Below are 277106 nucleotides of genomic sequence, written 5' to 3'. Positions count from 1 at the left end.
ATAAATCAAGATTTGTGGAGAGTCATAACCCTGTGATCCAAGCATTCAGGTGATGGGGGCAGAAGGATCAGAAGCTTAAGGGCACTTTGGGATATGTAAGGAATCCCAGGTAGATATGGGTTAGGTAAGACGCTGCTTTTTAAAAAACAAACAAAACAACCAACAACACAACAAACCAAACCAAACCAAAACCCCCATGTTAGTTCAGATCTTCGTATTTCTCTTAGTCCTGTGTGTGTTGTCTTTGTTGTATCCATGTGTTTTACATATGTGATACTTACATACGTGATGATTAGTGTTGTCAGTTTGACAGAGCCTGGAATTACCTGGATACAAGCCTCTGGTCATGCCTATGCAGAATTATCGAGATTGACTTAATTGCCACTGTGCAGGACCCAAGTACTGTGAATAGCACCATTCCCTGGTTGGAACTCTGAACTGTGTAAATCAGTGGTTCCTTAACTTATGGGTAGCAACCCCTTTGGGATTCCAATGTCTCTTTCAAGGGGTTGTCTAAGACCATCAGAATATCAAAATCTAAGATCCATGTTCAGTTCTGAGTTCGTGGAGTTCAGAGGCCCATATTGGATGTTTTCCTCACTTATTATCACTGTGTGTTTATGAAGTGTGTGTGTGTGTGTGTGTGTGTGTGTGTGTGTACGTGTGTGTGCGCACACACACACACATGTATGTGTGGGCGTGTGTACTTGTGGCGGTTGGAGGACAGTCTGAAGAAGCTGGTTTTCTTCTTTTACCTTTACATGGTTTCTGGGGATAGAAGCTAAGTTGCCAGGCTTGCTTGGCAAGTGACCTTACCTCTGATCCATCTTGATGGCCCCTGCACCCTACCTTTTCACTGGCTCTGGCCTCAGCTGGACTGGTTGACCAGCAAGCCCGAGGATCCTATCTCTGCCTCTCTGATGCTTGGATTACACGATCTGCTGTGCCCGGCTTCTTACACAAGTAGCAGGATCTAAACACAGGTCTTTATGCTTGCAAAGCCAACCCTGTATTGACTCAACCATCTCCTCAGTCCCACACTTGTTTTTAAAATATGGATTTAGTGGGAAGGTCCAGCTAAATGAGTCACCGTCTTAGTTACTCTCTTATTGCTATACTGAGACACCACCTCCAAAGCGACTTATAGAAAGGAGAGTTTATTGGAAGATGAGTTCATGACAAGGGACATGTGAACATCTGGAGCAAGTCAGGAATGCTATGGGCTCTTCTATTAAAGATTTGTTTATTTTATGTATATGAGTACACTGTAGCTGTGTTCAGACACACCAGAAGATCCCATTACAGATGGTCGTGAGCCACCACGTGGTTGCTGGGAATTGAACTGGGGACCTCTGGAAGAACAGTCAGTGCTCTTAACCTCTGAACCATCTCTCCACACCTATATTTGCACATATAAGCCCATGGGGGAATTCTCATTCAAATCACCACAGTCATGTATATTAGTTTTAGACTTGTGGCTTCTACACTGCCTTCCTCTAAGATTATTCTTCATAGTTACCTACGGTAGTGGCTGCTCTTCCTGGTTGTCAACTTGACTACATCTGGAATGAACTGCAATCCAGAATTGGAAGGCTCACCTTAGATCCTGATCTTGAGTCTGGGAGATACAAGTTTCTGATCTGGATCTTGGTATGGAGATCTTGAGGCAAAGTAGCTATGAATCCCAGGAGCTTAAGGCAAGGAGATCTCTGAGTTCAAGGTCACCTGGGACAAGGTGGTACTCACCTTTAATCTGAGACACATCTGCTGCTGGAGACTTACATAAGGATATTGGAAGAAGGAGGAGTCTCTCTTTCCCCCCTGCCTGCCTTGTGGGACTGAGCCACTGCTAGATCCTCGGACTTCCATTCACAGATGCTGCTGATTGCTGTTGGAGAGTTAGACTACAGACTGTAAGTCATCAACCAATTCTCTTACTATATAGACTACCCATAAGTTCTGGGACTCTAGAGAACCCTGACTAAGACACCTAACTAAATTCTTTCCTTTGTCTTTAATTCATTTATTCATTCATTCATTCATTCATTCATTTTTTTCTTTTTTTTAAATTTATTTGTTTATTATATAAGTACACTGTAGCTACCTTCAGACACACCAGAAGAGGAGCATTGGGTCTCACTACAGATGGCTGTGAGCCACCATATGGGTGCTGGGAATTGAACTCAGGACCTCTGGAAGAGCGGTCAGTGCTCTTAACCACTGAGCCATCTCTCCAGTCCCATTTTTTTCTTTTTAATATTGGTGCTCAGTATATAGCCCAGGCTGGCCCTGAATTCAACAGCCTCCTCCCTCAGCCTTAAAAGTACTGCAGTTAAAGACTTGTGGCACCATGCCTGGCCCGTTTCACTAATTCTTGTACATCCCCACACTCTTGGACTATGGTAAATTAATAAGACCTTACAGCTTTGTGATGTAATGTAGCCTAGACTCTGTTTTAATTTTTAATTTATTTTATTACTTTTATTTTTTAAAGTGTGTGGCTGTTTTGTCCATACGTATGGCTGTATACCAAGTGTGTGTCTGGTGCCTGGAGAGTGCAGAGACAGTGTTGGACGCCCCAGAATTAGAGTTAACAGTTGTCAGCTGCCCTAGGGGCGCCAAGAAGTGAACCTGGCTTCTCTGGAAGAGCTGCTAGCATTCTTAACTGCTGGAGCCATCTCTCTAGACTCTATTAATTGATTGATTGATTGATTGATTGATCGATCGATACAGAGTTTCACCGTATAGCTCTATCTGTCCTTCAGCTCACTCTGTAGATCAGGCTGGCTTTGAACCCATAAAGATTAACCTGCCTCTGCCTCCTGAGTTCTGGAACAAAAGGTGTGACCACTATTCCTGGTTCCTAATTTTTATTTTCATTTTATGTGTATGGCTGTTATGTTTGCGTGTATGCCTGCACCTCAGTGAGGTTTTTTCTCAGCGAGTATTTTCTATTTCCTCTAAAGGCTTTCTGTTTCTTTGTTTGTTTGTCTCCGTTTAGTCCCATTTGTTTTGGTCTCAAAGGCATTTTCCAGGGTTTGCCTGTCAAATTTCAGTGTTCTCTACCTATCTCTTGCTTCTAAGTAACTCTAGTTCCTCCTCCCTGGAAAACAGTAGAGGTTTGGGGGGCTCAGCTAGGCAAACTGGATGCCAGTTTTTGAGTGCCCTGCCTGATTCCTAGAATGTTTCAACCCTCCAAGCCTCCTACAAACAGAACTGGACCTTCCCGTTAAAAAATAAGATCATCTCTAAGCAACCTGACCAGCATTAAATAAAGATCTGGATACTGGCATTCACTGGCAAATTCCCAGTCATGCCAAACCTAGTAACTTACCCTGACACTTCTTGTCTGTATCCGCACTTTCTTTTTTATCGGGATTTGCCTAAGTATAAAACGTTCATTTATTTATAGAGCGATGGGGAGGCGTTTGGAGGTCAGAGGACAACCTGAAGGAATCGGTTCTCTCCTTCTACCACATGGGCCAGGTATGGAACCCAGGTGCCTTGGTGGCAAGTGCTTTTACACACTGAGCCATCTCGAGATGTTCTCTATGATGCTCTAGCTGATACTGAACCATCATAAGGAGGCCAAAGTATTTTCTCTCCCCTCTCCCCTCTCCCCTTTCTCCTTTCCCCTCTTCCCTCTTTTTTGAGAGACCTCGTTATCTGTGGTCAAGAGCGGCTTTGAACTCAGTGTGTAACTGGAGCTGACTTTGAACTCCTGATCCTCCTGCCTTCACCTCCCAAATTGTGGGATTACAACTGTGAGTCACTATGCCAGGGCCGAATTCTGTTTTTAATAACTCCGGAGAAGTGAAGGGAGCTCTGCCACAGAAGAGCATGCTAGCCAGCCCTCTCTGCCTGGGAAGCAGTAGGGTCGCTGGGTTTCCTGAGCGGCCGATCTGACAGCCAACCAGCAGGCGGCGCCACGGAACAGGACAGCGGCGCCACAGATACGCCTCTCTAGGCCAAGAGAACGGAACCAGAGAGTCGGCGATAGGAAGTCGAGGTGGCGCTCAACCCGGCGTCCCTGAAGGCTGGTCTGGTCGCCTAGTGTGTGTGTTCTCTAGCCGGACTCTGCAGGCCAGGCTGGCGGTGCATGGAATCCAGGACTCGAGCGGAGGCAGGATGCTTGCAGCTGGCGAGATCGGCGATGTGCCGGCAGCCCTGGTGAGGCGTCCCTGGTAACCCGGAGAAGGGACTCTGGTGACCCTGTGAGGTGGCACAGAACGCATCACCCCCCCCCCCCCCCGGGACATTGTCCCCGCAGGGTAACTTGGAAGCGTGTGGCAGTGGTTCCCACGGTCCGAGGCAGTCAAGGGCGTCCCGGGGGAGGTAGTCACGGTGCAGTGTCCGATGTCCCAGAAGATGACAGTTTTGAGAGTTGGCGGGAAGGTGGACTCAGTGTCAGGGCAGGGTAATTTGGACCCTGGGGAGGTGGTTCAGACCTCTGGGGAGGTGGCAGTAGTGTCAGGCATGCCTCTGGGAGAGGTGCCTGGGACGTCTCCGCCCGACACTACGAGACCTTTTGGAGCCCTGTATGAATTCCACTTACGTGAGTCTAACTTGTTTGCCACACCTGTTTCTCTGCAGTGCTGCCCCGAGAGCGGTGACGAAACGAAGAACACAGAGGAGAAAAGTAAGCAGGCTCCAAACCCTCAGTTCTTTTTGTCTAGTTGTCCTTCGAAGCTCGCTCTTTCAGAGTCTTTCAAAAAGAGGTTTCTTGGCCAGCTATCTTTTAAATGAAGTATCTTTTTCCTGTACGATCTTTAAACAGTAATAAATATTAGTTATCTTTGCATGTGGACTTTTATCTCTCTAAAAGAGCACTTTGACACTCTTACCTAGTGACTGGTTTGAGTTCACTGGGACCTGTCATTTTAATGAACCGCCAACTCGTTATCAGGTATTTGCTGGTCACTATTATGGGCTCCGGGGAGAGGTTTGATGATCGCTTACTTGCACTTTTGCCTTTGGTGAATATGCAGTTAAAATGTGCTGCAGGTAACACACAGCTTAGGTCCTGGGGCTTGGTCTGTGTAGGTGACAAGGAAAAGACCTGGTACCTACATTTCCTACCTAGGACAGGAAACTATGTCAGGCTGTGAGATATTTGTCATTTCACGTTGAAGAGATAAGAGTGGCAGGTTGTTAGGAATTCAGTACTCTGCAGGGGCTGGTTTTTTGTTTTTGTTTTGAAACAATGTTGAATGTAGCCCAGGTTTGCTCCAGGTTCCCTACATGACTAAGGATGACCTGGACTCCCAAGTCCACAGCCCTCTGTTTCACAGATGTTAACATGCCCAACCTTTTTAGAAGCTTTTGAAGGGTGCCCACATTTCCATGTGGCTCCTAGGAGGAAGGTTTGGCTTCTGATAAGCTCTCCCCAGCCCCTCGGAGCTTGAGAGATGGCTTGGTGCTTAAGAGTGCTTGCTGCTTTTACAGAGGGCCTGGGTTCGGTTCCCAGAGCCCACATGACAGCTCAATACTTTAGTTTCAGAGTTCTAAATGTCTGGTCCTGGCAAACCAGGCCTCTGGCTTACACATGGTACACATAAACTCATGGGAGCAAACTACATATGCACACAAATTAAATGAACAAACCCTTAAACAAATAAACCATAATTTAAAACCCCTTAGAGCTTGACATGGCCTGGGGAGTCACCGCCAGAGTTCTTGCCTCGCACTTTGGAAGCCCCAGGTTTGAATTGAGCCCTGCCACCACCACACAAACAATGAGACAGACAGACATGGACTTAGCAGTTAAGAGAATTTGAGGACCTGACTTTGATTCCCAACCCCTACAGTGTGGCTAACAGCTGCTTGGCACTAGCTCTAGGGATCCAGTGCCCTCTTCTGGCCTTTGTGTACACTGAAGAATGTGGTGCACAGACACACATGCAGACAAAACACACATACACATAACATTTCGAAAGTTTAATAAGTACCTGCCAGCCCATCCTTAAACCAAAAGTTAAAAACCAAGACAAAAAACCGAACAAGGAAACAAACCTTCTCTACCTTTGCCTACCCACATGCCTTGACTCTTCACATCAAACAATCTATCATTTTAGAATGTTAAGTGCAAACTACTTCATTAAGGACTTTGTCCTTGTCCACAGTGGCTCAGTTAATTGCTGTGTGCAATGGTGAACGCTCTTTATAAACAAATAAAACGGGAGAGACAAAAAAAATCTGCCAAGCCAGGTGTGGTGGCTCACGTCTGAAATCCCAGCCCTTTGGAGGCTGAGGCAGGAGGATTCCCATGATTTGGAGATCAGTTTAGGTCACAGAGTTAGACTGTATGTTTTTGGGTTTTAGCTCCTTATTTATTTTTTAGTTGCGTGCTGTATAGTTAAGGCTAAACTTGTCTTTTTAAAATTGAAATTATTTTCTTTAACAGGCAAATGGATAAGGAATTTTATTCAGCTATAAAGAGAAGTGGAATTGTGACATTTTCAGGAAAATAGATGGAAGCACAAATTATAATGTTGAAATAAGACAGACAGACAGATACTGCATGTTTTCCCTCATTGGTGGCATATATGGGTGTGTGTTGGTTACTGTTCTAGGGTTGTGAGGTGACACCATGCCCAAGGCAACTTAAAACAAAGCATTTAATTGGGGGCTTGCATATCAGAGGGTAAGTCCATGACTATCATGAAGGGAGCATGGACAAAGGCATGGTGTGGGACATCTGTTTCAGAGGTTTAATCCATGAGGGCAGGAAGCATGGTGGTGTGCAGCTAGACATGCTGCTAGAGAAGCAGCTGAGAGTTCTACATCTCTGAAATTGTTTTTAATGGTGTTTCGGTTACATATATGTCTGTGACAGTGTGCGGCCCTGGTGCCAGGGGAGGCCAGAGGAGGGCTTCGGCTTCAGCTTACGTGGAACTGGAATTACTGATGGTTCTAGGCCGCTGTGTGAGGGCTGGGAATCCAATCCTTGTCTTCCAAAAGCAACAAGAGCTGCTAGCTCTCCAGCCTGTCTTAAGAAAGCAAAAGTAAAATCAAGTGTGGTGCATGCCTGGAATCCCAGCACCCAAGAGGTGGAGGCAGGAGGATTAGAGATTGAAGTTAAAGTCATCCTTGACTTGTACATGGCAAGTTTGAGACAAGCTTGGGATGCACGAGATCTTTCTCAAAAGCAAATAAGCAAACATAGCTAATACAAATCTCTGTGTAAAAGGATCTCACATGCTTAAGAATATACTGTGCCCCTTTAAATAGTTACACCTGATGGGTGTGGGTTTCACTGTTTCCAGTGAAGGTCGAGCCTGTTGATACTCGCCACAACTCATTTGCTTTATTTCTGAACGATTCTTAGGAGGTCAGGACATGAGTACAGTTGGATTAGTTTGTGATTTGAGACACTGTGTCTCACGTATCCCAGGCTGGCTTTAAACTTGCCATGTAGCTGAGGATGACGCTGAACTTCCCATTTACAGGTCAGATATTATTAAAGTTTAGGTACAGAAAAGCTAGGAGACATGAATTTTAGTCTCATTTTTTTTTTTTTTTCGGAGCTGGGGACCGAACCCAGGGCCTTGCGCTTGCTAGGCAAGTGCTCTACCACTGAGCTAAATCCCCAACCCTTAGTCTCATTTTTTAACCTTTGTAGGGTGAGGCACACATTATTACTTACCGTGTAGTTTGGAAGTTGAGACTTAACCTTGTTCTATTTCTCCTACCAGTGGCCTCTTACTCCTCATGTCTGTAAACAATCTTCTAACTCTCGTTTTTTTTCTAAGTTTGTTATTTCATTTTATTGAGACAGAGTGAGAGTGAGAGAGAGAGAGAGAGAGAGAGCGAGCGAGCGTGAGCACGAGTGCAGGCATGGGCGTGTGTGTATGTGTGTGTGTGTGTGTGTGTGTGTGTGTGTGTGTGTGTGTGTGTAGGTAGGTAGGCAGGCATAGGCATGTGTATGCCATGGTATGTGTGTGTGTGTGTGTGTGTGTGTAGGCAGGCAGGCATAGGCGTGTGTGTGCCATGGTGTGTGTGTGGAGATCAGAGGACTTGTGAGTTAGCTCTGTTCTTCAACTGTGTGGCTCCTGGGCACCAGGCTTAGGACATCAGGCGTGATGGAAGGTGTCTTTACCTGCTGAGCCACGTTGCTGGCTAATTTGTTTTTAATTTATCGATTTGTTATTTTTGCAGAACTGAGAATTGAATGTGGGTTTTTGCTTAGGGTGGGCACTATCACTGAGCTCTATCCTCAGCAGCAAAATATTTTAATTTGTTTAAGTTACATAAAACAAAGGGAAAAGAATGTTTTCTGGAGTAAGGAGAAGAGAGAGAGAATACACAGCAGCAAACATGTGGTATGTAACTGCTTTTCACTTGGTGTTTGTGTGTGTATACACGTGTGTGTGCATGTACATCTCAGGACACACAATTTGCAGAAGTCATTTCTACACTTCTATATGGGTTCCAGGGATTGAATTCAGATCATTAGGCCTTTCAACAAGTCCTTTACCAAGTGAGCCGTCTCACTGGCCCTGTAAGGTTTTGTTGTTGTTTGTTTTTTATGTTTGTATTTATTACTGTTGAGTGTGCGTGTGTATGTGTGTGTGTGTGTGTGTGTGTGTGTGTGTATGTATGTGTGTGAGTGCGTGTGCGTGTGTCTGTGTAAGAACCCATTCGCCACACACCGTTCATTAATGGTAGTTAGACTGGGAGAAGAAAGCTGAGAAGCCAAATGGGAGTCTGGCACCCTCAGCTCTGCCAAGAAGCTCTCTGAGGCTTGCCTGAGGCGGGGGATGGCTGAGTCTGGCACAGTTGCCCGTCAAGTAAATGGGGCCATTGGACCACAGATTCTAGGACAATAGGAAACCATCTTATTGCTTCTAAAGCTTGCTCTTTTAAAGAGATTTTTTTGTTTTTACTGTGTAGCCCACATTGGGTTAAGACTCTGGATTCACCTGCCTCTGCCCCCTGGTATTTGATTATAGGTATGCACCACCACACTTGACTAGTCGCTTTTGAAGAGGAATTTTGATTAAAAAATGTTTTCTTGGGCTGGAGAGATGGCTCAGTGGTTAAGAGCACTGACTGCTCTTCCAGAGGTCCTGAGTTCAATTCCCAGCAACCACATGGTGGCTCACAACCATCTGTAATGGGATCCGATGCCCTCTTCTGGTGTGTCTGAAGACAGCTACAGTGTACTCATATAATAAATAAATAAATCTTTTAAAAAATGTTTTCTTAATTTGTTTAAAATGTTTAAACATTTTTTCTTTGCATAGTTGATGCTTGCTCCACAAAGTATCAGTGGCCACATAGCCTCTGTCTAGTAAAGCATCCCGTGATACTGGAAGAAGGCAGAGCCTGCAGTGTGAGGGCTGGTGTACAGGAAAGACCAGCTCTTAAGTCCAGGGTAACTAGAAGGACTCCTAAGCTGAGATGAGAGCGGAGTTCATATCCATCCCTGCCCTCTCTCTGCATCGCTTGGTTTTCTGTTACTATTATTTTTTTTTATTTTATGTGCACTAGTGTTCTGCTTGCATGTATGTCTGAAGAAGGGTGTTGGATTCCCCTGGAACAGGAGTTACAGACAGTGTGAACTGCTATGTGGATCCTGGGAATCGAACCCAGGTCTCCTGGAAGGGCGGTCAGTGCTTTAACCACTGACCTATCTCTCTAGTTTCTGCATTACTTGTTTTAATATTTAGTAAATGTTGTCCTCTATTTAGTGCCTTCTTTTGCAAGAAATAAAATGTGGTTTTTTTTTTTTTTTTTTTTTTTTAAAGATTTATTCATTTATTATATATAAGTACACTGTTGCTGTCTTCAGATACACCAGAAGAGGGCATCGGATCTCCTCATAGATGGTTGTGAGCCACCATGTGGTTGCTGGGAATTGAACTCAGGACCTCTGGAAGAGCAGTCGGGTGCTCTTAACCACTGAGCCATCTCTCCAGCCCATAAAATGTGGTTTTAAAAGTCTTATCTGTTCAGGTTTTATGGATGGGTTACCATCTTGGTTTTATTTCAGTATGTTCCAATCACAAGATACTATCGTTTTTCATATTTATTAAAGCCAGAGCAACCCTTTGATGCTAGGTCATTGTTTTGATTCCTTATCAACTTTGGAAAGTTATGTATTGTCATACTTAGGACTCTCGTAAACTCTGAGATTCAGGGAATTTTTTCCTTTTGCTTTAACTTTCTCAGCCCACAAACATCCCTGGCGATTGGTTGATTAATTGCTTTGCTGTTAATATTCAGGTACTCTCTACACATACTCAGATGCATAGGTATGGGACGAGAGACATAGTTCTGTTTAAATGATCAGGAGGTGCTGAGAATCGAACCCATGGACCGGTACATAAGAGGCCTCCGGGCCTCAGTTACCCTCTAGTGTACTGACCTGCATGTCTTTCTTATAGCCTCGTGGCTGTCACACTTCCTGTAGCGCAGAGCTGCTGAGGAGATGCTTTCCCTTTCTCTAGGTGACGTGAACACCGCAGCTCTTGTTGGAAGTGAGCAGCTCGGCCAAGGTGGCGGTGACCATGAGCTTCTTTTGTATGTGTCTGCGTTCATAGAGAAGGAGGTGGGAAGTGACCTTAAGTCTTTGAAGACACTTGGCAAACTCATAGAACAAATGACAGAGAGCAAAGTGAAGTTAGAAGAGCAGGTAAGTGCTAGCCTCCGTGCAGTGCTGTCAGCTGTCTGTGTGGAAGTGGAGCACAAGCAGCAGCGTGTGTCGCGCACAGCGTGCGCTGGCGATGCAGAGCACGAGGGGTGAGCCTCTGACTGAGAGACGGCTTTAAAGACCCCTGCTGCAGAGTTAGGAGTTAAGGAAGAGCTCTTGCTGGCTTGTGTCTTTGGAAACACAGCGATAGCTGGCACTTTGTATCGTTTTGATACAATAGTTTCTTATGCTAGCATTTTCTATCACTTTCATTTAGTAACTTCAGAATGTGCAGAAATGGTTACACACCATCATCCCAAGTGTTTAAAAATGCACAGATAGAAACATGAGTACGGTGGTAACCTCAGCACATGGAGGTCGGAGGCAACTGTGTCAGGAGTTCAAAGCCAGCCTCAGCTACAGGATGATTTCAGACCACCCTGCCATGGGTCCCTGGCATAAACAATAACAGAACCTGAGAGAGAACTGGAAGGATGATTGCTCTGAGTGCTGCCTGAAAGGTTACTTTCTTCTGCTATTACACATTTTCAGGGTTTCATTTTACTACGAACATAGTACTTGTATTTTTAAAAACCCAACAAAAATAACTTAAGCTAAAGATAAGAAGGTCCTTATAGTTGCCGCACTATCAGAGGTTGATGTTTTATCATGTAAGTAAGAAATTAGCTAGGGCGAGCCAGCTGCATATGTGGGTGTGGTCTTCATGCTCTCCCACCCGCGTGGGTCGTTAGGTTGAGCTGGGCCTCCACTCCTCTCTGCTTTCCCGTCACTCCTACTGGCAGTCTCTATGTGTAACCTGACTGCTCAGCTTTTCCATTCCTGCAAGGCTCTGTTGGAGGCTAGGATTTTCACCATGGACCACCAAATTGTGTGCCCAGGGACTGTGCTCAGGGCTTCGTGCAGGCGAGGCGGGCACACTGCCAAGCTGGGACTCAAGGCAGCACCCTGCAGACAGGATTGATGCAGGGAGCATGCAGCCTTCACACGGGTTCCAGAGCTTAGACTTGGGCAATCAGGCAGTTGACCTGCTGAGCTGCCTCCTGCTGCCCCTGGCCTTCAGAAATCTATCCTTAGTGTTCTCAGTGTGTGAGTAGGCTTCATGATGACATTTTCATACATGTATACCTCTGGACTTTGCACATGCCTGCTCTCTGTCCTTCCTCTCTATCTGTCAGACAGAGGAACCCCTTCTACCCCACATAAGTCTTCAGCAATACCAAGGCAGCCTCACACCCCAGCTCTTCCCCAGCCCCTTGGCAGCCAGTGGCCTTAGTGTGCTCCTGCTTCACTGCCAGTCCTGTCTTCTCAGTAGACGAACATATTTAGGTCTTTCCCATAAAACAAACCAAAATCCTCCCCTTCATTTTTGAGTAGGCGTCTGTTCATTCTTCAGTCAGGCTTCTCAAAACCTTCATCATCGCTCTCCGCTTTCTAGCCTGCCATTAGCTCCTTTACCCCTTTAATCAAGCTTGCTTCCCTGAAGTCCACAAAGACCTGCTAAAGTCCATCATCCAGCCTTGTCGTAGCCAGGGTTCCATTGCTGTGAGCAGACACCATGACCAGGGCAACTCTGATGAGGAAAACATTTCACTGGGGCTGGCTTACAGTTTTAGAAGTTTGGTCCATTATCATCATGGTGGGAAGCATGGCAGTGCCAAGGCAGATACGGTGCAGGCTTCTACATCTTGATCTGCAGGATGTAAGGAGGAGACTGTGCTATGCTGAATATAGGAGACCTGGAAGTCCGCCCCCACAGTGACACACTTCCTCCAACAAGGCCACGCCTCCTAATAAGGCCACTCCCCTTAGGCCGAGCATTCACATTCTATGGGGACTGTATTTCAAACCGCCACAGATTTAAAAGTGAGCATGTCTCAAATTATCCTCTTTTGTCTCAGGTTTCCTTCAGTGGCTACCAGTGTCACCATCTGCCTAACACTCAGGTCTTGCTTTCTAACACTGTGATCAAAAGCACCTTGGGGAAGGAAGGTGGTTTTGGCTTACACTTGCATGTCATGGTCCATCATTGGAGAAAGTCTAGGCCCGAACTGATGCAGAGCTCTTGTGAAAATGTCTACTGGCTTATCCCTCATGGCTCACACAGCTAGGCTTTTTATAACTGAGGACCACCTGCCCCGGGGTGGCACTGCCCGGGGTGGCTCTGCCCGGAGTGGCTCTGCCCGGGGTGGCAGTATCCGGGGTGGCTCTGCCCGGGGTGGCTCTATCTGGGGTGGCTCTGCCCGGGGTGGCTCTGCCCGGGGTGGCTCTGCCCGGGGTGGCACTGCCCGGGGTGGCAGTATCCGGGGTTGGACTCTTCCACATTAAGCGAGGAAATGCCCACAGGCTTGCCTGAAGGCCTGTGTGATGGAAGCCTCTTCTCAGAGGACTCTCTAGCTTGTGTCAGTTTGACAAACTCCAACCAGCCCTGCGTCCTAGGAGTCTGCTGCTTGCCTTCCTTCCTCCCTCCTAAACTAAGTGTCCCTGCAGCCCCTGTGACTGCTGCGATCCTGCCTCTTCCCCCCCGCCCAGCTCCTTGGCTGTCTCTCTTCTTCCCTTCAGTTGGAGTCTGTCCGTTAGGAGAAGGCGGCTCTGGTACATGTTCAGGTGTCAGGAGCGCTACTGTAGCACACCGTTTCTCCTAGCCCCTAGGTCAGGCGATTTTGTTGGTGATGAGAGAGAGATCACTCTGGCCCTGACTGGCTTGGAAGTCCTTCTGTACACCAGGCTGACCTGGAACTCACAGAGCCCTACCTTTGTGTGCCCCGGTGTGTGCCGCCATGCCCAGACTAGTTTGTTACTTGTGAGAATGCATGCTTATATGTGTGTCTGCCATACTTAAGGCAGATGTCGCCTTTATGTCTCCAGCCTAGTGCTGGGTTCAGAGCGTCTAATCAGGCTTGATTGTGCTGAAATTCCATACAATTCTGTGTAGTTCTGAGTGTGGTGACATTAGCCTGTAATCTCAGAACTCAACAGATGGAAACAGAATGTTCAGAAATCCAAGGCCAGCTCAGGATGTATGAGACTATCTCAAAATAAAAATAAAATATTACTCATTGAATCTGATGTCATATATGTTTACCATATATGGTAAAAACATTTAAAACAGTTCAATAAAAATATCCCATAATTATATCCCATAAAGATATCCTTTAGTAAATGACATGTCTAAAGACATTACCTGAATATCTTCTTACCAAATCAGTAGGTCTCATCCTAGGCCTCAGCAAAATATAGGGGACTAGATGCATTTTGGGTGTACGAGGCAAGGCTTCATGTGACTCAGGCTCACCTCAAACTCCTCCGTAGCTGAGGTTGATATGGAACTCCTGATCTTTCGGCCTCTACCTCCCAAGTGCTGAGGTTACAGGGCTATGCCACCCTGCCTACTTTAAAAGATCTTTTTTCCTGTGATGCTGGGAATTGAACAGAGTCGATGCACACGAGGCTGTGGTCTGCTGTTGAGACCCATCCCAGCTGCATCATCAGTACATCCTGAAACATGCTGCATTTGTGTTTCGAAGGAAAATGACTTAGTAGGTGAAGAAGAGATCTCTGACTGTGTGCTTTCAAAGTGTTCCAGACACTTGCTAAAGAGCCATGTATTGGGAGGGAGGTATCTATCTATCTATCTATCTATCTATCTATCTATCTATCTATCTATCTATCTATCTATCTATCATATTTATACATCTCATATAGCATTATATGTTTGGGTTGATTGCTACAGATTGAAGAAATTGAACTTTTTAAGTGTGTGTGTGTGTGTGTATGTGTGTGTGTGTGTGTGTGTGTGTGTGATATGTGTGCATGAGCATACAGACAAATAGGTCAGAGGTCAATGCGATCAATGTCTAGTGTCTATCTCTAGCACCGTCTGCCTGTTTCTGTAAGGCAGGGTCTCTTACTGAACCTGACGCTCACTGATTTAGCTGGACAGCTGGCCACTGAGCAGTTTCCACCTGCCTCTGCTCTCCCAGCACAAGGGCTACAGACACATTGTTGTGCCTGGCTTTTTTCGCGGGTGCTGGGGAATCCAAAAATAGGTACTCATGTTTGTGTGACAATGTTTGTTTACCTACAAAGCTACCTTCCATTCCTTGGTTTGTTCTTTTTGAGACTGTCTTATGTAGCCTAGGCTGGCCTAGAACTCAATAAATAGCCAAGGCTGACCTTGAAGTACTGGTTCTGTGCTTCTGACTCCCAGCTTCTGGGACTAGCCAAACCTTTTGTTTGGTGGGTTTTTATATTTTGTTTTTAAGACAGAGTCTCTTCTGTAACTGAAACTGGCCTGGGACTCTGTAGTCTTGAGTTTACATAGATTTTTGTGCACCTACCTTCTGAGTGCTGAGATTACAAATGTGGACTATGTCAGCTAACTTGAAATTATTAGTGGGAGTCTTTGAGTTCTGTTGGAGCATGTTTTTGGAAAAGACCTAACTAGCATTTTACCTCATTGCTAATATTTTTGTGTGTTGTCAGGTACTTACGATTTCATCAGAAATCCCTAAAAGAATTCAAAGTGCTTTAAAAGATGCAGAGGAGGCCAAACAAGCCCTTGGTGACATTCTAGGGCAGGAGGCACCTCTCTTCAGCTCCATCAACAGCCATTTACTGATTGCCCAGCCCTGGACGGATGACCTAGGGGCCATGATCAGCCAGATAGAAGAGATTGAGCGACATCTCACTTACCTTAAGTGGGTGTCACAGATCGAGGAGCTGAGGTACGGTGGCATTGTTCCAGGATGACAGTTTCCTCCAAGGCTCAGGGAGTGTATCTGTGCTATTAAATAATTGAGTTAATTACAGATTATAATTCTACCTGTCTTTAGGAAAATAGCATTATTATAATGCTTATTTTGTTTTATTGTGAGAACATAAACTTTTCAGGGAGCTTAATTTGCATTTGAAAGAACATGTTGTGGACAGGTTAAATTTCATTGCTGTTGTTTTTGAGACCGGGTTTCTCTGTGTAGCCCTGGCCATCCTGGAGCAGCCTGTAGACCAGACTGGCCTCTGTAAGTTAAAATTTTAAGGCTAAGCAGTTGTACTAAATGCTAGGTTTCCCTGAGTATGCTTGTCAGTATTCCTACTACTATTAAGAATTGTCAAATACTGACCTATATTTTGTCACTAGAATATGAACTTCTTTAAATTAACATTTATCTATTTATTTCATGTATGTGAGTACACTGTCACTGTCTTCAGCCACACCAGAAGAAGATATTAGGTCCCATTACAGATGGTTGCGAGCCACCATGTGGTTGCTGGGGATTGAACTCAGGATCTCTGGGAGAGCAGTCAGTGCTCTCAACCACTGAGCCATCTCTCCAGCCCAAATTTAAAAATTTAAAATATGGGTATCATCTAATAAGAACTGCATTGTTAGAAGCTGAAAGATGGCTTAGCTGTTAGAAGCATTTGCTGTTCTTACAGAGGATTCTATTTCTGGGATTCACACCTCTGTAACTTTAGTGCAGGGGGATCTGATGCCCTCTTCTGGTCTCCATTGGCACCGCACAGTATGGTACATGTACCACAGGAAAGCACTTGCACACATAAAATAAATAAGTGATTGGATGGGCAGTGATGTCATATATCTTTAATCCCAGCACTTGGAGGCAGAGGCAGATGGATCAGTGTCTGTCAGAGGCCAGCCTGGTCTAGAGAGTGAGGATCAGGACAGCCAGAACTGCACAGAGAAACCCTGTCTCAAAAAATAAGTCAGTCAGTAAGTAAATGAGTGGATGTTTAAAAAGAGCTGTGGGCTGGGCTAGAGCATGGGTAATGCCTATGACTAGGGACTGAAGCAGGAGGTTTGTTTTAGGTCAGCTTTGTCTACACAGTGAATTCCAGGAAAACCCAGTCTCCAAATCAACAACAAAAGGACAGCACAGTTAGGCCAGGGAGATGGTGCAAACCTGTGATCTCGACTACTGGGAGGCTGAGGCAGGAGGATAGCCAAGATCAGTCTATGGCTAAATGACCAGACCTTCCCTAAAAAAAAAAAAAAAACCCTCAAAAACCCAAAAACCAAAACAAATAAATCAAAAACTATACATTGTTTTTAGACAAATAACAGAGTTGAACTATCTTTGAGTAAGGAAAAATAAGAAAGTTCTTTCGATAAAGGAGAAATACAGTTCACATATGTTTTGTGAACACTGCAGGTTGATTACATCTGGTCTTGCCTCTCAAGCCAGAGCAACATTTCTGCCTCGGTGAGATTATTCTGTTTCATGGTCTGTTCCTCTGTGTCCTCCACATTGAACACTGTTGTCTTCCTTTATTTTCTGAGACAGTCAGTCCCTTATTAAACCCAGAGCTCACGCATTGGCTAGGCTGGCTGGCTAGCGACTCACCAACGTCCCGAGTGTCCTGGTCCTGTGCTGGGACTGCAGGTGCATTCGCACGCCTTTACTTCTTCTGTGGGTGTTAAGGATGCAGACCCAAGTCATGAAGTCTGCCCAGCAGTCCTTTATGTAGTGAGCGTCTCTCCCCAGGGCCTTCCCTAAAGGACTTTCAACTCTGCGTACCTCAGTTCTCTCTGCCCCTCTGAAGGAACACAACAAGAAAGGGTAATACTAGCGGCCTTCATAAGCAGAATAGGTTGTGTGAAAGTTTCCCTTTCATAGTAGCCAAAGAGATCGACCAAAACAAGACGTTAGTTCTCAGTAACCTTTTTGGTACCTGAATTATTTAAGAGAATTTTAACCCAGGAATCAGATTGAGTAAGAATGAAACTAACAGTGAGCACCATACACACAGTTACTTCACTCCCTTAATAGAGATTTTCCTCAGGTCTTTGTGATAACGTTTCTATTTCCATTGTCCTGAACTCATGAGACTTTCATCTCCAAGTTTCCCTCTAACAACTAGTTCTTATTCTGCTCTCTCTCCCCTTCCTCTTTCTCTACTTCTATCTGTCAATCTCTCTGTCTCCCTCCCTCCCTCACTACTCCTCCCCTCTCTCTCCCCGCTCCTTGCTCCTCCCTGCCACCCCCTCAGCTGAAGCAGTATCCTGGCAGAGTGTATGGACATACGAGATCATTGTCACATGGCCATTGTCACTCCGTTCTTTTCTGGGCTCTGAGTGACCTTCGGGCTTCAGTGTTTTATAATTCTAGAAATTTTATGTTGTGTGGTTAGTTATACACTTTCTGTTCTTTTATAGAATAACATTTTGGGTTTTGAGATTGGGTTTCAATGTAGCCTTGGCTGACCTGGAACTCACTCTGTAGACCAGGTTGGCCTTGAACTCACAGAGATCTGCCTATCTCCACCTCCTGAGGGCTGAAATTAAAGGCATGTACCCTTGTGCCTATCACATTTCTTTCTTTTTTTCTAAAGATTTATTTGTTTATCTTTCGTATATGAGTGCCCTATCATGTATCCCTGCACACCAGAAGAAGGCATCAGATACCAGTACAGATGGTTGTGAGCCACCATTCGGGTACTGGGGTTTGAACTTGGGACCTCTGGAAGAGCAGCCAATACTCTAACCGCTGAGCCACTTCTTCAGCCCCATCTCATTTCTTTTTTTAATTGAATGGTTTATGCTGGCCTTGTGGCCCCATGAATTCCTCATCCTTCTGCCTCTGTTTCCCTGATGTATACCACAAGGATTACATGTTTGTGCGCTGGGCCTGAGTACGTTTGTACATTTTTAGAAGCATAATGGTCTTAATCTAATGTAACAATTTGGAATGCATTATTTTATGTAGAAATGGTAAGCAAGGTGCAAAGTAGATAAGAACTGAAGGTCACTGTCCTTCCCTGTCCCAGATGCTAGTCACATTGCCCCAGGCACATTGGCTTGGATGACAGAAGTCCTGCCTGCAGGACTGTGACACATCTGTCCTCAGGAGGAGCGGGGAGGGGTGGGTGGAGGGAAACATCTGGACCACAGGCTCTTAGGGTATTAAAGGAGGGCTCCATGTTCCTGCAGATGTGACTGTTGGGTGAAGTAAGTAGTCAAGCCATGGCAATCCTTCATTCCACCTTAGATGCGACTTATGTCAAACAGGAAGGAGAAGTTTTTCTGAGCTTAAAATTATCCCCAAGAAGTAGGCACAGTGGTTTCAATGCAAGCATAAATACTTGAGTTCAGTCTCTAGTACCTGCATTAAAAAGCTAAACTGGAGAGGCAGACAGAATTCCTGGAGTTTGCTGACCAGATGGACAGTCTGGAATCTAGACTCCAGATGGACTGGTGAGCTCCAGGTCAGTAGAGACCTTGTCTCAAAAATAAGGGAGAGAGTGACTGAAAAGGGTACCTGGCATTGACCTCTAGGTACACACACCACACACACCATAGACAACACACACACACATATCACACAACACATACATGCCTCACACCACACACACAACACACACATACCACACACATACATACTCACATCACAATACACATATACATATACACACACATAACACATATCACACAACACAGACACAGACACACCCCACACACACCCTACACACACCCCACACACCCTACACACACCCCACACACCCCACACACACAACATACACATATCTCACACCACACACACACACACACACACACCACACACACCACACCGCACCACACTCACCACACACACCCCACACACACACCACACACACACACACACACACACACACACACACACACACACACACTCATTCCACAGAAACTCTCACTGACATGTGTTTTGCTTTGTCCCGCAGTGATAACATTCAGCAGTACCTGATGACCAATAGTGTGCCAGAGGCAGCCTCTACCCTGGTGACCATGACAGAACTGGACATCAAGCTTCAGGAGTCATCCTGTACTCATCTTCTTAGTTTCATGAGAGCCACAGTTAAATTCTGGTATAAAATTCTCAAGGACAAGCTTACCAGGTAGGAAACATCTCATGTTGACTGCTTCCTGATGCGTACTTGATGGTGTAATAGATCACATGTAACCTTGTTTCTTTTCTGTTACAGTGATTTCGAGGAGATTTTAGCACAGCTTCATTGGCCATTCATTACACACACCCAGTCTCAAGCTGTTGGTGCGAGCCGACCTGCCAGTACCCCTGAGACGTACGCTAGCCTGGAGACACTGTTTTGTCAGCTCTTGAAACTACAGGCCTCGTATCTTTGTTGGAGTGGAAACTTACTAAACTCTCAACAGTAGATTTGTGGTTAGTGAGTGACACGTGCTGGGCTCATGACAGAGTGGTAGAGCGCATGACGCACTGGATCAACCTCCATGATCAGGGGAGAAAGGTTTCCAAGTGGCCATGTAGCCAGAGTGAGGGCCCTGGGCTAGACTTATGTGAACCCGCCTATTGGAGATTATATATTATCTTTAAAGATGAATTGTGGCAGAGCTGTAAAACAGTTCTAAGATGAATGACTGTCTTAGCCAGTGTTCTGTTGCTGTGAACAGACACCATGACCATGGCAACATTATAAAGGACAACATTTAGCTGAGGCCAGCCTAGTTCCAGAGGTTCTGTCCGTTATTGTCATGGTGGGAAGCCTGGCAGCACACAGGCCCACATGGCACTGGAGAAGGGGCTGAGAGGAGTCATCCGGATTGGCAGCCAGAAGGAAGATAGAGACACCGCAAAGCCTACTCCCAGTGACACACTTTCTCCAACCAGGTCACACCCCCTAATAGTGCCACTCCCTGTGGGCCAGCCTATGGGTGCCACGCCATCCAAAGCAGCCCAGCAGATGACCCGTGTTGGCATTCCATACCGGCCCTTTAGGACAGGAAACCCAATCGGCAGTGGGAGGAACCTGAGTAACAGTATTGGAGAAATGGTTGGTTGCCTAACTCGATTTCCTGAAGACTGATTGGTTCTAAAGACATTTCATGTCGTGAGTGATTATTTCATAAGCATGTGTGTGTGTCTGTGCACCACGCCTTGTGCCTGTGGAGGTCAGAAGAGAGAGCATCAAGATCCCGACACCATTGTTAAGGTTGATGGTGAGCCAACATGTGGGTGCTGGGAACTGAGCCCAATCCTCTACAAGAGCAACAAATGCTCTTAACTTGTCACCTCTCCAGCCCCTAAACACCTTCTTGGTGAATTCCCATTCAGTATCAAGTTACGTTTTGCATTATTTGTATTAAACCTTTTGCTAAGTATTAATACCTTTGTTAAAAAAGTTTATTGTGTGTGGGCGTACTTGTGTGTATAAATATAATTTTGATTCTTTTTCCTTGACTTGCCCGTGTCAGAGATGAATTATTGACTGAGTCAAAACAACTCCCAGAAAAATACTGTCTTCCTGCCTCTCCTTCTGTGGCCCTGCCCATCCAGATCATGCTGGTTCCCCTTCAGAAGAGATTCAGGTACCACTTCAGAGGCAGCCGGCAGACCAACGTCATCAGCAAGGTGTGCTTGGCCAGAGTGTGCTTCACTCTCTCCTCCGTGGTTATGTTTGTGAGACAGGGTCTGAGGAGAGCCCCGGCTGAGTCAGACTCCGCTCCCTCTGCATCTGCCTCCCAAGGGCTGGGGTCCCACAGTGTCCATCCTACCCTGAGTGTTCATTAGTAGTGAGTGTTGCCTGTGGACTTTTACATGATTAGCCTCAAGGCCTGTCTGTCTTCACGTTTCTGTTTTCCCTTCTCTGTCGGTTCCTGCCTCCTCGCTGCACTCTGTAGGCGTGACTGGGGCTCAGGTTGACAGGTTGCCAGTATCTGTGCCGTCTTTGGGACGTCATCACGTTGTGTTCGTGTGTGCAGGCTTTACAGCCACCTGGACCTCACTGCACAGACCGCTCCTGCACATAGATAAACAGAAAGAAAGAAGTGAGTTCCACAGGAGAGAGCACAGGTGCCATGGTGACTCAGCTACGGAGGACATATACCATGGCAAGGAGTGACGGAATAAGTCAGTTAAAGGAAGTCGTTACCAACACTTGATCTGAGAGAGCACTTTGTTCTTGATGGCTGCTGCAGCCGAGGCAGTGTATGGAGCTGGGCTCACCAAGTGTTCTGAATTAAGAGCAAGACCACAGCAGATATTTTTCAGGTCATATGAGTGAACTTAGTGGCAGTGGGTCTTCTGTTTTGTTTAGACTGTTGTTGGGACTGCACAGTCATTTAGTCCTCAGTAGTCAATGAGACAGAGCATAAACTAAACATTTAGAAAATGTAAGAAAATTCTGGATTGGATTGGCTCATTTTGAAAGAGTGATCCTAATGAATTTAGTATACTGTCACTGAGACAGTCCTTGGGATTAGATGCTGCCACCCTTGTTTATCCCCAACTGAAAACACTTGGGGATTTGCCAGTCAGTGCTAGGGACTGAAGCCAGGGCTTGCCTGTTCAAGGCAAGTGCTCTATCCCTTAGTTAGAGCCCTAGCTATAAAAAACAGGAAACACACATGCACATGTGTGTGGTATGTGTGTCTGTATATGTGTGTGTGTTGTGTGTGTTGTGAATGTGTGTGTATATGTTGTGTGTGTTTTGTGTGTGTGGTGTGTGTGGTGTGTATGGTATGTATGTGTGTATGTGTTGTGTGTATATGTGTGTGTGGTATGTGTTTGTGTATGTGTGTTGTATGTGGTATGTGTGTATATGTGTGTGTATATATGTGTGTGTTGTATGTGTGTGGTGTGTATGTATATGTGTGTGTTATGTGTGTATATGTAAGTGTGGTGTGTTTGTGTGTGTGTGGTATGTGTGGTGTGTCTGGTGTGCGTGTGTATGCACGTGTGTATGTGTGTGTGTACCCAGAGGTCAATGCCAGATACCCTTTTCAGTCACTCTCTCCCTTATTTTGAGACAAAGTCTCTACTGAACCTGGAGCTCATCGGTTCATCTGTTCATGTTCACTGAGTTTTAAGTTGTTGTCTAGAAAAACTTATATGTGTGCAGAATCCTCTCTAAAGACAAAGTAAAATCTTTATGTGGGGTGAGTGAGTGACATGGCCCAGTGGGGGAAACCACCTCCAAGTTTGAGTGTGATCCCTAGGACCCATGTGGTCACAAGAGAAAAGTAACTCCCAAAGGTGTCATCTGATTGCCACAGTGACACTTGTCCACCCACCCAGACACATCCATTCTAGCATGCATATATGCACAGAGAAAAGTGTAATACTTTGAAATGCTCTGCCTGTTTCCTTTGTACATCACACCCAGTTTACAGCGTAGATGTATTAGTAATTAGGCCACTAGACTCTTTTCCTTACTTTACCTTTTGGAAAGAGGAAGCAGCAGAAAGTCTTGTTTAAAAAGTAGTTGGGGGGGGGGGGTGTTGGGGATTTAGCTCAGTGTAGAGCACTTGCCTAGCAAGCACAAGGCCCTGGGTTCAGTCATCAGCTCCAAACAAAAAAAGAAAAGAAAAAAAAAAGTGTTTGGGGAAGCAGGTCAGTCTCAACAGAGCATTTGTCCCGCTCACGTGAAGCCCCATGTTGGTCCCCAGTACCACATACGTCACGTGTGATGCGCATATTGATGTCATGTGTGAAATCCTGGCACTGGGAAAGTAGAGGTGACAAGACCTGAAGCCCGTCACCCTCAGTAACATAGAGATTTTTGAGGCTAGCTTGGGCTACGTGAGATCTATCTCAGAACCTTCTTTTTGGAATGCTATTTCAGAAATATCAGTTGTTAGTAATACCTCATCACGCTAGGCTTAGAGGGCTTTACAAAGTTTGTGTGTAGGTCAGAGCAACATCTGTGGGAGTTAGTGCTCTCCCTCCCCCACGTTGGTTCCAGGGATCAAGCTCAGGTTGGCAGGTTTGCTGGCAGGCGCCTTTACCCCGGGGCCATCCTGCTGGTGTGGCTTGTTTTATCTTGCTCTGGGATGAGGGCGTGTGCTGGGCAGATGCTCCTCTTTTTTTTTTTTTTTTTTTTTTTTTTTTTGGTTCTTTTTTTCGGAGCTGGGGACCGAACCCAGGGCCTTTCACTTCCTAGGCAAGCGCTCTACCACTGAGCTAAATCCCCAACCCCCCAGATGCTCCTTCTTGCGTGTGTGAGGGACTTTTCCTCAGTATTGTTCTTAAGCCTTCTCTTCCTCTTTTCTGTGATGCTGGGATTCAAACAAGGCTTTTTATAGCCAGGCAAACGTTATACTTCAAAACCACACCTAACCCCAATGTGGCATTTTAAATTACGAGTTTACTGAGTTAGGCCACATTATTAGCATTTGTTGTGGAAGTATACTGGGAAACATTTGATTATGAAGTCTTTTGTGAGTTTGAAGTGCAGGGTAAGAATTGCTTTCTTGGGCTGGAGAGATGGCTCAGTGGTTAAGAGCACTGACTGCTCTTCCAGAGGTCCTGAGTTCAATTCCCAGCAACCACATGGTGGCTCACATCCATCTATAATCAGGTCTGGTGCCCTCTTCTGGCCTGCAGGTGCATACATGCAGGCAGAAAGCTGTATGATGTATACATAATAAATAAATAAATGTTTAAAAAAAAAAAAAGAATTGCTTTCTTACATATAGGAGTTTTCAGTTAATTTTTATGTCTGTCCATAACTATGTGCATTTAATTAGACTTTCCCGTCATCGTAGAGTGAATGCAGAACTAACCCCATTTTCCCTTCCTCTTAGCCTGAATGGTACTTCGCTCAGGTACTTCTGTGGATTGGAAGCCATTCTCACTTTCTGGATGAGAAGATCCAGCCAATACTGGATAAAGTGGGTTCTGCAGTGAACGCAAGGGTAAGAGGCTGAGCCCCGTGCACTCCGGCTTCCTGGAGGCCCCCTGGGCACAGTCCCTCCCTCATGCCTCCTTGCCTCTCTTTCAGCTTGAGTTTTCTCGCGGCCTCGTGATGCTCATCCTTGAGAAGCTGGCGTCTGATATCCCTTGCCTGCTCTATGACGATAGTCTCTTCTGTCATCTGGTAGACGAGGTGCTGTTGTTTGAAAGGGAGCTGCACAGTGTCCATGGCTATCCTAGCACATTTGCCAGCTGCATGCACATTCTGTCGGAGGAAACCTGTTTCCAGAGATGGCTGACTGTGGAGAGAAAGTGTAAGCACTCAGTGACCGTTGAGCTGACTTGAGGCTTTTGGTTTGTTTTGTTGTTTGCTTGCTTGCTTTCTGTTTTGGCCCAAGTTGGCCTCAGACTCATTGAGATCCACCTGCCTTTGCCTCTCAAATGCTAGGATCAAGGGTGTGTCCCACCACTGCCTGGGAATGTCTGGTTTTGGTGTGTGAGGTTTTGGAGTTTTGTCTTTCTTACAGGATGTACTGAATTACTTTCAAAGACAGTCCTCTCTCCACAAGACTTGTTTGTTTGTTTGTTTGGTGGGGTTTTTTGGTTTGTTTTGGTTTTGAATTACAGTCTACATGTTGGAATATGGAGCCAGTAGAAGATATTGATGGTTTGTAGAGTTCCTAAAAAAGTGTGAGTTGATAATTGAAGGAAGAAATAAGTCCTCGACTGACTTTTCTTTCTTTCTTCGTTTAGTTGCTCTTCAAAAAATGGACTCAATGCTTTCATCAGAAGCTGCCTGGGTATCCCAGTATAAAGACATCACCGATGTGGATGAAATGAAGGTCCCAGACTGTGCGGAAGTCTTTATGACCCTGCTTCTGGTTATAACTGGTAAGCACTGGCCTTTTAACATCCGACGCTAATTTAGAATTAAGTTTTTAAGCTGGGCATGGGTGAACACACTTGCAACCTAGCATGTGAGGTGGAAGCAGGAGGATTGAGCTCAAGGCCAGTCTCAGTTCTAAAGTGACTTTGGTCAGCCTGGGATATATGAGACCCTGTCTCAGAAAACCCAAGCAAACGAATGAACAGCAGAAGTCTGCAGTGAGTTTGAGGCTGGTGGGGTCGCTCAGCAGATTCGAGCACTTGCTGCTCTTACAGAAGGCCGGGCCAGCTCCCCAGTCATAACCCACCCACTCCAGCTCTGGATCCAGGGGCCGCTTGGTCCCCTCAGGCACCTAGGACGCGTGAACATGAAAATAAACCTTAAACAGTAGTGCGCGCTACATGTACTCATATTTTTAGTAGTTAATAGACAGCCGTACAGTAACTTAAAACTCTACGACAGTCTCTCTTTCGACTGAGCCAGCTGTGGCAGCACTCACCTTTAATCCCAGCGCTCTGGAAGCACGGCTGGAGCATTTGTGGCTTTGAGATCATCCTGGTATATGGGTTCCCAGCCACCCTGATGTAAGATCTTGTTTCAAATACTAAAATAACAATAAGTATTAATAAATAGTACTAGTCATAATAATCAGGTCACCTAGACGTACTGTGAGACCCTGTCTCCAAACAACAGCACCTTAAAATGTGAGCGTTGGTGTATACATGAAGGGGAACGTCCAGGACAAAAACAAATAAAAATGCGTTAATTTTTAACTCATTGTCATTCTTTTTTTTTTTTTCTTTTCTTTTTTTTCGGAGCTGGGGACCGAACCCAGGACCTTGCGTGTCATTCTTGTTATAGGTTTTCAAGTTTCATTTTACTACTCTAATTTTACAGACTTATTTTTAGTTTATGTGTATGAGTGTGTGTCTGTGAATGTGTGTACACCACATGCATGCCTATTGCCAATGGAGGCCAGAAGAAGGTGTTGGAGCCCCTGAAACTGGAGTTACAGAGGGTCGTGAGCTGAGCCCCCTCCTCCCCAGCTCCTTTTACTTTAAGACTCTCAGCTTTATGTGTATTTTGCCTGCATTTTATCTGTACCACATACATTCCTAGTGCCTGTGTAGTTCAGAAGAGTGTTTGATCCCCTAGAGATGGGAATTACAGTACTGTAAGCTATCAATGTGGGTGCTGGGAACTGAACCAGCGATCTCTCCAATGGCAGGCAGTGCTCTTAACCTCTGAGCCATCTCTCAAGCGCCCACTTACTCTTCTTTGAGAGACGTGTACTGTGTTGCCCAGCTGGCTTGAGCTCCTGTTCTGAGATGATCTTCCTGCCTTGGTTTTCCACATAGCTGGGACTAGGTACACACTACTATGTCTAGTGTTAACCCAAACCTTAAATAAATATCACTTTCTTAGCACTGGTTTATCAGGACTTGAAGAAGAGAGTGGAATGGTACAGTAGTTTTAGAATTGAGGTGACAGGGTCTCTTCTCGAGCCATGTGTGGAGTGTCCGCATTCCCTGCTGCAGACTGCTAGCTGTCCAGGGCCACAAGATCCCCAATGCTGCCGCGCTGGGCCCTCATTGCTTCCCTCCTCCCCTGGCAATGCACTTCTTGAGCTTCATGATAACCTGAAGACCTTCACTCCTACCCAATCAGTAATTGCACATTTTGACTGTTAGAAAAATAAACACTTTTTTTAAAAAAGGATAGCCAGACATGGCAGTGCACATATTTAATCCCAAATATCAGGATTTTGGAGGTAAAGGCTGGAGGATCAGGAGTTCAGAGCTATTCATAGCCTCAGGAAATTTGAAGCCAGCCTGGGCTACATGAGACCTGTCTTAAGCCCTCCTCACCTACCAACACAGCTTCTTATTTAAGGCACAGTTATTTTAAAACACAGTTTGCTTTTTCAGAAACGAGGTATGATTTCTGTATGGCAATATACACATCTGGATCTCGAGCATACTGTTGGCTGAGTCCTGACACGATGTTCCTGTGTGATTTCTTAAGATTTTGCAAACGGTCAGCTGGGTTTTGTCATAAAGGCCATAAGCAGGGATTTAGGGAAAACCAACTGTGATGAACAGTATCTAATCCCCTCCTGTATTTTGTCTACTTTCTCCACAGACAGGTATAAAAATCTCCCCACAGCCTCCCGGAAGCTGCAGTTCCTGGAGTTACAGAAGGACCTAGTGGATGATTTTAGGATCCGGTTGACACAGGTGATGAAGGAGGAGACTAGAGCGCCCCTGGGCTTTCGGTACTGTGCGATTCTCAACGCCGTGAACTATATCTCAACAGTGCTGGCTGACTGGGCTGACAACGTGGTGAGTTGTGTGCTTTTGTAGGAAATGATGTATCAGTGCCTTGGTCTCCATAATATAGCAGTGCCTTGATCTCCATAATACATCAGTGCCTTGGTCTCCATAATACGTCAGTGCCTTGATCTCCATAATATATCAATGCCTTGATCTCCATAATATATCAGTGCCTTGATCTCCATAATACATCAGTGCCTTGATCTCCATAATATAGCAGTGCCTTGATCTCCATAATACATCAGTGCCTTGATCTCCATAATATAGCAGTGCCTTGGTCTCCATAATACATCAGTGCCTTGATCTCCATAATACGTCAGTGCCTTGATCTCCATAATATAGCAGTGCCTTGATCTCCATAATACATCAGTGCCTTGATCTCCATAATACGTCAGTGCCTTGATCTCCATAATATATCAGTGCCTTGGTCTCCATAATATATCAGTGCCTTGGTCTCCATAATATATCAGTGCCTTGATCTCCATAATATAGCAGTGCCTTGGTCTCCATAATACGTCAGTGCCTTGATCTCCATAATATAGCAGTGCCTTGATCTCCATAATACATCAGTGCCTTGGTCTCCATAATATATCAGTGCCTTGATCTCCATAATATATCAGTGCCTTGATCTCCATAATATATCAGTGCCTTGGTCTCCATAATATATCAGTGCCTTGATCTCCATAATACATCAGTGCCTTGGTCTCCATAATATATCAGTGCCTTGATCTCCATAATACATCAGTGCCTTGGTCTCCATAATACGTCAGTGCCTTGATCTCCATAATATAGCAGTGCCTTGATCTCCATAATACATCAGTGCCTTGATCTCCATAATACATCAGTGCCTTGATCTCCATAATATAGCAGTGCCTTGATCTCCATAATACATCAGTGCCTTGATCTCCATAATATAGCAGTGCCTTGATCTCCATAATATATCAGTGCCTTGATCTCCATAATACGTCAGTGCCTTGATCTCCATAATATAGCAGTGCCTTGATCTCCATAATACATCAGTGCCTTGATCTCCATAATATAGCAGTGCCTTGGTCTCCATAATATATCAGTGCCTTGATCTCCATAATACATCAGTGCCTTGGTCTCCATAATACGTCAGTGCCTTGATCTCCATAATATAGCAGTGCCTTGATCTCCATAATACATCAGTGCCTTGGTCTCCATAATATATCAGTGCCTTGATCTCCATAATACGTCAGTGCCTTGGTCTCCATAATATATCAGTGCCTTGATCTCCATAATATATCAGTGCCTTGGTCTCCATAATACGTCAGTGCCTTGATCTCCATAATATAGCAGTGCCTTGATCTCCATAATATAGCAGTGCCTTGATCTCCATAATACATCAGTGCCTTGATCTCCATAATACGTCAGTGCCTTGATCTCCATAATATAGCAGTGCCTTGATCTCCATAATATATCAGTGCCTTGATCTCCATAATACATCAGTGCCTTGATCTCCATAATATATCAGTGCCTTGGTCTCCATAATATATCAGTGCCTTGGTCTCCATAATATATCAGTGCCTTGGTCTCCATAATATATCAGTGCCTTGATCTCCATAATATATCAGTGCCTTGGTCTCCATAATACGTCAGTGCCTTGATCTCCATAATATAGCAGTGCCTTGATCTCCATAATACATCAGTGCCTTGGTCTCCATAATACGTCAGTGCCTTGATCTCCATAATATAGCAGTGCCTTGATCTCCATAATACATCAGTGCCTTGATCTCCATAATACATCAGTGCCTTGATCTCCATAATATATCAGTGCCTTGGTCTCCATAATATATCAGTGCCTTGGTCTCCATAATATATCAGTGCCTTGATCTCCATAATACATCAGTGCCTTGATCTCCATAATACGCCAGTGCCTTGATCTCCATAATATAGCAGTGCCTTGATCTCCATAATATAGCAGTGCCTTGGTCTCCATAATACATCAGTGCCTTGATCTCCATAATATAGCAGTGCCTTGGTCTCCATAATATATCAGTGCCTTGATCTCCATAATATAGCAGTGCCTTGGTCTCCATAATATAGCAGTGCCTTGGTCTCCATAATATAGCAATGCCTTGGTCTCCATAATACATCAGTGCCTTGAAATGTTGACACTGCTGCAAGCCAAAACATCCCATGTTAGACAGAAAGCATAGTGAGGCCACATGTAGGAGATGCGAGTTAGATTTTTCTTAATCTAATCTAAAACAGTTGAGTAATACTAGTTGTTCAATGACTTACGTAAAGAGGGCTGGAGCATGGCTCAGTGGGAGCACAGGAATGCGAGCGTGAGCAGTCTTGGGCTTGATCCTCAGGACCATGAAATGGAAGAGAAAAGAGAAAAAGAGGAAATCTGGCAGGCAGCGCATCCTGTGGTCCAGCACGTGGGGATGTAGATCAGGAACGTCCTGGTGACATAGTATAGTCCCAGGCCGCCCTGGGTTATGTGAGATCCTACTTCAAAAACAAGCACAGGGGGGAAGGAAGGAAAGAAAACATAGACAGACAGACTTTCCTGGGTAGCTGTATGGCATGAACCGTTTTTCTCTTCTAACCTTGCACCCTGGAAACAATAGAGACCAAATGCCCCCACAGAAAGAAACAATAGAGACCAAATGCCACCACAGAAAGCATTTACTCTGATGTGAGAATCAGTGCATCTAAGTTGGTGATGCAGCTCAGTGGTGGAGCATGGCAGGAAGTCCTATTCATTCCCAGCACTGCAAAGAAAGAAGTCCAAGGCCTGACTTTTTAAAATACATTCTCAAAACGAGCCTGTCTTAGTCCTGCCACTGTGGGAAAACACGGTGACCAAAAGCAACATGGTGACTCTGTCATCCAGGGAGTCAGGACAGGGCCCAGGGCAGGAACTGCAGGCAGAACCTGGAGGCAGGAGCTGATGCAGAGGCCATGGAGGGTGCTGCTCACTGCCCTGGTCTCTGTGACTCTCAGTCTGCTTTCTATAGCACTCAGAACCACCAGGCGGGGGCAGTGCACCCACAAAGGGCTGGGCCCCCACGTCAGTCAGCGATTAAGAGAACGCACTACAGGCTTGCCCGCAGCCCGTCTGGTGGGTGCACCATACAACTATCACTCTCTGGTTTGCTTTTTAAGATTTTCAAATTTTATGTGTATGACTGTTTTGCATGCATGTTAAGTATGTATACTACATGTGTGCAGTGCCCACAGAGGCTAAAAGATCCCCTAAAACTGGAGTTAAAGAGGGTTGTAAGCCACTGTGTGGGTGCTGGGCACTGAACTTGGATCCCCTGGAAGAGCAGTCAATACTCTTAACTGCCATGTGTTGTAACTTCTCTCTGCCAAAACTAACTGATTTTTTTAAAGAGTTTCTCACATATCATATTTAATGATATTTTGGTGTATGACTGTAAGAGACAAGGATTCTGTGTTTGTATATGTGTGTATGCACATGTACATGTTTACACATAGAGACCAGAGGTTAATACTGGTTTTGTTCTCCCTTTCCAACTTATTTTTTGAGGCAGTCTTGGTGAACCCGGGGATTGTCTTTTTGGCTAGACTGGCAGGCTGTTAAACCCTGGGGTCCACCCAGTTTTACCTCACACTGTAATTACAGGTACACACCACCACGTTGGGTGTTTACTTGGCTAAAGTGGGGTCTTTGTATTTGTGTAACAGGGAGCTAATTCCACTGATCCATTCCCCAGCCCAAGACCTACTTAAAAATCAAAACAGAACATAACCACAATAACATTGAGAAGAAGAAACATGTCACTTTGCAAAGTGTATTTGAAGTAAGTCTGACTGGTGGTGGCCGTGTGCACCTGTAACTGCAGCACTTGGGGCTGAGGTAGGGATTGCCGGGAGTTCTAGGCTACCCTGCCCTGTCACCGAAAACAAAGACAACAATCTAAACATTCAAAGTTGGATCTAATGACCACTAGACATCCTTTTTCTCCTTCAAGGATTCTACCTACCTTTCCCCACTTCCTGAAGGGTATATGTGTCTAGCCACTGATCTGTTGCCGTGAAGAGATACCATGACCAAGGCAACTCTTATAAGAGAAAGCATTTAATTGGGGCTGGCTTTCTACCGTTTCAGAGGCTTCGTCCACTATCATGACAGGAATCCTGGAAGGATGCAGGAGGGCACTGGAACAATAACTGACAGCTACATCTCAATCCACAGGCACAGAGAGAGAGAGAGAGGAGAGAGAGAGGAGGGGAGGAGTGGGGAGGGGGAGAGAGAGAGACACAGAGAGAGACAGAGACAGATAGACAGACAGACAGACAGGGCATAACATGGACTTTTGAAACTTCAAATCCTACCCCTAGTGACACACTTCTTCCAACAAGGCCACACCTACCCTAACAAGTGTGGCCAAAACCAAAACATTAAGGGGATGGGGGTGGGGGGCGGACTGTAGTCTAGTGTAGTTGAGGACTTACCTAGTGTGAGTGAGGCTGTAGGATAATTCCCACCAACACAAAAAAAATTTACTCAAAGTATGTGTGTATAACGTCATTTGCTGGAACAAGGAAAAACAGTGACTTTGTGAATATATTAGAGTGCAATGCCTAGTGTGTTCATCTTACAACGTCAACCAGCATGTAGTCGTTTTGTGTTCCAGCTCCCACACTGACCAGCTCTGTGCTAAGACTTTTCACGCATGAGACAGATGGTCATTCTTATGCCAGAAGACTCAGTGAGAGGCTCATGCCAGGACAGAATTTTAGTGTTAATGGAGTTCCTTGTAGAACATCATGGCTGCTTGGTGCCTCTTCTGTTAATGAGGAGAAGTGAGCTATCCCTACTGTGGAAGGTTAGACTCTGTTGCTGAGACCAAGAGAGAGAACACAAGGTAAGGGCTGACTGTGACTGTCATTGACTGAGTTCTGGCTTTTGATGGTGCTGATTTGTCTTCACGCCAAATCCTCCAGCCATCCTCATAGTGCTTCCGACTGTAAATGCTCCAGATAAACATCATCAAAGTCCTCTTGTTGCACCAGCCCAGAGGTAGAGAAGGAAACAGCGGCAGCTCGCCTTCCTGTGCTTCTGATCGTCTGCTGATAACCGTTTGTTGTTGGGCCACCCCTGGAATGTCCAACCTCTCAGAACGTTCTTTTCAGTTGTCGGTGACAGAGCTCCAGTTCCACTGTCCATGATAAGTCAGGGTCTGTGTAAATGGATGGACGGGGCATGCCTGCTCCACAGGCCATTTCTGGTTGCATTTTTTTTTTTTTTTTTTGGTTCTTTTTTTCGGAGCTGGGGACCGAACCCAGGGCCTTGCGCTTCCTAGGTAAGCGCTCTACCACTGAGCTAAATCCCCAGCCCCTCTAGTTGCATTTTTGGACAGTTCCCGAATGTGCGGCCATAGGTGGTTCTGGACTGGCTCCTGCAAACATGGCATTTTTGTTCTCTGACTGTCAGAACTCCAGGTTTCTGACAGCCTTCAGTCTGTGTCTAGAAAAACTGAATACTTAAAGGAGCATGCTCACCAGCAGGACAATACGGTGTCACAGATAAAGACCACTACAGTGAGGAAAAGAAACTGGCAGAGGAGGTGCACCCCTGTCTTCTGAGCAATGGAGGCACGAGCAAAAGGGCTGTCACACCTTCAAGGCCAGCTCCATGTGCAGAGAGTTCCAGGCCAGCCGAGACTACATAGTACCACAGAAAACACTGCATACCGAGCACTGGGGAGGCTGAGGCAGGATGGCCATGAGTGTGCAGCTACACTGAACTACACAGCAAGATCCAGTCTCCGAACAACCCCCAACCCTCATATACCAAAACCCAAACCAAGCCAAAACGACAGGCCTGCTCTGTGCAGGCAGAACTTGAAACCTCTGGGTACGGTTGGTGGTGGCGGAACCCCTGCAGCACAGTCGAGGCAGCCTGGCAGCTCTTAAGACAGTGGGTAGAAGTCTCAGTCCCTTCCTCAGGACAAGCAAAGACAAAGGAAAGCACTCCTTACAGAAAAATGCACATCTCCTTCTCAGCAGCACTATGCAGAATAGATACAGAATGGAGAAACCCAAACACATCAGCAAAAACATAAAGTGTAGCATGATCAGATGACGAACTGGGGGCAAGAAAAGCATGAAGTGCATGCTTAGTACATGCTATGGCACCCAGCGAGAGGAGTTGGTCATGAAGACTAGACCTTCATATGGTTCCGTTTACTTAAAATGTCCACGATCGTTGACTCTATAGACAGTGGATTAGTGATTGCCTGGAGCTGGAGGAGCGGGAGAAAAGGGAGACAGCAGACAGTGGATGAGGGGTTTGGGGCAGGAAGTAATGGTGGTGCTCTAGAACAGTGATGGGTACACAGCTCCAAGTTACTACACTACTGAATTGTAACAAATGATTTATACTGTGCATCATATGTGTGTCACAGTGCACATGCTGAGATCAGGGGACAACTGGCAAAACTTGGTTCTGCATTCCCCCAAGCGGGGGCCAGGGATAAAGCTTCAGGGCATCGGGCTTGGTGACAAGTGCCTGTATCCACTGGGCCGTCCTACCAATCCTGAACTGAAAGTTTTATTATGGGGGGAAGATGAAGGCTTTTATGCTTGTTTGACTTTTGAGTCAGGGTCTCATGTAGTCCACACTGGCTTTGAACTCAGGGTAATCTTCTGGGGTCAGCTCCTGAGTGGGAATGCAGATATCTGCCACCATGCCATGCTGTGTGTGTGTGTGTGTGCATGTGCGTGCGCGTGTGTGTGTGCGCATGTGTGGTGTGTGTGTGCGTGTGTGCGCATGTGTGGTGTGTGTGTGCGTGTGTGCGCATGTGTGGTGTGTGTGTGCGTGTGCATGCATGTGTGTGCGTGCATGTGTGTGTGCATATGCACATGAGCACACATGTCATGCATTCCTGTGGAGTTGCTTCCTTGCACTGTGTGGGTCCTGGGGATTACTTAGCAAGTGCCTACCCATTCAGCTGTCTCCCTGGCCCTGGGCTGCATACCTTAATTAAGGAAGTCATGTGATGTAGAGGTTCCGTTTTGAGATGCCCAGAGTCCTAACGTAAACGTAACGACACATGTTTGTCTGCAGTTCTTTCTGCAGCTGCAGCAGGCAGCACTGGAGGTCTTTGCAGAGAACAACGTCCTCAGCAAACTGCAGCTGGGGCAGCTGGCCTCCATGGAGAGCTCCGTCTTCGACGACATGATCAACCTCTTAGAGCGCCTAAAGCTTGATATGCTGACTCGCCAAGTAGACCATGTTTTCAGAGAAGTGAAAGACGCGGCTAAGTTGTATAAGAAAGAAAGGTGTGTCCTGTGTCAGTCACCCTTTACACACTTCAGTGCGAGTTGCCGTTTCCACTCCCGTTTTAGCTTCTGTAAACTCCATGGCTTGGAGATGGAGCTTGGGGCTTTTGGGTTTGGTGGGATCTTTCTAGAACCTATTCTTTTGAAGAATTCATTCAGAATAAACAAGTGATGGTGTGGACCTCTTAAGAGAGGTGACCTGGAGTTCACTAGTGCCACTCATTTTACAAAGGAAAGGGCCCTGTGGTCAGTGCCTGTCATGCTTGCATTTCACAACTCTCCTGCTTCTGAACCCTAGCATGGTACCTTCACACAGTACTGCAGTCAATGTGCAAGTACTGTTAGTTCGTATGCTAAAGTCAGAGCATAATACTAACTGGATCTTTTGAATTCTAAAGACGAACTTTAGTTTAACTTTACAGTACTTGAATTTAGGGTCCTTTTCAGGAAATAATAATTAAAAGTTAAAATGTAAATATAGAGACATTTATTTCTGGTAGAGCTTTTAATATCAGACGACATTTTTTTTAATCCCAGAATTTCCCCAGGACAGCACATTTCCTCAAGTTTAAAGTGATTTATGAAACCTTAAGGATACACAGTGCTCAGGGTCATTCTTTGAACGTTATTTGTTTTTCCAGATGGCTGTCCCTGCCGTCTCAGTCTGAACAGGCAGTGATGTCCCTGTCCAGCTCTGCCTGCCCACTCTTGCTGACCTTACGGGACCGGCTGCTTCAGCTGGAGCAGCAGCTGTGTTTCTCCTTATTCAACATCTTCTGGCAGATGCTCGTAGAGAAACTGGACTTGTACCTGTATCAGGAAGTAAGTCAGGGCAGGCTGGGGCGGAGCCGAGGATGAGAACGGCAGCCATTATGTGAATTGCTCTTTGTTGCAGATAATCCTTGCTAATCACTTCAATGAGGGAGGAGCAGCCCAGCTGCAGTTCGATATGACGAGGAACCTCTTCCCTTTGTTCTCTCACTATTGCAAGAGGCCAGAAAACTACTTTAAACAGTAAGTCCAGTGTCCAAAGTATTGGTGTCCAAACGCGGCGGGAAGTTGGCTTCTTTTTAACGACTTCAGAATTTCGTTGATATATTGTATAATAGCATCAGTTAAAATCTGGAGCCGACTTGCCTAGGAAGCGCAAGGCCCTGGGTTCGATCCCCAGCTCCAAAAAAAAAGAACCAAAAAAAAAAAAAAAAAAAAAATCTGGAGCCGAGAGGCGGCTCGACAGTTAGGGGCACTCGCTGCTCTTGAGAGGACTGGGCTTCAGTCCCCAGCACCCACAGGAGCCTCATAATCATTTTACACATTCCTCTGGCCTCCACACATCAGGCACACACGGTGCACAGACATGCGTGCAGGCAAAACACACAGAAAATCTAAAAACCTAAAATGCAACAAATAAGTAAAAGCTTAAAACATTCATTACATGCCTGTTTTCAAAACACTGGGAAACCAAAATGATGCTCTGGTACACACCCGCAGACAGCTGAGCAGAGCCGGTATAAGTTACGTGTTGGGCCTGCTTCCTAGCGTCTGCGTCAGTGCTGTTTGCTCATTGCTGGGCGAGTAACTAGGAAATGACACAGGTATGACTGCCACTTGCAGGAAATAAGGACTAATACTTAGGTTGAGTTCCTCACAGTAACCCAGACGAGACAAAAATCAGTTTTCTTACAAATGTAATATTCATTTTAGCTCTTAGTCATAAATGTGAGAATAGTTACTAGGAATCTCGTAAAAATTCTTTATTTAAAATTTACATTATTATTGGGTTTGTGCATTTGGAGACATTCCTTTAGAACATAAAGGTTATGTGCTTCCAGGAAGCCATGGTTGTTTCTGGTCTGCTTTTCTGTTTTTGAAATAGGTTTCATGTATCCCAGCCTGGCCTTGAACCCAGGACACAGTAAGAGGATGAACCTGAGCTTTTGATCCTCCTGCCTCTGTCTTCTGAGTGCTGTGTGTGTTCCAAAGCCCCTCCCTACCGAGTACCCTAAATCTCCAGCCCCCTTTTGCTTTTATTATTATTTAAATCTGTGTTTTCCTGTGTGTGGAGTGGAGGCCAGATGACCACTCTTGGGAAACGTTCTCTCCTCAGCCATGTGATGCCAAGGACTGAGCTCAGGCAGGCAGCTTTACCCATGACAATCATACCAGCCTTCCTACTTCTGTTAGTTTCTGAGACACCCTCACTATGTAGCCTTGGCCGGCCTGGAGCTCACAGTGTAGACAGGGCTGGCCTGGGGTTCATAGTGGTCCTGCTTTGGCTTCCAGAGTACTGGAAATACACTGTCGTCCCCAGCCTCTTTATGGTTTGGTTGGTCCTGCTGTCCTGCTATCTGTCCTGCTGTCCTGCTGTTTTGCCCTTGCTGCTGCCTTCATTTTCATTCCTTTGCTTTCCCCCCAAGTCCTAATTCTAGCTGAAATCATAGCTACATTTCATAATCCGTTAGCATCAGGGCACTGAGACAAATCTAACGACAAGCCTTAATCTTAGCTATTAACCCTGCACGCCTTGTGCAGTCCCAGCATCTGTAAAGAGCCAAGCAGTCCACAGGTAGTTAAATGTGTAGACTCTGCAAAGGTCAGTGACGTCCTATGGGCGGTGCAAAAGAGGATCTCTTCTTTCTTGTTTCCCAAACAGTGTAAAAGAAGCCTGCATCGTTCTGAATTTGAACATCGGTTCCGCGTTACTCCTGAAAGACGTCCTTCAGTCAGCTTCCGAGCACATTCCCGCCACAGCAGCCTTAAATGAAGTTGGAGTTTACAAACTGGCTCAACAAGATGTTGAGATTCTGCTTAATCTGAGGACAAACTGGCCTAACCCTGGAAAATGATGCATCTTTGAGAAAAGGGTCATTTAACAGAGCGGCAGTTGGATTGAAGTTGTCTGATAAAGTTCTGAATTGATGAAACTGGACAAAGGAAACTTGGCAGAATCTTCTCTTGTCTTGAGTTATGATATCACTAAAACAATGGCCATCCTCCACCCTCCCGTTCCTAAGAACAAAAGGAAGGAAAACAGCTGTGAGACGCAGAGTAATTGTGTGCAAGTAGGAATGCAGACATCTGAAGACAGAATGAGAGCAAAGGTCAGCCATACCTGACCCCTGACCTCCACTGTCCTAATCAAGGGGGCCGTTGTCAAAGGCTGGATTGTACAATGCTTACGGGTGCAAGTAGGTAGTGGAGGGTCCTTTTTCCAGTTTGGGAATTCAGTGTTCATATAAGAAATACACTTTGAGCTGCAAGTGGTGGGAGACACCTGTAATCCCAGCATTCTGAAGGCTGAAGCAGGGGGATCACTGTGGGTTCCTGGGCAACATAGTAAGATCCTATCCATATCAACAGAAAAAACCAAACCAAACCAAACCAAACCAAACCCCAAGACCAACAACACAGTAGTCTTATGAGATGGTGGTGAAGCTACCATGGTTCTTAATATTCTATTCTTATGTCCTTCCGTTTAAAGTAAGTTTTGTGTGAGTGTGTGTATGTGTGTGTGAGTGTGTGTGTATGTGTGTGTATGTGAGTGTGTGTATGTGAGTGTGTGTATGTGAGTGTGTGTATGTGAGTGTGTGTATGTGTGTGTGAGTGTGTGTGTGTATGTGTGTGTGTGTCTGTGGTGTGTGTGTGTGTGTGTGTGTGTGTGTGTGTGTGTGTGTGAGTCAGAAGCCTACCTTGGATCCAGCTCCTCAAGATGCTCAGCTTGTTTTGAGACTGGCTCTCCCATCTGGACTTCGGGCAAGCCCCGGGGTTCCTTCTGTTGCTGCCTCCCCTAGACAGGTATTTCAAGTGTTGTATATCATGTTAGATTTTTCCCATGGGTTTTAGGGAGTGAATTCTTTAGGCTTACTTGTCATTGTCAAGTACCTGACCACTAAGCAACTCCCCAGGCCTTCCTGGCTCCACTTCTTGTGACAACGGTCATCCTTTTTCCTCTGAAACATTTAGAGGCCAGATACCTCCTTAGTCATTTGCCTGTGGTAATGATTACGTAGCTGATGAGATAAAAATCCTTTGTGTGTGTGTGTGTGTGTGTGTGTGTGTGTGTGTGTGTGTGTGTGTGTGTGTGTTACTAGAGATCAGACTTAGAGTCTTGTTCGTGCAAGGAAGGGCTCCGCCGTCATCCTCAGCCCAGACAGATATTCCTTCATAATAAATCCTCAGAGACTGAAGCTTTTACACTAACTAAGCTTGACGGGAAGATTTCTACACTTATAAAATGTTATTCTCATTTTTTTTTCTTCTGATACAGCATTTATTTAGTACTTTCAGCCCTGTCATATCTCAGTCTAAAAATGTTGGACTATGGTCTGGGGAGGTGGTTTCCTAGTGAGAGAGGAATGAAGCTACCCCTGGAACATCCTCTCTTACCTCCATCATCGATCCTCCCCTCCCCAGAGTGAGCCCTCCCTGCCTTCACTTCCTAATTGCAGAAAATTAAAGGGAATGAAACATTCCACTCAAGGGTGGAGGGGGTGGGGAGCAGAGGGATGGCTCAGCAGTAAAGTGCTTGCTGTGCAAGTGTGAGGTGCTGAGTTTGAATCCCCAGAACCCATGTAAAGCTGCCTAGCCTGGGCTACACAGTGCAGCAGCAAACAGTAGAAACAAAATGGGAGGTGGAAACTGACCCCTAAGATTGTTCTGTGAGCCACAAGTATGCCATGGCGCGCTCGTACACACACACACACACACACACACACACACACACACGAAAGGGTAGTGGTACTCTAAATGAAATGGTATTAATACTTCAAAGTCACACCATGTCATTAAAACATTAAAAAGCTTTCACTTATTCTTTGAATTGATCCAGTTATTAAATGTCTATCCTCACTCAAACTTCATGTGCAGTAAATACAGACCCAAGATTTTCAGGGCTGAAAAAGTGCGGAGAAGAAATGAAAATCTGAGAGTAGGATTATTTTCAGCTAGAGATAGGGAGTGGTTTGCTCCATTTATAGGTCACACAGACCTTTATACCACACCAATGATGTGGCCTCTGCCAGAGATCATGGCAAACATGGACATGATGTCCATAAGGAACGGAAGACTTCTGTTAACCATGAGTTCCTCAGCTGTTCCAATAGAGATTAGACTCTTGGTTTTTCTGCCAATAAATAGTTGGGCTTCATTCTTACACGAAATTAAACTGTCACAGTGCAAGTCGTCCCCTAGGAGCTGGATGCTTGTGTTGAAGGTGCTGTGCCAGGCATTCAAGGTTCAGGCCTCGCTCAGGTCCATGAAACTTTCAGTACAGAGAGAATGCCTAAGGAACCGGACATAGTGGTGTCCTGCCTCACGTGAGTGAATGCCAGTCTGCAGATGATCTGTGGGGAAGTGGGATGGAGAGCGAGTGCCACAGACTCCCAAGAATCCTCCAAGAGTTCTGATCTATACTGGACCTCAGATCTAAACTAGAGAAAGCAAAAAGGAACCAAGGCCAAGGTCATCACTGGGGAATGCTTTCTCCATTCTCACAGATGGCAATACTCCCTCCCTCCACATCCCACCACACACTCTTTGAGTTAACTCAGTAGGCAGGACTTTCATTGGAGCACACTGTGATGAGATACTTTGAGCAAGGATTTAAGGACTTGGGATTGGTTCAAACACTATACTAAGCAGGTCCCGGGATGCATCACGTGACTCTGTTGCCGCTCGCACCCATCCCTTGGTCCTGTTGCCACATGGACCTTGGGCATTATTTTTAAGAGCTCTCTAGGTGATGTAATTTGCAGATAGATATGGAAAGCAGAAAGACAAGGGTTAGCATGATGCAGGGAAGACGCTCCCCGCTAAGCCACGGGAGCAGAGTCTTCAGACAAATGTGGTTTTCTGACAAGGCAGGATGTTTATGTGTAACACAGAAGCAGTGCTCTGGAACAGCAGGCTCTTACAGGATCCTCACAGTGTGACAGTTATGGCGGGATTGGTGGAAGCGCCACCATCACTGCGTTTTATTCTCTGAATACATTTCCATGCCTGCATTTGAAAAACATTCATTTTTAAGTTACTGTTGTGAAAACATGAAAGGATATCAGGGCAGGAGAGCTAGCTCAGCATTTAATAGCACTTGTTTTTGTAAAGGACGGAGTTCTATTCCCAGCACCCACCTCGCATGGCTCGCAAGAGCTTGTAACTCCAGTACTAGGGATCTAGTGCCCTCTTACGGCCTCTTTCGGCACTTGCACACATATGGCATACTTAGTCAGGGTTTCTGTTCCTACACAAGCATGACCAAGAAGCAAGTTGGGGAGAAAAGGGTTTATTCAGCTCACACTTCCACACTCCACCAAAGGAAGTCAGGACTGGAACTCACATAGGGCAGGAAGCAGGAGCTGATGCAGAGGCCATGGAGGGATGCTGCTTACTGGCTTGCTTCCCCTGGCTGGCTCAGCCTGCTCTCTTATAGAACCCAACACTACTAGCCCAGGGATGGCACCACCTACAGTGGGCTTGGTCCCCCTTGATCACAAGTTGAGAAAATGCCTTACGGCTGGGTCTCATGGAGGTATTTCTGCAACTGAGGTTCCTTTCACTGTGATAACTCCAGCTTGTGTCAAGTTGACACACAAACCCAGCCAGTACAATCGACCCCTTGTCAACCTGACACGCAAACACATCATAAGTAAGCCTCAACCCTTACTTTCTTATTCATTCCCAAGATCTAAATATCTTTAAGAGTCCCACAGTCTTCACAGATTAAAAGTTCAATACCTTTAAAATATCCAATATCTTTTAAAATTCGAAGTCTCTTTAAAATTCAAAGTCTCTTAACTGTGGACTTCTTACTTCAAGAGGGAAAAATATCAGGGCACAGTGACAATCAAAAGCTAAATCAAAATCAAACTCCAACCGCCTAATGTTTGAGATCCACTCATGATCTGGGCTCCTCCAAGGCCACTTCTCCAGCTCTGTCCTTTGTAGCACACACCTTGTCTTCTAGGTTCCAGCTGCCTGTTCTCCACTGCTGCTTCTGTTCTTGGTGGTCATCTCATGGTACTAGCATCTCCAAAACGATACTGTCTTCCACTGCAACTGGGCTTCACCAACAGGCTCTCTTCATGGTGCTAGACCTCAACTCCTTTGCATGACCCCTTCAGTCCTGGGCCATCAATTACAACCTAGGCTGCACCTTCACCAATGGCCTTCCATGGCCTCTCACAGTGCCCAGCCTCAGCTGCTCTTCATGACCCCTTCCTGCCTTCAAAATCAGTACCACCTGGGTTACTTTTGCACATTAACAAGTCCAGCCACAGCACAAGGTACAACCTTGGCTATCTCTGGAACACAGCCTCTTTGAGCTCTCAGAAAACACTTCCCAGAAGACTTCACCTCAATGATGCTGGTCTCTTCTTAATCACCACTAATTTCTAGCTCCAGCTGACCAGCATCAATAGTCCCAGTAATGCAAAGGTTCACTTTAGCAGTTCTGGTATCTTGTTAATCATTTCAGCCCCAGCTAATCAAAAACACAGAATCGTCACAATCAAAACAGCAACAGCCCTGATAAGAGTCTTTAATCTTCCCTCTGAAATTTCACAAGCCAGGCCTCCATCTTCTGCACTGTTCTCAACATTATCTTCCAAGCTCCTATAGAACATCCCACAGAGCTCTTAACATCCTAAAGGCTCTTCTAGCTCAAAGTTCCACAGTCCTTCCACAGCCCTCCCCAAAACATGGTCAGGTTGTCACAGGAATACACCATTCCTGGAACCAATTTGTCTTAGGGTTTCTATTCCTGCACAAACCTCATGACCAAGAAGCAAGCTGGGGAGGAAAGGGTTTATTCAGCTCACACTTCCACATTGCTGTTCATCATCAAAGGAAGTCAGAACTGGAACTCACACAGGACAAGATGCAGGAGCTGATGCAGAGGCCATGGAGAGATGTTACTTACTGACTTGCTGCCCCTGGCTTACTCAGCTTGTTCTCTTATAGAACCCAAGGCTACCAGCCCAGGGTTGGCACCACCCACAATGGGCTCCCTGCCCTTGATCACTAGTTGAGAAAATGCCTTACAGCTGGGTCTCATGGAGACATTTCCATAACTGAGGCTCCTTTCTCTGTTATAACATCAACTTGTGTCAAGTTGACACACAAAACCAGCCAGTGCATGCCATATACTTAGTCAAACATACACATAAATAAGCAAACCTAAATTAAAGAGTAATGGACTCACCACCAACTTCGACAATGAGATTGTGACTGCGGTGGTTTGTATATGTTTGGTCCAGGAGTGGCACTAGTAGGAGGTGTAGCCTTGTTGGAGGAAGTGTGTCACTGTGGGTGTGGGCTCTAGGACCCTCATTCTAGCTGCTTTCAGAAAAAGAGGTGGAACTCTCAGCTCCTCCATCCCCATTAGCCTGGATGCTCTTGTCTTGATGATAATGGACTGAACCTATGAACCTATGAACATGTAAGTAAGTCAGCCCCAGTTAAATGTTGTCCTTTCTAAGAGTTGCTTTGGTCATGGAGTCTGTTCACAGCAGTTAACCCTAAGACAGTGACCAAACTTATTTTATTATTGTCTCATTTATTTGCCCTTCCTTCTCTGCATATACACTTACTTTAGTTTGTTTTTTTTCTTCAAAATAAGGTTTCTCTGTGTAGCCCTGGAACCAATTCTGTAGACTAAGTTGGCCTTTAACTTAGAGATCCACTCTGTCTCCCAAGTGCTGGGACTAATGGTGTGTGCCACCACACTTGGTCTCTCTGTGCATATTTTAAGAAAATCACAGGATGATTTTGATTAATAAAGTGCATATCTCTGGCTTAGTTATTTTTCTGTTATGCTAAAAATGCTCTGACAAAAACAACGTAAGAAAGGAAGGATTTATTTTGCCTCACAGTTAAAAGTTAAAGTCCATCATGGCAGGGAGAGTCAGCAGCAGGAAGCCAAGACTGGCGAATCCTTCTGCTCAGCTCACTCTCTCCACTTACAGGTCCAACCATAACCCTGGGAGTGATGGCCCCTTGTGGGCAGATATTCCCATTGCAATTAACCTGATCAAATAGCCCCCATAAGATGTGTCCAGAGGCCCATCACCCCGGATGATTTCAGTCCTCATCAGGTTGACAGCTGGAATTAACCACCATAAGGACTGTTTTTCATATTACCACAGTACTGTTTGGGAAAATTGCTAATTAAGGTCGAAGTCCACCATTGACCAGACAGCCCTGGGCTTGGTGCATAATGGTGATAATGGTGCATTAGCAGGATTTCTCCTTCTCTGACCTTGTCTGGGAAATTCAAAGCCCCCACATATGCCTCTACCTGAGGAGTGTCAAGAAGCCTAAGTTAGATTACAGGATCAATTTCCTTTCTCCTGACAAGAACCAGTTCAGCTAGCACCTGAGATTCCTGCACTGCTTCCTCGTGCCAATGAGGCATTTTGGTGACTTTAGGCTTCAGCCAACGACCTTTGTGCATCCTGAATGTTCCTACCTTCAGTTCCCCAAAATTATATAAACCTTGAGTCACCCCGAGTAAAGCGGATCTGACTCAGCAGCCGCTCCAGGTTTGAGTTATTCACTGTACTTACTTTTAGTATCTGTATGTAGGTGAGTAGTATTCAAGTTTCCACTGGTCTACAAATGGTATTCTGACTATCATTTAAGGCTAGCTATGTCAATAATGCCAGCACTGGGCTGGGGAAGTGGAGGTGGAAGGATCAAGAGTGTAAGGCCAGGCTTAGATCCCTACGAGGTTGTAGGGCAGCCTAGGATACAAAACCTTGTCTTTAAAAACAGACAAACCACAGATGGTGTGCCGCCCGGTTTTCTGTCAACTTGACACCAGCTAAAGTCATCTGAAGGGAGGGAACATCTGAAGTGGAAACTTCTAATTTCTCTGGATAGTTCATTGTGTCAAGTGATGTTATGACTCCACAGACGGGCATCAAGCATTGGTTTGCTTTGCTCCGCCTCACTATTCTTCAATAACAACGTACATGTATTGGTTTGCCTTACATAGTGTTGTTGAGTTCAACTTGTGGTAATGCTTCCAGAGAGAAACTCAACCAAGAACTGCTCATGAAGTTCCTGTGGCAGCTCGCCACTTCTGGGTCCTTGGTTCAGGCTGCTTGGCGAGCCTTGCAGTTCCTTCAGGATTGAACCACAGCTGCTGGTTCGTGCCTGGTGTCTGCAGAGAGGACTGGACTGCAGCCGCTGAGTCGTATTTGGTGTTTGCTATGGGACTGAACTTGCTGCCAAAGACTGAGCTCACCCCCAAAGAACTATTGCTAACAGGTCCACTTCCCCCATATCCTAATAACTTTCCTCTTCCACTGCCTCTGCTGGGTGGTGGGCTAGAGGAAAGGTTGAACCCTTATTAAAAGTAGGCTGCAAAAAATTTATTCCTACAAACATCAATTGAGAAAATGCCTCCATAAGATTGGATTGATGGTCCTGGGGTTAACATTAGCTCCCTTTCTAATTTACAGACTCCTGGGAATTGAAGATTGGTTGCTCATCTGGCCAAGATTGGCTTAGCTCTTATTCTTTTAATCTTCCCAGCATTCCCATGAGATCTGCACTATTTTCTCCATTTTCCAGTGGAAGAGAGCGATATTCATTCTTGCCCCAAGCAATCGTTATTAAGGAGTAGACCTGGAGCTAAACAGCCCCAGACTACCACCCACTGAGCCCTCTCCCTGTCATACAGAGCTACACTACAGGTACTGAGGGGCCATTTATCACATTTGACTTGGGGCTATCAGGAGACAGAGAGCATCTTTCAGTTATTTTTTAATTATTTAGTGTGTGTGTGAGTATTTTGCCACCATGTATGTCTATGTACCATGTGCACTCTGTGCCCATGGAAGCCAGATGAGGGCACTGGAGGTCCTGAAACAGGAGTTACAGACCATTGTGAGTCACAGTGTGAGTGCTGGAAGCCAAATGCAGGTCCTCTGGAGGAGCAGCCTGTGGAGGAGCAGCCTTTTAAATGCTGAGCCATCTCTCCGGCTCCCTCCGAAGGTCAGACTGATAGAGCGTCCATCACTGAGTATGATGGAATACAGATGGCTAGGAGAGCTATTGTTTAGCCAACTGCTATGATTAAAGAACTAAACTCTAGACTGGGGCTGTGCTCCTTGAGTGATCTCTGAAACCTGTGCCCTTATCTTTATTTGTTGTAAAATTATATAAAATGGCTTTCTTTTACCTCCACTAGGTCTGGCACCACAGTGCCTCAAGATGTCTGGTGGATATCTTAATTTCAGTCAGCAAAGCCTCTCACCTGCTCTGCTCCATCCCATATCACACTGCCGATGGCTTCTCTCTGAGCCTGGCAACAATCTCTCTACCCATCCACTTCCCAAGGCAGGCTTCACCATGCTAGAAATATACATCCCAACTCCGTGGTGACCCAGTGTCTCTGCTGCCACTCACTCTCCCAAACACAAATTGCCACAGGAAAGAACACACAACACAATAACCTCTGATTCAATTGATAAGATATAATTGCCCACCTAAACATACAAAGCCCAGTACACATCCATCCCTTAGAACATTCATAACAACCTATAAATGTGCAGAGTGGAATCTTAGCGTCAGCCTCCATGTTCTCTCCCCAGCTTCTCCTGCAGTCTCCTCCAGTCTCCCGTCTCCTTCCGTTGCAGTCTCCTCCCCTTCCCTCTGCCCATCCTTCCTTCTCATCCAATGACAGGCCTCGTTCTATCTTTACCTGCCTTCACCTGTATGACAATCTTACATATCTTCACCAAAAAGTTGGGCTAGAAAAAGAGGAGGGTGTTAAGGATGATCCTGTGGAGGACTCAAGTGTGGTTCCCAGCTCTCACTTAAGCAGCTCACAACTGTCCGACTCAGTCCCGGGGCTCTGATGCCCTCTTCTGGCCTTTGTAGGTAACACACACACACACACACACACGCACGCACGCACGCACGCACGCACACGCACACACGCACGCACATGCACACACATGCCCGCACACACGCACACACACGTGGAGATGAAGGGGAGAGTAAAATAATAGAAAATAAGTCCTTTAAAAATAAAGTAAGAGGGAAGCTCAAGGCAGACCTGACAGAGCTTCCCTGGGTTAAAACATTTGCTACCAAGTTACATCCCCAGACCACATGGTAGAAGGAGAGAACAAGCTTCTGCCGTAGACTGTCCTGACTTCCATACTGGTACAGTTCAATACACACACAGACACACAGACACAGACACACACACAAGTTTTAAAAAGTATGAAAGACAAAATATAACATTGTTAAAAATATTTATTTTGATAGTCTATCGTAAGTCAGTACAGACTCCACTCTGCCTCAGATGTGTTGAAATGACGTCTCCTTTCTCATCCAGCCGGAGCACACACCTCCCATGTTGCACTGCGTCCAGATCCAGATGACCGAACAGTCCTTTATCCCCAAAGTAGGCTAAAACATTTATGAAAGGAAAATAAGTTAACATGGAAACAAAACCTTTCTACACACAGCTGAAGAGCCGGGTCTAACACACTCATGGTTATTTCTCTATTAAACTCACTCACTAGAGGACAAGAATCAGTATCAGACAAATTAAAGATAACAAAACAAAATCCAATATACAGAAATATAGTTCTTTTACTTTTGAATGTGGTTACCTTGAAAAAAAATTTCAGTTGATGTATAAGATGAAGTCAATCAAAAGATAAGCAGTGGGGGCTGGGGATGTAGCTCAGTGGTAGAGCGCTTGCCTAGGAAGCGCAAGGCCCTGGGTTCGGTCCCCAGCTCCGAAAAAAAAGAACAAAAAAAGAAAAAAAAAAAGATAAGCAGTGGTTTTCATTAACTTAAAGGGCCAGGGCACTGGAGTAGACTGGTCTACTATTCCACAGCACATGCGTAACACAGCACCACCCTTACTGAATACTGCGTGAGACTGTGGAAAGCCCACCATGTGGTCACCACTCCTGCTTCTAACCTCCACAAATCTGGCAGGGAAATGGCTACACAATGGAGGAAGAGTGGCTCTCACTAAGGGCCACCTTGGCTCACCCACATCCCTGGGGCAATCAGCCACTACTTCCACTTCTGCTACCTCACGAAGGGGACAGATCCCCACAGCATTTGTTAAAGGGAGGGGCACCAGGATCCAAGAAAGAAAAGAGACATGTTTCATGTCTAAATCTTACTGATTAAAAATGTGACTTCGTGACAATGAGGTTCTGTAGTTTATCCTTAACGGCCATCCAGGCCTTTTATGCTTAGCAAACACAACATGTATTCATCATCACAAATCAAACTGTCTCCCACTGAGTCCAAGTATTTACATATAGCTAAGATATGAAAGCAAACTCTTCAGCTAAGATTTTTTTCTCGATGGATTAAACGCCCAGAATAAAGAAAAGACAATCTTCCTTGGTCTAACACAGATAACAGATAATACTACTCATCTGACCTAAGGCTTAGCTGGGTGTGATGAATTAAGCCTATAGGTCAGCGCTCAGAAGGCAGAGGCAGGAGGATCAAGAGTTCAAAGCCTAGGGGTTGGGGATTTAGCTTAGTGGTAGAGCGCTTGCCTAGCAAGCACAAGGCCCTGGGTTCGGTCCCCAGCTCCGGAAAAAGAAAAAAAAAAGAAAAAAAAGAAGAAAAAGAGAGAGAAAGGAAGAAAGGAAGAAAGGAAGAAAGGAAGGAAGGAAAGAAGGAAGGAAGGAAAGAAGGAAGGAAGGAAAGAAGGAAGGAAGGAAAGAAGGAAGGAAGGAAGGAAGGAAGGAAGGAAGGAAGAAAGAAAGAAAGAAAGAAAGAAAGAAAGAAAGAAAGAAAGAAAGAAAGAAAGAGTTCAAAGCCTAGCCAGGTAGTGGTGGTGCATGCCTTTAGGTTCAGTGCTTGAGGCATAGGCAGGTAGATCTCTGGGTTCAAAGCCAACTTGGTCTATGTAGTGAACTTCAGGATGGCCAGGGCTATATATAAAGAGAGACCCTGTCTCCAAAAACCAAAACTCAAACAAACAAAAAGTTTATTGATCAAGTTACCTGACAAATGCTGTTAATATTTATATAAAATATTGTTATTTAATTCTCATGCCAGTCTAATTTAGGAGGTGTTCTATCCAAATTATATTTCCAGATGGATACAGCCGTGACTGTGGTGCTGTGTCTGAAGTGAGTTTTTCTCTGAAGAGATAACTGCTTGCAGTCACCAAGCCAATCGAGAGCGGACAAAGTACCTCACTCCGGTTTCACAGAAAAGGACATTCATAGTTCAAGGAACAATGGCTTAAAAAAAATAGAAACTAATGGGGAGCTCTGAAGGCAACTTTAAGAACCTGTTCCATGAGGTGCAACCTGCAATCTGAGCTCTCAGGTGGCTGAGTTCAATGCCAGCTCGGCCTACAGAGTGAATTCAAGGCCAGCTTAGGACACACAAGACCCTACCTCACCTCTCCTTGTCCCCCTCCAAAAATAAAACCACACAAGAAAAAGAATCTGTGTCATGACAGACCAAAGGAAAGAATTAAATGAGGGAATAAAAAAGTGAAGGCCACATCTGAGGGATTGATTCTTACAGGAGAAACTACCGCACACTGGGCCAGACTATCGAGGCTTTGGACATCTACCACTTATCAACTACATGTCCTGCTCTGGAGGGACTGAAGTGACACTACAGACAAAATGTACAAAACACCTAAGTTGGCATAGTGACTCTGAGCACTATTACTGCAAACTGCCAATGTCCAATGTGAACAGAGGGTTTGCTGGGGGTGTGGCTCTTAGCAGAATGCTTGCCTGACATTCACAAGGCTTTGGGTTCATTCCCCCAGCACTCTGAAAAAAGAAAAATTGAAATTGAAATTTGAAGTACTTCTAGTATAAGTACTTCTGACAAGGAATAGCCAATCTGTATTTTCTGCATATGCCTAAAACACAGCTGAAAACCCACAGTATCACTGCAGTGTCCATGGTCGTCATAGCAACTGGAATACCAGTCCTTCAGGACCACATCCACCTATTCAGACTCTGCTTTTATCGTAATATTTACAGCATTTGCACACATGTACATATACAGTTTTCACAAGTTACTATGTGTTAAAAGCTGAATGTGCTCAAAAGCTCAAATATTAAAGATCTACTGACCAGCCTACAAAATACTGGAAGTAGACAGAACCTTTAAGAGAAGAAGTCTCGGGCTGGAGAGATGGCTCAGCGGTTAAGAGCCCCGACTGCTCTTCCAGAGGTCATGAGCTCAATTCCCAGCAACCACATGGTGCCTCACAACCATCTGTAAAGAGATCCGATGCCCTCTTCTGGTGTATCTGAAGACAGCTACAGTGTACTTATATATAATAAATGAATAAATCTTAGAAAAACAAACAAACAAAAAAAAATTAAAAAAAAAAAAAAAAGAGAAGAAGTCTCATGGGAAATTAGATCATGGAGGCACGTCCCTGAGTGGGATACCGAGACTAGCCCATCGTCTCCCAGCTTCCCCTTCTCTATCAGGTGAGCACCCCCTCAGTCCTACTACCGTTACAGACTGTGCTGCCAGGATCAAAGGCTCAGGGCCGAGCAACCTTCGCATAATGCCTCCTCGACTGTGAGCCGGAATAAACCTTTCCTCCTTATAAACCGACCGACTCATCACACAGTGATTGATTAACACACACACACACACACACACACACACACACTATGTGCACATACACACACACACACAAACTATGTGCACACACACACTCACACACACACCATGTGCATGAACGTTTTGAACAGCTTATATGTATTCATATACTTGGACTTACTAATCTAAGAACTCATCATAAAGAATGCAAACAACGAAAGCTCTATGCAGTAAAATGAATAGGTGCTGAAGAGATGACTCAGCAGTTAAGAGCGCTGGCTGCTCTTCCAGGGGACCTGGGTTCAGTTCCCAGCACCCACCCACACATAAGTTCACGACTGTCTGTAATTTCAGTTCCAGAGGATCTGACACCCTCTTCTGGCCTCCATAGTCACCAGGCGCACACAGGAAGCACAGACACACATGTAAGCAAAATACTAACACAAATAATAAGTTATCTGTAAAGATTTAAATGTTACATTGTTATGAAAAAATACTGAGACCCCCAAGTAACTGACAAATAAAAATATAGGGATATCAATTCTAATTTAGGTGAAAAGATAAAAATTCTATGTATCGCTGTTAGAATTTGATACACAAGTTTACCCTCTCACGGGATAAGGAGATGAATTAGTTCTTTTCTTTTTAAAACGTGTATCATTATGATTATAACATAGTAAATAACGAGTTTTCAGATGGGAGAAAGAAAGTAAAGCAGCTACACAGTAATTAATATCAGCTAGACTAAACTACAGTATTTCTTCCAACAACCCAAGGCTACAATGACTGGTGATGTTATGGGCTCTCCATTTCCCAGTGATTCAATACCAATTAACATATGTGCACCTGCCTTCAAATGTTGATATTCAAAAGCATTACCTTAAAACTGATGGTTCAGGCATTCCAGGATCTGCACCCCTTGTGAATCCTGAAGGAAGAAAATGGAAACAATTACAAGTCCAGCAGACAAAATGTCCACAATCCAATCTGGGACACCTCAGCTGGTCGCCCCAGCTGGCCTGTGCCGCTGAAGGTTCTAGCTTTCACCAAATGTGGAGCAGCACCCATGACCTTTCGGCAGAAAGGACAGTTGTTTCCACCATGCGGTAAGCAGATCATGTTAGCATGGCCTACTTTCATTCAGTCACTGCCCAAGACTAAGTCCCAAACCACAGTGGAAAACTATGGAAAGCTTAAAGAGAAAGTATAATTGGGTAAATCTTACTGTATCATCCAAAAACTGCTCTCTTCATAAATAAAGGCCCAGACAGAAAAGGAGGAAAAATAATTTAATATCATTAATTAATAAATTAATAAATTAATATCATCTTTTAGATCAATATACCCTAATTTTAAGTATGAAAAGCCCTTTACTATTTATACAATTTAAATTCAGTTGATGATATATACACTAATTTCCTGAATAAATGATTAAAATTAAGAATGTCAAGAACTGTGAGGGGCTGAGTGAGTGTGGTAACCAGCACTTGGAATCCCAAGTTTGATAAGAAAAAAGTCACACACAACAAAGGTGAGGGATCTGGATTTTATCCTACTTTCAAGCAACAATGGCTGGTCTCTGACCCTGGTTGAAGATAAGCATCTGGGTCAGGAATATACACAAAGAAGTGCTGGAAGTGCAACCCTTCCAGCATCAATCTTTTTTTTTTTTTCCCCCCGGAGCTGGGGACCGAACCCAGGGCCTTGCGCGTGCTAGGCAAGCGCTCTACCGCTGAGCCAAATCCCCAACCCCTCAGCACCAATCTTAAGTGGCCTGACTTGGATGCTAGAGTAAAAATCACTACAATGACAAGCCCTAGGAGAGAACCAATGTGCGTCCCCCAGTCCTCAGACCGAAGAGTCTGACAAGAAGCTAAAGCTTCGAGCTAAACAGAATCTCAATCAAGACGTTCTAGACATAGCTGTACACAACTGCAACCCGTTAGCCAGAAGCTGAAGGCCAAGAGGAGCTTGGGATTACAGCCAAGCCAGCCTAGGCTGCGTGAAGGCGGTAGGAGTGGCAGTGTACCTCAAAAGAGCATAGTGTACCTGCAATTCCAACTGCACCAGAGACAGGCAGAATTGCAGGCTCAGCCAGCCTCACCTACAGGCAGGCTATGAAAATGGAGGGGTGCTGCAAAGAATTGTATGGACAACATAGCCTAGGAAAGTAAAGCAGTGGGTGGTGGCACGTGCCTTTAATCCCAGCACTCAGGTGGCAGAGGCACAAGGCTTGCAAAAAGGCCAGTGTGGTCTACCTGGTGAACTCAGGACAGCCAGAGCTACATAGAAAGACCCTGTCTCAAAACAAGTAAACAATTATTTATCTGATACCTATATAATGTCACAATCTGAGATATTTTTTTTTCTTTCAAAATAGAAGAGGAAAGAGCTGGATGTGACAGTGCAGGTCTGTGATTAAAGCACTTGAAAGGTAGAGGAAAGAGAATGAGGAGCTCAAGGCTAGCTTGAGCTCCATGAGGCACTGTCTCGACAACAGTAATACTTAGGAATACCAAGAAAAATATTTAGGTCCTATCAAAATATCCTGGTTGTTACAGCTCATACACGTCTCATAGGTACAATAGCAGCCTGGAGAAATGTCCAGCCTAGCTAAAGGCTACGCCAAGCCTACAAATAAATGTATTTTATCTCGTATAATGCAAGTCATCTAAAACAAACCAGCAGTGGCCCCTTGTGAAGGCCCCGCTTTAACATGTGAAATGTCAAATTCCATTTTCGAGCTCTGAGACCCAGAGCTAAAATCCTCTGCTATTTCCCTTTTATCTTATGGGTTGAATAAGGCAATTAAGATTAAAAATTTTAAAACTACTCAACCAGGGACAGGATAAGGTTCAGCGTGTAGCCCTAGGTGAAAATATACGCCTGGACACTTGGGCAAGGAAAGTACGACTTTATGGCTCGGTTTCTTTCTCTGCAAAATGGAGTCGGTAACTTCTGGGAGAAAAAAAAAATCCCCGAAGTCCTTCATTATACAAGAAAACTTAAGCATCCAACTACAGTCATAATCATGAGTTAAGGTAGTGGTGTTTTAACCTGATTAGCGTCTTTCCATTTAGGTTAACCTACAGGCGAGGAAACGCCCTAAAAGCCAAATAGGGGAATAGGGAATTAACCTTTCTGTAGGGATCATAGACTCCTAAAATCAATCTTGAAAGGTCTTGCTTTTATTTTACAGATGTAAGTACGGAAATATAAGGGGTTGTATGATTGGTTAAACACTACCCAAATAGCTAAAAAGAACTCGAAGATCGATTCTTGAGCCTGTCCAGACAGCTTAGGAAAACGTGGACCACATGGTGGCTGGGTTTATTTTCCCTGCCCCGGAAGACCAAAAGAGAGACTCAGACCCACCAACCCCTGCCCTGCGGCTCCTCCCAAGATCTTCAACCACTGACCCAGGTAAATCACGAGAGGAATAAAGCCCCAGCGGATGGCAAACTGGCCGCCCTTGAAGAGCTGCTGCAGCCTCTGTTTGGCTTCCTTGCTCAGCTTCACCATGACGACGACGGACCAGCCGAACGATGAGCCACCACAACCAAGACTGCGTCGGGATACAGGAAGGGAGAGGAAGTGCGCATGCGCCGCATGCGACCTTTACGGCAGGAGTCGTGAAGCATCGCCTACAGCGGCCGTAATCCGTCGCCCTCCACCAATTTAGCTCCGCCTTGGCCCCCGTGGGAGCCGCGGGCTGTGCTGGTTCGCTGCTCTCTACTCGTCTGTCACGTTTTTGTCGTTGTTGTTGTTGTTGTTACGAATCGGGCTTTTCCTTTAGGAGGCGGAGAGGGGCGGAGATTATCTCTCAAAATAAGAGCTTTAGGACCCTCAATGTTTAGGACCATGCTATCTTCGAACCCACGGAACTTCTACTGCATCTGCATCCCGAGAGCTGGGATTCAAGGTTCGCAGAGTTTATCCTCGGCTTCCCTGGTTGCTGAAGATTGCAGTACGCGCTTACTTGCGGCCTTCCTTTCTTTGAGAAAGAAGGAATGTTAATAAAATTCCAAAGTACAGAATTCTAGTATCCACTATTCTGTTAACCTGGCTAAGTTCTTTACTATCCTAAAATCAGTTTCTTCGAGCCAGAAGTATGACTGCCAAAACCGAACGTCATTAGGGCAGTCCTCAGGCTTTGTTCTCCTTTGCGCCCATGCTGTTTTTCTTTTTTTTTTTTTTCCGGAGCTGGGGACCGAACCCAGGTATTGCGCTTCCTAGGTAAGCGCTCTACTACTGAGCTAAATCCCCAGCAATGCTGTTTTTCATTCACCAACATTTTCAAATGCAGGAAGTTTCGCATGAAATACGTGTTTATTTGTTTATCTTTGAGACAGGGTCTTACTTTGTAAATTGGCTATCCTAGAACCGTTTTGTGTAGTCCAGACTGGTCTGGAACTCAAAGAGATCCGCCTACCTCTGCCTCCCTGGCGATGGGATTAAAGGCTACACCACCACTTTTGTTTGGCTCTTGGCCGGACAGAATCCATTGCAACAATCAAACTGGAGTTTTGACTGCTGTTGACTGCGTGGTGTGAGTTTGGGCTTCCTTGTCTTATGCAAGTTCTAATACTTAACAAGCCATAATTTTCTGGTTCACATCTTGTCCTTAAGGTAGAAGGTTGGTGGTTGTCCTACCAGTGTCTGATGACATGTCTCAAGCTCTAAGAGAGTTCTTTCTTACTCTTATGTGTACGGGTGTTTTGCCTATGCCTGTGTCTGTATACTGTGTGCGTGTCTTTATGCTTTATGTCGTGTGTAAATGTGAACTATTGCTGATGTTTATTCAGACCAGAGGTGTAGCACTCCCCTGGTGCCAGAGTCCCAGGTGAATGTCAGCCACCCGAAGTGGGTGACAGGAGCCAAAATCAGATCTGCAGGAGCAATACACACTCAGCCACTGAGACAGCTCTGCAGCCCAGTATTCTCTTTGGTTAAACTTTTAAAAATTGAAATATAATTACATGATTTTCTTCCATCCCCCCTTCTCCAACCCCTCTAGTACTCCCCTACACTCTCTAAAAATCCTTGACCTCTTCCCTGTTGTTACACACACACACACACACACACACACACACACACACACAACTAGCTGAATCCTTTCAGTGTTACTTGCATGTACAGGATTTCCAGGATGACCACTTAGTATAATTCATTAGGGGCCTTATTCCTGAGGGAAGACTCTTTCTCCCACTCTGTATCCCTTAGCTGCCTATAGTTCTTTGTCTAGGGGCGGGGCCTCATGACACTCCCACCCTGTACGTCTGCACGTCTGTTGGTATTGTCATTGTTCAGGTCTTATTTAGACCACCACATGGTTGAGGTATCATAGGGGCAGCTTCCCTACCCTGTCTATGAGACACATTCTCACAGCAGACCTCTAAATCTCTGGTTCTTTTTTTTTTTTTTTAAGATTTATTTATTTATTTTATGCATATAAGTACACTGTAGCTGTCTTCAGACACCAGAAGAGGGCATCAGATCTCATTTACAGATGGTTGTGAGCCACCATGTGGTTGCTGGGATTTGAACTCAGGACCTCTGGAAGAGCAGTCCGTGCTCTTAACCACTGAGCCATCTCTCCAGCCCCCTAAATCTCTGGTTCTTATAACCCTTCCTTCTCTTGTTTTGCAATGTTTCCTGAGCCTTAGATGCAGAAGTTGTGTTGTAAATATATCCACTGTGGCTGGGCAGCCCAGATCAGGGATTCTGCATTTTGACCAGTGTGCTCTCTATAATGGTCTCTGCCTGTTGCAAAGATAAGCTTCTTTGGTGAGGTTTGGGAGCCATGGGTATATGCGTAAGTATTCAGAATGCAGATAGGAATGAGGTTAGTAACGTAATGAGTTTAGTAAGGTAGCTTCTCCTTGAGACCCATGACCTCACTACTCCCTCACTGGCAGATTCCCAGGACCAGGCACTATTCTCTCCTGTTGCTCAGGCCTTAAGTCCAACTAGATGCTGTTAGTGACTGCCAAGGTGTGAGCGCCACTATTTAGTCCCTGGGTCTTTACTCTTTATGTAGCTCTTTGTTAACTGAGCTCTTCCAACACAGACACTTTCTCATCCTTCTGTCTATGCTTGCTTAATAGAGAGTGCAGTGGACCTGGCATGGGGCCTGTCACATCCAACAGACCTGAAGTAATCTTCTTTTGTCCCTCATGGAGCCTTACTATATGGTAGATGCTAAAGATAGAATATTTGGGGGTTAATTTGTTCATATAAGAGCCAGATGCTAAGGGGTCATTAGTTTTAGCAATGGAATCCAAGGCCTTATACTTGAAAAGCACAGACTGTATCATTGAACTACAACTTCAGCCCAGGATTAGTTTCTGAAGAGTAACTTTTCTCTCATCATTGAGGGTGAAGAGGGGACTAAATAGTTTATTCCAGTCAAATGTTAATAAATATGCAAAGTCTGGCAATGAGACTATGCATAAAATGTGACAGAAAGACAGTGGAAGAATTTTTTTAATAATTTATTTCATATATGTGAGTATACTATTGCTCTCCTCAGACACACCAAAAGAGGGCATCAGGTGGTTGTGACCCACCATGTGGTTACTGCCATGCTCCTGCCTTGATGATAATGGGAGTTGAACTCAGAACCTTTGGAAGAGCAGTCAGTGCTCTTAACCGCTGAGCCATCTCTCCAGCCCAACAATGGAAGAATCTTAACATTGCCTACGAAAGTCAAGAAACTTTGAAGAAACCAGTATCAATCAAACTGGAGTGGAGGATAAATGACAGAGATAAAATCAACAGAACCTGTGGATTATGCTGACTGAGAGAGGTAGACGGGTGATGGCCAGCTCTGAATCTGTGCCATTTACCCAGTGAAGAGTTTCAGTCCTTGACAGCCATTAGGTGGTCTTGCCTTACCTCAGCAGCAATTCCTACTACAAGGCCGGGGAATGAGGGCAATGGTGCAGTGCTTATCTGCTCCTTAGATAAAGTTCTTGTTAAAAGAGGACGGTTTAGACTCAATGTGACCATGTATCCTTGATGTGTCTCCATGTTCAGATCTCAACAGAGTACATAAAATGTTTTAAGAACCAAGACCTAAGGGGTTCTCCCTCTCTGTGGTCCCCACCCATATTTACTAATGGACACACCTGTCTGTCTTGGTATTCTGCAGAGTACTACCCTTATCCTTCCCTTTTCCAAATGCCAAGACTCCCCTTGTGGTGGTTTGAATATGCGTGTCCCAGGGGGTGGCACTATAAAGGGGTGTAATCTTGGTGGAGTAGGTGTGTCACTGTGGGTGTGGGCTTTAAGACCCTCCTCCTAGCTGCCTAGAAGCCAGTCTTCTCCTAGCAGCCTTTGGAACAAGAGGTAGAACTCTCAGCTCCTGCTGCACGATGCCTGCCTGGATGCTGCCAGGCTCCTGCTTTGATGATAATGGACTGAACCTCTGAACCTGTAAGCCAGCTCCAGTTAAATGTTGTTTTTATAGCATCTGTTCACAACAGTGAAAACCCTAAGACTCCTCTGTAAATCTGTTTTGTTTGCATGATGGTTTAATCTTTATTGTTAACTTGACTGGATGTAGAAACACCATGGACACACACCTCTGGGTGAGTCGATGCGGGTGTTTCCAGACACTAAGGGTTTAAGACTCACCTAAAAGTGTCATTGCCACCCAGACTGTGGCAAAAAGAGAAAGGAACAACAGCAGCACCAATTTGCTCTCTGTCTAGGAGCCGTCTCATGCTCCTGCCACTGTGACTTCCAGACCATGATACACTCTAACTGATGTCACATAAACTCTTCTTGTCTTTAACTTGCCCTTGCCAGAGCAATGCGCAAAACAACTAAAACACTGGGGGAAGGGCACTGGGGATTGAACACACGATAAGTAAGGGCTCTGTAGCTCAGCTGTCCCCCTAGTTCTTTTTCATTTTGACAAAAGATATTACCAGGGTATCTCAGCTGGCCTTCAATTTGCAGTCACATTCCTTAGTTTCCCAAGTAGCAGGCCTGCCAGCTGAGCTGGTGATAACTCTCAATAAATCTGTGTTCTGAAGAGCTTAGTTTTCGGGACTACTGCGAGGAATAAAAGCAGTTACTGTTTGTGAGAGCTTTCCACAGACATGAGCATGCTGAACATGTAATATCATAGTCAGTGAGAGACACCCAGAAAGACAAGAGTGGTTAAGAAAAAAATAGTTTCCTTTGTACTCATTTGGAATCAAAGAAAATTAACTTGAATTGTAACATTGTAAGGTGAAGGATCAGAAGAAACTTCATAAAGAACAGGGCACTTAGCTAATGTTAACACTGCTTTTGTCAGCCATGATGCTCACAAATTAGTTGTTCTGGAAGATGGAGTATGGAAGCTTTTCAGCAACCTGAGCTGAAAAGGTAAGGTCACCGAGGTATACTCCCCACTCAAAGGTTTACCATCTAACTAGAGCTAAAGCACACACTTACACTACTCTCCAAGTGACTAGCTTTGGGAAAATAAAATGTAAAGACAAGATAAAGTGCAAGGCCAGGAGGTCAGAAGGTTTGCATCAGAATCCTGGCCCTCTCACTTAGCTCTGTGATCATGGCTAAGTCCCTTCCTCGTGTGCAGGAGAGGAAAACAGTTCCTGCCGCCATCCCTGTAAACACAACTCAGCCTGTAACCTGCCTAGCTGAGTGTAACTCACTGAGCTAGCAGTCTCATCCCTTGGCCTCCACAGAGGGGTAAGTCTGGTAGCATCGCCTAACAGTGACTCACACACAGAACACATGCCACATCGGTTGTTCTTGGGATCAAAATTTTCCAGACTTGTTTTCCCTCCCATTCTAAAGCTTCCCTGGAGGAGCTTTCTTGGCACCAGTTATTACACACACACACACACCCGTGTGAGAGAGGCACAACATGGAATATGCAATATACAATAACCCCACGTGCGTGTGGACTTCCCAAGGGAATTCACTTCAGTGTCTGCATGGACACTTGCTGGATTCTAGAGTTACATCTCAAGGATTGCCAAGGAACTAACTGAAGGAGATCACTGGGCATTTATTTCCCAGGGTGCCCTGGGTAGAATTGCAGGTGATTAGGAAGGGCTCTGGATCACAAGGGTTTCACAGGGAGTTAAGATACGTTTTTACTGTAAAGGAAGTTAGAGACCTTTTGTGTGTGAGAATCCCAGAAAACTGCACTTTACATCTGGGAAGGAATAAGGCCATATATGGGTAAGCCTTAGGCTTGGTCATTGTTTCAACGTTCTTATTTGAAAATAGCTCTCAATATAAGGAGTACTGCCTCTGTGTGGACAGCTTTCACAGCAAATGCTGTTAACTGTCAGGGAAGTCTTTGCTCAGCTGGTGGGATTCTTCAGCCAGAGAGCAAGCCTTTCCTTTCCCATGTCCCCTTAATTCTGTCTTTCTCTCCTGCCCCACTGTGTTCATCCTCAAAGAATACATTTTTACTAACACAATGCAATGAAGAAAAAAAGGACATAGGTGTAGAAAATGTGACTCTAGAATCAAAAGTGCCAAGATTTTAGTTGCCAAGATTTTAATAGATTCTGCAATTGACTTGAAATATGGACCTTGTGAATTGGTTGGTCCATAGCAAAGCAGCTAATTAGTTCACCATGGTTACCGGGAAAACAGTGCTCTGCTCCTAAAATGCAGGGAAGTAAATGAGAAGGGAATTTTTTATGCATCTTGTTTCTCAACAAGACATACAACAGAGAAACAGCACGTGCTTTCCCACATTTTAATCCCTCGCTGGGCCTTTTGTTCTGCCAGGGCTCTTCTGAGTGATCATTTCTTGCTGCTGTGATGCAGCTTACTATTGTTAAGCACATCAAGTAAGTATTTGCATGAAATACGATTTTAACAAAGACTGACGAATCTCTTCTTTTCAATCAGATGGGCTGGCACACAACTTTAACAGCTCTCTGTGAGTTTAAGGCCAGCCTGATCAACATACCAAGTTCTAGGCTACCCAGAGCTGCACAGAGAGACCCTGATTCAAAATAAAGCAAAGAAACAACCAACAACTGGGCACACCATGCATACCTGTAACCCAGCACTCCGGTGCAGCAGGGCACAGCAGGCACACCTGTAATCCAGCACTCAGAAATCAAGTTCATCCCAGCTACTACACAGCAAGTTCGAGGCTACCCTGGGCTACATGAGACTCTGTCTCAATGAAACAAGGCGTTACTGAGACATCAACCAAATATGACTATATCAAGAAAAAGGAGTTTCAGTGTTGGGGATTTATTTAGCTCAGTGGTAGAGCACTTACCTAGCAAGTGCAAAGCCCTGGGTTTGGTCCCAAAAAAAAAAAGCCCCAGCTCCAAAAAAAAAAAAAAAAAAAAAAAGAAAGAAAAGAAAAGAAAAAGGAGTTTGGGGAACAGAGTATACATACTCCTAGTAACATTAAAGAGAACAGGCCCCAAGTGTATAGCAGACCATGCATTGTAGGAACCTAACAAGAGCCATAGAAGACTGGGAGTAAATTCACCGCTAAGCGATGCCCCAACTCCCTCTATACCCCCAGGGTCCTAACATCTTTTTGAAAGCTTGGAAAGCAGAAATGCTAGAGTATAGATATTGGGGGGTTAGAGGAACCCAGAGAGGAGGAAAGAGGAGGAAGGAAAGGGGGAGAGAGGAGAGCGACAGAGGAGGGAGATCACAAGAGAGCACTTGAGTAGAATAGAAAACTCCAGCCAGGAAACCATGAGGCCAAATTGTAAGAAACAAGACAACAAAACTGTTGAATTAAAAATCAAGAATTGGACTTTAGCCTGAGAGCAGTTGCAAACCTGTCAAATATTTTAGGAGAAAAAAATAAAACAAACCATGAAAATCGAAAGCATTTTTAGAGCCTGGGTAGATCCCCACCCCCCAATTCTCTTTTCCTTGTCAAAGCAGAAATCATAGCCAATGGAGCAGAGAAAGTAATGGGCTCAGAAAAGAATTGATTGAGGATCAAACGACCCTTCTGTTTACCTGGCAAAGTTCTTCTATTTAGGAAAATGTCATCAGCTCTGGTTTTGGGGTGTTGGGGAGGGCTCTGAAGCCAACAGAAATAAAATCATGTAATTTAAGTTGAGAAGCTATGGAAGGGCCCAGAGTGGAAGTTCTCCTCCCCACTTCTCTTGGTGCCCGTGCTCCTATACAGTCTTCCAGATGATTCGCACCTGAGAGCAAAGGCACAGACAAACCACGCCCATCCCCCTTCTAAATGGGGCCGACATGCATATATATTTATCTCACATTTGAACTAAAAAATGTATCAAGAATTCATTATTTGAATATATAAAACAGCCTTACTTTAAAAAAATAAATGCATTGCATCATAATAACATGCATTTAAAATTTTGCCTCCTCCTATTCTTGCAGCAGAGTTCTTGCAGGAGGAAGTGGTGTCTGCCTTCTCATATCTCTTCTAAGAAGTTTGTCTGAGCGTATGGAAATGAATAATAGCTCTCTCTCTCTCTCTCTCTCTCTCCCCCTTGCTTTTAAACTTGAAAATAAGATACATTCTATATAAACACTATCTTGTCTCTCTTTTTATTTAAAAGTATTTTTAGGAACGCAAGTGAAGTCTTTGAATTAGCAGTCTCTTTACTGTGACGATGTTCTAGTCATGTACAATCCTTTCGCTGAGGGAGAACTGAGCGAAGGACCATAGACTGCTATTTTGGAGCTTCTTGTGAGTCTTGAAGTATGTCAAAATTAAAGAAATGTAAGTATTTCCTGATAATTATTCAAAATTAGTATACAGCGTCCTTCTTCCAGGGTTACCTTCAATAATCTATTAACTTGCACCCAATGAAGACCAACTGTTATTTCTGTGCATGTCCAATCTTTGATATGATAGTCAGACATCATCAGTGGACCCAACTAAGAACCACAGTGTGCTGAATAGTTCTGTGTCAGACACAGTGGGAGTCGTCTGGAGGTGGAAACTTCAACGGAGGATTGTCTGTAGGCAAATCTGTGAAGCAGACAAACCTTGATTAGTGATTGATGTAAAAGGGCCCAGTCACTGTGGGCAGAGCCACCCCTGGGCAGGTGGCCCTGGATTGTATTAGAAAGTAAACTAAGTGAGCCATGGAGAACAAGCCTCTGCTTCAGTTTCTGCCCCAGCTCCCTGCTTCTGCTCCTGCCCTGACTTCCCTAGGTGACAGAGAGTGATGGGGACATGTCCAGTAATCCCTTCTCTCCCCAGCAGCTTTTGCTCCCCATGTTTTATCACAGCAATAAAACAAAGCAAAACAGGGTCTGGAGGGAGAGCTCAGAGCTGAAGAGCACCGACTGCTCTTCCAGAGGTCCTGAGTTCAATTCCAGCAACCACATGGTGGCTCACAACCATCTGTAATGAGATCTGATGCCCTCTTCTGGCCTGCAGTCACATATGCAGGCAGAATGCTGTACATAAAATAAATAAATAAATCTTTTTAAAAAAATGAATAAGTCTTTAAAAAACAACACAAATAAACAACAACAAACTAACGTATACAGCAAAAACCCTAATAGAAACACAGAGGCCAGAGAGCGCTCACCTTAGCCATCTTCCAGTAACTACTTTTAAAATATGTTTTTTATTATTATTATTGTTGTTGTTGTTGTTGAAAGATCCCATGTAGAGAGACCCTTACTCAAGTCTTGGGAAATCGCGGACCCCAGACTCAGAGAGACCATTTTGGATGTAATAAGCAAAGGCGAGGTTTATTACGGAGACCTATTATAGAGATCTCCGGGCCGACACGTATCTCACGCAGGAGACAGAGGTGTCGACCACGAAACTCAAAAGTCAGAGGGTTATATAGAGAAGGCTAGGGGGTTTTGGCGTGGTTACATACAATTGGCTCATTCAAACATAGCAGTGAGAACAAAGCAGAAAGAGTACATGCTAGAAGTCAGGGGTTTATCAGGGGCCGGAGGACACCTAGTTGAAATATGGCCCTGAGTGAGCTGGGGGGAGATGTCTTCCTGCCAGACGTCCCATGAATCAGTCTCATTAACTCAGGCTGGTTCCTGCATTCCTTTTCTTTATGGCTTGCCAGTCCTGCCTGGACAGTGTTTCCTGTGCTCCTTTATCTTTATGGCCTGCTAGTCCTGGCTACAGGGCTTAGCCCTGGGTCTGTGGCCTTTTGGGGTTTATTCTTTTAATTTTGTATCTCTAAACCTAGAATTCGTATAATTCTCCTTTCAGTTGTGTGTACATGTCTGTGTGCATCTGTGTGGTGTATATGTGTGTGTCTATGTGTGTGTGCTGTATGTGTTTGTGTAGTGTATGTGTCTGTCTGTGAGGTACAATGTGTGTGTCTATGGTGTGTTTGTCTGTGTGGGTCTGTAGTGAGTGTGTCTATGTGGTGTGTGTCTGTGTAGTGTGTGTTTGTCTGTTGTGTGATGTGTGCATGTCTGTATGTTTGTTGTATGGTGTATGTCTATCTGTGAGGTATGTGGTGTGTGTGTGTGTGTGTGTGTGGTGTGTGTATGTGTGTGGTGTGTGTGTGGTGTGTGTATGTGTGTGGTGTGTGTAGTGTGTGTGGTGTGTGTGTGGTGTGTGTATGTGTGTGTGGTGTGTGTGTGTATGTGTGTGTGGTGTGTGTATGTGTATGTGGTGTGTGTGTGGTGTGTGTAGTGTGTGTGTAGTGTGTGTGGTGTGTGTATGTGTGTGTGGTGTGTGTATGTGTGTGTGGTGTGTGTGTGGTGTGTGTATGTGTGTGTGGTGTGTGTATGTATGTGTGGTGTGTAGTCGTGCACACGCCACAGTGTGCATATGCAAATCAGAGGAAATCTTTGAGGTATCTTCCTTCTCCTTCCACCCTTCCATGGGTTCTGGGACTGAACTCAGCAAGTACTGAGCCACTGAGCCACCTCATTGCGCACCTCTCTTCACTTCTTTTGTCTCTGTCCCCAGCCCTGTTACTTCCCGATTATTCAAGAATCAATAAGTCGATAGTTGCAGCAATGTCTTCAGGTTGAATCGATGGCAGGTGTGATTCTCTTCTCCCGCCACCTCTCCATCTTCTCCTTCCAATTAGAAGTAGGAAGAGATAGCTTGTGACAGAGTCCGTCCCGTGTCAACAAAGCTGTTCATGTTGTTTGCATTTAAAAATAAAATGAGGGGCTGCAGTGTTGCTTTAATCCGTAGAGTGTTTGCTGTGTAAACATGAGGACTGAGTGTGAAACCTCGCACCATGGGAGGGGCATGTTTCACAGAGGCACTTGTCCCTAATCCCAGTGCTGGGGGGTAGAGGGGGAATGGTGGCCTTTGTACTCACAGGAATGCACCAGAGGAGCCTGGGATGTTAAGCACACAGGGTTGTTTCTTCAAGAGAAGTAATGAAAAATCAAACCTGTTTTCCTCCCAGAAGCCTGGAGCAGACATACTTTCTAGCTTGGTGATCTCTGCACAATCTGTGTAGCTGAAGACTTTCTGGTACTGGACCCTTCTCCAGACCCATTCTTGTAAGTTTGCTTTTCCACCGTCAAGCTACAGAACCTATTATGGAAGGTGTCACACGTACTTTATAAAGAATTTCGTTGTAGTCACGTCTGAGCTGTCTTTACTTTGTCCCACAAAGAGATTTAGGTATGGCCCCATGATAGTGGCTCGTGCCTTCACTCCCAGCACCGAGGAGGCAAAGGCAGGCAGATCTCTTGAGTCTGAGTTCCAGCACAGCCAGTGCTATACAGAGAAGCCTTGTCTTGAAAAAATGAGAGAGAGAGAGAGAGAGAGAGAGAGAGAGAGAGAGAGAGAGAGAGAGTGTAGGAGTGCTTCCTTGTGCATGTGGGATATCATTATAAGGATGGTTTTGGCCAGATTTCGCTGTGCTTAAGTATACCTAAAATAACAACTAGGGTCTGACTGCCAAAGTTTTGCCAGTGCTGGCCACTGAGTCCTGTTGTGCTGACCTGCCTTGTCACCTCACCTGCCATGGCTCTTGTCTCTGCTGCCCATATAGGTTGCAGGGAGGGGAGGACTGGAAGACCCCACAGGCTTGCTGATGAGTCTAACTGAAACAGTGAGGTCCAGGTTCAGTGACAGAACTTGTCTCAAAAAAATAAGGTGGAGAATAATTGAGAGAAACACTAACATTGACCTCTGACCTCCATCTGCACGTGCAACATGAGCACACACAAAGACACACATATACTCATAAACAAATAGAAAACATATTTAAGGTAGCCATAGATATGTTTCTATGTTGGGGTCCAAAAATCCAAAACAGTCTGGGCAGGCATAAGAGTCAACAAAACGAAAGATCTTCACTTGAATTAGGTAATAAAAAGTGACCTGACAGGAACAACGGCCCAGATTCTGTCTGACTGTGTCTTTGAACGTTCATCTTAGTAAATATTTAAGCAGACGACAAAAATGTATTGCACTCAGACCACTACTGATCGATCAGGGTCTTAGAGCAGACTCAGGAACTGAACTGCAACCCCAAGCCAGTAGAAATCCACAAACGTCTGTGCCAAGTTATCCCACCCATCAGGATTTAGGGACTGGGACTTCCAAAGAATGTGTCTTTGTGGTGCACTTCTCCCGTTCCTCCTGGATCAACCGCAGCGGGCGCTGGCATAGCATTCCGGTTTCAACTCACCAAGCAGGACGTCAGTCACCCAGGGAGGTCTTGGGAATTTAAATTTGACTTACGGCCTGTTCCAAATGGCTTCAGTTTGGTTCCTTCTTACATCACTGTCTTCTGAATACAGCATTTCCATTCCCACAAGCAATGGATGAGTCAGGTCTGGGGTCCAGGCGTTTTGATAAATGTGTAAGTGGTACAATGGTGGTGTCTTTTCAGTTCCTCAGTGGCTTGTGACGCCTAACATACCAAGAGCATGAAGGGTAAACAAGACTTTTGAGGGCTGTTGCTATAAAGAGAAATAAAAGGTGGCAGGATGTGGCCGGATGTGGCAGGAATTAAATGGTGGGGTTTGGTCTGTTGATCAGTTTGCTTTTGTTTTTACAGGGCTAGAAAGATGGTTTGGCTTAAAGAGTGCACTGCTCTTGCAGAGGACCTGAATGTAGTTCCCAGCACCTAATTCAGGTAGCTAACAGCTATCTGTAAGTCCGGCTCCAAGTTGCTGACACCCTCTTCTGGGCTCTTCTAGCCTCCTCAGGTACAGAATACATACATGCAGAATCACAGACAGACGCAATTTTATATTTTTTGAAGTCTTTTCTTTAAACAAAAGTTCTCTGAGTTCAAGCCCAGTCTGATTTAAGAGAACCTGCCAGGACAGCCAAGACTACAGGGAGAAACATTGTGTTGTGGGGAAAACAAACAAAAACAAAAACAAAACAAAACAAAACAAAACAGACAAAACCCCAAATAGGCCAGCCTTATTGTGTCAGGCACAGATGCCTCCGGGGTCACAGAAGGGCTCTAGGGCAGGATGTTTACAGATCTTGGCCAGCATTGGAAGTGCACAGGCAGTAGTGGGATTTCTAGGCAGGGGGTCCTCCCTTTGTACCAGCCCTCTTTAGAGAGTCCACTTCACATCAACGGAATGTTACCGTTTCCTTTTTTTTTTTTTTTTTTCTTTTTTTCGGAGCTGGGGACCGAACCCAGGGCCTTGCGCTTGCTAGGCAAGCGCTCTACCACTGAGCTAAATCCCCAACCCCTACCGTTTCCTGAAGAGGAGCAAATCTATTAAACATAGGTCTTCAAATGAAAACAAGCACAGAAGGGTGTGGAATAGTACCAAATTCAGTATATGACTTTAAGAAACACGGGGAGAAGAAAAAGAAATCCCCACACTGCTGTGGGACCAAGATCATCTCCTTTCTAACCTTCAGGGAGGTGACAGACTGCAGTCAGGGTAGAGAGTGGGACAGCTGCCCTGGGGTAGGGACCGATTGGGAGCTCTGGTGCCGCCAGGGGGCGCACGATGGCCCGCGCAGGAGTCAGGCGGGACCCGGGGAAGGGGCGGGCAGGAGGGGAGCTGGGTCACTCTGGTTGGCTGAGCCCGAGAGCTCAATGTCCGGTCCGTTTTATAAACTCAGTCCCGCCCTAGCTCCCTTCTTTTCCGCCGCGGCGCGTTTTGGTAAGGAAGGTCCGCCTTGAGAATCGCAAGATCCCACCACGTGGCCTCGGGGGGTCCCCATGGCGCTCGCCCCGCGCGCCGGTCCCTGCCCGTTCGCGGCCCTTCGGTGTGTAACAGGCGATCGGTCTCGAGCAGCCCGGATTTGTCTCCTCTGGGGTGGAGGCGCCACGTCCGGATGGTCCGGGGTGCTGGGCACATGTGAGGCTCCCGCGCGCCCAGTAGCCCGGACATCGCCTATTTAGGAAGCGGATGAAATTCGGAGATGTGAAAGCGGGAAGCAGGAGAATGCCAGTGTTAGCAAGGACGGAGGTAATTTCACCCACGCAGCCTTCAAATGCTGCTTGGCACTTTTTGTTTTGTGCTTGTTTTTAAAGTTTGAGGGCGTCATCCGAGAGCAGGGATCCTTCCTCTGACACAGACCCTGCGTGTTTGGGTTTTTGCCCTGGGGGGGAAATCTGAGCGTCTGGGCACTTAGATGCTTAACCTTTGTGCTCCATGCTGTGGAAACAAGTTGTCTTACGGCAGAGTTCCTAAAACCAGGCTTAGGTTTCAAATGAGCACCCTGGAGTCCTGCCTGCTCACTACTGCTTTAACATTTGTGAAGATCTAAATTTAGATGTGAGCGCCACTTAGTTTCCTATTGATTTGCAAATTCTGAATTTGCCATGAGGAGGCTGAATAAAACGTCAATTTAAAAAAATAATTTATTAAATTATTGAGGCAGGATTTCGTGCTGGCCAAGGAAGTCTTTCTGCCCTAGTACCCAAGTGTTGGGATTTACGGACATGAGCCACTATGCTAGGTGAAGGCCATTTTAGAGGGAACTTAGTGTTGTGCGCTCTTGTAAACAACTACCTTATGTGCTCTGCCTAATACTGCAACAAGGGAACATGGAAGTGGGGTGTAAGCCTTGCTTCTGTTAGGGGTTATGTTTGTGTTAAGCAGTTTGCTTTGACGGAAGGCAGAACAGCATGAGCCACTAAGGACTGCATAAAGCAAGTTCTAGCGTTTCGACTTCCTTGTTCAGTCTCAGCAAACAAATTTGCTGCTGCTTCTGGCTTCGAAGTCAATGAAAGTGGTTTAACTCGCCCGAAAGAAATGGTGTAGAGGGCTGGAGAGATGGCTCAGAAGAGCACTGGCTGTTCGTCCGGAGTTCAACTGTAAGCAACCACATGGTGGCTCATAATCATCTATAATGAGATCTGCTGCCCTCTTCTGGCAAGTAGGCAGAACATTGTATAAATGATAAAATAAACCTTTAAAAGAAATACCGTAGCTAGTAATTTTGTTTCTAAACTTTAAGAGTCTGCTTCTGAGGTGGATTTAGTCAGAAGGTTGTCCCAGAGGGAATAAAACAGACTCCCAGCTGTCAGCAGTGTGAAGGTCAGAGCCCTGTGCAGGAGTAAATGCTCATCAGAGGCAGGACTCACAGCATCAAATGCAGCCACCAGAAAGGTCCTGGATATAAGAAGCTCTGACGTGGTACATGTTGCATTGCTGACTTTTTTTTTTTTTTTGGAGCAGATGTGGCCGGCGCTGTGTCCAGGATGATAGTGAATTCAAGGTATGTGTCAGATGGGAAGATTTGACTTTCCAGGGATAATCCCAGAAACAGTTCTTGGCCAAGGATGAGAACTCTAACCTGACTGGATATGCTGCTGTGATGGGTTAAAGGATTTACCTGAGGCCAACAGAACAGGCAGGAATTTAATGCAGTCACCCCACCCACATCTTTTTAAATTAGATGAGGGGCTTGGGGACTGTAGTGAGAGGGCTTAGCAGCACCAGGCCCGGTCACCGTTGATTCTGGGGTCTGGTGGAGAGAGCCAAATGTCCAAGTTCTTGGATGTCATGTGTGCTAGCACACCTGTGTGCACACTCAGAAAATAATCAATGGGAGTACTGGTTCGTGGATTAATACTTACAGAGATGGCTTTGCATTTAAAGTCTTGTTAAAACATTCCTGAGTAGACGTACCCAGCGTGCTGGGTAGTGCTGTAAGGATTCTGTTTATACAAAGACTGGTAATGTCAGCATCGTCTGCACGTCGGCGTGTTGCTGTATTCTCTAATGGTTGCCGGTCTAATCACCTCTGGTGTTTCTTCTGCAGCTCTGAGCCCGAGGTGAACTGGTTCAACTTCCAGAAGAGAAGGTAAGCAGCCGTGTGGAGAGAAAAGGTTTTAGGTTTCTTTGTCCCCCCCCTCATACTGGGAACAGATAAATTTTGAGGCAGTCCCATTGCATATAGAGAACATGAGAATTTTTTTGCCTGTAGAATTCAGTGCCATTATTTAGTTTTCTGTGTGTCAGCTCTAGCGTGAATCTTGCTACAATATTAACATAAAAGCCAAATTTTGAGAAATTTGGCTTTATTTATAAAATTTTTACTTTTATCTGTTTTGCCTGCATGTCTGTGCCATGTACGTGCAGTGCTTATGGCAGCCAGAAGAGGGCATCAGATCCCCCAGGAATTGGAGCTGCTGGCAGTTGAACCTCCAAGAAGAGCAGTGGGCCCGGGCGCTTCACAGCAGCCCTAACCTTTGGCGACTCAGAATTATCCAGCATAGTTGAGAGATCTGGTGTTCCCGGGAGAGTGAGGTGTGTGGTCGGCTCCACTGGGCGATCTGGCTCAGGACCTGCCGTGTGCACCCTCCCTGTCGCTGGAGTGAGCAGACAACATATGTGATTAAACGACTGGGTGGACACCTCCTGTTCAAATGCCCTGTAGAGAAATGAAGCAAAGCGAGGGTTTTCAGAGACCCTCATAATTCTAAGTGAGAGTCTTGGACATAGAGGCTGAGAGAGAACTTTACATTTTCCAGTATGAAGAGCTGTGGCTCTCCCAGGCGTGAGCAGAGTAGCTCTAGGTCTGGTGGTGTGGGGTGGTAGGCACAGTCTACCCTGTCTCACCAGATCTCCCTCCAGCTGGAGACACTATTCAGTCAGCCTTCCAGCTACCCCAGAACCTGCCCACGTCTCTGGCATAGTGGGTGTGAGGCAGAGCGCTTTAGTTTGCTGATAAGGGAAGCACATGACCTCTTCCTCAGAGAACGCGTTACCACTAACCAACTCTGACCAAGAGGAAGAAAGTGTAAAGGACTTAACATGGCCACAGACGCCCATCTCCAATGTAGGAATCTCACGCCTGCCCCCGGGCCCACTGGTCTCTGGCCTCTAGTAAATGATTGTTTCTTATTTCTAGGTTTTTATCAAGGAAAAGCCAGTGAGATTACCTGACGGCGAGTAAGCCAGGTGTTCCTGACGGGGTCCTCAGATCTACCATCGCCTGCTAGCCTGACCCCTCAGACTGTCCCCCTTGTGAACAAAGGACGGACTGGTGCACAGTAGCCCTGTGGATCCGTGCATCCCAGGTGAAGCCTGCTACTTTGGCAGAAGAAGACAAAGCTCAGCTCTGCTCACCTGGAGGGTCCAGGTTACCGAAGACCCTTTAAAATTAAAAGTCACCAGGAGAACCGAAGATGTAGTGTCTCCTCCTGACAATTGTGCGACAGGAAGCTCTTGTGCTTCGTTTCTATCCAGACAGAGGCCTGTGCCTGGAATGGCTTGGCCTCCTGGAGGTCCCTGGCCGTCTCCCTGCAAACAGATGGTGACTAGGATCTATGCTTGCGGTGGAGGTGACTTCTGTGTTCTAGCCTTGGTGATCTTAGCAACTTTAAGCCTGTCAACAATAATCTAATTTTAAGAATATAGCAGTGTGGGAAGATGGTCGTGTACCTTTAGATGTCTCAGGAACTGAAAGTTCAGAGAGGGAAACGTCTCACACCATCATGATCCTGATAAACTCAATGGCTGCGATGAATACAACTGCTGCGCCCATTAGTTCCCAGCAAATAGGAGAGAAATTAATTGCAGTTACTAACAACATGACTGTTCCAGAAAAGCCTTTCCCCCCTTTTGGGAAAGTTTTGTTTAGCATGATTCAGAATAGTAGTGACTCTTAGAAAGATCATAGACAAGTTCCAACAAGCTGAGCAAACTTCTCGAGTTAACTATGGTTATTTAAACTATTGTTTGCAGTTGAGAACTGTTTCCTAGACTGTATGTTTAGCTTTCCTTTTTGCCGGGGACACTTGGTGGGGTGATGAATAAGAGCTGGATGATTGCCAATTGTGATGTACCTGTTCTAACTGCTTAAATCTATGCCAAGAAGTAAAGCTTTTTACAGCTGCACACACCTCGAGTTTGTGTCTGTCACGCTAAATCCGTTCTCTACCTGAAATCCAAGCCTTGGTCCCTCTGCTGACACACTCCCCTGGGCGGTCTGCGACAGACAATGCTACTGTATCTTAGTTCCTTTCCCATAGGCCCAACCAGTGCCAGCCCTCACCAACCGCGTAACTTAACCTGGATGGTGATAAATGGCGCAGGACACATAGTAAGGAGCAGGTCTATGGTCACCATGCCCAATCAGTGGTGGCTGGACTTGTTCTCTGACATCTGCAAACTGGTTGTCTGGGGCCACGACCTGGGACCTAAAGGAACACCCAGATCTTCAGAAGGTTCCCTATACCTGCACTTCAGATGAGTGGACGGTCAGAGGACCTGCATAGTGAAGTTGCTGTCATGGCCACTGGAGAAAAACCCCAGAATTTTGTTTGCCCTGGGTTCCATCGGGGCAGATCCCTTGATCCTAAGTGTGGGGGTAAACTTGATTTCTGTTGTAAGAGTTGGGGGTGCGAGACTTCAGGACAGGCACATTGGACCTCAAGTTGGGACTATATCAAAGTAGCCACTAACTATTCCCTTAAGGACTATGTGCCAGCGGAAGTCTCAGCGGAGAGTGAATGGAACTGGTGTCACCCACTCCAGGTCACTTTCACTGAAAAGGGTTTTAAAAAAGTCTACAGACTGGTTGAAAGGATATACGTGGGGCCTCAGATTCTACCTTGGAGGATACGATGAAGGGTTAATATTAACCGTTAAATTATGGGAAGAGGCTCTTTACACCTCCCTTGGCCCCAACCCAGTTTTAAGCCCCATCAGATCCCAACCCAAACTTCAGAAGCCCCCGCTTCTCCTAGGCCACCAGATCGCCCGCCATGGACATGTCATCTGCGGTTCCCACCACTGAACCCCTAAGAGAAGGCTTCCATCTGTTTGATTTAGTTGAAAAGGCTTTTAAAGTTCTTAATGCTACCAACCCCAAGGCTACGGAATCATGCTGGCTGTGTTATGATGTGGCTCCCCCCCTATTATGAAGGCATAGCATTTATAGGGACTGTCAACCAGACAGAGGACATCAACCAGTGCAGGTGGCAACAGCGGCAAGATGTCAGGCTTACTCTGTCCGCAGTCACTGGGTCGGGATTGTGTATGGGAAAAATCCCCCCCCCCCCTCGCAGGAGTTCCTCTGTAACCAAACTTGGCCTATCCCTTCCGGTGGGGGATACCTCTTGCCACCTACAGAGGGGTGGTGGGCCTGTTCCTCCGGACTCACTCCTGTGGATCTGCAAGTCTTGAGAGACACCCAGGACTTCTGTGTCCTGGTACAGATAGTCCCCAGACTTATTTACCACCCTTATGAAGAACTTTTATCCCATTGGGATAGTGGACTACCAAGGGCCAAGAGAGAACCCCTCGGCATCACGCTCTCTGTCTTATTAGGACTGGGGCTAAGGGCAGCAGGTGCTGCCACGGGACCCACCGCCTTGGTCATACATGATCAAAACTTTAAAGGCTTGCAGGCTGCCATAAATGCAGATATACACCGGTGCACGTCCCTTAGGTGTGGAACAGGCGATCAGTCTCGTGCAGTCTGGATTTGTTCTCAAGGCAGACAAGGACAGGAATCGACGTCCCTGTCAGAGGTAGTACTACAGAATAGGAGAGGCCTTGATCTCCTGTTCCTCCAATAGGGGGGCTTTGTGCAACTCTTAGGGAAGAATGCTGCTTTTACAGAGAACATTCAGGGGTGATAAAAGACTATGGCAAGGGTTAGGGAAGGACTGGCAGAGAGAAAGAGAACAGCACCAGGGGTGGTTTGAATCACTGTTCAACCCTTTCCCCTGGCTCACCACTTTGATTTCTGCCATTACGGGGCCCTTGGTGATTCTATTACTTTTGTTGATCTTTGGGCCTTGCATTTTAAATCTCGTGCATACTTTTAGTAGAGAACGTATTAGTACAGTGCAGATTATGATGTTGAGACAGCAATATCAAGAGTTAAATAAAGATAAGGTATAGCAGAAACAACATATGACCTCAGGATCGAGATACTCCCGAGAAAAAGGGGACTGTGAGAACCAAGCAAAAAGGATCACCTCAGAAAAACACCAGGTGACTGGGACTTTCCGTTAAGCTTGAGGCCAGGAGTAAGACTTCGTTGAGTAAAACCCAGGAAATGTTCCAACCACAGTAGGGGCAGGACCCATTCTTCCACCCAGGGGCCACCAATGAATTCAAAGGACAATAAGCTCCACCAATGAGAAATGGCCAGCTCATGCTGTAACCTAAAGCCTATACCCTGAAGTATAAAGGGTGTGGGCCTTTGTTCTTCAGGGTCGCCTCTTCCCTGATTGCAGAACGACCCCAGTGCACTGGATCAATAAACCTCTTGCTTATAGCATCGATCTCCATCTCTGTGAGTGGGACGTCCCGGACGTAGGGTTTGGGGGCTTCTCGAGTCTTACTCTAAGACTACACAGAGAAACCTAAACACTCCAGCCTGATTATGTCAGGCACAGACCTTCCCTGACAGGCTCTGCCATGATAAAGTCAGAATGGCCAGAGAACTGACCTCTCGGGATCATGTGACTGCAGTCTGCTAGTCCAGCTGATATGCTTGGAACTGGAACTATCTAAGCTAGTCTTGCTAGTTCAATAGTCGAGCTGTCCCCCAAAACAGTCTCCTAGGTCATTCACACCTCTCAAACCCCCATCCAAGACCTCGCTCCACACTTCCTCTGTATCCTGATAGCACCAGTGTGTAGTAACTGATTGGGATTCGGTGAGTCACATCTGGCTGACATCTTCTGACAATCAGACGAGTTGAGTGCTCCCCTCCCCAAGGGACATCAACCTGACCTGAGGATTGTCTGGTTCTTCCTCCTTGACCTCCCATCCGACAGTCTCCCTGATGGTCTGACCCCAACATCCCTTAGGGTGTTGGCAAAAGTCACCTGTCTTAAATCTCTCTGAAGGAACCTGGCAGCACAAAGATCAGCCACAAGGCCTTAGGGTGGTTGCTGGCTTTCTTAAGTTTGTGTGCAGGCTCTGCAACCTGGAACTTGTGTAGTCCTGGGATGTCCCCACTTTGGCTGATTCTTTCTGTCATGGGAAATTCTGCTTCTCACCAGCACAAGTCCCAAATTAGAGGCCTTCTGCCGGGAGCCGAGCCCATTTACACACCCTCTAGTACACCTGCAACTTGTGGTTTATGGTCACAGGAACTGAAAGAACAATGGGAGTGTGGTGACGGTGATGAATTGGTCTTGGGTCCTGTGTGGCTTTCCCACTTGCTTGTCTTTATAAGCCACTGCCCTGAAATAAACTTTGAGGGCTTGATCAGACTACGACTTGCTCTCCTAAGTGTCTCTTGTCCCCTATTCTTTCACCCCCTCCTCAGGTCTCCACTGAACCCCCACCCACGCAGGTCGGGGCCGCCTTCAAGCTCTCAAGCTGTTGGGGGCTTAAAATCTCCCGGAAGGAAGCAGTTTCCTTCTGGGAGGAAAGAGGTCCTTCACTTAGCCCCTTGGATTAACTCCAGCCACTCCTATGACACTGAGGTATGGACTCAGGTGGCTTATCTTGCACAATCTAGAGAAGTCCAAGAAAGGACAACTCCCTGTTCCTTCCTCCCCATCATGGCAGCCATTCAGCAATGTGTAGGTCACTCTGAGAAGGAGATTAAGGATGAACCTAAACCCCTTATTCCCAACAGTGACTCTGAGGAGGAAAGTCCCAAAGACCTCCCTGTGGCAGACCTCGCTGCCCTTGAGCAACCCATTGAATACACTAGACAGAAAATAACCCTGACCCCCACACACCCACCTCTCTTAATCCCCTACTGCTGCCTTACACCCCTCCTGCCTTGCCCTCTAAGGACACTCCTGAAACTGTTGAAAGTTCCGTCCCTTCTACCCCCTACCAACTACCACTGAACAATTACTTGAGATCAGACACTCCTCCAAACTTGCCCACAGTGGACATGACACCTTGGCTTTCCCTGTTGATGTACAGCCCACTGCATCTCGGCCCCTAGACTGTATCCCTCCCAGACCTACCTGTTAAAAAAGGTTGGGCCAACAGTTCGAGAGGATGGAATTCATGCCTCTTGGACCAAATCCATCCTCCTGAGCCTTCTTGCTGCTCTTTTTTTTTTTTTTTTTTTTTTTTTTGGTTCTTTTTTTTCGGAGCTGGGGACCGAACCCAGGGCCTTGCGCTTCCTAGGCAAGCGCTCTACCACTGAGCTAAATTCCCAACCCCCTTCTTGCTGCTCTTAATACACCACAGGACTGGCATGACATCTGCCTAGCCTCCTTTCCTACCCTCCTGTTCTTCAGAGGGAGGCTTTTTACAGAGATGCATGCCTGCAACAGATCAGGAACAAATCAAAATCAAAACCAACAAAATATCCCTTGGTGCTTCAATGAGCTACAACAGTACACCCACAGTACAACAGGCTACCCAACCCCGGGAGTACTTTGATCAAGTACACCTCTGTGCCCTTCGGGCCTGGGATCACATAAACCCCGATTCTGCATCCCAACACTGGGATTCCTTGCTTCTCCACCTCCGGCAAAGACCCGAGGAAACCCTTTCTGACTTTGTTCTTAGAACAAACCTGAGCCTGGAATCCAAATTCCTGATCCTGTGGGTAGAGGAGTCCTCTTTAAAAACCTAGTTTGGGAAGGCATGAGTTCGGAACACCAACTCTCGAGTCAGGGCTTGGAAAGTGAAGGTAAACAATGGTTAGTTGCCACTGAAGACATCAGAACCCCTTCCTGTAAAGCCGCCTCCCTCGCCAAGGCCTCCACAGAGGCTCTGTTTTAAAGGTAAAGAGGAGGGACAGCTGAAAGATGAGTGTCCCAACTCTGCTCCAGCTGAGGGCGAGGAAGCTGCACAACCTGAAAGCCTTTGTCCTCCATACCTCAAAGGATTCCATTGGAGAAAGCATTGCTATTCTAGATACAATAAAGATGGTGAGCCCATTTTACCTTTCAACGCCAAAAGGGGCAACCTTCAGCCCAAACCATCAGAGGGAAAACCCATAACATCTTGTGGGTCATTAATATTTTTGAAGGCACACACACACCAGAGTCGATATAAAAATTTGAAGAGAACCATTTAAATGCCTAATTGACACCAGAGCAGACAAGACTCTGATCCAAGGTCACATAGCATTGGGACTAATCCCTGGGCCACAACTCATGGGCATAGAAAGCTTCTCCTAAGCGTGTACCACAAAAGAGGCTTTCAAATGGGAGGATCCACACGCTGCCATTGGTCTTATCAAACCTCTCATCCTGGACATGGCCTGTTGGGGAGAGGTCCCTTAGAAGCTTCTCAGTGTGGTCCTCTAGTAACGTGGAAAGTGGATGCATCCAGATAGAGAACTACAACAAACACCCTCCCAGGGGTCAGCCCCAACTCTAAGTGCCACTGTTAGGTGTGATATTCCCTCCCTGAACTGGATGGGTTGAGCAGTGGCCTTTACCCAGGGAGAAATTAGAAGTTCTTGCTTAGCTCATACTCCAATATATCTGCCTTTCCTGTAGCCCCTGGAACACTCCCATACTTGCAATTAAAAAGAACTCTAGGGCTGGAGAGATGGCTCAGCGGTTAAGAGCACCCGACTGCTCTTCCAGAGGTCCTGAGTTCAAATCCCAGCAACCACATGATGGCTCACAACCATCTGTAATGGGATCCGATGCCCTCTTCTGGTGTATCTGAAGACAGCTACAGTGTACTTACATATAATAAATAAATAAATCTTTAAAAAAAAAAAAGAACTCTAGGCAAGGGTAGCTATTGTAAGACCTACAGACTATCAGCAAGACCACTCAGAACTGGGGATCCCCTCAGTCAGGCCTTCCCTTGTCTTTGTAGCTGGCCAATATTCCATTATTGGCCATAGGTAATAAGGATTTTTTTCTCTACACTCCAAAGATTGTCAGTGTTTTGCCTTTTCAAAATTTCCCCAAATTAACAACTCTAGGCTAGCCTCCCAATTTGAATGGAAGTGGTTGCTGCCACCTTGAAACTATATTTAGAGAAGAAAATACGTGTTATTATTATATGGATGATACCTTGGCCTTGGGCGATCAAAAAACGTCACCTCATGACCTCAAAGATTTACTGGTCTCTCTAGCAAAATAGGATTCAAAACAGCCCTGAATAAGATACAACTCATCACCTCTGTAGGACAAGTGGAACTACAGGCAGGTAACTTGTAACTGAGAACGGTAGCCATTTTCTTGTACTCCTGACCTAGTTTTTCTCTCCTGGAGCATGTGACCACGACATCCCACATGAGGAATGTGAAAACTAGTCACAGCGCACAGAGTTCTATGCTAATGAGGTGTCTAGAAGCCCTGAGACTTCAATAAGCTTCCCTTCCTGGACATTCCTTCCTGGAGACGGTGTTTAATCTCTGGTCCACCCTGAGGAAGTGGTGTGCATTCACTTTCCACTTAAACAGTTGGGACAAGTAAGGACTGTCTTCTACTCAAGAACCGCTGTGGGAGAAGGCTTTGTCATACAGAGCTGCAGAAGGCCCTTCTGCACTCCCAGACTCTCCACTGTTGAGCGAAGCTGGAGTTCTCCCCTCTCCCCCTACTCCTCAGGCGGAGGGCTCAACTCTGTTCCTACCTCCCTGTGACCCAGCAGCATCTGGATGACCAGGAGTTTAGGAGTTCTCAGACCCCAGCATGTCCTCACTTGGGGGCTTCCTCCATTCTCTGCTCCTCCATGGTTTCCAGGAGTGACTGGACACGTGGGAGTCAGGGAACCGCAGTTTAGGCCTCCCACATTTTGCTTGAGTCCAGCACCTGATGGTTGTACAGGTCAGATGGAGTCTAGCACCCTAGTTTCACCTGCCCGACGGCATTACCACACCACAGCGGGAGGCGCCCTCTGGAGGTGAAAAGAGCCTGAGAGCAAAGGTACTAGATGAAACCTTACTGCTGAGATTGGGAAAACAAAACAAAACAAAACAAAACAAAACAAAACAAAACAAAACACACATCTAAACCCTTAACCCAAAATTGTTCAGCTCTCTTTGTCTAAAAGCTCCTTCTCCCTAATAAGAACATCTGAAACAATGCTCCTGCCTTTTAACTCAAAATTTCCATACTTTATTTAAATGTCTGCCTTTCTCCCTAAGAGGAAGACCTAAAGTTGTTTTTAAATTTCCTTTAAACTTCAAAAATCATATTTAATCTGTCCCCACAGGTCAAACCAACTACAGTAACAACCATCATTTAACCCTTAATCAACAACCAGTCCCCTTTTACAGACAAGCTGTTACTGCCTATCCCAGACACATAATTAACATGGACCCCCGCCCCCGCCCCGCTTTCCTTAACACAACCCAGGTAATTCCCCACTGAAAGGATGCCTTCCAGGACGAATTTCCTCAACACCCTTGCTTGTTCTAGGACCGTTGCAACAGACCATGATGTGCTCCCTAACAGTTATGGGCTTGACATACACGGCCCGCCCTGTGCGGACATCCCCAGGCTGGGTTCTGCTCCCCTGTTGTGTTACTCTGCAGGTTTACCTATGCCGCCATAGGCCAGGAGACCAGCCCGCCATCTCCTCGGACCTGGCTGGGGTAGTAAAGCTGCCTTCATCCAGACATCTGCCTGAAGACTTGGGACCTTCCAGCGACAGACGAACTCTCTTGCTACCGAACTTGGGGAAACTTTCGTGATGTCTATATAGATGTTGCTTAAAACTGGTGCTAACACCTTCGCAAACTCTGTGCAAACCCACTCTCAGTTTTAATCCAGTAAGTATTTGATTTAATCCAGTCATCCTTTGTCTTCCCAGCCCCTATCCCTCTGGCTGATGCTGTGTTTTATTTTGATGCTTACGTTCTACCTGACCTGAAATTTTCACTGCAAATGACATAAGAGGCTCCAGTGATGTCTCTACTTTATAAACAAGAAAACATGTTGTGGAGCAGTGGATAGTGCCAGGAAACTTGGTACGGCTGAGCGGGTTGGAAGCCCTGGAACCTCTGAGGACGGTAGGAGCTTTACTTGCTCCCAACCAGGCTCTGTTTACACCTAATGTATCCCAGACCAGAGTTCCCCATGCTAATGAGGTATCTAGAGGCCTGAGGGTTTGGCCAATAAGCTTCCTTTCCTTGACATTTCTCCCTGCAAAAGTTTAATCTCTGGTCCACTCTGACTGTATGGTATGCATCCATTTTCCATGACGAACAATCAGTAAACAGTTTAGCACCAAGGACTTGTCTCTTTCAAGAATTTCCCTTGGGAGCATGGAGAAAGCCTTTATTTACAGAGCCGCATCCTCTGAACTCACCAGCACTGAACTAAGCCAGAGTTCTTCTAGCCCTGGCACTGGGTTCCTTAGCTCCCTGACCCAAATCCATTCCCAACTCCTTGTGACCCAGCAATGTCAAGATGTCCAAGAGTTTGGGAGCCTCCAGTCCCGGGGACATCTGAGTCCACAGGGCTTCTCCGTTCTCCACTCCTCTGCCTTTCAGCGGCAACCGGACACCAGGGAGTGGGAACCCCAGCTTCGTCCTCTCACATCTTAGGCTGCGTTTTCGCCCCCCGAGTGGTGTCTCAGCGCTTCACTAGACCGCACCAGATTGGCGGCACAGGGTAACTGCAGCTGAGCGCTCCGCATTCGTCTGCCCAGCCACGTTACCTACCACAGCGCTCGCTCGCTTCAATACAAAACCATAGCGTTCTGCCACTCCTGGGCGGATGCTGGGATTCAGCAAGCGCGGCTCGGGCATGTAGCCTAACGCCTTTCCATTTTGTGTGCTTGAGCAGCGTTCACTCAGCCCAGTAGCGAGGCAGAACTTGGACTCAGGCCTCCATCACTTCAGGGACCAGAAATTTCCTTAACCTCAGTCCGTCCTCACAGCCAGTTCTAGGATTCCCTAGGAGCTAATGGCTCCGGCCACGGCTGCCTATCCCCACAGAACTTCCACAGCCTCCTTTTAATCATTCCATCGTACTCACGGTCATCAGAACCCTGTCCCCTGCTTCTGCTCCCCTCACCCTCAGGAACCGATGAGGAAAGGGAGACCCGCACTTGTAAGGTTCCTCCCCCCGAGGCCCGACGGTTTTCCAAGTCTGTGGATGAAGCATCTTCCAGTACCCCTGCCCTGGCCAATGGTGTTTAGCCACACAAACCTCTCCTGCAGAACATCTTGTAGTTTTGGTGAGATTACAAGTCCAGCTTCTTTTCCTCCCAATAAAAACCCGACGAGCCAGCACCTGGACTTCCTGGGTGCCTCCCGTGCAAATGGGCATTATTGGTACCCTAAGCTGAAGTCAATGACTCACCCTAGAAATACCAGCTGCCTTCCCCCAAAACGATACAGCCTTCGGTTCACCCCGCCCGAATAAGGTCGAACTGCCTCTGAAGCCGCTCCCAGAGATTAGTCTGTCAGCTCTGAGTACTCCTGGGCTACTGACTGGTGGCCAATGGCCCTGGGGAGAAGGGACACAATCCATGAGTCTGGAATTTCAGGTATTCCCCAGTCAATGGTTACCTCACCTGGGCTAAGTCAATCGGTTGGTACCCCATCAAGTTACAGATTTAAAAGAGCTTAGACAGTCAGTTAAGGAGAGCAGCAGCCATGCCTGCTGCTTTGACTAAACCCCTCCTCCAAAGTCAAGTTGCCATCTGAACACATCCCAGGATAGGTGGGACTTCTGTCATTTTTTCCCCCGTCCAGCTTGATTTGTTTTACAGTGCGAGGCTCTCCAGGATGACTGCCTCTGACAACTCCGGTGGAATCAGGGCCAGGACAAAATCGTGTGGAGCTTTTTGGCCAGGGAGCCCTTTCTACAGGCAGCAGGGTATTCCGTTCAGGTGCGCCTCTGCACTCCAAGCCTGGGATCTGGAAGGGATCTGACTTCCTCCCGACGGGCAGGGTTTTGTGCATTCCCAGAGGACTGGCCTCCGGATATGGACAAAACATGTGTGGCACCTTCCCACCCACCTAGAAGATTGCCCATCTGTTGCAAAGTAAAGGAGGAGACCTAGAAGGAGACCGTGGCCAGGGAACGAGATCGCCTTGCAGGACATTCATGACCTGGTAGCAAATGCATGATCCATGTGCCCTCCTTAAGCCTCTCCCTCTGCTATTTTAATGGCAGTCTTTGTTATTTTGCAGGCCTATCCCATCACCACTCAACCCTCTAATTCCCTCCCCAACAACCAGCACTGGTATTTTTCTGCTAAGGAAACCTATGAGGGGCAAGAACTATGAGATTACATCCACAGACTGCCCTGACCAAGAATATCAAAGCTCTGTTTCTATTCTTGACAATTGTAACTTCCCCTGTGACCATCAACCCCTCTCTCAGTTCCCCTTGTTGATAAAAGTGTCATAGAGGAGAACTGGGCTGCCTTGAGGTCAGCTCTCACAGAAATAGCCTACTTCAAAACCTATGTAAACATCTTGGCATTGTAGATGATGCTGCCATGAAAGACGGAGACCAGGCCCCTTCAGTCATGCTGCACACATCCCTGAGCTAATGTTCATATCTCTCCACAGGCGATGCTGGCCTCCTGGTTCTGGACCTCCTGATCACAGAATGGGGTTGGGGAAGGACTTCTGTTATCCTGGGGGAAGAGTGTTGTTTTTATGTAAACGAATCAGATCGGCTGAACAAATATTAGACCCTTTGCAACCTCCGATCTGAGGTCCTGATATGCCTTCAATGACCCTGCTCCCTGGTACTCTAGCCTCTTCATTGCCTGGTTCTTGCCCTTGGTGGGCCTGATCACAGCCGTTGGATCTCTCCTTCTTCTAGTTCCATTCCCTATTCATTTTCTCTCAGATACTAGCCAGTCACTGCCACCCACCCAAGTCCTGGTACAATATCAAGCTATACCCACGGACTATGCTGACACATGCTGATATGGCCCCATTATAAAACACAAAAGGGGAGATGGGGGTTCCCAAGCCAGATAAGGGATGTAGAGCATTGCTCATACCCGGGGCATCTCTCTGAGAACACGGCAGGAGTGGGGCTGCTCCCTATCCAAATCAGGCTTGGGTCTACTCAACTCCATAGAGACGAATGCCATGAAGATAAAGCCAGGTAGACTTCTGTCTCCCCGCTAGAGAACTGGCTTCTCGGAATCTTGTCACCAGCAGTGTGCAAATCTAGCACACACAGTTGGAAGGCCCCTACCCGCGCTGCAGCATCTCATCCCTTGTCCTTGTTCCTCCCTTCCCCATGACTTGAGCTAAATAATCTAGCCCATCTATTTCAATAAGTGAGCTGTCCTGCGAAACCGTCTCCAGTGTGGTTCATACCCTCACGGTAGCTGGAGATCCTGCTCCCTGCCTCTTCCGCATGCGCAATGGGGTGGGGACCCAGAGCCCTGCAGTTTGTCTCCAGTAAACTTTTTCTGTCTGTTCAACAGTCTTACCTTCATTTTTTTATGTTACTACTCCACAAAGGAAGTCCTGTGAAGACTCCCTTCTATAGTGTTCTTGCTACTAATGAGATTTTGTTCTGCCACACGGTGGGGATTAAACCCCAGGTCTCAGGTAGCCTACAGAAGTGATTTCCCATGAGTTAAAATCCCCAGCCTCTGTCATTTTGTTAACAGTGAGGGATTCTTCCCTGGTTTTCACATTTCTCTTACTGAAAGGATTTCTTTCTTTTCTTTTTTACCTTGTGCTTTTAAAAACATTTTAATTTTACGTGCGTTGGTGTCTTGCCTGCATGTGCCTGGCAGATATTGGAGTTACTGACAGCTGTGAGCTGCCATGTTTATGCTGGTATTTGAACCTGGGTCCTCTGGAAAACCAGTCAGTGCTCTTAGCTGCTGAGCCATCTCTCTACCCCCTAAATGATGTTTTTGGTTTTGTTTATTTTATTTTTTCTCCAGCCCTGTCTTGGTCTTTTTTGGGCTGGAGAGATGGCTCAGTGGTTAAGTGCATTGACTGCTCTTCCAGAGGTCCTGAGTTCAATTCTCAGCAACCACATGGTGGCTCACAACCTTCTGTAATGGGATCCGATGCCCTCTTCTGGCATGCAGTCACATATGTAGGAAGAACGCTGTATACATAATAAATAAATAAATCTTAAAAAAAAAAGGAAAGTCCTAAACTTACTTCTGCTTTTAGGGAAATAACCTCATCTGGACACTATCTGGAAGTCTTTCTTAAGCTCTGGAGACAGTGATAAGCTCAGATAACAAAAGCCAGGAATTTCTAAATGAGTCCAAGACTCCAGGAATCTTCTGTGGTCTCTGCCCCTAAAGCAAACTCAAGCAGTAAACTTGGTGCAGAGCAAAAGGACAAACTGACAAACTCTGACAGGCCAGAATAGTTAGTAACAGGCTAACCCTACTTTTACAATACGCTCAGCTCTCTGGAAACGGAGTTTAAAGATGGGGAGCCACACAGGGTATCCTGAAGGAATAGAATTCAGTGAACAACATAAATTGGTTAAAGTCGTCTCTTCCTACTTTACAGTGTGGACGATGAACTGATGAAGTGAAAGGAGCATACACGGGGCTGAAGAGATGTCTCAGCGGTTAAGAGCACCCAACTGCTCTTCCAGAGGTCAAGAGTTCAATTCCCAGCAACCACATGGTGGCTCGCAACCATCTGTAATGGGATCCGATGCCCTCTTCTGGTGTATCTGAAGACAGCTACAGTGTACTCATATATAATAAATGAATAAATCTTTTAAAAAAAAAGGAGCATACACATTAGTATTTGCCATTCATAAAAAGACCGGGGCAGAAATTCTCTGTCTGGGGTGTTTTAAAATTGTGAATCCGGCCTGCTCTCAGAGGATGCCATATAATAAATGTGTTTGCCTTGGCAGAGACTTTCTAGAGGTCCTTTGAATCAGAGTTATAGGGCTGATAATAAAAATAAATTTGTTCCAATTGGGACTGAACTTGTGACCCCAGACAAGAATGAAAAATCGAACACGTGTCCAGAAACAAAAAGATAAAGTCTGTACTTTTAATCATTAGTCTGTCTTTGTTTGTGAAAACTGTATAAATAAAGAGGCAACCTGATTGCTGGCTATTCAAAGCTGCAGGATTCCCCTCACCGCCATGCCTGACTCACTCCCCCTTGATGACTCCTTATCTCCTCTCGAGGGACATAACCCAGTCAATGAGCCCAGGCTGGCACCTGGTCCCCACCTACCTGCCTAGGTATGGAAGTTACAGTCTATTCCTGGCATGCAGACAGGTTCTGCACAGTGTGAACCCTGAGAGGTCTCTATGTCTAGGTGTACTGTTTTCATTTCCAGATGACCTCGTATAGCCCAATACTTCCTTAGAAACCAGCTAGTCACCATCTTAGTCTAGAGATATACAGCTTTTCTTCTCATGTTCTCCAAAAGCTAGCATTGGTATTGACTAAGCGGTGATGAGAATTCCCCGTGTGCTCACTGCAGACAACACAGACTCTTCCTCAGAGCTGGCCTTTAGCTTGATTGCTGCAACGAGGCTCGCCCACACTGGCCACCAGAGCAGAAAATCTGTGACCTGGCCCAAGGTTTGTAAGCCAGGCAAAGATTGTTTTCATCTCCGGCAAATGGCTTCACTTCATGAAAGACACTCAACTAAAGAATGCTTCCAGAAGAGCGGCAAATTCAACTCAAGACCAGCATGGCTGGCTAGAACATGGGCCAGAATATTCTGATTGGTTTAAGCTCCCAGTGACTATTAAAATGTAAGAATTCTGAGTTCCTTTCCCCCTGCTAAAGCCTAGTCCTGAGGACTCCTCCCACCCGCGTTTCCCAAGTGCTGGGTTTACAGGCATAGCCCACCACACCCAACGTTTTTCTTTCTTGAGAGAGGCTATCTCAAGAGTGGCTGTCCTGGAACTCACTCTGTCAGCCAGGCTGGCCTGAAGTTCAGAGACCCACCTGCCTCTGCCTACTGAGCTACATCCTCAGTCCTGACACTGGCAACATCCAAACCAGTCCCTTGAAGGAGTTGAGAGGAAGATCGTTCTAACTTCAGTTAATGGGTGCCCTTCAAGTTGTCACGCTTGGCCCTCAGGATCATTGGCAGAAAGTGACACATTTGCTCTCAGCTGTAGAAAAGCCACAGGACATACGCAAAACAGCTGGAGACACTTGGTGGGTGATGGTCTAAGCTGCCCAGAGAGCTGAGATGTGGTGCTTATCTCGAAGGTACAAGCATCCAAGTGCCTTTCCCAGATGCCTTCTTCCTCTTGCTCCTTCTTGCATAAAGGAAATGGAGCCATGCCCAGGGGTCACAAACAGCGTGGGGGAGGAAAAGTGACATGCCAAACTGCTGTGGCCTCGGGGCCAGCATGACCAGAAAGAAGTGGATGGGGTCCCTGAGGCGGTCCAGAGAGCACTGCACACCATTCATGGTCCCTTGTTCTGCTTCCGGAACGTTCTCCCAGAGATTCTGAGTCACAGTGAGGTCAAAGGACCAGAGGCCTACAGGACAGCCATGTAGGGAGAGAATAAACATGAGGAGATGTCAGAGGGTCTCTTAAGGTTGTGACTTTGGCATGAACTAACGTTGCATTCTGTAATGCGGTTTTCTGTTGCTTGAATCTCTTATCTGCGAGATGGAGATATTTCAGACAATCCCCCATGAAATCATCGCGTGCCACACAGCCAGAGTCTGAGGTATCAGTAGTTGGCAGTGTTGGTGCTGTCTTCAGACAGGGTCTCAAACTCAGTCCTGCCTCAGCCTCTCAGGTATTAGAATTAACAGGTGGGGACAAAATACATTTTGTTAACCCATGCCGGGATGCAGGCACTGCCGTGCCTAGCCTGTAATCGTTTCTCAGAGAATAAGATGGCTCTCACACAACAGTTTCCTTCCGGCTCACCTCCCAACAAACACCAGCACAGACATCGTTCGTTTACTCTGCACGTGTTTCCATGTCCCCGGTTCACTGCAAGGCCTGCATAGTCCCCCGTTTCAACTCCGTAGGGAGATTACATTCTCTTACGTTTCAGAAGCAGCCTGGGAACCGAATGCCCAATGCTCACACAGGGTCAGAGTCACCAGCTGTGCTGGAGATGACACAGTCCCCTCAGTGGGCACGACTTCTCCGGGTGTTCAGCTTCAATCCCCTTTGCAGACCAACATTCCAGCTTCTTCTAGCCTGGTTGGTTTCCCAGACAACCACCTTCTGGATTCTTCTCCAACGCACTCTGCGGGATCTCCTGTTTGCTTTTATCCCAACTACTGGACTCAAGAATCACATGGAAATAATACTCTATGCTTTCTGTGTCTACTTTTGCAGACCCTTGCTCATGTAGGTGCTACCAGGCCGGCCTGCCCTAACCATGTTGCTATGGCAACCGTCACAGTCTCCGATGTTCTCCCTACCCCTTTGGGCTATCCTTGTTAGATTACACGGCCTCTGAACCCCCAAGCTTGCTGGTGAAGGACATCACCCAGTGCTGGGCTGTGGTCCAGAGCTTAATTCCCCGACCCTGGCCCCCAGCGAGAAGTGCTCACAAGAGTAGAAAGATGCCGCAGCGGTACAGTGTAAAGTGTGGGCTAATTATACGCTGAGAATTAGCTCTAAATTAAGGGTGTGAAGAATTACAATGCTTAGACTTTAAAAAGGGAAGCCACTTGTACTGGTTGGGGGTTTTGTCAACTTGACATACGTTGGAGTCATCTGGGGATTAGATTGGCCTTTAAATTCCTAAGGATGGATGTGCAAGGCCTTGCTGGTCAGGTGGTCCTGAGTTGTTTAAAAAAGCAAATCGAGCAAGTTATACTAGCAAGCCTGCCGGCAGGCAGGGCTCCTACAGGTCACTGCTCTAGCCCCTGCCTCCAGGTTCCTGCCTTGGCTTCCATGGGTGACAGACTGTAAGCTGTTCCAAGAGATGAGCCCTCTCCTCTGAGCTGTGTTTTGTCACGGTCTTTATTGCTGCGATAGAAAGCAAGTTAACCTATCGCTGCTAAGTAATGTGCTCAACCTGGCTTTCTGGTTCCGTAAGCTGCTCTGTTTTGGCATGGAAACACCTATTGGATAAATGTCTAAGATGGGCCCTGTGTGTGGTGTTGCCCCCAGTGAGGGGGCCATTGATCCTGGCTCCCAGGTTGATGACACTATCAGAGGCCTGTGCGTCCTCCTGGGCAGTGGTTTCTTAATGTCTATGGTCCCAATGTCACAGCACCGACCAACGCCAAGGTTATCTGCATAATGGGGACAAGTGTAAATAACACTTGATGGCACTGGGGACGAGTCGGGAAACCCAGAGGCCCCTGTATCTTGCTGCCCACCCCATACTCCACCGCTGTATCACAGCAGTCATGAGAAAACTAAAGTCACAGCTGAAATCCAGTCATGACGGTGGTGGCCAAGGACAGGAGTTAACATGCAAAGGCTTTACAAACACTGTCCCGGGAGCCCTGCCTACAGGAGAAACCTCAAGACCTTCCTGATGGGGCAGTACCACTGTCGTCGTCCCACCTAGCAATCAGCAAACGGAGACCAAGGCGCCATGCTAACATCATCAGGCAGAGAAGCTCTAGGTCCTGAACGTCCCTGAGAGAGTCAAGCCAGCTCTGGAATCTTCATCTGGAATGCGGTAAGAGATGTCCTACCCGGGGTGGGGGTGGGGTGAGCACTGAACGCACCCCCAGATGGCAGGCTCTGCTTTTTCAGCCTTTCCAGATGCGAGCACTTCCCTTTCCTCAGTTAAGCCCAACCATCCTGCTGGCAGGAGTTGCTAGAATGTTTCTTTTTTCCATTTTCAACTAAACCACTTATCGCAATGTACTGTGAATTCCATAAATGCTTCCCGGCCAGTCTTCCTTCACTGGCGTGATAAAAGGGTAGAGTTAAAGGGAAGTTAAATAAGACATAACTCACTTGTCAGGTGCCTCGCTCAAGATACCTGAGGGTCAGATAATCTAGGGATGAAAAAGCTGGCCTTTCGTTGTTTTAGACAGGGTCTCTAGGTAACCCTGCCTGTCTTGGATCTTGGATCAGGCTGGCTTTGAACTCACAAAAATTGTCTTGCCCTTGCCTTCCAAGTGCTGGGGTTAGAGGTACGCCCCACCATACCCAGCAAGAACGGATTTGGAAGTGGAGCGGAACGAGGCTACACTACATTAGAGGAGCGAGGCTCCATAGCAAGCCCATTCATAGCCTGCAAAACTCGGTTCCTCTCTTTCAGCGTTCCTAAGCTTTTGAGAGCCTGGGGGCTCTTGAAATCCAAGATGGAAGCCACAAGAAACGTCCCAGCCCCCTGGTCCCATTCCCCCAGGGCTCAGAGAGGAGACAGGGATGCTCTAATGCCCTAAAAGGCAAAGATTTCATTTCAGTTAAGTCCCTGAAGAAAAAAAGTGGTATCCAGGGAAGGTCTGTGCAAAGGAACGGGGAAGTGGGTCTTTGATTTGCGACTCCCACACACTGCCACACTTCCCAGTCCCCTCCCTTCTGCCCTGACAGGGACTGAACTGGACTCTGCCTGTGATGACTTTAACTTTGGGAACCTCTGAATTTGGCAAAGAAATGATGCAGCCTCGTTGGAGTCCCACTCACAGGGCCCCATGTCCCAGACTCTTCCCAGCTAGGAACCTGTAGGTGCAATCATAAGAGCCAGGGCGTTGCTAATTGGTTTCTGTCACCATCGCCATTGATCTACCTACGGTGACATTACAGGGCTGTCAGACATCAAAGGACCAAAGTTCAGCTATTTCCAGTCTAATAAAGACCCGACACAAACGGGTATGAAAGGCATGGTGAGATGGCAAGGGCACTTAACAGCTGCGAGAGGGGTGCCCTGACCTCTCCCCCATGTCCTTACCATCTCTCATCTCCCCTCATCCCTGCTCTACAGTTCAGTGGAAACACAGGACTCCTGTAGATGCTGTGCAGCACGCACATGCCTGCCTGACCTTCCAGGGCATAACTGTGGGGCCCCCACGTCCCCAAATCTCCAAGCTTTTACTCGTCAAGTCTGCCTTCACGCAGAGCATGTTCTTCATGAATGGTGCTGAAAATGCACACAGTGGCTCAGTGGGGAGACCAATGCTTCTAAGAACACTTACCAACACCACAGCCTCTAGAACACCACACCCCATGCGACCCACTGCTCTCCGGTTTTTGCCAGGATCACACCCGAGAAGAGCGAGATGACAGAGATGTGAGACTCAGGCTGCTCAGGGTCCTGCTGCGGAAGGACAGGCTTGTCCTTCAGTTGGCTTAGGTCCCTTCCAAAGGTATAAACACGCACCCGGTCATCTTTCAGCAGCTCATGGTTTGAAGGGGAGCTTTTGCTTAATGGGAGGTAAAAGGCAGCCGTATCAAAAGGGGAGCAAAAACAGAAAACATAGAGTGTCAGGTTCCCTATGTAGAGCCAACTGGAAATGATTCCTCTGGTGACCAAGCCATAATGCTTCCAAAGCCAGGTCCAGGGACTTGTTCCCCCTAAGCCAGGCAGCTGAAAGGGCTGTGTGGATGCTGAGGAGGGAGCCTGCAAACCCCTGGCTGTCAGCATACCCCGGGCAATGCAGTCAAACCCCAGAGCTGTCATGTAGAGGGAAGCCAAACTTGCCAGCCAGCACGAGTGTCTGCAGTACTCGTCCCATCCCTCCCACATGTGTGTGCAGCAGGCTATGTGTGCCTTGCAGGTAGCGGAGAGGCACTTTGGCTGTGGCCTGCTATTCTTCAAGGCTAGAATTGTGGCCCTTTGGTCTTTCCAGGATTCTGGATTTGTGGATGAATCCATCCATAGCTTCTCGAAACTCTGTTTCACCTAAAATAAAATCCAGATAAGCTTCAACTAGATATACATCCATACCCCTCGGTTGTCTGTGGCCTGACTCCTCTGTGGACGGTTCCTGTGTGTACATACCCCTAGCTTCCCTCCCCTGCTATGTTGGACGGTTCCTGTGTGTACCTCAGGGATGTGGGATTTGCCACAAGTGCTGGAATGTCAGAGGTACTGTAAGACCCTAGGGAACAAAGCTGATCAATGAGTGACAGGAGTTGCTGGGTGAATACCCCACCTCCCTGGCCTGGGAAAGTCCTGAGGTACATGCTACAGTCTCCAAAGGTTCCCCATTCTCCCTAAAGTCACGTATATGTACCATTCCCTTTATTGGCATCTCCCTGCCCTTTCCTGTCCCACTTCCCTTCCCTCATCCCTCTGCCTCAGCCTGGATCACATTGTAAACAGATCACTTTTCTCCCTAGAGTCTTGTCTTAAGATGGGCTCAGGAGAGAACCAAGCTAAGGCACAGAGGAAAGGAGAGGCTAGTTCGGGGAGTACGCAGATGAAATTGTCACATGCTCAGAACGTGAGCTCCTGGAAATTGTCACAGGCACTCACTGGCTACTCTTTGTAAAGAAGTGGATGCTTGCGGAAGCAGATTAGAAATACACAGCTATTTCAGAGGTCCTTAGCACGGGGAAGACAAATCCTGCAATGTCTAGAGGAGCCAAGCAGAACTGTGAAGGAAGGTGAGGCATAGGGGACAAGAGGTGGGAGCAGATCATTATACAATAGTGCCGGGCAACTAGAAACAAGCACGATAACTGAACAGCAGCAATGGAAACACAGAGCCCATCGGCCTTGGCCTTACTGTGTGGGAGGGGACAAAAGTAGTCTTTGTGTAGATTCCCTGCTTAAACCTCACAGTAGCCCGATGAAATTACTTCTGTAATTATTCTTTTTTTTTTGATTATTTATTTTATATACAGCATTCTGCCTGCATATGTGACTGCAGGGCAGAAGAGGGCACCAGATCTCATTACAGATGGTTGTGAGCCACCATGTGGTCGCTGGGAATTGAACTCAGGACCTGTGGAAGAGCAGTCAGTGTTCTTAACCGCTGAGCCATCTCGTCAGCCCTGTAATTATTCTTTGCAGAGAGGCAGGAATATGAAATAAAGTGACCTTGAACCTCCACAGAGGCAACATATGGTAGACAGGCGGGGGGGGCGTACCCCACCTATTGAGTCATCACTTACGCATTTGTCTGTTACTCGTCATTTAAATATGTACCTCTATATATTGATCTCCCATCTTGTTCATAGAATTGATGTAGTGGTCTTTATCTGAAAAACAACTGAGAAAGATGAGTACTAATTGTCAGCCCATAAAGAGAAACTGAATCGATTCGGCAGATGAGCAGCATTGTCAGTAGGTGGCTCTTACTTGAGAGTGACGTCATGTCCACTGGCAGCGTCCCCACCCCTGCTCATCCCCACATACATAGGGAATTTCTAATATTTAAACAAGCACCGCAGGGGTACACTACAGTATCTTGATCAAAGGGTAGCCCATCCTCCTTGACACAATTGCCTCTCTTAAGTTTAGGGGCTTTGGGGGAAGGGTTTACAAACAAGATGGGAAGGAGTAATTTGTCTCCCAAGATGGTGGGGTAGGCTATGCAGGCTGTATCCTGTAGTCCCATGGGCGTGCTGCTTGCCCTGAACCTTCTCAAAATGGAGTCCCTGAAGTTATAATAATCCATTTAACCGTACAAAGCAACCCTTCCCCCACCAATGTGGTCAAGCCATATGAACTCCATGACCATTGGCACAGCTGCAGTCACTGTTTTTTCTCCACAGGAAGAATATTAAGATGTGGTTAGGCACACGACCGGAAAAGGATGAATGAAACAGTAACATAGGAAGAGTAGACAGAATGAAAGCTCTCTCTGCATTCGCATTACCTTGGATGTACACAGTGTCTTGCTGCCTCTCTAGGAAGGACCCCACTGTGTGCTGCTGGGATTTTTACAGCTAATTGGGGAACTAGTCATAAACTCTGGAAAGAAATAGAACCTCTGCAAGAAGTGAAACCAAGTTCCATCCAAGGATGGAGCCACGCCCAGGCACGTGAGGCGTCATGGTATCACCTGACTCACTGTCAGGGGCAAATATACTGATGACCTGGTCCAGCTGCCTCACTGCTGTGACCATCCCTGCAAGGGGGAGGGCGAAACACTGAGACTCAGTGGATGGATGCTGCCTTCCTTCTGTGTTCCCTGGGTTTGTCCCCAGGGTCAATGATGGGGACCGCAGGTTTGTGTGCAGATTAACAGTGGCCCTATCAGTCTGGATGACAACTGCAAGGCCATCGGTAGTGGATGCGAATGATTGGATTAGTAAACTGAGAAAGAGTGGGTCACCCCACAGTCCTCCCAATGCTGATAACAGTGATGGCCACCGATTTATAGCCAGCACAGTGGTGCGAGAGGGAAGGTTACAGGAGCATAGAGGCAAATGAGGAACATTCTTACTCTGTCAGAAGAACGGCCCCGGACCTCATGCCTACACTCATTTCAGTTAACCCTCACAATTCTAAGAAGCCAATGGTACTTCTGTTTTACAAATTAGGAAACTGAGGCATGGAAGGGAAATTATTTTCTCAGGACTGCAGAGGAAGAACGTGATGGAGCCAAGACTCAGAATCCAGGCCATTGAAGAAAGATTCACAAGTTCATTCTCAAACCTGTAATACACTTGAGCCAAAATTTACCCCTGAAGTCCTTTAAAGTAAGTTAACAAAGAGAAGGAAGGTTTTCTTGACCCCAAGCAGAGGACATGCTGAAGCCTCACCCAGCTTTTCTTATTCTGGGTGATGCTATTGAAGTCCCACCACATCTAAAGAAAGCACGGTAAGGGCTCCTCTCTGCAAGGCACGTATTTTAGACTCCTTAATTGCTTCCTCTGTCTTGGCCATCAACACACACACAGTACAACCACTCAAGTATAGGGTAGCCTGAAATCTTCAGCGCTAAGTGGGCAATTAGGGCACGCTGCACCAGGAGCCGCGCTCGCTTTGTAAATGGAAGCAAAAGACAAGCTGTCAGACCACTCCACTGTCAGGTGGTCCTGCTGTCAGAGCGTAGCACACTGATTTCTACCGCCACCATCAGCGATGATCAAAGGTCACACTGGAGGATAATTTTTTTGTGGGGAATGTGGGAGGTTATCACTGGCAAGAGTTTAGAAATCTATTTTCTAGGTCTAAAATGGCTCCAGAATGTCAGTAAATGAAAATCTTCCCTCCAGAACCACAGTCTACCAGTGTAGTAGGTGATAGCAGTGACAGTCACTTCTTGGGCGTCCTTTCTGTGCGGATCTGTGATAAGCACTCTAGAAAGCTGGATTTCATGAAACCCTTCCTTTTCCAAAGCAAGCTCAGAGCGAATGAATGTCTGCATGGACACGTGTGTAAGTGTGCATGCCTGTGTGCAAGTGTGCATGGACACATGTGTAAGTGTGAGTGCCTGTGTGCAAGTGTGCATGGACACATGTGTAAGTGTGAGTGCCTGTGTGCAAGTGTGCATGGACACATGTGTAAGTGTGAGTGCCTGTGTATTCACCCCATGCTACAGATGAGGAAAGTCGAGTTCAGAGAGGTAAAGTCGCTCGCCCTAGGACATGCAGCTGGTAAAAGAGTCCAGGTTTCAGCTGAATTCGACCCCAGATCTGTTTGGCTCCAAATGCCTTTCTTCTACAGACTATGTTATTATCTTTCCTGTAGCCTCAGTGACTTGTCACTTCTACTCCTCTGCCCATCCACTGGTAAGACTGTCACTGCCCTGGTACCAGCCTGCTGGCCTGTGACGTCCCCGTGAGGCTCACAATCCAGTCCCTGTGGGTGGTGACGGTAAGTGCGATGCCAGCCAGGTTTGCTGTGCTGCTAGGGTAAGCACCACCGTAGAGCAGGCCACCAGAGGAGGGAAGAGGAGGCCGGCAGGAGGCCAAGAATAGACCTTCCAGCCCAGGGAAGAACACGCTTATTTATCTGACTGCTTGAGGAACATGTAAAAGGAGCTGTGACCTTTGAGAGGACAAGGCTCTGTGCTAAGTCTAAGCCAAACGCATTTTATTCCTCTCCCCTGTCAACCAGATGCAATGCTAATTTGTACCTTGCAGATGACTCTGCTGTCCCACTGCCTCATCCTCTGTGGGATTTGGGCTCCAATTCAGAACTTAGGGGCCTGGAGGGCACTGAGGCAAGGGGCACGGTGAGGCAGCTGGGTATAGAACGACTCCCGACAGGCGCCCGGGTGTGTGGATAGCATGAACTCTACTGCACGGGTGTGAGAGGGGAGACACAGTGGTGAGGCAGCCGTGTCAGATTCACTCCATCTCCCTCCTGCAGGCACACGCTGACTCGAGGAGCGCCCGGCAGGCCTTCTGAGTGAAGACCAAGGCAACTGCAAATGGAACCCTTCAGGGCCGGGTACTCACTGTTGGCTTTAGGAGGCCGATCACAGCTGCTCATCACCTAATGCAGAGCCCGTACGTCTGACCTCGTGCTCGTGCCCACCAGGCTCATCGTTTTCATCAGCAGCCCAGGCTTAGGCAGGGCTCAAGGCAGGCTCCACGAGCACTAGAGCCTGTGCAGGAAATGTAAAAGCAGAAGTGACCAAGCAAAACCAGAGCTGAACTTCGCAAGGGAATGAAAGCACAACGAATGGGAATGTAGGAAAGAAGACAAAATAACAAAACAAACACAACACGGGTTCCAGCTAACTTAAAGAACGTGAAAGATGGATCTCTTTGAGTTAAAGGCCAGCCCGGCCTATAGAGCAAGTTCTAGGACAGCCAAGACTACACAGAGAAACCCTAGCTTGAAAGGCCAACTAACCAATCAACCAACCAACCAACCAACCAAATCTAGAATCTTGTTTAAAGGCTCAGGTCTGTGGCTCGTGACAGAGTCCAGTGACTGTGGGGCTCTGAGTTTGATCCACAGCACAACAGTAACCAACTGCCTAACTCACACGGATGTATTCAAGGTGTAGAGATCGAGAATGCGACCCAAAGTGGGACTACTCCTCACAGTTCTGTGATTTTATTTCATGACTCAAAGTCTGGAAGCTTGGTGAGGTCGTAACCAGCCACACACCATCTGCATCCCAAAGAAAAGCTTTTATTTCTTGGTTTCCTGTCAACCCAGCCACCGACTAAAACCCCCAATATTAACACAGAGCCAGCCACCACCAAGCCAAACGCTTACATAGCTCTATTAGGAACACAGACATGGCAAACATCCAGTTCTGCCCCGCAAGGCAGAATAGGCAAATCTTTAATCACTAAGGCAGGTAGAAGAAAATGAACTCTAGAACAACGCAACTGACTCAAAGGGCACGCCAACTTTAAAAACAGGATGTCAAAAGCATGTTTATGGAGAATGACTGTGACTTGATCTTATGCTATGTACTTGCGACCTTAAAAATTTTTTTAAAATCAAAAGCATAAAAGAACAAATGAGAAATTATCAAACACCTAGAAGAACGTGAGACCAATGCCACAAGGACACCCTAAGAACCGCTGCTGGTCAAAAGCAATGGCTGGACCAGCCCTGGAGCCTTGTTTGCCTCAGACTATCAGTCAGAAGAAGCACTTTTTACAGAGCCCAGAATCCTTGGAACCACAGTCTCAGGGCAAAGAGGGCAAACGCAAGGCAAAGTAACCCTTACGTGGGCTCAGGGTCAGCTGTCCCATATCTGCATGGTCCAGGACGTCTCTGTCCTTAGCCCTGGGGTGATCGTACTTACCAGATTTATCATTCCCAGCAGCAACAGCAGCCTCAAGTCAGAGGCACACAGCTGGCCCCCTTCACATGGAGAGAAGGCAGCTCCAGGCTGTTGATGCCTGCCCTGCTAGTATAGCTGTTGCCATTTTGTTCCATGCCCGACAGTCACTGACGAAGAAAAAGAACTTGACTCAGAGCCGGTTCATGATGACCACATAACCTGTTACACTTTGTACGCTCTGAGGTTGGTTAATCTTAAGGAATTCCACGCCATAAGCTCCACTTAGGGCCAATCATAATAAAGGTCAGTTACAACCGTTCTGTCTAGCTAGCCCAAATAGCATGAGTCAGAGCCAACCACTTCCTGCACCTGAGTATGAGCTCCCTGTTGTTTCTTTTAGTGGCTCTGAGAAGTATGGCTCTGAGGAATGCTCGAGGTCCAGACTTAAGTCTCGAGTCTAGGCTGTGACCCTGATCTTGGGATGTGTGTTGAATAAGCTGTCACGATTTGGCTGAGATCGACATTCGTGTGAGGTAATTCCTGAGCCCAACACAGGCCTCTGCAATGGAAAAGCCATTAGGATAGGCTTCCCAGTACTCTAGCCAGGATTTCCAAACACAGTTTCCAGCACAGTCAAAGATATCCCGGCATAGAAGGCAGGGAAATCACAGATGAATTCTAAGTGACAGTAAAGAAAGACGTGCAAAGACCACACAAAACCAGGTTAGCAACGGGTGAACGAATTATTCCAGATAAAGGGTAAGACTGACGAGCTGGGTTTTAAAATACAATTATATCCTATTTAAAGTTGAAAAGAAGATTTCTAAAAAACCTAGGAAAAACACAGAAGTACCTGGATGAGTAATGATGTAACATGAAGCCCACATCACTAAATGCACACCAGAGACAAAGGGACAAAGGGACTCCCTTATACTGATGAATGCCGGGTTCACTGGAGAACCACACAAATTCCAAGCCTCCTTGTATCTATGAACAAGAGTTCAAATGCCAAGTGAGGTCAACTGAGGGTGTTAACGGAAATGAAGACACACAGCTGTGAGGCGGGCGGTGGGTCTGGGAGGGGTTAAGGGGACATCTGGTGGCAAGTAGCAAAACACGGGCCATGACGGTCTCAAAGAATTAATAAAATATTAAAAATAAATGAATTCTAAAACCCAATGGAGCCAAAGCGGGCTTTTGGGAAACGCCGATAAAGTGATTACGCTACATTAGACAGGAAATGTACATAGTAGTGAGGTGTTTCAGGGCTGCTTCTGACAATGTAATTGTCATGAACATGATCATGAGCGAGGGAGCAAGGATAAACACTGGCGGAGTCCATCTACATGAACTTCAAAGGCTAACCGACCACGCCACTGAGGATTGTCCACGGCAGAGACACTGGAGAAAAGAAAAACCAGAAACGAAAGATAGCAAGGACGGGTGCCCTGGGGTTCACAGCTAGTCCTCGAGGGTGTGGATGGGGTGGCTGAGAATGGTCCCTGAGCAATGGCTTGGTTTACCCTTATTCCCTGGAGTTCTTTCTACATTGCCTACTTTTTCTTCTATTCATTCTATAGTTGGTCATTGAACAGTTTCTCTCTTCTCTTTTTCTTTGTTTGTTTGTTTTTGTTGTCTTTTTTTTTTTTCCAGACAGGTTTCTTCTGTGTAACAGCACTGGCTGTTCTAGAACTCACTCTGTAGTCCAGGCTGGCCTCAAGCTCTCAGAGATCCTCCTGCCTCTGCCCCCCAAATGTTGAGATTATCAGTGTGCACCACTATGCCTGTCTCACTTAGAACAAACACCTGTATTTCGCATCCATTATGTTGGGACAGTCCAACATCTTTAATGTTAGTTTTCCTAACAGTACAAAACATTAATTTTATAATTTCATCTTACCCGTATTGATAAGGCACAGCTTACCTAAAATCTTGGGCTCATGAAGTAGATCAAAGTTGCTCCTAAAACATAGACATAAAATCATTATGTTTATTAAATTCAAAATGAACATATATTCAAAGCAAATTCTCCAGTAACTGAGAAAGTCGTGTGGCTTAGCATCAACATACTTTCAGAAAAGCCTAGGCTAAATAAAAATGCAGGCAACAGAAAATACATGCAATATATACAAATTAGGGAATAATCCTGATTTTTCCCCCAATGGCTTAAAGTAGTCCTCTCTCGTTCTGAGTGGGGAAATATTCAGCTATGTCCCCCTTTTCAAGTGCAGAGAGACAGATACTCCATACTTTAAAAGACGTGGCCTGTTGGATAATAGAAAAGTTTTGTAGCCTCAGCCAGCCCTATCTGGGGAGGTAGGACGGGCACCTTCGGCGGACATTACTCCTGAACAGTTCAGAGAACAAGTAGGAGTTGTGCTAGGAGCAGGACTGGGGCAGACCGCGCTCTCTGGGTGGGGAGGACGGTGCTGCAAAGGTCTGGAGACAGAGGCTCAAGAGAATCTCGAGGTTAGGGAATGAAGTGCAAATTATGGATGGTGAGGAACTGGTGCGGTGCTCTCTCTGGAATCCCCACACCCAGGGGGCTGAGGCAGAAGGCTTGCCCAAGGAAGAAAGGAAGAAGTCACAGGGAAACAGAAGGGGGCGCCCTTGTCTCTCTCTGGGAAGAGAGCAGAGGTCCCTACCTCATCCTCGCTTCACTGCAGCATACTTTGGTTTGGCTCCATCACAGCAGCCAGGGTGGCGGGAAGCAGGCTACGGAACTCTCCCCGCCCCCCTCAAGCCTCCAACATTTACATCTTACCCAGGAAAAACCTGAAGTCCTCACAATAGTTGAAAATGTTTCGTTTCTGACTCTTTGCTCATCCCAGCGGCAGCCTCCATGAGCCTCTAAGCCCTTCAAGTCCTTACCTCCAGGTCATCTTCCCAGTAACTCATCGTCAACCACCCAGGCTGAAAGGCGTATGTGGGAACCCGGCACAGAGGCCCTGGTCAGTTCTACTTGGGAGCCGGAGGCAGGAAAATCATTTGTCTACTAGTTTGAGATCAACCTAAGCTGCATACGGGGGTGGGGGGGTGGGTGGGGGAAGAAGAAGAAGAAGAAGAAGAAGAAGAAGAAGAAGAGGAGGAGGAGGAGGAGGAGGAGGAGGAGGAGGAGGAGGAGGAGGAGGAGGAGGAGGAGGAGTAGGAGGAAGAGGAGGAGGAGGAGGAGGAGGAGGAGGAAAGGGAAAATATTTTTTACACCAATACCTTGTTTTAAAATTATAAAAAAAAAAAAAGTATCGTCTTTTATCCCGCTAGGTCCTGCACTGCAGTGCCCCAAGATTTCTGCTGGATATCTTAATTCTCAGTCAGCAAAGCCTCTCACTCACTCTGCTCCATCCCATATCACACTGCCAAAGGCCTCTCTCTGAGCCTGGCAGCAACCTCTCTACCTATCTAGTTCCCAAGGCAGGTTTCCATGCCAGAAACACACATCCCGACTCTGTGGCGGCCCAGACCAGCCGTCTCACACTTTCTTAAATCGCTACATGAAAGAACACACAGCACAATAACCTTTGATCTAATTGATAAGATATAATTGCCCACCTACACATACAAAGCCCAATACACATCCATCCCTTAAAAACATTCGTAACAATCTGTAAAGATACAGTGTGGAATCTTAACGTCACCCGCCATATTGTCCTGCCACGGCTTCTCTCCCTCTCCCTCCTGTCTCTTCCTCCTTTCTGTTCCAGTCTCCTCCTCCTCCTTCAAACTTTTCTCCCGCCCATCCTTCCTTCTTGTCCAATGACAGGCCTCCTTCTATCTTGTACCTGCCTTCACCTGTGACATCATCCCGCAAATACCAACCAGTGGAACTTTCTGGAACGGAAGGAACGTGGCCCTGTTGACTGCTGCAGAAGCACTGTGTGGCTGCTGAGAACAGGAAATGAGGTGTGATAAGGAGCTGAACTTCCGGGGTTGGGGATTTAGCTCAGTGGTAGAGCGCTTGCCTAGCAAGTGCAAGGCCCTGGGTTCGGTTCCCAGCTCCGAAAAAAAGAAAAGAAAAAAAAAAAGGAGCTGAACTTCCTGTTTTATCCTATGAACTTGCCATGGAGCTCATGTGGAGGTAGGAGGACAGACAACCTGTGCAGTCAGTTTTGTCTTTCCAGTTTTACGTGGGTTCCAGAGATCCAACTCCTGCCATTAGCTATAGGACAAGTGCCTTTACCCCCACTGAGAGACCGCACCAGCCTTGACCTTCTCTGTGTCTGTCTGTCTGCCCCCCCTCCCCCCCCCCGCCCCAGTCTCTCTCTTCTTTCAAGACAGGATTTGTCTGTGTAGCCCTGGCTATCCTGAAATTCATCGTACAGTAGGCTGGCCTCAAACTCAGAGACGTGTCCGCCTCTGCCTCCTGACTGCTGGGATAAAGGTGTGCACTGCTGCGCTTAGCTTGAATTTTTCGTTTTAACAGAACCTCTGTGTTCTAACTTCAGCACCTACACACTTGCTGTCTCCTTTGCTAGTAATTCCTTACCATCTGTCAGGAATACACTACATGATTCTATATATCCCACATTTCACCACACTATTCTACACCACACTATACTATGTAATTTAGTTCTGTGTCATATTTGTAATTTCTTCTTCCTGCTACAAGGTAAGCTCCCCAAGGGGAAAAGACCATAGACAAGTTCTCAGCACGTAGGACAGATTCTGGCACACGGCCTATACTTTAAGGAGAATTTGTTTAGTGAATGAACAAACTATGAGAAGACCTGTACACTCTGTTGTGACCCAAGTCGGCCCTCGGCTAACTCCCTCTAAAGCTCCCCTCATGCCTGGCTGGTCTTACTTTCTTCCAGCCCCTTGCTGCGATGTGTTTATCCTTTCTCACACTTTCTCCATGATGAACACGCTACCCTGGCCTCTGGGGTCTGACTCTTTTAAGACTTGCGCAGCCAGCCTTGGTCTACTGTTTTTCTTACGTGTAATTCAGACAACAAATGGCCGCAGGGCAGGAACAGCCTGGAGTCCTCTCGGCTGCTTTTCTTTGTTGCTTCCAGAGAAGAGCACAGCACTTCATACAGTGCTCAGCTACAGATGGACAGACTTCAGGTGAACCCTGCACACTAGACCATCAGGCAAAAAGCTGGCTGACAAAGGCCATCTGCCTGTTCCACAAGACCGTTTCCACTGCACCCTACCAAACCCACAGCCTCCTCTCCCCCCTGATGGTTATGTGCTTATTACCACTCTGATAATTCATCCCTGCCCCTGTACAATGAGGGCATCGCACCTTTTAGCAAAATGAATTAAGGTAAGGGGACATTGGGCAGATCTAGAAAAGACCTAGCCGTGACTCTTGTTATGGTCAACAGACAGCCCAGATGGGGTTGGAAGTCTGCCTCAGCCGTTACGGGTACTTGGGACTTTTGCAAAGGACCTCGGTTCAATTTCCAGCACCCACGTCAGGGCTCACAGCTGCCAGCAACTGCAGTTCCAGCGTATCCAACACCCTTTTCTTCACCCTTCAAGGGCTTCCACATATGCACACGCCACACAGGAACTCACACAGACACACTCTGACAGGCACACGCGCACATGCACACACAGAGACACAAATAAATAAACGGTTAATTCCAGGTGACCTGAGGTTCCAGTTGTAAGGTTACTTGGGAAGGAGCGGGAGATTAGAATGGTCAGTGAAACTTTCATTTTTCTCTTTCTTTGTTAAAGAAATTACTCAGATTCGGTTTAGGGTTTCTTGTATAAACAAAGGAACGCACGATGCCTAATACAGTACCTTGTCTTAGAGGACACTTGACCAACTGTGGCTAACGATGAGGCCAGGAATACTTTCCACTCTGAACGAACAGACTCCATTCTGTTCGGAGAGTCTATGACAGTGAGAACAGACTTTAAAAGTTCACTGCATTCGGAAATGGATTTCCAACTGAATTGACACAAAGGTAGTTCCTGCGGAGGGTCAGTTTCTGTTTAGTTAGGATCAAGAGACCACACACAGTTAGAAACCCAAGTCTTCTGAGCCTCTGTTATCTGTAGTCAGGCATCGACAGGGACGCTGTGCATAATGAGTTTAGGTTGGTTTCATTTAACACCACTTTACTATCTAGTGAACCAACACCATTTCCTTTCTAAGACAAGGGGCACCTATTCAGTTCAGGAAGTGACAAATTGCCACCTTTCCCCCCTTTTCTGTTGTAATGGGGACCAGAATGTGCACAGGACGATGCAGCCGTGCCAGAGGCGTTGACTCACAATGGACTCAGTCTTCCTAGACGAGTCTAATTTCAGACTGCCCCGAGCTGAGGTCTGCTATAGATTGCTCTGGCCTCTGAGGGCACGCAGGCTGGGGCTTCTGGGGGAATGTGCGCTTTCAGGAGCAAGAGGAACATTTTCTTCACTCCACCCTGCCACATCCTGTCCTCAGCTGTGGCCAGTGCCTCTAGCCCAGCCGCTGCCATGGAGCCATGGCTGTCTGAGGCCAGTCTGCTGAGGATACCCGGACAAATGGGTAGACCCCGCTGGCATCGCCATGCTGCTAAACCAACCAACCTCCCTCCCTCCCCACCCCCATGCCTTCCTCTCTTTGTCTGGGCAGGATCTCACCTTGTAAGGCAGGATGGATTCAAACTCACAGTGTGCTGGATTGCAGACACGCATGTGCCACCATGCCCAAACTGACTATTGAAATTGTCCTTCAAATTTAAGCTAGTGTCTGCTGTGCTCTGTGTGGCCACAGCACTTCCAAACCGGCGTGCAGATCTCTAGTTACCGCTTCAGGGACTGTCCACACACCCAGGATCCAGATTCAGCTATTTCTAATATTTCCCCTATTAGCTTTATGTGAACATTTGCATTTTACCTATCTTATTATATTATTGTCGTTGTTTGTGTGTGTGTGTGAGAGAGAGATAGAGGCAGAGGCAGAGGAGACAGACAGACACACATAGACACATACACACAGACACACACACAGACACACACACAGACACACAGACACACACACAGACACACACACAGACACACACACACAGACACACACACAGACACACACACAGACACACATACACACAGACACACACACACACACACACACACACGCACGCACACACACACACAGGGAGAGATGTCCGTAGTGCATGTTGAGGCCAGACGATGACTTTGGAGAACCAGTTCTCTCCTCCTCCCTCTCCATGGGTCTCAGCAGTTGGACTCAGGGCGTCAGGCTTGCACACAAAGGCCTTTCAGCGCTGAGCCGTCTCCCAGCACCACCTTTGCATTCTGAATGTGGGAAATAGGTTGGAGGTGACTCGGTGCTTTACTCCCTCAGCGGTCGTTTCCTGATAAGAACGTTTCCCTTCAAACCCACAATACTTGTTTCTCCTCTGCAAATAATTAATAATTCTTTGACACCATTTGGGAACCTGCCCATATTCAATTTCCTTCATTGCGGTTTTGTGGCTGGAGAGATTTGTCACGTAATGAGACAAATGGGACCTGGGAAATTGTCACCCTTTCTTCTAAGGGGAAAAGGAAAATCCACTATTTCTAGTGAGGTTAAAGTCTCTTCCCAGTGCAAGATGGCTTTTGAGGCTCCAAGAACCCCTGTGAAGACCAAAGACAATTTATGAGAGGGTTGGAGTGAAGGCAGCTGTAACCGATCTCCAGAGTGCACTGAACGAGTTCAGGCTTGGAAGGGTGGCATGCACTGCTTTGAGTGCATGCTCTGAAGGACGCACTGACAGCCACAGAAAGCACCTTACATGCCTAAGGCAGCGCTGGGTGGCCCCCTGAGTGTGGGCTCCTTCCTGATCACACTGCTGCAAGCTACAATTCCCAACAGCAACACGAGGACAGGACCAGACGATGATGAATGCCGTGCTGGGGGTAATTATACCGCTAATTATGTACAAGAAAATAAGCGCTGTTTATGAATATAATTAAAAAGTAGAATTAGCCCAAACTTTGGAAGAGGTGGAAAAACATAGCTAATTGTGCTGTGATATTTAAATTAGTAAAAGCAAATACGATTTGTTTAGAGTAGTCTTACATAAAAGGACAAATGTTATTTGATTATCTTTGCTTGTGTTTTAGCCTTTCCTTTTTGCATAGTCCCAGCTGCTGTGTTCAGAGCGACTGCAGCCTGGACAGACATGAGTGTGGCAGTGTGGTCCACACAGAGTCATAGTTGTCCCTTTATGGATGCTACGGCAAACCAGGACTTACCTTCACCACTCATCTCTGCCTTCACATGCCTGCTGTCTGAGGTTTTAGATGGTTTTTCCTCATTTCTGGAATTGTCAGTGTTGGTCAACTTCCCACCATAATTAGATGCTAAGAGAAAACAGGTTTCAAATACGAGAAGTGCATTCCAGTGACCACGATACGGCTGCGCACTGGACGATGGAGACTGCTTAATTAATTCCGACTAGATTCCGTTACATCAATTAAAATTGCCCTCGTGTCACTGTAGGGTTAACTGTGTGATCCATTATGAGGGCTTTATTACACACAAATAAGATCATAGCCGTTTATTGTTATTATTAATTATTAATGCTCAAGGCCTATTATTTGGGGGAACATTCATTCAGCAGTAATGAGAGACTCAGGAGATTAACTTAATTTAATTTTATTAAATTAAATGAACACATACACAAAGGTTAAAGATAGATTCAGACCAAGTTCTCTACATCAGCATCCAAACCAGAATTTACAGTCTGTGTAATTTATTCTTCTTTAGCAGGTTATTTTTTTTCCCAACTTTAAATTTCTAGCAGGGTAAATGTATGGAGGCCAGCGAGTCATAACTAATGAAAGTTATAAATAAAAGCTTCTTTTCCCTTAGCATTTGTCCACAAGAAGACCATGCTTGCTTATGCTAACGCCAGCTTTATTTCTAAGTTAGATGAACACTGAGGCATTTGCTATCCGAACGCAGACAGCATTAGGGCTCAGGTCTCTCACCAGAACACCAAATGCACAGGCAGAAGAGTGCTCTGTGCGTGGCTTCTAAACCACACACAGTTCGAAACCACACAGGGACTATGCACCGCTTTGTATGGAAAGCGCTGGAGGTGCATGTGTCCTGTGGGCTGTGGAAAGACAGGCCAGCGGTCTCTGCCTCCCTTGACTGCCCAGCATAATACGCGGTGGCAGGGGTCCTTCTGGGCCTACAGCTCCGTGGACTACAAGGATGCCTGAGGCTTAGCTAATCCTGGTCGCTCAGGCAAGGCCATGCTCAAATGTTCTGGTCTTATAAAACTTGGATAGACTCTTAAAAAGAAAAGCCTATTGTTTGCTGGAAATATGTCAGAGATTTCTTAGAAGCAAATAGCTGGTCCTTGGTAGAGCCAAGAGGGCAGACAGCATGTCACAAGACCTCTGCCATGCTTAGTGACTGCCTCCTGAGAGCCGCAGCAGTCCAGAACCCCTAACACTCCTCCCCCACCCATTTCTGAAACCGCAGACTGTAAATGCTGGGACTCACCCCTAAGTCAACTGTGCAGGCTGCCCTGGGCAGGTGAACCCCACTACAAGGCAGTAGTCACAGGCTTTGAGCTGGTTCTCCATGGGCAGAGTGGGGCCAACCTAAGCTAAGGAGTTCCAGTTTAAAACTGGGACTTCAGGAGCTGGTATTTATCTATATTTACTCATAGCACAGTATTTTGGGGGAGACGGGGGGTAGAGGATGTGGTGGTTACTTTTACATTGCTGTGACCTGACAAAGTCAACTAAAGGGCAAGGACGGCTCTTTTTTTTTGGCCTATAGTTTCAGGAGGTTTTAGTCCAATATGGCAGTAGGCAAGGCATGGCTCAGAGTGTACAGCAGGTGCTGTTCACGTCACGGAGGCCAGGAAGCAGAGGAGGAGACCAGGACCAAGAGGAGGGTAGAGCGTTCAAAGGCCTGTCCTGATTAACTCCTTCCACCATTGATGCTTCCTAAAGGTTTCCTGGGCTTCCACAAAAAGCATCGTCAGCAGGAGAAAACATGGAAACCACTGGGGCTTTAGATTCAAACCACAAACTGTCTCCAGATCTTTGGGTCACAATAGGACGGGGAGTATTTCATAACAGCTGGAGCTCAATTAAAAATGTCTGTACTATTCCTAGCATTCAGTATTGAGTACTGGGATGCCTTGATTCATTTCAGTAATTACCTAAGATAGTTCCTTCAGGCAGGAGCACACTCCCGAGACTGCCTCGGGAGGGCTTGGTCTGCACATTCTGTTTGCAACTAATGGAGAGCTAGTTGAGACATTTAAAATAACCAAGTTTTCATATCATAAATATCCTTACTGTTTGGACCTGTGTAAAATGCTAAGGCCGAGGTAGCTGTGACCTGGCTAGCCTGCCATTATAAGGAAAACGTTCTCATGCCGTTACTAGGAACCTCTCTAATGCCAAGATCGATCTCAGATTCTCTTATGTTCTATGTTCTTGGAAACCAATCATGGCAGAAGTCAATGAACTGTTTTGTATAGTTACCCACAATAAACTCAGACGCGAACCAACCACCCAACAGCACTTCCTGTACCCGTGTGTAAGCTTTTATAGTATACGCTGCCCCTGGGATAGACCCCAACGTGAGAGACACTCCCACCAACATAAGAAGTTATTTGGAATAAGACTTCCATTTTGAGTAGGGGTCGAGTAAAGTTTAAGTTCTCCCTGGGAACTGGCATTCTTCATGTCAGAAAGAGACTTGTCTGTTGGTTACTGACATCCTGGTTGGCGAGTTGACATGAATGCTAGACAAGTCTCATCCTGGTATACAAATTAAGGCATGAATGTTAGACAAGGGAAGTCCCCTGCCACAGTCGAATACCCCAACCAATGAGAACAGAATAAATGTACAACAAAGACCTGTTCCTAAGGAAATCCCCTATCCCTAAGTCCTGATTGGTGAAGTAACTTGGCACAGGTGTTCATAGATCTCAGGCCTAAAAAGCCCCGTAGGACATTAACTCAGGGTCACAGTTCAGTTCTTGAATTTGAACTGTGGCCCTGGTCTATCAGTCTTGGGTCATACATTCAATAAACAAACCCTGTCTAACTGAAATCATGTGGTTTGTGAGTTAATTCCTGGGCCCCAACACTTATGAAGAAATGAGACTGTGTTTAACACATTAAAGACACAGTATTTAGCTTTTGCTGCAAACATTTCAGCCTAACATAAATGGTTTTATTTTTAGAAATAAGTAGCATGCATTTGCCAAAACTCTCCAATTTAGAAGCGCTGTAGTCCTGGTGACTGGGGAGCTGAGTGGGAGGGAGAGGAGAGTCTTGCAGGCTGATAGGGGGAAAACATAAACTCCCACTGTGGTGCGGCTCTTAGTCACTATATCCCCCCAACTTAGACCTCAGCCGGACAGAGAGTAGGGGCCCCATCTGTTGTGTTTAAGAGTGACTTGGGGGAGAGGTAGCTAAGAAGACCATGTTCCAGCTTTGTCTTTGAGGAACGCACATACACCATTACAGGGAAGGGAAGAGGAGGAAGTGGAATTGCTCCACCCAGAAAAAACGCTGGCACGGTGTATGGAGATGTCAGTGCGGCACTGCAGCAACGTGGGTCTCCCCACACAGAATTAGGCAGGAGTTGGAAATGGCCAGTTTACAAAAGAAGAAATACAAACGCCAATAAACATTTTTAAAGGTGTTTAACATAATTAGTCAACAGGAAAATGCAAATTGAAACTGCTTTGAGAGTCTATGTCTCCTATCATTAAAGGCATATTGTATATATGTGTGTGCGTGTATATATATATATACATATGTGTATATATACATACATATATATGTGTATATACACACATGTGTAACAATGATAAAGAAAAAGAGGCTGTTGATTTAAGAGTGAGATGGGGGTATGGGGGGCTAGGTGGAAGGGATATAGAAGTGTCTGAAGGTAGGAAAAAGAAAGGGGGAAGTGATGTAATTATATTTTAATTAAAAATAAGTCTAGTTTAAAAAATGACAATGAAATACTGAGGAGAGCATGGGAAGATGGAAATTGCCTGCTAGTGAGAGTGTAAGTTAGTGCACTCCCTGTGGGGGTCCGTGAGGCGGTGTCTCAGAAAGCTAGAGAGTGCACGCAGGGGCACACACCCAATGCACTCCCCTTCTCCTACAGCACATCTGTGCTCACAGCATGGAGGAAATGAACCCAGCTTAGATGTCTGCCAACTGATGGGTCATAAAACGTGCTACACAACACAATGATGTTGTATTCAGCTGTAAAGAAAAATGAAATTCTGAGTTTCATAGGAAAATGGATGGAAAACTATAGCCCACTGTGCCATGGCGACATGCCTTGTTGTGAGGACAGACAACAATTTCTGAGTGGAATGTAGGCTTGTTCCACAGGAATATACAACCAACTCCATCAAAGGCCTGGGTCCAGAGGGCCTTACAGGAAAATTTACTATCGTTTTGCTAAATGGCCACGGTTAAACTTGGTTTTGAATATTTATGTTCTGACTATTATACTATTCTGATCTGTTCTCAGTCTCAGACAGAGAGGTTTTTTTTTTTTTCCTGCAATTTGTAATGGCTAATGAAGAGACTCACAGCTAGTCAAAATTCTGAGAATTAGTGCTCAGCCCTTAATGGAGCCTCTATATCAACCACCCAGAGCCGAGACAGAGCAGGATGTGTGTGTGAAGGCTGGGGGTGGGATGTGGGGTGGAAGCCTGTGAAACAATGTTGCCCTCAGGAGCTCACAGCAGGTGGGATTACTCAGGAAGGACCTGAAGGTGCTCAAGCCAGTCAACATTCTAGCACCGATGGGGGGAGGGCCTCTGATGGAGCTTTTGACAGTGGGAGAGGAGGGAGAGGAAGCCAGTTCTCTTTGGGGGTGTAGCCACTGTGGCCCCCATGTTCCACCACATGTTTCACCACAAACGTAAGGACAATGCCAAGTACACTCAGTGGGTTATAAAAAAAAAAGAGTAGAGAAGGACATGAAGGGAGGCAACATATCAGGGGAGAGAAGGGGAATAGATATGATCAAGACAAATTGATACATACATAATTTTTTAAGATGCCAATTTAGTACTCTAGACAAAAGTTAGAGTGCATGCAGGTAATGTGAGACTCGAAAAGAGTGTTATCATAGGGCTCTGATTTAATGTTTATTTTCCCAATTAAAAATAAAGTACATTGTTTATGCCAATATGTATATTATATACATATGTGTATACAATATGCATATAGTGTGTATATGTATACATAGGTAGTGATGCATTGCTAATAGTGTTTCAGCCAATGGTAGACTGAATATATGATGGTAAGTCCTTCCATAGCTTGCGCTGATCTCTACTTACTGCCTAATGGTATCTTAGCCATAGCTATAGTTTGTATGAGTTCTCATAGTAAAATGACCTAATACATTTATTACAATATGCCCCCATTATTAACTAAAGAGTGACTGTACACACATGGAGTCATTATATTATACATATATTTACATATTATTATGTATCTTATTGAATGGTTCCCAAGTTAATCAAATGTTCCCAGTTAAAAATATATGCACATATATGTGCCTTCAAAATAGCATTGACTAAAACTCTGGAGACCTGGGGGAGGGGTTCTTGAGAATAAAATGAGCTTTATTGTATAGATAATAGTCAGAAAAAGACCATGTGGTCCTGGGACAAGTTGCTTAGCTCCCAGCAGGAAGGCACAGTAGCAGTAATATGTTTGCTAGACCCAAGACCCACCAGTGTTTTCATGATGGAAACTTGAGGGAGGAAATATGAAGGGCTTGCACTGAGACTGCACTGGCTATAGGTAAGACAGCGCAAAGGGGCAGGGCAGTGAAGCCCTTTGCAGCTGCACAGTTGATTAGGACTAATAACCCAGCGTACTTATTTATTGCTGGCATGGCAGTGTGTGATGGTTGTGTCAATTTTCAGCCTGACATCTAGAATCACCTTGGCAGCTGGTCCTGTGGTATTCTTGTGGGAGATTCTTGAGCACATTAATTAATGGGTAAAGACCCATTCTTTTCTCCTTCATGAGAAGTCCATGCATGCATATAACATGCTTTGCTCAAGTCCACCCCTCACTCCCTCAACTCCAGCTCTTCCATTTCCCCTCCTCCTCCATCCTCTCCCAATCTCATATGTTCCCTTTTTTAATCCTTTAACCCATGGAGTCCACTTAGCACTGCCAGTGAGTGCACGTGCAGAGCGTCTGTTGGAGCTCTCCCAGGACAGTTCCCTGAAGAAAATGGGCTCTCCCTGTCTCAACAGCCACCAGTTGTCCATAGTGCCTCAGCTAGGGTGGGATTTCCTGACTGTCCCCCACATCTGTGAGGGTATTTTGTCTGCCTTGATCTCATGCAGGCCTGTCCTGTGCACACAGTCACATCTGTTGTCAGTTTATATGTACAGCTTCCAAGTTGTGTCAAGAAAATGCTGGGTTTTGTTAGTCATCCACTGCCTCTGGCTCTGGTTCTGGCTCTGCCTCTAGCTCTGCTTCTGGGTCTGGCTCTGGCTCTTAAAATTCTTTTGAGCCATCTTCCACGTTGATCCCTGAGCCTTACCTAGGAGGAGGGAGTACCATATGAATGTTCCATTTTGGGCTGATAGCTCCACAATCTCTCATTCTCTTACCTGCTACTGTCACTAGAAGGTTCTCTGATGAGGCCTGAGAGCTTCACTTATCTCTGGTTATAATGTTATGTCTTTAGCAGTCTGTTTAACACTATGTGTATTTAGAAGAATAATAGTGGGGTTTTTCCTCTACTATCTAGCCTCAGGTTGGCTCTGTCAATGGTGCCAGGCTTGAGCTCTGTCTTGTGGAGTGACCCTTAAACCTAACCAGGAAGTGTTTGGTTGCTCCCATAACATCCATGCCATTATTTGAACAGTTGGCATATCTTGTCAGACAGTTGTTATTGTAGCTCACAGGGTTCACGGCTGGGTAACACTGATGATTGCTTTTCTCCCATGTAGCATACATAGCACCTTCCAGCACTATAAAAGAGCTATCCAGTAGGGGTGAACCTTCCAGGCCAATACCAGATTGATACTTCCAGGCTCTATGACTTAAGTATGTGGTGTCTTCAGCAAAAGTGGGAAAGACCCATCATAATTGTGGGTAGGATCATTCCCTAAGCAGAGAATTCTGGATTGCATAAAAGGGAGAAAGCAAAGGGCACTTGCAGACATTCATCACCTTGTTTCCTCACTGTGAACTCGGAGAGACCGTCTGCTTCAAGCTCCTGCTACCCTGACTTTTACACCACGATGAACTCCATTTTGAGTATGAGACAAAGTAAACACTTCCTTCTTTAATCTGCTTTTGTTAGTATCTTATCACAGCAACAGGAAAATAAGCTAAGACATGGCCCCTGATGTTTGACTCTCCAGAAAAATCACAGTTCAGGACATTAATACACTCAGGATATAGAACGGTCCTGGTTGGTTCTCTGACAGCGGGGAGCTGATTAACCTCCTTTATCTGTCCTCGCATCCTTCCTCTGGTTGGAGACATCTTGGGATTTTTCTCTTATCGGTAGATTTGTTATAGAAACATACATAGAGGAAAATGTATGTGTTATGTGCATATGTACATAAGTATATGGAAGTATTCTTAAATTCTGATTCCTGTCATCTAACTCAAAATTTTAGACATGGATGCTTTGACTATGACCATAGAAATAATAAATAAATCCCCAAATATGAATAGAGATAGAACAAAGAGGAAGATAGAACTTAGTGTGAGATGACCAGCTTCCTGCAGAACAGGAAGACATAGGAATCATTTCCAAGCACACTACCTTATGCTTTCCTAAGCATAAGCACTAAGAAGCAAAACTGACATCCCATCTGAAGTCAAAAGAAAAAAGGAAGCTATTCATTGGCTCCAGGCGGGCCAGCCCCGCGTGCATTAAAGGGTGTTCACTGTCATCGTCTTACATGAAGTAAACCGGTGCTGCAGAAACTCCTGCTTGTGGCAGTAGACAGGCTTTACTACCTAGTTAACATCCTGCCCCATCATCCCAGCTGGTCCGCCTGGGGCAGCCTGCATAGCGGTCCTCTGAGAGGCTGCACCCAGCAGCTGACTGAGACAGATGCAGATACCCACAGACTAATATTGGACAGAGGTCAGGGACCCCTATGGAAGAGTTAGAGGAAGGATTGATGGCCCTCAAGGAGATGGCAACCCCATAGGAAAAACCGACAGCATCAACAACCTGGATCCCTGAGAGTTCCCAGAGACTGACTGAGCCACCAACCAAAGAGCATGCATGGGCTGGCCCGAGGCCCCCAGGCACATACGTAGCAGTGGGCTGCTATGTCTGGCCTCACTGGGAGACAGGAATGGCCTAATCCTGCAGAAACTTGATGCATAAGGGTTGGGGGATATATGGGAAGTACCTTCTCAGAGTGAAGGAGAGGGAGGATCTGCAAGGGGGGACCAGGAGGGGACCCGTATTTGGGGATGTAGATAAATAAATAAACAAATAAATAATTAAAAAATTCCTCCCCATGCACACTGATTGATAGAACGCTGCCCTTGACTTAGGAACCCAGGAGCAATGGAAACTTAAGTTAAAGGTGCCCAAGGACGCACAGCGGGACACAGATCAGACTGTGGGGTTCCCCAGAGCCCTGTCTTTCCCAGTCTGCGTCTGTCTCCCAGTGTATATGTGTGCTCCCCTTGCAGAGACCGACAGTTGGCCCTGCTCTAAGGAAGGCCCTCGTCTGGGCCCATGCTGGAATCAGAGTGCGTTCAGACCCAAGCTTCTCTACCCACAATGCACACAGCCACACTCAGCTTGGCTGGCTTCTTTAAGCCTTGGTTTTTCAACTCTAAAATGGATATGATAATGGTGCTTACCTCAGGAACGGTGCTGCAGAGCAGATGGGAAGATGGTGTCTGGTGGAGTTAATGCTTGAAAGAGCTTAGGGTATAATGTGTATTAGTAGGAGATATTCAGTCATCACCACCATCATCACCATCACCACCACCACCACCATCATCATCACCATTGTCATCAGCATCACCATCATCATCATTATCACCACCATCATCATTGTCATCATCACCACCACCATCATCCATCATTATCACTACTACCACCATTGTCATCACCATCATCATTATTATCACCACCATCATTATTGTTGTCACCATCACCATAACCACCACCATCATCATCACCATTGTCACCATCACCACCATCATCACCATTGTGTTCAAAGCATCAAAGGGCAGTCAGTGTGAAGGGGGTGTGGCAATGAGTCAGAAAGGTAAGGTTATGACTCAGTCTTTGTTCCTTCCTGTCTGTCAGGCCCCAAAGACGAGGGATTAATATAGACAACAGGATGAGCTCCACGGAGCAGGACCACGGTGACGGGAACAAAGCCACTCGTGAGGCATGGGACATACACAATATCGTCTTAACATCTGAGCTTAATACTTACGCCATATGTGTGCAGGGCCACCTTATGAATACTCGAATGACATAGATGAGGGAGAGTTCTTTGGCCACCATCCTGAACCTAGGTCCATCCTTCCATGCCCCGTCCAGAGAGGAATATGCACCACGTACATCGTAAGTAATTCAGCTTCCACACTGCTTTGGAATGTCACTCAGCAGCTCTGGAGAGGTTTCCAAGTGACTGCTTACAAACAGTTCTACCTCATGGAGTCTTTCCTGCGTGTCTCTTACCCCTCATCATGATGGCTGGCATGGCTCCTTGCTTCCCTCAGACTGCGAGCTACTGTTTGGTTTTACCAGCTCTAAATGGAAAGACCACAAGCTCCTCGTTAAGTGCTCTGAGCTTCAACTTCCTGATCTACTGATGAGAGGTCGTGCTTCTAGATTCCCGCACAGCTACGCTAATCCCTGTTTTGGGTTTTGAGACAGAGAAAAACCAATGTTTTCTAAAAATCGGAACCAAGAAAGTTGTGTCGGTGGGCAAGAGCTCATAGCCCCAGGGAGGCACTTTGCACTACAGGACGTGCCTCTCACAACATGGGGTTTGTTCAGAGTCTGTCTGACTTCATTCTCCTAACTCGTACAGAGTACTCAATAGGATGTGGGCCTCTTTTACATTCCAAGAGTCAGGGTACTTTGATATATTCCCAGATTAAGTAATGCAGTTGGGGGTTGGGAATTTAGCTCAGTGGTAGAGTGCTTGCCTAGCAAGGCCCTGGGTTTGGTCTCCAGCTCCGAAAAAAAGAAAAAAAAAAGTAATGCAGTTGGGGTGTTTGTTGAAGGGTTTTAGAGAACAGATCTGAGAAGTATGTGATAGAAGGAAGGGGTCTGAGTGCCCAAAAAGGGTGTGCTCGGTCTTTTGTCCAGCATTTAGTGAGCACCTACTATGTGTAGTGGTGGGGATATTAAAGAAAATGGTCGGAGAACCTCTAAAGTTGTAGTCATCAATGCTGCCTCCCTGTGGGGTATGTGCATTACAGAGACTCTCTCTTGCTGCCCTCCCATCACCAAAAGTATCTATGTGCTGTTGAAGAATTCTGATAAAGCCTTTGGAAGTTTGCTTCCTTAGTCATCAGAGGAGGAAAATAACTGTAACCTTTTCATTCTTGTTTTTAGTTTTTATCATTGCTTTTAGACCATACAAAGCACGATGACTGATAGCAAAAAGGGGGTTCTCTTCCACCAGTAACTGGGAGAGAGTGGAACCAGGTCTGTGATCATTTTTTAAATTTTTTTTTCTTTTTTTTCCGGAGCTGGGGACCGAACCCAGGGCCTTGCGCTTGCTAGGCAAACGCTCTACCACTGAGCTAAATCCCCAACCCAATCATTAATACCGTCAACCTGACCAGATCTGGAACTGGCTACAAGACAAACCCCTGTGAGGGGTGTCTAGAATCCTTTAAATCAAGTGGGAAGACCATGTGCTCAGTGGCCGGGGGTGGGGGGGCAGGGCGAGGGCGGGGAGCAGTAGCTGCCTCATTCTCCTGCTGCTGTGGCCCCAAACTCTTGCTGCTTTTGTCAGGAATTTTGTCTCACTAATGTGAGCAGTCATTACTGCAAACAATGAGCCTGAGTGTGGGGAAAGGTTGACTGTGAAGGCTGTGAGGAGGAAGGGTCACCGAAACTTCCTTCTTCCCTCTACCATCCCGTTAGCTTCGGGTCACCGCGACGGAGCGCCCGAGATCTGCAACGTACAACAGCAGCAGCTACAACATGCAGGATTTGTTTTAGCTCAAGCCTCAGAAGTCTCAGCCCACAGACACTTGGCCTGGTGACCTTTGACCTGTGATGAGGTAATACATCATGGTGGCTGAAAGCCAATCACCTCCTGACAACCGAGAAGCAAAAGAAAGACCAAAGGATCCAGGCGCAGTCAGACCCATCCAGGGCACATTCCCACCCAGACTTTCTCCAGAGAGTTACCACCATTTAAAGTCTGCGCTGCTTCCGCAGTCCCTAAAACTGCGAAGCCACCGATGATTTCAGACCTCCAACTTGCCAGTCGCCTTCCAAACACCCCACCTCTTAGCACTGCTGTACAGGGGACAGAGCCTTCAAGACCTGGGCAGAGGGTAAACCTTTGGATTTAAACCAGCACCACCTTTGAACTGCAGTAGGTAAGACATGGGGTACTCACAGACTCCTCTGTCTTCAGGCATACTTTGGTGCTAAGCCCTTGGGGATGCCAAGGTCAACCCCTTTGTCTCTAACTCACATTCTGCGTCTTGTATTCAATGCCAACTGCATTCAACCTCTTAAAGAAAGACCTGGTCGGTTCTTTACCTCATAGTCTCCAAGGGAGTAACATAATTTGTTCTAGAGAGTTCTTGGAGGAAACTGGTTTGGTAGTTCGTTTGTTTGTTTGCTTGTTTTTATTTTGTTTTGTTTTTCTTTGAGACATAGCCTCACTATGAAGCCTTAGCCACCATGGAACTTGCAGTGTTGACCAGGCTGACCTTGAACTCATTTTCACCTGGTTTTGTCTCCTGAAGGTTGAAATTAAAAACATGAATAGTTTTGTTTTTGAGACAGGGTCTGGTGGCATAGCCTATGCTACCTACAATTTTGCCATTTTGCTGTCTCTGTCTCCTGTCTCCCTAGTGAGTACAGGCATGTACCATACCTGGTAGAAATGAAGGTTTTAATGGCACGCAGGTGAGAGGATTGGGGTATTTTAAGTCACATGTTGTTGTTGTTGTTGTTGTTGTTTTCTGAGGCCCTTCAGATCTCCGCCAAGTGCCTTGCTGGCACCAGCAGTTCCATGACTTTGTCTAATTTTTCTTTTCAACCTTAAAACTTGAGAGGAAGAACCGTGGAATAAAGTCGCCATATGCCCATGATTCATAAAGACAGAGCAGACTACAGGCTGTGAGTTATTTTTAATGTGAACTGAGTTCACAGTGAGTTGAAGCTAGAATATTTGTATACTTTGGCAGAAGTACTCTAAGCCCCTAAATCTGTGTTGGGTTGAAATTCTTAAAACTGTTCTGTGTAGACTGCTAGTATACATATGTTCACTTTCTGATAAATCTTTATAATTATATTAATTCATGTTAGAGATAACAGTGGGCTGATTCAAATTTGCTCTGTTTAAATGGAAAGAGATGAGCTATTGAAATTAAATTTCTTTTTTTTTTTTTGGTTCTTTTTTTTTTTTTTCGGAGCTGGGGACCGAACCCAGGGCCTTGTGCTTCCTAGGCAAGCGCTCTACCACTGAGCTAAATCCCCAACCCTAAATTTCATTTTTTAAAAGTCTACTTTTGCATGTATGCATTTTAATGAAGTAATTCCTTTGGGAATATACTTTATTTTTCACTAATGTAATAGCTGGTATTGATGGACTTAGATGGAGATTAGGAAGAACTCCTTTGAGTGAGTCTGTGAGCTTTCTGAGAGGATTAACCAAGAGGGTATAGATGAGAACCATCCTATGGGTTAGGATACTCAGATAAAGCAAAAAGGGATGGGGAAGCCTATTTGTGTAGGCAGTCTCCGCCCACCCGACTCCGCCCACCAGACCCGGCCCAGCCCACTCTGCCCACTCGCCCCCTCTGCCCCCTCTTCTCTGCTTCCTGTCCACTGTAATAGCTGTTCTATTCCTCCACACCCTCTCAGCCAAGATGGACTGAGACCTCTGAAGCTGAGAGCCACAGTGGGAGAGAGTCTGACTTACAATGCACATTCACACAGAAGTACTGCTGCTGTGTGACTAGACCTCACTGTGGCTCAGAGGCCCTGAAATCAACTTGTGAGAGAAGTTTGGGAAAGTCCTGAGAAGCATGCTGGCCAAGCCATGGAGAACACCGTATACTCAATTTCATGGTTTATTATGATGGGAGTTAAGGAGACCAAAATGCAGTGTCTACGCTTGGTGAGGTTTCAGATAGAAATGAAAACTCAGTTAGGAATTGGATTGAGAGGCCAGTGGTATTACATTCTGGCGAAGAATTTGTCTACATTGTGCTGGTGTCTTGAGATGGTTGGAGTCTGCGTTGAAAGGTACTGGAGAGATGGCTCAGAGGTTAAGAGCACTGTCTGCTCTTCCAGAGGTCCTGAGTTCAAACCCCAGCAACCACATGGTGGCTCACAACCATCTATAATCAGGTCTGGTGCCCTCTTCTGGCCTACAGGTGCATTACATGCGGGCAGAAAGCTGTATGATGTATACATAATAAATAAATAAATGTTAAAAAAAAAAAGAAAGGTACTGGAATAATTAACCTGGCAAAGCAGCCCTGAAGGTGGCCCAGCATCCAGGCTATGGTTTGGAGTTTTGTTGATTGCATTCAGCCAAGTTCACGGTGAGAATAGTGCACAACATGAAAGGTGTGGAAACTACAGGCTTCCAAGGAAGGAGAGGCAGGGACAGTTGGGGCCAAAGCAAGTGTGGCTGCTGAGGATTCAGGACAGGAAAGAGGCCTTGAAGGCATCTGTGGGGTTAGCTGGACCCCACCATGACAGGTTTTACATTGTGAAAGGTTTCTGTTGTGGTTGGGTTGTTTAGTCTCTGTGGAGGGGACTGAGACAAGGGCTCACTATGTAGCCCAGGTTGGCCCAGAACTATGAAAGTTAGCCTTATTCATGACGATTTCCTGCATCAGCATGCCAGTGAGTGCTGAGAATAGAGGTGTGCCAACATGCCTGGCTCAAGGGGCTAAACATTTTGGCTCATTTGGAGGACTCCATGGAGGAGAGAGTGCTGGGGAACCCTGATTGCACTGGACCCCTTGGGAAAGTATATGCAATCCCTCCACCCTATTCTCCATTCAGGCCCTCAGAGGCCACTGCAGCACTACCTGAGGGGCCCAAGGATTGCTCAGGCTGATGACAGAACTGGGCATCTGAGTGCTGCTAGTTTTATAGCCACAGAGGCTTCTATTCAAAAAGAGCCCGTAGAGGTCAGGGAGTATGTGGCTGGGTCAGGATCCTTTCAGGTAGCCCTTGAGAAGTGACACAGTATTGACTTCAGAGTCCAGGAAAGTGGACTACTTCAGTGGACTACTTCATTAGGCAAGGACCAAATATAAAGCTCACATTATGGCGCCGTGCCATGTCTGACGAGAAGCTGGAGGGCACACCATCATGGCTTTGTTCCCAGGGTTCCATGAGAAGCAGAGGGTTTAACTTCTGTCCCACCCAGTTTCAGTCTCACTTTGGTCCCATCTCACCCTTCTCTACCCTACTGTCCATCCTTTTTAGAATGGGGGTGCTTACTTTGTGCCTGTGTATTAGAAATATGTACCCGACCCAAACATGGACGCACGCATGCACGCACGCACCCACGCACGCACCCACGCACGCACCCACGCACGCACCCACGCACGCACCCACGCACGCACCCACGCACGCACCCACGCACGCACCCACGCACGCACCCACGCATGCACGATGTCAAGGTTAAACAGTCTTGAGTCTCAGAGGATATTTGAACCTGGGCTTTTGAACAGGGTGGGGTTGTTCAAGGTGATGGGGACACATCTGAAGTCAGATGGACGTCAAGTTCCAGGAGAATTTGAGATGGACCTTGCACTTTGAGGTCAGGGGTGTAATGAAGTGGCTTGTTCATCAGGTTGACGCTGGACTGAAAAGGGCCTAGGAGATCAGCAAAGCGTGACTTTGGGTGCTTCTGTGAGTTTTGAAAAAGAATAAAATTGGTGTGAAAGACTCACCCTACGTGTGAGCAGGGTCCCTCTGAGGCAAGGGCCCAGGTAGGGTGAAGAGGGAAAAGCTTGCCGGCTTCGGTGTTCTGGTCACTTAGGCGTGGGTTGCCAGGCTCTGCCATACTGTCCCCAACATGATGGTCAGAGACCTCTGAAGCCATGAACCTAGCATTTCTCCAGGAAGTTGTCTCTGACAGGTATTCTGTTACAACAGCAACAAGTTTACACAGCGACTAAGACTGTTCTTAGCAACAGCAGAAAGAGCTAAGGCAGAAATCACATGAGGATGCGACTTTCTTTCTTCCTAGTTTTCATCCCAGCAGGATCAGGCTTTGTTAAGATTTAAGTCTGTTTCAGGTGCTTACATATAAATGCTATCCCACAAAAAGACTTCCAGATGCATAAAAAGGTACAGAACTGTGAGTGTTATGCACACAGTCCTGGGGAGGACCAATGTGTGCTGAAAACTTGGGTGCTCCTTTGGGTCTCAGGCCTGGGATTCCAGGCTGCTGTGTGCTAGAAGTTTTCCTTACAGGTTTGTGATGAGGCTCTTACAACTTCTCTACATGGCTTCCAGCCTTTCCCAATTTTGTCCTTAAATCAACCTTATTTGCCCCTGGGATGGAGGTAAACAACCTTGGAAGATTTTAGAATCGTTGTTTTCAGATAGAAACTCCTCCTACTTCAGGTGGTGAAAAGCACTAGTCACCACCTTCCTAACTATCATGGCTTAATCCCCCTCCCCTCTCACCGACTGGGCTGGTTTTCTAGCCAACAACATAAGAGACCTGATGTGGGTCACAGATGTCAGTAAACGTCAATAAAAATGTCAAGACAGCCATTTTTATTACTGTTTCTTTCTCTTGTGCACACCATGAAACCCAGCTAGATGAGCCCGAGGTTTAATGCAAAACGAAAAGATTCCAAGTGCTTCAAAATTGGCCTTTCCAGAGCTGTCATCTTGCTTTTCTATATTTTAGAAACAGACTTCTGGACACTATGATCATATTTAAACCGGCTCTGCAAATTCCAGCAGGAGATTGTGTCCGTATCCAGGCTGGGCCGGCTCTGCCGACTGCTCTTGTTTCCTCCTAGCCAAAAAGAGAAGCCATTTTCATAATTGCAACTTTGAAAACTGTGTAAGCATTCAGCATACAGCTAACCCCATTCCCTGAGATGGTGGTGCAGAGGAGACAGGGATAAAGCACACAGCAGCGGAGTTCGAGTGAGACTCTAATGAGACTCTAGAGCGATGGGCAGAGCATACAGACTGCAACTGGGGCTGTTCCGGATCCTTCGGTCATTTGTCAGCTAACCTGGGACTGCGTTTTTTGAAAACGCTTCCAACAGAGCTTTCTGAAGTCAGCAGGACACACCCAGCGGCATGGAGCCCTTTCCTGTGGCATCCGACAGCAAGGGCTGCAGCTGGACTTAGCTACTTTGTGGGTCCTTCTTTTCCTCACCCTTTATCCACACCCTCTGCTTTCACCCCATATCGCTAGGTAGGAGAGAAAGGAGAGAGAGAGAGAGAGAGAGAGAGAGAGAGAGAGAGAGAGAGATCTATGAGTCTCGTTTCTTCTTGTTTCTTCTTTGCTTGTCTTTGCTACTTTCTGGATTCTTTTTCCCACCCTTAACTTCACCCCCCTCCCAAACCTTTTCACCTTGAATCACTAGATAGGAGAAAAGGATAGAGAGGGGAAAGGGGAAGGGAGGGGTGAGGGGGGAAGGGGAGGGGAGGGGGAAGGGGGAGGGGGGAGATATTGAGATTCTTGAATCTAATTTCTTCTTGTTTCTTCTTTGCTTGTCTTTGCTACTTTCTGGATTCTTTTTCCCACCCTTAACTTCACCCCCCTCCCAAACATTTTCACCTTGAATCACTAGATAGGAGAAAAGGATAGAGAGGGGAAAGGGGAGGGGAGGGGAGGGGGGAGGAGAAGGGAAGGGGAGGGGGAGGGGGGAGATATTGAAATTCTCGAATCTAATTTCTTTCTTCTTGTTTCTTCTTTGAGCACAACTGCTAACAGACCATAACCAGTATCCCTGAACAACCAACAACCACCTACCCTGCCTCCTACCCTGCCTCCCAGGGCTCTGGCATGCTACACCCTCTGAATAGTCCCCAGAATTCCAAATGTCACACAATCGCAGAACGGACTGCAGCTGGAAAAACCACGCCTCTGCTAGAGCACGAGGTAAATCACAGTCAGCTGCTGTGGACAGTCCAAAGCAGCCCATACACCCACACCGGGGATAAAAACAAAACATTCTTAGAATATGAATATATATATATATATATATATATTTTTTTTTTAAAGGAACCCATGATTCTAGAGTTCTCAAAACTTGTCACCACAAAGGGCTTCACCACAGATCTTTTTGGCATCTAGAAAGCCCAGGACGAAAAGTGGACTTTGGATCCAGTTTCCTTACAGCTTCCCACCTTGTCCAGGGGTCTGTGCCTTAGACATGTTTTGTACAATTCTTTTTGGTTGTTGCACAATTTTTAAAATAATAGGAACCAATAGAGGGGAGGGGAGGGGAGGGGAGGGGAGGGGAGGGGAGGGGAGGGGAGGGGAAGAGAGGCGTTCTACTGGGCACTTCCGGACACAGGAAAAGACCTTACCTCGTTCTTATTTTGTATTCGCATACTCCGCCATCTCTGGCTGGGCGTTCAGAATATAAATCTACCCCTTGTTATCTCTGAACTCTGGTCTCACTTCTCTAAACCACATGTATTCAGCAGATACTTATGAAGCTTGTATCTGCCAAGGAGTTTGCTAAAGGATGGATACTTGAATACTTCATGCACCGAATTCTCATCAGAGAGAAACAATACACAGCATAACAAAAAGGCCTGTCTTACCGCACAGCACCAAGTGCTGTTACACGGAAGGCAGAGCCAAGGAAGGAGAATGAAGGAAGGCTTGGTTTGGCTTGGTGGGAAAGGAAAATTCTCCAGGATAGGAGGGTCAGTCAGACACCAAATGAGGAAAGGGAGTTCTGTCTGAGGAAGGGACAGCAAGGTAAGAACAAGTTCTTTCTGTTCCACAAAGACAGTGAGACAGCATGGTTGGTGTGACAGAGTAGGCAGAGTAGATAAGGTCAGATATGTCTATGAGGCCAGGGAATGTGAGTCCTACTGGGCCACATGGGTCTTGAGGGTATAATCAGTGATGGGAAAAGGGTATGGGATGCCCTGGAGCTGGAGTTAAAGTGGCTGTGAACTACCTAGCATGGATGCTGGGAAGTGAACAAACGATCTCAGAACCTCTGGAAGAGCAACAGTACTCTTAGCACTGAGCCACGGCTACAGCCCCAGACAATGGGAGGATTTCAGCAGAGGAACTTCCTGGTGTCTTTCTGACGCTCACTACAGTGGTAGAAATGACTTACTCTGTCTAGCAGGGACTCGGGGAGCAGTTTACCCTTGTGGTTATTATGTGGATGTGATTCTTCTGCCTGGTATAGACCTTTTCTCTAACCTTTGGCCACCATGACCCAGCAGCAGTAAAGACCCATTAAGGGAAACTGGTGAACAGGATGAAACCCTGGGTGGACATCTAACTACACATGATCAATCTAGTTGGGCCAATCACCTGGCCAAGAAACCATCGGTCAGGAAAATAGGACCACTCCCAAGAAGGCAATCTCACCTTAAGCCACGGTAAAGAGACAGGTGTGTAGTGGCAATTTGGAATTTTGGTTTCTTTAAAAAACACAGAAATATTATGTTTCCCAGGTGTGGGATATGGGGTGGCGTCAGATTGTCCACAGCAGCTGACTATGGTTTGCCTTGTGCTCTAGCAGGGGTGTGATTTTTGCCAGCCACTGTGTGACTGTGTGACGCATTTGGAATTCTGGTTGTTGTTGGTCATGGTTTGTTAAGTACAAGAAGAAATCCTGACAACCAAGATCAAATTTGCCCCAAGGAACTTGGCTTCCCTAATCAGCCGGAAGCAGCCTAATAATATCGTCGCCCCTTTCCCATCCTTCTTTTCTTTTCTATCTGGTGTTAGGGGGTTGAAAACGTGGGGAAAGGATGGAAGAAAGAAGAAAGCACCAAGCAGCCAAAGTCCAGCTACACAGGCAGACTAGTTATCGCCTCAGTGAAGTGCTGTGCTCTCCCAGCTACACAGGCGGACTAGTTATCGCCTCAGTGAAGTGCTGTGCTCGCCCAGCTACACAGGTGGAATAGTTATCGCCTCAGTGAAGTGCTGTGCTCTCCCAGCTACACAGGCGGAATAGTTATCGCCTCAGTGAAGTGCTGTGCTCTCCCAGCTACACAGGCGGACTAGTTCTCGCCTCAGTGAAGTGCTGTGCTCTCCCAGCTACACAGGCGGACTAGTTCTCGCCTCAGTGAAGTGCTGTGCTTGCCCAGCTACACAGGCGGACTAGTTCTCGCCTCAGTGAAGTGCTGTGCTCTCCCAGCTACACAGGCGGACTAGTTCTCGCCTCAGTGAAGTGCTGTGCTCTCCCAGCTACACAAGCGGACTAGTTATCGCCTCAGTGAAGTGCTGTGCTCTCCCAGCTACACAGGCGGACTAGTTATCGCCTCAGTGAAGTGCTGTGCTCTCCCAGCTACACAGGCGGACTAGTTCTCGCCTCAGTGAAGTGCTGTGCTCTCCCAGCTACACAGGCGGACTAGTTATCGCCTCAGTGAAGTGCTGTGCTCTCCCAGCTACACAGGCGGACTAGTTCTCGCCTCAGTGAAGTGCTGTGCTCTCCCAGCTACACAGGCGGACTAGTTCTCGCCTCAGTGAAGTGCTGTGCTCTCCCAGCTACACAGGCGGACTAGTTCTCGCCTCAGTGAAGTGCTGTGCTTGCCCAGCTACACAGGCGGACTAGTTCTCGCCTCAGTGAAGTGCTGTGCTCTCCCAGCTACACAAGCGGACTAGTTATCGCCTCAGTGAAGTGCTGTGCTCTCCCAGCTACACAGGCGGACTAGTTATCGCCTCAGTGAAGTGCTGTGCTCTCCCAGCTACACAGGCGGACTAGTTCTCGCCTCAGTGAAGTGCTGTGCTCTCCCAGCTACACAGGCGGACTAGTTCTCGCCTCAGTGAAGTGCTGTGCTCTCCCAGCTACACAGGCGGACTAGTTCTCGCCTCAGTGAAGTGCTGTGCTCTCCCAGCTACACAGGCGGACTAGTTCTCGCCTCAGTGAAGTGCTGTGCTCTCCCAGCTACACAGGCGGACTAGTTCTCGCCTCAGTGAAGTGCTGTGCTCTCCCAGCTACACAGGCGGACTAGTTATCGCCTCAGTGAAGTGCTGTGCTCTCCCAGCTACACAGGCGGACTAGTTCTCGCCTCAGTGAAGTGCTGTGCTCTCCCAGCTACACAGGCGGACTAGTTCTCGCCTCAGTGAAGTGCTGTGCTCTCCCAGCTACACAGGCGGACTAGTTATCGCCTCAGTGAAGTGCTGTGCTCTCCCAGCTACACAGGCGGACTAGTTATCGCCTCAGTGAAGTGCTGTGCTCTCCCAGCTACACAGGCGGACTAGTTCTCGCCTCAGTGAAGTGCTGTGCTCTCCCAGCTACACAGGCGGACTAGTTATCGCCTCAGTGAAGTGCTGTGCTCTCCCAGCTACACAGGCGGACTAGTTCTCGCCTCAGTGAAGTGCTGTGCTCTCCCAGCTACACAGGCGGACTAGTTCTCGCCTCAGTGAAGTGCTGTGCTCTCCCAGCTACACAGGCGGACTAGTTCTCGCCTCAGTGAAGTGCTGTGCTTGCCCAGCTACACAGGCGGACTAGTTCTCGCCTCAGTGAAGTGCTGTGCTCTCCCAGCTACACAGGCGGACTAGTTATCGCCTCAGTGAAGTGCTGTGCTCTCCCAGCTACACAGGCGGACTAGTTCTCGCCTCAGTGAAGTGCTGTGCTCTCCCAGCTACACAGGCGGACTAGTTCTCGCCTCCGTGAAGTGCTGTGCTCTCCCAGCTACACAGGCGGACTAGTTCTCGCCTCAGTGAAGTGCTGTGCTCTCCCAGCTACACAGGCGGACTAGTTCTCGCCTCAGTGAAGTGCTGTGCTCTCCCAGCTACACAGGCGGACTAGTTATCGCCTCAGTGAAGTGCTGTGCTCTCCCAGCTACACAGGCGGACTAGTTATCGCCTCAGTGAAGTGCTGTGCTCTCCCAGCTACACAGGCGGACTAGTTCTCGCCTCAGTGAAGTGCTGTGCTCTCCCAGCTACACAGGCGGACTAGTTATCGCCTCAGTGAAGTGCTGTGCTCTCCCGGCATCCCCATCCCTGGTGCAGTGGCTATAAGGCTCTGTTAGATTTGCCTCCCTTCCTGAGACTTGGCTCAGAAATAGAAAGCTTTTTCTTTCTCTTTTTTATCTGCTTCCTGGTTGATGGCCAGCACCTAAGTATGCTTTTCCTGGTATGTTGGGCTCCATCATTCTTTTTCTCATGGCCCCTCCACTCTGTGTGGGCACTCGTCTGCCGTGTGGCTGACCTCCATGCCAGCCTAACTCAGAAAACATGGTTTCTGTCCTTCTCCTCTCCACCCCCTCCTCCAGAAAGCTGAGGAGATCGACAGGTTGGCTTGTCTGGAGTTTCTCGTCTGTTCCTGCACCGGACACTGTGTCAAAAGGATTCCAAATGCCCCTTGGTCACATCCAAACATTTCCTCAAGGGCCACAGAGCATACAGGAAGATTGTTTGGTCAGAAATGTGGAGAGTGTATGGAGCACCTGAGCATGGTAGTGCACAGCTGTAGTCCACTACTTGAGAGGCTGAGACAGGAGGATTGTAAGTTGGAGGCCTTTTGGGGGCTCTGTTAGTGAATTTGAGGCCATCCCGGGAAAACACAAGAAAACTTCAACTCAAACAATGAAAAATAAAGAAACAAAATGTCCCCAGAGCATTGTGAAGACCTGTGTCCTGTGACTGTAAATCCTGCCATTTGCCAGAAGTTGTATTACAGGATTGATGCAGTACCCACTCCAGGAGGCAACTGCCAGTATAAAGGGGAATAACTGGAACACACAGTGCAGAAGGGCCTGTGCTGGGGTTGTAGATGAGACAGTCGTGCACAGTGTGTGAACACAGCGCAGGAGGGCCTGTGCTGGGGTTGCAGATGAGACAGTCGTGCACAGTGTGTGAACACAGCGCAGGAGGGCCTGTGCTGGGGTTGCAGATGAGACAGTCGTGCACAGTGTGTGAACACAGCGCAGGAGGGCCTGTGCTGGGGTTGCAGATGAGACAGTCGTGCACAGTGTGTGAACACAGCGCAGGAGGGCCTGTGCTGGGGTTGCAGATGAGACAGTCGTGCACAGTGTGTGAACACAGTGCAGGAGGGCCTGTGCTGGGGTGGTAGATGACACAGTCCTGCACCGTGTATATCAACTGAGGCCATGGCTGCTCCATAGAATGGCTAAGGGGAAAGTTTTTTTTTTTCTTTTTTCGGAGCTGGGGACCGAACCCACGGCCTTGTGCTTGCTAGGCAAGCGCTCTACCACTGAGCTAAATCCCCAACCCCAAGGGGAAAGTTTTTATTGTGCATATGAGGGCATGCACAGCTACTGACATCTGGGAGGGTCTAGAGTAGAATTAGAAACTGGTCGACAGCATATGGCCATGGGTAAGAGGGAGGGAAGAAGAGAGGAAGTGAGGATGAGAGAGAGAGAGAGAGAGAGAGAGAGAGAGAGAGAGAGAGAGAGAACACCAAGAGAGGGAGAGCTCACAGCAGAATAGCAGGGTTATCAGGGAAAATGGGTAACTGGGGGAGGGAGGAGCTCATGTACTTGAGGAGGGGAGCACCAGGATATCAGTGTATGCTCCAAAATGTGAAGTTGGTCTTGTGGTGCTCAGGGAGCCTGGAGGCCAGCATGCACTCTGGTATGCTAACAGGTAGACACCACAGATAGCCATCTGTCTCTTCCCTTCCTCTCCCTCCAGTGAAAAAAAGAAATGGGTCCTTTGGTAGAGAGGAACTTGGCTTCACAAATTCCCGAGGAATGCTGCCTTTTGTCTAACTGCCCGGATTTGAGGAAATGAGTTTCCTTAGGTCCTGACACACACCAAATGATTTTCCCATCTGACCTTCCCATGTCATCTGGGAAGTACACGTTGGCAGGAAATCCGGTGTGTAGGCCGCTCACGGTCCCACTCTAGGGGACCTCTGAAGCCCGGGACCCAGAGGAACCTGCACTGACTACTAGACTCAGCCCTACCAATGAAGAATTGGGAACCTGAGGTATTTTCCTGTAGCCACTAGTTCTGTCAGCTCCTTGACCCATAAAGGGTGGACTTCTCCCTCACACCAGCTCGTTGGAAGGCTGCAGAAAGTCATGAAGATGTGTACTGTGCATGGTTTATTACACTGTAAATCATAAAGCTAAGCAGCCTACCCCGACGCATATGCAAGCTGTCGACATGATAAAAAGGCAGTCTATGCCCCAGAGAGTTTGTAATTCAATCAGCAGAATTAAAGAGCCGCAGCTTTTATTAGATGACAAAGTAGGGAATGTGTTTTCCAAATCACAGGGCTGTTTACACAGGGCCGAGCAACTCAGATTTAATTAAACTTGCCAATGTCAACCCTTTTCTGGCAAAGGATATTTTCCCAAAGCATTATTCATACTTCAGTAAAATGCATTGAGTCAAAGATATCCAGGGTGCTCTTGGTTTTAAGGGTTTGGGTTTTTTAACCCTTTCATTGCTGGGCTTTTATTGAGAATTGTACTCTTTCTTAAACAGCCAATTGACTTTATTGGGAGAAATTCTGATCTGCTAAAATAAAACTAAACTAATTTCTTGCACAATATCATGGAAAAACAATGTTTTTAGGTTTATTTTATGTTTACCTGTGTATACGTATGTGTGTGTGTGTGTGTGTGTGTGTGTGTGTATACATACGTATGAACATATATGTGTGTGTGTGTCTGTGTACCAAGTGTATTCCTGGTGCCTGAGGAGGTCAGAAGATGTCAGATCCCCTGAAATTGGAGTTATAGATGGCTGTGGGCTGCCATGTGGACTCAGGGAGCTATAGCTGGGCCCTTTGCAAGAATATCAAGTGCCCCAGTCTCCAAAATTCATTTCAGTTCATGGAAAAGAATGGTGCCTGGGCAGATGTTTCTGGTAGTAAAGACTTGCTGTGCAAGCGTGAGGGCCTGTGCTCATGTCACGAGTCCTCATGTAAACAAGGGTGAGATAGTCACCCCCATGCTGTCAGTAACTGTCAGTCACCCCGTGCTCTCAGTAACTGTCAGTCACCCTGTCCTCTCAGTAACTGTCAGTCACCCCCATGCTGTCAGTTACTGTCAGTCACCCCTGTGCTCTCAGTAACTGTCAGTCACCCCCATGCTGTCAGTAACTGTCAGTCACCCCGTGCTCTCAGTAACTGTCAGTCACCCCCATGCTGTCAGTAACTGTCAGTCACCCCAGTGCTCTCAGTAACTGTCAGTCACCCCAGTGCTCTCAGTAACCGTCAGTCACCCAGTGCTCTCAGTAACCGTCAGTCACCAGTGTTGTCAGTAACCATCAGTCACCCCTGTGCTGTCAGTAACTGTCAGTCACCCCCATGCTGTCAGTTACTGTCAGTCACCCCCATGCTGTCAGTAACTGTCAATCACCCTTGTGCTCTCAGTAACTGTCAGTCGCCCCCATGCTGTCAGTAACTGTCAGTCACCCCTGTGCTCTCAGTTACTGTTACCACAGTGTTATCAGTAACTGTCACCCCAGTGTTGTCAGTAACTGTCAGTCGCCCCCATGCTGTCAGTAACTGTCAGTCACCCCTGTGCTCTCAGTTACTGTTACCACAGTGTTATCAGTAACTGTCACCCCAGTGTTGTCAGTAACTGTCAGTCACCCCTGTGCTCTCAGTGACTGATAGTCACCCCTGTGCTCTCAGTAACTGTCAGTCACCCCCATGCTCTCAGTAACTGTCAGTCACCCAGTGCTCTCAGTAACTGTCAGTCACCCCAGTGCTCTCAGTAACCGTCAGTCACCCCGTGCTCTCAGTAACTGTCAGTCACCCCTGTGCTCTCAGTAACTGTCAGTCACCCCGTGCTCTCAGTAACTGTCAGTCACCCCAGTGCTCTCAGTAACTGTCAGTCACCCCAGTGCTCTCAGTAACCGTCAGTCACCAGTGTTGTCAGTAACCATCAGTCACCCCCCCCCGCCCCATGCTGTCAGTAACCGTCAGTCACCCCAGTGCTCTTAAGTAACCGTTACCACAGTGTTATCAGCAACTGTCACCCCAGTGTTGTCAGTAACCGTCAGTCATCCCCGTGCTGTCAGTAACCGTCAGTCACCCCCATGCTGTCAGTAACTGTCAGTCACCCCAGTGCTCTCAGTTACTGTCAGTCACCCCCATGCTGTCAGTAACTGTCAGTCACCCCATGCTCTCAGTAACTGTCAGTCACCCCTTGCTCTCAGTAACTGTCAGTCACCCCCATGCTGTCAGTTACTGTCAGTCACCCCCGTGCTCTCAGTAACTGTCAGTCACCCCCATGCTGTCAGTTACTGTCAGTCACCCCGTGCTCTCAGTAACTGTCAGTCACCCCGTGCTCTCAGTAACTGTCAGTCACCCCCATGCTCTCAGTAACCGTCAGTCACCCCTGTGCTCTCAGTTACTGTTACCACAGTGTTATCAGTAACTGTCACCCCAGTGTTGTCAGTAACTGTCAGTCACCCCAGTGCTGTCAGTGACTGATAGTCACCCCTGTGCTGTCAGTAACTGTCAGTCACCCCTGTGCTCTCAGTAACTGTCAGTCACCCCTGTGCTGTCAGTAACTGTCAGTCACCCCTGTGCTCTCAGTTACTGTCAGTCACCCTGTGCTCTCAGTAACTGTCAGTCACCCCTGTGCTCTCAGTAACTGTCAGTCACCCCGTGCTGTCAGTAACTGTCAGTCACCCCTGTGCTCTCAGTAACTGTCAGTCACCCCGTGCTGTCAGTAACTGTCAGTCACCCCTGTGCTCTCAGTAACTGTCAGTCACCCCCATGCTCTCAGTAACCGTCAGTCACCCCTGTGCTCTCAGTTACTGTTACCACAGTGTTATCAGCAACTGTCACCCCAGTGTTGTCAGTAACTGTCAGTCACCCCAGTGCTGTCAGTGACTGATAGTCACCCCGTGCTGTCAGTAACTGTCAGTCACCCCCATGCTGTCAGTAACTGTCAGTCACCCCATGCTGTCAGTAACTGTCAGTCACCCCGTGCTCTCAGTAACTGTCAGTCACCCCGTGCTCTCAGTAACTGTCAGTGACCCCATGCTGTCAGTGACTGATAGTCACTCCAGTGTTGGGAGGCTGAGAAAGAGTATCCCTGGGGTTAATGGATAGCCCTCTAGATGAGAATGATGAGCCAGCAAGAACCTTTTCTCAAAATATAAGGTGGAGGCCAAGTTTGGTGGCACACAGTATTATCAAGAGGCAAAAGCAGGAAGACCTCTGAGAGTTCAAGGCCAGACTGATCTACACATCAGCACACAACAACAGCAACAACCCCTCCAGAAAAAATTAAGGCGGAGAAAGATTGAGGAAGATACCCAGAGTTGACCTCTGATTTCCACACACTTGGGGACAACACACACACACAAACACACACACACACACACACACACACACACACACACACACATTTTAAACATTTAAAAAGATAACTACCACATATAAAAATCAAGCAGCAGTTAGGGAACATCTGAGCAAAATATGTTAATGTTAAAACACGCTGAGGTTGAAAACCCAGCAACGCCGTTGCTCCCCACGGGCGTTATGGTACAACGGTGGGCGCTGCAGTGCAGATGTGTGGGGCTTGTGAGGCAGAAAATCTCAGCAAAGACGGGCTTTGAGTAGTACTAAGAACCACACTAAGATAATCATATTTAGTGTTTCATCTAATAACTGCATAAATATTCTCTTTAGATATACATACATTCGCCAAGATAGAACATTTATTAAACTATAACACAGATCCTAAGACCTTTGATGGCACTGCCGGCCACGTTATTTATCTGATCAAAGTGTTCAAGGTTTGAGTCCTAGCACTGAGAAGAAAAAAAGAATTAAGATAGAAATCATTTTTTTTCTTAAAAGATATCCAGGAATCTTAAATATCTAGAAATTAAAAGAAAAATTAGAAGGGACTTGAAAAATTGCTTTGTTCAGAGTGTTAAGCATCCAACATGGAAGATTATGTGGGATGCAGACCAGGCAAAGCCTGGAGAGCAACGGGCAGTGCCCTAGGCAGGGCCACCATTGTTGTGGTGAAACACTATGACCAAAAGCAACTTGGGGAGGAGAGGGTTTATTTCACTGACAGTTCCATATCACAGTTCATTATCAATGGGTAGGAACTCACACAGGGCAGGAACCTGAGGCAGGGACTGATGCAGAGGCCATGGAGGGGTGCTGCTTACTGGCTTGCTCCCTATGGCTTGCTCAACCTGCTTTCTTAAGGGACCCAAAACCATTAGCCCAAGGATTGCCCCACCCACAATGGTTGATCCCCCCCCCCCCATCAATTACTAATTAAGAAAATGCCCTACAGGCCTGCCTGCCGCTCAGTGCAGGCATTTTATCAGTTGAGGTGCCCTCCTCTCAGATGACTAGCTTGTGGCCATACAGCTAGCCAGCCCAGAGAGCTTCAAATGCCCCCGTCAGAAAGGCTCTAAGGCCACCATCATTCTACTGTAAGCTTTGAAAGTATGGGAAAAGTAAGCCCAAAGCAAGCAGAAGGGAGGGGATAAAAGCAACTAGAATAGAAGTCAGTAAAGAGAGGTTAGAAGCAGCAATCGCCAAGGTCTGTGGAAGCCAAAGCAGAGACTCCCTACATGTAGATAGCGTGTAAGTAAGAAATAAGAACAGGACTGAGCTGGATGTTATTTGGAGGAGCAGCTCAGGTCAGCCCCGCGTGTAGCAAACAAGAGGAGTACTATGTGATGATGTCATGCTAGCTTGTAGCTAATAAAAGCACAGGCGTGCAGCCGCAGGCAGAGACCTCGGTGCTGTGACAGTGAAGAACTTAGTGCCCCCTAAGCAGAGGACAACTTGTGGGACAGTGGACCTTGCCAGGTAACTCGGTAAAGTTGAGTGGGTCTAAGTACCCGGAAACTTGGGGTACACACTGGTCGGCAGCTCCCTGCTCCTTGCCAAATTCCTGGCCTGGAACACGTACCACACTCCCTAAATAAGGAAATGTGTCCTGTGGTCACATAGGCCCAAAACAGAGCTCTCCATGCTAATGAGGTACCTAGGGGCCCAGAGGACTTCTCTTCCCAGACATTCCTCCCTGCAAAAAGCTGTTTAATCTCTGGTCCACCCTGAGAAGTTGCTATGCACCCATTTTCCACGGTGAACGACCAATAAACAGTCCGGAGCCAAGGACTGTCTCCTTCATCTACCACCCCTGTGGGGAGCACGGGGAAGGCCTTCGCCTATAGAGCTGCAGCTTAAGCTTCCGGTAGAAGGCCTCTCTCTGCTTCTATAACCTGCACTACCTTCACCAATGAGCTAAGCTAAGGCCTCCCCTGCCCACCTCTCCCTCACCAAGGGCTGTGGACCCTGAATCCCTCATTCCAACTCCTCCGTGTGGCACTCTAGCGGCAACTAGATGTCTGGGGGTCAGGAAATACCAGCTTGGGCTTCGCACATCTCAGACTGCATCTTCACCCTCCCAGAGGTTGTCTCCTTGTCTCCGAGCTTCCCAGAAGCCCGGCACCCGACTTGGAATAAGCGTAGTCATGCGCTCTGTGTTTTCACCTTAGCCATGCCCAGCAGTGGGCAGGGAACACGGACAAACACAGTTAACTGCGGCCCTGGCTGCACCGAGATAAGAGGATACAGAGTAAGGAGCTGCTGTCTGAGACGCACAGACAACAGACAGATTGTGAGCCTTGCTTGTGAGCCTCTCTGCCACCTGCTTTGGAGACGGTTACCCCATGTGTGTGTGGTGAACTGATGCTTGTCATTGTAGTGAGTCACCCCTGAGATCTAGACTCTGTCTCCCCTTCCCAGCCTTAAACTCGTGACAGTTGGCATGTCGGCAGGATTCCACCTTCCACATGGGATCCTGGGAGGGAAACTGAACCCTCTAAGGACCGTAGCAGTCCTAATTATTCTTTATTTCACCAAACTGGCAATAAGTCTGTAGTCGTACAAAATTAACTACAGCCCAGGTGCAGAACTAGCCAGAGCTCTATGGGAGGTGGTGAGAGAGGGGAGCGTCACCCCAAAGCCAAGCACTGTCTTGGTGGTAGGAAGAGTCAGTGGTGGGGACCTCATCACTAGCGGATTACCCATGAACAACTGATGCCAACTGATGCCTACGGAGTAGGAGGAGCGGAAGGTGCAGGAAACCCCACGAGAGACTGGCTGGCCATGCCTGGTGAGAAGGGCAGATAGATTCTTGGGAAAAGTAATAAGAAACCCACCCTAAACTAACTTTGGATGTTATATAAAAAAATTAATGTTCTATAGTCCCTAGCGCAGAGAACACCAGAGTGAAGAAACTGAGTAGTGTCACCAAAGCCATGGGAGTGAGTCCGCATGCCAAGATCCCACAGAGAGGAAATGGCTTGGAACGAAGAGCAAGGCCAAAAGGAAAGCTGGGTTGAAAGAAGAGAAGGTTGAGCTGCCTCTAACCAATCCGCAAGGCGCAGAGCCATGGCTCCAGCTAGTGAGGAAGATCCTGCAACACTGATGAAAACTGTGGTGGGCAGAGATAAAGACCGACTAATGGGCAAAAGGCCAGCCACTAATATAACTAAGAAATGGGGGCAGGGTCAACAACCCCTTTAAAGATGCTATCCTAACCCTGGGCAAGGCAGTCATATCCTTCCAGTGACATCATCTTCCAAGGTAAATACACCCAGGAGATAATTCACATGGTTTGGTAACAGTGAGGCCACGCACTCCTCAAGAACTAGGTCAGTTGAGACAAGAGCACGGCCAGAATGGGATGAAGGCTGATCCTTTCTGATAAAGCTCTGGGGAAAGGGGCACACAGTCCTGCTGTCAGAATCAGAGATGAGGAAAATTAAGAACATGGTAGAGACCCCAGCAGTGTATAAAGCATCAGAGCAAGCCGTAGACACTGCTCGAGGTGATGCGGACCGTCTCCTGGGCTGGATGTACACCTCAGCCTGGAGGTGGACATCTTTAGACCTTACTCAATGTAAAGCAGCCGCAAAATGGAACACTTTCCAAGAGGCCGCTCAGCTGTGGAGAAAACTGGGAGTCGTGTGGCTTTCCATACATGATAGAGTAGCTGCACCACAGGCTGCTCCATTTATGCCCCAATTCAGAAGAATTTTAATTAAGGGGCGCCACCACACAGAATTAATTTGGCAGGGCTGCTTCTAAATTGCAGAATTGTTTCTGAGGTAATTGTTTTCTGTAAAAGACACAGGGAGTTAGACCAAGAAAAAGTAGTGACATTAAATATAAAAAGAAAGCCATTGAAATTAAAAAGGACATGGATTTTTCAGACCATTTGCAAGCATTAGAGTCTTTGGCAGTAAACCTGGAGTTTCCATTTGTAAAGAGAACCCCACTGAGGGGTACACAAAATAGGATTCTTTTTTGAAGGAACAAACCTAAGTCCCTTTTAGGGAGCAGAAGGCCAGCACAAAGGGAGTATCAGTGCCCCGTTATAAGAAGGCAAACAGGTATTACCGTTCAACAGGAATCAAGACAGACACCAGGAAGACCATATATTACGTTGCCCATAAGAATTAAGAATGAGATGAATGCTGGATAGCAATGCACACAGGCAGTGCTGTTAATATATATACAGGACCCCCAGACATTGTACAGGGAGTGGCAGGAGAATCCATAGTCCCTGTATGTATGTTAGAATTAATGGTATATGACGAAATAATTCCTATGGAGTTGGCAGGTTTCAGTGCACCAGAAAATATTTTAGGTTTCCCAAAGATTTTGAAAAATTTCTGATTTTCTAAGTTTTAAAAAGATTGCCGAGGTAAAATGTAACCAAGCAGAAGTAAAAATAGAGTGTATAAGGCCACCAACAGTAGACCCTTATTTATGTCACAATACCCACTTAAGGAGGTAAGGAGATAACTGAAACCACTAAGCCAAACTGAGGAACGAGTAATGGAGCTAACCCAAAGCTTCGATTTCACCAGTCCAATTCGGCCAGTTTCATATCCAGAGGTAAATGGCCAATGATGGTGGATTATAGGCGAATTAGTGAACTGTCCCCTAAACTGCCAGGAAAATTACCAGATGTAGGAGATGTTTTCACGGGGATAAAGAAAGCAGCATCAAAGTGGCTGGCAACTATAGATTTGTCAGACATGTTCTTTGGCAAATCACTGCACCCACCAAGCAGAGAAAAGCCACATTCACTAGACAAGGAAGACAGTATCCATTTCTAAGACTACCACAGGGGTACATAAACAGCCCAATGATCACCCACAGCATTCTAAGATGGCCACTGGATAAGGTCATGCCAGCACTAACTGTATTCATATGTTGATGACCTTTGGATAATCTCTCTCTCTCTCTCTCTCTCTCTCTCTCTCTCTCTCTCACAGACACACACACATAACAACAACAACAACAACCACAATAACAACAACAACCACAACAACAACAACAACCACAATAACAACACCCCAAGAAACAGTAAATCAAACCACACAAGTATTGAGAGATAATGTTGGGCCATCAATAATGCTAAGGTATCAGGACCAGATACTGCAGTCGAATTCTTGGGGATAATGTGGTCCACTATAGGACCCAAAATATACAGAAGTCATGAGTAAATTAGAACAGCTTAAAGCACCAGCCAATGAAACAGAGGTATAATATTTTACAGAATTATCTGGATATTGAAGACAACACATAAATATTTACAAGTTATTTCACAACCCTTGTATAGTATTACAAGGAAAGCAAATGATTTTATTTGGGATGAACCCCAAGGACAAGCTGTGAAAACAGTGCTAGAATATATAAAGGGATATTCTAAGCTGTAAAACATCCAACCAGATTCTACCATATATTCAGACATACTGTACCTAAAACAGTATGGAAACTGGAATATTTTTGCCTTTTGAAATGGTAGAGAATGGCCAGTAGGCTTCTATTGTAAACACTTCCCATGGTTGGTAAACAAATTCTATTTGAGAAAACAATTTGGACAGCACATGAGGCCTTAAACCTTACCACAGCATGCTGCGGAACAATGAAGATTCAGAATCACCATCCCAATCCTAGATTGGATCTAGACACCAGAGGAAGCATGGGCCGGTCTACCCACGGAAGGGAAAGTACTACCGTGGAAATGTACTCAGTGGAGCTCCTTCGCTCTGGTACCCTGTCTGCAAAGGGGTCGGTGCTTCAGACCGACTGCCCCATGACTCCACAGGGATGAGCAATCATCCCAAATGCCACCCCTCCCCAGAAACAGCTACCACCAGGGCACTGGGGGACAGGAGACTATCGGCCTTCCCTGGTTAATGCCTGATTTACAGATGGCTCCGAAGTCGGTAAACAGAACATGGTCTTGTGGAAGGCGGCCTATAGACGGGGGATGGAGCGGTGATTACAGAATAAGGAACAGCTAGTCTGCACGACCCGCAGAAGTAGTAGCAGCCACACTAGGAGCAAGACAAAGAACGCCTCAAAGAAAAACAAAAGCTACTACGTTTGTTTACTGACTCATGGAGCATAGTCAATGGTATATCCCGTGGTCAGGAAGACGGAATTTGAACGATTGGACGATTAATGGCAGAGATATATGGTTCAAGGAATGTTGGATAGAATTATATAATATAGCCAGAGAAGTTAAGGCATATGTACAACATGTGCATGCCCATACTAATAAAGAAGGTGACCAATACAGACATAATACAGTGGATAAATTAGCCAGCCTAGCAGGTAGATAGATTAAAATTAAATTGGAAGGGCAGAATAGATAGGATCCAACAAGTTAACGCTTGATGCAGAATGGAAGCCGATACCAACTAGAGGCTTACAGATCGCCACTGAGGAAATGTTAAAAATACATGAGACCCTGGGCATGCAGAAACATATGCCACAGTCCATCGGTTTGCAGGCAGAAATTTAAAGGCAACATGGAAAAGGATCAAGGGTGCAATAAACCAATGCAAACATCGCCCAAGAGATAAAACGGATTCACACACAATTACAAGGGAAGCGTGGGGCATAGGCTGAGTTTCAGTCATACAATTAGGCTTTATAGAACCCTTACATCAGTGGGCAGGAGCGTATGCATACACCTGAGTAGACATATGCACTGGATTAAGATCTACCAAAACCAGACCAACTCAAATCAACTTTAACCATACAGTATGGGACTGGATTTCCCATTATAGGACCCCAAATTTTATACCCTCTGGTCAAGGAACGCATTTCACATGGAGCGATGTTAATTTTTGTGTAAGGTTATGAATGTACAATGGGAATATCACATGGCTTATCAGCCAACAGCAGCGGGAGCCATTAGAAGACTTAATTCCTGCTCAGCACTAAGCTAACTCAACAGAGAAAAGCAGCTCCCTGGTCCTAATGAAGGACACACGTGAAGTAAACATCAGACCAAGATTAAATAGGGGATCCTGGGTACAAGAGGCCACAAAATAAAGCACAGACATAGGTTACCCAGTGGAACAGGATAAAGTACTAGTTAGGGACGGTAAATTATTCATAGGAATAAGGAGGATCAGACACTTGAAGCAGCAGAAGTGGTTACCCAAGGTCAGGGGAAACTGGCTTACACAAGGTAAAGCCCTCCAAAACTGTCCAGACTGGAAGATATTGAATGATACATCATGTGTGTTCATAGGACTTGATGCAAAGGCTTCTATTACACATGCCTAGCAATAGTTATCTTTGTTCATGCTGCAGTGCCAGTGGCGAATTTTCCAGCACACTGTGCAACCAAACGAGTCAAGGGACAAACATAATCAACACGAAGCTGGCAGGAATAAAATTCGCCAGTTGGACTATTTGCTGGACCGGGTTCCAGCATTGCCACACAAGTTAAGGTACCCTGGCAGCCCTCTTGGTGTTGGTATTGACGTCACAAGCATCGCACTGGATAACAGCAGTACTAATTGATACATCTCAGCACGCCTGTCCTGTATGTGCTCCTGACAGCGATAGCAGGAATGGCCTCCCCGCAGCTGATTACGGCCGCAAGTGTATTCGCACCCTTATTCTTGTGGCTCTGCCTGCCTGGGGATTATGTCCGAGAATACCAGGCAGTGATAGAACCAGCAGCACTGCAACCAGTGCGCCAACAAACACAGGAGCCACCAGCACCGTACCTACAGCCACAGGTTCAGGCGAGGGAGCCATCACAGCACCAAATACTGCAACGCCACCCTCCAAGAAATACCACCAGCCACCCCACCATTGCAGGACCAGATAAAGACTTACCAGGTTATTGGACAGATGAGAGATACCAGACATGGTTCATCGGTAGCACCCACTCCGTTTGGCAGGAATAGGCTTATTGTTTAACTTATGGATGGTTTTAAAGGATCTGACCAATTCAGAGTAGCAACCAAACCAGATATCCCCTTAAGACCTACATGTTAGACAATGCAGACAGAAGCCATACTGACATCTATGAGCAAAGTGCACTAAAATGCCATCACAATGAATTGGACAGCAATGCTTCCGGTGCTAGAGCGGTGCTCAGTAACCCTCCCAGCTAAGATGTGACCCCTAGAAAACGTCAGTCATCCAACCACGTTTACAGGCACAGAAGCAGAAGCAGCCTTTGACTATGATGCGGCCATCGGCTCCACACGCTTACACTTGTACTTTGCACCCGTAACCAAAGATGGGCGGGAGGAAACGGGTTATCGGTGTAATCATTGAGCTCTAGCACAGGAAGGACAGATTTGTGAGCATGACGATGAAGAGGAGGCAGATGAGGACTCTGCAACGTAAAGTCAACCACACAACCCACATCCACCTCAGCCACAACAGATTCATGCAAACTGATGAATTAGGACGCACTGCCCAGTATACCTGTTCCACTCTGGCCCCTACGGTCAGGGATGCCACCTTTGCCCAAGCCAGAGGGGAGCAGATGCCCTGATTCCTCAAAGGCAAAACTAGATGAAGCTTTCAAGACAGGAACGGAAGATAACAAATTGGCTATCCGTAGTACAGTTCCCTAATCTACCATGGCATAGCAACCTATTGCCATACAGGGCACCACCCTGGGACTATGGAATTAAAACTGAAAAGTTCCCAGACCTAAAGCAAGGGTGGAAACAATGGCGTTGGGTATACAACATTACAGACAGCCATTAGTGCTTACTGACCTCTTACCACAACTGTGGATGATAATAGCGACCCCAGGGAAAAAACTACAGTCTTGCACGCATAGCACTACAGCACACAAGGGCTACCCGGTGGGAGGAGAGGGTAACATTGCAAGGACACAGACCCTCAGTATAACACATAACTGAGCAAAACATCAATACGGGTGGCTTCCACTTGCCGATGGTCAGATACCCACTATGTACCCAGTTAGACAGGTGATCCACTGCATGGCCTCCATGTTTGCTGCCTCCATAAACAAAGGCAGACATCATCATCTATGCTAAGCTCTTATCAAACCTGATGGTGAATCTGTAAAAGCCTTGCTCCACGGAGATGGGTATAGAGCAAAATCTCCCATTGCACCCCATGATCCAAAAGCATTAGAAGCATATTGCACTAGACGATTGATAAACCCATTTTTAGAGGAAAGCCCGTTTCAACGTAATGCTTATATTACACAGAACCCTCCTCCCCAGTCACAATTTAACAAGTGCAAAAGGTGTAACCTACCACCAAGACTGGAGAGGCTAACTTTAAGATTAAGCCACCATCCAAGCTTTGCAAAACTGATTATTACAGAAATTGTGCTGTGTGACTCTGGTACCCCTGGCCTGCATGCCCTTGTGAATCCTCATGACCCTGAGTGCCAAGAGGGCTCAGGGGATGGAATGTAGAGAACATAGAAATAAGAAGTAAGAACAGGACTCGGACGATGTTACAGTGAGGAGCAGCCAGTTTGTGTCAGCTCTGTGAGTAGCAGATAAGAATAAAATACTATGTAATGATGCAATGCTAGTGTGTGATGATGCAATGCTAGTGTGTGATGATGTAATGCTAGTATGTAATGATGCAATGCTAGTGTGTGATGATGCAATGCTAGTGTGTGATGATGTAATGCTAGTGTGATGATGTAATGCTAGTGTGTGATGATGTAATGCTAGTGTGATGATGTAATGCTAGTGTGTGATGATGTAATGCTAGTGTGATGATGTAATGCTAGTGTGGCCGCCCCTTGTAGCTAAATGAAAGCAGAGGCTTGCAGCAGGCAGGCAGAGACCTTGACACTGTGACAGTGAAGACTGTCATGCTGTCTTGCTCTCGTCCAGAGGACAACTGACTGACATCCTTGCTGCATCGAGATAAGAGGATCTAGAGGAAGGAGCTGCCACCTGAGACACCCTGAGTGAGGGACAGATTGAGAGCCTTGCCTGGGAACCTCTCTGCCACCTGCTTCAGAGTCAGCTACCCCATTCGCGTGCTGTAGACTGATGCTTGTCATTGTAGTGGGAAGCCTTGAGATCAAAAGATATCTGGACTCTGTCTCTCTTTCTCAGTCTTAAGCTGGATGTGACTTTAGACGCTGAGCACAAGTTAGCATTGGTGAAAGATTGACACAGGGACTGCTAGAGCGGAGATCCCAGAAAAAGGTCAGTTAGTTAGAGCCCCGCACAGTGTCAGTTAAATTTATTTTTAATGTCAAGCCACTTAAACATTAAGAGGCAAAGTAACCTTTCAACAGAAGGTGCTTGTTATTTATTGGGGAGGGGGTTTATTAATCACTGATTCCCAAAATCACATACAAAATTAAGTTGAATTTTATACAACTTCTATAAAACTTCTAGATGGAAACACAGTTACCAGAGATTAAACAGTTTCTTAGGTGAAAACACAAAAATATATCAAAGTCAATGGGAAGAACAAGATGGTTAGATTTTAACTGCCAAAGGAAGGAGAGTCATTGGGTAAGGGCTGAAAGATGTTCAGTGCAACTGTCATGGGGGACATACAGCTCCTCACCACAGCAAAGTGCTGTGCACAGCAAAACCGAGTGCAACACGCTGGGGCCTCAGGAGCAGAAGTGTCAGCGCTGGCTTAGCCGGCGGGTGGAGGGGCCGCCATGGCCTGCGGCTAGTGCATGGACACCAGAGAGCAGTCCAAGACTCCGCAGAAAGAAGTTACACAGAGCCCAGCAGTTCCGCCCCACTCCTGGGCACGCGCCAGGACAGATGAGAATGCTTGTCTATGTACAAACAACCGGCACGAAATGCCCATGGCATTTGTGGTTGCCCCCAAATAGAAACAACACAAAACTGACAAACTCCCGACTGGGTGATCAAGAAAAGGGTGAGAAAGCATGAACAACTGATCCTGAGAATTTTAAAAGTCCAAGTTAGAGCCACATACAAGTGCCTGCACCATCACACAGTGAACTCAAGGCCACATGGCTTCATGGTGAATTCGCCAGCCAAGGAACAAAGACCATTGATTGCCTGTGGAATCCTTCAGAAAGTAAACGTGGAAACACCAACCTTCATACTTAGATTGAAACTTGCAGATCCTTACAGAGGCCTCACATAGAGATGCCCTTCAGGAGCTGCGGGTTTCCTCTCCTGGGGGATAGTTCACAATGTGGGAGCTGACAGGAAGGCGGGAGGGAGCCAGACTGAGTGAAGGTATAGACACAGGAACCATTACTCTTCCGTGCTGGAAGGGCTTTACTTTATTATAAGATGTTGAAGGGAAAAATGGGAGGATTATAATTTCCTTAGATTCGAATAGATTTTTAATTTCTACCTAGATGTAGACAGCTATAAGGACAACCGTGAATATCTTATTAAAGCTGGTCAGATAAGTTAGATAGCATGATAAGGCCGGGAAGATAGAAAGTATAAAAGTTAAGCCAGGCACTATGACACGCCTTTAACTTCAGCACTCGGGAGGCAGAGGCAGGCAGATCTCTGTGAGTTTGAGCCACCCTGGTCTACAGTGAGAGTTCCAGGACAAACAGGGCTGTTACAGAGAAAGCCTGTCTCGAAAAACCAAAAGCAGAACTAAAACCAAAACCAATAAATAAAGCGTAAAGATTGTCACATCCTAAAGGAACGGTAGTAATTATACCACGCATTTGTCTTTTAAATTCTTATTCCTGAAAAGCAAACAGAAAGCGCTTGTTGCAGTTCTGCGTGGAAAAGGCCTCGTCTTAAAAAGCACTGTGCTCTGCTTGTTTTGTTTTTTATTCTGCTTTTGTTGGTGTGTATGGTTTTTTTGGTTTGGGCTTTTTTGGTTTTTGTTTTGTTTGTTTTGTGTGTGTGTGTGTGTGTGTGTGTGTGTGTGTGTGTGTGTGTGTGTGTTTCGTTTTGTTTGTGTGGTTTTGTTTGATTTGTTTTTGTTTTTTTGTGTGTGTTTTGTTTTTTGTTTCTGTTTTGTTTTTTGTTTTTGTCTAACCAGCTCATCTTTACCTTTATCCAACCTCCTCATTGTCACTTATTTTTGTTTGCTTATTTTGAGTCAGGGTTGCATGCACAGCCTATCGGCCTCGACGTCTTTCCTGAGTTTTCACAGTGCTGAAATCACAGGTACATGCTGTCTGCATTGGGGTCTTCACTGCTGTGAGGCAACATTATGACCACAGCAACCCTTACAAGGACAACTTCAACTGGGACTCGCTTACAGCCTCAGAGCTTTAGCCTGTGGTCATCATGGTGGAAGCGTGGCAGTGTGCAGGCAGACATGGCGCTGGGGGGAGAGCTGAGAGTTCTAGTCTAGATCAGCAGGCAGAAGGAGAGATGGAGAGGAGAGAAGGGAGCGGGGACAGGAGAGAGGGGGAGGGGAGGAGGGGGAGGAGGGAGAAGGGAGAGGGAAAAGGGGAGAAGGGGAAGAAGGGAGGAGAGGAGACGGAGAGAGGGGAAGGGAGGAGAGGGGGAGGGGAGAAGGGGGAGGTGGGAGAAGGGAGACAGACATGGTGTTGGAGGGTAGCTGAGAGTACCATATCCAGATCAGAAGGCAGCAGGAAGAGAGAGAAGACACTGTCCCTAGCTTGAGTGTTTGAAACCTCAAAGCCCACACCCAGTGACACCCTTCCTCCAACAAGGCCACACCTAATGGTTCCTGCTTCCAGGTTCCTGCCTTGAATTCTTCCCTTTGCTTCCCTTGAGAATGACCTCTGACCTATAAGATGAAGTAAAGCCTTTTCTCCCTAAGTGAGATTTGGTCACTTTTGTGTGACAAGGCACTCTAGGATAGAAAATTCTGAAAAGTTATAAAGTCATTTATTTACCTGTTCATTGGTTTTTGAGACACGGACTCACCATGTAGCCCTGGCTGGCCTGGAATTCTCTATGTAAACTATACTAGTCTCAACATCATGGAGATCTGCCTGCGTCTATCTCCCAAGTGTGGGAAGGAAGACAAATGCCACCATGCCCAGTCACGTGCTGTAAGCACTTCTCCGCCCTCTTTCCCCAGATACAGACATTTGTATGTGACATCAAGCATTTTGGATTCTTTCTAATAAAATATATCAAATGTTTATGTCTATTATTAAACATAAAGTATATTAATATAGAGGGGTTGTTTGTTTTTAGTGCCACTGGGCACTGAATCATCGCTTTGCAATGCTGTGCAAGCAGTCTATCGCTGATCCACAATCGACAGCCTCCGAGGAGTGCTTTTCCTTTCTTTTTCCTTTTTCCCTTCCTTCCTTCCTTCCTTCCTTCCTTCCTTCCTTCCTTCCTTCCTTTTTATCGTTTTCTTATGTGCATGAGTGTTTCACCTGCATGTATTTATGTGCAACACATGTATGCTTGGTGCTCATGAAGTTCAGAAAAGGGTATTGGATCCCTTAGAACTGGAGTTACAGTGAGACACCATGTAAGGGCTGGGAATCAAATCCAGATCCTCTGTAAGAGCAACATGTAAGAATTTTCTTAACCATTGAGCCATCTCTCCAAACTCTTGGGTTTTTGTCTTTATTTTGTATTTTGGTTTTTATTTTATTGTTTTCTTTTTATTTGTTTGGGGTGTGTGTGTGTGTGTGTGTGTGTGTGCATGTGTGCATGTGTGCATGTGTGCATGTGTGTCTACCTGAACATGTGTGCCCATTCCACAGCCCATGAGTGTGGGGTCAGTTTTCTCCATTCACCTCTATTTAGATTTTGAAGCTCTAACTCAAGGTACTGAACCTTGGGTCTTAACCATCAAGACATCTCACCAACTTGACTATTTCTTAGTATGATCAATAAGGTCAGAATTGGCCTAGAGTAGTGGTCTACAGCTATGACACCAGTACTCAGGAGGATTGTGAATACCACACCAGCCTGGGTTACATAGCAGGGCATTGTTTCAGAAAGAAAGAAAAAAAGAAAGGAAGGAAGAAAGAAAGGAAAGAAAGAAAAAAGGAAGAGTAATTTTACATTTTAACAGAAAGTGTTGGGGTTGGGGATTTGGCTCAGTGGCAGAGCGCTTGCCTAGGAAGCGCAAGGCCCTGGGTTCGGTCCCCAGCTCCGAAAAAAAGAACCAAAAAAACAAAAAAACAAAAAAACAAAAACCAGAAAGTGTTTATGAACAGGAAAATACAAATTGAACAGGAGGGAGAAATTAACTCCTAAAGACAAATGCCCCTTTCTTATACAGAAAACTATGTAAGATATATCATGTTCACTAATTTCATTAAATGTGACGCTTCAAGAAACGTGCCCACTTCTTGACAACACTCATAGTGCCCCCGTTTTCAGTAAGACTAAGCAAAAACTTTTATCCAGAGCTGGTGCTGCTAATACTGGTGGTGGTGGTGATGGTGGTGGTGGTGGTGGTGGTGGTGGTGGCAATGATTGTGGTGATGGGGTTAAAGGTGGGGGTGGTGGCAAGGATGAGTAATATCAATAGACATGAATTGTCAACATTTTAACCCACAGTGGCGTGACGCTCACAGCCCCACATCCGTTTCTGCCTCCTTTCCAAGCACAGGGCCTCTAACACGCCTATGTGGGCAGTTAAGTGAAAGCAGGAAGAACACAAGAGGAAAGATGGAGTACACGCTACGGCGTCACATCTGATGGATCAAGGCACACACGTGGGTCATGCCCACGGTCTTGGTACATGAGGGGTTGAGGCAGGAATAGTGATGACAGTAGAAGCCTAGACAGTGAACTGCAGGGCAGTCTGGACTACAGCATGAGCTCCTGCTCAAAAACAAACAAATAAGCAAACAAGCAAGCAAAAATCGGATTCACTCAGAAAGAAACCTTTAACAGGTAACATTAATCACTAAAAACTATTGCCAAAATTAGGAGAAACAGAGTGGTATGCATTTATTTCAGCTATTGAAAAATGATGATACATAATAAAAAGAGGCCATTTTCAGAAATGCATAATACATGAAAGATGTGTGCTAGTATAAATTATCCAAAGAACAGTAACGAAAGGGGCAGAAATTCACAATGAATTACTGATAAGGAAGCATATATATATATATGTATATATATATTCATATACATATATATTTATCCTATAGTTGACATACTTATTGTCAGTGTAGACAGACTCCTACCGATTTACAGACATTAGTTTCCAAAATGTAAAATGGGTAAACTTGTGGAGAGTCTTCAATAAATCCACAACCTGTGGTACTATTACACATCTATTAAATCTATTAAACTATGTTTAAAATAATAAAGCCCAAGGTTTGGAAGTACAGTTTGGCGGGACTGGAATCACAGTACATGTGTTGCGGGGCTATGCAAATTTCATAAAGCGTAGCTCCAGTGGAGACATATTGAGGTCTATTGGGAGTCTTCAGCTGTTCTATTAGCTATTCAGAGGCCCCGCCCATGGTTCATTAGCTGGATTCTTTTTTTCTTTTATTTCTCAACACACACACACACACACACACACACACACACACACACACACACACACACACAGAGTTAACCAAACTTTAATGACAAAGGCCTTTGCTACTAAGCCAACTCACCAACTTGAATATTTCTTTAGATCTATAGATTTTATCTCTATCTTTAGCTATGTCTAAACAGAAAGAGAGAGAGAAAGGGAAAGAGAGAGAGAGAGAGAAAGAGAGAGAGAGAGAGAGAGAGGGAAAGAGACAGAGACAGAGACAGAGACAGAGAGACAGAGAGAGACAGAGGAAGGAAGGAAGAAAGGAAGGAAGGAAGGATAAATAGATAATGAGAGACAGGGTCTTATATGTCTTAGGCTTGCCTTGAACTCACTATGTAGCTGATGCTGACCTTGAACTCCCGATTCTCTTTCCTCCAGCTCCCTAATATTGGGATTTCAGGTATTGACCAGTACTCAGCTGTTTGTTTCATTTGCAACAGTCCTTCTATGTATACCATAGCCTATGACCTCAAACTTGGAATCATCCTGTCTTCTGAGAGCTAGGATTATCAGAACATACAATGACTCCTGGTGTAGCTGCTTGTATTACAAATGCTAATTATGTTCCTCAAAAAACTGTTTGCACAAGTATCTGCACGTAGCTTCTGGGCACCTGCCCCCAGCTGGTTCTGACTGGTAAATAAAGGTGCCAATAGCTGGTAGCTGGGGAGGAGTGACAGAGGCAGGATCGTAGGATTCCTGGGCTTAGGGACCGGGAGCACGAAGGAGAAGATCCGCGATTGCTGGTGGAGAGTGTGGACAGAGGGATGACACGGAGGCTACAATGGGACAGAAGAGCAAGGAGGGCACCCTGGGTTCTGGGCAAAGAAAGCATGGCCCAGAGAGTGTCATGGGTGGGTCTGAGTGGCCACGATGGAATATAGAATTAGTTCTTTTTTTTTTTTTTTTTTTTTTTCAGAACTGGGGACCGAACCCAGGGCCTTGCGCTTCCTAGGCAAGCGCTCTACCACTGAGCTAAATCCCCAGCTAGAATTAGTAAGTAAACTCAGGAATAACACCATGGAGGTTAGGCAGTGGCCCTGCTATCGTGCTGCTTAAAGCATATTAAAATATAAAGGCCGTGTGTGTGTGTGTGTGTGTGTGTGTGTGTGTGTGTGTGTGTGTGTGTCTTTCATTTGGGGACATAAGCCATTGAGGCAGGCAGCAAACCCACCGTCAGGATTATGACATCACTTATTATGACAACAGTAATTATAAGTTTTCTATAGTTTTCTTGAAACTCCCACTTCCGTTATTCCTTCAATTTAAGAAGTATTCATTGGCTACATGTTCCGGTCTGGCACTGGTGTGATACACTAGGCCACCTATTCCACTACATGGTCCACTAGGGTGAGTCTTCCTCCTCCTTCTTCACCAACCCCCTTCTCTTATGATTTTGGTTTTATTCCCCCCCTCCTGGTGACTTACTAAGGGAAACAATGATAAAGCCACTCTGCCCAAACCCATGTGCTAGTTTCATGCATACTTTTGAACTATGGCTCCCTCAGTGGCAACCCCCTTTCTCATTTGTCAGCCCACAGTGTTTTCATCTGGGCCTCAGCACCTTCCAGCTTCTACGTAGTCAGAACCTTTGCACATGGATGCGAAGAATTGATTAATTATCCCCAAAGAAAGGTCAGGCCCTTGTCCTTAGCTCCTGAGAGGTGACCCCTAATCCCTCCAATCATGTGGTTTTGACCATGCAGTGTTGGTCTGCCCTCCAGACATGCCAGAGTTTAAAGGTCAGCTATGCGGATAGTCCACAATTGCTCTGCAACTGACTGTGGTAAAAACTCTGTGTGCTCAGTTTGAGTGGGCTGTCCTGCTGGACAAGTCTTCGTCTTATCTCAACATTGTAGGACACGTGGGCTGTGAGTTGAGTTGACCCATAGGAGAAAGGAGGCTTCACACGGGGACTTCTAGACTCTGTGTCCCTTCCACTGGCTGGGTTTTAGTGTATCCTTGTGCTGGAACAAACCACAACTGTGAGTGTGAAGGGCCTGGAGTCCTAGTGACGTACTGAACCTGAAGTTGGTCTTGGGGCTCTCACTCTGCACTGAGACTCTGTAACACCAAGGTCTTTCCTGCCCCCAGACTCCATTCCACAGCTCCTCCTTCTGTGTCTTCTCCATGATCCTCCTGTCACTGGTTCCATGTCTTTTGTGAGTTCTCATTACACAAGGCCAGTCTGATTCACATAGCAAGTTCTAGGCCAGCCAAGAGAATATAGCGTCTTTAGACGACAACAACAACAACAACAACAACAACAACAACAACAACAACAACAACACAATGTACCCCCATTAACTGTTGCTTTCTCTCATCTGAAAAAGTAAACCTTCTCTGTATATGAAGGATCTCAACAGACAGATACAGTAAAAACTAGTTACCAACGAGGCACATGTATAAGTACAAGGTTCAGAATGTTAAAATATGACATGAACATGTTACTAAAAGGAGTTAAATTTCCATATTTATGTTCACATGCAGATTTTTGTATCTGTCCAATTAATTTTAGCAAGAAAATGCATCATTACAGTTTCCCGTTTTCAGCCAATTAATTTTAGTTCACTTATAGTTGCAATTTTCTAAAAGAAAATACTTCAAGAGCAGGCTTTTTTCTTTTTCTTTTGAAATAGTCTAAAGAGGAAGCTTTATCCAGCAACGTGGCTTCTCTGGCAAAGGGTCACATCCAAAGATCACGTAGATCTGTGTAATCTGTCTGGAAGGACACATCTTTAATACATCTGCCTGGAATTACAGACATGCCTTTAGCACACCCTTTAACCCCAAAAAATGAAGGTAAGATTAGTTTGTAGAAGGAAGCACCCATGTTTGAAAGTGATGTCCGATTGAGGGGCAGACAAAGTATGAATCTGAGAAAGATTTGACAGAATAAATCAGAGACAGGATATGCCCAACTCTCATAAGAACAGACAGGAAAGAGACTTACAAGCAGCACAGAGTGAGTCAGGAGTGGAGGGCAGTTCAGTGAGTGCAGTTGACTTCAGGCAAGGCAGTGGACTTCAGGTGAGGTCATTTCAGTGCAGTTCAGTGCAGTTCATTCAGTTCTGTTCAGTTCCTTTCAGTTCCATTCAGTTCATTCAGTTTGTGGAATTCAGAGGCAGTTTTCCCAAGTAGAGCAATTCAGTCAGAAGCTGAGAAAAGCCAGTTTGGATCAGTCAGCTTGGAGAGGAGTTTGCGTCAGAACAGCTGAGTTAAACCAGCCAGCCAGAGTTCAGAAAGAACTAGGAAGGGTGAGCTTATTCAGCACTAAGCGTCTGAGAGGACAATACACTTGGTGAATAAAAGTTACTTTTACAAGAGTCTCACATTGTAGCCTGGTCTGGCTGGGACTTACTATATAGTACAGACTAGGCCCAAACTCATGTCAAGACACCTGCTCTAGCATCCTGAGTGCTGAAGTAACAAATGGATAAGCCACCATGCTTGGTTTAAATGCTTCTAAAGCACTTGTCACCAACCAACCAACAAAACTTACAGAAATGACAATGCTTTCATTATTTTGTGCTAATGTATTTATTATGTTGGCACAGCTCACTTGTCTTTCTGGCCATCTCTATTTTGAGTACTTGAGTTTTTTTTTCTTTTTTCTTTTTTTTTTTTTTTGTTCTTTTTTTCGGAGCTGGGGACCGAACCCAGGGCCTTGCGCTTCCTAGGCAAGCGCTCTACCACTGAGCTAAATCCCCAACCCCTGAGTTTTTTTTTCTAATGATGCCCACAGACAACAACATTTCATAATAGGAGTAAAGTAAGTAGCTGGTGTATAAAGTGCCTGTTTATGGCCATTTTGATTTCATGAGCTGAGAGGCAGACATCCATGACACATTTTTGTATGACAGCCTCTGTAAGCAGCTACTGAGCCCAGATCTTAGTGATTGCCAACAATTTGGTGGTTGCTCAGAGGCCTTAACCTGGGAAGGCAACAAGAGATCGTGTACTAGAAAGCAGTGCTGAGAACGTGGAGTTTTATTTGTTAGTGTTTGGCTCATTTGTTTACTGTTAGTCATGAGCTGGCATGCTGGGACCAGTCTTGTTTTGTTTTTATTGCAGGCATTCTTTATGCTTCAGACACAAACTTTAGCAATGGCTTTGGCAACAAGATCATCCACCATTAAAACCACTTACTGTTCTCATATCTGCCTTCAACCCTAACTGCCTGGAATGCTTCAGGTCCCAGCACTATGCCCTTAAGCCTATCCTAACTAAATGTTTCTGGTTACACAGCCCCATTTCAGCAAAGCAGTCACATCTCCATCGTTTAATTTGTTCTTTCCCGAAAGGAGGTTCAGATAGCATTTGAAGACTGGATATGTAGCAATAGTGTCAAAGAGGGACATCTGTTGGTCTCACAGGAGAAGGCTATTGGCCATTCTCAAGCCCAGAGTTGATGGCAGTTTTTCTTCTAAGCTCAGATGACGATGCTTCTCCTGGGGTGACAGCATGAGGAATTCTGAGGACCCCCTTCTCTGAAGAGTACAGTTAGTAAAAACTACTAAAGTACTTAGACTACTGGTTCTCAACCTGTAGGTCTTGCCCCCTTTGGGGGTTGTGTACCAGTTATTCTGCATATTAGATATTTATATTATGATTTCATTACAGTAGCAAAATTACAGAAATACGACAGCAATGAAACAGTTTTCTAGTGGTGGCCACCGCAACATAAGGAACTGAAATTAAAGGGTTAGGGCACTGGGAAGTGTCAGAAGCCATCTAGGAAAGACAAAGGCATGCAAATGAGTTTACTGGAGATGGCCTACCACTTTGCGTGGCCTGTGGTGGGTGAGTCCCCAGAGACTTCATCCCAGGATTGCTTCTCGCTGCTGGTATGCCTTTTCCTGTCACTATGACACAGCCTATTGAGATTTTCTGCAGATTAACATGAAGATGTACTCTCATGTAGTAATGCTGTGGAAACAAATCAACGATTTTATAGAGCTCTTAAATTTATATAAATCTCAGGCCCTCTGTAGTATAAGAGCTGCAAATAGAGCTCTGAGAACGTTTATGTGTCGCAGGCTAATTTCACTAGAAAAAGAAAGCAGACTTGGAACAACATTACGGTCAAGAAAAACATTCCTTCTAGGTAAGCTGTGAGACTACTATCTGGTAACTGAAATCACAAACTGGAAACGGACAATGTATTGTAGCTGCAAGAACAAAATAGTATTAAATGGTTTATCTGTACAAAATTTTAAAACCAATGAAACACAGGGCAGCTGACTTGTCTCTTGGCAAAACTGTGCTAACTTGTGACATTAAATTGCTTTGTAGTTTGGGCTGCCCAGCAATGGAGTCATGGTAGGAGTTGAGGTTTTGGGAAGCTTCAGAGGCCTGAAAAGAGATTCATCTGTTTGTAGCTGAGACTTAGCACTCTCAGCTTTTCCTCTCCTGCCATTTTAACAGCCCGTAGCTCACTGGGTCTGGCTCCTCTGAGGTCCTGGATGGCTTCAATGTGCTATGCTGAAAACCAACTTGCCTGGAGCTCAAGCTGGATGCTACTGAGCAGTGTGAGAGCATTCGAAAGGACCTGGAAGCCTGGAGCTCAAGCTCGATGATGCTGAGCAGTGTGAGAGCATTCGAAAGGACCTGGAAGCCTGGAGCTCAAGCTCGATGATGCTGAGCAGTGTGAGAGCATTCGAAAGGACCTGGAGGCCATAAGAAGTGGAAGGAGGATGTGGAAGGTGAAGGAACCAGCCATGGAGAAGGAGCTGCTGGGCTCAGCAGTGACCCCAAGAGCCTGGAACAAATAATTAATGATCGAATTGGTTCTGAACCCCAACTCAAGACCAACAACCGCACATCTCAGTTTGGAAACAATTTAGAGATGGATCCTCTGGCATGCCAGACGCCTGGGCTGGAATAAAATGATGACAGAAGTACAAACCAGATTTAGAGAATTAAGTGTGTGCAGCCAAGCAGAGTGTTTTCTGTCTCCTGCAGGGAGAGATAACTTCTGTGTGAAATGACTGTTGTTCAACCTTTCTGATAGGCTGGAAGCCAAATTCTGGCTTGTTCCTCGACCACGGAAAGCTTACCTGATTTTTGTTTTTAAAAATAAATATATCTTTGGAAAAAATGTGAGATGTCCTTAAAGGTAGTAGCCCTACTAATCCCCGGCTCTGACAGGTAGACCCTACAAGCGAGGCCATTCTCTTTGTCTTTATAAAAAGACCCCAGACGCAGAGCACTTGTAGTTAATCCCCTGGACTTTGACTTAACTTGTTTATTCAGCACAGATGAGTGAGCTCAGGCTCCAGTCCAGCACTTGGGAGGCTGAAGTAGGGAATCTCAAGAGTTGGAAGCTCAAGAATAAGGACGACCAAAGTGTGGGTGCTTCACTCCTTCTTAAAAGGGGGAACAAAAATATTCATAAGAGGGAATATGGAGGTAAAGTTTAGAGCAGAGACTGAAGCAACAGCCATTCAGAGCCTGCCCCACATGTGGCCCATATTTATACAGCCACCAAACTAGATAAGATGGATGAAGCTAAGAAGTGTATGCTGACAGGAACCAGATATAGATGTCTCCTGAGAGACACAGCCAGAGCATGTCAAATACAGAGGTGAATGCCAGCAGTGAACCATTGAACTGATAACAGGATCCCTATTGGAGGAATTAGAGAAAGGATTGAAGGAGCTGAAGGGGCTTAAAAACCCCATAAGAACAACAATGCCAACCAACCAGAGCTCCCAGGAACTAAACCACTACCCAATACATGGACTGACCCTGGGCTCCAACCACATAGGTAGCAATGAATAGCCTAGCAAGGGCACCAGCGGAAGGGGAAGCCCTTGGTCCTGCCAAGACTGAACCACCAGTGAATGGGATTGTTGGGGGGAGGGTGGTAATGGGGGGAGGATGGGGAGAGGAACACCCATATAGAAGGGGAGGGGGAGGGGCTAGGGGAATGTTGGCCTGAAAACTGGGAAAGGGAATAACAATTGAAATGTAAATAAGAAATACGCAGTTTAATAAAAATGGAGGGGTTGGGGATTTAGCTCAGTGGTAGAGCACTTGCCTAGCAAGCGCAAGGCCCTGGGTTCGGTCCCCAGCTCTGAAAAAAAGAAAAGAAAAAAAAATGGAAAAAAAGTTAAAGAAAAAAAAAAGAGTGTGAAGGATAGAGACAAGAGCCACCATGGGGTAGAGAACAAGGCGAGTGCCCTGGGCCCTGGGCCAAGAAAATGTGGCCCAGAGGGCTAAGTAATTGGAGTTAAGAGCAGCCAAGATGGAGCATAGAAATTAGTAAGCAGAAACTCAGAATTATCAGTGGGAGGTAGATTCTAAGAGCATGGAGGGTATATTAAATATAAAGACGTGTGTGTGCGTGTGTGTGCGTGTGTGTGCGTCTTTTATCTGGGAGCATACGTGATCTAAGGTGGAAGAAACCCTACTCCTGGATTTATTAAAATCTTATACCACATGAGGTACTGAATGTTGGGCAAAAGCTCACCTTTAAAAATTAGAGGTTCCCGAATGGAAAAGACATGCTGTCCCTTTAAGATTGAGGAGCAGGGAGAATTGGTTTCTTATCCAGTGCAGTTTCAACCCAACCTGTGTAGATTCAGGACTAGAACAAAACTCGTGGTATTTTTGGAACACATAATTCTGGGGTTCGTGGCTTAAAACTAAGACACCTGCACCCCAAATGGACCCAGGCACACTGGGTGGCTTTTGAGGCTTCCTCAAAAGGCTTCTAAGTTGCTTCGGAGAGCTTAAGCGGTGGATTCAGACAGCTCTTGCTGGGATAAGGCAGGCTATGTAGAGAGAAGGCCTAAATAAGATAGGAATAGAAAAATTAATGGAAATTTAAGAGGTCTTTGCTTTGTAAACAACTGGATTCTTTGAACATAGGTTCCACAGGAATTCTGGAATTGATGATTGATTTTGATCCAATAGATTGGTCTAAAAATAGGCTCATACAGAAAATAGAAGGGAATTTAATGGAAGTTGAATACATAGGAAAAGTTGTTAATTCGTTTTATAAAGAGAAGGGGATATAATTAGCTACCTACAGATACTAATCTCTTTAGAAGGGAGAACTGAAGGAAAATTGCATTGTTTTAAGGGAGAAATAGTGTTAATTGTTAAAGTGTTTTAAGTATGCATGGAAGAATAAAGAAATCCAGGCCTTTGATCTCAACTGTACGAAACAAAGGAAAACCCTATCTGAACAAGTAATAATAATTGTTTAAAATTGTTTTAATTGTCTTTAGCTGTCTTAATTATCAAAATGAAGGTGGTTATAAGTTTTCTGGTGTTAATGATATCACTAATCCTCTGGGAGAGAGGTCAGAGTAGACCAGCATAACAAAAATAGGCTTCTGAATTGATTCAAGTGATTTCAGGTTACGGGGCCAAGGGCACACTATTTTGGGAGAAGGGCTCTGTATTTGTGTTAACAGGAGAGGGGAAAAGGCTTTAGACCCCCTTCCAAAGTGATATGGATCAGACATGATAGAGGAAGCCTCCTTGAAGATCTTGGCTACAGACAGGAAAGAAAAATTCAAGAAGACCAAACAGGACGGGTAACATGAATTGCTGATCCTTCTTCTATGGGAATAGGCTTGTGGGATGATGTCACAGGTGAGGCAGGTACAGGATAGAAGGAGGCCTGTCACTGGTGAGAAGGAAGGATGGGTGGGAGAAGAGTTTGAAGGACGAGGAGGAGGCAGGAGTGGGAGGGAGGAGGAGATGGTGAGCAGTAGCAGAGAGAACATGGAGCTGACGTTAAGACTCCACTCTGTACCTTTACAGGCTGTTATGGATGTTCTTAAGGGATGGATGTGCACTGGACTTTGTATGTTTAGGTGGGCAATTATATCTCATCAGATCAGAGATTACTGTGTCGTGCGTTCTTTCATGTGTAGCGATTTAAGTGTAAGAAACTGTGCGGTGGCTAGAGACACTGGGCTGCCACGGAATTGGGATATCTACCAGATATCTTGGGGCGCTGCGGAAACGGATCAAGTTGGGGGATAGCAACTTGACAGCATTTTATCTTTTATATTTTACAATAACACTGGCTTAGGAATTAAATGCCTCTAGCCAAAAATTCAGCTAAAATTAGTCAGTAAATCTTGTTGGTTATATTCTGTTATAGATCGAACTAACTCATAAAAAAAGACAATTGCCTTTCACCTGCTCAAACAAGAAGCAAAAATTCATCCTTAATTGATCTGTGCACCTTGCATAATCCATACAATTATCTTTATAGAACTAAAAGTTTGGTTACAAGATTCATATATTACAGAATGAAAAACCAAGATGTGGCCCTGACAAGATTAACTCTTGGGGATGATGAAGTGACCCACTGTTCCAGTTCCCTGCCTGATCCTGCCTTACCTGATGCTGTTTCCAGAGGCTTGCCTCCAGAACATCCTCGGGAGCAGCTGCTGGTCCCTGATGGCCTTGGTTCATCCAGCCCTTCCGACGGTTCCAATCGGACTTCAGTTAAGCCTTCAACTTTCTAAGCTACAGAGACTGGATAACAAACGCTAAAGCTAGCTTTCTTAAGTATAACCAGTTTTCTAACTTTCCTGCTCCTCTCTGCCCCTTCAAAAAGGAATCCTTCACCCCAATTCAGCAGGAAGAAGTTATGGAGAGTCACTGTCCTGTCTGGTTATGGTTATTTGTATAAATTATAGATTTTTGTCATATTAAGGGATAATTTGGAAATGGTTATAATTTTGGACAGGAAGGAAACTAGAGTGCTTAGACTCTGGGATTTCTATCTTTCCTTTCCTCTACCTTTTCCTTTCTTAGGTAAATGGAAGGGGATTGAAAAAATGCAGATAGAGTAATATTATAAGAAATTAGATATATGGGAAGGGATTACTAAATTTACTCTTTTTTTTTTTTCTCGGAGCTGGGGACCGAACCCAGGGCCTTGCGCTTTCTAGGCAAGCGCTCTACCACTGAGTTAAATCCTCAACCCACTAAATTTACTCTTAAATAAAGCATTTATAGTCATAATCCTATACTGGTAGAAATCTTTATATTTTTATGAAGCATTAAAGTTATATTTTCTTAAATTAGTATAGAATATATATATATATATTGATATAGGTTGTTTTCTTTGACATAAATCTTTGTATATTGATAGAAATTTTAAACTTAATTTTGTTACTCTTTAGATAGGCATTGTGTCTGTACAACTCATTTAACAATACAAGGTTTAGACCCAGCCCTCCTATTAACTGCTTTTACAAAGCAATATGGGTGTTTAAATAATACAAGTTAATAGATAGTAAACTCACGATCATATTAGATTCTGACTTAATTACAGTAAAGTGTTTTCAAGATTATTCAAATAGTAAATAGCTGAGAATAATCAGTGTTTAACAATTCGGTTAGACTATATGTAGATAGATGGTCTTCGAAAGCACCGGAGATCCTCAGAATATGGCATTTAGAATCGTTACTGGTAAGTCTGTTGACGAGGAGGCATGTCTGCTCCTGACAGTACTCCCTTCCCACTTCAGGGAAGGAAACAAGCATCAATACCTCCATGTGCAGTTGCTCCAATTTTGGCAAGGTAGCCGCTGGGTAGAAATGCCCTCATTTTATCGGCAGACAGAATACTGTTCAGAAAGGACAAACAGATGCAGGATAGTTGAATACTAATCTCTGCTAAGTCAAAGTAAGTTAGGCCTTTATAATTCCTGCTTCACTTAAGGTCTGGCAGATGGTTCTGGGCCAGAAGGCTGAATAAGGGTTATCAGAGACTGTCCAGGCATTCAGTTGTCTCTGCAAATTGTGTAAGTTTTGGAAACTATACAATTTTCAGGTCCTGCATATTCAGGTAATATTTAATTCCTTCTCAGATCTCTGATGGTGTTGAAAATTTGTTATAGTCTCATAATCAAACTTAAATTGTTTAGCATTAAAGAAGATGTTCCAGATTTGAAAGGATGGTTTTCAGATGATGATACAAGTTAAAATCAAACCTAATTGAGGTACAGAATTGTAAGCTCTTTAAGTTAGGATAGATAGAATACTTTATCTAAATTTCCAATATGGTAGACTGGATGTTATAAGTATAATATATACTATATTATATAAGGTATAATATATTATACCTTACAATTTGCATAATTATTATAATTATTTTTAATGGATATCTGAGAAGAGCCTTTTTAATTGGACAAACAGGGGGAAATGTAGCTTCTTGTACTCTAATGCTAATTGAGTCCCCAAAACTGTTTGCATGAGAGGACCTGCACATAGCTTCTGGAAACGTTCCCTCAGTTAACTCTGATTGGTAAATAAAGATGCCAGCGGCCAATACCTGGGAAGAAAAGAGGCAGGGTTTTAGGTTTCCTGGGCTTGGGACCTCGAGGAAGAGAAGGACAGAGAGATACCATGCCTTAAGAGTGTGAAGGACAGAGACAAGAGCCACCATGGGGTAGAGAAGCATAGAGGGTGCCCTGGGCCCTGGGCCAAGAAAATGTAGCCCAGAGGGCTAAGTAATTGGAGTTAAGAGCAGCCAAGATGGAGCATAGAAATTAGTAAGCAGTAACTTGGAGTTACGGGCAGAAGTAGATTCTAACAGCATGGAGATTAGGCAGCTGCCCGCTGCATAAGGCATATTAAAATATAAAGACTGTGGTGTGTGTGTGTGCGTGTGTGCGTGCGTGCGTGTGTGTGTGCATGCGTGTGTGTGTGTGTGCATGTGTGTGTGTGCGTGTGTGTGTGCGTGCGTGTGTGCGTGTGTCTTTTATCTGGGAACATAAATGGTCTAAGGCAAGAAGGAACCCTGCTCCAGGATTTATTAAAACTTTAAATACTACACAACACAAAGCAGACAGTTTAGATTAGAATATGGTCATGGAGAAATGACACAGATAGAAACTCCAATTCATGAGAACGAGCAAAAAGCACAAGAACGACAAGAAAGTAAATACAGGAAACATTAAATATAAATACATACCTTATAGACATGATTTTTATCAGTAGCACACACACACAGAAACTAACAATTACGTCAATGTTTTCTTGGCTTTGGTACAGTATATACAACAACAACGCGGAGACAGAAGACAGAGAATGTAGGAGCTGTGTCCCTTTCAGAGGAATTATGTTCGTTTACATCTGATGATGACCCTGATGGGTTAAATGTATACAGTGAACTTTGGTCAATCACTGAGACAAAGACAAAAGCCCACATGGAAACTATTTTTAGGTAAGTTTAAAAATGATGACAGGCGGGGCTGGGGATTTAGCTCAGTGGTAGAGCGCTTACCTAGGAAGCACAAGGCCCTGGGTTCGGTCCCCAGCTCCAAAAAAAAGAACAAACAAACAAAAAAATGATGACAGGCAATGTTCCATTTTTTGCCTTTTTTAAGATTTATTTATTTTTTGTTATAGGTTGTGTGTGTGTGTGTGCGTGTGTGTGTGTGCGTGTGTGTGTATGTGTGTGTATGTGTGTGTGCATGTGTGTGTGCGTGTGTATGTGTGTGCGTGTGTGTGTATGCGTGTGTGTGTGCGTGTGTGTATGTGTGTGTGCGTGTGTGTATGTGTGTGTGCGTGTGTGTATGTGTGTGCGTGTGTGCATGTGTGTGCGTGTGTGTGCGTGTGTGTGCGTGTGTGTGCGTGTGTGTGTGCGTGTGTGTATGTGTGTGCGTGTGTGCATGTGTGTGCGTGTGTGCGTGTGTGTATGTGTGTGTGCGTGTGTGTGCGTGTGTGTGTATGTGTGTGTGTGTGCGTGTGTGCGTGCGTGTGTGTGTGTGTGTGTGTGTAGTGCCCCTAGAGGCTAGTGAGAGCATAGGCTCCCCTAGAAGTAGAGTTACAGATGGTGTGGGTCACTATGTAGGAACTGGGGATTGAACTTGGGCCCTCGGGAAGAGCAGCCAATGCTCTTAACCACAGAGCCACCTCTCCAGCCCCAGACACCATTTATCTGAACATGGAAGTAACGAGGGACAATTTTTTACAAAAGGCGTGAGACATAGAAATGGAGACATAGAAATGGCTGCCAATGGTTAAGTCCAACAGCAATGATAACAACATTAAATATAAATTACTGACTCACCAGAGGCAGAGACTGGCAGCCTAGAAATGTAACATCCAACTATATGATCTTGATGTGCTGTGTTTCAGATGCAAAGACAAAACAGTCAAGTCGAAAGCAAGGGTATAGGAAAAGAAATGCCGCGCGGACATCAAGTGTAAGCCCTGAGAACTGCAGGAGCCCTGGAGAGCCGCACCTGACCATGGGAGGAGCCGTAAGTCAATGCTTGAGGGAGCCACTAGGTATCAAGACTTTAGAACCTCCTGCAGGTACATGGGCCGCACCACACTCCGATTCCAGGCTGTAAGAACTGTGGGAACATAGGCTGTGTTGTTTTAAGCCGAAGAGTTTGTGACCTGTCACAACCCCTCCAGGGACTAAAGCCAGACCTTCTGCCCTCTGGAGTACACATTGCTCTCCCATGACCGTAGTATAGCCACCACTGAGTGAACTATTGAACGCTGCCACCGACTTGCAGCTTTCTCCCTGCCATTCTGTCAGCGTTTACCTCACACATTTTGAGACTCTGGTGTGAGGTGCAACATGTTCTATAACTGCCATTTTCTCATAAGACATCGACCTGGATCTTCACCATTACACCTCCATCATTGATTAGGTGTCTCTCTGTAATAACATTTCATTTTGCGGATTATTGTTTATGCATGTGTGCATGAGTGTGTGTGCACATGCCTTGCACCATGGCTGATATGTGAAGGGCCAGAGTCATTTCTCTCCTTGTATCATGTGGCTCTCAGGGATCAGCATTCAGACACATGAGTCTATGGAGACATTCCTATTCCAGCCACCCTAAGGTGGCAGGGTAAAATGGGAGCCTTGGAGCTCGCTGGCCAGTTAGTTCAGCCAAATGGTGAGCTCTAGGTTCAGTGAGAGACTCTACCTCAAAACATAAGTTGGAGAACAATAAGAGATACCTGAAGTCACACTCGAAATGTATATAAAAAATACTCAAGTTAATAAAAAAAACTAAAAAAAAAAGAGATACCTGAAGTCACACTCGAAATGTATATAAAAAATACTCAAGTTAATAAAAAAAACTAAAAAAAAAAAAAAAAAAGAGATACCTGAAGTCATCTTCTGGGCCTCCACAATGCGCGTGTGCGCGCGCGTGCGCACGCACACACACACACACACATATAAAATGAACATGCATATAGCATAGCATATCCACGTGCATGTGCACGTGTGTGCACACACACATGCACACACACAGTTCTGGTTTCCACAACTCATCAATCAGTTTTAAGTCCATCTCTTATAACACTAATGGTTTATCTGTGGACCCAACTTTTTATCTTTAGATTATATTTTTTAAATGCCATAAAATAGCAGGTTTGTCCATAGCTTACGTGTGTGCACACACACATGCACACACACAGTTCTGGTTTTCACAACTCATCAATCAGTTTTAAGTCCACCTCTTATAACACTAATGGTTTATCTGTGGACCCAACTTTTTATCTTTAGATTATATTTTTTAAATGCCATAAAATAGCAGGTTTGTCCATAGCTTTTCCACACATTCTTACTTTCAGTTACCTCTTCCTCCTTTCCATCTCCCCACCCTTCCCTGCTTAGACCCTTCTGCCCACAGTGTTCTGTCCTCCCTCTCATGTCTTATGCAGTCTACTGTACCCCTCCATCACTTTATTGGCTCCTTTCTGCCTTTCAGATCTTCACTAGTAATCACTGTTTAGCTTGTAGCTAGGACCTTCCTATAAAGGAAACATGCAGCATTTGCCTTTCTGGAGCTGGGCTACCCACTCAGTATAATGTTTTCCAGACCCATCTATTTTTCTTCAACTTTCATAATGTTATTCTTGTTTATTGAATAAAGTTCTCTGGAACATATGTCACTATCACTGATGGACAACGAGGCTTGTTCCTGGATAGTGAATGGAGCCTCAGTAAACATGTATATGCAGCTGTCTTTGAAGTAGGGTACAGAGCTTGGGAAATATGTCCAGGAGTTGTAAAGCTGGCTCACATTGCTGTTTTAGCCTTCTAGGGATGGATCCATCACACTGATTTCCATTGTGGCTGCACCAGTTTTGTTTTGGATTTGTGACAGGGTCTCAATATGGAAGTCACTATGTAGCTCAGATCACACCTCAACTCTGTATCTTCCTGAGTGCTGGGACTACAGTTGTGCAAAATGTCTTGCTCCAAATGACTTATTTTCTTAAGGTAGGTGCATGTGTGTAAGTGTGTGTTTGTGCACACATGTGTGTACATGCACACCCAAATCTGTAGGTATCCACAGAGGCCAGAAGAGGGCATTGGATCCCCCAGAACCAGAGTTACAAGTGGTTGTGAGCCTCTTAATGTAGGTGCTGGGAACTAAGCTCCAGTCAGTTAAGGGCAACGTGTACTCTTAACCTCTGAGCCATCTCTAGCCCCCAGATGCCTTTAAAAAAGCACATTCAGAAAATCATACTCTCCTAAAATTCTCCATGTGACATCACTCAAATCCCACAAGACAAAGAGCTGGGTTACCTGAGGGTCAGCTTCTTTCTGGTTTTGTTTTGAGACAGGGTCTGGCTATAATGCTCAGAGTGGCCTGGACCTTGTCATGCAGCTGAGCCTGGCCTGGAACTCTTGATTCTCTTGCCTCGACTTCCCAAATTCTGGGACTTCAGGCATGCACCACCACACCTGGCTTCGTGAATCTGTTCTAATTCCATTTTTACTACAGTGATTCTCAGGATTTGTAATTCTCACATAATTCTAGAATTGTGTATGACACATTTTACAAAGAGGGACCATGGTATGTCCTAGTGAGAAGATAGTGGGGGAAGTGTAGATTACATTAATCAATAATTCAGTTGATTCGATCCAGCAACTTTATAAGGCTTGATTTATTCTGACCCGTCAGTTTCTAGGGTAAAGCTCTTTGGTGTTCTAGGTTTTTCTGTGGCTTTGTTATGGTCTTCTGGTGTGGGGCATCAAACCCAGGGCTTTGCACACGCTGGACCCGTGCCTTAGCACCGTGCCCCATCCCAACTCTGAGTGTAAGTGAGCCTCTGAGATATAGACTTGTCTTTTCTTCTTGAAGGGTCCTTAAATACAGACCTTTTCCTCTTTCTATCCATTCAGCATCAGGAGCCTGGTTTTCAACCTCTCTGTCTCTGTATCTCTCTGCTTCTCTCTCCTCTCTCCTCTGAGCAGTTGATGAATACAGCAGCACATCCACTCAAGCCTGTCAAAGGTACAACTATCAAGGCCAGACTCACTTCTCTGAGTCTTTCCTTTACTGGAATCTTGGCTTTCTCAAGTACCGGCTGGTTTGGTGGCCTTTCATTTGTTTCTAATTCCTTGTGACGTTGCCCTAGTATGCTTGCTTCTCTGATATTTAGCAGTAGCTCTTTTTAGGGACACTTTGCCCTAATTTGTGCTAAACCCCAGCAACCCAAGTGGAAGAAATAGCCACGGAACATGTGCCCCTTCCTCAGATTATCCTCTGTACTGGCAGACCCCCACATCTCACATGGGATTCCAGGGGCTCAGCCTGCAGTTGTGTTCATGGTGCTGTGTTATTACAGCAAAACAACAGAGAGCAAGGTCAAAGGAAGGAACAACAAAGGGATGCACTGGGTGAGATGGAGAGGACACACCCCTGTGCTTGATTCAGCCAGTACCATGCCCAGCTAGGGGTGCTCATTAACCACTTACTGCCCAAAGCTCCTGTTACGACTTGTGCGCCATCATACTATATAACGGGGCTGTATTGAATGCCCAAAGGTAGCATTCAGTGCAAACTGCACGGCCAAGTATAAGCAGTTTGCACAAGATAGGGAAGGCAGGAGTCTTTTATAAAGCTAAGTTCCCAGACCAGAGCCAAAGCCCAACTTAAAAGTTCAATAGCTTCACATCTGGGTTTCAAGTAATTATAGCAGTGGTATTTTTCCGAGGCAGTGGTATTTTCTGAGGCAGTGGTATTTTCCGAGGCAGTGGTATTTTTTCCAAGGCAGTGGTATTTTTTGGAGGCAGTGGTATTTTTCCGAGGCAGTGGTATTTTTCCTAGTGTTATGTTTGCTGAGCCTCAGGTTAGTTTCCTTCCTGCTAAGCATTGTTTTTGAGCTCTGTAAACCTCTACACAATGATTAACTGCTTTATCCTCTGGAGCAGATGTGTTTTACCAGGCAGCTAGAGGAGTAGTTGGACATGGTTTCAGAAACTGAGACGATCTGGGGAGGGGACTGAGACAGTCCTGCGATGTATGCTGCCGTTGTGGATTGTGAACTCTAGGTCCTCCTGCTTCAACCTCTCAAGACAGCAGCACACACCTCCCCTGGGACTGGGATGACTGAAGGTTTCCTGAGTTTTCTGTCTGTCTGTGGGAGAGTTTTAATTTTACTTCAGGTTTACTCCTATGGTGGAGATGTTTAAGGCCCTAGGCCAATGGTTTTCAACCTTCAAATGCTGTGACACAGCCCCCCCCCTTTAAAGATTTATTTATTTATATTTTTAGATTAATTTATTTTATACATGCGAGTACACTGTCGCTGTCTTCAGACACACCAGAAGAGGGCATCGGATCCCATACAGATGGCTGTGAGCCACCATGTGTTTGCTGGGAACTGAACTCAGGACCTCTGGAAGAGCAGTCAGTGCTCTCAAACACTGAGCCATCTCTCCAGCCCATGCTGCAACCCTTTAATACAGGTACTCACGCTGTGGTGGTCCCCAACCTTAAAATTCTTTTGTTGCTACTTATAAATCTGCTACCATTATAATCGTAATGTAAGTATCTGCTATACAGGATATCTGATAAATTACTCACAGGTTGAGAACTGCTGACCTAACCTAAGGCACAAGCATTTTCTCAGGTGTCCCTCCTGACGTGGCAGCACTGTCATCCAATCTTTAGGTTCCTAGGTCAATAAGAAGAGCAGCAGTAAGCTTACATGTTGCGTTTCTTCTCACACCAGCCAGCATCCCCTTCTTCCAGAAGTTTTTGTGGGGCCAGGGAGATATGAATGGGCAACGGCATGTGCCGACAAGTCAGACCCGGATTCCATCCCCAGGACTCATGTGGTGGAAGAAAGTCAACCTCTGAGCTCTGAGGTCAACCCCTTTGACCTCCACAAGAGTTCGTGCCCCATGCACAGTAAGCAAATGTACAAAGTCTTCCCTGAGTCTTTGTTTATTATTTGTCTATTATTAGTCTTTATTTATTATTAAGATTTGATGTTAATTACTGTGATGGCTAATTCCCACTGTCAGGATTAAGATTCACCACAGAAATAGACCTGTGAGTGTATCTATGAGGGTGTTTCTGTGAAGACGCCTGATGAGGGAAGGCCCAGCCTGCATGGGGCTCAGACTCAGTAAGAGAGAGCATCGAGCCGAGCACCAGCGCCCATCTTTCTCCTTCCTGGCTGCAGATGCGATGTGACTTTACATTCCTGCTGCACAGCCGAGAGCCCTTCTTGGCTCAAGCTGGCCTTTTCAGGTGTTTTGTCACAGCAACAAGAAGTACGACTGCCTGTGGAGCTGTTGCTAAAAATGGAACTCTCTTTCTTTACATCTTAAGGTGAGGTTCCTCAGGAATCTTTGGAGAGAACCAAGATGGCAAATACAGTATCAGGTGTTGCACATAGGAACATGACATTTGGGGAAGGCAAACCGGAATCCAGACTCTGTGTAATCAAACATGTTTTGGGAGGACAGACATATGTCTCTCCTTGCCAAGGTCGTACTGATGGAAGGGGGCCCATCTTGCTGATATCTGTGCATAGCCTTGATCCAGCGTAGCCAGCAGTCTTCCTTCGTACTTTGTATCTGCTGATCAAACAGGGATACCAAAGAGCTTTACTGACACCACCACCCACCCTCATCCTGATTGCATGCTTAAGAGCCTCTTTCACAATGGGCCTGTGCCTAGCTAGCATTTATGTTGCAATTGCTTTTACACTGTGTGCCCATTTTTAGAAGTCCAATCATACCTCTAGCTTCCAAACTCCCACACTCATCTTCTAGACCTGCCACTTCGGTATCCCCAAGCACTCATAGTCTACAAAACATAGCATCATTTAGTTTCATGAAAATTGCATTTTACTTTAACTTTTAACCCTAAGAGATGGGATAGATGAATTTGAAAAACATGCTCACGTGACGGTCCTTAGAATCCCATTTGACTAACTCACAGAGCTGTAAGGCCTGTGTTCAGGGTATGGTCCCCAGCGTTTGGCGATCATGGCCACCCGCTCCCTGAGCGTTTTCAGTTTCCTCTTGTGTAAGATAGGCTGCTGTTGTTCCCTTCTAAAGATCGTTTCGAATGCTTAGTTTGTCACAAATCAGCCTCTGTATAAGGCCTACAGTAATAATCTAAGAGAAATTATGGGGTGACTAGTTATAGTCCTGATTAATGATTGTAACATGTGCTTCAGATATTAGAAGTCAGACTGTCCTAGGGGAGCCAGCTATGTCAGCGACTCTGCAGTCACTAGGAGTGCCCAGTTCACAGGCATAAGCTTTAAGTCGTCAGGTGTTGGTTTCTACACATCGTCTGTGAAGAGTAGCTCTGAAAGTATTTCCTAACTTACTCCTTAAATCAGCTGGAATTACTTACACATATAATCAACTGCCCATGAGAACTGTCCCTTTCTAATGGAGTTGGTTTCAGTAAACACGTGCAGATAGGGATACCACTGTGACCTTCTGTAGCTAAGAAGTAAAATACTGTGATGTATCCCTTCTCTGGAAACTAGCAGCAATGCAACTTGTTCCCTGTCTCCATGCCCTGCCCTGAAGGCCTGTGCTCTTGCCTGTCCACGTTGCCCATGCTTCTGGTTTAGCAAACCAGCTACCAGGTCAAGGCGGCTGGAGCTCAGCTTTGGATGGATGCTAATGAGGTCAAGGCAGGAGTGAGGGTCATCGGCAGGCCAACCCAACAGCTCCCCTGGGCTCTGCTCACAGCTTGCTTACTTCTGCCCCACTGCAAAGCTCATAAATGTTTATAGCAGGTTTTAGGGAATAAAATGATGTAGAAAAACTTTTTTTTTTTAGTTTTTATTTCAACAAGAGGAAACACTTGATGTATAAAGTACAGCATATGGAGAACATTTATGCAAATGTACAAAACTTCAAAGAACTCAACTCCAGTTTATTTCATACCTCAAAAACATAAAGAGCACATAAAAATATCCAAAAGTTCATTCTTGGGAATGTAAACGCTAGGCATACAATGACAAACAAGTATATTTGTGAGAAGAGTTTAGCATTACCACATGATCGATCAGAAGCAAAAGTCAGAGGCACACGGTCAGTTCTAACAAGAGAGACAGTGTGGGGCCCAAAAATACAATAATTGAGGCCTGTGTCCACTAGCACTCTACTGCAAAACACAAAACATCTTCAAACTGTTCACGCTCAGTCTTTTTGGATATGTGCAAGTTACAAAGTATAGAAGGTAGCCCATGAGTGCTCTGGGGAAGACGTGAGCAGTATTAAACACAGCTCAATTACCCAGTGTGCCAGCACCCAGCAGCAAAGGTGCAAGGGTAACCCGTGCTCACTAAAGGACTGGGCTTCAGCCTTTCACTCAGGGGCTGGGAAGACACTACTGTACACTAATTCCTATCTACAATGCCTTAGTTCCCAACACTTTATGTGTTATTATTTCTCAGTTACAATACAGAACATATGCTTCCTTAGTGTGCTTTCCTTTATGGAGGTTTAATGTGCCTGCAGAATTAAACATTTAGCTGTCTTATTCTAACTCTTTGCTTAAAATCATGTTTTAGAGTATACTTTCCTCCATAATTTACCATTCAACACTTTAACTATGATAGTTCAAAATCTGTGAAAATCCCTTTAAACTGGGATTTTTTTAAAATCTATTTTGATATAAAGACATATTTCCCTTTAATTCAACTTTCTACAACTGAGTGGTATTTGCAGAGTTGTTGTTTTAAAATTGAGAGGGCAACAAAACACTACTTTTTCAGAACAAGTAAGTCTGGAATCCCTGCTCTTCAGTGCTACAGAGATGGACTTAAGAGTTCAGGCAGTGTCCCGCCATTTCAAGGTGATTTCCTGAGGCTCCCGGAAGCAGAAGGTAGCACTTGGGCAGCGGGATCCTTGGAAAGGTCTACTCTGCTTTTCTCTTCAGTTGGACAGCAGAGGTTCATGCCAGGCACTGCTTCACGGGAACACAGGGTTGGGTCAATTCAAAAAGTCCTATCTAGATCTAACTATGGGGTGCCAGACCCCAGTTTTGTGTGGAATCCTCTTGGTAAAAGCTATTCATCTGGGTCCGTGAGATGCCTACGTTATTAGCATCTCTATAAAAAAGTGACTTACAAAGCCACACAATGTCTCACATTTGGAAGGTGAGTAGGAAGAGCGGTCAGAACAACTGTTGCTACCATTAACAGCAGCCGCTTCCACAGCTGGGATGAGACCTTCCATGCACAGAATCCTCATGTGGAACACTATCAAAAGTAGTATAAAAGAGTTTTATTGTCAACATAACTACACACTTCAGAAAATCAATTGGTTTGGAGCAAAACTTCAGACTCATCCACTGTGTAAGCTGTTGCCCATGTTGTAAAAGAGGATGGATGTGTGTACAGCTGTGCTGTGTCTCATGTGACAGCTCAAGAACAGGGCAGGGGCTTCCTACTCAAACTGCAGCATCTGCAGCTCTGGGTTCATTCATGACCAGAGAGAAGCAGAAGATGCTACATTTTTATAACAGAAACAAGTGAGAAATGGAAATTTAGAATGAGAGCCTGTAAGAAGTCACATGTCAATGTTATTAAAAAGCTACTTAGTTATCAGAAACTATGATGATTATAATGATCTCGTGTCCAGTTCCTGTGCTTGAGGGCTGTGAGACCACTGAGGACCCTACCTATTAGACAAGTAATTAGCGCTCTGAAACGCCCTCACACAGGCGAATGCACAGGAGCACAACGGGGGACCTTGATAAAATGCCAGCTTTGATTTACTAGGTCTGCCCTTGAAATGCTGAAGTTTTACTAAGATACCAGGTGACACCAATGGCCTTTGGATCACACAAGTAGCAAATGTCTACAACAATATCAAAATGAGGTTTCATTATGGTAGCTGAACATTATTCCAATCTCTTGTTTGTGCCAGTTAATGTTTCTTTAAACTTACTCTATGCTTAAGCAAGCACCTCAACTTGCCTAATGATAAACTTTTAAATTTCTTCTTAATAATAGCAATACTGTTAGTAACTATGTTTATCAAAAGTTCTTAAGGAATTACAAAAAAACAACAAGAAATTCACAGTGACATTTTACAAACATTTCAACTGTATACAAGATTACTATTAAATTATTCCAATTATCAATTTTACTGACTAGTTACCTTGAAATTGTTGAGGACAATTTAAGCCAGCAGTTCATTCTGTTACTGAAACTAAAATGTTAAAGTCATTTTTTTTTTTTTTTTGGTTCTTTTTTTCGGAGCTGGGGACCGAACCCAGGGCCTTGCACTTCCTAGGTAAGCGCTCTACCACTGAGCTAAATCCCCAGCCCCATGTTAAAGTCATTTATGCTAAAAAGCACGGGCCTTGGGTAGTCAGGTTTAAGCTGGGAGGTAAGCATTTAAAACTGTATCTCAATTGTAAATGCTTTGACTCTGCCACACATGCAGCTTTCTCATCCACACAAGCAGGACCCATGAGGTTGAGAGGGGGCACTAGCATGTTCTGTGAGGGACCACAGTGAGGAGACCTTGGTGTGCTAAATCAATAAAGCCAAGAAGTAGACAGTGTCCCAGGCCTCCCCACTGACTCTGCTCCTCTCAGTCCCAGTTAGCACCACAGCACACACACCTCAAAGGAGTGTCAGCCAACTGAGCAGACCCCAGGCACCAAGCCTGTGTGTCCATCTAGAGGACGCAGAGTTTAGCTTCTGCCTTACCACATTTCTCAGTGCTCGGTTGCAGGAGTGGGTGGTAGCTGAATTCTTTCTACATCATAACAAGAACACGTAAAGGTCACAAACAAGAAGTACTCTTTTTCTTAGGTTAAATTAAGAACGCACACAAGCAACCCTAAGCTAATGCACAAATGCCCTCTGCTCACATCTACTGCATTTTCTCCCATCCCATTTTGTAGATGAAGGATGACCTGGCTTCCTTCATTCACAGACAACTCACTATTCAACGTTTCACACTGGTATCTTGGGAGCTGTACCACAAGAGTTACAGGAGTTTCCGGAAGTCTTCTGTGATGTGTGCCTTGACCACTGCAATGCAAACTGACTAGGATTTCCAAAGTTGAGCAGCACAGTCCGGCAGCTGTTCCACTCTCACCCTGTGATCCAGATCAAACGCTTTTGAACATCATCTGTCAGCAGTCTCACTTTTGCTGTTTAATGTTCTAAGGACTGCGACAGAAATTCTCCCAGCTTCTCCTTGCAATGGTCCTGTCAGGCAACTTGTGGTGTGGAGGACACCGTCCCCATCTTAAGCATGATGTGGTCACAGTACTTAGCATTCCGGCTGCTCTTGTGGCTTTGTTTTCTCACGTGCCTGCTTAGCAGCATGGCTTCATGGTCTCACTCCTCTACCTGGGCTCTACAGCTCAGTCCCCTCACACAGAGACACTCTTTGACTTCCCAGGGCAAATACACAACCACTAAAAACCGAGGTATTAAAAATAACCTCAAAAAAACCTCAAAAAAAAAAATAACCTCACTGAGGATGAACCAACAATAACAAGTAACAGCAAAGGAGAATAAAAGAATAAAGAACTTAAACCAAGGGGAGAAGAGTACCCAGGAAATAACAAGACCATATCTCAGCTTCCTGCACACTAGACATTATCCCCTTCACAGTCAAAAGAGAGCCTTCAGAACTCAAGACACCAGGCTCCTGCCAGGACTGGGCATGAAGGGCTCAGTACTTTCATGAGGGAGCAAAGCCATTGTTCCACTTCACTGGTTAAAGGAGAGAATAAGTTACATGTTAATCTGCAGACAGAGTGATGCTAACACTAGGAGGCCCCCGCTGGCCTGCTTGACACTTCAGTGGAAGGTCAATCCTTTCTGACCCGTAAATAAGCTTCTCTTCTTGGAGACTACAAGCAGAAAATCTATGGGCATCTGCCCCAGCAACACAGCCAATGGCAGGAGAAGGGCTACGTGGGCCTGGGACCCCACTCACTTGTTCAAAGGATTTACTAAATACAGTGGCCGCAGTCTGAGCCAAGCCGTGGCTGCTGGGCTTGGGCAGGGACTGGCTGGAGGTCAAGGTCAGTCTCTTCAGAGAGAGAAGCTCAAGGTTCTCGCTCTGGGCTCTCTGGGTTTGTTTGCGAGCAAAGTGATCTCTGCAAGATTCCCCTGCAGTTTCTCTCTCCTTTGCTCCAGCTTTGCTTCCTCCCGACCGTCTCTGGTTCTTTCCTACACTTGTCTTGTGACTACAATTGTGACTACTGATTGATAGACCCGACTGGCTGGTGCTAGACGCAGCCCTGGAATAAAATCCCTCGTCAACTTCAGTTATCTCCGTCAGTTCTTCTTGACCTGTTAACTCTGTATCTCCTAAACAAAGAAATGACAAAGATCAATTAACATGAAGTAGCTCATGTACCTTAAAAGAGTAATACCAAATCAATTACATTTCAATCAATACCTTAGCAGAATTTCTTAAAGCAACAGATTACAGAACAAAAATCAAAGGATAAATTGAATTATTTTATAAGTGTCAAAACACATTCATTGTAATTAATGATAGTGATTTAGAATATATTAAATCACAAGCATGCTGTAAACTACCCCCACTAGTTTCATGAAGAGTTCTCCTATATGCATGCAAAGAGCAGAAGCAATTAGAAAGGTCAGACATTAAACGGTGGTGATGACATCTGTATCGTAGCTCCTATCAATAGACTTGTTAAAGCAGAAGTATATACAAAGAAATTTTTAAAAGGTTGTGTTCTCCATTCTAGAAACTCTTAGAATTAAAAACATTATGTACATATATACACTATAAATATCAGAAGCTCAAAACTTGTTAAAGTCTATATATATTACCCTTCATATTTAAGGAAAAATCATTTTAGTTCCAAAACTTAAGCAGAAAATTACTTCAGAAGCAATTTTCTGCCTCAGTTTCTCTAACAAGTTCCTGCGAGCACACAAGGTGATCGTTCTGAAGAGCATTAAAGGTCACTGAGAAGTTAGGATGCCTAATTCATGCACTTTATCAGATGCCATGCAGATCGCCTGTGAGTGTGCAACCGTGGCACACGCATGCACAGTGCCCTTGCCTCAGGGTACCTTGGGCTGCGGCTCTAAAGCGTCAGCTAAAACTGCACTCTGCCAGCTGTGGACATTCCATCCTCCATCATTTTTCTCACAGACTTTTGCCTCCTGAGTTCGGGCAAGCCTCTGCTCTCACTCCTAGGGTCTGTGGCTGTCTCCTGCACACCCTGCATATGCTGCTGGGCGTCAGTGTCTCCTAGCGCTCTGCCTTTCTCCCCATTCCCGGGCCTCTCTCCGGACACATGAGTGACACTAATCTCAGGGATGACAAGGACGCCTGCTTCCGCAGCAGCCGTGCTGCTCTCAGGTTGCTCTAGGATTGAAGACGATCAGACAATGATGGCTCAGGACAAAACAAAAGAAAATGCAAAACAACACAACAAAAAGCCAGAGAACAAAACCGGATGATTGAATGAGATAACTTAACAAACACGGTAGGACGCTGTCACTTCCTTCATTCAGGCTCTGTAAGAGTTCAGCGAGCAGCAGTTCACGTCTGTATTTTCACACACATTTTACACGGAACAGGAAACACATTTTTTTTTCACAAATGAAAACTGAATGCCTTTTAAAAATATTGTGACCAACTTAATTTATGTAAACTTTAGGTAAATGCTCCAAAATATAAAGGCAAAAATGCTGCCTTTTGTCAACAATGATAAGCAAAGCACTTAGAAAGTCCCCTTTGTACACTTCAAATCTTATTTTTTATCAGACTACATCCAGCCTGACTTAGTCAACCCCGGTAGTTAAGGAACAGTCCATTTCTCCAGGCTCCCACCGAGTCTATACATTTTGATGTGCTTGGAACAGCCCAGTACTACGATGGAGAAAAATGAAAACCGATATGAAAAGCAGACTGGTTCTCAGTAGTTTATTCTGAAAACAACCTCTGTAATTCAAACAAATGAACAAAACTCGTAGCTAATGAATATCTATCTATACAGATAAATTTATTCTGTGCTGAAAATACAAAAGATTTTAAAGTTCTTAAGTAAATATCTGTAGTAGTAAAAATATCATAAATAAGTAAAGAATGGACCAGTGGTGAAATTTAAACTCCTTAAGACAAAACAAGCAGAACCAAGAACAGTGTATACTCATTAAATACAGCACACAAACCTGTGGAGAAACCGACTTTGTTCCAGCCCTGGAATCATCAAGCCTTATGACCTGTGCTCAAGTCTGTTGAACAGCATCGTACAGTGAAAGAGCAGAGGCTGCATCTACCCAGGGTGACCTGGCCATCCTGGAGCCTTACAGGTGCCATTTTCACACGGCCACCTGACCCACCCACAGGATGAAGCAGCTTGGGCACTACACAGCTCCCAGGTGACTGGCATGCAGCTGGTCAGAAACCTCTGGTCTGCTCTGAGTCCTTCACAGCTTGGAAATGGATTCCCACAGGTGCCCTGACCACCACATCTAGCCACAAGGAACACTCGAAAGCTCCTGTTGTCCTGCATCCATGGTCGTAACCTCATCCTCATAAAGTCTTTTCTCCTTAACTGGGGCCTCACCCGCCCAGTTGCTCATTCTCCGGCCGGCTGAGGCTGGTGGGCCTTGGAAGCCTGCCGTTCTGTGTGGAAGCAGCCAAGCCTATTCCTAGTTGCTAACGTTCAAAAGCAAGGGCTAATCAGTCCTTATCATGGCATGTGGCAGAGGTCAGAGCAACAGAGTAAAGTCACCACAGCACTGCTGGGTGGCAGTCAAGACTTTTTCGCTTATACTGTAGAAACCATTTCAGAAAGGAAAAGTACAAAGACCTTCAGTCCAGACGGCAAATAAAAAAGGTTGGCAGTTACCTGGGTATAAAAAAACCCAATTTTTATAAAAAATTTAAAAGTTATATGTGTGTGTGTGTGTGTCTGTGTGTGTGTTCTAACAGAAAAAGGGATACTCAATGACACTGTTTTTTAGCACACTCTTACTCTATGATCTCAAAACGACATGACAGAGACTGCAGCAGGCGTCTAACCCCCTTTGCTAAGGGAAACTGAAGCTCAGAAAGTATGGAAGTGTGTAGGGCACAAGGTTAAGAAGCGAGACTTCTGGTTTCAAACGTCCATCTACACACAGGGAATTCCAACTCAATTTGTCAGAACCAACTGACTCGAATGTCCTCTAACATCTCCCAACAATGTTTATCTGTTTAGATTCTTGGTCATTTAAAGAAGGCAAATGACTGGCTGAACCGAGAGTCACAGCAAATACACTGGAGAAGAACACCTGAGGAATTTATCCTCAAGGTCAGTTTGCTTTTATTTGTAATTGGTTTTATTTGTGAAAATATGCTGATGGAAGTTAATGGTTTAAAAGTGTCGATTTTCACCGATGGAAGTCTGCAGGGAAACAGAAACGTCGAGAAGGGTGTGTCTGAAGCCGGGCTGGCAGGTGGACTGTTAGGCACACTTAGAGCAGCGGTCGGGGGCTGAGCCCATAGAAAAATCATTAAATGGAACAATAAACTCTGCTCTAAAGGGAACTGAGTACTCCGTAAACTCATAAAAAGACAAATATGTTATTCTGGACACAGCAAGAAAGAAAGGATTACTCTTGGGGAAGTCAGACAGTAGAGAAACATCATTACATAACCAAGTACCTATTACATGATCCTTTCCTTTATGTCTCTGGCATTTTCTACCGTGAAACTCCTGCGACAGTCCCTTGTTCCCCAGCACGTTGGGCTGGCCTCCTGGGTTTCCCCAACAGCTGAAAGCCGCATCTTACTTTCTCAGAAGCTTTTCGATGGAGACTGCCTCGTCACCCATCAAAAGTCTCAACATCCGTTATTTCATATGCCCTCTCTTCTCTTCTGTTTCTTTTTAAAAACTACTTATAACAAGCTACAGGCGCCTTGCCTATCTAGCTGTATATTCTATACAGACCACTCACTGTTAGAGACCTAATACTGCAGAAGGTTAGGGGACAATATTTCTGGTTAGTGTCTTTTTTTAATTTTTAAAATGTTTATTCTGTATGTACAGGTTTTTGGCATGCATGCATGTGTATGCACTACTTTTGTGCCTAGTGTCGTGTGGGCTAGAACAGGGCCTCCAATCCCCTCCAACTGGAATTAGAAATGGTTGTGAGCTTTCTTGTGGCTACTGGGAACTGAACCTGAGTCCTCTGGAAGTGCAGACGGTGCCCCCAACCACTGAGCCCTAGTAAATGTGCGTTTAGTGAACTGAATGAATGTCTATTATCAGGTAATAAATAAAGGTGAAAATGCAGAGCATGAACAAGGGAAGTTCGGAAAATGTTCTCTTTTCCCCTTAAACCACACGAGTAATACATAGCTTAAGATAATAAATATTTCTAGGTGGTAAGGAAGAGCATAAGTTCTTTGTTTCAGAAAAATGAAGTAGGCATTTCTAAATGTAGGTTTATCATAATGCTTAGTAACATCAAAAATCTTTTATAGGGGCTGGGGATTTAGCTCAGTGGTAGGGCGCTTACCTAGGAAGCACAAGGCCCTGGGTTCGGTCCCCAGCTCCGAAAAAAAGAACCAAAAAAAAAAAATCTTTTATAAACTAGTTTTTTTATTATCTTATTCAAAAATGGCATATATAAGTAAAGAGAGATAATCTTTTCTTTAAGAAAATTACATAGAAGATGTTTTAAGGGAATATAAATTATATAACAAAAGAGTTGCTTTTCCTTGGAACTAAAAAAAAAATATATAAAAGGAATTGTGATTAATTTATACCCATAAAAAGAAATATTTATATTTGACTTCAAGTAAGTTGAGAAAAATTAAAATACCCAAAACAAAAATTCCCTGAGCCTGCTTTATTTTCCAGTGTCTGTGCACATAAGCACTTCTCATGACGGAGATGAGGAGAGTTAGCGAATGCTTCCTGAGGGTTAGCAAGCTGCCATGCATGGGTAAAGCTGCCATGCATGGGTAAAGCTGCCATGCATGGGTAAAGCTGCCATGCATGGGTAAAGCTGCCATGCAGGCCTGAGACCTGAGCCTGGAACCCAGACCCAGGCAAAGGTGGGACAGCCAACTCTACAAACTGTCCCCTGGCCTCCATACATGCACCATGGCACAGAAGTTCCCCTTCCCTACGCACACGTGCACACACACACACACACACACACACACACACACACACACACTTTGTAGACACTGAAAATGTAAGAATAGTTAGGTTTTTCTTTGTTGGCGTGTCTGTTTTAAGACAGAATCTTGCTGCATAGCCCAGGCTGGCCTCAAACCTATGATTCTCCTGCTTCAGCCTCTAGGGTAGCTGGAGTTACAGACCATTCTTGGCTGTCAACACTTTTAATAGACAATTCCAATTTTGTTCTCAAAGGCAACTCAAATGATTTTGTCTCAAACATGTCTTCTGATTTTGAAAAAAGGTGAACTAATTACAGACATTCCAAAAACTAATTGTGAAAAGCTTTGATTTCTGTCAAACATAATTTCATAAACTGAACTATCTATTCTACCTGCATCCATGAAATAATCTTAGGTTCTGTTCTTATTTGCCTTATAGTTGTTCTGTTTATTAAAGGTGACAATTTTAATAAAGACAACTTAATTATTAGTAGGACTTACACATTTTACACCACACCCTCTTCTGAGCTAAAGTATGGTGTGATATGAGGCTCCTGAAACTTCCGTGTGAAGTAATAAGGCGCAGTGTACAGAACACACTGAGTCACAAAGCCTGACAGCAAAGTGACAAGAACTTTAAACTCCAAAGAGCCCTACACGTCCTTTACAGTCCTGGTACAGATCCTTCTGCACACGCACGGAAAAATGGTACAAGGAGCCTGAGCAACCCCTACTCTCTACACCATCTTTTAATGATTATAATTTATTCTATCCAATGGTGAAATTCTGTATGTATTTACTAGGTTGTACTCTAAAGTATTACTTATAACAGGAAAAATTAGAAGCAAATTCTTCAATATATGGGCACAGGTAAGTAAATGACACGTTATCAACTCAATGTAGCATATACGTTATTATGTAGCCATTAAAATAACTACAGCAGGATCACCAGAACTTAGAAAAACATTTACAATGTTAAACAAAACCAAAGCAGCAAACATTTAAAATGAAGTACAATTGTGAAAACTATATACACATCTGAAAGCATAGACTGAAAACTCTAACCACTGACTCGATTACAGAGCGAATATCACCCTACACATCAGCCTTCTCGTTTCCATCACACAGTCAGAAAAGGGACAAACCACTCCCCCTAGACCTTTTCATCCATGGATATACTAAGCACCTAGAATGTGTAAGCCATTGTTTTAGGCTGAGAAGTCAATGGCAAACATAACAGATACCAGACCTTCCTACTATGCAGGAATTAAGAAAAGCAAAATTGAACAGCAAGAAAATGTGGATAAAAAAGTGCAATCAGGGGCTGGAGAGGTGGCTCAGTGGTTAAGAGCACCGACTGCTCTTCCAAAGGTCCTGAGTTCAAATCCCAGCAACCACATGGTGGCTCACAACCACCCGTAATGGAATCCGATGCCCTCTTCTGATGTGTCTGAAGACAGCTACAGTGTACTCATATACAAAATAAATAAATAAATCTTTAAAAAAAAAGTGCAATCAGTAAGGAGGTAACGGGGCAAGGCTACTTCAGATGGCTGGTTTGGGAGGCTGCTTTGTGGAAGCTGAGACTTGAATGATGAAGAGGTGCCAGCTACATAACAATGTAGAAGAAGGAAGAGTGCAAATTGGTGATGCCTTCTTGCTATCCAAATTTCAACCACACATCTCAAAGAGCTAGTCAAAGGCCCTAAGGCAGAAATGCCTGAGTGTCCCAGGGTTGGAAGGAAGGACGAGTGAGTCACAGTGGACATGCTCGCTAAGTGAGGTCTCAGCAGTAAGACTCGTGGAACCGACGTTTCAGACTGCAAAGGCAGCCACTGACAGGCTCATGGATCGACCACCTACCTACCTCCTTAGCCTTCTTCAACCAACAGAAGTCACACTGCTTAACACAAAACACTGAACACAAAGTACAGCCCAAGTTAGAAAGAGGCAGAGGGGGATTGGGGATTTAGCTCAGTGGTAGAGCTCTTGCCTAGCAAGTGCAAGAAAGAAAAAAAAAAGAAAGAAAAAGAAAGGGGCAGAGGAAGTACCACACAGGCCTGGGAGCTAAGGGCCTCACCCTGCGCAAAGCTGAGGGAGGATGGAACAGGCAGGCACCTGCAGTCAGAAGCAGACGCTGTGGGCGGGCGACTCAGTGGGCTCCATGCGACCCCGCCTCAGCTCAGGATCCACAGGCCACTAGCCTGGCTTACAGTTCTCAATTTTTTTGGATTTATTTATTTTGATATATCTGAATACATTATGGTTGTCTTCAGACACACCAGAAGAGGGGATGGGACACCATTAGAGATGGTCATGAGCCACCATGTGGTTGCTGAGAATTGAACTCAGGACTCCTGGAAGAACAGCCAGTGCTCACAAAAGAGTGAGAGTGCTGAGCCATCTCACAAAAGAGTCTAATAACCAATTCCCAAAGTTTGCTACTTTTGAGTTTAAAATTACCACTATTTTAAAAAATGTTTTAAAGACTCTTATTAACTTTAATTTTCTTCTAATTAAGCCCTTTCTCATTGTCATAAAATCAGACACAAAATAAACATTCCATTTCAAGATCTTTAAGTGTATCTTCTCCAGTATCTAGAAAGACAATCTTTAATGGTTTGAAATGCTTATAAACAATTATTTTAAAAATACTTTTATGGAAATTCATTTCTGATTTTAAATCTCTTCAATGGTTAGAAAATTCCTGCTTTCTTGCTTCATCAACATTATACAATAGAAACTTATTAACATCCTCTAAATCACTGATCACTTAAAAATAATAATAATAATAATAATAATATTATTATTATTATTATTATTATTATTTAATTTTCAAGACAGGATTTGTCTGTGTAGCCCTGCCTGTCCTGGAACTTATTCTGTAGACCAAGCTGGCCTCTAACTCACAAAGGGTTCATTTTCCTCTGCTTCCTAAGCGCTGGGATTAAAGATGTGCCCGCCACATTTGGCTAAAATAAATAATTTTATACACTAGTAGTATCTTTTGCACTTATGTGTGGCATTTGCTGTATGTTCCGTGTGTGCACATGTGTATGAAGGTCAGACATTCAATCAGGTTTCTTCCATTTGCTTCTTCACCTTGTTTTGAAGAGTGCAGCTCAGCGAATCACCAAAACTGGTTGGCTAGCAAGCTCCAGGGCCCCGTCTTCAACAGCCAGGTCCCACACTGCATCCAGGCCTGCACCAGCCAGCCTCAATATGGACGCTGAGGTCTGCACTCGGCCCCTTCAGCTTGCCTGCTAGCATTTTACCTAATGAGCGACTGATTACCCAGCCTCTGAATCCTTTTATCATTCCTTTTTTAAAAAAAATTCACCTAATACCAAGTACTTAGTCACTGAGCAAATTATGACAGACTACTTTTTCTGATAATTTTCTAACATAATTACAAGTCTCTTTGAACTATGTTATCTCACTTAGCTAAGCCAAAATTGTAATCAAACTGCTTGCTGTCGTAACCTGGCAACTGCACTTTCTTTGGCAACTGCTCAATATATTTAAACTGTATCAATTTGATTCTCTAATATTCCCAAGGTATTTGCTGTTGGTCTTTATGTTAGAAAACTTAAAATACATACTTCTTATTTATAATTCCTTTTCACTACCTTAAAAGCTTGTAATCCTCTAAATTGTATGTCAAAATAATTAAGAGGTAGTTCTAATAAAGAATCAACACATGTTGGTACCTAAGAGGCTGAAGAAGGGGGTTTCTGAGTTTGAGGCCAACTGGGGCTACATACAGAGGTTCCACCTCAGAAACCCAAAGGTTAGGGATTAGCACAAGAGAGCCTGGATTCAATCCCTCCTACCTCTGAGAGGAAAACGGGAACTGTGTTAGCATTAAGCATTAGCATGTGTTGTTAGCAGTAAGCATTAGCATGTGCTAGAAAGGAAAACTGTGTTAGCATTAAGCATTTAGCATGTGCTAGAGCCAAAAGCAGGGTGATGCTCAAAGGACCCAGTTTGGAAATACGATTTTCATTATTTTTTTATTACCCACCCTTGCCTGTTGGCAAACGGCTGTAACTGTACATAACTAAGAAGCCAAGTAGGATCTATTTCCTATTTTGACATTAACTAATGAAGTAAGATACTAGGTATTAAACATTTAAAAAAAGCTTGTTCTGATAATGGCCTGTCAAGTACGAGTGGGTTCCTCCGCAGGAGCAACAGCTAACACAGACTCTGTCGGCAGTCATGGCCTTCTTTTATGCTTGTTAGTCCTCTCAAACTAAGCACATTTATTTCAAATTGAGAACATTCAAAATTTAAGTTTTAAGAAGGGACTATTATTTGAATGGCAAATTATCTAATGTAAATTTACCAAGAACACAATTACTGAATAGCCAACAAAGCGGCTCTTAAAGAACTAGTCAGCCTTCTGCCGATTTAAAACCAGCCTTTATGAGCATTCCAAAGTAGGGGAAATGCTTTGACTTACTGCTCCCATCACTGGACAAATAGACAGAGGGAAGGAGACAGAGATGAAGACTTGGGGGTTTGGTGGAGTTTTAGAAGCTACTGGCAAGGTTTTCCATGCTCATTATTGCAACCATATGTCGCCTGTAACTTAATTAGGCGACTTATATAAAATGGAAGTGTGATTCCAGTAACCACTTTCAAGGAATGGAAAATAGCTTATGTTGTTCCCACGTAGGTAGTTTTTTCTAAAGTGGAGGAAGAATGAGTCACAACGGTGTTGGTTGTGGTAAACAAACAAAAATAGGAGTTACGTTTGCTCTGGAAGAGGTAGAAGGGAACCTGGGTGGAGAAGACCGTGAGGGGAATCTCAGTGCCTGCAGCTCTGGGAGTCAAGGTGGGAGTCCCACCGCTGCAGGCAGAGGTTGCTAGCGTCACAGTCACAGACATCCTCACAATCACGGAATGAGGGGCAAAGACAAGCTGTGCTTCCTTCTCTTCTTAGTTTTGTTTTTTCAAGAAAATATTTAAGTAAAATTGCCCTTATTTGTTTTAAAATAATGCTACTTCTTTTTATAAATATCTTAGTCTATCCTTCTTCCTGGGATTTTCATTTTTTGACTATTTCTATCATTACAAGCTATTTATCTTAAAGTTCTTTTCTTTAAATGTACTCTTTTCTTTTTCTACTTGTCTTTTGTTTTCTATATAGCCCTCAACATAAAAGTGCTTAAAATCTATATTAAAAAAAACACCTTTGCCTTGAATTATCCCCCACTACAGAATCAAGGAAACAACTGTCTTGGAAAGTTAAATTATCATCTTATAAGTAAGGCGTTAATCATGAGGTTATAAAAGGTCAAAGCAGGGACTGTATACTCTGACCCCATTTCAAAGTTAAGCGCAGACACAGACAGAGTCGTTACAACTTCCCCAGAGCCTTGAAGAACTTGAAAGACACAACAGGGAACAAAGCTGCTTCACTACAATATTAAAAGAGTCAAGTGAGACTGTGGAGAGCAGGTCAGCATGCAATTAGTTATGTACCAGATCTCTCTAAAAAGAATTCTGTTATCACTCCACTGCGTTGAAATCTGGAGGGATTTTATCAGAGTGTGAGCCCAGGGCTGACAGTGGCCCTGGTGGCAGTGGGTGATGGCAGACATCTGGGTCCTGGAATGTTAGCAAATGCTGAGATAAAAGTAGTTTCACCTTCTTTACGATTTTCCCATTGCAACATAAGCGGTGGGAGATTCTTAAAGAAAAGAATGCCACGCTCATTTCAGAGCATCCTGAGATACCTTGCAGGACAACTCAGAAGTAACTGCTACAGGTAACTGAAATGGTCCAAAATTAATAATAAAAAACAGACCATAAGTTTGGACTAAAAGAATCATTTGGGGGTTGGGGATTTAGCTCAGTGGTAGAGCGCTTGCCTAGGAAGTGCAAGGCCCTGGGTTCGGTCCCCAGCTCTGAAAAAAAGAACCAAAAAAAAAAAAAAAAAAAAAAAAGGAATCATTTGTACTATTAATAGAAAAGAATCAATGTGATCAATTGCTAAAATTGAATGTATGTTTGCTTGTGTACTCTTTGATGACTCAGATACACATACACACCACTATGCCTACACCGCTTAACTGAATGATTAACAAAGAAGAAAGGTTGTAAAGTCCTGCCTGCCTGCTTGCTCCAGTGGGAGAGGCTCACCCCCCAACTCCTTCTTCTAATCTGTATAGAAGGAGGAGGGAGGATAAAAACCAGTAAGGACAAATATGTACAGGAGAAAAGGGAAAAGGCCTTTGATGGTCAGTCACAACGGTCAATCTGACGAGCCTGAGAATCACCGGGCACTGGCCTGCCTCATGGGGGATCATCTTCAGGCTGCTGAGGTGGAAACCCACCCACTGGTCGCAGCTCGCCCTGGACGGAGACGAGCTGGTGGAAAGCAGAGGTGACCGAGCCTATCCACTGGTCTTCCTCCTACTGCCTTGCCTGCAGTCTGCTGCCTCAGGGCCGTGTAATGACCACACCTCCAACTGTGAGCCAAAAGAAACCCCTTTTTCCTTCTAAAGTTTTCAGGGTATTTTGCCACGGCAACTGCGGTGTTTTGAATTGGTGAGATGTGAGGTTTTTGTTTTAATTTTTGTTTTAGTCATTATTTTGTTTCCTTTGGGGGGTGGCAAGGTTGGAAGGGTGGCTAAGAATGGAAAGGGAGTGAAGTGGGATTGAGATGCATGATGTGAACTCACAAAGAACCAATAAAAAGTTAAAGAATAAAAAGAATGGCTCCAATCGGTTCATATGTTTGAACGCTTGGTCCCCAGTTGGGGGAGGTTTGGGGTCATGAGGTGTGGCCTTGTTTGAGGCGAGTCCCTGGGGAGTGTTTGCATGCTCCTGCTTGGGGATCAGGTGGGGGCTCTCACTACTACCCCAGCACGTTGCCTGCCTAACCGCTGCCATGATCCCCACGAAGACCATGGACTCTAACCTTCTGGAGCTTCCTGACCCCAGTAAACTGTCTTCCATAAATTACCTTCATCATGGTAGTATCTCCTCCCAGCAACAAGAAGAACTAAGAAAAGGCTCAACAGAAAAGATATGCTTTAGTCTTTGTCACAAGTGGAAAACAAAGGAGTGGAGAAGAAAAAGCAAACTATTCCTTAAAATGGATGCTCCTTTTTCTTCTTTCCTCCCACGGCTCCAGCCCCACTAGTATATCGTTACAAAGCCCTAGTCCTGTCACGAGTGAAGGGTTTACAAAGAACATGCCTTCCCATGGGGACAGCTGTGGGAAGAGTGGGTAGGTGAGCTGAACAGACAGCTGACCCAGGATCCCCTCAAACACAGGAGCTCTTGAAGTCCACATCACCATGACCTGAAGTGACCCCCACAGTACTATGCTTCAGAAATACAGAAAGGCCACTGCGGGTCACTCTGGGATCTACATGCCCCTTCATACTGTTTCTAAAGAAATGTTTTACTTAGATTTTGTTACAGAAAATACAATACGTAAAATTTTACATATGAAGAAAATTTCAAATCTATTTTTAAATCAAGGATTGTCTATATAGTTAAGAAATATAAAATAGGGGTTGGGGATTTAGCTCAGTGGTAGAGCGCTTGCCTAGGAAGCACAAGGCCCTGGGTTCAGTCCCCAGCTCTGAAAAAAAGAACCAAAAAAAAAAAAAAAAAAAAGAAATATAAAACAATAGCCACCCTCTCCACAAGAAGCTACTGCTTATTTGAAAGCCAAACAATAAGGTCCAGGCAGAAATCACTGACATAAGGAAAGGACACAGAAAAGGGCTGAGCTAAGCAAAACATGGTAACTTCATGACCAAGGCGTCTCTGGGAAGTTGTGTTTCCATACGGCTTGCATGCTGGATGCCAGGTAGGCTCCCCATATGGCAGCATGAGAGGTAGGGAATCCTTTGCAAGAGGGCCCAGTGGGAGGTGTTTAGGGTATTTTGTTCCTACAATAGAAACACAGGAAGCCCAAAGGAAAATCTAGACTAACTACACTTGAGAAGGATGCTGCCGCCTACCTCTAGAGAGACTAAGGAAATATCATTTATTATAGTTCAGTGAAGGAGAGACAGTCACACTCAGAGAGTGACAACTGAGGCCAGCCCTTACACTATCTGCTCATGGGTGTACCTCTCTCTATTTTATAGTCCATTCTCTTTTATATCCTCAATTATGACACTTTTGCTATCATAAACAAGAGGTGCTCAAGTGCAGTGAGGGCTGAATAAACATAAAGGAACAGGTAATAAAAGGGCTACTTTAATGATGTTGTACCCAGGGAGAGTCTGCAAGCGGCAGCCAAAATGTCACCTAGATCCATAAAGGCATCCCAGATACAATAATTGTAGATTGTTTTATCCCGTTTTGGTCATTTTTGTCCTATAAAATGTTTCTGAAAAATAACTTCCATCTTGTTGCAGGATATGTATCTGTTTCTCGTAAAGCCACACCTGTGTACACACACACACACACACACACACACACACACACACACACACACACACACAGTGAGAAGGACGGGAGGAAAGCCATGAGAACCCGCTGTCGCCCGCCTCTGCAGCAGTGGTTTGGGAGTCAGTGTGTGCACAGTGACCAGCTTGTCGTAACTGCACTTGCTTTCACATGGTGAGGTATTACTTCACTGAAGAAACAGAAGTATGTTTGGAGTTGTATGCATTTTGTAGTTGTCTAATAGCAAACATCACAAACTCGTTTGTGCCTCCCTGTTGGACCGTCAGGACTTCTAGAGTAACTTTAAAATGAGCAACAACCACCATTGGTTAAACTGTAGTACCCCCCTTTCTCTTTTGGCACAGCCTCCCGCCCCCCCTCTCCTGTGTGTGTGTGTGTGTGTGTGTGTGTGTGTGTGTCTGAGGTGACAACAAGCCTTCTCAGGCAGGACCAGCTCTCTGTGTTATGTATGCCCTGTCACTCACCCTTTCCTTCCCTTCTCTCTTTGAACTGCAGGGGCACGGCTATGACACAGTCTCCCAGACTGAGCTGCTATTTTCACTTCCGAGGAGAGGAGGAAGAGAGCAGAGTAGGTCCTCTTAACACACGTGATCCACGCACTCGTGGGGCACAGAAGCAGTGAAGGTCTCTTTTGGGAAGGCTGACCTTACTTGTCTGGCTCGTGCCCATCTCTGCCAGGGAAAAAAGTCTACCAAGAAGAAGGGATGGAGAAAGGAGGAGATCAAGGAGCGGAGAGGGAAGTGGCAAAGCACGGGGAGCATGGCGAACGGAATTAACTTCCAGCAACACTTTAAAATAGTAACATGAAGCAGATAAGGAAGAAAACTAATATAATCTGGAATGAAAATGAATTTGTAAAATAGAAACGTCTGGTGTATCAACAGCATAACACTCTTCCCAGGGAGTCCCAACAGAATGGTAGGTCACTGGTGGGCAGGTCTACTGCAACATGAAAAACCCTGCAAGCTAAATGCCTGAGACCCGAGCACGAGGCTATCAGCAGCTGCACACGGCCCACGCCAGCCACCTAAGCACATGAGCAGCTGCCCTGCGCTTTCTGCTCTCCTGCCCTACTGCACCCAGTCAACTTTGAACAGTTTACTTCACTCATATGGCCAACATGAGAAGTGTCACCCTCCCATTGTCTGTGCCCTGCATGGGAACCTGGGGTCTTTATTTCCTAAGATCACAAGTTCTAACACCACAGCTGCAGAGAGCCATGTCAGAGAGCCAGCAGAGCTCAGACCGAGGAGTGCTCACCATGTCTTTTCCACCTGTGACCTCTTATTGACATGCTGGTAACTGCATTCCTTGATATTCTGGAGGACGTTGGTGTGATCTCCACTTGAATACACCGTGTACCTTCCTTACTAGATTTCATGGCACCCGGAGGCAATGAAGCCTTTATTGCATTAGCAACCTAAAAGGAAATAATGAAGTTGAAGACTGGTAAGCAGATACACTACTTACTTTTAGATGAAATATAAGGCTAAGCTTTACCAAATTCATAAGAAGAGTTTTCTCCCCAAGGTATATTAATATGATGACACATAAACCCTCCAAAAGAGAGAGTAGGAGGGACAGAGGGATGCTTACACCTCAGAACAATGTGAAGGTTTGTGGTTGGTAAATATCGAACTAGGTTTCTTTCTCAGCTTCAAATGCTAACTGAAAATGTACTTAGTGCGCTGAAATTCTTAGGAGCAGAAGAAAGTACTTAGTTAAATTAAATCTCCAATTTTTATACAAGTACTTTTTGTTTGTTTGTTTTTGTTTTTCCAGACAGGGTTTCTCTGTGTAGTCATGGCTGTCCTGGAACTTGCTCTGTAGAACAGGCTGGCCCCAAACTCAGAGGCTTGCTTCTACCTTCCAAGGGTTGGGATTAAAGGTGTTCACCACCACCAGCTTACACACACACACACACACACACACACACACACACACACACACACACGCTCTGTCTTCAGACACACCAGAAGAGGGCATCGGATCCCATTACAGATGGTTGTGAGCCACCATGTGGTTGCTGGGAATTGAACTCAGGACCTCTGCAAGAGTAGCTAGTGCTCTTAACTGCTGAGCCATCTCTTCGGCCCCATATAAACACTTTTAAATGTAATATTTCCCAGTACAACAAAGCTCTGAGTATTATAGACATTTTCATATGCCATGCATTACTTTTCAATGCATAGTTCTAAACTAAAAAGTTGTAAGTTAAGAATTTGCATGACTAAGTAAGTACAGCACCTACCAGCAGTGGCTCTGGGTATAGTTCTAGCTGGGCTCTGTATATAATGTCATCCAGTGCTTTCTGAGCTAGATCCCATTCTCCATTGTATCTGCAAAAACATGGGAGTTAAACAAAGCATTACTTTTAGTTTATCCTATATAACAAGACAAAACTTAATGAGGAACTATTTCTCTCTTCTAAAGAAAGCCGCAGACCACATTAGCACACTGCTTACATTCTATTCTTCTTAAGAATATTTTTAAGTCATTGAGTCCCTATTATCTGAAAGCCTATTAATAGCAAGGAAAATTTTATACATGTACATTTCTTCTCTAAGGAACATGACTATTTATAGAACAGAAATCAAAGAGCTAATGCAATTTCAGGCATCTTACACTGTCAAAGTAACTCAGAGCATAATAAATTATATACTGTAGAATAATTCTCTGAACAATTATGGTCAAATTACCATGTAGTTCCCATGGTTTTACTGAGAACACAGCCCTACCCACTTTCCTACATAGCTGTTCCTTTGCATTCTGAAGGCCATTTAGAAAGGAACAGAATGCATGTTGCAAACACAAGAGATGAGAAATTCGGTATGTGTGTATTACATCGGTATGTGTGTATTACATCGGTATGTGTGTATTACATGTGTTCAACTTTCAATGATATATCAAACCCTTCCTAAAAGTCAACTGAGTGATCCAAGTCAACAGACATATAATTCTGAGCCCAAGGGAGGGAGGCCATAAGCATCAATGAGAAGTAACTCAGTGTTCTGACAGGTTCTAGCACAGTGCAAAGCTGGTTCTGCAGGTAGCAGGGCATACAAACCTCTGGAACATATACACGGACTGTTCATATTGTCTCACGGGCTTCCCCCGTGCCTCCCCCATGCTGCAAGAAACATGGGAAGTGGGAGTGGGAAAAGGTGGCCCTGGGTGGTGCAGTCTTGGAGGAGCAGAGTGGCCGCTACCATGGGAAAAGCACAGGCCTGCCAGGTACTTTTTCATATGAACAGCTCTTTAGCTTTTGGGGAGAGAACAGCCAATCCTAGCACCCTATTATCCCCAAGGCATAGCTGAAGAATTGTGGCTTTGAGGGTAAACAGATATAAACTTCCGTCTATACTGAGATAACTAGGAGTTCTCTACTTCTCAAAGAGAGGCAAGAACAGTGAGGACCCTTCCCCCTCAGCACACACCACTAGGGACAAGGACTCTGTCTAGAACTGACAGGGATCAGGACAACAGAGAAAGAACACTTGACATTTCAGCCCATCACAGGCTAATGGACACTGAGAATAAGAAAAAACTTTCTTTTCTTTTTAACTTTCTGGTTGTTTTTGAGTTTCACATCATGCACTCCAATCCCATTCATCTCTCCATCCCTTTGAATCTGCCCTTGCAATCTTCTCCACCCCCCCAAAAAACCCAAAACCACCAAAAAACCAAAGAAACAAACCCCCTCTATCTCACTGAGAAGCTTTAGTGCGTCCACCATACACCTTTTTATGCTTTTATCCAGCCTTCTCTTGCAAACGTTTATTACAGCAAGCCATTGCTCTGTTTCAATGTCTCTGGCTTCTCCTACACTATCAATACAGGCTCCTCACCAAGGCTCCTCTCAGATATCTTGCTGCTGTTCTGTGTCATGGGGATCCAGCAGCTTTGGATCTGTAGGACCAGCCCCATTATGCACTCCAGCAGTTCATAGGTGGGGTAGATGTTGGGGTGGCCAACACAGAGTCCTAGATCAGGGCCAGCTCTCCAGCAATGCCTTGGCTAGTTCTTCAAGTGCCACAGCCAGAAGGGTGGAGCTAGCTCTCCTGTGCTCAGACCCTCCAGGCTGGCTCACCCATGCCCCTTGCCCCAACCAGGGCCAGTTCTACTGTGCCACCCAGGTGAGACACAGGACCTGCTCCCCCAAGTGCTGCAGCAGGTGAAGGGTGGGCCAGCTAGGAACAACATTCTGTTGCTGAAGGAGGGCCTAAAAAAAGGGAGAAGAGACCCTCTCTGAGGGACAGGCACACAGAGAGACCTGAAGGAGGAAAACTCATCAGCAATCCAGCTCCTACCCAAAATTCTAGGTAAAAGTAGTGAGATTTGTAGAGGTCACCCAGAATGTAACTATGGCAACAGTATCACAACCCTCCTGCCACCATGCTAACAAGAGCAAAGAGAGACACCCGTGTCCTTCCCTTTAGCTGTAGCCCACTGAAGCTCTTGGGGAACTACAATTTCCCCAAGAGTCTCTTGCTGGCAGAGAAGGACTGGGGCTGAAGCTTGCCTTCCAGGAACTCAAGTCGACAGTCTGACGACTTGTCAGGACAATGACGGATCTTCGAGAGGCGGACTGCGGCCATATATCCCTCTTGTCTTCCGTAATGTCTTCCTCTCTCAATATGGCTACACTGAGTAGAACTCCTTTGTCCTGCTTTTCACTATTTCTGTTAAGGCTGCTGGAGCCCTAGGCACTAACAACTTTGTAGCACCACCAGCGAAGTTTCCTCAGTATGCTAGATAAGGAACCATTCTGGTTTTCAGGCATAAATCATATTTACCTACGTCTCTACTGCCCTACTTCTGAGTGAGATCGTGAACATCAAGAATTATAAGACATAGAATATATAACGAGAGGAAAGAACGCTGTCGACGAATGAGGTGATTAACTGAACTAAGCCCAGGGCCAAAGATAAAGTAGTACTCACATGAAACACTAGGTTCAACCCCCATACCACAAAAAAAAAAAAAAAATCAGTAAATAAAAGAAAAAAGAAAACTAACTCCAGGGTGACCCAAATATTGAAGCTATCAGGGTAACTTAAGTTACTATAACCACTATTTCAAATGCTCTGGTGAAAAGACTGGAGCATGCACAAGTAAATTGAGATGTCAGGAGAGATCTGTTCTGGACAACTGCAGATCAAGTCTACGGAGTGAATGAAGGTAAGTTAGGCATGAAGACAGATGGAGGGAGGCACACTGAGGTGAGGAGAAGAAACCATTACTCCCAAGCCCCGTGGGCAGTACTAAACAATGGAACAGGAAGCTCAGGAGAGCTCTCTTTAAAGGCCAGTAAACAAGTATTTTAGAGCCAGGCCCCCATCTCTAACTCCAAGCTTCTGAGGAAGAAGCTGTAGCATCAGTTTAAGGACATGCTGCCTCTAGCAACAACAACCAACGCTCTCCCCCACTCCCATGCTTTAGGCTGTGGGACACGCCCTCTATCAGAACTACACAGCACTGCCATTACAACAGGGAGGCAGCAACAGCCAGTGTGCACACTCATGAACCCAACTGTCCTCAGTAAAACTTTATGAGGGACAGGAGACTAGGCCACACGTTCTTCCCTCAGTCTAGAGGCTCACTATCCACCAGAGAGAGTAAAAGTATCAGGTGGCTGTAAAGCAAGTGCCTTGTCATTTGTGTCATGTGTGGATTACAAAGGGCAAGACAGGATGCAAATACACACTGTCCTAAGTCACTACGAAATGGATTATTTCTGACAGAAGATTCTCCAATGTGCTTTTTAAGAGCTAGAATTTTTAGAAACGGAAAAAATAAGTTATTGGAATTTTTTAAAAAATCCACGTATAGAATAACTGAGTACGTTCACATTTTACCCATCTTCATTCTGACCCTGAATTTTAAAAACAATGAAGTGTTTTAGTCAGTCTGAAATTCTGCACAACTTTAAAATATGTATTTTAAATGATCAAACTATTAAGAACTTGATTCCTTTTCATTTATAAATATGATTATCTATTGAGATCATGCTGTTATAGGAACAGCCTGACAAGCTATAATATGCCAAAGGTCAACAGTGTGCTGTGTATATGACACACTTACATGGCAAAATACACGCCTGTTAGCATCTGTACCATGAAGCCAGATGAGATCGGTATCCTGCTGCTTGCACCTCCGTACTTTCTTACGTGTTGTCGGGGATATCCACACACACAGATTCTGGAAGACGGAAGGAAACGTACTTGTTAAGTACAGATGATGTTCTAAAATTTATGAACCAACAATACAAATTACAAATCTAGTAACCACTAGAAACCACTCTCCCGAACAGAGGCCCGTAACATTTCCCTGACTGCTATAGTGGGAAAAGACTGTAAAGCCCAAGGCAGGCAGTGTCTGTAGCTGGTAGTCACATGCTCACTGGCTGGTTTACTGATTTTGATCAATTCGATTATCAATACTCTGGGGACATTCCATGGAACTTACCATTAACAGACCCTTAGTGTAATCTTCAATTCCTGACTAAATTCTTGGTACAAATTTCAGGATGAGAAAAAGTACTATAACCTAGACTCAAGCTTCATGTAATATCCATTAAAAATTTCAGACATATAAAAAATTTTAATGCTCTTCCTAGACGTAGGGATGCACACCTTTAATCCTGGCACCTGGGAGGCAGAGGCAGGTGGGTCTCTGTGAGTTCAGAGTCGGCCTGGTCTACAGAGTGAGTTCCTGGACAGACAAGGTTACATAGCGAAACCCTGTCTTGAAAAAGCTAAAACAACAATAATAAAGATGCTGAAAAACATACAATAAATAAAATACAGGCCGTTTTATACTGTTTACAATGGATCTAAACATGTCCAAAGCAAATAATGTAAAAATTAAGGCAAACAAAACTTTCACGATGAGAAGTGGTGCAGGCGACAAGTGAGGCGCAGCTCAGAGGCCTCGTCCTTCTAGCCCTTTTTAGCCTCCTGACACTCAGCTCCACTGAGAATATGTGAGTCGAATGGACGTGGAGGTCCTACACCTCAGGCTGCCAAGACTGCAGCACAGCTGTCTGCATGGGCACCCCTGGGCCGAGACCCAGAGCATCTGATACAGGGTGCCCTGCACCTCGGAAGAAGGGACGGGGAGCCAACCGCAAACTCAAGCTCGTGAGCAAGTCCCAGGGCCTGAGCGCGCAGAGGCTCGCCAGGGAAGGTGGTACAATGCTAGGACCAGGAGACCATCCATGTGACAGGCCCACACCCCTAAGAGCAAAGCAAAGGCCAAAGCCTAGAAAGAGAAAGAAAAGCCCCGAGGCCAGGCTGGGATGCCACCAAACATCTGGCCTTAACAGAGCTGGCAATAGCCCTGTCCATTCATAGGTCCAAAATATAACCCTCCAGGGTCTTTGGACTCTCAGTCATGTTCTGTCTCTGCCCTTTGACTTCTCATACCAAGTGCCCAAAGTTGGGGCGGGGATTCACGGGCGCTTGAGCCTCTGCTCAGAGGACTCTGATCGCCAGTGCCCGCTTCCATTCTTCTAACACCTGTTACTAAAGTAAGACGTGATTACAACACACTGACTCCCTTACCAATTATGTAAATATAGCAATAGAAATAAAAGCAAACAAGATAAAAAGAAATGCCCAATCATATTCCACAAATTAAAAGGTTATGACCATGCCATTTTTTAAAAGTAATATAACTCCTTCTGATTTAATATTCCACCCAAACACTACTCAGTTGGACATTCATCATGTGGTTTTTGGTAGCTACTATTTCTAAGCCACCTTCTCTGTGCTTGGTAGGGTGACTTATGTAATGTTTTAAACCAACAATCACACAAAAATAACTTAGGTATGCAACAGACTAACAGTCCTACATTCATATGCTGCAGTATTAGAAATCTAGGAAATGTGGTTTACCTTGAACAGATCTGACACAGTGACTGGAGAGAAACACTGGGCATGTAGGTTAAGGCAGCGTTGTAACACAGCAGAAGGAATGTCAGCACTTCAAACCTGCAGACAGACCAGAGGAGTGTTAGCCGGCCTGGAACAGCAGAACTAGGCTTACACATTACAGATACAGTAAGGAAACTCAAAGGAAAAAGAAGTCTGCAAGTAACAGTCATGCATCCTCAAAACTCCAGATAATGCCTGTAGCAAAGCCCAGGGGTACGTCTAGGTAGGTCTGATTCTTTTATAAAATGACTTGATATCCACATTTAGCTCACTAATCATTATACATTTACTGAAACAATTTTTAAACAACTTAGCATACTAGAATTGTGCCTTTGCAGTATACCTGTTCTGTGCTGTCAGCATCTCCCGTTGAGGATGGGGGCCACTGTACACGACTTTTGATAAGCCATGCTGGGAGAGTGCACTCTCGGTCAGTGCCATAGACCCAATGCTGGAAGGCTAGAGCAAAGAGGCTGTTTTGTTGAAAGTGATATTGAGAATGCACAAAGCATGAAGACTGCCTACTAGCACACCATATAGCGTAGGGATAGTCAGACTGCCTATCACATTCCTACTCCAAGATTTAATAAAAAGTTAAAAACTAAACCACAAGTGAAAATTAAAATGCTTAATTACCAAAATTCCATCATGGAGTACACAATTATCCACCATGCCCCCACCCAGACACAAATTAAGATGAGCCTTACCCATTATACAAAGATACAAAATGCCTCCAACAAGGCTCTCACTATCAGATCTCAGTTCAATACTGTAGTGATTCTGACTTAATTTTTGAAGGGGTAAACATTCTGTGGTGATAATCAGTACCTTTTGAGGTACTAATAATTCACTTCTGTGCACAGGTAACTGCACCTAACTTGTGGGACTATTGGAGCTTAGGACCCAGCAAATACCCTTTGATAAGAAGCTACTTACTTCATGGTATACAGATGGTTTGGATAAAGACGGAATTGTAAAACTCAGTACTTTACTATGTCCATGTTTGTCAACTATTTCCTACAAAAGGAAAAGGAAATATCTTAAAGGTCACCCTTTACACGTAACATTTTAAAAATAAAATTAAGTTACTAGGACAATTTGTCCAGGTTTAATTTTTTGAGGTTATAATATTAATTACAACATCTCTCCCTCTTCTAGTGACTAGTGAATCTCAGAGTAGGTCTTTCTACTGGCTTTATTTATTTATTTAGTGAAGGCAAAAACCAGCTTACAAATACACTTAAACAGATACTAAACATGAAAACTCAGCAATAGTAGTAACTAGGCACGGCAGCACAAGCCTTCCGTCCTGCATAGCACTTGAAAGACAGGCCGATCTACGTGAGTTTGAAGCCAGCCTATTCTACGTAACAAACTCCAGGCCAAGTGAGAGCTACATTGCAAGACCCTGTCTCAAAACAAAATAAAATAAAACCCCACTCGTGGTGGAATAATAATAATAATGATTATTATTATTATTATTATTATTATTATTACTATTATTAAATTATTATCTCTATGAAAGTTTCAGCTTTCATTTCAACCCATAAAAACTTCTTTAATTATAGAGTGCCCCAATACCCCTAGGTTCTTTTTATGTTAAATGAATAGTAGTTTTACTAAAATGAGAAGCATTTTGTTATCTGTGAAATACAGACCAGGTTGTAAACCCCCAGAAGAAGGGCCTCAATGCAGCCGCTGCTGTGCACATTTCTGCTGGCTGACACGGCAAGGTAGCACCAGATCAGCTCGGGGAGAAACTGCAGAGTGAACCGCAGCAGCTGTTCCTCCCCACTGCGGTAGAACTCAAAGAGCTGGTGACACACAGGCTCTAGTAACTGGAAGAAGATGACATGGTGAACATGTGTGTGAATGACATCATTGTATGCATTATAGAAGGTTTCTCAGAGCAGTTAAGTCTGAAATATACAAATGTTTTAATCTTGAAGCAAACCTAGTCACTGGCCAGCTATTTCAGAAAGTTTAGATTCTAGTGACGGGACACCATAACACGTCAGCAATACGCTCTACTGCTCTTAGCAACTGCTGTTACTCAGGTCTGCAGCAGTTTTACCTCTTGGCCAAGCTGTGGAAGCCTCTTCTTTAATGCCTTTCTTCTTAGTAAGTCAACACATAACGGTCTGTGCGCAGGGCAGAAGGAACTAAAACAGGAATCCTGGCCCACAGCTTGCTCCCATGTGTGCAATGGCTAGTGTGTAGCAGGGCAGTTACAGAGCCATTACACCAAACCACTGCTGAAGCCATGGTTACTGTCCTTTTATACACAGATAAGAATCATCTACCGCCTTTTTCTTTCCCACTACACTACCAATTAAATTATGTTAGTAGCGATAACTATATCTTTATTAAAGACTCTTAAAGACCAGAGAAGCAAGTTAAAAGACTCCCATATCTCTCAACTGCTCCTTTAAGTCGTGCACTGAGAGCAAACATGGTCAAATGTGTCAGGAGACTCACAGGCACTGCTTTTCACGGAAACCTGAACAAACTATCTATTTCGTTACCAAATAGATTAAACCAAGACACCAGGCAGACTTCTATTACCAATCGTTACAGCAAAGAGAAACCAACGAAGAGTAGACATTTTTTATTTCAAATACACTAAACAAATAAGGTAAGGAATAGTCAAACCAGCCTCTCCTAAAATCAAGGCTGGGAATGCGGCTCAGGCAGAGTGTCACCCAGCGTACCCAGGGCTGTGGGTTCCATTCTCAGTGCCAAAACAAAACAAAACAAAACAAACCCAAACCAAAACAACAACAACAACAAAGGCGAAACCAACCAACAAAACAAAAAAAGCAAAACCAGACAAGCAGACTTTATAAAGGTTGTACATGCCTCTAATCCCAGCACTCAGCGAGGTAGAGGGTGGGGAAAGCAGAGGCAGGTTAATTTCTGTGAGTTCGAGGCCAGTCAGTGTGAGTTTTAGGACAATGAAGGCCACAGAGAAACCCTGTCTCAAAAAAAAAAAAAAAAAAAAAAAACCAAACAAACAAACAAAAAAAAAAAACCAACAAACTATCCACCTTCTGTCAGCTACTTACTCATGAGGATATTTTCCTTATTATCCACCTTTTGTCAGCTACTTACTCATGAAGATATTTTACACACCACAACGGTGGTTAGAAAGCAAGGCTGAGACCATCTCACACGGAAGGAAAGCCCAAAGTGACTGCCCTGTGCTCCAACACTCTCATTTCCAAATCCCCAAGCAAGCTTTAATTGTCTCAATCCAGGAAGCTTGGTAAGTTTAACAAGCATTTTCAATTATAAACCTTGCTAGAAAATTCATTCAAGACACTCTGAAAGAACACATAATCATCTTTAATCAAAATACACTCAAAGTCTTTATGACCAGTTTTAAATCCCAAATTAAAAAAAAATTTGCCTAATGAAAGCATGATTAAGTGAAGACAGATTTAAAGAAAAGAAAAAAACCATCTTGCAAAAACATTAAAATTACGCATTTGAAGTCAATACAGATAAATGCCAACATCTGTTTGCTGTTTTACAGCTTGCAAAAGACTATTTACACAGAAACACGATCAATCCCACTCTACTGTAAGTAGACTATGACTAGCCACATTTCTTCATACAAGGAAATGGAGACAGAAAGGCTACATACCATGATGGACAGCACACACTCACAAGAGCCAGAAAGGAGAGAGATCTGACTTTTATAAATGTCGGAAAACAACAATATACAATGTGAGAAATGCAGGTATAGATAACATGACTGTATTGTAAGGTGGCAACTGCACGTGTTGGGTTGCTAATGGCCCAGTGGCAGTCTGTACTGTATCTCCCTATGGAAACATAGCACAAACTCCTTGGCAGTGGAGGGCGGCATGTAAAGGAGGCCTGGGCAACAAGAGAAAAGAGGAGATGCTTTGTGGTGAGGAGAGAGCGGGCAAACGTAACTGATTAAATTACCCCAGATGAAGACTGGGCTTGTCAGGAAAATCCCTACGCCTGCTAGCGTCGCATTTGCAGTGGATTCCACAGCCTACTAAGTGGAATCTAGGCTACTCTGTACTCCCTCCAACACAAAGTAATTACTCAGAAGACAGCATCTCCTGCATCGTACAGTCTTGCTGCAAGGCCCGTGGATCCATGTGGCGTGTTATCTACCACTGAGTAAGAGATTAGCAGCAGGCCAGCAATGTCAAGGCTTAGGAGGCAGGGGTAATGGGTCTCCATGAATTTGAGGCCCGCCTAGTCTACACAGTGAGTTCTAGGACAGTCAGGGCTAAAAAGTGAGACCCTGCTGAGAGAGGAGGGCAGGCATGAGAGACAGACACACAGAGAGACAAAGAGAGACACAGAGACAGATGACAGACACAGAGAGACAGAGAGACTGTGATTGAGTGTAAACCTGCCCCATCTTTTCCTAAACTCAAAACAAAAGGAATTATGCAACTCGTTCCCTTTCCCTCTATTCCAGTGCTGTCTCCCTCTAGTCCCAGAAAGGAAAGGCACGAGCAGACCAAACTGCAGCGGTCACTGAATGCTTTGCACCTCCGCACCTCCTTAACCTCCCTGCTGCCAGGAGTGTTTGGGTCACTTGTCTGTATTTGTCCATGGTCTGCTCTCTCTGTTTCTGTTTTCTCTTTTTTTTTTTTATTGTTGTTGTTGCTATGATACCTGGTAACTTATAAAGAATGCATTCCTTCCCAGCTCTGCAAACTAGGTAGTCCAAGACCAAGAGTCTTTCTGCATCACCTCACAACAAGACAGATGGGTAAGAAAGCTAAGGTACCAGCTCACCTTGTGAACAGCACCAACCCCATATTTGTCCCAGGGTTTTCTCCTGCTCTTTACGTTAAGAACTGAACCCAGGACCTAGTGTGTGCTAGGCATGACCTCTCCCACTGAAACCTATCCCAGGCCCTCTCTTAATATCTGTGACAGTGGTAAGTATGTTCCCAGATGACCGTTAGAGGGAACAAGCATGTAAACCACCGAGACTCTGTCCTGCATGGCTGTTCAGCCTCGCTTCTCTCTCTCAGGAGGAAGATCGCTGCTTTCTGAGCCCCAAATGCCCACCACAGTGATGGCTTACAGCAGGCACATAAATATTTGCTGAAGAAAAAAGACTGTTTGAAGTTACTTAGATATTTCAAGACGATGGAGAGTCAGACACACAGAGAAGGAAAACAGAGAAAGATGGATTTGGCGATACAGTAAGTAAGGATTCTAGTTTTTGTTCTGGACAATGATACACTGAAATTCATTTTATTTTTGTTTTGCAGATATATACATTTTCTTACATATGTGTGTTATATTTCATAATTAAACAAAAATAATCAATTGAATTCATACAAACTGGAATGTACTTACCTCACTCTGTGGCTCCTGGATAACTTTATAGAGAGATGAAACTAAAGAACTCTTGTCTTTCAAATTTGTGGCATAATTTGGCAAAGATGTTTCTGGGAGTGTCTAAACAAATTGAAAAAAACTTTTATTTTTATGAAATTTTAAATCAGACAAATTCATATAAAAGAAAAGAATATAGATGGGTCATTAACACAGCCTAGAGCAGGGAGAGGGAAACTAAGAAACACTGCCTAAAAGACACAGTATTTCCAGAATTCCATGCTGGCATTTGGTGTAACTTTATAAAAATATCCAAAGAACAAGAACACAAATAAATAAAATAAAATCAACCCTGCATCCTTACTTAAGACAGTGAATTTTATGTGAAATAAATTATAACTAAACAACAAGTTAAAATATAGTTTTATTCTCTTATTACCAACAGGGTATATCACCATCAGAACTCACACTGGGACCAGGGCAATGCTCAGGCGTGACGCACTTGCTGCACAAACGTGAAGACCGGAATTAGCATCTCCAGCTCCTACTTGCAGCCACGCTGGGCAGGCACTCTGGGCAGCCACGCTGGGCAGGCATGCTGCTGACTGTAACCCCAGTGTTCTGTAGGTGGAGCCCAGACGGGGCACTACCAGGGAAAGCCAAATGGTGTGCTCTGTGTTCAACCAGAGACTCTGCCTCTCATTAGTTAAGTGCAAAGCTATCAAAGAAGATACCTAGTCTCAACTGTGGACCTACACATGCACTCCCACATGTGCAAGTGTACCCACACACATGCAAACACCCAGGAACACATGCATGCAAGCCCACACATTTATAAACAAATGAAAAAACCTTCACCTTTAACTGCGTTTTAGATTAGAAACAAAATTGAACGACATGTAAAAACAGAGTTCTGTCTTCAAAGCATCAGGAGTGATGGATCTCCTTAGGTCTATGAGGATCTGATAATGTGTCTAACCTGTACACCACAGTCCAGCTGATCCAAATACCCCTGAGTTCCATGCTACTGTCAGTACTGAGTCTACACTGTGGATTGGGCAGAATACCTAGACTCCTCAGAACTTGAGAACTCGGAACTGTAGTACAACAAATTAAATCTGCCAGATATAATACAGACAGTCTTAGAGTTTTCCCCATGTGAACAGACACTGACCAAGGACAACATTTACTTGGGGCTGGCTTATAGGTTCAGAGGTTTAGTCCATTATCAAGGCGGGAGCATGGCAGCATCCAGGCAGGCATGGTGCAGGAGGAGCTGAGTTCCACATCTTCATCTGAAGGAAGCCAGGAACAGACTGAGCATCCTCAGACAGCTAGGAGGAGGGTCTCCAAGCCCACCCCACAGTGACACACCTACTCCAACAAGGCCACACCTCCAAATAGTGCCACTCCCTGGGTCCAACATACACAAAGCATCACACAGACCATCAACCATAGCCTGCTAGCACTACTTCTTCACACAGGGACCCTACACCCCAGAGAGAGGAATAGAAAGAGGGGGCCTCTGCCGCCGCGACGGTCCAGGCTGTAGTCGCCCAGGGACTTTGAATATGTCGGGGACTGCCCTCAACCGACTTGCGCAGGAGAGGAAAGCCTGGAGGTAGGACCATCCTTTTGGCTTTGTGGCTGTCCCAACAAAGAACCCTGATGGCACAATGAACCTGATGAACTGGGAGTGCGCTATCCCTGGAAAGAAGGAGACTCCGTGGGAAGGAGCCTTGTTCAAGCTATGGATGCTTTTCAAAGATGACTATCTGTCCTCACCACCAAAATGTAAATTTGAGCCACCACCGTTTCATCCAAACGTGTATCCTTCTGGCACAGTATGCCTGTCCATCCTGGAGGCAGACAGGGACTGGCGGCCAGCTATCATGATCAAACAGGTCTTATTAGGAATACAAGACCTTCTAAACGAACCAAATATTCAAGACCCAGCTCAAGCAGAGGCCTATACAATTTACTGCCAAAACAGAGTGGAATATGAGAAAAGGGTTCAAGCACAAGCGAAGAAGTTTGCCCCCTCATAAGCAGTGGCCCCGGGCTCCATGACGAGAAAGGGATTGGCTTGGCAAGAACTTGTTTACAACCTTTTGCAGATCTAAGTCACTCTGTACAGCTACTAGTAGCCTGGGAGGGTTAAGCGGGCGCCATTTTCCATTTCCGCCGCTGGCATATTCAGTCTTTTGTATTTTTGATTATTGAGTAAAACTTGCTTTTATTTTAATACTGATGTCAGTATTTCAACTGCTGTAAAATGATAAACTTTTGTACTTGGTAAGCCCCTAGGAGCTAGTTTCTTTGCGTCACGCTCGGATGCAGGCATGGTTCCCATCGTTCAGAGCTCTGGCCTCCAGCTGGCTGTATGACAGAACCACACTGTCCCTCCTTCCTTCCCTACCCTCATCTTTCTCAGAAACCTGGGCTGTTGCTTATGAGCCTCAGATCCAAAGTTGGCCAGCATCTGCATTCTGCACCACTTCCTTTGTGTTTATATGGCGTTTTGTCTGTGTTGCTGTTTAGAGTAAATCAACTGTCTATATAAAAAAAAAAAAAGAAAGAGGGACACTCTCAGTAGTAACTCATATAACTGTGGGTGAAAAAGTGGCAGAAAAAACTGAAGAGAAAATTTACCGTAACAAAAATAAAAAGGACCCTCTAAACCCTCTCTCATTAGCAGTGCTTGTCCCCCAAGTCACTGCTCACTCAGGTCCCTTCACTCATTCCCACAGCAGACACAGCACCACTAACACTCCTAACAGTCACGCTATGCACTCTCCACATGCCCCATAGCCCAGTATTTCCTGATCTAACATGGCTGTGGCTGGAACGCACAGCTTTAGGTGTGTGCAAGTATGCATAGAAAGTTAAGCTGCATGGCTTCTTACAGCAAGGCTATTTGATTCGTTCTTACTTTTCTTCCTCCCTGAGGGAAAGCTGTCCTTTCCCCTCTCCATCCCCATCACTGCACAAAAAGCCTCAGATGCAAACCTCTGCTGGGAGAGCACTGAGGGCAGAAGGAAATGAACTACCATTGTCTGTTCTCAGGAAGATTCTTTAAAAACAGGTCATATTTTGCCTGAAGACACATCAGTGACTAGGATTTCCTAATTTAATAAGAAAGTTTTGTTTACCAGCATGGTAAGTCAATGTGAACCATCTGGGAACCTCCACCATTCTCCAGAACAACAGCTCCAACAGCCGCCTCAACAAAAGCAGTTTCCATGCACTGCTCCATACAGCAGAGATTAGGGCATTCTTCAGTATTTCAAAGGCAAGTAACAAAAGACCTCCAGACAACATTCCATCTCTGTCATGTAATCAAGAGTAACCTAACGCTGGAAAAATTTATATAAAGGCATCAGACTTCTAATCTCATTAAAACAAGCTTAAAGACATGTATAAAGCACACTGTTTTGTCCCTAGAACAAATGAAGCACACTGTGCAGTCTATAGGAGCACATAGAGTGTTTTCTGTGGGTCAGCCAGAGGCTCCAGGGTTACTTATCCTTCCCCACACTCCCTCTTTCCCCTGTCCTCCTACCCCTCACCCTATTTCTCAACACTAAAGGCCTTTGAAATGTCCTAAGGAAACCTACCATAGAAGTCTCCTAAAATGTATCCATAGCCATATATAAAATGAGCTACCTTCTAATGGGGACAGTGACACCCCTAGAGAGCCACGGCTATCTAGTAAAAAGCCCAATACAGGCTATGCGCCATGCCCTTCTGAGCTGTTATTTAATAGGGTCACAAAGACAACACTCTCCAAATTCCAGGGTTATTTTTTTGTTTTCTTGGGTTTTTGTTGTTTTTTGGTGGTTTGTGTGTGTGGTTTTTTGTTTGTTTTTGTTTGTTGTTTGTTGTTGTCTTGTTTTGTTGCCATTGCTCTTGTTTACCCTCCAGAACTTAGGGTAAAACTCAACTGTTAAAGATACCACATATCTACGTAATAAGCTATGAAAAAGCCAAGCTTGTACATCCTGGATGTTTCTTTACTTCCTAGCTCTCAAGGTGCAGGAAGGCTTTATGCTCTGGGGGGGGAAAGTCATCAATAGTTTACTTGTGAACAATGAACCTGCAACAGTGACTGTACGAGCCAGAGAGACGGGATGTCAGCATGAAACAGCATTTGTCAGACATGACGGCTCAGTTGACATGTGAACTCACAGCATCTGAGACAGCACAAGATTTGCACAAGATCAGGCAGCCAAAGTCCTAGCAGGGAGAGGGAGGGGCCTGAGGCCCTGCCCCCATCTGAGGAGCTATTAGCTATTGATGGCTGCAGGGGTGTGAGAAAGTCAATTCTCTTCAGGCATGCTGATCCTGAGGCTGCCCATGCTCCAGTAGATGGTCCCACATCCATACACATACAGGCAGGGCTAAATGACCCAGTGGGTATTTAATTTTTAAAGGTAAAAACATGAAATTAGGACACAAAGTAAGAGAGAAGGATAGGAGAGGAACTGCAGGGGAGAGAACTGGGGAAGGATTTGATCAAAACACACATGCATATATAAATATTACTAAATAAAATATTTTTAAAAGAGAAAAAGAAATAGCCAGAGATAAAAGGACATCTTTTTCCTAAAATCTCAAACTCTGTTAAGCATAGAGTCCTGGAGCTTCTGTTAACAAATGAGAAAAAGAATGCCTTTAAAACCAGACACAGCTCAAAATGCCATCAGTATCTCACAGTCTGGATGAGGACAGTCACTGTCCTACAGAGGGAGAGAGTCTAACTACTGCGCTCATGGTGCGTTAGGCTGGGGACAGAGAGACTGTTCAGCATCAGGAACACGGGAGACCTGGCACGGTTCCTACTCTCAGCACCTACGTAAGGACTCACAGCTCTCTCTCTAGTCCCAAGGGTCACACCTCCTCTCCTGGATCTTGCAGGTACCAGACATGCACTCAGTACACAGACATGTATGCAGACAAAACACCCATATGCATATGGTAAATACATAACCATGAAAATAAACAAATGGTGCTTTGAAGAACTGATCTTAAAGGACTCCATGAACTCAAGAACTGTTGGCCTTTTCAATTATCAGATTTCTCATACTGTAGAACACAGAATGGAGATGAAAATTAAAAAAATTGAAATTATTCTTGGCACATTTTTAAAGAAAACAGACGCTTCCTACTAAAGTACCATTTGGCAGATGGCTTCAAAATGTAAGGAGTGGCATGGACTGGATGGAACAGAATTAATGAAGACAGGCGGATGGGTGAAGATCCAATAAACAGGCAAACTCCATCAACAGCTCCATACATGAAAATGGATTTTTAAGCACACATTGAGTATCAGAAAACTGAAAAACGTAGGAGCCTAGAATCTGTTCTATAATATATAGAGAGCTTTAAGAAAAATACAAAGCAATCTGAAACTTTTATGAATAAGTCATTGAAAATATTTAATATTCATGAGACCCTAGTTTATTTAGTCACGTTGTCAGTCTACCTAGAGACTACTCCCAACACCTTAGCTATTACAGAGACCGAGTATCTACCTAGAGACTACTACAATATGTTAGCTAGTACAGACACTGCTTTTCTACAAGCATGATATTTTATTTTAAACTTTTACATTTATTTTTTATTATTTAGTGTGTAGTCAGAGAACAATCAGTGGGAGTCATCAGTTCTCTCTGTGGATTCCAGGCTATAACTCAGGTCATCAAATTTGGTGGCAAGTACCTTTTCTCCTAACCTCACCCTACCCCAAGCTATCCAGTCCACTAGAAAATAATTTACAGGAGTTTATATGGCGTGTAAGTTTTTGGATTGAGCTTTACAGGAAGCAAACTCTATTGTCTCTGCTGAGTCTGACTGTGAAAGGAGGAGTTCAAACTGTGAGCAGGGACAGCACTGCAGCAACCCTGATGCTACTCATTGAGCTGCAATGGTTACTCAGTAAACTACCCCTGCCGCTGGGATCCAGTCAGCCCCGTGCTCACTCAGCCCACCCAGTCAACTACAATAATGGTGCACAGTTGTGCTACACAAACAAACAAACAAACAAACAAACAAACAAACAACAAACCCAAAAGGCCAATAATGGGATTTTCTTTAATGGTTTTTAAACAAAAAGTAAAAGAGGAAGAGTGGGAGCTGGAAAGACAGCCCAGAAATCAAGAGTTCTTGCTATTCTCTAGAGGACCAGAGTTTGAACCCCAGAATCCACATGTGAGTTCCAGGGCCCATCAGTGGCACAGTCACCTCCAAGGTATAAGAAGCTTTTTTTTGCATATATATATGTATATATAATGTATACAGAAATTAAAAATCAAAACAAATTTCCTTTCTTAAAATGTTTTACTAAGACACATAGTCTCGCATCACAAATAATTGGAAAAGGTGGTCTCATTCCAATGTCACTTAACATATTTGTTCCCAAGCATTCTTCTACCTAGAGTTACTTGGTTTACTGCTGATAATCTTGCTTTCATTATCAAACCAACAGCTGAGTGCAACACACATTAACATACTGGAGAACGCTCACCAAAGTAACCAAGGGGTGGGACAAGGGGTGGGACAAGGGGTGGGACAAGGGATGGGAAACCCCTTGAATTGGTAATAACATAAATCTGAGAGCATCCAAACATCGCAGCATCACAGAGACAAATCGATTGGAGTTTTGCTTGGTAAATTTAATTTGAACAGGGAGAAAGGAATTACCATTACTTTTTGTTTCGTGTGGCCTATGATTCTGTCACTCCCTCTCTCAATGGAAAAGTTTCCTTATCTTTATATTAAATTTTTTAAATGTCACAAAATGTTGTAAGCCATAGCAATGCATCTTAATGACAAAGCATGACTTAGAGGATACTTATGCTTTCATACTCTTGGTTGCTTTCAGAGCAACGGTATTTAGAAAGCAAGATTTGGTGCTTGTTACATTGCTGTGGGAGAGGGTGCCACTACGCACAGGTCCTCTAGGCACAGCACCAAGAAAAATGTACAAGTGCAGGACGTATCTGACGCACCTGAGAACCCACACTTCACACCCCGTCTTCCAACTCTGGTCTAACTCCACTCCCTGATTTCTTATCGACGACAATCTCCATTCCAGGTTTGCAATGCCTTTCTCAGACAGAGTGAAATCGAATCCCTGTATCCTTAATATATGTTTATTTACCCAATGGCACTAATCTGCCAACACAGCCTCTCCAGCTAGCTCTTGCACAAGTCCTCTTTGCATCTTCTTGCTAACCAGATAACTTTCCTCTCCCCTCAGACACCGGAACACACTATTGCCAATACTTCTGCCTGCCCTCTCTATCCTCGCTACTGCACTCCCTGGGTATCTGAACTTTATGGAAGGAATGGGAAAGAATTAGCAGATAGGCATTATCTTAGGGTTTCTATCTCCGTGATAAATACCATGACCCAAAGCAAGTTGGGGAGGAAAGTATTTATTTGGCTTACACTTCCAAATGGAGGCGGGAGCTGATGCAGAGGTTGTGGAAGCATGGCTTTCTCCACATGGCTTGCTTGGCCTGTTTTCTTATAGACCTCAAGACGTTCGGCCCAGAGATGGCACCACTCACAATAGGCTGGGCTCTCCCCAATCAATCACTAAAGAAGAAAATTCTCTATAGTCTGAACCACAAGCCAATGTTTTGTTTTGTTTTGGCTTTTGGTTTTTGAGACAGGGTTTCTCTATGTAACCCTGGGTATCCTGGAACCCACTGTGTAGACCAGGCTGGCTTTGAACTCACAGAGATCTGCCTGCCTCTGCCTTCTGAGTGCTGGGATTAAAGGCGTGGGCCACCAGGCCTGGCTCCACAGCTGATCTCATGAAGGCATTTTCTCAACCAAGCTTTCCTCCTCTCAGGTAACTACACTTGTGTCAAGGTGGCCTACACAGGGCTAACACAGGCACTATGATCTTAAACATTGGTCGTAATCATCCCCCTCCCCAATGGCCAATAGTTAACATACTTCTCTGCACACTTCCCTTTTAAGGAATCAGTAACTGGCTATGTTGGCTTTCCCACATTTGACAAAAAAAAATGGTACTCAATAGTTAAATCAGCAAAGTTCTATCAACTGGCCCTCACTCCAAAATCATGACAATGTATAGCAAAACATATAAATAAATACCTTTGAAGCCGAGAAGAGCTTAAAAACTCCTAAGGACCATTATAAAGCTAACGAGTGCGAAGCACATATAAAATTTAATCCAAATATTAGAATCTGCAAAAAGTGTCAAACAGTGTACTTTTCTGCACTCCACACTGCTTCATGGTGAATGAAGAAACCTTCGCACACTCAATTGGTGGCAATAGGTACTAACACAGTAACACAGCCTGTCCGCTGCTCATGAGGATTAGAATAAAGAATCAAGTAAAGCCAGCAGGTTAGCAGGACACATATGTGGCTTTTCTAATGATTGCTTAGCAACTGGCGTATAGGCACAACTCCTCTGAGTGACTACTACTGTACCCTTTCTGAGAATCCCTGCCTGAAACCACAGATCATCCAAACTCTGTCATCTGAACATGTATCGCCAATAAGAATGGCACACACCCCTCTTGCCTGGAGAGTCTAAATTACTGTCAAGGAGGAGAAGCCTTGGTTTCCATCACAGATGAAGGCTTCAGACCAAGATAGCAGGATCCTGAGTTCAGTTTCAAGTCCAGGCTAGACTGAAAACTAGTTATATATATTACACACAGACCTGCTTTGATATGAACCTATCAAAAATGGCTTCATTTAAATTTCACCTAAAATGCCTTTCCTCCAAATGCTATCCAAACCTTATCTTTTCCTTTGTTTGGTGACGTCACTGTTGTTGGGCAACGGTTTCCTTCCCCCAGCAAGCCAGGGAAACTGGTGATACTGTACTGTAAGTCTGTCCCCATGTCTGGGTTCCTGTCAGTGATTGAGGATGATGAAGTGCTCCTCGGGGAGAGGAGGAAAGGGTTGGCAGGTTTAAGGAATACAGTTTAGCTATCACAGAGAAGCATTCGTGAGACCACAAAGCCTAAGTCAGCTCTACTAGCACAGCTCCTATGCCAGCCTTCTAGAAGACCTCTTGGTGGAGATTAGGAAATACCTTGCTGCCTTCTTCTATCTGTCATGCGTTCCACTACTCCCCCATGTCTGACAACAGGTCACTGATGGCCACGGGGAGTGACATCAACATTCAAGGCCATGGTAATGTCACATGGAAGGAAGAGAATAAGCAGATGAATAAGCCCTTTGAGTGACTTGGGGGGAAAGGAACTGCTCTTCCACAAAAGATCACTGTGCAGAAATAGCTCCTACTACGATCCAGTCCAGCATTCTTTTCCCACAGATGATACGGTAGTCACATAAAATATAAAACACCACTAGAATTTCAACCCAGACAAAGTTTGTTTAGGATAAAATTTCTGTATTAGAAGAGTTGTTATTACCTTAAATTCTGACAGCCATTCTTCTACAACCCCTATCTCTGAGGTGAACATTTTTCCACATTTGTTCCAAACCTTCAACCTGAAAATGAACACAGAGTAGTGTGAGATATTTGAATTAATTTTATTTCAGCCTTAATACTTTATTCAGAGGTGCTCCTACAGCTAGTTACTCCTTACTTGGGAAATTAGCTGCAAACATAAATTATACATTCATTTAAAACCAATGTCCACAGGCAAACCTTAAGGCAAGATTCTAACAAAAGTATCAATATCATAAAATAATAAAAACTTGCCTCTACAATTTTCATTCAGCTTTCAGGAATGCCAGTTGTAAAACATTCAAACAATCTTTACTTTAAATTGTATAATTTAAAAAAGATCATCTTAAAGTTGTGAAAAATACTTGAAAAGATGTGTTAACTATGCATTCTATTACAAGGACTGTTTCTTGGATTAAATTTTATAGTGCAACTAAAAGCACTCATTATGGTGCCGGGCAATACTGTTCTCACTCAGTAATATAGAACACCACAAACTCACATAACCTGGGTCCCACTGTCTTTCAAAGTCTACAGACAAACCTAAATGAAAAACACATGTTCTTGCCAACACATATATTAATGCATGGTGACTTGAGTGATATATGGCTTATTTTTTAATAAAAACAAAGTCCATTATCAAGCCAAGATTATCAGAAAAACACACATTTGTACTGTGCCTTTTATTTTATAGAATTGTTTAGATAAACAAGGTTTGGAATTATGTTAAAATCTTACCCAACACTTGGGAGGCAGAGGCAGGTAGATCTCAAAGTTTGATGCCAGCCTGGTCTACAGAGTGAGTTCAGAACAGCCAGGGCTACACAGAGAAACCCTATCTCAAACAAACAAACAAACAAACAAAAAACCAAACAAATGAATTATTTATTCCTCAAAAGATATCACTAAAAGGCTCAGGCAATCTTATAGAGTAAAAGAAATTGTTGTCAGCTCAACTCATAATGTACATACACAACCAAAACTCTCAAGTCCAGAATATATAAAGATCAATTTAAGAAAAAGGCAGAAAACCCAGTAGGAAAACAAGACCCAGTTAAACAGACAGAAACTTAACAAATGACAAGGGAACATTCAACTTTGCTAGTCATCAAGGAAGTCAGTGATAGTGTGTGATCAAGCGTCACACATTCATTCTCACCCCCTTCTCCCCTCCCCCCACCAACATAACTAGAACGAAAGACTGATGATACCAGTGAGACAGTATGAATAAGATGTCTCCTATAAATCGCTGGCATTTGAATACTTGATCTCCAGTTTGTGTCTGTTTTGGGGGGGACTAAGGTGTGATTTGATGAGGGAAGATTCCTGCCATTTTAAGTTGACTCTCTATTCTTCTGGTTTATGGAGTGAGATGTGAACTCTCATCTATTGCTCCAGTGCCATGACTGCCTACTGCCATGTTTCCCACCATGACAGTGATACGACTCCTTTATGTCTGGAACCATAAACCACAAACGACCCTTCCCTCTATAAGCTTCTATAAGCAAAGGGGAAACCCTTTGCTGTTTATTTCTTTGAGGCAGTGTCTTGCTCTGTAGCTCAGACTGGATTTAAACTATTATGTAACACAGACTGACATCAAACTCTTAGCCATTCTCTTTCCTCAGTTTCCCAGGTGCTGAGATTACAGGTGTGCATGATAACACTCAGAACCCATAGCAGCTTTAAATTACAAAGTCAATCCAGTAGCTAGAGGATACTATGTAAGAAATAAGCAACCTGAAACACAGAAACAGAGTAGTATGGCAATGACCAATGAGGATGCTGGAGAGGAGAGTGCATCCCAGCTTTCGACTAGGCATACATGAAAACCATCAAGAGTAGGTGTGAAAGGTTCTCACCACACATACAAAACAAGTGATGCAAGCCTTGCTCTGTTCCATTTCATCACTTTACAATGTGGACATATATCAAAATGTTATGTTGGTCAACTCTGTAATACCAGCACTTGGGAGGCTGAGATAGGAAAATTCAAGGCCAGCCTGGGTTGCATAGCGAATTTAAAGTCTAGGCTACATAGGAAGACCTTTTCTCAAAAACAGGGAAAAAAAACAAGTGAGCAAAAGTCAGAAACATGGTATACATAATAAACATATACATCTTTTTTTTTTTGAGACAGGGTCTGGCCCAGACTGGCCTCAAAGTCCTAATCTAGCTGCCTCTACCCCCTGAGTACAACATACACAAACTTTATTTGTGAACTGCAGCTTAGTGAAGCTTTGAAGGAACCAATGTATACATGGTTAAAAATAAAAATCCTTTCAAGGTGATTATTTTTAACTTTTTGAAAATTTTTGAGATTTTCATTCTAACATTTCTTTTACTTTCTTTCCTCCAGACCCTCCCCTACATCCCTTCCCACTCTTCTTCAAATTCATGGACTCTTCTTTCATTAGTTCTTGCATGCATGCATAGACAGAGACAGAGACAGATAGATACAGAGATATAGATAGATTAGATATAGACATGGATATTGATAAAGAGATACACTCCTAAATATAGCATGCTTAGTCTGTATAATGTTACTTGTATGTACATTTTCAGGGTTCACCCTTTCACACTGGACAACCAATTGCTGTGCTCTTCCCTAAGAAAGATCATCTCTACAATTCTCAGCTTTCCTCTGCTGCCTCAGTAAGGTTGAGTGAGACCTGGGCGACTTTTCCCTGCCCACTTCGGCATGTCCTCTGGTGTCACTCTTGCTTGGATCATGTTGGGAAGTCAAGACTTATATGGATGCAGCTTCTGATATTATCAGGAGACACATCTCACAGCAAACTTCCTGATCCTCTTGCTCTTAAAATCTTTCTACCCCTTCTGCAAGTTCTGCAAGCCTTGGGTTGGGAGTGTTTTGTAGATGTATCCATTGGGACTAGGCTCCACAATCCTGCACACTGATTGGTGTGGTTTTCTGTAGTGATCTCCATGTCTGGCAAAGAGAAGTTTCCTTGAGGAGAGGTGAGGACTACACTTACTGTGAGTATAAAGATAAACACTTAAAAATTGTTGTTAGTGACTATGTAGTACATGGTGCCTACTGGCTCCATGAAAGGTAGTCCTCAGAAAGGAGGGATCTAGGTCAGCTCAGTTCAAGGGTCTCTGGGCCGTTTCTGAAGTACATGATGTCTTCAGCACAAGAACTTACATTCCGTCTCTGGGGAGCAGTCAAAGACAACAATAGGTTGTGTATTTTATGAGTGTCTTGGACAGCTCTGGCCAACAACTCACAGGAGTGTTTTTCATGGCTGGTATTTGTTAGGTGGTCTTTGACTCTTAGAGGGAGCACCATTAACCCGTGTAAGAAAAGTTCATTAAAATTATAGATGATACTAATATGCACAACTACATGTAATATGGATTTTTCCAGATGAATAGTTAATGATAGGTTTCTGCGTAGCTGTTTCAGACACCCTTATTGCTATTTTGCCCTCTTTTGTGTCACTTCACCTCCCTAAAGAGCATCCTTTGGGATCACTCTTATCCTCCTCCCACCTTCCTCCTTCCGTCCTCCTAAAGAAGGTTCCGGTTTTCCTCCAGTTAGGTTTTTTTTTTTTTTTTTTTTTTTTTTTGCTTCTTTGTCAACAATCAGGTGTTCATTGGCCTTATGTCTGGGTATGCAACTTGAATGAATTGATCAACATGTCTGTTTTAATGCTAATAACATATCGGTTTTAGTATATAGTTCTGTAATACAGTGTGAGATAGAAAACGGTGATGCCTCCAGAAGTCCTTTTATCCCTCAGGAAGGTTTAACTACCCTGGCTACCTAGCTGAAACTGTCCTTTCCATCTCTGTGAAGACTGTGCTGGGATTTGGATGGGACTGCATTAAAACTGCAGACTGTTTTTGACAGGATGCCCATTTTCACTCTATTAATCCTGCCAATCCAAGAATCATGAGCCATCTTTCCAGCTCCCTATGTCTTCAATTTCTTTCTTTAATGTCTTAAAAGTTTTTATTCTACAAGTCTTTCACTTGGTTGGTTAGTTATCCCACGATATTTTTTCAGGCTATTGTGAAAAGTATCTGACTTCTTTCTCAGTCTGTTTGTCATTTGCATATGAGAAGGCTAGTGACCTTTGTGTGTTAGTTTTGTATCCTGCTCCTTTGCTGAAAGTATTTATCAGCTGTAGAATTTTCCTGGTGGATTTCTTTTTAGGGGATTTTGTGTATAAAACCATATATTCAAATAGAGATACTTTGACTTCTCCTTTCCTATTTGTATCAAAGTGATCTTTTAAAATTTTTCATCATAATGGTGGTGCACACCTTTAATCCCAGCACTGGGGAGGCAAGGCAGATCTCTGAGTTTGAGGCCAGCCTGGTTTACAAAGCAAGTTCCAGGACAACCATGCTACACAGAAAAACTCTGTCTCAACAACAACAAAATTCATAAGAAAAAAGGAATATTAATACTAAAAAGGAGATCTGAATAATTAATATATTTTATAGAAAAGATTCTATAAGAACAGGCTAGATAAAGAACTGAAGAAGAAAAGTCATCAGTGTTGGCTGACTGACTGAAGCTCTTCCTTGTCTGTATCCCACATTCATAACATTATCTCATTGTTTTAAACAGGCCCAGCTCCAAGATGAGCCACAGTTACAATTAAAAGCATCACTAAAGACTATGTAGGGAAAAATGGAAAGTGACCACAGAATAAAACAACAACTTAGAGACTTTCTGTCTATCACCAGCAGCAAGAGACTTTCCATAGTCGCTACTCTATCCACCCTTGCATGCCTACTGAATATGGAACCTATTAACACCACAGCAAAGCCTTGATTATGTAACTGTTGGCTTCCTACAAACTGGTTATATCAAGAAGTATTCAAAATATACTCTTATATTTTTTAAATGCTTCATTCTTTTCAAAGGTGAAAGGAACAAAATTAAAATACAAATTCCCTGCTGGGTAACTAACTTCCTATTTTTCTCTAATATGTTCTGGAGCACAGTAGTTAAAATTATACTAGACAGTTCAGTAAGATTCTAAGTAGCATTTAACAAGTGTAGTCTATGAAATTAATTGCTATATATTCTAACATAATAAAACCTTCCCAAATATATCATTGTATTCCGTTCTCACACTCTGACTAAAATTCATCATTTAAAAGTGTTGTTTCCAAAGACATACAGCATTATAATTGTTTTTGTTAATCCCAAAGGTGTGAGGAAAAAGACCACCAACCAAATCATCGTGGCCAAATTAATTAAAGTAAGCTGTTTTTTAAACTTGTGTACACAGGCTGCCTCCCCCTCCCTTCAAGTCAGCATTGAACAAGAGCAAGACGTTCGTTCATACAAGGACCCGGGAACATCTAAATGGGGATTTGGGAGGTGGGGTTACAGGAGAAGTATAACCAAGTAGTCCTAACAACTTTTTGAAACAAAGGGAGGGTTGCAAGATGGTTATAACAACCTTTTAAACAGACACGGCTGCAGTTCCTGGACAGGCCGTACGGAATCATCTGTAGCTAAGGTTACAGGCGGGGCACAGCCAAGTCCTGAGAAGCAGAGATTTAATCTTAAACAGGAATGAACCTACTTTCTTTTTACTGTAAGATAGCGTTCAAGCCTAGGATGGAAGCAGGCTGGTTCATTGGTTTTATCATCAGTCAACTGAAGAATACAAAAAACTTGAACTATGAAGCTAATATTTTCTTCATTACTACTCTATATATACTATATAATTTTATACAACCCCCTTCATCATGAGGTACTCATTACAAAGTGAAACAAAATGTTTATGTATATATGTATGTATGTATGTATGTATGTATGTGTATATATATTCATCTTATGATTTTGACAATCGAGTTTCTATTCACGGGCAGTGATACATCATGACTTTTTAAGTTTATTCATTTACTGGGGTGTGGGTACATGTGAAGGTGAATGGACACCTGCAGGAGTCGGTTCTCTCCATCAACCTTGTGGGTTGCAGGGATTAAGCTACAGGTGTCAGGCTTGGAAGCAAACACCTTACCCACTGAGCCACCTCACCAGCCCCATGCCATTAAAGTTTAAACTTCTTCCCTGTTCAAAGGACCCATTGTGACAGCTAATTAAGTGCTGTCAGAATGTTCTCACAGTTACAAGGTGAAATTCAGGAAAACAAAGCAGAGGTAACTGTTCAAATTATGTCACAGAACAAAACTGACTCCATCTCTGGATTTTACAGCTAAGAGTCTGAATAAAATGTATAAAGAAGCAGAGGATGCAGTGGGGCTGGCTGCCCATAAAGGAACTGCTCAACACCTAAGGAACAGCAGAAGGAGACTGTGGGACTCCAAGCATCCATTGTGTAAGCCTGGTTTCCCTATAAGTCACAAATTACCTATCTGGTTACTGAAATTTGAGCGTTTTTTTTTTTTTTATAACTCAAGGAAGTATGTTTGAATCAAACATCATTTGCCTAATCCAAGGACAAATAAGAACTTGTTGGAAAGTCAGCGTGCTATGGCAACCAGCCCTAAGGGTGCTGTGGGAAGACAGGACAATAGAAGGAGATATGGCGAGCCTGCCTCTCATTTCCATCTCCTATTCTTTTCAAATCCTCCAGGACTTCAGAAAAATACCTTGTCCAGGAAGAGAATATCTGATATGAAGTCTAAATGAGAAGTAAGAAGTATTTATCAACAACCATGCTTATATCTGAACTAGTCCTATAGCTGCTTTGACCAAACCAACACAGCGAGCGTGCTAAGCACGCCACCAAAAGACTGCACTTATGGTTCCTCCTCCTGCAACTCAGACCGCACAGTTAATGAAGCCCAAACCACCAGGAAGGTTGTGTGGGAAAGAACTGGAGCCCTACAGAGCTGCAGTCATGAGACTCCTGCCAATCTTAGATGCCCTTGCCATGTGAAGCCTACACACAGAAGTCCTGCTGGGCTAAGCCACTGAACTGGATGGTGGTTTGACAGGGACCAACAGATCCACAAAACACTATCCCCTCTCTGTGTCTCTACCCTCACAGCTCCCGACCCCCATTCCTCTCTTTTGTCTTCTGTCTCACTATGCAGCTCAGGCTGGCTGGCCTCAAATTGGCAAACCTTCTGTCCCTGCCTCCCAAATGCTGAGATCACAGGTGTCTGACATCACACCTAGCTAAAACACTTAGAACACACCATCCCTGTACAGGAGCCCCCCAACAGACTTTTAAAAGGTCAGGGTTCATAGAGTAATTAAAAATCATGATTACTATGGTTTTCAGTATAAAATGGGCATTAGAAGGCTAGAGATGACTCAGCAGTTAAGAGCACTTGCTTTCCAGAGGACCCTAAGTTCAGTTCCCAGCACCCATGTGAGAGGGCTTACAATTGCCTGTAACTCCAGCTCCCAGGGCACTAACACCATCTACTACCCTCCACAGGTACCCAGGCGTCCGTCCGTCCATCCGTCTGTCTGTCTGTCTGTCTGTCTCTCTCTCTCTCTCTCTCTCACACACACACACACACACACACACACACGCGCGCGCGCGCGCACATGCGCACGCAGCAGAGAGACAGAGACAGAGAATAATAATAATGATGATGATAATAATAATAATAATATTTAAATGGTAATTTGGAGGAAAAGTTCACAAGGTTCCCCTACAATACAGTGATAGATTTATCATCTGTCTAGGATTGACTAAGTATAACTAATAAAAAACAGGTAATAGGGGTTGGGGATTTAGCTCAGTGGTAGAGCGCTTGCCTAGGAAGCGCAAGGCCCTGGGTTCGGTCCCCAGCTCCGGAAAAAAAAAACAATAAAAAAAAAACAGGTAATAAAAGATGTTCTTAGTGTCTTCATATTCTTAGTGTATCATTAGAATGAGCTACATAAAATGTATAATGCAAAAATTCATTACATTGTCTAGACATTGTTAATTTTTAACATCTTAATGTTTCAGTAAAAGACATATGTGAAAGACTATAAAATCCATATCTCAACCCATACTATCTTAAAAGATGAATATACAGATAGTTCTCACATGTTAATACTTTCCCAAGGGGTAATTAATTTTGATGACAGAACCCAGTGCACAATTTTACATAATATCTTTAAATTAAAAGTATGAATTTTGAGACTTAAAAAAGATAATCTCAACAGATTTGGAAACTATATAATAAAACTACCACAAAAAAAAAATATGGTTTTCTGCCACCAGGAAACATCAACCTCACAGTATGAAGCAGATGCTTGGGGTGTTAATGTTGAGACAGAGTTCCACGTAGTCCAAGCTGCTGGCAAACTTCCCATATAGCTGGGAATGAACCTCCTGTCTCCACCTCTCAAGTGCTAAGACTGCAAGTATGCACCATCATGCCAGGATTCTTTTAGTTCTGTACAGACCCAGAACTCTGTACATGCTGTGCAGACACTCTAGCATCTAAGCTATGCTCCCAGCCCTAGAATGCTTTTTAGAACAAATGCTAAACCCCTGAGGCATAAGCTATTCTCATAGTAACAAGAAGTGCTCATTTCAACATCTGTGTGACTCTTAAAAGAATTGGTCAAGAAATGGAAGTAGTTCCAGAAAGGCTGCTTGGGCGCTCTCTCAGAGAGAATGCCTGCAGGGAATCTGACGGACACACAAGGAACAGAAGTGCGGAACAGTCCTCTTGAGGAAACTGGACTGACATAAAAGTTAGAGGGCAGACCCGCTCGTCTGCTGTCAGTCCTTGTTATTTTGCTGTGTTATTTGCTCACTGGCTTCCTAACTAAAGTGCGATTCTTCTACATCAAACCTATGTGTCTCAATTTCCTAATTCTGAAACTCTAATTTCCTTATATTCAGCCTGAATCCAGCTCCTTGCTATCACAGAGACTAGCTCCCTGGAACAGATGTTTAACTATGATCCAAAAGTTGAGATCAAGGTAAAGACTTGAGTAGATAAAAGTTTGTTTAGAAGAGTCCTTTAAAGTATAGAAATGGTAAACATATCTAGTATTTGTGTAAATATAATAACGAAAAAATCTAACAAGATACAATACTTCTATCAAGGAAACCTAAAATTTTATTAACTTTCCTTAGCAACCAATGTTTCACAGAAAGAGTTCACATTAGGCTTGGAATTGGTAAAACCTCGAAGTCTTCAAAAAAGCAAAACAAAGAGCAGCCAAACAGCTCACTATTTTCTTGTACTTACCTAGTCATATTTTTAACATTTAAGTTACAAGATAGCCTTGACATTGGCTCACACATAATAGGTATGCAAATACTTATTTCATGGATGAATACTTATATAAACATATATTGTTTTTACTAGTTTGGGGCATGGATTCTGGTTTCAGGCTAGCCTCCAACTCTGGTCTTCTGCCTCTGCCTCCCAAGTGGTGGGATTATGGACTCAAGCAACTTTATCTGGTTTATGTTGTGCTGGGGAACAAGCCCAGGGCTTCATGCATGCTCAGAACACACTCTTCCAAATGAACCATATTCCCAGCCCCATTCTCAGTTTTAATAGTACATTTACTTCATTAATTAACCATCCCAAGATAGGTGACATCATTGCATGCAATAAAAAGTCATCCTAGAAAAAGAAAGTGTCTACACACACACACACACACACACACACACACACACACACACACCTACACCTGCAATATATGTATATGACAGTCAGAAAACAACTTGGTAGAGTCGGTTCTCTCCTTCCACTATGGGGGTTCAGGAGATCTAACTGAGGTCATTAGGCTTAATGGTTTTTTATCCTACTGAGCCCTATTACCAGCTACCAGCACAGGAATTTCATGCTAAAGAAAAAGTAGGGATCATAATTGGAGACACATCAAGTCATCCAACAATAAGTGTTAGTGTAATGCCAGCAAATGATTTATCCAAACTGGGTGTAATCTGAGAATAGGAAGTGTCAAACTAAGTAAGTGTTCATGTCAAAAATCTGTGTCTCAGTATAGTAATATAGAAATGGTATAGGGTTTATGCTGATGATAGATCCAGATAAGACAATGAAATAGAAATCTCTGAATGAGGAAATAGGAACAATGTCAAGGGGGAAAGCATTAACTGTGAGGACTGATTACAGAAGATGACATTGATTACAGTGATGGCCTGAGAGCATACACTAGAACAATGTCATTGGGATGGAGTCAGTGGAAGCCAGGTTCTCACTGAGCTCTAATGGAGGGAAAATTTAAAGAAAGTAAGTTGGAAACACATTTACAACTATGAAAGTTTATTAGCTACTTTTCTGTTGCTGTGATAAAACACTATAACCAAGACAACTTATAAAAGGAAAGGTTTGTTTTGGTCTTATGGTTACAGAGAAATGGCAGTCCATCACTATCATGGCAGGGAACATGGCAGCAGAATCACAAACAGGAAGCAGAGACACTGGGAATCAATTCAGTCTTTTGAAATTCAACAAGGCCCCACCTCCTAATCCTTCCCAAACAGTTCCAACAACAAGGGACCAAGTATTTGATCATATGAACCTATATGGGAACCATTCTCATTCAAACCACCACAGACGGTAAGAAGAAGGTACTGTTTTTGTAGTAAAATGTTCCCATTTAACTTTCTCATCAACAAACTAATAAACAACGAGGTTCATAACTTCTCGGCCCCATTAGGTCCTATGTACCCAGCATGTAATGATTATATATGAATCAACATTTACTTAAGGAAAACCCTATTTTATAAAAATGGCTAACACCATTAAGTGGCCTCATACATTTTTTTTTTGTTATTGGCTCTAAGCAGAGAAAATTACTTTAAATTTAAAAGGACTTCTTAGTTTTGTTTTTTTTTAAACTATCCCACAGCTTGAAGTACTGCTTAAGTTTTAAGTTCTACTCTCCAGTAAAGAACTTCCTTCCTTTTTTTCTTTCCTTTTTTGTTCTTGACAGAAGACTTCTTATCTGATTAAGTAGCTGCCTTCCCATTTGCTAATCGAATAGACTATTAAATATTTGGAGAAAAATGTTTTACTTTTCTTTTTAAATATTTATTTCTGTATATGTTGGAAAGGTTGCTCTCAGAGTGAGAAAAGGGCATCAGGTTCCCCGAATTGGACTTATAGGTGGCTGTAATGAATGTGCACGCTGGCAACCAAATTAAGGTCTCTGGAAGAGCAGCACTCATTCTCAACTGCTGGCCATTTCTCTGGGCCTTGCTCTTCATTTTTGAAGGACCTAGAACATTCATCTAAAAGCACACATCTCCACAAAAGTACATACCAAAAATTCTAGTACCAGAGTGAATTATTCGTCATTTTACTTTATTATGTATTTAATTTCAGCTTTTTTAAAGACAGGGTCTCATGTAGCCCAGGCTAGCCTGGAGCTCATGGTGATTCTGTTGCCTCAGCCTTCCAAGGGCTGGTATTACAGGACTACAAGTGAGCATCACCATGCCCAATTCATAATTTTATTATTTTAGTAATATTTTACTTCTAGTTGTTGTTGCTTTGGTGGGTAGATGAGACAGGGTCTCACTATGTAGCCTCAACTGACCTGGAACTTGCTATAGTGGGCCAGGCTGGCATCAAACTCAGAGATCCACCTGCCTCCACATCTTGAAAGTGTGCCCCCCCACCCCCATTAAGCTAATGTAATATGTCTTCAAATACAAATTATGTAATCATTTTGGGTATGAGATATAGCTCAGTTAGGAGACTGCTTGCTTGATGTGCACAAGCCCTGGTTCTGTCTCCAACAGCACAATAAAATAAAAACATAAATAAAAAATATAAAATTATGCAACAATTTTAGAGCTTAAAATTATGTTAGTAATTATAGAAAACTAGGTTCAGATATTAATAGCACAAATGCATACAGTATCTAATAAATATCTGCTGAATGAAGGAGTAGATCCCACCCAGCACAGGGACGCTTGTCAAATCTGCCATCTGCTTCCCATCTCCACAGCAACAGAGAGCCTGCACTGCACTGTCTGCACAGCTGCTCATGCAGCACTCCTGTTCTGGACTCCTCCCTGTGCAGTGCACCATACACTTGCTGCCATGTTGATCTTGCTGAAGCGTCATGCTATCTCAGATGCGACCACCATATCTCCGGCCCTCCACATCAAACTCACCCCACGAAACAGGCATCGTCTGTCTACTTCTCTTTACTCCCCTCATCCACTGTGGCCTCTGTGTGACACTTCTCTCTGCTCTGCCTCCCTTTTGCTTGTCAGCTTTTTACAGTCTGTCCAGAAAGAACTCAGGGTTCATGCTGATGAGGTGTGTGTGTGTGCAAGGGAAAATGTTAGGGCAGTGTCATGGCACTGAATCTGTGGGCCTCCAATGCCTCACTCAAAGGCAACAGAGACTGATTGACATGTGTAACCACTTAGAAGATCTCTTATTAGAAATAAAATTATGTACTTCATTAAATATAAGAAACCATAAATAACATTTTCGAGTATACTTTAGGTAGACATCTACAAGAGCAATTATTGGAGGAATTAAGATTTTTTTCTAAAATATCTATATCAGCTGTCATAAAATAGAATTGTTGTACATGTTGGGTACTCAAGTACTGACTCAGTCAAACGCACCTCACCCAGCTCTAATGATGAAGACACAGAAATCTTAAAGGCTGCTGACAGGAGGCTAAAAATGAGGTTGCTGAACAAAGTGGGCTACAAACATTACCTGAAGAGCACTGGCTGCCATGACTGTTGTGTTGATGCACAGTCGTTAGGAATGCTTTTCACATACTGACTAGACCAGAGCCTCAGGCTGACACTTCAGTCATTCAACCCCTGTCCAGTTCATACAATCTATGCAGACTACAGGGTGGCAGCACCAGAGTAGAAACAAAGAAAGAGGCTATGAATAGGCAAAAACAGACAGCCAGGGGGGATTCTCTTAAGGAGGGATGTAATATTTTTATACTTGCAAAAAGTCAATATTACTATATATTGAAATTGCAACATAATAATTCAACAAGTCCTTGATTGCTTATAGAGTACAACGCAAGGATTTCCATTACTTTGCCCTATTGGCAAAAAGACCCTAAGGTCTGCTTTCTGTGGCTAAGGCAGGTGGCTAAGGAAGGGAGGGCAGTACATGAGGAAAGACATCAATCGATGGGGTACTGGCCATTTTGTGGTGGGCTGATTACAAGTGCTTAGCAGCAGTTATCAAATGTTGATCTGTGTGTATGAGCGTGCGTGTGTCCGTGTGTCTGGCATGCTAGTATACACCTGTAATCCCAGCACTTGACAAGAGGACACTATTTAAAACACAAAAAACTGTTGGCCTTCACCAATGCCTTTAAAAAAGCTTATTGAAAACTCTAGGCAGTTATACTTACTTTTATATTAATGTTTATGATATTTAATTTTAAAAGCATATTTTAAGATCTTAAGTGCTCATTTAAAGATAAAATGTTACGCCTGTCCCATGTCAATATAAAACAAAAACCCTACTGAGATGGGCAGCACTGCCTCACATATCTACAAACTTCTTTAATGCTTTGGCTGAACAGTTGGATCCTCATAGACACTTCTGATTGCTGTGGAGTCCTAGTGGCTTCCGATTCTCTATAAAATTCAGGCTGGCCTTAAACTCACGGCAAAGCCCTTGCCTCAGCCTCCTGAGTGCTGAGTGTTCAGGCATAAGCAATATGCCCAGCTCGGCTTGATTTATTTCTCTCTCAGTTGCTGCCTCTACATAGCCCAGGCTAAAACGAAAATTAACAGTTTTCCTGCCTCAGTATCCCTACTGACACGATTATTTTGTTTTCACTAGGAAGGGAGGGAGGAAGGGAGGGAGGGAGGGAGAGAGGGAGAGAGGGAGAGAGGGAGGGAGGGAGGCCAGGGGGTAGAGAGACCTAGCCAAGTGAAGAACAAGAGAGGACCACAGAAAGGACATGGTAGAGAACTGGAGGGAAGGTCTTCAGCTAAGACTCAGACCTGCCACTTACCTGCATCTGATTTGGGGGAAAGCCCTGGTTTCAGTATTTTCTTCAGTTGTAACAAAAGAAAGGAAAGGGCCTATGGAAGCTGCACCATTAGTTAGGAGCACGTTGCTTCTATGAGCTTAGATACAGGATCAATTCTAGCATCAGAAAATAAACACTACAATGCATCACTGCTTACCAGGGTGCTCACATATCAACAGTAAGGATGCTCCATAGACGCACAGGCTGTGACAAGTTTATGTCAACATCAAGTAAGAAGTCTTACTTTCTCACCTGTCAGAGTTGTTGCTTTTTCTTTGTTGAATGACAAACAAAAGTGCTCCCTTGGGGACCAAGACTTTTATTCCATTCTGTAGTAAATCACATTTACTTTCTGAAGCCTCACATGATGAAAGAACTCTTTTGTACATATTCAAAACTAGGTTTTCAGCAAGGAATCTGTAAAATCTGACTAAACACAGCACTATTTGATATAACTTAATTTAAAGAAATGGTAAAAAAAAATTTACACAGCTTTACATAGCGTATAGCTAAAGCATGAATGAAAAACTGATACATGGCTGTGGTAACTTAGTATGCTTGGTGACCAGGGGGCACCAAAATCATCAAGGAAATGGACGTGAACCAAAAGACACACTGTGCTCTCGGCTGGGTGTACCTCGGGCAGAAGAGAGACAAGAGTGAGCTGCAGCTGTAATGCAGTCAGCTGAACTAACATCATACTAGATAGCCCTGCCTCGAAAACCCAACCAGGTCTGCTGTCTGCGGCTCCAGCGCCCTTACAAACCTAGAAGCTCATGAACACCTTCTCTTGGTCAAATCCAACAAATTCAATCAAACTAAAAGTTTAGCCACTTGCCACTGTAGTCCTGTACTGGGAAGCTGACAGAGGAGGTAAATAGCTCTGTCCGTTTCTCTGTTATATCTCGCCTAGAGGAAACTTGAAATGTTTGGGGGTGGGGGGGTTCTTGGGAATAAGCAAGTGCTGGGCTTTGAGATGTTGCTGGTTAAGCCACGCACATTTCTTAGAGCTGTATTAACACAGCAGTGTAGTGAAGCAGCACAGACTGTGTGAATTAAGCTCAGAAATGTACATTCCCAGGGTGCTCCAGGCTAGAGTCTGAGATCAAGGTGGGTTCCTGCTGAGAGCCAGGAAACAGGGATCTGCCTTCAGCTTTTCTCTCTGGCCTGGAGGTAGCTGCCATCTTCACATCCTGTCCCTCTTTAACTGCCATGTCCAAAGTTCCAGTTCTTTCAAGGACTCTGGTCTTCCTGGATTAGTACCCACCTTAATGGCCTAATTTTCATGTTAATTACCTCTGTAAAGATTCTATCACCAGTTTTATTGAAGGAGCTAGTTGAGAATTGACATATATTTTGGAAGGGGACACAAGTCAGCCCATAATAGCACCAAAGCTACAATCAACCAAGATCCAACAATCAACCTGGCTCTTTTCTTATACTAATGTTTAAATATCTTCCACTTACTCATATTTATTAACTGTCCACTCTATCTTACTTGCCACAGAAAAGGATGTGACACACTAGCTGACCTAAGGGATTCACAGTCTATTAGTGGAGACAAGAAGCAAGTATTCCTTATCCCTTTTGAAATAAATCAAGATGAATCAGGGTGTACTCAGTGAAATTAGACAATAAAAGTAAAAACTCATTACATAGGTTTAAGAATAGGAAAAAGTGGTTCGGTCCTCAGCTCAAAAAAAAAAAAAAAAAAAAAAAAAAAAGAATAGAAAAAAGTTGGGGATTTAGCTCAGTGGTACAGCACTTGCCTAGGAAGCGCAAGGCCCTGGGTTCAGTCCCCAGCTCCGAAAAAAAAGAACCAAAAAAAAAAAAAAAAAAGAATAGAAAAAAAAACCCCACAAAGCAAGTATGTTCCTATCATTTTGCTATCACTCCCCATCCTTTCTCTTTCCCAAACATAACAGCACACAAAAATACAGTCTTCAAAGCACAGTTGTTTTACCTTCCTAAAGCTTTTTGCATTTTAAGTGGCAGTTTTTACTGCTAGGGACAAAAGCAAGAGGGAAATGTCAAGAGAACCAAATTCTGATTAACTTGTGGGTTGAAGCTTTGGAGTGAGTCACTGCCCTTTAGTAAGTTGGAATGGGATTTAACCATTAGAGAAGTTCGCCAGTGGAGCCCAGATGTTCAATGGAAAATGTTGAGTAACAAGGCAATACAATGAGAAAATGCAAGAAAACATTGTTAATGGCATGCATGCCTACTAATGAGACATACTTTTAAAATGCAACAGATCTAGGCTGCCTCAGGGGTACAGCACCTGCTAGCTTGTGAAAGGCCCTCATCCTAGATTCAGTCAGTGGAAGACAGGAAACAATGGATCTTTCAAATCAGAAACATGGTGGAGGGTCTCATTAGGACAGGTGTTTGTCTTAACAGTTACACAGTAATCAAAGCACTGTGACTGCACTGACTAGCAGAATTTGGTTTAGTAGACACTTGTATAAAATAATTTTAAAAATAGTCTCCAATAATATTAAGTTTTACACTAATATAATAAAATGTTGCTTATGGCTGAATAGGAAGCTAAAGTTGGCACCACAAAAGTTTTTATCTTGGCTTCACCCAAAGTACTTAAAAGTTCTCTAAGGACTGTTAATCTCTGAAGTATTTTAAGCATTTCTTTTTCAACTATGTGTTGCTTCTGAAGGAAGTGATTTTTTTTTTAAAAAAAAGAAAATTTAAAGCCTGCTTGAATTTTTAGCAATAATTAATTTGTGGCTGGTGGAATTCCAATTCAATAAATCAGATTATATTATAATTAATTCTTGGAAAGTCTATAATATGATGGCAAGGAGAATTTCTGCTCCAATTACTGTTCTTCAGCCAGCTGAGTCTTATTCCATGATGATGCTGACCTTTCTACGGAGTGACCTAATCCTGCAGAACACATTTGTAGCCCTCAGGGAGAAAACAACAAGGAGAAAAACTTTTGTTTTTCTTAGCCTTTCTTGGCTGGTCCTTTAAAAACAAACAAAAAAACAAACAAACAAACAAACAAAAATTTCTCAACCTAGCATTAACTAATAAACTGGCACACTGTAGATGCTCAAGAAAAGGCGAGTCTATACGGTAACTAATATGAAATCTACCATTTGGACAACTGAGAATGTGGTCCAACACTTTACAGCGTCAGAAGACCAAGTCTCCCAATCCCAGTGCCACTTCCACCCTAAGTCATTCTGTACTGACATCTGACCGGCAGCCTCATCTACTGCCTCCAGCTGCTTGCTGTCAGTTGCTCCCGTAATCAACCCTGTACCAGCTAACTTTGGTTTCCAAAATAAGCTCTCCATGGCCTCACAGATAGCAAGTCAGGCAGTTTTTCCTCCAGGTTCATGCTGCAACTTTGCCCCAAGCACCCTTCTTCCACACTGACCTTCTATCTCCACCTCAGATGATAATGCTCTGGTTTTTATCATCCATGTGACTGTTTTCTGTTTCCTATGCACATCTGTTTGACTTGTGTGTTTTAGGTTCTCCACTCATTCTAAACCACTGCTACCTTCCTCTCCATTCCCTTAGCAAGATCAACCTCATGCTTCGTAATTTCCCAGAATGGTCTCCCCTTTTCTTTCTTTCTTTTTTTTTTTTTTTCAGAGCTGGGGACCGAACCCAGGGCCTTGCGCTTCCTAGGCAAGCGCTCTACCACTGAGCTAAATCCCCAACCCCCTCCCCTTTTCTAATTATGTGTGCTGCTTTGAGGACAGTGCTGTCACTCTGCCTACCACTCTGTCTGCAACAGCCACCAAGTAACAAATCACTGTGAACTTTGACATTTAGGTCAAAAGAGTAAGTAGTACATCTAGCAGTTCAGAGATGTCTGCATGGCCACTTTCTATAGCAGACAGGGACAGACAGTCTATGGATACTGATCAGAACCAGTGCTCTAAACTCTTCAGTTATATTTCAAGGCGAGGGAGAGTTTAAAAAGCGCATTAATTTTTTGCCCAACTTAAGCGCTTTTAAAGCTCACATTCTTCTATTAAATTTCCTAGCCTACACATTACATCATTCTATTCTTTTTGTTTTAAAACAGGGCTTCAGTATATTGCCCAGGCTGGTCTGATAGGCTTAGGTACTAGCTCCCATCTCAGCCTCCAGACTAGCTGACATTCGTCATAGTGCCTGGCTCTTACTAGACATAAACACAAATAAATATAAATCTTCCAACAGCTGAAACTCAACATGATTTTCATAGTATAAATTTAAGAACTCATACACAGTTTATTAAGTCAAATACAAATTGCTAAATAAATTCTTAGCATAGAACGAGAAACTATTAATGTTCATCAAGTAATCTTTAGATTCATTGTTCAAGAAAACGGGAAACAAACGTAACATTTACTACTGAATGCTGCTGACACAAAGCTCTACGAGAACAGACATTTGGACCACAGTGAAAAAGCACTGTTTTCCAAACTCATAGACCTCTTATGAACAATACTTTTACAGTAACATTCTTGACAACATACACACAGGACTTGGGAGTATAAATAAATCTTTGGACCCAACAAGCCTAGGTCTTAAGCTTTAGTTTTGTCTGGGCACGCGTTTTAAACTGTTAAACATGTTGTATATGTCTTACACAAATCTTCAGTTTCCCATCTCACCTCACCCACTTCAGAGTCACCTACTACCATCACTATTAGGCAGTACTCGTTAAGAGTACCAGAAGAGACAACATTAACACAGAAGAGACCAGGGATAATTATGATGGGGGTACAAAAATATATTTATACAAAGAAGAAAAACAGTAAGATTTCACATAAATGATTATATTTATTTCTCAGTAACAAGAAGAGCAAAAAGTGTCCAGTCAGGAACATGCTAGGGGACTGCTGCAAAATACAGGGATTGGGGAAATGGCTCAGTGGGCCAAATGCTTACTACACAAGGGTGAGGACCTGAGTTTGTCTCCTGCACACCAAGTAAAGACCGGCATGCCTGAGATCTCAGTGCTGGAGATAGGAGGACCTCGATGGCTTTGCTGGCCAGCTAGTCTAGCCTAATTGACCAGCTGCAGGTTCAGCAAGAGACCCTGACTCAAAATATAACACAGAGGATGACTGAAGAAGCCAACTGATGCTGACATCTAGCCTACAGGAACATATACAACACACACAATAGAAGCTGTGAGACAAAAATTGGGTTTCATCTCTCTATACTTAACTTTAGCTGAGACTTAACATCTGAGTCTCCATTTTTGACTGTAAAATAGGAATGATAATTCCCTATTTCATAAAGTTTACAATTAAATTTAAAGTACTTAAAAAAAGACAAGCCAAATTTGAGATCTCCACAAGCTACAAGGAAGACCTACACACTTACTCAGCTAAACTACTTCAAACCTGCCGAGGAAGAGAGAAAAAAGTCCCTTCAAGTCCTCTGCTCGAGCTTTCTCTTTGTATTCAGGAAACAATGCACTACAAAGTTTATAGTGGGGGGGAAATGGTACACTATGAGATAGATCATTCTCATACACTTCGGAGACAAACTACTATCAAGATGTCTTATCCCCAGAAGAGCCCTGGAGTCTACTGAGACGTCTACTACAACCACCCACCAAAAGGTTAAAATAGAGACACAAGGGCATCTCAGCATACATTCTGAGGGCATGTGACCAGATTTAATGTCTCACTTCAAACAAAGAAAGAGACAAAAGAGCATTTTTTTTTTTTTTGGTTCTTTTTTTCGGAGCTGGGGACCGAACCCAGGGCCTTGCGCTTCCTAGGTAAGCGCTCTACCACTGAGCTAAATCCCCAGCCCCAAAAGAGCATTTTAAAAACAGATCTTAGGTGAAAATTTCGAACATCTGACTGTGTAGCCCTAAAGGTTTCTTGTACACTTAGGGCTGACTTCTTGGGATTATCTAGCCTACCACAGAGCTCATCCCTGGGGAAAACTGATTCTTCCTCTCTCAAACACCTACCAATGCCTGTAGCTCTTCTTTCATGGAAAAAAACTCATGACACTTGACATGCCAATTGGTACAGTTATTTTTTTGGTCTGGTTTAGGAAACCATATTGTTGCAATTTCCAGGTGCATGCATAAGATTTCTGTCATATATGGAAGACACTTAGAGCAGACATTCCAGCTCTGTCCTCTGACTCCAAGCAATCTTTCCACCCCCTTTTCCATGACATCCTCTGAGCCATAGGTGTACAGAAGGTGTTGAAATGCATTAGCTGGGGCTAAGCACCCCATAGCCAATTTAAACAGGATTTTCAATTACTAAATGTCCTTCCTCCATTCAGATAAGCAGCCCAACTCTGGAAGACTAAAAGGACTGCCTGGCAGCACTTGAATTTCAAAAAGAACAACAAACTGCTAATCCCCCACTCTCCCCCACAACACATTGATGCTACGGGTGTCAGGCTCCACAGAAGGTGTTCTTCTGAAGGATGTTCTCACAATATTAGGACGCCTTCTTAACCTTTGTGAGGACCTTTAAAAGGCAATTTAGGAAACCAAACTTAGTACTGCTGGTAACTGACAATTATAACAAAGAACTACACTGTCTTTATCAGCTTGTTCCCTGTTAGAAATGCATCTCTTACTGGTCAACTTTCTTTCCAGCCCCCCAAGGACTCAGTGTGTATTAACTGCCTCATACCCACCCCCAAATGTTTTACCTCAACTCTGCTCTCTTTCCTCATGCATGTACAAACAAACCTTAAACTCTTTAAACCTATGCTCTACTGTGGTGGGCTTTTTATAGAAGACTTATTTTACAGTTTGAGTGTTTTGTCTGCATATGTGAGCGCCTGATACCTCTGAAGGTAAGCAGGCATCTTATCTCCTGGAACTGGAGTTAAGAATCACTGGGAATAGCAATCATGTGAATGCTAGGAACCACACCAGGGTCCTCTGCAAGAACAAGTGCTCTTAATTGCTGGGCCAGTTCTCCAGCTTCAAGTGGTTTTTCAATCATGTTCACACATTTAAAATATGTAGGAAATCAATAATATTTCCAAGAGATGTAAACATCTTCAGGCAAGCATCCTATACCAACAGAAAGTAAGTGTTCCCTGAGAACCAGAAGGAGACATTAACAAAGGATATAAACAAATCTTAGGAGGTAACGTATGGGTTCGTTACTTTAATTATGGTAATAAATATAAACATATTAAGCATTAAATGGCACAACTGAAATACGTATGGTTTATTACATGCCAATTATACTTCAGAAAGTTCTTGTTTAAATAATTGCTGTTGTGTAGGTCCTATCCTGCCTCATTGGAAAGAGGGTGGGAAGGCTCCTTCTCAGAGTAAAAAATGTTAAGTTCTGCAAAAGATTATATATGTATGGCCAAGATAGAGAAGTGCTGTTCCATTGCCAGCATTTTCTCCTTTCTTTACTGTGGTTTTCTTGAAAAGCCTTATTCACACGTCTCTACTTTAGTGCCACCAGTTATCTGATGACTGGTTTCTGAGCTGCACTCTTAAAAGTCACCTAGGAAGAGTTCTTAGGTCTGATTACAAAATAAATAATAGGCAACAGGATGCTGGATAAGAGTGAACTAGAAGATATATTTAAGCATATTGTCAAAATTACACCATTCTTTAAAGAAAAAAAAAAGCAACCAAAAGGGATTTTATAAAATATAGGAATCAAAACAAACAACAAGAAGGAAAGCAGGGTCGTTTGATCTGGCCCAATGGTAAGAGCACTTGCCACCAAGCCTGATGAAAGGACAGACAACAGGAACTGTGAGCTGACCCAACCCATTCCCCACGCAGCATTCATGTCCAGCGACTGTTGCTACCGACTATTAATAGGATTTCTAGTCTGTTTCTGGAAATAATGTTAATAAATCAAATGACTGTAAAATGAGTCAATTGTAGAATCTGTTTTCTAAATACATACAGGGCTTCCCTCTTGCTACTAAAGTGTTATTATCTGAATACTTGACTTTGAGTCTACTCCTGACAAAGAAGCCTTTTTTCTTTTCTGTCCTTCCCTGTACTTCAAAACATGGTACACAGATTCATCCTGTAAACCTTAAAATGTATTCACCAAAAGGGGGAAAGTGCTCACAAATGATAGGGGGTGGGGGTGGGGAGAGAGGCTGGTGCTATTGGCAACAGAGCCTTAGGAAAACACACCTCCCAGAACTATCGCACTGTTTCAAGGTTACCCTAATCTTTGTGGCTTTATGTAGATAAAGTTGTAACAACTGTAAACCTCAAACTGCAACGCGTGGCATGAACCACAGGGCTGCTACATCTCCTCCAAAACCTACTGTTACCCAAAGGACATCCACTTTACAAAAAGCCAGTGTTACCCGGCATGCAACCAGTAGCAGTCTCTGTGTAGTAGCAGCACTCCCCCTACCTGAGCAGCGGAGCCACTGCCCGCGCGCGATAGCGTTTTATCCCAGAAGCGGTTCAGTGCAGTGCAAAACCACTAGGGCCAAATTTAAATCCTCCAGGAACCTCTAAACTCTAAAGGTACAAAGCAAACGCCTGCACGCTGCAGGGCAGGGACCCAGTTTTGCCGAAGCATGCAAACCTGGGGTGTTTTCGTGCAAAAAAAGAAAGAAAGCTTACAAAACAAAAAACAAAACCCTGTGTTCTGTGGAAAGAAAGCCTTGTCGATCCTCGAGGGCGGTTACAGCAGCCTCAGAAGAGGCAGAACTCCGGGGTCCAGCGCGGCACAGGCAGAAGAGGAGCTTCTGGTGATGGACAGACCCGGCTGGCACTCTGAACCCCCCCGCCCCAAGGGATTCAAGACCCTGGCGAGCACGGCTCTGAAGAACACCGGGGTCTGCGGAGCCCGCGTGGGCCACGGGGCGGACTCTGGGCGGCACGAACGGGTGGGCAGCGGCCATAGGCTACGGTGGGCTCCGCGCTAGGCCGACCCTGGGGCGCCCCCAGCTCACTGCCCAACCGGGAACCGAGCCTCGTCCACAGCAGGCAGCCGGCCGCGGCCAACTTCGGGCTCTCGGGCCGCGCCTCGCGCCGGAGCCGTTACCCGAAACGGGCCGCCGCCCCAGGACGAAGTCCTATCCGCCGCCGGCAACTGCTTCAGCCCCGCTCCTCCCAGACCAAAGAAAGTTCTCGGTCTCTCGGCGCCCCAGGGGCCGGCGTGCCGTTCCGGGCAGACTCACCAGAGCAGCTCCGGAACCCACCGCGGCCTCCCCTCACGACCACGGCGACCACTGCGACTACGGCGACCCGGCGACGGCGCTCCGCCGGCAGCTGAGCCACCTGCCCCTCTCCTTCTAGCAGCACGAGTCCGGGCGAGCCATCTTCCCTCCTCTCTCTGACTGACAACCCAGCCCGGACAGCCGCCACTGCCGCCAGCCGCTCTGAGAGGCACCACCAGGGACCCGTCCCCAAGCAGCCAACCACCACCGCCCCACGCTGCACCAGCCTATCACTGACCCCTAGGGTGGGACCAGAACAACTTCTCCACCAATGAGAATCTGCAGCTACTGGTACTGGAGGAGGGGGCGATTCGAGTGGGCGTGGTCTGAGCGATGGGCGTGGTCGGGGAACGCCCAGGAGAGATGAGTGGTGGTGGAACTAAGATGATCTGTGAAGGTCTCAGGATCTCAGGAGACCTTTAGAGCTTAAGTGTTACCAGATGCTATAAAACGTAATCAGAAAAGAAAAGCAAGCTAATATTCAATAACTCAAATCATTTCACAAAAAGTATATCAAAATTTGATCAGATTCTGGGGTGTGTGTGTGTGTGTATGTGTGTGCTTGGAGATAGAGATAAAAATACTTCCTTTTCTTATGTTCATTGCTTTTGACCTTAGCCTTAAAATTTTCAAATATGGGGTTTAAAAGACGACTTAGGGGTTAAAAATACTTGCTGCTCTTGCACCCATGTGGAAGCTGGTGGTAGCGTTCACAACCTCTATAAGTTCAGTCTCAGGGGATCAGTTGCCCTCCTGCACTCATCCGGGCAATCGTACACCTAACACATACATACATAAATTAAAAGAATTTTAATAGTCAAAGAGGGAAAGAGGGAACTGTCTCAGAGCTTAAGAGAACTTGCTGATCTTGCAGATGAATGGGGCTCAGTTCCCAACACCCACATCAGGACTTTAGTTTCTAAAGAAAAAAATAAATCTTTTAAAATATATTTCTCCGCTTTTTTCCATAAGCCATTTTTCACCTTCCACTCCTACTTATCCTACAGATAATGTTATGTATACTGTGAACCAGTACTGCATACGTTCCAAGCTCCCCCTATTACAGCCCTCTCAACTCAACTCTGGTTGAATTAGAAGAAATGAAAGAAAGAGAAAAAGAAAAGAAAAAGCAAACTCCAATCTGAAAGACAGGAAGAGATTCTAACTGAATGCTAGAGATGTCAAACTTTCTCCCAAAGCACTAAGCAAGTTTTTAAAACATGCCAAAGAATATATATAAAATCAATGAGTCAACCAAACCATGTTAGGTTTCATTAAGCACATTGCAAAACCAATGGCTTTAAAGCCAACACAACCATGTTCAATGCGCAAAAAGAACACAAGGCAAGAAAAGTCAAGTGCTGGACAGGGAAGACGTCTTAGTCTATCTGAGAAGATGGGTACATCTGAGAAGATGGGTACATCTGAGATGAAGGGGCAAGCCTCTGCTCCCAGCTACCAGAGAAGTAGAGTCAGAAGGATCACAAGCTTGACAGTAGCCTGGACAACTTGGTAAGAACCCATCAAAGTTATTTTTAAAAAGGGCAGAAGGTAAACGTTGGCCATGAGCCACCTGCTAGTATATGCTAAGCCCCAAGTTCAATATTTAGTAACCGCCCCAAAAATGTTTTAAGTTAAGGGCTATTTCTGAAAGAGAGCAGCCTGCCCCAAGTCATAGACTTAGGAAAGGGCCCAGAGTGGTCAGGAAGCACAAGAATGAGTACGGTAAAAGATGAGAAGTCACAAACCAGCCTACAGCAGAAGTTGAGATGGGTCTATGAAAAACCTAAAGGCCTGATAAAGATGTTTACCATTCACAGTGATGTCTGCAATGCTGGTAGTCTCTCTATTGTACTGTCCAAAACGGTAACAATGGTAAATTTGGGTATTGAGCACTTGGGATATGGTATGATTAGGGTAACGTAGGGTGTGTTCTCGTTTGGTTTGGGTTTTGCTTTGCTTTGTAGACAGAATCTCTTCTAGGCACCACCTGTCAATAAAAAAGCATATATATATCCAATGAGTTGAGGCAGGAAATGGGAAATAGGTGGAGCACTGTAGGGATGAAAGAGAATTCTGGGAAACAGGAGAGATTCGAGGGAGACGAGGAGGAAGATGCTAAGAAAGAAGCAGGTCTGGACTGAAGGGGCGGCAACTAACCATGCGGAAGGGAGACATAGGATAGCTCTAATGGGCTAAATAAGTTATGAGCTAGTCAGAGAACAAGCCAAAGCTAATGGCCAAGGCATCTAAAAATAAACAATTAGTCTCAGAGTCCACACACCAGGAGCAGGGGCGACAGGAAAGAAACAGATTTGTCTTTTTACAGAAAGGGGAGATTCACCTTGGAAGATGTGATGAGATGGACACATGGTACAGGTACAGGTAACCAACCACGTGGCAGAATGTAGATTAGAATAAATGGGTTAATTTAAGTTATATCTAGTTAGAGAAGAAACTAGCTATTTGACCAAGGTATTTGTAAATATTTTGAGTCTGAGTCTTATTTCTGGGAGCATAGGACTGGGAAGACGAAGTAATCTAACTCCTACATTTTTAAAACTTTATTGGTGTGTGTATCTATATGTGTGTGCATATGTGTGTATATTGTATATATGTGTGTGTATGTGTATATGTGTGTATGTGTGTATATTGTGTATGTGTATATATGTATATGTATATATGTGTGTATGTGTATATATGTATGTGTGTGCATTGTGTGTTTATGTATATATTTGTATGTGTTTATGTGTGTATGTGTGTTTATGTGTGTTTATGTATATATTTGTATGTGTTTATGTGTGCATGTGTGTGTGATACATGTGCATGGGTGTGCATGTGCTGTGGTATGTGTGTGAAGTTCATTTTTGTAGAATTGTTTCTCTCCTTCTATCTCTATATGAGTCCAGAGATCGAACTCAGGTTTTCAGCCTTGCGTGGCAAGTGCCTTTAACCAGTAAGCCATGATGCCAGCCCAGGAACTCTGGTTTTAATAAATTTTAATAACAGCCCTGTTGAACACCTCAGGTTTACGTTAAATGCCGGCTGGAGGTATTTGCTTGAGGCCTTTTGGAAACATAGTTTCACTGGGTTGCCTTGAGCTTGCTTCCTGCCCTGTTCCAGGAATCCACTTCCCAGTCCAGCCCAACAGAAGTTTTAAATAATGTGGCTAATATAATGTTGCTTAGAGGGTAAGAATCTAGGCCAAGCATAGTGGCGCATGTGTTTAATCCCAGCACTCAGGAGGCAGAGATAGGTAGATAGGTCTCTTGAGTTCAAGACCAGCCTAATCTACAGAGTGAGTTCCAGCAGAGCTGGGGCTGCACAGAGAAATCCTATCTTTCCCCTGTTCTCCCCACCCCCCCCCAATGTAATCTGGAGACAGTTAAGTCTATTCCCTGTAACAGAAATCTTCACAGACCAACCCAGTCTGTGGCAGAACTGACACGATCATTTCTGTTGCCCTGGTATAAAGAGACAAGACCTGGGGAATGGGGGTGGGGAGTAGAGGTGGAAGTGTGAAAGACAGAGAGAAGAGGAAATCCAGAGACTCAGCGAGGCCATAAAACAGATAAACAAGATATGGATAAGACACTCACACCATCAGTTTTACCACCCATTGGCCATGCTGGTCACTGACACCCGGGTTTGAGGAACCAGGGTGTCTGGTGGCAGGAAAGAAAGACAGGACCAGGGCAAAATTCCAATAGTTGAAGACATGAGCCTCACCAACAGATGCAACAGTCAGTGAGATGACACAATCAGTTCGTTGCTGCCAGCAGAGGAGCAAGCCCTCTAGTCAAAGACATGAGGGGAGACTTATGCAAGAGCTATCAGCTGGACTGTTCTTGAAAAAAAAGGCGGGGGGAGGAATTCGAATCAGGGAGGGGGCGGGGAGTCTGAGGAGGAAACGGTTGATAAGCCTGGGAAACTTAAGAAACGTGGGGACCAGCACAGCTGTGTTTGGAGGGCGCTAGCTGCAGCATGAGTGGCCGCAGCCTGGCAGGCGCTGGCTGCAGTAAGACACAACCTGGCATCTCAGCTATGGACACTGTACCCTGGGTACAAGTACGAGAGTTCTGGAAGATAATATTCTTTCTCTGGTCTCTGTCAACTCACTAGAATCACTTTGGATGTTTCCCCAAAATACTAATGCTCAACCAACCCAATCAGAGAACTGGGGAGTGGGGACAAGGTCAAGGGATCACTGGGACATCTTCCTAATGCTAAACTCAGACTGTGTGGATGGGTTGACTGGAGGGACACTGAAGTCTGAGTGTCCTTTAAATAAGTTTGTTGTCTTCCTCCAGGAAGACAGGAAACAGTATGCTGCCTTCCTTCTGTTCTACAGTCATAAGTTCATATAAAATCAATGTACACCTTCCTCTGAGACAAAACCAAACCAAAGAACAAACTTCTGTTTGCTTCTACTTTGCATCACAACTTGTACACATTAATTTTTAATAATAAGAATCTAATAATAAGTTAACCGTTACACAGAACCATTTATATTTTAGTAGCAAAACAACAGAGGGGAGGAAGCCTAAAAGAACATTCTATTTTAAAGGGGGAAATGCTTTAATGTTTTAAAGGGGAAAAATGGGTTACACTTTACAGAAGTCATCATATTCCAGGCCCTTCCTGCCCATCTCTGCCAGTCTCCGGTGTTTGTGGGGACAAGTTAAGACTATTAAATGGCTTTACCATCCTGACAGCAGACCTCTGAGAAGGCCAGTTGAACATTTCCCTGTGGTATTACATCCCAGGAACTTCAAGAAAAGGGGTATCTAAAATGTACTTCCATTAAAGTTGCCTGGAAACAAGAAAATAACATGACCTTAAAATGGAAAGAAAGAATTGTATTTTGAAAAACATGGGAAGGCCAGGCATGGTGGTGCACACGTGTTACCTCAGCAGGAGGGGGAGGGGCAGGAGAACCTCCACAAGCCAGAGCCACTGTGGGCTACACAGTGAGTACCACCAGGTCAGCGGTGGTGGCAAAGTGAACTACTGGATGAAACAACCAAACAGACAAGAGACAGTAAGATTATGCCCAAGTTTTGCTTCAATAGTGTGTTAAACATAGTACAGTCTAAAAGCTTAGTGTGCCTAAAGTGTTAGTCAGGGGCTTTGCAGTGTCAGAGGCTGGACCCCATTCTCATACGACCCACTTCGTGGAACATATATCCTGGGGCAGCTGAGCTTAAGAGGTAACTCTAGACTGGCACCTTTTAAGAACTTGAGTTGACAATTGGAAGGAAAAAGATCAATCACACAGTGGGGAGTGAGGACTTCAGAACGCAGAAGAGGGACAAGTTAATGAGCAGAGCAGTGCTGAGAGGGAGAGATGGGCCTGTGCATCAGAGGGCGCAGAAGACAGACAGCAAGCCACTGTTGTGGAGATGGGGACCTATCAGACTTATTCAGGAACCCCGAGAGAGTCTTGTTTCCTGTAGCCTTACGGATCAGTGCACATGCAGTCCTACCCCATCTTTGCACCGCACATCTGGGAGAGTCATCTGCAGCTGTTCACACAGCCCCCTAAGATTCCCATCTCTGTCACCTATAGCATTCGACTCAACTCATGCTGCTTTCGCTTCTGGAGAAAGCAGTAAGTAGATTTCCAGAACTGTGGCCTGTGATGTGAACACATTTGGGGGTTTGTCTTCATTCCTGGCTAGGAACTCTTATAGTCCTGGTGTTCACCCTTTTGATTTGGGTTCTAAAGTAACTTTGAAATGACATGAAAGGGATAAAGGACTATCTCTTGTCATGCCGGTGTGGTTCCCTAGGACTAAGATGCAGGCTTCCGCAAAGCCTTTCTAACCTTCTCGTAGCTTTCATTCACCCGCTCCCTTTTCTCCCCAAGTTCAGCCATACAAATTAGAAACGATCCCTAATCACTCCCTGTTTTTCAGTCTTAGAGCTGGGCATAGGAATATACTTTCACACTCCCTGACTGATAGATCCTCAGAAGGGTTCTGTCATACACCTGAGAGACACCACAGAGACACCAAGAAGAGTCTGAACAGACAAGCTTTGCTGGGATTCCCCCTCTGTCCGTTAGCATTAGATCATGCCTTTCTGTCTAGTCACACTTCTACATGCCTGTCCATACTTCAGTCCTGCTTATGCAACAGACTCCCATGAAAACCCAAAAGGGCAGGCTTCGGGAAAGTCTGCACAGCTGAAGGTGCGGAGACTCGCAGAAATCCGAGAGAACTCATGTTCATGCAAAAGCATAGTGCACCCAAATGCATGGCACAGAGGCTCCTGATCTAGAGACTCCCCCAGTCCTGGTTCGAGCAATCTCTCTGTCTACCTGCTTCTCTGTTTGCCTTTAAAGATCTGTGGGAAGCCAGTAGGCATAGTAATATTAATGTTTCCCCAGGCTCTGTGGGGCTTTAAAAGCGAATTAATCAAGCCTAGGAAGAGGTTATGAGAGCTCCAAATTTAAGTCTGACGATCAGAAATTTTGGAGGCCTGTATTTTTTCCCCTGGTATCTGAGCCTCTCAGCGTTTGGATCAATTACTATCTCCGGGTAGGGAAAAAGAAAGTCAGAAAGGAAGTGTATTAGAAGACACTCAGCCGCCATTTGCTGTGCAGCTGTTTGCTGGCTTGCTGGGGAGGGAGACATCCCCACACACTTTGGGATCCTGGGGGATGATCCATGTCGAGGGTGTGTAGGAAGAGAACCTGGGTTGTTTCCATCTCTTCAGACAGGTCAAACTGAAAACAGCCAGTTGGATCTCCTTGCAAAGAGAATTTACCCTTCAAGGTTCCTTATACATTTTTCCTAGAAATAATATCCTGGCAAGAAGGGATTGAATGCCAAATCTTTTTTTTTTTTTTCTTTTCTTTTCTTTTTTTTCAGAGCTGGGGACCGAACCCAGGGCCTTGCGCTTCCTAGGCAAGCGCTCTACCACTGAACTAAATCCCCAACCCCTGAATGCCAAATCTTTTTTTTTTTTTTTGGTTCTTTTTTTCGGAGCTGGGGACCGAACCCAGGGCCTTGTGCTTCCTAGGTAAGTGCTCTACCACTGAGCTAAATCCCCAGCCCCCAAATCTTAAGGGGAAGAGAACAGGCCTGTGCTAGGGCCCAGCTCAGTGGCAGAGCATTTGTCTGGCGAGTGTAAAGCCCTGGGTTAAACCCCCAGAGCAGCAAGCGCCTTAAGTTAAACTGTCATTACAGGAATCTGAAAGGGGAAACGTCTTGTCTTTTAGGAAAGGAGTTCACCTCGGTTATACTTACTGGTAAGCCATAAAGATAAGGCTGAGAAATCCATTGACTAATTGCTTCTCTAACATAACTGAAAATGAAAACACCCACGTTATCTCTGAAGGTGTTACATTAGCCAATGTCTCCCAAGAGAATTACTGTTGAAGGAGAATATCAGGTTTCTTCTGTAAGTTGTCCTTTTGAAAATATTTGTGATCTAGTAAAGAGACATTTTATTTTCTTCATCGTGCTAGAAAGGTGTGAAGCTTTATAACAACTTTATATCGGTTATAGTAACTGTGACAGTGTCATAGTTTCACAAGAAGACAAGCCAGCATTGTACAAACATGAAGAAATCATAAACTTTGTTCTTCGTGTGTTTTCATTTTACTAAATATTCTAAAAGATGTCTTGTATAAGATTTATTTTATTCTTAATTATGTATATACATGTATGTATGTATGAATGTATGTACGTATGTGTCTGTGGGTGGGTATGGGCATGTGTGTATGCAGGTGCCCATGGGGGCATGGATGGCCCTGAAGCTGGAGTTACAGGTTGCTGTGGGCAGCCTGTGGGTGTGGGAAATAGAACTCAGGTCCTCTAAAAGAGCAGTGTGCATTCTTAACCACTGAGCCATCTCAGATCCAGCCCACAGTGTTAAGCTTTATAACAAAATAAGAGGAAGTACAAATTATTTTTTAAGATGAGGCAAAATCAGACTGTACATTGCTGGTTGTTAATTCTACCTAAGTGAACTTCCGTTCAACATTCTTCCTTTTTCACTCTTAGCCAATGCATTGGTCAAACTTCTCTAAAAGACACTCCTTCCAGCATTCTGGAGGTAGAGACAGAGGCAGGAGGATCTCTGTGAGTTCCAGAGAAACCCTGGCTCAGAAGGGAAGAGGAGAGGAGAGGAGAGGAAAGGAAAGGAGGGGAGGGGAGGGGAGGGGAGAGGAGAGGAGGGGAGAGGAGGGGAGAGGAGAGGAGAGGAGAGGAGAGGAGAGGAGACACCAACCAACAAAGTTACTCCTGAATCCTACAGAGAAGCTCTCACTGATGGATGCAGGCAAAAGACCTCGATAGGGAATGTTCAGCATAGAACCTCGAACCTGTCTATCAGTGTTCGCTTCCAGATGAGAACCCAAGCGACTGAAACCGTGCTGGTGAATGTAATAAACAATGACTGCCCGAGAGGAAGTTGAACTGTGGTTTGTCTGCTTTGGGTCCCCTGCAGGATTAAAATGCTTGGCCCACAGAGGAAGTTCAGAAACACAAAGGAGCACATGAAATGATGGCAACTTTTCTTCCCCTGCCTCAGTTTAGTTGGTGGCTTCTTTTCAGATTTACACACTTCTCTACAGCCACAGGGTGTGTGCTGGGAAATGGGAGGGATCCTGTTTCCCACCACGTGCCCCGTTCACAAGAATGATGAATTGCAATTATGTTCACCTTCATATTTCATTGGCTGCCACCTTAAATACCTCCAAAATACTTAACTCCCATGGGTTGATCTCTCTGTTAGAATGCAGAAGTAGCAAGAACACACTTCTTTGGTTGTCTTGACGAGTTCTTCGCAATGCCCAAAACAACCGAATAAGCACCAACGCTGGAGGAAGGTCATGAGTCCAGCTGCCCAGAGAGGGATGAACTGGATAGTGAGGAGAGGCACACCCTACAGCAGCTGTGGGTTTTAAAGGCCACGGGAGTCCATCCTATGAATAATACTTCCATGATTTAATTTTGTTCTCATCTGCTTAGTCATTACCACGCCCTAATATTTATGCCAAGGAAGTGTCCAAAACAGAGCACAACATGGCCACAGAATCAGTTAGAAAAGCCAGCTTCTGCTTCTCCTTCTGCCTGTAAAAGCGACCCAGTTCATCATCACTCCATGTCTCTCAGCCTCTGTGCTGGCAAAGCCCATAATCTTTCACTTTCTCTTCTTACCTCAGTAGAGACGTGGTCTAGCCTGCTATGCTGTATCAGTTATTTGTAGGGTGTCATTCTTGAAACCTCCATGCCTCTAGGCTGCACCATGGCGACAAGCCTTAAAGTCACCCAATGCTTTTTTTTGATGCAGCGTTGGATTTTTATTTATTTATTTATTTATTTTAGCAAGATCAGCTGCCAAAAACTTTTGGAAGATTCTCCGATTATCCCTGAGAAAGGATATTGGAAAGAAAAGTGTAGAAATCTGTACTGGACAGGGCTAGAGAGCTCTGGAGACTGTGAACAAGAAGACAAGACCCGAGATTGTGAAGAATGGGGAGACCATTAAAGAAAGCAGGGGAAACGAAGGACGGAGGTGCGGCAGGCTGTACGGAGCAGGGTCAGTCCCACCAGCTCGGCTCAGTCAGTCCCACCAGCTCCGCTCGGTCGGTCCCACCAGCTCTGCTGTTGGAACCTCCTACAAGGGAAACACAGGGGCTGGAGATGTGGCATAGAGCTCCAGAGCACCGCCTGCTCTTTCAGAGGACCCAGGTTCGAGTTCCAGCACTCACATGGCTGCTCACACCTTCTGTAACTCAAGTTCTCAGAGATCTGAAGCCCTCTTCTGGCCTCTGTAAGCACAACATAAAATGTGGTCCACAGACTTGCAAGTAAAACACCCATACACATGAAAACAACAAAAACACCTTTTAAAAAACTAAGATAATATCAAAATATGGTAATACCCTGCTCTGTGACAGAAGATGTATTTCAACGCCAAGGCAAAATGGATATATGACCCCGGTATCAAACCCTATATATACGTGGTTTCTCTCGACATAGTGCATCTATAAAGTCTAACTTATAAATTAGGCAAACTGAGAGAGGAACAACAATAATAAAAGAATAATTACAGCAATATGCTGTAATTTTATTACCACCGTCACTATATTTATACACTGGGAGTTATTAAATAAAGTGAGGGGTGCTTGAACAAGTCTGCGACACGGAGATAGTCCAGATTCTGAGATAGCTACTTGGGCCAATGGGCAGGCAGCACATGTGGTGTTGGACAAATAGATACTTCACAGTCTAGGGGACCACAAGCAGACAAGCATACGGTTTCACTATGCTGTTCAGAGTGGCTCAGCATTTAAAACTTAGTGACTTATTTCTGGAATCCTCCATTTAATATTTCCATAATGCCATGGACCACGGGCAACTGAAAAGTTAGAAAACAAAACCTTAGGTGAGGCAGGGGAACTGCTGTACAACGTATACATTTAAAAAGTAAAAAAAAAAAAAAAAAGCGAAAAACAAAAACTACAGTTTACTGAACATTATCACAGGGGATACTCTGCAACTAACTTTAAAAGAAACATGCTGACCAAGTAATATCCTGGCTGGATCTGTTGCCAGCCGCCATCACCACTCTCCTCTCCGGAAGATCACTTTAGCTCACTTCTACCGGTTTAATCCCGTGTGGCGGAATCATATGGAACCTAGACTTTCCGCTCTGGCCTGGTCTTTCGATAGCGTTTTTGCAAACTCCATGTGTCTTGGAGCTTGGGTTTGTTCTTATTTATCGCTGCATGGTGTCTTCCTTATGCTTTGGCTCCTTGGACATCTGAGGGGACATCTGCGTGGTTTCTCAACCTTGGGGAAGGCACCGTGGCAGAGAGTGTCCCTGAGAGCATTCCTGCACACGCCTCTGGTTCACGTGCGCATGCGCCTCTCGGTACACAGCCAAGAGCGAGAACGTTGGCTGGAGGAGCGGCACACTCTCTTCTTTACTGATTCTGCCAAATCGCTTTCCAAAGGACTCGTACCTCTTACACACCCACAGCTGCTCCACATTCTCGCCAATATTTGAAGTATCAGTCTTTTAAACCCCAGCTCTCCAAGTAGGCGTGTGTAGCACTATCTCATTGTGGGTTTAATTTGCATTTCCGTGATGACTAACTTCTACCTTTTCAGGCGATGCTGTTTTAAACTATCTCCGCACGTCCGTTTTATTGCAAATTACTGCTTGGCAGCATTTAGATTCAGAAGCAACAATCGTTTATTAAGTCCCAGTGGGTAGTCACAGTCTACCTGTGTTTAGAGCCTGCTGTCTGTGATGCTTCTGAGTGCTTCTTCTTGGTTGGGTGGTTATTCCTTGCTTGTCAGTCTTGGTTAGCTGAACCGTATATTATCACGAACATCGCGTAGAAAGCGATTCCAAGTGAAGAACGTCCGAGCACGGGTGACGGACGGCAGCAGGGCAGGATGGGATTGAGTGTGGGAAGTGACAAAGAGATGGACTTTCAAACCTTACAGCTCTGAAAGAGTGGGGGACAGTTTGTAAAAGTCCAAGTGTCAGTCATGAACACACGAGAGTGTAATTAGCAAGTGTCATCACAGGAGGGTAACTAACAGTGTTACCAAGGACACCAGTTCTCATAGAAGAGGGAGAGTTGAACTGGGATAGGTGGTAATGAGAGTGGCCTAGGAAGCCCTTGATGGTGAATGACTCAGACAGAACAAGCTCTCCGAAATTATGGGCAAACCCCTGGTAACAGGACATACTTTGAGAGCCAGGCGTGGTTAATTGGTCTTGAATCCTACCTAGTAGTTTTTCGTGGAGACGGTGGGGAAGCCCGTGAGAGGCTTGTGGTGGTTTTTGAAAACACTGAATTTCCCTCCAGGGCACCTCAATAGAAAAGTGATACCTCTCTATCTGGTGGGGCCTCTCTGTGCCGCTTCGAATCCTGACTGAGCGTAGTGTATGACTGACAATTCCATGTAAGACCAGACTGACATGGAGTCAGTGTGGTAAGAGTAGCGGGGACTGAGAATGGAGGAGAGCATTTGGAACTGCATGCTAAGCAAAGGTGAACGGTCAGCTACACCTCCATGAGTGGCCCCACAAACCCCCCGGACACCAATCTCAGACAGGGATGGTTATTGAACGTGTACTCCAAGACTCATTGATTAGGACCATAGCTCAGACAGAGGCTGAGCCACAACATTGAACATCTTTCTCTGTCAGCTTATAAAGGAAAAACAAAACAAAACAAAACACCACAGTGAACTCATACAAAGGTCCAGGAAGTGCTGCCTGGTGCTCTGACCATTTTAGACATAACGGTTCATATTGACTTTTAGTTTGATGGGTCCTGCATAAAGCCTTGTGGAGTTCCTTAGGATTAACAAAGCTCAGAACATAACAGAAATTAACAGGGTACGTGTGGTCAGCATGACCCTGCTCTGAGTCAAGTTAGTTATTTTTCTGTGTCAATGACTGGCAGACACATTACAGCCACAATATGAAATAGCTGACCGGCATGGAGCAAGATGGCTACAGTTATGCTGGGTCAGGGGGCAGGCTGAACACCTCTCTTTAGCAGATTCACTGCTGAAATCTCGCTGGAAAGGAAACCCTAAAGACAGGCAGATCTTGACAGAGGGCCAAGGGCAGCCTAAAGTGTGAGGGGGAAGGAGGGTGGCTCCGGGCTGAGGAAGAGATGGACTGAAAGGGAAGAAAGGGAGGTTGGAAGGAGATGAACATACAGTCACCCATAGAAATCACCCATTCCTCAGTTTCCCCTAAAGCCAGCCTCCAACCTAAAGATCTCCCCCCTGGACAGCCGGAGCTGTGACAAGCCCTCATAAAACCAACATTTTGGCTTCCCCAAGCACCCACTCAAAGTGCCAGGCAGCGCCCCTGGGCACAGTTAAAGGAATCGTATTGATCGATCTTGGTGAGTCCGTTTTTCAGATGCCCCCAGCTGGACCGAAGAGTACCGTCTAGGCTTGTGCTGCTGAGATTCGTAGCACCAGACTGAATATCTGACATGATATTCAGAAGTTGGGGTTCATTTGCTCATGGATTTGGAGTTTGAAGTACAAGTGGTGTTGTGCAAGTTTCCATGCAGTCGCTGACACCTGGCTTCACTGACTCATGGCACAGATCTCATTGACAAGGGCAGGTGGGAGCAGGCAGTTGCATCAAAGCAGGAGCAAAGGCAACGGGAGGCTGTCGCAGCTGTGTCCCTTCAGTCTCCTGGCAACTGCCAGGACTGCCTCACAGGCGTGGTGACCTGAGCTCCTCTTACTGAGCCACACTCCATAATGACATCAGTCCCTCTGACCACTACAACACTGGAGACCTAGATTAAAGTACAGACCTTTGGAGGAAGACACACAGATCATACCCAAACAATACCTGGCACATTGTGATTTCTGTGGAATGCGTGCCCTGTTACATCTGCAGGAACGGAGGAGGCTGCCCTGACTCATGTGAATCACTCAGTGATGGCGGCTTACGTCTACTTGAAGAGGAAATCTATATCTGTTTTTCCTTCTGTAGGGGACAGAGGATCTGGGAGAGTGGACTTTGAGGACAAATGAGGACAGAAAGAGACCTGGAAGGATTGAAGGCGAAGTCAGGAAGTGGAGTAAACTATGGTCAAGACACCGCAGTCCAGTGTGGGAGCTTGACCACGCCACACGGGCCATACTCTGCCCAGCCTCCTCATCTGTACACAGAAGCAACTGGACTCCAGTGGGAAAGGGAAACACATAGAGGTTTTGCTCAGAATTTCACTGAGAGGTTAAAAGTGTGGCAAAGAGGAGACCTGGCAAAGCTCCCTGACCTCTCAAGAGAGCTGCCCACTCTGACCCTACGAGGGAGGGCTCCTCTGCTCTCACTTACATCTGGCTCTGTCCAAGGATAGACCTTTGCAGTAGAATTGAGGCCCTCGGAAGAGGGAGTAAGAATGGGTGCTTTGATGTGAATGCCCGTGTTCCTTCTAAAGTCAATTTGTTCAACCCTAATTCCTACCGAGGCAGGAATGAGGTAGGTTGTCCTTAGGTAATTAAGTCGTGAGTCTGTCTTGCTCTCTGCCCTTCCACTTCTAGGCGTTATCTTGGAACCTAAATCACCAAACTGGCTGACCTTGACATTGAACTTCCCAGCCTCCAGCAATGTGAGTCAATCGATTTCTGTCCACTGTAAATTACACAATCTATGGTGTTTTATTACAGAAGAACAATGTGCCATGGTATTTGCCCTCTGCCTCCTTCCTGCATTGTTGTCCTGCATCTCCAAGGGCAGCTTCCATGTAGCGGCCTCTGCTTTCGTCCCCTCAGCCCAGCAGTAACAACCCACCTGCTTGCCTTTGGGTATCTTAACATCCTCACTCGCTCCTTGAACTAAGTCCTAACTTCTACGAGTAGTCAAGAAGTGGAATCTACTTAAACGTCTGTCTGCAGATGAATGAGTTAAAACTGTGACCAAGAGAGGATAGAGGCAGAGTGTGTGCACACTCGAGGTGCAGTTCAGCCTTTACAAATTATACCACCTGTCATTTACAATAAGATAGATGAGGTTGGACAAATTATACCACCTGTCATTTACAATAAGACAGATGAGGTTGGACAATAGTACATGAAATAGATACAACCCAGGAAGGCAAATATTGCACACTTTCTCTCATATGTGTAGTGAAGCCATATCATAGACCTCGAGAGTGGTAGACTTGGCTACTGGTTACCAGGCAGTGATAGGGACATATGAAAGTGCTGGTGACAGGTAGTGGGGGGCGAGGCCATGTTACAGTCGGGATACAGGCAGGGATAACTTCCGATGCTCTGTGATACGGCAGAGTGGCTATAGTCTAACATATGTTTATTTCAAAGTAATTAGACTTTGAATGTTTAACTGGGAAGAAATGAAAGATGTTGAGTAATAAATATGCTAATTCATTGATTTACTTATTACACACCGTGTACATGTGCCACATTATCACCCTGAGCCTACAATTAAGGAAATCAAATGGGGACTTTGCTTCCTACAGGGACTCTGAGTGACACAAAAAGTCCCTCTTCAAAAAGAAAACTATGTATTGCAAACCTCTGTAGCCACCCACTCAATGTGTGTGCATGTACACACAAACACACACTCACACACAGACACACACACTCACTCATATATCACACAGACACACACAGACATGCACATAGACACACAGACACACATGCTCACACACACATACTCACATACACACACACAGAGATATTCAAACACAGATACACACATACACAGACACTCACACACAGACATGCACATAGACACTCATACAGACACAGATGCACACACACACAGATACTCACACACAGGCACACACACTCACACACATACTCACACAGACACACACTCATACACAGACATGTACATAGACACTCAAACAAACACAGGCCCATAAACACACAGATACACACAGACATAAACACTCACACACACTCTTACACAGACATGCACTCACACAGAAATATGCACATAGACAGTCACACAGACGTGTGTGCACACATACACTATAGACACACACACACACAGCCTTTAATGTGGCTTCCTATTTCTCAAAAGCAATGAGATTTAGAGAATCGTGATGACTTGAGGGACAGAAAAGCACACGGGATTAAAATTCCCCTTTCTACCCCTTACACTATTGTTCCTCCCCTTTCTACCCCTTACACTATTGTTCCTCCCCTTTCTACCCCTTACACTATTGTTCCTCCCCTTTCTATCCCTTACACTATTGTTCTTCTCCTTTCTACCCCTTACACTATTGTTCCTCCCCTTTCTACCCCTTACACTATTGTTCCTCCCCTTTCTACCCCTTACACTATTGTTCCTCCCCTTCCTACCCCTTACACTATTGTTCCTCTCTTTTTATTACTTACACCATTGTTTCCTGCCTGGGACACTTCAGGCAGCAACTGAGGACGGCACAGCCTCACCCTTACACAAAAGACATCCAGGCCTGAAAATGGCTGAGTTATTTGACTGTCAGGAAGGGCCAAACCACAGGGTGCAGCTTTTGAAGAACACGCTCTCCCTTGCCACACCTTCTCTAGCCAGAATTATTGGATGCAATTACAAAATGAAACCAGATTAAGCCAGCAGTTTCCAAGTTCTCCCTCCCCTCTGCCTCCCAAGACAGACGTGATCCATTACTTTAATCTGAATCCATTTGGGCTCAGTCAGGAGTTGGCAGCTTTTCAGAATGACTGTGCCAAGTTTTCATTTCTCTGCTGAAATTTACATTTTCCATTTCTGGTCCTAACCTTCCTCACTATGCCCTCTTCTCCCCACCCCTCCCAGCCACTGACTGCAGATGGGGGGCTCTTAATCATCTGGGAAACAAAGGATTTGAGAAGCTAAATGTCAGTCACACATCCCAGATCTGACCAGAAACTCCTGTGATAATTGAAACTAGAAATGCTGAATTTGCAGAAGGTTGGTGGAGAGTTTGCGATCGTGGGGACAAAAACTGGGAGCTTTTGGGGCCTTACAGGACTTGAAAGGAAGTGGGCGAAAGGAAAACCATCAGAGTCAGACATCATGATTCAGGCCTGCAATCTCATGTCTTCAGAGGCTGAGGCAAGAGGATTGCTGCAAGTCTGAGGTCAGTTTGGGCTACTCAGAAAGTTCCAGGCTGGCAAGGCTAAGGACTAATACTTAGCTTCAAACATTCTTTGCCTTCCTCCACACCATATACCCACATTTTTTTTTTTTTTGGTTCTTTTTTTCGGAGCTGGGGACCGAACCCAGGGCCTTGCGCTTCCTAGGTAAGCGCTCTACCACTGAGCTAAATCCCCAGCCCCCCACATTTTTAAAAAGAAAAAATAGCTGTGTTTGTGCCCTGGTATCCCAGTAGGACAACAAAAGGCAATGGGCTCTCTCACTCCATTCGAGTCCCAGGAATCGAGTTCAGCTTGTCAGGCCTGACTGCAGGCCCCTAAGCCAGCTGAGCCAGCTGTTAGTCAGCTCCCAAACCATCCTTCATGATTGAACTCTTCTGTACTTTTCAAATAACACCCTTCTCACTATAAAGTTAAGATGCGTCTCACACCAGAAGCAGAAACTTGGGGGCATGTGATTTCTAGCCTCACCACTGTCTGTCTCTCTGGCAAAATGACTCTTGACCTGGACTCCCAGCCGGACAACTCTCCTCCCCATCTAATGGACACTGTAGCAGAAGATATCACAAGGAACAACTCTAATAAATGGACTGGATGAATTATGATTGAACTAAATTAAAACACTGGGAATACTTAACCCAGGGCCTGAGAAGGAGTGATGTCTCAATGAATGTCATTGCCCTACCTGTCATGGGCTTTAGCTTAGAACAGCTGCAGACGGACTGGGCTTCCTGTAAATGACTTCACTTGGTGAGCTAGGGTTTTCAGAGAGATCCAGACGCTCACAGTACAACAAAGTGACCTTTCACACAGAGAAACCTTACATGACAATGCACCAGAATCACAGGGAAAAAATGTTTGCTCGTAGCCATAAACAATGAATGGCAAGTTTCTACAAGAAAGAGACTGTATTCTGAGTAGCCTAGTGCTGGTTCCTGGATAGAAGGCAGATCTAAAACGTGATGTGACTGCCCTCATTCCCTTTAATATCCTTGCCATAGATGCACGTGTTTACATTAACAGTACAGAAACACCAGCAGCCGGGGAATCTCCTTCACATCTAATTCTACTTGGACTCATTCAACAGAAGAGTTGTGCTAATAAACTGGCAATGGCTGGCACACTGCAAATCGACTTCCTTGGAAGGGATGGATCTTGTTTGAGAATTTCAAGTGTTTCCTAATTTAGTAATGTGCTGGGCTAAGTTTCTCTCTGACATCTAACTAATCACACTGAATCTTTTGAAAGAGACTTGTTTTTCCTACCCACAGCGTATCAAGGGGGCACTAAGAACAGGGCCTTGCCTTTTTAGAGCGCCTTTTGTAATTTACAGCACAGAAATAGACCCGTGTTCATACATGCATTAGCTCATTGGTGAAGGATGAAGTTGTCAGTCATTTCAAGAGAAAAGGCTGATGTTATATTAAAATAATATTTATTTGGATACATGTATCTTCCTTCAGTTGAGTCTTAGGAATTTATCTTCCTTTAAGTAGTTACATTTGGCTTAAAAATCACTGAAGTTCTAGCTTGAACTACTCAGACGGCAAGGATCCTTGCAGCTTGTCACAGGGTTTGCAAGATAATGAAGCCTCCATGCGGGGCTGTTGCTGTTATGAATGATGTGGGCTCTATCCTTTGCTCTGTCTGCTCTAGTGTCATCAACAGCGTTAGCTCCACACTGTAAGGTGGCCACCAGCGAACTCTAAAACAGTCCTGTGCACTCACCGACCGCTGCAGGCCCAGAGTACATCCTCTAGTAAAGAAACAGGCATCTTGGTGGTGGGTTCCTGGCTATCCCTGGGCTGCATGTATCCAGGGAGGGCCTTATTAAAAGCATCCCTATACATAGTTCTCTAATTTTTTCTTTTCTTTCCTTTGCTTTTATTTTTTTCTTTTTTCTTTTTTTTTTTTTTTTTTTTTTTTTTTCAGACCTGAGGACTGAACCCAGGGCCTTGTGCTTGCTAGGCAAGAGCTCTACTACTGAGCTAAATCCCCAACCCCAACATCCCTTTACATAGTGCTAGCATCAAAGCCAGGGCCTTTATATGCTAAATGGGCAGTCCTATGCTCATCCTGCTTGCTGTTTTATTTTGAGCCACGGAGAGCAAGCAGCCACTGAACTATAATCTGTCCTCTAAATGGTAATGTGCTCTTCTGGGGAAGACTTAGAAGGCATTGGTTACAGAGAAGAAAATTTTATCGTGAAAAAATGCTGATGATCAAACCCAGGTCCTAGATCATTTCTATCAAGTACTCTTCCAACCCAGCCATATTCCCTGCCTGTGAGACTTCTCTTTTTATTTATTTACATTTCAAATGTTGTCTTCCTTCCTGGTCCTCCCTTCACTGCCCCCTCACCCCTACCCTTCATCTCTAAGAGGGTTCTCATCCACCCACCTCATCCCTCTAGCATCTCCCTTCTCTGGGGCATCAAGCCGCCACAGGACAAAACATATCCCCTCCCACTGAGGCCAAACAAGGCAGTCCTCTGCTACATATGTAGCAGGGGCCACTGAACAGCCCATGTGTACTCTTTGGTTGGTGGCTTAGTCCCTAGGAGATCTGAGGGGTCCAGTTAGTTGATATGGTTGTTCTTCCTATGGGGTTACAATCCCCTTTAGCTCCTTCAGTCCTTCCCCTAACTCTTCCACAGGGGTCCCCAGGCTCGGTCCAATGATTGGCTGTGAGTATCTGCATCTGTCTCAGTCAGGTGCCGGTGGAGCCTCTCAGAGGACAGCCATGCCAGGCTCCTGACTGCAAGCACATCTTGACATCAGCAATAGTGTCTGGCTCTGGTGTCTGCAGATGGGATGGATCCCTAGGTAGGGCAGTCTCTGGAGGGCCTTTCCTTCAGTCTTTGCTCCATTTTTGCTCCTATGTTTCCTTTAAACAGGGACAAGTCTGGGTTAAAAATTTTGAATATGGGTGGATGCACAAGATAACCACCCCTCAGCCAAGGGCCATGTCTATCTACTGAAGGTGGTCTCTTCAGGTTCTATCTCCCTGCTTTTGGGCATTTTGGCCAATGTCATCCCCCTGGGTTCTGGGAACATCCCCCATCCCTGGTGACTGGGACTTTCTAGAGGTTCACCCCATTCCCCACCCCACACTGCTGCGTATTTCTATTCATTCTCCTGCCCCATTGGTCTTCTCGCCTGTCTCCCTCTATACCTGATCCTGCCCCCTTTTCCCCTCCCCCTCTCCTCTCCCACCCAGATTCCTTCCTCCCTCTGCCTCCCATGATTATTTTGTTCCCACTTCTAAGTGATATTGAAGCATCCTCACTTGGGCCTTCCTTCCTGTTAAGCTTCATATGATCTGTGAGTTGTATCATGGGTATTCTGAACTTTTTATCAGTGAGTACATACCATTTATGTCCTTTTGAGTCTGGTTTACCTCACTCAGGATAATATTTTCTAGTTCTGCCATTTACCTGCAAAATTTGTGATGTCATTTTTAATAGCCAAGTAATATTCCATTGTGTAAATGTACTACATTTTCTGTATCCGTTCCTCTGTTGAGGGACATCTGGGTTGTTTCCAGCTTCTGGCTATTATAAATAAGGCTGCTATGAATATAGTGGAGCACAAGTCCTTGTGATATGGTGGAGCATCTTTTGAGTATATGCTCAGGAGTAGTATAGCTGGGTCTTCAGGTAGAACTATTTCCAGTTTTCTGAGGAACCGCCAGAGTGGTTGTACCAGTTTGTAACCAAAGGGCTCAAAAGTGGCAAATTTCACTGAACACTTTTTCTCAAGCAAAAGAAAACACCAAATCCAGCACTCAGGAAGCAGAGGAAGGTAGACCTCCAAGTTCAAGGCCAGCCTGGTTTACAGAGTGAGTTCCAGGACATCCAGGGCTACACAGAGAAACTTTGTCTCTAGAGACCAAAAAAGAAAAGAAAGAGAGAGAGGGGGGGAGAAAGAGAAAGAAAGAGAGAAAAAAGAAAAGAAAGAAAAGGAAAGAAAAGGAAAGAAAGGAAAAAAATGGAAAAGACTATTGGGAGCCTGTTAGAGCCAGAGAGACGGGAAAACTTTACTTCTTATCATGCCAGCAATTCCCAAAGCATTCTGTTTGTTTCTTATTTTCTTTTATTTAGGGAGCTGAACTAGACTCTCAGATTTTATTCCTGTATAGCATTTACACTAGGGAAAAAAACCCAATTGTAGACAGTATTTATTTTGTACTTGTCCAAGCAGGAGTCGGCAAGATTTAACTTATTACGGTTTAACACGTGGATTAGCCCTGGGGTGCCGGTAACTCACCCAGGTCTGAGTAATGCGGTCCTTCGGTCGTCCCTGCTCTCAGACACTCTGCTCTGCACCCCACTTTCCCACGGTCCACCTCAAACTGACTTCACAGCTCTCCACGTCATGTGGCTTAGCTTACTAAGCCTTTCGTCATGAGGCAAAAGAATAACGACAAGGATATAGGCTTTGATTTTAGGCTATAATTTGAATCTTGAATTAATCACTATGCAAGATTTTGGCTACGTTAACTATTCCCCTGCAACTTTAATCTTTAATCTGTGAATAATATTGTTCGTGGTGTCCGTAGCAGTTAAAACATGTAACGGAGGTTAAAGGATGAAACCCGGGGTAGGGGATTTAGCTCAGTGGTAGAGCGCTTGCCTAGCAAGCACAAGGCCCTGGGTTCGGTCCCCAGCTCCGAAAGAAAAAAAAAAAGGATGAAACCCATCAAGGTGTTTTCCACACTGCTGTGGCTCTAACAGACACTCGGCTGCTGCTTACTTCCTCCCTGCCTGTTGCCCCATGGAGAATATTATCTGCTGAGTGAGGGTGGAATATTTTGGAAATTTTATTTATTTCCCCAATTAAATATTTCCATTCGTAAGAGACCTTATAAAGTACAACCAGAAATAGGAAAACAAAACAAAAAACTGCCTGTGGCCTTTTCCAGACCTAAAAACCCAGGCAGAAGATCTTATCCAGACAAGGACAACTCTGGAAGCCCTTGTCCTTACCGTGTCCATCCCTTGTCAACCATTTCATTCCTCGGTCCTCATCTGGGAGCTTCCGAACCTCTCCCGCCCCTGCCGTACCTCTCCCGCCCCTGCCGTACCTCTCCCGCCCCTGCCGTACCTCTCCCGCCCCTGCCGTACCTCTCCCGCCCCTGCCGTACCTCTCCCGCCCCTGCCGTACCTCTCCCGCCCCTGCCGTACCTCTCCCGCCCCTGCCGTACCTCTCCCGCCCCTGCCGTACCTCTCCCGCCCCTGCCGTACCTCTCCCGCCCCTGCCGTACCTCTCCCGCCCCTGCCGTACCTCTCCCGCCCCTGCCGTACCTCTCCCGCCCCTGCCGTACCTCTCCCGCCCCTGCCGTACCTCTCCCGCCCCTGCCGTACCTCTCCCGCCCCTGCCGTACCTTTGCCTTGTGGTTCAGATGGGCTGATCCACCAGAGCGCGGCTGTGGTTTCCCTGGACACTGCGCTCTGAGCAGCCATAGCACGGAGGGAGGTTTTTACCTCTAAGCACAGCAGAGTGGGAACTGTGTTCATCATGATTCACTCCCTGGCTTTTGAAGAACTGTTTAGGACATTTTTTTTCCTGGCTCTATTATCATCTTTAAAAGTGAGAAGCATCACTATTAAAGAAGTAGGAAGCATCCACTTGAAACTCTTGGAAGGAAGAAATCCCTAGGTTTTCTTTGAGTTTTAATGTTACAGCTGGTGGTAGGTTATTTAATTTCGTCCTCTTGAAGAGTAACAGGCACTTTGGAGAAAGTTTATAATAAAGGCTTCTGAAGTTATTTGATGCTTTCTTTTTTTTTTAAACTTCACTTGAGCACAGTGGATGTTGATGGTTTTGTGTTTTACCAGGCCGTGACCAAGGTCCCCTACAGATGGTTTTTGAAGCAAATATTTGCCAACAACTCTATGAAATGTTCCTTGTTGCAATTGAGATGCTCTACCAATCTCGACACTGAATGCATATTGCATTTCTAGTTCACTGAGAAAACACAAAATCATAAAAGTTTGTTTTATCCCTTCCCTACCACAACGTCAAGAATGCCCTACAGCAATTTGTATCATCTTCACAAGCAAAGGAAATTATAAAATTAAGAAAAGCATCCTAAATTCCATTCATTTGTGGTCATTATTGATCACTAACGCTTATAATTGAGCTGTTAAACGTAATTATAACATACAATTATTCTAACTGTATATTTTTGATTACTAGAGCTAATGCTGGCTTAATACCAAGGACCTTGAAATTGCTTGGGCTGAGGCCAAGGACACCAGTGGTTTGTTTGGTTTGGCTTTTCAAGACGTCCCGGGTGACTGAGCTGCATGGATCCCACTGGCCACAAGTGAATGCCATATTTTTAACCTCACTGGAAGGATATGAATATTTCTAGTAACAGGGATCAGGTTACAGACAAGTCCAAGGGCCTTGCTGCCTGTCCCATGATCCTTCCTTAGTTTTCCCTTAAACAAATGTTTGCCGTGTGTGGACATTCGTGCACATACATGTACACGTGTAGGTATCACAGCTCGTTATTTTTCTAGATATGTAAAATTAACCTAATAAAATATGGAGCAAAGCAGAGACAAATCCGTGAGGAACAGTCTCAAACCTAGATCCTGTTCATTCTCCATCACCATCAGACCCAGAGCTTCCCAGAGCACTTTTTTTTTTAATTTTAAGTATTGTTTATTTATTTTTTTTCTCTTTTTGTTCACTTTTTTTTTATTAACTTGAGTATTTCTTATATACATTTCGAGTGTTATTCCCTTTCCCGGTATCCGGGCAAACATCCCCCTCCCCCCTCCCCTTCCTTATGGGTGTTCCCCTCCCAACCCTCCCCCCATTGCCGCCCTCCCCCCACCAGTCTAGTTCACTGGGGGTTCAGTCTTAGCAGGACCCAGGGCTTCCCCTTCCACTGGTGCTCTTACTAGGATATTCATTGCTACCTATGAGGTCAGAGTCCAGGGTCAGTCCATGTATAGTCTTTAGGTAGTGGCTTAGTCCCTGGAAGCTCTGGTTGCTTGGCATTGTTGTACATATGGGGTCTCGAGCCCCTTCAAGCTCTTCCAGTTCTTTCTCTGATTCCTTCAACGGGGGTTCTATTCTCAGTTCAGTGGTATGCTGCTGGTATTCGCCTCTGTATTTGCTGTATTCTGGCTGTGTCTCTCAGGAGCGATCTACATCCGGCTCCTGTCGGTCTGCACTTCTTTGCTTCATCCATCTTGTCTAATTGGGTGGCTGTATATGTATGGGCCACATGTGGGGCAGGCTCTGAATGGGTGTTCCTTCAGTCTCTGTTTTAATCTTTGCCTCTCTCTTCCCTGCCAAGGGTATTCTTGTTCCCCTTTTAAAGAAGGAGTGAAGCATTCACGTTTTGATCATCCGTCTTGAGTTTCATTTGTTCTAGGCATCTAGGGTAATTCAAGCATTTGGGCTAATAGCCACTTATCAATGAGTGCATACCATGTGTGTTTTTCTGTGATTGGGTTAGCTCACTCAGGATGATGTTTTCCAGTTCCAACCATTTGCCTACGAATTTCATAAAGCCGTTGTTTTTGATAGCTGAGTAATATTCCATTGTGTAGATATACCACATTTTCTGTATCCATTCCTCTGTTGAAGGGCATCTGGGTTCTTTCCAGCTTCTGGCTATTATAAATAAGGCTGCAATGAACATAGTGGAGCACGTGTCTTTTTTATATGTTGGGGCATCTTTTGGGTATATGCCCAAGAGAGGTATAGCTGGATCCTCAGGCAGTTCAATGTCCAATTTTCTGAGGATCCTCCAGACTGATTTCCAGAATGGTTGTACCAGTTTGCAACCCCACCAACAATGGAGGAGTGTTCCTCTTTCTCCGCATCCTCGCCAGCATCTGCTGTCCCCTGAGTTTTTGATCTTAGCCATTCTCACTGGTGTGAGGTGAAATCTCAGGGTTGTTTTGATTTGCATTTCCCTTATGACTAAAGATGTTGAACATTTCTTTAGGTGTTTCTCAGCCATTTGGCATTCCTCAGCTGTGAATTCTTTGTTTAGCTCTGAGCCCCATTTTTTAATAGGGTTATTTGTTTCCCTGCGGTCTAACTTCTTGAGTTCTTTGTATATTTTGGATATAAGGCCTCTATCTGTTGTAGGATTGGTAAAGATCTTTTCCCAATCTGTTGGTTGCCGTTTTGTCCTAACCACAGTGTCCTTTGCCTTACAGAAGCTTTGCAGTTTTATGAGATCCCATTTGTCGATTCTTGATCTTAGAGCGTAAGCCATTGGTGTTTTGTTCAGGAAATTTTTTCCAGTGCCCATGTGTTCCAGATGCTTCCCTAGTTTTTCTTCTATTAGTTTGAGTGTATCTGGTTTGATGTGGAGGTCCTTGATCCACTTGGACTTAAGCTTTGTACAGGGTGATAAGCATGGATCGATCTGCATTCTTCTACATGTTGACCTCCAGTTGAACCAGCACCATTTGCTGAAAATGCTATCTTTTTTCCATTGGATGGTTTTGGCTCCTTTGTCAAAAATCAAGTGACCATAGGTATGTGGGTTCATTTCTCCCAGAGAACTTTTAAAAGGAAATCTGAGTCTCTGACACTAATGAGCTTCATTCCATCCCCTGCTACGAAAAGAAGGCTTATTTCAAATGCAGCAAGGAAAACTAGAACTGTCTATGGACACCAACTAACAACCAGCCCCACCCAGGAAACTCTGGCTCTACCCACGAATGAAAATTCAGAAAAATGTTTTTAGCTTCCGTATTGATAAGATTTTCTGTCGTCGTTGGTTCGAGTTTGATTTATTTACTATTCTGTTTTCTTGGTAATGTTAGGAATTGAACCCAGGGTCTTGTTTATGACAGGCAAATGCTCCTCCACTACATTTGTTTGTTTGTTTGTTTGTTTTTTTAAATTTGGAAACAGGTCTTGCGATGAATTCCAAGCTGACCTTGTACATTAGTTAGACCTTCTTTCCCTCAGCCTCCCAAGTGTGTGGTCACAGGTGTGTGGTCACAGGTGTGTGGTCACAGGTGTGTGGTCACAGGTGTGTGGTCACAGGTGTATGCCAACACGCTTGGTCTTCTCAGCCAGCACAGGCTTTTCTAATAGGTCAAAGAATCAAGCAAGCTCTCCAACGTGCTGCATTTTTCTCTCATGTATTGTCCTGCTCTCTCCAAATTTGGTCTCCAAAAGCATTCTAGAGAACCTAGGGAAGGAAACCCACTATAGCTCATCACATAAAACCGAGGTTGGAGGAAGGAACTAGCTAAAAATGTAGAGGGAAATATAGTCATGCCTTACAGCAGCTCATTTTTAAATTCAAAACAATTATTTTGTAATTCAGTATCTTAATGCAACATTAAGCAACTTGACCAGGGTTACCCAGTGTAGGCATGAGACTTGACCCATAATTCTCTGTTAGAATTTTTTACTGCAGATACCATCAGCTTTTATTACATTGTCTTGACTTTTGTTTGTTTTTGTTTTTGTTTGTTTTTTGGGGGGGTTGGTTTGACTTTTAGGAAAAGATTTTTGTTCAGAGAATGGGACAAAACATGAACAAATTTGGACAGTTGAAATTGGGATCAGATCGTGCCTAAATAAATGTTAAGGACCTCTGGAAAGACAAAAAGAAAGAAGGGTACCACCCACCCATGAGCTGGAAGGAAGGAGGAGAAGGACCTGAGGCTGCATCACTAACTTCAAACCTTGCAAACACCATCAGATTAGAGTCTGGTATGTACTCCGTGTTATAGGAAAACTAAATACGTACAACACTTAAATGTCTTATTCTGTAGCATTTTAACTATACAGGTCTATATGTAACCTCTGTATTCATTTGCTTCTTTAGCTTGTGTTTTAAGCAGTCAGCAAAGGAAACGGAACAAACCGTTTTCATGAGTCATGGGTGCTCAATGTTGCAACCTTTGCATGTTCTTTAAGATACGGCACAGAGACTGACTCCTGCCATAGTGCCCAAGTCAGTAGTGATTTGTTACTTTATCTACTATTTATTACTGAAATGTTCCTAGCTCCTGTGGCCCTGAGTGTAATCATAGATGTTGCCAGGAGAGAGCTCAGCTAAGTGGCACACACAGTTTAAGTGGAGTTTACTTAGCAGTGCAAAGGATAAGCACTCTGGAGAGAGAAACTGCAGCAGGTAGACCCAAAGGGGGCAGTCAGTTTAAGAGGTATATGAATATTCATAACATGTACAGAATATTTGTGAGAAGGACAGAATATTCATGAGATGGACAGAATATTCATGAGATAGATAGAATATTCATGAGGAAAGGTGATTCTTTTTCCTTCCCCACATTATGATGGACAGATCTTTCTACTAGGATATTTCTTCCCATGATTTTCTTAGAAAGGGAAGAGGTCAAGGCCTCAATGTAAATATGGAAACTACATTGTAATGAATCCCGGGTCTTTTGCTAGTGCCTGTGCCAATTTCTGGGTTTCTAATACAGTAGAAAGACTGTAACTGCAGCATCAGAGATGTTTAACTGCCACAGGACATTCGGAGGATAGAGAGACACAGTTACCAACACACAAAATACAGCTACAGTTTCCTTAGTTCCCGCAAGCCCAATCCTCTTCTTACACAGTCCAAGATAAACCAGAATGAAGAGACATTTTTAAATAATAAACAACCAGCAAAAGCAAAACAGAAAGAAAATTGGTCCCACTCATCCTTATTCAAACAACAAACTGAATAAAATAATGTATAAGAGGCTGGGGGCATAGCTTGTGCAAGCACAAAGACATTAGTTCAAACCCTAGAGTCCACATTAAAAAACGAAACCAGGTACATGCTTGTAATCCAAGAGCTGGGGAGGCAGAGACAGATGATAGCTGGGGTTTGGTATTCAGCCAGCCTGGCCTTCTTGAAGAGTTCCCAACCAATGAGAGACCCAGTCTGAAAAACAAGGTCAGTGACACCTGAGGAATGACACCCAAGGCTGTCATCTGGTCTCCACGGAAACACATGAACACATGCTCACATGCACATACATATGTACATACATAAATATAAAGAAGCACATCTAAACATAACACATAAAGAAAAGAAAATAGGAATATGGATGGAATGTTAAGAAATGTATACCCTACTTCTTTAGTTGCAATAATAGCATTATAGTTGATCGCTGTGTTAGAATGTTAAAATGAAGTGACAAGATGACTTGATAAGGGAGAAAGATGTATTTTAGTTTAATAAGAGTTTCAGAGGTTTCAGCCCATGTTGCTTCTAGACCCGTGGTGAAATAGACTCTTAAGACATAAGGAGCATGAACTCCCTAGGATGGTCAGAAAGCAGAAAAGAGATTGACAAGAAGGGACAAGGAATAATGCACACTTCAAAGACACACCCTTAAATAACCTGTATTCGCTAACCAGGTTCTACCAAATTTCATCACTTCCCACCAAATTACGAATCTGCCAGTAATGAAATCAGACCTTCCATTACCCAGCCACTTACCAAAAACCCACTGCTGCATGGGAACCAAGGTTTCAAAGGACGAGACACTGGAGAAACACTTTAATACCCAACTGTAATACCTAGCTTCAATTTTCAATTTGATATAACTTAGAAATCACCTGAAAAGAGTCTCGGTGAGGGATTGTCTACAGTGGGTTGGTCTGTGGGCATGTCTATGGGGGACTGTGTTAACTAAGTTAATTGATATGGAAAACCCAGCCCACTGTAGGGAGCTATGGTGGGTTGGTCTGTGGGCATGTCTATGGGGGACTGTGTTAACTAAGTTAATTGATATGGAAAACCCAGCCCACTGTAGGGAGCTACAGTGGGTTGGTCTGTGGGCATGTCTATGGGGGACTGTGTTAACTAAGTTAATTGATATGGAAAACCCAGCCCACTGTAGGTTTCAGCCCATGTTGCTTCTAGACCCGTGGTGAAATAGACTCTTAAGACATAAGGAGCATGAACTCCCTAGGATGGTCAGAAAGCAGAAAAGAGATTGACAAGAAGGCAACAGGTCCTGAACTGCATATGCATGGATGTTTTTCCTAAGTGTATGTATGTGTACTGTGTGCATGCCTAGTACCCTAGGAGGTGAACAGGGGGTGTTAGGGCCTCTAGAACTGAAGTTATGGAATGGTTGTGAGCCACTATGTGGGTGCTAGGAATTGATCCTACGCCCTTCAGAGGAACAGCAAGTACTCTAAACAGATAAGCCATCACTTGCGCTCTTCTTTAGATCAGGGTCTTTTATAACAATAAAATCAATGAAACTAGGATGCTAACTATGACAAATATACTTTTCGTTTGTTTATTTTTTGTTTGTCTAGAATGCTTACCTTTAAAAAAAAGATGTATTTATTTTTTATATATGAGCACACCAGAAGAGTGCATTGGATACCATTACAGACAATTGTAAGCCACCATGTTGCTGGGACTTGAACTCAGAACCTCTGGAAAAGCAGTCAGTGCTCTTAACTGCTGAGCCATCTCTCCAGACCAAATACTTACCTTTTGAAACTACATATATTTTTTAACTGAAATAACATCATATCTATGTTCAACTGAAAAAAAGAGATGGATAGGAGGAGATATTAAAGAAATAGTAAGCCAGTAGAAAGGGAATGAGATTGAATGAATCAGTCATTAAAGATAAATGAGGGATACACAGGCTTCATCATAACGTGTTGCCTCCCCTTTCGTTTGTATTTAAAATTTCCAGTATTTTCTGTTCATGTTTCTAGGTATGTCTTTAACCAGTATGATGAATGGAATTTCAAAGGGTTTGGAGTCAGGTAAAACAATTACAAAAACTTGCTCTTTTTACAGATTTGTTAATAAAGGTCTGACCTAAGGAAAAATTCTTACGCTTACAGAGTTCCTATTTAATCATTAAAGTGGTGACGGGGGGGGGGGTGTCCAAAAATCACCCCATGAACCACATGAACACCAATGATCTGACAGGGATGGTTTATTGAACGAACACCCTAAGACTCATTGATCAGGACCGCATAGCTCAGACAGAGGCTGAGCCACAACATTGAACATCTTTCTCTGTCAGCTTATAAAGGAAAAAAAAACATGAAAACCACAGTGAGCTCATATGCAGCTACAGGAAGTGCTCCTGATGGTCTGCTCTGATTCTAGCCATTTTGGACAGAACAGTTCATGTTGACCTTTAATTTGATGGGTCCCACGTAAAGCTTTGTAGAATTTCTTAAGATTAACAAACCCCAGAACACACAGAACACAACAGGGTATGTGGTCAGCATGACTCTGCTCTGAGTCAAGTTATTTCTCTGTGTCAGTGACTGGCAGGCACATTACAGCAACCATATGAAATAGCTGGGGGAAGTGGACCAAAATGGCTACAGCTATGCTGGGGGTGGGGACAGACGTCAGCAGTGAGACTGATTTCTGCCTCACAGGTATCATGGATGTGAGAAGAAATCACACATGACATCCTGCAGAGCAGACGAGGAGTGGGCTTGCCCCCATCTTAGGTCTGAAAGCCATCTTGTAGTAGAGACAAGCTAGACCCATGCCTGTTTGTTTTTAGACCTCCATTTCCCACTTGTAACCTAACTGTGAATGGTTCTGTACTGCCTGTTCCAGGAATGGCGGTCCTGGTTTGTTTCCAGTTCTAACTAATGTGCTATGCTTATGTACTGCCCTGTCAACCCAACTACTTTACCCAACAACTCCTCCATTTGGAAAGCCCCTACCCCTGGGCTATATAAAAATCTTATTTTCCTTACATCTAGGGACACCCTCTACAATCCCAACTTAACCTGGGGCTGGTGTACCTCTAAAATAAAGCTTGTTCCAGTCAGACATTTGGGGATTTGTTCTTCCTCCTCAAAACTTTCTGTTTTAACACAGACATTCAGTAACTGCTGTCACAATTGTAGAAGTTATTGAAGACGTGCACTTTATTAAAAAGTATTTATTTTTATTTTATGTGTATGGGTGTTTTGCCTGCATGTGAGTGGGTGTTTACCATGTGCATGCAGTGCCCAAGGAGGCCAGAAGAGGGCGTCAGATACCCTGGAACTGGAGTTAGAGACTGTTGTAAGCCATCATGAGGGTGCTGGGAATCAACTACTGCTCTCAAAATTTGAGCTATCTCCCCAGCCCTAGACATAGGCATGTTCAATAAACTTGGGATACCTTAGTTTAAGATTACAATGAAAATCTCAAAAGCAGAGAAAAATAAACTTAGAAAAGGAAATAGTACATACCCTTCCTGCCTCTTTACTGAGAGCCTGAGACTAGAATTTTTCTGCCTAGGCCACAACTCCGAATCGTATCTGTCTCATTCCCAGGAAACCACTGGAGCACTAGGCAGGCACTCCAAGCAAGAACTGGTCATGGTCTGAAAAATCTCAGATCCCATTTTGTTCCAGTAATTGAATGAAAAGTAGCAAAGAAGCAAGCCCTTGGCAGGGAAAGAATAGGAGGCAGAGGGTGGGGTTTGGTCTCTTGTGTGAAGTTTTTATTAGAGAATCTGTGCTTTCTACATAACGAAGAGGTTAAAGGCGTCACCATCCAAACCAGAACTCTGGGAGACAGCCCACCCCCTTGTCCCCCTGCGCAGGTCCCTCCCACACACTTTCAGCTGATCACATCCAGGTATCTCTGGAAAGTGCCTTTTAATCTAAATTCTAGTCTAGTGCCTTCAGCCAGACCCTCTGTGTACCACACGGCCATTTCCATAGCGAGAAGCAGATTGTTTTCCTTTCTGTTTTCTCCATTTTAACCAACATTCCAGAAATGCAGGCAAAATCACCATTTTAAAACACAAATCTAATCATCACTGTGAGTAAAATATCCTGGTAGCCCCCTCCTGTCTACAGAAAAAGATTCCAAAGCAGACATAAAGACCTTAGGGTTTTCCCTTCCCTACCCATGCCTCCTCAGCCTTTGTTGGCCTGCCACACCAGAGGGCTGGTTTTCTCCAATGACTCCTGATATTCGAAAGTTATACAATGCCAACACCCCACCCATTCAAGTTTTCAGACATTAAAAATGTTTCTATGGGCCCCTGAATTTCTTCTACATTAAATTCCTTGTTGGGAACGGTGCACACGCCTTTAATCCCAACACTAGGTAGACAGAGACAAGCAGAGCTCTGTGAGTTCAAGGCCAGCCCATTTTACCCAATGGGTTGTAGGCCAGCTGGAGTTACAGATGGAAATCCTATGTTTGTGTTTGTTTGGTTTTGGTTTTTGGAGACAGGGTTTCTCTGTGTAGCCCTGACCATCCTAGAACTCAATCTGTAGACCAGGCTGGCCTTAACTCAGAGATTCCCTTGCCTCTGCCTTCTGATTGCTGGGATTAAAGGTGTGTGCCACACGTGAGTCTCCCATGCTGACCTTCTCAGCACAAACCATAGGTTTCCAACCCCTAAACACACACACACACACACACACACACACACACACACACATACACACACACACACACACACACACACACACACACACACACCTGTTACCTATGAGCATTTACAAACAAATTCTTCTCCAGAGTGACTGTATAAAGAAGGGCCTTACTGGTGAAGACTATTTGGGCTGTGGATACCTGCAGAGAGCTACCCTTTCTAGAGCAAGTGACTACAGCCAAAGCAACAGCTCCCTAGGACCAAGAAAGACCTTCTCAGCCTCCACATGGCGTAGTCGAGAATAGCTCATTAGTTTATTGGTGTGTTGAGACTACAGAAGACACATATTATATCCAAGTGAGTCTGGCTTTATTTGTGTAAGCATTACTTAAAGTCTTGTTTCAGAAAATTCACTCTTACTGAAATATGATCTCATTGTGAATATGATATCAGCACAGGTCATGACAATTTTAGAGCATTAGAAAATTTTATTTAGTGACTATACAAGCCCTTTAAAATTAAAGCGAGGCTCTTAATATTTGGTTCCATTTTTCCACGCATCAAATTCTTCCTGTGACAGAATAAAATGTTCTCTAAAATAATCTATGTGTGATAAAGGTTAAAATTTAAATCTTTCACCATTACTATAAGTTATCAATTTATTGTTAGGTTTTAAAGAGGGGAAGACATCATGAAACAGAAGTAATGTCTAGTTTATAACATTCAGCAAACCTCCAAGGTTATGCAGCTGCAGCCTCCGTCGCTGTATCTTTATTAAAGTATTGATAGGTATTCAGACTCCATATCTTATATTAAAATATTAATAAGTATTCAGTCTCCTTTTGCATACTGATTTTTAATTATGCTCCAAAGGGCTCCTTAAACTTTTCAAATAAATACAGTTTTGTGTCCATGGCGGTTCTCAATCTGTGCTAGTAAGAAAAAATCTATATGAATCCATTTTGATACGTATACCAAACAAAACAAGGGAGGAAAAAGGCAGAGGGAGATGTCTAAATTTTATCAAGCAGGTGATCTGACCAGGTTGGTGGGCTTTCACTGCTGACGAACACCTTCTAAGTTCCAATAATAATAAGCTGGGTGCTGTGGTGCATGTCTATAATTCCAGTACTTATGAGGGTGGAGAAGGAAAACCATGAATTCAAAGCCAGCCTCAGCCAGCCTGGGTATCCAGTGGGTTTGGCCTAACGCTGCTTCTGTTGTAATGTTAATTTGTGTTCCCCAAATTTGTTTGCATGAGAGGCCACACAAGACACTGAGGGACCCTGCCCCCAGTTAATTCTGATTGGCAAATAAAGATGCCAGCAGTCAATAGGTGTGTGTGGTGGGGGGTCGTTTAGGGTTCCTAGGCTTGGGATCAGGAGTAAGGAGCAGGACGGAGAGAGCCAGGCCCAGAGATTGTGGCCCAGAGGGCTAAGTAATTGGAGTTAAGAGTAGCCAAGATGGAGAGCAATTAGTAAGCAGAAACTACCAGCATGGAGGGTGGGCAGCTGCCTAGCTATTGTACTGCATAAGGCACATTATAAGACGTGTGTGTGTGTGTGTGTGTGTGTGTGTGTGTGTGTGTGTGTGTGTGTGTGTGTGTGAGATCTGGGAACAGAAGTGGTCAAAGGCAGAAGGAACCCTGCACCAGGACTTATTAAAATACTCCTATTATGGTGTCCTATTTAGTTTTGGCTGTCAACAACATGTCACAGCCTAGGATCACCTGAGGAGAAAATCCTTCATTGAGGAATTGCCGAAGGTAGATTGACCTGTGAGGGATTGTCTTGATTATCCCTTGGTACAGGAGGGTCCAGCCTCATTCCGGGTAGGTTAGCTATATAAGAACCTAACTGAGCAGGGAAAGTCAGAGGTCAAACTGGGAAACAGAATTCCTCTGTGCTTCCTGCCTCCCGGCTCTGCTCCGAGTCCGTGCCCTGCCTTCCTTGCTGGTGTACTGTGACCTAGAGAGAAGTGCAAGGCAAATAAATTCTCTCTTCCCCTCAACTGCCCTGGTCAGAGTATTTAAATCACAGCAATAAAAAGCGAACTAGAATACTGGAGTATCTGAAGCTCTGTCTTAAGAAAAAAAAAAACAAACCAAAATTCTGATAATAAAAATAACTCCCATCATTTGACCTTACGGTTTTATGAAGGTCCTAAATCTCATCTCTCAGATACAAAGTTCTAAGCTGCAGGGGTAGGAGAAGAGTGTGTTTTAAGATGCTCTGGAGTGCATCCAAGCAGTAATAGAGCTACGAACCCAGAGGAGGCTCTTCGGGATGCTCAAGGCCAAGGCACCAACAGTAACAAACTCTGGGGCAGAAGATGAGCAGCCAGAAGACTCCCTGAACACTCACAGGAAGGAAGGTGGTACAGGTACTTGGGAAAACAGTGTGCGAGCGTCTCATAAAGTCAAGCACATCTCACAAAATGATCAAACAGCCATGCTCACGGCATTACGTTTAAAGCACATTCGTCCACACAAAAATACACTCAAATATTTCCATCTGCTCTACTGATAATCACCAATATCTGAAACAATATCTGACATGCCTTCAGGTAGGCAAATGAAAACAAAACTGGGGTACGTGCATCTCAACAAAGCTAAACAAGAAAAGAAACCACAAAATGTTGGAACCTGAAATGCATGTTGTTCAGTGAAAAAGCTGGTCTGGAAAGGTGCTTATCATATGGTTCTGGATATAGCGCATTCTGAAAAAGACAGCACCACGGAGACAAAGGAAAGTAGGGGCTGCCGGGAGCTGGAGAAGAAGGGGACAAATAAACAAGCACAGGGATGTGTAAGGCGGCATAGCAGCAGTGCGTGGTGCCCTAATGTGGATGCTTGTTCTCATGCGCACCTGCAGCACAGCCTGAGTCCTGAGGTGGCACTGTTAATCGCAATCCTGAGGTACTCATATCAGCTCATCAAGTGTAGCAAACTCAGGATGGTAACAGTGAGGAGAACCGAGCTGTGGGGAGATCCAGGGATTTATGGAAAACACCTTTTTTCCCCCTCAACCTTTCTGTATCTTAAATCTGCTCTAATTTAGTCTCTTAACTTAAAACTAAAAGAAATTAATTCTTGTCCCATTGGATATATTTTAGGGTTTATTTGTTGCATTTCTTTAAAAACTCTTGTCAGCCCATAAGTAGTGAACTCAACGGATCTGCATTTACTCAAATGTTTCCCCCCTGTGACAACTTACATGGTCTCTCACAGGGACTGATCTGGGGAGTGCTCCTGGAGTCCAGCCTCTAACAGAAGGCTGTTTTGCCTGAAGGAACCGCAGGAGGAAAAACTCCGTACTTATTCTTGGGTTGATAAAATTAAACACTTCATTTGGTGAGCTTTCATTGTGGCATCCCTTAGGACTGGGACTTGCCATTCCCAGAGAGTGCTATCAATCAACTGTGAATCGCTAGGGTGTTAGAGGAGGACCTATTCCCTTACAGCTCCTGCCAAGAGCCGTCAGGAGCAGCCAGCGAGCCACTGCCAAGAAGTGCTTAATGGTGTGGTGGGGAGTTCTACTCCCCAGATGCTGGTGAAAACCAAATCTTGTTTCTGGTTTGTCAATCCAATTCAATTGTAAAAGGTCTAAGGCTTGGAAATTGATTACCATTTTACCCTAGGGAAGAGCGGCAGCTTAGCTGGTCATGGTCCCTGTGGGTCTCTGTGGGAAACCTGCTTGCCTACTTTCCTACTTTCTTTCTATTGCTGTGAAGAGATACCACGGCCAAGGTAACTCTTACAAAAGAAAACATTTCATCTCACGGGGGACTTGATTAGCGTTTCAGAGTCCATCAGCATCAGGGCTGGGAGCCTGGAAGCACAAGGCAGACGTGACACTGGAACAGTTGTCCAGAGCTAGACTGAGAATGACAGATTTCCAACAAGGCCACACCCCTTACTCGTTGTAATTCTTTACAACAGTTTCACTCCCTGGGGACTAAGTGTTCAAATATATGGACCTATGGGAGGGGGTGTTCGTATTTAACCCACCATACGCACTAATGCTGAAATGTTGTCTTAATAAGCCCAAAAGGAAGCAGACATTTGGGTGATGCCTTCTGCCATCTCAGGGCAACTATCTATTGCTCTGACCAAGCTGTTGTCTTGACAACAATTTCACAGAATAGCAACGTTATTCCTGAAAAAGTCTAACCTTAGTTAACAGGGGGAAAAATTCATTGTAAGGTAAGATTACAAACGCAATCTTTCATATTAGTGAAACACGGGGATGTTTGGCTGTGAAACATGTGTTCATTGCATTAGACCTAATTAGTCTAATGCAATGAACGTGTTTGGTGCATGGCTAAGGAAAGACTCTGCCATGGGCAAGATGTCCTCACTGCAGTGCTACCCTGCACTGGGCTTGTTCTGCTCCTCCCACCAGTGCTTCTGATAGCTCTCAACCCAACGAGGAAAAGTGCGAGCCGTGAGAGGCCTTAGGAGACTCTCCTAACAAAAATCGCTACAATTCTTATAATGAGTGCATTCTTCATCTTCGCTTGAAATTTCCAAATATTTTTAGATATTCGCTATAAATGGCAATTACAGAGACCGCTAATGATTTTCGGTGAACCAGTTTTCAGAGTTTCTTCTTCAGGGCTATCTGGTTCAGAAGAGAGCCCCAGAGAAGACAGCAGCACAGGCTTATAGCCCCAGCTACTTGAATGACTGAAGCAGAAGGACCATTTTGGTTTAGAACTAAGAGGTAAGCTGGGACAACATAGAGACCCCATCCCCAAAACAAACACACAGGGGGCTTACAAAAAAGAACTTGTCACCAGGATCCATATGGTGGAAGGTAGAAGGAGAATACTGACAAGTGGTCCTCTGACCTCCACACGGGTGCGTGCACGCGCACACACACACACCAAAATAAATACATATGTCAATTATTTTCAAACATTGAACCCAGAAGTCATTGGTGGCCAAATTAAAAGCCCAGTGGTCAGTGTTGAATCTCTCCCTTTGAGTTGTTGGTCAGAGGTGTTTCAGAGACCCTCAAAACAATACAGACTGTTAGACTCTTGCCATGGGTCTTGGTTACGCATCAGAACTTGGTGGTAAGTCCCTAAAGATACCACACGTTTTGGTCACAGGACATGGAAAGATCAAGCAGCTATGGCAGAGGATGCCACCTCCCTGATGGCTACTTTTCACAGTAGCAGAAGGTGAAGGCAGCTGAAGGAGAAAATTGTCACTGTTTGTATGGATGTGAGTCCTATCTAGACAGGCCTATGATTACAATAGTCACACGAATGTGACTGGGATAACCTCCTGCTTCCTTCTGGCCTTTAAAGCCCAATCCACAAGAGAAAAAAACTGCCTGCTGCTGTAAATATACCAAGATCCAGTGGCTGGGGAACTTAAAGGCCCTACGGGAGAACCTAGTTCTATTTTTAAATGGACACAGCATCTAACCGCATACATCTGTACGATGTGCATCTCTTTGTACATTTGCCTCTGTAGATTGTATAGCTCTCAACCCTCATCAAAGAAGTCTCTGTGAGATAGTTAATTCAGAAACTCACAGTTAGCCAAATTTCAGAGAATAAATGTCTGTGAATGAATGTATGGAACAGCATTCTATTCCATAAGTGGACCATGTATCACACACCCTATCCTGAAGGCGCAGGAGCCACCAGGGAAGAGAGAGCAGAAAGATTGCAGAAGCCACAGGTTGGGAAGGGCTAGACACAAACAGGGTGTGATAGGACCTCTGCACTCATGAACTCGGCAGCTGTGGCTGCCTACACACGATCAACTAGTCACCGTTCTAGCAGGTAGGGAGACGAAGTTTACTTAACCCTTCACCCTCTAGCTGGGGAGCTGCAGACAGTCAACAGGCTTCTTGGGAGCGAGAATCAGTTTTCTTCTAAGGTCTGACCTCATAAGTGGTCAACTCTGCTCCAGTAGATATCCCCATGTCTTTGTTAGGGTTTCTAGTGTTGTGAAGAAACTCCATGACTGCACCCTTAGAAAGGCAAACATTTCACTGTGGCTGCCTTACAGGTTCAGAGGTTTAGTTCGTTATTGTCATGGTGGGAAGACGGTGATGTACAGGCCTACTGCTACCATTGTGGCTGTTATATGTTACTGTGAGACACTAGGAATGGTGGGAAGAACGGTTGCTGTTTTAGGTTGTATTTATATGTGTATTTATATGTATTTATCCAGTCCGGTGTAAGAAGACTTCTTATTACTCTGCCTTTGAAATTGTTTGAAACTGAACAGTAAGAATTCGGAACAATAGCACATGTTGTGTGAAAACACCACGAACCACAGAATAGCAATTATTTCTCACAAATGAAAGGGCAAAATCTTTTGAACCTAACCCTTCCACATGAGCCCTGGGGAAGGATGACAGGGTCATTGGTTACTAAGGCAAATTCTCCTCAGGCAAGCTGACTCAGTGCCTTGACTGGCCTACACAGCCTACTGCAGGCCTCCTTGGGCTCAGGCTCCTGCTGTAGACACTGTGGCTACGGCTCCACTATTTTCCAGTACCATTACAATGCCAGATTTGTTCAATGGGCAGGCAGCAATTTGCACAGGGAGAGAAGAGTCTGCCCTTAGGAGTGAATCATAGCTGGCTGTATTTACATATGATCACATGGCCAAAGCTTTACCAGGGAGAAAGGCATAAAGGACTGCAGCTTTGTGGTAGGGCACGTGCTCAGCCTGTCATGGGGCCCTGGACTTAGTTCCAGCATCACTAAATACAAAGCAAGCGAGCTTCAAGCTGAGGTAAATTTAAACTGGAAGATCTGCTTCTTAACCAGCAGTGTGACCTTATGCAAACTATTTTATCTCTATGCCTCAGTTTTTGAAATAGGATAATATTACTTGGTAGCATTTGTGGCACGGATCAAACATGTAGGTAAAATACATTCTTTCTTAATTTCCTTTCAGTTATGTAGGCCCAGGGCACGTAGGAAAGGTTTAGTGACCATATATCTTGTATTACATAGTGTGATTGAGGTGCACTGCAAAGGTCGCCTTGTTAGAGTTGGTCTGGTGCTGGGATGCTAAGTGCTGTATCCCAACACTGGTTGCCCCCAGGCCAGTGAGTTCTCACACCAGCTTTTATTGTGTAAACCTTACTCCCCAAGTTAGTTGGTCAATAAAGGCTAAGGCCTGTGATTGGGCAGTAGAAAGAAGTAGGTGGGCTTTCAGTTTCCTGTCTGAGGGTCACTGGTAGAAGGAAACAGGGGAGGAGAGAGGAGAAGGGGGATGGAAGCCACCAGAAGGGGAGATGGACGGTGAGCACACAGCAAGTCACAAGGGAGGCATGTAGGTTAAAACAGCTCCCAAACCTGCCCGGTTTAGGCTGGCAGCTTAAATAAATAATAAAACACCTGGATTCTGTATACAGGCTAGCTAGAATCCATACCTCCATTCAGCCTCGGTGCTGTCTCCTTGTGCACTCCTCCTCTTCCTCTTCCCCCTCTCCTTTCCCCCTTCTCCCCTCCCCCATTGAGACGTGATCTTGTTCAAATCTATTTTACATCTACTGCAGTGTGCCTGGAGGAGCTCCCAGCCCCCAAGATATCTGTCTACTTCCATGAGTAAGAGAAATTCAAGAGCCTGTCTAAGATTGTGGTGAATTATGGCCACCAGGTTCTCTCAGCTCTCGTGTCCTTGGAAGTTCCTTCTGCCCCACACCTCTTCTTTTAGGTCAAACTTGGGACTTGAAGTGAATGTCCACGGCATCGAAAGCAAAAGCCCCTATGCCTTCCATTCCTGAGTATGCCAGACTCTTCTCGGGGCCTTGGGTAGTGCAAGGACCTATGTTCAGGAGGCAGGCATTGCCATTCCCAGAAGACCCACTGACTGAACCCTGGGTTTTCTGCCGGCTTTGTTTAATTACAGCCTTGTTTTAATTTTTGTCTGTTTGACATTGTACTTATTTTAAATTTTATTATGCCTGTGTGCATGTGCACACACTTTGAGGTCAAATGACAACTTGTAGGAGTCTGTTTTCTACCATGTGGGTCCTGGGCACGGAACTCAGGCAGTCATGTCTGCAACCTTGTTTCATCTTCTTGGTTCCTTTCTCCTAGTTTAATATCTCTCTCTCTCTCTCTCTCTCTCTCTCTCTCTCTCTCTCTCTCTGTGTGTGTGTGTGTGTGTGTGTGTGTATGTGTGTGAATCTCTCTCCCTCCCTCCCTCCCCATCTCTTCCTTCCTCCTCTCACCCTCTTCTCTCTCTCCTACCACCTCTCACCCTCCCTCTCTCTCTCCTTCTTTCTCTCCCCCTTGCTCCTTCTCCCTCACCTCCTCTCCCCCTCTCTCCCTCCTCTCTCCCTCTTCTCTCCCTCCCCCTCTCTCCCTCCTTCTTTCTCTCCCCCTCACTCCTTCTCCCTCACCTCCTTTCTCCCTCCCCTCTCTCCCTCCCCCTCTCTCCCCCCTCTCTCCCTCTCCCTCTCCCCCTCCCCCCTCTTTCATTCCCTCACTTTTTTCAAGCATGTTGCATTTGTCCCTACGCAGCCCCTCTTGGGTCATACGCAACCCTCAAGCGCTCAGCAGAGTTCCTATTCCTCTCCCACTTGTAAGATGCTCTTTTGGGACCACACCTCATGGCATTTGTGCCTTTTTCTCACCCCTGTGAGCAAGATCTGAAGTTTGCCTCTAGTGAATAAAACAGTGAAGACAATCAAATGTACCTTCTGTAGTTAGGTTACACAAGGCGTCTTGGTAGCAGCCGCCTTCACGAGACTCTCCTCGCTGACCTAAGGACGGAGTCCCACATGCTGGGAAACAGGATGTGTCTGCTAGGAACTGGCTGGTCAGCAGGAGCTGAGGCTAGTTTACACGCAGCAGGAAGCCTGGGTCCTCAGTCTTATCACTGCAAGGAAATGTCTTCTCCAGTGAAACTTAAAGACGAAACCAACCATTCGTCCGGTCCGCCATCGTGGGAGACGCTGAGGAAGGACCAAATGAGCTGTGCCTGACTCCTGACCCACAGGAAGTGTGAGAGAAAGAGTGTGGGCTTCTTTAAGCTGCTAAGTTTGTGGTGATCTTTAGTGCAGTAACAGCTAGCTAATATACTTTTTGTTTCTCTAGCAAGATTTTTTTTGCCAAGTAAGAACATTTTTCTCCATATCAAAAACAATGACAAAAACACCTAAAATGTGTTGTGATACTACGATAATAATAACATCTATCCTGTGATGTGGAAATTTAGAAATGGGAGCCCAGGAAATTTAGTGACCATATTAACTTAGGTGGTGGTGAGGGTGTAGCTAGAGTGTAGGGAAAAGAATAGATTATAAGGGAAGGCTCACCACTCCAGACCTAAGAGGAGAGAAAGCAAGGACTGGTGAAGGTGGTGCCGGTCCTTAGTCACATGGGATGGAGCGGCGCAGAGGATAATACACTGCCGCCATCCTCCGGTCTCCTTCCAGTTCCCTGATTTTGCTAAATTCCTCTGGGGCCCCTCAAGTCCTCATCCTGGTGGCCTTCCTGGACAGAGCGAGGCAGAAGGAGACTCCTGCCGGGCCCTTTGAAGAAGTTCTAGCCCATGCTTCTCCAAGACTTCACAGTGAGCTGGGAACCAAAATGGCAATGGACTCGGTGCCTTTCACTTTTGCCTGGTCTCATCCGGCCAAGGATAGGTTGCGGACGTTAGGGTTGATAGAGTGACCTGGTTTGGGAGCACATGTTACTTGAGGAAGCTTCTCCTTTTATGCAGCGCCTAGTATGAATTTATGTCGTCAATATAATTTTACCAAATGAAGGAACTTATCAAGTAAATGAGAAAAGCCTGTTTGAGTCGAGACCCACAGTAACGCAGCCATGCAATCTCACAGGTCCCGCGGTTCTCTGCAGTGTGCAGGGATATTTAAAGCTGTAGTCAGAGCTGTGCAGTAAGACACCATGTTTCTGGACACGGATGATTAGGAAAGCCATGGGACTAGAAGCAAGTTGATCTGGCTCCCAGAATCCTTTCTGTCCTATTTTCTAAATCTTTAAAAATCACTCATCAAGCCTCTATTAAGGACCCACTCTATACAAGCACTGTGCTGCTGTTACATCATGAAAATGCTACGTCTACCCTCAAGGGCTTTATACTAAGCTCACTGGCAGACTCCACCAATTCACTCCCTGCAGCTCTCTTACCTAAATATATGGAAAACACCCATGGCAGAGCTCTCAGCCGCTGAGGTATGAAGTGGAAATGATGATCAACTGTGGCTTACAGCAAACAAAACAGAAAGAGTTGAACCTCGAAGGCCATGATACTATTACCATCTCCTAAATTCATATGCCCAGAAAGGATCTAACATGTCAGCTGGACCCGAGCCGTGCTGATTTCATGTGTACCAGTCGTTTGCTTTCCTTGTAACCAGGAGCCACTTGCTAGGGTTGAAACTGAGCCTCAGTATGTCTGCACTCCGGGTGTTTAAACATATAATCTCAGCCTCATGGGGCTCGCGTAGCAGCCAGTGAGATTAAGTCTGCAGGGAGCAGCAAACAATATGGTTCACGGAATGTTCTCTCTCCTTAAGCGGGCTCGAAAATATGTGCTGTGCTCCTCCTGTCTGGATGACCACTTGGACGGGAGGACAGTCTAGACTCTCCACTAAGGTTTGCATCAGCACAGTCAATGCTCAGTGCACAGGCCTGTCGGAAGTGTCACCGAGGCTCCAGGGTCAGCAGTCAGAGAACAGAAGAAGCACTGCCCTGCCCTCTCATCACTGAGATCGGCTCATCTCCCAGATTTTAACAAGTCCTGATGGGATTTCAGCTCAGTTTGAACCCCCACCCCCACCCCCTGCAGGAAACCTTTCAATACTCTATGCTGGATAGGATTCTGGTGCTTTCAAGGTCTTAGAAGCCCCAAAGGGCAAGTGCAGCATTCCTTCTTGGTTGCTTCTGCTCTTACAGTTGCTATCTTCCATTGTCTTTTGTTTAAGCCAAGGTCTTCTTATCTGAGCCTCCCACATTCCTGGGAGAGCTGGTTGAACTTTCACCCACAGCAACATCTCCGCAGGCCCGTTTTGAGTTCTTTTAAAAGGTGTGTTGGGAGGGGGTGATGAAGAAAACACTTGAATTTTTAAAAAACATCACTGCCGTTACTTTGACAGATTACATTTGCTGAAACTGAAATGGAAGAGTATTTTAGAAAATCACTCAGCTGTCTTCCTGCCTCAGTCTCCTGAGTGAAAGAGGTTGATTGTTATTGGCCTAGATAACTGTTGCCTGTCTAGCCAGCCATTTTGTGCCATTACTAATGTTATAAGGAAACCTTTTCCTGCCCAAGTTGACTGCATATTCTGTTATGTTCTGTGCTCTGGTGTTCTTGGAAACCAGTCACAAGAGAAGTCAGTTAGAACAGCTTTGTACAATTAGCCACAATAGGCTTGGACCCAAACCAAGCACAGAGCAGAGCTTCTCCCACCTGTGTGTGAGCTTTTATGGTATTTGCCTTTATAATCTGTCCCTGGGATGGACCCAACATAAGAGAAACAGCTGCACCAGTAAAAGAAGCCATTTGGAATACAACTTCCATTTTGAGTAGGGGGTTAATAAAGTTTAAGTTCCCAAGGCCTCCCTGGGAACTGACATCCTGCTTGACAGAAAGAGACAGGTACATCCTGATTGGCATCCTGAATGTTAGGCAAGGCAAGGCCCCTGCCACAGTTGAATACCCCAACCAATGAGAACAGAATAAATGTACAACAAAGACCTGTTCCTAAGGAAATTCCCTATCCCTAAGTCCTGGTGGAATAACTTGGCACAGATGTCTGTGGATACCAGGCTTAAAAAGCTCTGTAGGATTCTAGCTAGACATTGAAGTTCAGCTCCCAAGTCTGGAATGTGTCTCTGGTCAACAGACTTGGGGTGTGCATTTAATAAACCCACCCTGTTTGACTGAGATTGGCGTCTGAGTGGTCTGTGTGGTGATTCCCCGACAATTACTAGGGTTCAAATATGAAATGCCCCTCACAGGCTCATCTATTGAACACTTGGTCCCCAGCTGGTAGCACTGTTTGAGGAGAACATAGAAATGTTTGAAAGAGGGGCCAGCCTGGGGTAAATAGGGTTCAAGGGCATGTCCTGCACGTTAAGTCTCATCTCCTCTCCCTCTCCTACTTCCTGAACCCCAGAAGCAAAGGTTGTCCTATCCTCACTGTGATGTTTGGTCCAAGCTCAGAGAACCAAGCAACTACAATCTGAACCGTCTAAGACCGTGAGCCCATGGTCTCTTTCAACACGTTTGTGTCAGATATTTGGTACTCAAGAAATGTGATCCTGGGGGAGGAATTTGGAAGAGCCCAGGGATATACTAGCATGCTGTCTGTGAGCTTTACTTAAAGGGAAATTCTAGTGTGAGCTCACAGGATAAGAAGAGCAACAGGATTGAAGACACTGAAGGCCTGCTCAGTGGTTCAGAGATTGCACTTGACACGATGAATGCTGCACTGTGGGAAAGAATTTGTCTACACTGTGTTTCTGTGAGACCTTATCACAGAGGAAAATCTTAAGTACCCAAGCTATGGCATTAACGTTGCTATGCTTTTAGCCAGGTTTACTGTAAGAATAGGAGCAAAAAGTAAAAAAAAAAAGAAAGAAAGAAAGAAAGAAGGAAAAAAAAAAGAACCAACTTGGAAGACTTGTAATGTTGGGCCTAACAAAATTACAGTTTCTAAAATATACAATGGTTAAGAGCACTTTTTTGTAAATACAAGCGAAGGACTTCACACTGGGAAGAAAGTTGCCTTCAGGGTGCCTCAGGAATCAGCCAGAACCCAGTCACCATAGGCTTGAAGGAACAAGGCCGCCCCTTGAGTGGCCCCTAGAGTGCTCTGCTTGTCCAGCCACCCAGGACTCAGAGGACAGCAAAGGCCTGGCTCCAGCTTGAGCTGACTTTGGCATTATGATTTCACAATCATGCAGGATTTAAGAGTTGTAGCGTCATGAAGACTTCTCCAGAACCACACATCAAAGGAAAGCCTAGAAGGGGGAGCAGTGTTTGACAGTCAGGTGAGGGACAGGCCTCGTGGCCTGAAGCTAGGAAGGTTGTAGGCACAGGGCTGCCCAAGATGACCGGAGCTTCCAACACCATCACACAGTCCAGATTTGACACCCAGAATGAGAGGATTTAATGTTTGCCTTGTTCGGTTTCGGTCTCACGGTGGTCCAGTTCTTTCTAACCTTTTCCTTTGGGATAGAATCGTTTACTTTCTGCTATGTATCTTAGAAACACATAATTTTCATTTTGATATTACAGAGGCTTATAATAGATAAGTACTTTGCCTTGAATCTCAGCAGAGTTTTCGGACTGACTTTTGAACAATGTTGGAACTGACAAGACTTTAGAGACTCTTGGGTGGGAGAGATGGCTCAATGGTTAAGAGCACTTAGTGCTCTTACAGGGGATGCAGGCTCACGTCCTAGCACCCACATGGTGTCTACTAGATACCAGGGTATCTGATAGCTCTTCTGACTCTAAGGACACATATGGTAGGCATATGTACACTGGCCCACACATACATACTCATAAACATAAATAAATGTTTAAAAACCTTAAAGAATAAAAATACTTTGGAGATTCCTGAGGCTGAATTAAACATGTTTATTTATTATTTATTATTATGAGATGGCACAGGGTCATGTAGTGAATACGTCATCTCCAACTGGTGGCAATGTTCTGGGAACTTATGAAAACCTTAGAGGCCAAGATGGTGCCTTTTAAGGTTAGCGTGGCCACCCTCCTTCCCCCTCTTCTTCTCCATTATGAAGTTTCTTCTCCTGTGCCACTTACTCCCATCTCCCACCCTGTTCTGCAGAGCACACTGGGCCAAGCAATCGTGAAGTGAACTCTGAAAACCTGAGCCGAGTAGTCTGTCCTCTTCTGAGTTGATTCTGTTACACCCTTAGCCACAGCAAAAGTCACCGATACAATTATACTCTTTAAATAGTTAAAAATCACAGCTTTACTGCAAACATTTTAGATAATTTATAATAAAGCAAGGCATATACCAATATTATATCGATTATTGGCTCTGCAAGATTTAGGTTGCTAAAGGATTAAAGCTCAATTGAATTTGAAATCTGATCACACTGTCCAGATTTATTCAACTCCAAACCACTTCTTATTAAGTTGAAATTTATAACTGAAATTCACCTTTGCTTTTAATAAGTTGCCATTCAAAGAGACTTCAACCTTTAACGTTTATTTACTTTTTATTTTATGTGTATGTTTGTGGGCACATATATGGAAGTCAGAACGCAACTTTCAGAAATGGGTTTCTCTTTCTACAGTGTGGGTCCTGGGAATTGAACTCAGGGTGTCAGGGTTGGCGGCCATGACTATGGACTAGCCAACTCACTGGCCCCTAGTCTTGGATTTCTCATACATTGTTTTTGATCAAAAGAATTTATGCTTTCTGGTTTCCATGTAGAATATTCTGGTCTACGGATGTGATTAGAGACCCCCACCTCCTAAATAGCCTCTTTATAGTAAATAGAGATTGTAGATTAACGTTTTTCAGAAATTTAAGGTACATTCAAATTACCTGAGAGTCTTAGTAAGCTATAGATGGTGGTTCAGTGGACCCAGAGCAGGGCCTGAGATTCCGCATGTCTAACAGCACAAGATGTCAACCATGTGGCTGTTGAACTCCTGTATGCAGGGTTGAAAAGGTATTTTCTCGTCTTGACTTCATGGCTGCTGTGTGACTATCAGTTTCTCACTTCCTAGAAACAATATATACTTCTGATGTTTCTTCCCGGTCTGTGTTTTTCTTATAGACAAAGAAATAAAGATAATCTACATTTTATAATTAAACTGTCATGGAAAAATATGAAAAATAGAAACAAGATTATCGGAACCCTTATTCACTTCGCATGGGAGCGCTAACTAATACGGTCATTATGGTAATCGATGTGGGGGTATCTAAGCAATGAAAACCAGAACTCCACACGATCCAGCCATACCGTTCCTCAGCATATAACCAACGGTCCCCATAGCCTGTGGTAGAGATGTGCGCTCGTCCACGTTCATCGCTGCTCTACGTAAAACAGCAAGGAAACGGAACCAGTCCAGATGTCCATCAACACAGGAATACACGGAGAAAACATGATCCTTTTTTTTAATGGAAATTTTATTCAGCTACAAAGAAAAATGAAATCAATTAATTTGCTGGATTAATGGATAATGTTAAGCAAGATGACCCAAATTCAGAAAGAGAAAAAAAAATACATACTCTGTCTCATATGTAGAAGGTAAGGCATGCATGTGCATGCATATACACAAATACACACACACACACACACACATGCACACACATGCACCACACTTATATATAAATGGGTGTAACC

The 277106-nt window shown here is 44.8% G+C and overlaps 3 protein-coding genes, 4 long non-coding RNA genes, 1 other non-coding gene and 1 pseudogene across 20 annotated transcripts; 5 read left to right on the top strand and 4 right to left on the bottom strand.

Annotated features, from left to right (window-relative positions):
* The first annotated feature begins 3995 nt into the window (after window positions 1-3995).
* On the top strand, window positions 3996-39634 carry Rint1 (RAD50 interactor 1). 6 transcript variants are annotated; one of them, XM_087656369.1, is made up of 15 exons: window positions 3996-4170; window positions 4594-4639; window positions 10452-10636; window positions 15137-15378; window positions 19370-19543; window positions 19631-19830; window positions 20880-21036; window positions 24210-24320; window positions 24407-24632; window positions 25072-25209; window positions 27347-27546; window positions 34610-34824; window positions 35466-35646; window positions 35720-35838; window positions 37478-39634. In XM_087656369.1, exons 7-15 carry the CDS (start codon window positions 20965-20967, stop codon window positions 37668-37670), a joined length of 1455 nt encoding a protein of 484 aa, XP_087512495.1. In that variant the 5' UTR covers window positions 3996-4170; window positions 4594-4639; window positions 10452-10636; window positions 15137-15378; window positions 19370-19543; window positions 19631-19830; window positions 20880-20964; the 3' UTR covers window positions 37671-39634.
* A 7436-nt stretch (window positions 39635-47070) lies between these two features.
* Window positions 47071-53976, bottom strand: Tomm7 (translocase of outer mitochondrial membrane 7). The gene is made up of 3 exons (NM_001135174.1): window positions 53823-53976; window positions 51283-51331; window positions 47071-47244 (listed from the first exon to the last, which is right to left on the bottom strand). The coding sequence occupies exons 1-3, from the start codon at window positions 53923-53925 to the stop codon at window positions 47229-47231; spliced, it is 168 nt and encodes a 55-aa protein (NP_001128646.1). The 5' UTR covers window positions 53926-53976; the 3' UTR covers window positions 47071-47228.
* A 13460-nt stretch (window positions 53977-67436) lies between these two features.
* Window positions 67437-71638, top strand: LOC100909675 (uncharacterized). The gene is given in 4 exon segments (NR_110709.1): window positions 67437-67752; window positions 68968-69007; window positions 69554-69595; window positions 70646-71638. It is a non-coding gene; the product is annotated as an uncharacterized LOC100909675 (long non-coding RNA).
* Snord93 (small nucleolar RNA, C/D box 93) lies at window positions 69063-69133 on the top strand. Its single transcript, XR_015687341.1, has one exon. It is a non-coding gene; the product is annotated as a small nucleolar RNA SNORD93 (small nucleolar RNA).
* A 19649-nt stretch (window positions 71639-91287) lies between the features above and the next one.
* On the bottom strand, window positions 91288-99136 carry LOC102555004 (uncharacterized). Of its 2 annotated transcripts, XR_015686305.1 has the most exons (6): window positions 98992-99136; window positions 98045-98082; window positions 96142-96287; window positions 94829-94977; window positions 91623-91686; window positions 91288-91419 (listed from the first exon to the last, which is right to left on the bottom strand). It is a non-coding gene; the product is annotated as an uncharacterized LOC102555004 (long non-coding RNA). The 2 variants fall into 2 exon arrangements; XR_015686304.1 differs by lacking the exon at window positions 91288-91419 and having other exon boundaries at window positions 91605-91686; window positions 98992-99115.
* A 4501-nt stretch (window positions 99137-103637) lies between these two features.
* On the top strand, window positions 103638-185708 carry LOC120102210 (uncharacterized). Of its 3 annotated transcripts, none has more exons than XR_015686303.1 (6): window positions 103638-103980; window positions 155426-155624; window positions 158185-158356; window positions 159274-159398; window positions 173604-173696; window positions 184454-185708. It is a non-coding gene; the product is annotated as an uncharacterized LOC120102210 (long non-coding RNA). The 3 variants fall into 3 exon arrangements; XR_015686302.1 differs by having other exon boundaries at window positions 155426-155688; XR_015686301.1 differs by lacking the exons at window positions 103638-103980; window positions 155426-155624 and having other exon boundaries at window positions 157268-158356.
* Window positions 120036-229967, bottom strand: Hycc1 (hyccin PI4KA lipid kinase complex subunit 1). 4 transcript variants are annotated; one of them, XM_087658546.1, is made up of 12 exons: window positions 229764-229966; window positions 206664-206742; window positions 197257-197358; window positions 193554-193733; window positions 192832-192912; window positions 192239-192354; window positions 191857-191952; window positions 190043-190159; window positions 186210-186297; window positions 185219-185378; window positions 171463-171760; window positions 166290-170724 (listed from the first exon to the last, which is right to left on the bottom strand). In XM_087658546.1, exons 2-11 carry the CDS (start codon window positions 206712-206714, stop codon window positions 171489-171491), a joined length of 1263 nt encoding a protein of 420 aa, XP_087514672.1. In that variant the 5' UTR covers window positions 206715-206742; window positions 229764-229966; the 3' UTR covers window positions 166290-170724; window positions 171463-171488. The 4 variants fall into 4 exon arrangements, with proteins under 4 accessions (XP_087514673.1, XP_087514672.1, XP_087514671.1 ...); XM_087658547.1 differs by lacking the exons at window positions 166290-170724; window positions 171463-171760 and adding an exon at window positions 120036-120299; XM_087658545.1 differs by lacking the exons at window positions 171463-171760; window positions 229764-229966 and adding an exon at window positions 207440-207799.
* Window positions 198769-199856, top strand: Ube2i-ps6 (ubiquitin-conjugating enzyme E2I, pseudogene 6; annotated as a pseudogene). Its single transcript, XR_015686300.1, has one exon. The product of XR_015686300.1 is annotated as a ubiquitin-conjugating enzyme E2I, pseudogene 6 (transcript).
* A 17870-nt stretch (window positions 229968-247837) lies between the features above and the next one.
* Window positions 247838-251499, bottom strand: LOC147994683 (uncharacterized). The gene is made up of 3 exons (XR_015686299.1): window positions 251409-251499; window positions 249793-249857; window positions 247838-249307 (listed from the first exon to the last, which is right to left on the bottom strand). It is a non-coding gene; the product is annotated as an uncharacterized LOC147994683 (long non-coding RNA).
* Window positions 251500-277106: the final 25607 nt, after the last annotated feature.

The sequence above is a fragment of the Rattus norvegicus genome, chromosome 4, assembly GCF_021556685.1.
Source record: "Rattus norvegicus strain SHRSP/BbbUtx chromosome 4, alternate assembly SHRSP_T2T, whole genome shotgun sequence".
Classification (NCBI taxonomy): Eukaryota; Metazoa; Chordata; class Mammalia; order Rodentia; family Muridae; genus Rattus; species Rattus norvegicus.
The sequence above is the reverse complement of the archived record's forward strand: the minus strand, read 5'-3'. Positions and strand labels throughout refer to the sequence as shown.

Excerpts from the sequence above, each read along its gene's own strand:
- Tomm7 (NM_001135174.1), bottom strand. The coding sequence starts at position 53,925 with ATGGTGAAGCTGAGCAAGGAAGCCAAACAGAGGCTGCAGCAGCTCTTC. Across the intron at positions 51,332-53,822 it reads TCCTCTCGTGATTTACCTGG|GATTCACAAGGGGTGCAGAT; the intron begins GTCAGTGGTTGA and ends TTCTTCCTTCAG.
- Hycc1 (NM_001191969.1), bottom strand. The coding sequence starts at position 206,714 with ATGTTCACCTCAGAGATAGGGGTTGTAGAAGAATGGCTGTCAGAATTT. Across the intron at positions 190,160-191,856 it reads CTGTGTCAGATCTGTTCAAG|AATCTGTGTGTGTGGATATC; the intron begins GTAAACCACATT and ends TCCGTCTTCCAG. Across the intron at positions 170,725-185,218 it reads TCACAGGTGGAAAAGACATG|GAGATACAGAGTTAACAGGT; the intron begins GTGAGCACTCCT and ends TTCTTTGTTTAG.
- Rint1 (XM_087656368.1), top strand. The coding sequence starts at position 19,392 with ATGACCAATAGTGTGCCAGAGGCAGCCTCTACCCTGGTGACCATGACA. Across the intron at positions 34,825-35,465 it reads AAGTTGTATAAGAAAGAAAG|ATGGCTGTCCCTGCCGTCTC; the intron begins GTGTGTCCTGTG and ends TTGTTTTTCCAG. Across the intron at positions 35,839-37,477 it reads CCAGAAAACTACTTTAAACA|TGTAAAAGAAGCCTGCATCG; the intron begins GTAAGTCCAGTG and ends TTTCCCAAACAG.